General features: G+C 42.4%; 6 protein-coding genes across 16 annotated transcripts; 5 read left to right on the forward strand and 1 right to left on the reverse strand.

Annotated features, from left to right (window-relative positions):
* Positions 1-11125: 11125 nt before the first annotated feature.
* On the forward strand, positions 11126-24189 carry rybpb (RING1 and YY1 binding protein b). Its single transcript, XM_084706191.1, has 5 exons — positions 11126-11475; positions 12095-12220; positions 21398-21922; positions 22007-22105; positions 22481-24189. The coding sequence occupies exons 1-5, from the start codon at positions 11450-11452 to the stop codon at positions 22728-22730; spliced, it is 1026 nt and encodes a 341-aa protein (XP_084562317.1). The 5' UTR covers positions 11126-11449; the 3' UTR covers positions 22731-24189.
* A 23648-nt stretch (positions 24190-47837) lies between these two features.
* prok2 (prokineticin 2) lies at positions 47838-49353 on the forward strand. The gene is made up of 3 exons (XM_084705804.1): positions 47838-48014; positions 48707-48832; positions 48971-49353. Exons 1-3 carry the CDS (start codon positions 47943-47945, stop codon positions 49130-49132), a joined length of 360 nt encoding a protein of 119 aa, XP_084561930.1. The 5' UTR covers positions 47838-47942; the 3' UTR covers positions 49133-49353.
* A 1635-nt stretch (positions 49354-50988) lies between these two features.
* Positions 50989-53322, reverse strand: gpr27 (G protein-coupled receptor 27). Its single transcript, XM_084705051.1, has one exon. The coding sequence runs from the start codon at positions 52511-52513 to the stop codon at positions 51398-51400; it is 1116 nt and encodes a 371-aa protein (XP_084561177.1). The 5' UTR covers positions 52514-53322; the 3' UTR covers positions 50989-51397.
* A 1026-nt stretch (positions 53323-54348) lies between these two features.
* On the forward strand, positions 54349-59695 carry LOC146272971 (eukaryotic translation initiation factor 4E type 3-like). Its single transcript, XM_084706124.1, has 7 exons — positions 54349-54648; positions 56116-56188; positions 56335-56429; positions 56672-56732; positions 56851-56917; positions 57883-58038; positions 58182-59695. Exons 1-7 carry the CDS (start codon positions 54470-54472, stop codon positions 58226-58228), a joined length of 678 nt encoding a protein of 225 aa, XP_084562250.1. The 5' UTR covers positions 54349-54469; the 3' UTR covers positions 58229-59695.
* Positions 59696-61935: 2240 nt separating this feature from the next.
* Positions 61936-191465, forward strand: foxp1b (forkhead box P1b). Of its 11 annotated transcripts, XM_084704624.1 has the most exons (21): positions 61950-62281; positions 66406-66515; positions 74109-74211; positions 87733-87769; positions 101802-101868; positions 118580-118758; positions 140710-140850; positions 157008-157145; positions 157385-157474; positions 161349-161499; positions 166504-166693; positions 172560-172667; positions 177083-177170; positions 178405-178488; positions 182169-182373; positions 182503-182579; positions 183272-183373; positions 184649-184770; positions 185747-185816; positions 186029-186183; positions 188867-191465. In XM_084704624.1, exons 6-21 carry the CDS (start codon positions 118591-118593, stop codon positions 189009-189011), a joined length of 2034 nt encoding a protein of 677 aa, XP_084560750.1. In that variant the 5' UTR covers positions 61950-62281; positions 66406-66515; positions 74109-74211; positions 87733-87769; positions 101802-101868; positions 118580-118590; the 3' UTR covers positions 189012-191465. The 11 variants fall into 11 exon arrangements, with proteins under 11 accessions (XP_084560760.1, XP_084560750.1, XP_084560751.1 ...); XM_084704625.1 differs by lacking the exon at positions 66406-66515 and having other exon boundaries at positions 87730-87769; XM_084704623.1 differs by lacking the exon at positions 66406-66515.
* Positions 191466-228851: 37386 nt separating this feature from the next.
* On the forward strand, positions 228852-234536 carry mdfic2 (MyoD family inhibitor domain containing 2). Its single transcript, XM_084705839.1, has 4 exons — positions 228852-228892; positions 229243-229348; positions 230240-230479; positions 231773-234536. Exons 2-4 carry the CDS (start codon positions 229261-229263, stop codon positions 232021-232023), a joined length of 579 nt encoding a protein of 192 aa, XP_084561965.1. The 5' UTR covers positions 228852-228892; positions 229243-229260; the 3' UTR covers positions 232024-234536.
* Positions 234537-235501: the final 965 nt, after the last annotated feature.

A 235501-nucleotide genomic window follows, 5' to 3' on the forward strand; every position in this document is an offset into this window, starting at 1 on the left:
TTGAGACTTGATGTCTGAGTAGCAGCAGGAAGGGCTAGCAGGCTCCGCATTGATTGGAACACGGGAGATTGGCGGCGCTAAATGGGAGCGTGCATGCTCAAGACTGATTGATTCATCTGGCTTGAATGGAGGAGTGCTGGCAACACAGCTCAATATCATCAGCTGGGTCTCCCAGGCGAGGGAAAACAAACAAGGAAGCACATGTCAGGCAGACAGATGAGGACTGCACGCTGACCTGCTGCACGCTGACCTGCTGCACAGGACATGCTCCTCTGGGACATGCTGGTCTGGGAGATACTGGTCTGGGGATATGATCCTCTGGGACATGCTCCCCTGGGAGATGCTCCTCTGGGATATGCTGGTTTGGGACATGCTCCTCTGGGACATGCTGGTCTGGGAGATGCTGGTCTGGGACATGCTGGTCTGGGACATGCTCCTCTGGGAGGTAAGAGCACCCCTGAGCCAAGCAGGAAGTAGAGGAGAGTGGGGAGCAGGCAGAGACACACCACACCTGCCAGTGTGGACACAGGACTCTGCTGTGGCTTGTAGTCATATCAGCTATGATGATTTGTACAGTTTGGTTGAAATTGTCAAGTATACAAGGTACACAGGCAAATTCAAAACAAGTCATCCACAAGTACCGCACAATTAACTGACTACTGGTATGTGTTAAAGTGGGCATCCATTCACACACAGTCCAGATCTGTGATGACATCTAACAGCATCCAAGTTCCCATCAATTAAAAGTGATCAACTCTCTTGTTTTTTTTTGTTTGTCCCAACATAAGAGAATGATTGGACACAAAAGATAATCAAATTGACCCAAGATTATGTCCAAACTAAACTAGACAGTTACAGTGAGTGTGAGAGAGTGGGTGATGGTGTGCTGCTCAGTGACGCTCCAGATCTGCAGGGTAGAATATCTCTCTTTTCTCTGAATGCAGGTCCTCTGTGAAGGAGGCCCAGGAGCCAGTGGTGATGATCGCTTTTTAGGTAGGTGGTCCCTGTAGTATTGTGTTACAGAGATGGATGATGTCGTTACGCGCCTCCCAAGAAGAGGCAGCCTCTCCCCGAACCCCCACAGGAGCCTCATCATCGTCCTGGTGACTGGGGTGAGGTGCTGCGGTAGGAGGCTGGTCCCATTTAAAGCCTGCTCTATTCTGGGGACATCAGTCTTGGGAGCGTGCAGGCCCCTCAGGCTGTGCAGGCCTCTGCCCACTGGGGGGTTCACATTGATTAAGTGACATTGGGTTCCATTGCCGTTTTTCATCTTAAAGTGGCCACCACATTCCCCATTACCCCAGCCATCTCGGAGCTCGACCAGGGGAGACTTGGCCAAGCACGGCAGTTCTCTCACTGCTGCTGCAATTAATTTTGGTCGGAAGGGACATTTTTCAAGAGACTACGCTACGGTTTAAGTAATGTGGCTGATGAATTATACAAGACATTTATTAATGGAACATGTATGCTAGTTTTTGACTTAGATTAGATGAATCGGTGCTCTTTTTGTGCATTGCGCCTGCCCTTTGACCTCCAGAGGTCAACACACTGCTGTAATTACTCTGCCCAGTACTCATTTGGAAAGTTGGCCTCTGAAGAAGAAATAACAGGATGGTTATGCCATTTACTCTGAAAAGATGTCTTAACCTCCGTCCAAATAGATGTGAAGGCAATCATGTTTTGGTATTGTACTACTACATAGTTACTCTTCAGTGGAGAATGTTGACAAGACTTTTGGTGTCCACAAAAGTCATTTTGTTGATCGTCTATTGATGAAAAAAAATGGAGGGATAGTACAGTCACACACTGTCCCTCCCTCACACAGAGAGGGCGAGCAGGGGTGTCTGGTTGATTCTAATAGAAAACTCAATCTCCTCTGCTCTTCCTGAGAGGAAAAGTAATTCTGCTGCTTGAAAAGATTAATAGCCCTCCAGAAAAAATGAATCGGGTGGTCTCCAGGGCTTGCGTCCTACAATGAGTGTGCAAATAGAATTTCTTTTGTGCTCTTTCTTTCCCACATGCTACTACTGTATGACACAGCCACTGTCTCCATGTAGCCCTCCTGTATTGCATTTCACCAATTGGATAGGAACATCCACCTTCAGTGCATCTGGATTATTAGTCTCGTAGAACATCCTGCATGCATTATGCAAATGTTAGCATGTTGTATGAGGGATTGGGTTTCGTGTGTGTGTATTTAAAGGGCAGCCATCTACTTCTCCACCATGGCATTGTTTCACTGCACTTCAGTCTGATTAATGTAAGCAATATCCGTTAAATCACGTCTTCCTCTCTGTGGACATTTGCTATCTGGCCAGTTAATGGAGAATAATATTACAGCTGCTTGTGTTTGTTTTTGTGTGCTGGCTGTGGATATAGCCTCATCTCACCTCTCTCATCATTATAACTCCTAATCCTTTCTCAGGTTGGTGTCAGCTTGCACTGACTCTATGCTCCGCCCCGGGAACAGAGTCTTCAGGCAGCCATGCATTAAGCTGAGTTTGACTCCCTACCACTGACCCACACTCACATTAAGCCCTTGATGGGACTACTGAACAGACTTCCTATGCCTCAGTAGATTGACATAATGGGCTTAAGGGGGATGTTGTTCCTCTCAGGTGCTTCTATTTGCGTTGTCATGTTTCTCCACATGGACCTCTTTAAAGAACGGCTTGGCTTTACAGCATGTTCGGCTTGGCTTTACAGCATGCTCTACCTGCAGTGTTGCCCAACTGCATACACTAAAGCCCCTTGTTCAAGATCCACATGCTGCTCCCAGTAGCCATCTAAGCCAGTGCAAAGTCTGTGGACGGAAGTGGTGGAAGTCCCTCTTCTCCCCAAAAGCCGCAGTCTTGTGTTTGTTTTCATAGTTAAAACAGCTGTCAAACACGATTAATATTTCAACATGAGGCTGTGCTAGTGTGCAAGTGCTAGGAATGTCTGAAACAGCACCACTGCTCTATTACCACTCTCCTCCGCTCTCCCTCTGCTCATGTTTGGTTTCCTTGAATCGAGAGGTTCTTTTCAGTCCGGGGCAGAAAAAGTGGGAGGGTGGAAATCTAGATGTAACCCAGGGACAAAGCTCACAGCGTCAGAGGCATTGACCTGCATCTTGGGCACAGTCCTCATATTTGTTCTTCAATGCCAAGCAGTACAGAGATGTAGTGGTGAAAGAGAGGTTCTCATGTGGCAGGCGCTGCGTTTTCTCTGTGCTGTGGCCTGAGGTGGAAGACCTATGACCTCTCTCTGAAGCCGTGTGCACCCCTTTCCCTCAGTACAGACCAACCCCACACTAATGATGCCTCACAGATGATAGTACAGCCAACATGCTGAGAACAAAGGCTGTGCACACACTCCCTGTCTGCTCTGTGGAAAAGCTCCCCTGGCACTCAATGCAGGTTTTCTTGCATCTAAAAAATACCTACACTCACATATAAACATACACACTTCACGCACACAAACACAAACACACAGTAAACATTCTCTGTGGGCTTGTGCAGGGCTGCGATTATCTATAAATGGAATGGCTTTCCACTCTGATAATAAACTACACTTCTGCATCCTCCTTGGTGTCGCTTATCTTTCACCTTATTCAGCCTCACTGTCTCTGTCTCCTCCAGTCTGTCTGAAACAGTTCTCTTTGTCTCTTAATCTCACCCCAGTGTCTCCTCACCTCATTCTCAGTGTTTCCTCTCTGACTCTGCGACACGGGTCTGTCACATGCCTGCAGGGTTCCACGGCCTCTCGGTTTCATCCCTGGACACGTCTCAAGCCCCCCTCACCACCAGCAGCCCCCTGGGATACCGTGTATGAAAGCAGATCCCCTTCACACGTCACCACTGCAAGCCTGTCGGCCTGTCACGGATGCCGCCCTCTGCGATTCAATCGCTGCACTCAGCACTAAGAGGTGTCGATGACATCTGCGTGGCACGCACTGTGTCTCCCGGCGCGACACGCGGCATCAGAGGGGGGGGGGGGGGGGACATCAGCAGATCTCCGTCAGCGCGGCACGTCATTAGGAAGTGTCACACGGCTGTCGGAGCCTCACACTCCCTCTTTGTTTCGATAAGGGGGACCCAGGGACCTCCTGATACTCATCAAAGGTTCCGACCTGAGGGCAAAATGAAACGCTCAAATAAGCGTGTTAACACAGAGACGAGCGTGGAAGGGATTTGGACGTCATCCTTTAAGTAGGCGATCCAGTGCTGGCATCTGCTCTGTCATGTATCTCTACTGTAGCGAGGCTGGTACTTTGTGGAATGTGCCTGAAATCAGGACAGCAGAACATCCATGTTACACAGAGTGTGCTAATGCTGCTTGAGACAGCCCTGGTAAGTGTGTCAGATGAGATAAGAAGTAGTAATGGGTAATAAAACTATCTGCAGGCTCCGGGGGGAGGGGGGAGGAGCACATTGGCCAACAGGCTCTTACATAAATGCTGATAAGGTTACTGGATCCATTACCTTACAGGGAGGCCATCGCCCTCTGAACCCTCCCGGTGGCTGCTTCCACTGACCTTTAGATGGGCCAAACTGTGCTTGTTGATAATGAAATGACTCTGTCTGCTAAGAGGGATTTTCTTCGTTTTGTGTATCTGGAGGAGTCTGACGTGTTCTCATCATGGCCAGATGTGTGAAGGCCCTCCCTTTCTGTGTTCCCGACACACCTGTTCTGGTGTGCTGGTGCGCTGTTACAGATCCACTGCAGAGACTCTACACGGGTACAGAATGCGATGACTAAGCAAAGGAAAGAGGCGCGGCTCAGACGGTGGCACGCTGCTGCTCTGCACTTCCAGTTTTTCTGGGCCCAGACTAGATCATCGGAGCTCAGTGCGCTGGAGGACTTGGTGTTGGGGCTGAACGGGTGTGTGTTCCGCTCTAATACATCTCAGCCCTGAGTGTGTAACCTTAATGTGCACTAATCTCTCCGACACAAAATCAATGAGGCGCCCACCCACACACCATTCATCTCCTGTGGTAGAGGTTGGTGCTCCCAGTCTGAGGCAGGAAGAAACTCCAGCCTCCTCACAGCTGTGGAGTGTTTGAATCGCTCACAGATTTATGAGTGTGTCGAAGAACTACGAACACTCACAAACCTTCCCCAGAGAAGCAGGGGTAGTGCAGGGACACACAACTGCATGCTTCTTACCAAGGTACAGTGAGCCTTCTGGTGGGATCCATGTTACAGTCTCATTTTTGTATTGATGTTCCTCAAATCTGCTGCAAAGAGTTTAGCACACAACCACTGTGAGTGCTCTATGGGCAGCCTGAATTCCAACATTTGGGTGGCCGACAGTAGTGACTAGATCCCTGAGAGGAGGATGGTCTGTGCCTGCTATGTGAGAGAGGCAAGAGGAGAGTTTAGCCTGACTATCAGAGAGCGTTGAGCCTGACTCTCAGAAAGAGTTGAGGCTGACTCTCAGAGAGAGTTGAGCCTGACTCTCAGAGAGCATTGAGCCTGACTCTCAGAGAGCGTTGAGTCTGACTCTCAGAGAGCGTTGAGCCTGACTCTCAGAGAGCATTGAGCCTGACTCTCAGAGAGCGTTGAGCCTGATTCTCAGAAAGAGTTGAGCCTGACTCTCAGCGAGCATTGAGCCTGATTCTCAGAAAGAGTTGAGGCTGACTCTTAGAGAGAGTTGAGCCTGACTCTCAGAGAGAGTTGAGCCTGACTCTCAGAGAGAGTTGAGCCTGACTCTCAGAGAGCGTTGAGCCTGACTCTCAGAGAGCGTTGAGCCTGATTCTCGGAAAGAGTTGAGCCTGATTCTCAGAAAGAGTTGAGCCTGACTCTCAGCGAGCATTGAGCCTGATTCTCAGAAAGAGTTGAGCCTGATTCTCAGAAAGAGTTGAGCCTGACTCTCAGAGAGAGCCTCATTTTCTTGATATGCTGTTTGGCAGCTTCACCTCCATCCCGAAAGAGAAAGAATGTGAGTTTCAGACAACTTTGTGACAAGCTCTAATCAAAAACAGAGCCGATTCTGAACCATTGTATTGAGAGAATATACACATCTGGTCTTCTGACAAGTTAAGCAACATGATATATTCTCACTTAAACATCAGAATATAATAAATAAGAATTATTGACTGTGAGGCAAAACTTTCTGAAATATGACCTGACAATACAGTTTTTTATCTGACGATACAATACAATAATGCTGATTCCTGTAGGCCAGCTGTGTGATCTTTGCTAGGTAGCCACCTAGTAAGTGATGTGTCAGTAGTAGCTGACTCTGGTTGGCATCAGCCTGGGATCCCCACATGGGATTTTTCAACAGCAGTTACATGGATCAGTGCATTACACATGACCTGCCCTAGGCAAACACTCGCTCCACTGGACATGCTTCCACAACCATCCCAATGCCCTGCACCACTGGGCTGTGTAACTGCCTGCTAATAGCTAAGAGGTGCATGCTCAAACAACATCCTTTGTTACTGTCACATTGTGAAAACAAGGACAAGAGTTATCGCTATAGAAGTAAAAGAGAGAAGTCTTAGTCATAGAAACAAAAAGGTGTACAGTGGGCACAGGGCCGTTTTGGCTGAACATCAGATGTTTTGTTTTTTTAGTGTGGTTATGCTATCTCTTTATATAGATATTTATCTAATTGTAAGCCACATAAATCCACGTGTCCAATATTCCTAGCCACTACAGCACCCTCTCAGTCCTAAATCTCCCTCTCCTGTAGACAGTAAATAACAAATTATCACTCCAGACAAAATGATCCAGGTAGATAAATCAATGAGAAATTAATGTGTGCATCATTTCACAGTTCTTGCACAAACGCAAAATTGAGTCCACTGTGACCAAAATTCAGTTATTCTCTTCCTCATTACGTGAACACAAAACAACGTTGTTTTAAATCCGTTAAATTATACTAGTTTCCCATCCTCTTTGTTTTATCACAAAGACGTGGAGTGTGCTTCACAACATTCCTTAGGTGTTGCAGACTTTCAAATGGCTTCATTCTTTGTGAACAATGTTATTGTTCCTTCAAAATGTAGAAGACACCAGGCCTCTTCATCCTCTGCACTGCAGAGGGCAGATCTTCTCTGCTGCTTCTGTCATTAATCATTCTTGTGTTTTGGTAGCTGAAAATACTCTAATGCTCTGTACAATCTGTAGAGCACATTGAACCTGATGCCTGTATTCTCTTTCAGCTCAAAACTCCACTCCTCCTTCCATTACTCACCACTACTTTCCATCCTTCTCTTCCCCATTTCTTTCGACCTCTATCTTCCTCATGTATCCTGCTGACTCACCCTCTCCATCTTCTTTTTCTACCACCTATTCTTTCCGTCCCTCATTCCCTGGCTTCTCATGTTACTTTTAGCCTCTGCATCGTACACTTAGCGCATCCAGTATCATAAGAATCAAATGTGAAGGCTGGTCGCTCTCTCGCCGCTTAAATCTCCCAATAATGGAGCCCAAGGGTATCTGAAATTGAGTGTGAAGACTGCATCAAGGTCATTTACTCCACCCTGCAGGATAGTGATGGATGTCTTGTCTGATTGCTCGATTTGGCTGCCCTACTTGGGGGAGACATATCCCATCGCACTTGCTAAGAGGGGAGAAAGTTATTTTTCCGAGGATGGCCTGAAAGTAATTCCCAGAGAGCAGCAAGCCAATAGCTGATGCATGGGGAGGGAGGGAGGGTATGAGCTAGGGAGGGAGGGAGGGAGGGTATGAGGGAGGGAGGGAGGGAGGGAGGGAGGGAGGGAGGGAGGGAGGGAGGGAGGGAGGGAGGGAGGGAGGGAGGGAGGGAGGGAGGGAGGGAGGGAGGGAGGGAGGGAGGGAGGGAGGGAGGGAGGGAGGGAGGGAGGGAGGGAGGGAGGGAGGGAGGGAGGGAGGGAGGGAGGGAGGGAGGGATAGATTGATGGATAGATTGATGGATAGATTGATGGATAGATGGATTGATTGATTGATTGATTCTATTTTGATTGATTGATTGTACCTACCAGGCCCAGTGCAAAGTAAGTAGTGCTACAATGGCATCTTAACCACAATGTAACACAGTATAGTGCAGCCAAAAGAACATCATTGTGCAACATAGAAAGCCAGAGAGAGAGAGAAAGGGGGAGGGTGGGAGAGGTAGGAAGGGGGGCGGTACTCGTCATGAGAGACAAGGAGGGAAATGATTACTGGGGTACTGCATCAGTGTTTCGGTAAACATTTAAAGGGATGAACAAGTATGTATTGATTGCTGGTTGTGCGGTGGTGCGTCTGTCAATGCACTAATCTGTTAAATTGATTACATCTCCGTCTTATTGTGTTGGACCAGCTGGCTTCAGTCTGAAAACCATAAACATCAGGCATACTTAGATGAAACCCCTCCCCAGAGCCTTTGTAATCCAGTGGATTGTGTGCACTTCTGGGAATCACTACATAAGACCATAGCAAAATATGAAATCTGCCTTAAACTTTCCGTCTTTTCATAGCTTATCAGAGAGGATGGCCAATGCACATATATTGGACCTGGATTAATTCACTGGTTTTGACTGCATATGATCTTTATGCATCACGGTACTATGGGTAACGCGTACATATAAATGAGGGTACTTTGCCCAATCAACAAGGTGCTAGTGGACAACCTATGTCTGACTGTCTTATTCTTAATTTAATGTCATGCTTCCGTGTTAACAAACCATGACATTGGGCTATGCCTCCACATTCTCAGCTTGCAGACCTTTTGTTCTGCAGCCTTTTGTGGAGTTCTACCCTGAATTCATTGAAACTCCTCTGCTGAGTGAGCTGAAGGAGCTGCTCTCTCTCTCTCGCTCTCTCTCTCTCGTTCTTTTTCTCTCATTCATAGACGCACAAACACACACACACACACACACACACACATGCAGATGCACAAAGACTGGGACACAACCAGCATTTCAAGGGATAATCTACCTTCCTGAAAGTTTGGCAAAGCCTCCTCTGCTCCACCTTATCGGCCAAGTGTAAGCAGCATTTGGTTTCCTGCCCACTTCAGGGGCCGTGATCTGCCTCTCTAAACAGGAACATGTATGGAGACATTCCATTGCAGAAGGAGGAAACTGTGTCCTCAGTCAGCCTCCCCCGAGTCCCAGGACACTTAAACACATCCCACACAACCCTAAACTCCTCAGGGTCCTGACCACTGTGCAATCCTCCACACCCATACAGACAGAGGTCATGCCATTCCACACTCCGCACAGCCATGGAAACAATGGAAACGGAGAAGGTGTGTGCGCTTTTTTGGAAGAGAAACGACAGAGGGAAAGGGAGACCAATGAGTCAATCCAGGATCGAAAGGATTGAAAATATATTTAGTAGAGCAATCCATCATTGGTGTGTTCCTCATCAGTATAGGCTTGTGTTGTCAGCATTCTAGTTCCAGAGCAGTTTACATTGAAAATCTACTTACACGAGAGATAAAGTGAACAAAAACTGACCGCTCCTCTGATTACTGAAGTTATTTTTATATCTGCCTCACGAGCCCTCTAATTGTTAGTGATGAATGAAAGCAGCCAGAGCAAACATAGATGTGAAAAGAAGAAACAGTAGAGAACAATGCTGGAAGCAAACACGTTGGAATACTCATAGGCTGACGGGTCAAGAAAAGCAAATTACAACATGACACATCACCAGTCAAAATAAGGTTTAGTCATCTAACCATCTGCACTGATGTTTGTTCATTTGCACAAGCATATGCAACTTAACAACTCCTTCAGATGATCAAGCAGATGTTTTGAGGACAGTTAATTATATGATTATTAAGAGGTATGAGGCGTAAAGCAATATGCTTTACTAATTGGGGGCAGGTGTTATGGAAAGAGCCCCGCCTGTGAATTTATGTCATCTGACAAAGGCAGAGAAGAAGATTCAGAAAAATATTCTCTTCTTTGTTGAGAAGATTGTTTGAGTATCTTAATATAACTTAATGATAACCATCTATTAATCATGGAATTTCAGTTCCTCTTTGGTATGCTAGTGTGCAACCATGCAGTCATCCACCTGCCTTTGGCTTTCTTCTCTGAATCTTGTCCTCTCCATTTTTCCTGTAGCAAATCAACAACATATTGGGAGACACTACTGGCACATTGGGTAATCTGTTGCCTCTATAGATGGTACAGAACGCTATTGTAACAGATTACACATTTCTTGTCTTTCACATCTTATCATGAGTCATAAAGTGACACAGTGTGGGGAAGAAGATTAGTGCTGTTGCTCACACACTTATGGGATCAGTCACCCCCATTCACTTTCAACTTGTCCCTTTCTCATAATGCTCACATATTTACTGTTAACCTAAGACTTTATGAGCCAAACAGACTGCTGCATTGACTTCTAAGGGTCAATGCTGAAATAGGATTCAGTTCAATTTTGGCACTCTGTAATACCATGTAACCTACTTAAATAGTCCCTAATACCCTATTTTACTATTTAGTCATAGTAATTGTAAAGCAAATTAAGTGATTGTCAATAAGTCAGTAAGTTATAGTGAATAAGTAATAGTCAACAGGGTCATCGGATCATAATTACAGGGAAATGTCAATGGCATGATGAGCCTTAGTCAGGGCCTCAGGCCAGGAGTTATGCACAGGTCTGGTCCTTAGACAGAACAGCCAGCGCCTCAGTAGCATAGATCCTGAGGATCACAACAACCAGAGACATTGACAATGTGATCTAGAGCTGTGTAGGCACAGTGAGGCTACACGATTTATGCTTAATGTCCCCCACAGAGAGAGTCATTTCCTGGACAAGGGGAAGCTTCAGACAGGTGTAGTTAACTGATGTTGAAGCTTTGAGAGCCATGAGCGGTGTTTGCTGAAGTGGTCTACGATTAGGACTTTTACATGGATATAGAGGTAGACTATTTGTCCACTGTCAGTACTACAATTACGCCTTTTTTCCTGTGGCATTGGTTCTTGTTTCATCCATGAGTTCTATCAATATATGAATTGGTTTGTAAGAACCAAAGTGGTGGACTTGATGTGTGTGCTTTTGTTTAAATATGGTTACAGTTACTTTAGCTTCCTAGTTGTTTTATGAGAACTTTATTGGCTCTTCAAGATGTGGTGTATGCTGTCCCAGGATGACCTTTTCTCTTTGCTTGCAATGTAAGTCGGCATTCAACAACTCAACGTCAGCTTATGTAAGGCGGACACAACAGGTAAAACAACCATCGCCATCAAACCCATTTCATATTTGCAGATGACAATACATGAACAATTTGCATTAAGACTGTCAAACAATCCCAATGCATATTTCGCGTTTCTTATCCCGACTTTTAACCGAGGCATACGGTGATTGGACGTCCTGGAGTCACGCGGTGTGCAGTCGCTCTGCCCTGCCTTGAGTCAGCTCTGAATGCGAGCTTGTCTACCAGTTTTAGCAGCGGTTCTATCTGGATCCTCCGCGCACAGCCCTCAACAATTACTGACAATTACAGCCTTTTTCTTCTTTTGGAAGACAGTTCTCCATCATGGGCGATAAGAAGAGCCCTACCAGGTAATTAACCGTTCGCCTCATATCCTCTGGTATTGATTGATATTTGTTTAGCGAGAATTCATTGGCATTTGGGGTTGATATTCGGATGCTTTCTCAAGGAGTGTTTCTCCCTTTTTCAGTTTGTATGCCAGAGCTAGAGTAGTGCAGGCACTATGGCGGCTTCTCGCTCCCTACTCTCTACCAGTGACTTTCAGACAAAGGGAATTTTTCATGGTTACGTCTGGCATTCTCGAAAATGTCTGATATCCAGTTTTAAATAAGCTTTTTTGAAGCTCAATGTCGAAAGGATATTATTTGACATGTTTTTTGGTCACAGTCTCAAGCTGTAATATCAGTCAGCAATATAGACAGGCTATGCTGCGATTCAATAGAACGTTGAAGCTAGCTCGGTGGCTCGCCTAGCCAGCAGTGGGTTATCGAGAAGCTTGTTTGTTCGCTAAAGCGCAATGCTAGTCAGGTAGTCGGGATTCGAACATATCATGACAGCCTTCCCATGTTTTTTCCTGTGCAGTTTATATGCACACGTTCAATGGGGAATTCTGCAAGTCATCGCCGTTTTTGGTACGTTTATTCGATTTGAAATGCCAACTAACTTGACCTTACATTGTCTATTTCTAAGGCCAAAAAGACAAGCAAAACCGACTGCTGACGACGGCTATTGGGACTGTAGCGTCTGCACCTACAGAAACAGTGCCGAGGCATTTAAATGCAGCATCTGCGACGTGAGGAAGGGCACATCCACAAGGTATGTCTGAAGAAATGTCTTCTTCCTTTTCTTGTACATCATAGCAATGTATTTATAATAACATGACTACTTGTTAAATTTGTCTGAAAGGTAGACTTGTTGATAGTGCATTCATGTTAATGTGTGCCACTGTCTTTTTTGCTGCTGCTCGTCACAGACTATTGTCCTGCACTGAACAGAATGCAGTCGTCTAGGTGTTCTGTCTGTTCTATTGCCACAGAGGCAGGGGGGTGGGGGGGGGGGGGGGTGGAAAGAGGGACCTTGCTTCATGATGGCTGTGCAGCTACTGTGCATCAGAATAGCACCACATCAGGGAAATAATGCAATGTGAGTGTGGGTCTGATCACATGGTAGAGACTTGAGGTCATTGTTCAGATCCCACCCGCTTAAATGGCTCCAATAGAAAGGTAACATGGTAAACCAAGGTACTCAATTTGATTGCTGGGCTTGTCACTCATTAGTGTATTGTTTGCGTCGCAATTGTTTGTAGTGCTAACTGGATCTCTACTTAGACGAGGTGCCTAATTAGGACTCACTCATAATGTATCACACTCAATGGTTTTCAAGTAATTAAAGTAGCATTTGTATAATGTAGCTCTGTTTTGAACGGAATGTAAAGTGTGTGTCCCCCTTTTGTCAGACGGTTAGGTGGCTGTTCAGGAGTGCACTTACAGCTCAATGGAATCTTCAGTAAGTGGGTGTAATTCACTATGAGTGTGTAATTCTCCAATAATATGTACCAATTTCTTAAAAATCCATCGCCTTCTCCTAAATTGATCAGTCATCAGGGAATTTGAAGTATTTTTTTGGGGCCACAACCTGACATTGAACTCTGAGATATCTAGTTAACCAATACCAACAGTGCAGCCAGATGGATATGACCATGCGATTAGTAGAATAAAACAGCCATTTAAGCTCAAGTGAGAAACTTTGCTTCATCATGAAGTCATCAAACGTAGTCTTCTTTTTGTTATGGGAAACGTTCACACTAGGCGGTGCGTTCAGATTTTGAATGTGATTCCCTTTCAGTTTTCTGTTTACCACTCCTACCTGTCTACTGGGGAAGGGCTCTGCCGATAAGTTGTCTGTGTCACTTTGTGAGTTGACAATCACTTCTCATCAGCTGCATGCTGCGATGGTGTCAGATGAGTCATGCGTGCGTCCCCCATGCTTCAACTTTTCCAGCACTGTTTTTCAAATGATGGGCTCAACTGACACACTGCCTGTAACAGGAAATCCACTGACATTGATTTACTGAGAATCATAAAGTGGAATTCATTTCTTATAAGGACTGTTACGTTTTTTTGTTCTCTGATCATTCTACATCTACATCAGTGCCTCTTGGCTTACAGGCTACAGCTCAGTTGTCGTGAGCTCACTGTAAAACAGGAAGTGGAGAGAAGTATGCATAGCCCCTCTCCCCCCCAACTACCTAGGATTTGGCAGCAACCCAATTTCCTCTTTTTGGTAAATAGTACATGACATCACTGGAGTGGGTTGTCACGTCTCCATCTGATCTAAGCAACCTTAGATTGATGCAATTGTTTGCTGTTGTCTGCTTGACTCTTACTGTAATGAGCTCTAATTAGCCTACATTTTCACCCTGTTTAATGTGTTCAAGTTGAGCATTGGGAAGCTTTATGCAAAATAAATGATGCATAGTTTGGATTGTGGGGCGTTGTTTGTCTTGCTCTCTGTATCTGCCTCTACAGTCTGAATGGGAAGTTGTAAGAAAGATTATTCTGCTCTGTAATTACTGTCAGCCAATTTCTATGCTTGTATTCATAGTTCAAAGAACTCTGCTCGGTTGGGTAGTTCCATTCAGATTTTTGTTTTGTGCCTGTTTAAAGGTGTATTGATTTTTTTCCTTCTTGGTATACGAAGCACACTGCAGACTTGAAAATGGCGTTTAAATGGAGGATCCCAGGTAGCGCCATTGAATTAGTTTTCATGGGGTATGGCAATTGTAATGATTATACTGAAGCATTTTCAAGCCCCTGTAGTTGTAATCTGCAACCAGAGGTGAATAATGTGATAATCTATAGAAAAGTACAGAGAATGCCAGCCTGCCTTACAGGATGTGATATTTTGAGGGGTCTGGGGTTCATCATACACCAGCCACAATATGCACTCAGGCTGTCACTGACCTGTCACCTTCCATCCAGAAGCAAGAAAGGATATCGCAGGCTACCTTATGGATGATCTGGCCAAAAATGAGCATAAACCGGATTCAAATGCATGGATGCTCTCTTACCAACTGAGAGTAACCTAAATGAACCTGTTGACCCATTCCAGGGATGTAACACAATACCAAAGTAGACGGTTAGACCCATCTAGCCACAGCCACTATGACTTTTTAACAAGAAAACTGTGTGTGTGTGTGACCTGACCTCTGTGTTCTGCTGTTAAAGTACTCGTAAAAATTAAGAATCAAGATCTTGTATGAGGTCATTACCCTTCTTCAGAAATTTGAGAGGTTTGATCTCTGGTCTGTTGAGAGGCCTGCAGCCATCATATTTAAATGGTTTTATCACTTGAAACCGCTTCTGTGAATGTGACACCATGTTGCTGTATCGTGTTTCTTATTGCGTGTGTTTTGTATGCTCCCTGAGCATCCCAGAGTTCCAGGGACAGCCAGATGTTGATTCATGTTCAGGGCTTGTGGCATCTCAGTGTTTGAAACTGGTGACCTCAGCCATCCTGGTCTCCTACCAGTCCAAAATCCAGACTTCTCCACCCTGAATGTGAAAATGTGTGTCTGGGTATGTAGGCTGTGTCTGTCTGTCAAAGTGATGACATCGTCATTATAATCTGTGGATTTTTACCACTGTCACATTAACGCAAATTGTTGGGGATGATGTGATTACGTAAGAACAACATGTTGGCTGGTGCTCTCCATCTGGATCCCTCACCCATCAGCCCCACTCAGAGGAAACACTTCTGCTTATCCTACATTATCAACATCTGCACTAAGCCCCAAGCGCGCATGGGTAGCCCTAATCTTAACGTGTTCATTGGCGGATTTAAAAGTTCTTAATTACTTCATGGGATTTGGGAGAGTGTGAGTGAATAAATACAATAGCCCATTTGGCAATCCGACAAATGGAGAAATGTCGAGAGAGCTTTTGAATGACGCTTCGAGGGAGGGAGGCAAATGTAGAGACGTAGGTAGCGGGTGAGCGGCTCCAGGAAGGGGAGATGAGCGAGAGAGAACAAGAAAGGGAATAGAGACGTGTGGCGGAGGGGGGGGGGGGGGAGATACAGCCTGCTACTGTGATGGACGGCAGAGGAGGATGTGTTCACTCAGCCCAGCCTCTCCTTAGGGATGGAAGGACATCCACTGTCTGGGGCTGGAAGGAACTTGTCTTTCCTTACAACCCAGGAAGGATGAGCCCCACTGGCCATCCTCCTCCCAGACGCCCTCCTCCCACCCCCAGACCTGGGGATTACAACACCTGTACAGGACGACGTTTGGGGGTTTCGTTTTATAAGCTCTCAATGGTCTGTGTCATTAGAAGCAATCAGCCTGAAGGTAAAGTCTGTAGAGACTGGATTTGAGTCGGTGCTACACACCATGATGATGACTCGTGGTTTTGGAAGACCATGCAGTGTCAGGACCCCAGATAGTTGTAGGCCTAGTTGTTTCTGTTTGTCTGGTTTCAGTTCCTCTGTGTAGTCTCCCCTGATCAAGGCCACGCTACAACTGTTGACTCGGCTGACTGCATGTGGATGTGACGCTGGTGAAAGCATGGTGTTGGGGAGGTGCCGTGATCACACTGATGCCCAATGGCACGCTAGGATGCTGTCGCCGGGGGAAATGACTGGAAGTCTTTTACATGTTGAAATCAAAGCATACACGTGCAAAAGATGGGTTTGTAAGGGATAATTTGCCTAAGGATTTGGGTTCTAGATTCATTGTTGTTGGAGAAAATACGCATAGAAAACGGGCTCCTTACTTTTGCTTACCATGTTTACAATGCAGGCAAGAGAGTAGTGTCTGGAAAGACCGCGTTAGAATGACAACTGTACACCAAGAGGACCTTGAATGTGGTTAGATAGTTGTAGTTGTTTCTGGTTACATGGTGTCAGTTCTTAGTATTGCCTCTACATGAAAAGCATCTTGTGTAGCGCTGGTTTCCCCTGAGTTGTGTAGCTTGTTGACTAATTGAGCTAATTGGAAACAGGCCCCTTTACGCTAGAAGCAAGCAGGCAGACAGGCAATGGCAGGTTAGCAGTCTGTCAGGGTGACTGGATGAAGAGACAGACTGCTTAGTGCCTGCTGAACCCAGGAGAGGGAAAGCGAGGAACTACAGAGAGAACGGTGAGCATGAGCAGTGCAGGTCAATGAAGCTGAGGGAGAGGGAGTCATTGTAGCTCTGACACAAATGAGGGAAGGTTGATATGGAAATGATGATTTGGAGAACGTGAGTGACTAGGTAAAGACGAGGCAAGAGGGAATGACAGCTAGATCACGGGGAGAGCGGGCAGAGGACAGAAGGGAGGGAGTGAGTGATGTACAAGAATGTGACATGGTGCTTGTGATGGAGGAAGCTCATACGTGCTTGGTGCTGTCAGACTGCTGGCCGTCAGTCTTCATGATGTGAGGCAGTTTGTAGCCTGAAGGGCAGACAGAAGGGTATGTCTCGTTGAGTGTGTTTACGTGCACGCACACACACACACAAACACGAGAAGCACCAGATAGACTGTTATGGGCATCTGTTCATGGCATGAAGTTGACTAATTTCACCCCCTGTGAAAATTCCCCTGATGTTCATGTATGGGTTTTTTGTCATCTATGCCCAGCAGTCCCATCTCCAGACATCAGAGAACAATGCCTACATGTAATGCGTTTGTTGGCTAGTGTTTTTGTGTGAGGAAACATGATAGTGGAGCTGAGATGGAAGACTGGTGGGGCCCAAGCACCCAGAACAGACGGGGGCATGCAGTGGGTCTCTCCTGGGTGGGGGGAGGGGGCCAGATCCTATCTGAAAAGGGAAGAAAGAAAGGAGGGATATCAGGAATTTAGAACCCCCCCCTCCCCCCCATTTCAGAGTTTCCACTGCCCTCCTGTGTTTCTTTCTATATTGTATTACAGATTCATTAACCACACCAGGCTCTGGGCTCATTCCTACACAAGAAATGAAATTATCCCGGCAGTTACATTGTTCGCTTTCTCGTATGGTCTAGTGGCGGAGCGCTTTCAGATTGCTCCCAAACACTTGTTTACCCACAATTTCCCCCCCCAGTGGCAAATCATGCCAGGCAGCTTTAATGTCTGTCCTCAGGTTGAGGCATCCAGGCTGCGAGCTGGAGCCCCTGGCAGCTCTCAAGGTGCTCCCTGTGAGCTCCCACAGCCCTGTGCTCCTGTATCCACCACCACAGCCGGCTGGCTTAAGACAACAGACGGGCTCCTTGGCGCTACGGAGACTTCACAGCAGCAGCCTGTTAACATAGTCCTGAGCAGACAGCTCTGTCTGCGCTCTGCTCCGTTCCTTCATCCCCTGTGCTGGAGGTGTGTGTGTGTGTCTTGTTCCTGCATAATGATCAAGGCCACGCTACAACTGTTGACTCGGCTGACTGCATGTAGATGTGACGCTGGTGAGAGCATGGTGTCGGGGAGGTGCTGTGATCACACTGATGCCCAATGGCACGCTAGGATGCTGTCGCCGGGGGAAATGACTGGAAGCTTGAGTCATCTTACGTGCTGAAATTGGGCCATACACATGTAAACGATGGGTTCAAGATTCCGAGTTGATGAAGGAGAAGGGACACAGAAAATAGGATTCCCTCTATTGCTTATATCTCAAATATACGCAAGAGACTGCAGTGTGGCTGAATGTGTTGTTCTTTTGAGAGTGAGTTGATGAGCCTCCTCTGTCTGGCTGTGTGCTGGCTGTGGGTACAGGAGTCTCATGGCTGGGGCTGCCGTGCCAACCCTCTCCTCTCTGGCTTGACCAGCTCTGCTCTGATCCTCTGGCAGGGAGTAATTGCCCGTCCTTAACGCAGCACTCCAAATAAAAGGGCTTAGGTAATGAGGGCTTTCCTGAGGTCGCCTCTCTTGTCTCTCCACCACTATCAATCTCTCTTTCTATCTGTCTCTCTGTCTCTCACACTCTCTCTCTTTCTCTCTCTTTTTCTGTCTCTGTCGCTCTGTTTCTGTCTCTGTATTTCCATTGCACCCACCTCTGTCTCTATGTCTCTCTCTCTGTCTCTGTATTTACATTGCTCCCACCCACCTCTCGCTCTCGCTCAGTCTCATGTCTTAGAATGTAGCCCGTCAGTGCCGTGGTGGTATGTGTGGAGTGCAGGCCTCTGTGGTGGGGAGAATATTGAGGGTGTGGTGGAGTGTAACTCTGGGTGTCAGTCTGCTTGGGTTAGGAGCCGTTGGAGCTAATAACAGTCATTTTGTGGCGCCCTGCCGAGGGAGTCTCCTCACCCCCCCGTGTCTGGGGGAATGCAGGGGGCGGGCAGATTAGCTGCTGTCAATCACCATCTATTGTGGGTTAACAGGGAAAGCCTAGGGGGGGAGCAAATACACTGGTATCCTTCTCAGTGGGGGGTCTCCAGAGCCCAAGACAGCCCCCCCCCTCCCCTGTTTGGACTGTGTGGTCTGCTAGCAGGGTGGGTGCTGCCCTGTGGTGCAACCTCAGCCAGGGGTGTTGCCAGCTGAGTTAATGGGTCACTGAGCGGTGTTGTTGAGGGCTGTGACGTAAGCCAGGCAGTAAATAAACGCACTGTGTCGAGTAACAACAGCACAGGCCATGGAGAGCAGTGCCCCTATCGTGGCAGCAACAATTCATGGCTGACTTACAGCTGGCACTGAATCACAGCTTAACTACTGGGGCGGGTGTCTGGGCCTCCCCCTGCCACCCTGCTGCTGCTGCCGCTGCTGACACAAATCTCCACGTTTGGGTCCCCGGCTGGTGTGACTGGCCGAGGAGGCGTGGACCTAATCAATCAATCAATCCTGCTCACTTTCTACCTCCACCGCTTGGCCAACAGCTCAGCCTGCCAAGCAGAATGATTTCTGATCCCCATCGGACGCTGCATGCACCGAGAGCCTGTTTACGAGTGTTTTGCTGCGTGTCTCTGCCAAATCCTCTGATGGATCAGTGCAAATCTCCACCGTTTTACTACTGCGGTTTGGAGGGACAAATTGTTCTGTTGTGTGTCTGGGTAGGTGAGCCCATGTTTTTGGGCAGCCTCAGAATTGGCAGAATGTCCGAAAACACAAACTCCTCGCATTGTTTGACACATTGTTGTTTACACTGGACTCGTATCAGAATGAGCCACCGAAACACTGTTAGCGTGGCGGCTGCTGTCTTCTGGCTGGGACTGGCATTGGCAGATGGAGGCTGTAGCTAGGTCTGTAGCTGTAGTTCTCTCCGTAGCGCTGGTTCTGGCCGTAGTTGAAGCTCGAGGTGTGGAGCAGGCAGCTGGAGTGCTGGTTGCAGTGGCAGTGTGCACTGGTGCAGCCCCAGCCTCAGAGCCCATTCCCCCCTCATCAGTATTCGCCAGGGCGGCTGTATTGATTGAGCGTGGCGCGAGCACTCCCAACATGATGCTCTATTACGAGCCGATTGATTGCCTTATGATCGGCAGGATCATAAGGCAATCCCCCCCCCCCTTTCACGGATAGACGGTGGGCTCCCGACCTGATGGGCGTCCGAGATCCGGGAGACACCAAGAGGGAAAGAGAGAGACAGACAGTAATGAGCGTCTTTCTGTGCCTTCTCAGTGAGAGGCTGTGCGTCTAACCAGCCTTGGGTTAACCAGCCTTCCAGACATCTACTAACCACTCCCCGCCACACAGTGACACCAGCCATGCATCATCATCAATCTGCCTCTGCATATTCAGCCCATGGTTCTGAGAACACCTAACCACCCGGAGAAGTGCAGAAGGGACTGGCTCCAGGTGTGCCCGAGCACTCCCACTTAGTATTTCCACAGTGTTTGACTCCAGTTCTGACCCACTTAACCACAATTCTATCCCTGCCTACGAGGCTTTCAGAACATCATCTGTATTCCGGCCCAGTGGTTCCCTCTCTCTGGGCAGCAGTCTGCCGTGGCTGATGCTCAGAGAGAGACATCTGAAAGTGAAGTCCCCCTCAACTCTGCCTGCCCTCCAAGCTTCAGTCGGTCCTGCGTGAGGCCCTCTGTTATCACACTGCTCTATGCCAAGGCTGGAGATGAGCCGGAGAGTTAGGCTGTGGCTGGGCTTGGTGAAGAGCCTCAGCCACAGAGGGGCTGGCAAGCCACGTTGGGCTGCTTGTTTGTGTGCTTAGACTGTGTGTGTGTGTGTGTGTGTGCGTGCATGTGGTTTGCTCTCTGGTATTTGTCCTGAAGCGAGCCCACTCCTGTGGTGGGATTATCTGTGCTGACTGGAGCGCTGCCTGGGGTTGAAGCTCTCTCCAGTCTCCTCCCCTCTCTCTCCTTGGGCTGCTCTCCACAGCCACCCGCCCCAGCGGCTGGCTGCAGCCCAACCACCCCGGACCATAGACAGTGACTCTGTCCCCACTGTAGACGTGAATGACTGTCTCGGAAACCTAACTTTGTTTTCATGAATTACCAGCCAGTCTAACCCTCTCAGGAGAATGAATGATGAAGCCCTCTCTGAAACTTTCTAGCCTAGAGAGATTCATCCACCGAGACACTCATTCATCTCTCTCCCAGACTCCTGACACTTGCCTGCTGAATGAGAATGGCTGAGCTCGTATAGAGAATACCTTGTTGCGTGTGTGTTTGCTTGAGTGAGTCAGACAGACAGATAGAGAGAGGGAGAGCTCACGAGCTTGTGGGCGAGTCCTCTAGCTCATAAGTGAGAGGGTGTCTGGCTGCACGTCTCTGTGAATCCCAGCCTGTGACAAATGGGGCCAACCCTGGCGTAATCAGATTAGAGGACGTAAATGACGTGCTGCAAATGTTCCACCTTGTGATCCCCACATTCATTTTATTACAGCAGTGGGCTAATGAGATTACCCTTCAAACACAGCAGTCCCACCATGAGCTGTCACTTCCACCACGCCAACCCAGCTGTGCGCATTAACCCCTTCATTCCTGTAGCGCTCCTCCAGCCACCCCACATCACGCCGGAGACCCGGGACGCCTCACGGCTGCCAGCGTCTGAGCGCCAGACTGGTGCTAATCCCCGTGTGTGCTCTGGCCTCCTTCCGACAGGAAACCCAGGATCAACTCCCAGCTGGTGGCTCAGCAGGTGGCTCAGCAGTACCCAGCCCCTCCGCCACCCAAGAAGGAGAAGAGGGAGAGGAGCGAGCGGCCTGACAAGGAGCGTCCGGACAGCGAGCGCGGAGACGGGGAGCGTCCGGAGGGGGAGCAGCTGGAGGGGGAGCACCCAGAAATGGAGCGCCCAGAGGTGGAACGCCCCGAGGGGGTGAGGCCCGAGGGGGTGGAACGCCCCGAGGGGGTGAGGCCCGAGGGGGTGAGGCCCGAGGGGGTGAGGCCCGAGGGGGTGAGGCCCGAGGGGGTGAGGCCCGAGGGGGTGAGGCCCGAGGGGGTGAGGCCCGAGGGGGTGAGGCCCGAGCGGGTGAGGCCCGAGGGGGTGAGGCCTGAAGGACTCAAGCCTGAGGGAGAAGTTCTGGAGAAGGACAAGAGTGAGAAGGAGAAGCCGCTGAAGGAAAAACCAGACAAGGAGAAGGACATCACTCCAGCCATTACCAAGAAACCCAACAGCAAAAAGACCAGGTCAGTATATGGGTCGTATTCGTTGAGCATTTTCTTTTGTTTTAATTGTTCCATCATTACCCCAACTTCTCTATCCGTTCCTAGACCCAAGACAGACACCCACCCGAGCCCTCCCAGTGACAAACGCAGCATACAGTCTGGGAAGTCGGCAACCAAGACCAACAAAACCTCTCACATTTCCAGGTGGGTGTCAGTCCTGTCACAGGGTTGTCATGAGTGTTTAGTCATCACGCCTGCATGACTCAACGCTCTGATGGCCACCATACCGGTACAAAGTAAAGCCCATTTTTTTTGGGGGGGGGGGGGGGGGGGTGCGAACAGCTGACATGATTCACTTGCGATCTTTTACTCTCCACACCGACTCTCACTTTCTTCCCACTGAGTCGGACTGTCCGTGCAGGAGGAGCAGTGCTGAGCAGCTTGGTCTAGCCGCCCACTTGGCGCTCTGCCATCCCCCCCCCCCCCCCGTGAGCTAGTGTGCCTGTTGACGAGATCAGCCATGTCTAGACTCCCGTCTAAACTCCAGACTCTCTCTCTCTCTCTCCCCCGCTCTTCCAGGCCCAAGCTGAAGAACATTGACCGGAGCACTGCCCAGCAGCTGGCTATCACCGTGGGGAACGTGACGGTCATCATCACAGACTTTAAAGAGAAGACGCGCTCCTCGTCCACGTCCTCGTCCACCGTGACGTCCAGCGCAGGCTCCGAACAGCAGCACCAGAGCTCCGGCTCTGAGAGCATGGACAAGGGCTCCTCTCGCGCCTCCACCCCCAAAGGAGAGCTCTCAGTCGGGCATGACGAGTCCTTCTGAAAACCCGCTTCCCTGGACACTCTCTGAAGGGACTGTGTGTGGATTCTTTAGTGGGTAGGGGGGGGGGGGGGGGGGTGTGTGTGACCTTCCTACTGCTGCTCCGCCTCCATCATCACCACCCCTGGACCCTGACAGAGCTGGCTGTCAGAGAGGAGCTGGCATGTGAAGCTGGAGGAGAGGCACCCTCTGCTGAGGACCTTGTTCATGGGTACACACACGGCACAGACAGCAGAGGGGCTGTGGGGAACACTGCTACCATGGTGGCATCCTGACACTTGTATGTATTGTTTTATATTTGTACGTGAATGTGCGGCTGAATCAAGTTTTTTTTAAGTTTTTTTCCCTGTTTGTTTTTGTAAAAAGAATTACCTGCTGTGCACAATAACCACCAACATTTTAACAACTTATTATCCTTATTTATTATTTGTTGCACCTGTATACGATTTGAAAATGTCCTTTTTGTTGAAGCTTCGCTGTGTAGCTCTACAGATGACACCCTTGTTCATACAGTTGTAATAGTCAGATAAGACCTGACTATTGAGACACCCACATTGGTGCTAGATACACTGTGAACCGGTTTCAGACATGGAACTGCCATTCACTCAAAGTGCTAATAACCCAGAACCAGGCTACTTAACCCTTTGACTGTCACTCTCATTTATGTTTGGACCGCCTTGTGGTCTTTCAGGTTGATGTATAGGTCTCTGTGCAGCAGAAAAAGGTTAACTGAAGGTTCAACTTTAAAAACAGGTTGTTTGTCAATGATTTAGTTTGATATAGCATATATCTTATACAGTGTTTCCTGTCCTTAACTGTATATTGTAGGCTATTGTGTAAAACACTAAAGCTGTTGATGTTTTTGCATTCGATAATTCAGTAGGCTACCAGTTTTGAAGTTGAGGGTCAGTGTCCACTATGAGCCAACTTGTTTTCTATTATGACTGAAGGAAAGGCAATGGGAGGTTTCACCCCCAAGACTAAATTGTAGTATAGGCTTGGCTTTTCTCACCTTAACTAAATATTACTTTAAATGACATTGAGTAAACCAGAATATTCCAATCTGAACATCTCCAGAGGATTCACAAATCATTTGTTACTTTATTAGGTCTTTTTAAGACTCCAATATGTCACTGAAGGCAGAAACATTGCAAGTCATAGACGTAGGCTGATTTGACGTCTTTTTGGTGCATTTTCGAAGCCGTAAAAGCTTAACTTGAGCTGAATAACCAGTTACATGGTTAGGAACGTTCACCAGCTGATACTTGCCCAAACTAATTTCCTTTGACATGTATTAAATTGTACAAAGAATAAATGTGTATAAGATATCTTAGTTTTATTTATTGAAGGACCAAAGGAATTTCATAATGAAGATGGATAGACAAATGAATAACAATTTGAAATGCAATTATCATGTATGAAATGAAATACATTTTAAATAAAGTAATATAATCCATTTAAATGCCGTAATTCTTGTCCATTTCAAAATGAATTTGACTCAATAGATGGATTTGAGTATCAGCACAGCATAGGGTAGGTTCTAGTCTTTAGAGAATACTGTATCAATCGACAAAATGTAATCAATCACAAGTGAAATATTCCATTCATGCACTACAAGAGTCTATGACAAGCATACAGGCAGTTGAGGTGAATGAGTGAAAACCCAGCCTTCTGCTAGCCGTCCATCAGCCCCCTCTTCTACTGAGACGGTCTCTCTTCACTGATGTGTCAGGCTCACCAGGCTAGGTGACTGCAGTACCAGTCTATGTTGGAGTGGAGTCTCAAGTTGTAGGAGAGGGAACTCAGCTGAAGTGACTATAATCATGTGTGTTAGTATTCGATGTTTGTTGGCCCACAAGGCAGGTGTGGTTTGTTTTGACTTCCTTTTGGAAACAAAATAATATTCTACTTCAGCTGATATTTTATCATTCAAATTTTTATCACTTTTGTACAACTGCACTGCAGAAGGAACAGATTATTAAAAGAAAATGTTAACTAAAGTAAATCAATGGGGTGTTTCTTGTAGAAAGTAAAAACTACGAATTTAAATATAATTTGAAATGCAATCGAGAAGAAATGGTCCTAAAAAGCCATCTTGTCACATGCCTTACCATATGAAACCATAATCACTTGACTGACGTCTGTGACAGAAATGATTAATTGTATCTTAAATTATTGAAAGATGTCCATTTGCTCAGTATATAAAATGTTGCTTGTATATAAAGTGTATGATTTGAAATGGAGCCAACACTTAGAGAATGGCATTGAGCTAAACAGTCTCTTGCTTGTTTCTTTGTCTCTTACGCGCAAGCAGTTCTGTTCTTGTGTGCGACCAGTAACCTTAATTTACTGTGTAAAGATGGTTACATTTTTTAGCTTTGTTTGTCGGCGACCCAAATATAGAATGCTTATTTACTGACTGTATAATGTCAATCTTGTGAATTTCCTATTTAAATGTATTATACAAGCTCTTCATTTTCTCCTTATACAATTGTCTTGTACAATGCTACAAAGTAATGCTCAGTAAAAGTATATAGGGTCAGTATATTAACCCCTTCTTTGTTTAATCTTGTTTGCTTTCTGTTTCCTTTTCTAACTACTTGCTGATGTCATTGTGAGATGTGTCACATGATGTCCCTGATGTGGAGATGTGAGAAGGGCGATCACATGATCACTGCTTCTTGTCTAGCGTATAACATGTTGACATTATATGTGTCCTGGCATGTGCACGACTTTGCGCTTATAGGCTTATCATTTCCTCCGCTTCAAAATAGAAATGTCTATTTATGAATTTTGCTTGTAGTTTTTCACAAATAAAATGTTTGAAAAAAATCTAGTCTATCAGTGTTTTGTGTTATTTTAGAAAGGCCATTCAAATGTTTCTCAGAATTTAAAAAAACTAAACTTTAAAAAAGAATCTGAGCTGTATATATATTTTTTTTTTACAAAATACAGGTTTAAGTTGACTCATGCATGTGTAGGGTTTTCATTTACCAAATAACTGAAGCATTAAGCTGGGACGCGTCACATCCTGCCGGAGTGCCCATGGAAGACTGTCCTCTACAGACCTGATCTGTGGCTGCCGCAACCGCATGGGTTATCATCACCTATCACCAGTGTCGTGCAGTACCTCTGGGCTCCCACGCTGTCACCAGGCGTAGTGATAGAGATGTCCATGTATGTGTGTGCCCGTGGGTGTGTGCATATATGAGTGTCAACTCCCCATCCCTCCCACACAGTTCAGTGACACTAGAGGTGGGAGATCAGCTCAAACTGACAGCTGTCCTCAGTCGGGCTGGGGGGGGGCCTCTGTTCCCGTGGGGCTGCTTGGCAGGACTGGGGATCTCTGTAGCCGGCTGATATGCAGCTCACAATACACAGCTGTCCCCTGTGTAGCAACACCCTGCATGGCGACACACCACAAACACATGAGCCAGTTGAGATAGGCTTGGTCTCATCTGAGAGGAAGGGCATTCACAAAATATTTCTCATGTCCTCTGTATCTACTGAGGCAGCTCTTGTAACTTTGTCCCTTTAATCTCCGAGGGCTTCACAGCGGCATAGTTGACCCCTCCCTACTGTTTTCTGTTTAATGACTGTCCTCCAGACTGCCCCAGGGAGGCAGGATCCAGAACAGCTCCCGCTCAGCACAGCTCCCCAACAGATGGGTCTCTTCCGCTGGAGACCCCCTCCTCCAGCCAAGACCACAGTGTGAACAAATCCATATGGTGAGGAAGGGAGGAACATCTGCAGATAAGAGAGCAGCTTCCACGTGAAGAGGAAACCAGGAGGTCAATGCTGAACCTAGCCAACGTGTGGAACATGAGGACATAAGCCTGTGTATCAATGGCAAAATAATCAGATTCTCAAGCACAGAATCTTAGCCCCTGATGCAATTTTCCGCTGTACTATACCTCGGGCCAACAATAGAATTGACCGTATCAACAGTACCATACACACTGCAGTATAGCAGTAGATGCTGATTTGTGTGTGTGTGTGAACTTGAGGAGACTGTGTGCACTGTTAGCGGTCTGTACAGAAAGACTGAGGTGTGCCCAGGGGTGAACACCTAGGAGGTAGACACCAGGAGGATGACTGACAGCCACCAGCATCTCTTCAGACAGGCCCTGAACACAGCAGCTCTCTGTCGACTCCTCAGAAGTCAGTCCTCTCACTGCGGCACCTCACACCCACGCTGTCAAAGAACACCTCTGAGATAAGCTGTCTTAAATATACCTTGCTGTTTTTAAGGAAAATTCCCAATTGGATTTTTCAGTTCCTTGTGGATTAACTTTACCTCCTTTACCCAATTCTTTGAACATTTTTAAATGACATACTTCCATTTTTTTTTCCACTTTGACACAACCTAAGCAGTTTAGCACTGAGATAGAACTAATATACAGTAGCTCTTGGAAAAATAAGAAAAACAACCATTGCCTGAAAACAACATACATGTATAATCCACACAATTTACTTGCTTAACACTGTGGCAATCACTCAAAGCATTTAGTTTGATGGCTCACAGTCGATATGGGATTGATCTCCACAGTGAACAGACCATGACCCAGATGAGTGAGGGTGCTTCCCCTACTTCCCCTGTTAAAGTTTTATAGATATGGCTCCCAAATAATTGAGGAATATTACCATTTCCAGCCCACGCCAGCTTTCTGTCCCCGACATTAGCAATGGAGGATACCATTATTCTTCAGGAATAAAGCAAGACTTCTCATTACATGAGAGGAAACCACTCAACCACATCCCACCTTACTTATGAAAGATGGATCTAGTTATTCACTGTGTAATACTGTCGTTAAAGTACCTGGATGGCCGAGGGTTAGTTAAGTCTGAATGTTTTTAGCACTCTTCTCCATTTCTGTGCAGTGATCAGATCCTCCCAATAAAAGCTCAATGATAAAGGATTTATAGCGCAGCAGCAGCATGGTCATAAAGAGGAACTGTAAATCTCTGTTCAAGAACTTGACTTCTTTTTTCCATCATGTCTGTGGAGGACGTACTTGCTATTACAGCTGCCACCTATTTTCTTCATAGTGGTGCAAAGAACTGAACAGCAATGGATTCTGTCAGAGGATCCATACCCACTCTCGTTTGTCTTAACTGCTCTGAGAGAAAGGCACCGTGTTGCTCAAGTTTAAGCCTTGTATTATTATTTGTGTACTGTCCCACATCAAGATAATTCAAGATAATGAAGATCTTTATGCTACATCTACTTCTCATTATGTATGCAGGCATAGAAGTGAGTGTGTATGTGTGTGTGAGAGAGAGATAGAGGAGAGAGAGAGAGACAGAGAGAGAGAGAGAGAGAGAGAGAGAGAGAGAGAGATAGATAGATAGATAGATAGATAGATAGATAGATAGATAGATAGATAGATGGATAGATGGATAGATGGATAGATAGACTGATTCTATTTTGATTGATTGTACCTACCAGGCCCAATGCAAAGTAAGTAGTGCAACAATGGCGTTGAGAGATGAGAGAGAGAGACACAGAAAGAGAGAGAGAGAGAGAGAGAGAGAGAGAGAGAGAGAGAGAGAGAGAGAGAGAGAGAGAGAGAGAGATAGAGAGAGAATTTGCGTATTTGTGTGTGTGTGTGTGTGTGTTTGTGTATGTTAGGCATGCTTAGGCTTGTCTGTGTGGTGCAAAAGAATTGTGCTTAAGGATAGCGTTAACAAATCCAACCATGTAGTGAATTAATAATGAACTCTGCCGCCTCGAGAGGCTTGTAAAGGAGACATACCTGGAGGTCAGAGAGCCAGCCTGTGATATCTGTCACATCTCCATCTGTCTTGGCTGACCCCCAGGGCACCCCCAGGGTCTTACACCACTCTTGTGAACACTGTCTGACAACTGCTGTATTTTACTGTGCTGTGTAGGGCTGTGAAGGGCTGTGTAGGGCTGTGTAGGGCTGTGTAGGGCTCTGTTGTGCATTTGAGCCTACCAAATAGGCAGGGTGGCCCAAATGCACGACTCGGAGCAGGGTTAAAATTCAAAGGTCTTTACTGTCCAGGGTTTGGTACTTAATCCAACAAGGAGAAAGTAAGGTGAGGTACAGGTACATAGCAGAGGTTGGTAACAAAAACAGCAAAATCATCCAAAGGGAGTTAGTCCGAGAAATGTAGCAGGGGTCAGTGATCAGAACTTCCGACAAATCTATGCTAGGACGCTAGACACAAAGGTACCTAGACAAACTGGCAAAGAGACAGGACCACCTCGGCTATATTCACTGGGGCTTAATTAATAAGACAGATGAAATCAGAATCAGAATCAGAAAGGGATTTATTTGCTATGAAGATTTGCACAGACAAGGAATTTGCTTTGGCAGGAAGGTGCATACAATAAAGGAAAAATGAATCTTAAATTTAAATATGTGGTCTAACTATACTAAGGATACATAAACTAGCAATACTAAGTGGAATTAAATTAAAATAAAATATACAATAAAATAAAATATAAGATGCCATAAAATAAAATATAAGTTGCCAATTTACAATATAAAATACAATATAAAATACAAATATTACAGGATTTGAATGTAGTGCAAAATGCAAATAGTTTGAAGACATCTGAAACTGATCAAAGCCAGGGAGGACAATCACACAGGGAGGGTAGGACAAGGAGACTGAAACGAGAGGAGAGATTAGCATTTTTAAAAACATCAGGAATACAAATAAGACGTGTCAAAGAAAACATCATCCAGGGAACGGGGCAAGATGTTCCAGCTCTACCCTGTCCGCCAACCTGCTCTGATCTGCACTTATTGCTCTTCAGCAGCTTTGACCTAAAAGAGCACTTGAACGTTTTGTTTTGAATATCAAAACGCTGATGGTCTTTTACCAGCTGCTACTTAATATACGGTAAGATGACAGAAAAGATGCTTGCCGAATTAAATGAAATACAATCCATGATTTGTTTGCCATTTAATAGCTATCATTTTAACATCACAAAGTATGGTCCATCTATTCTCTATTAGTCTCAATGAAGTGCATTACATTGTCATTTGGGCTAATTACTGTTGAACAAATGGCTGCTCACTGCCTGTCAGATGCAGTGTGTAATTATTCTTGACCCACTTGCTGAACTCTACTTATTAAATATGTGAACCGCATGCAATTCAGCATCAACCACTTAATTATTAAAGGGACTACATAGTCCAGGATGCACCATCTACTTTATCTGGGCTCTAATGATTGCAGTCACACAGTCAGAGTGTGATATACAGCTTTGAGGTGCACTACAGGCCATGTGTTGTGAACAATGACAGCACCTGGGGCCTACACAGCCTACTCCTCTGAAGCAGTGTTGTTCAAGTCAGGGTTTCCAGGCAAGTTTGGAGTCAGGACCTCCTGATTGTCACTGGTTGTTTCAGTCTCCTGAAGGGCTGTACTTGGTTTTAGTGACGACTGTGCAGGATGGGGCTCTCTCCATCCAGCAGCCATTATTCACACTGCAAATCATGCGAGAGGCTGACAGCCTGGCGCAGCTCCAAATGTGTGTTTCCATTTGGGAGCCATCCAAACAAAACCCTGAGTGCTCGGCCAAGCAATCCTAATGAGTGATCCAGGGAGGAGGGGGAGCCAAACGTGAACTCATTCACTCAATCGACCGAGGCTTTAGAAGAGTTTCCCCTCGGATCAAGACAGCCACATGGAGACCTATCCTCTAAGAATAACCGTAATAGACTGGTTCAAATCAACAGTGTGCTTTGCAAACAATACGTATTTTTGAATTCAAGTATGTTTGTCAACCAAATCAAGCACTTACTCTTGTATGAGGTTGTGTGGCTGCAAGCACACAACACACATCTGCAACGTTATCATCACTAACCTATGCTATTAGCTTGTCACATGATCCACGCATCACTTCTTAGAATAAGCGTATCCATTTGTTTTGCCTCTCTGTAGCTCCTTACAATTGCAGTCACAGAGCATTCCATCCGTATTAGTAAATAGTTGTCTGTGCATGTGGCAAATCTCTGGTGTAGAGCCATTGATGTGTTTCCTTCATGGAGTACAACTCTTATTCATTCACCAAGACTGAATTATGAAAGGAACTGTACAAACTATCTCTCAGGCGAGACTTGTTGTTTCATCAGTATGCCAATTGGCACTACGGAACTGAGAGAGAACAGAGAGAGAGACAGAAAAGGAAACAGAGAGAGAGAGAGACAGAGATAGATAGAGACAGAGAGAGAGAGAGCAAGGCAGAGACAGAGAGACAGAGAGAGACAGAGAGAAATAGAAACAGAGAGAGATTAGTGATGAGCTGTGCTGTCTGCTCCACCGTATGGCAACACTGCCGGAGTGTCATGTTTTTATCACCTCACTGATAATGGAATCCACTGTTTCCATAGGGATTTACGAGTGCATCCTTTAGTGCCTGTGAAGTTGTTTATAACAGCTTTCCATTTTTATATGGAAGATTGTGTTACGATCATTTAACCATGTGAGCAGCTTACACATCACAGTGGCTCTGATTTCCATGACTGTGATGATGATGATGATAATGATGATGATGATGGTTTGACAATGTGCATGTTGACAGATATTACATAGACAGGTGCTGCTTTAATTTCTGCCACTGCGGTTAATGAACCGGATGATCATGATAATGATGATATCTAGTATGCCGTGGGGGAGAAATGTTTAGCGGGGTACAAGGAGGAGTATTCTTTCATCAAATGGAAGCATTTCAATAAATGTCTGGTTCTGGAGAGTCCTCTTGGTTGTCTGGTGTTTCTATCTGTCTGTCAACATGATGATCTGTCTGCAGTTGCTGCATCCCTGTTTCCACGGCAGCACAGCAGCCTGCTTTGGCATTCATAGAAATCCGGTCCATTAATTTTCAAGAAAACGAAGGTAAGTTCCTCGCTGATGAAATATGTGCATGAGGCAGAGGCAATTTCTATCTTTAAGCCAACAGACACCCCTTCAGTTCACTCTGTGCTGGCTGACCTGGGGGGCAGGGAAAGGCTGTGAGTGCCTGCGTCTCAATCAGACTGAGAGAACAGCAATCTGTCTGAGGAGACTGTTCTTTTCGCCCAAGTTCACCTCAGGTGCCGTTGTGACAGCCAGCCAACTAAAACCAACAATTCACAGGCAGGCTGTTCCTGTAAGCAACTACTGAGTCAACAAACAACCTCTCTGAGGGTGCATAGAGAATACACACTGTTGTTACACATTGTTTGATCTGAAAGATATCTGACTTGCATTAGATTGCTTTACATCTATGGTTGTTGTGAAGTCAGTGTTGGTGGGTTGGTGTATGAATGATTCACTGGCACACTGACTCAAGGACCTCTGGGGCTGTGCGTGTGCTGTGGGAGGGCCACTCAGTATGCAGTGCCAGTCGTGCCAGCTGGCAGGGAGGCTTCGCAGGTTGGCACCATTCACAAGCCTAGTAGGTACTGATACCTTGGACAGGATCATCAAAACCCAACTGTTCTTTCGTCCCTCACATCAAGCCTGCAAACTGGGAAGTGAGCCATCCTCAGTGGAGCCCGAAACAACCTGGAGCTCTTACCTGAGGTACAGAACCTGCTCTCTCCCTCTAGTTATGGCCCACTCTTTAGAATCTGAATCGTGTTTGATCGCCAAGTAAGTGGTCACAAACAAGGAATTTACTTTGGTGGGCAGGTGCATACTCTGAACATTTAAACATAGTTTACAAAATAAAAATGTAGAAAATGCACAAAATGCATAAAATAAAATACTAGGGCTATAGAATATAATATAAAATACTAAATGCGATAAATAAAAGAATATAAAAATCATACTGAATGTTTTAAAGTGACAGATTGTTTGAGGTAAAGTGACAGTGTCAGTTTTTAAAAAGCACTTTGGACAGTTCTATATCTAGGGAAATAAAATAACATGAAAAAATCCATGCCCTCAACCTCGAGCTGGATGGATGTGTAAGGCTGTGTGTCACCCTGCCCCCACTCTCATATGCTAAAATTTGAGTTTCTTGACAGAGTCCCTACTTGATGGGTTTCCCACCTCATTGTGTAACTTACTGTTGCATTTCTAGTCATATGTTGATAAGTACGGGTTACGATGTGATCTGATTGGTTGTTCTACAGATAATGGTTGGGTATTCAGGGAATTGTGAAGCATTGTTCTGTGGATTCTTGATCTCCTAAGGGTTTCTCCTCAGTTCTGGCTTCTCCTACTCCTCCTTCTTTACCTCTTACTCTTTTCTCTCTCTGATTTACAATAATCATGGTAGAATATGTCAGATTTAAAGCCTTCACTTTGTAACATGTTTGCAATGTGATTGATTTCATTCGTTTGTAATGTGATTAAATTTCATTTAAACTTCGACCATTTTTGCTCTGATTTAACCTATAGAGTCAAACAACTGTAATTCCATTGGTGTTCGCATCATTTGGTTAATATTAATACACTGTTCAGTTTACCCCTCTTCCTTTAAAAGTTGGTTGTTTGGTCACATATGAAACCCCCTACAGATACATATGGGACATCCCTGCACTCATAACCACTGCAGTGGTGCTTCTATTTATTTTGTAGACAACCAACAACCAGAGGAGTTTACTACTCTGAATGTAAAAACACTGTTGTTGGTTGTTGGTTCAAGTGGAGTTGTTTGACTCTTGCTTGAATACATACGTTTTTCTGAAGACCTACTTTTGGCCAAAAATGTTTGGATTTCTCTCATCCCAGGAAAAGACTGGAAACCCAGAGAGAGAAAATATCCGACCTTCCCCTGCTATGGTTTTAGGGTACCTCTGTTTTCTATCCTCTGTGAACTTGAACAAGGGAGGTCAGGGGGCTTGAAGAGAGATTCCTTTGTTCTAAATATGAAGTTGGGCTGCACTACTCTACAGTCTAACAAAACCAAAAAATGTTCCCCTATAAGCATTTTCTCCATGAGAAGTTGTTTTAGAGTGTAGCTTCAAGAAGCACTTTCTTGATCAATTTAAAATTAGTTTTTTTATTTAATCTCATTAAATGGTTCTTTATCACTCCAGGCTATATTGTGTTTGTACAGAAAATGTGCAAGGGATCAGCGTGCAACCTGCAGTGAAAAGCCTTTCAACAGGTATGATTCATTTTTGAAATGCTATTGTGCAGTTCCAGCGTGTATGCTATGCTATACTAAAAGAATAGAATGCCACATTGTTTGGAACATTAACTTCTGTCTAATTGAGATAGACAGAAAAAGGACTTAATGGTCCAACATCGCCATCTTGTGGTTTAACCTCTCTGGTCTTCTCTGCTGAAAAGCTATCTCAAATCTGCTGTGGATATAACAGTTACCTACATTCCAGCATCCATCATTCTGCAAACTGTCTCTGCCTTCTGGAATGCGGTTTCACATTGGACATGATTCCAGACAATTAGGCTTTGATTGAGTTGTCAGGGATATGGCCGTGATATGATTGGTGCTGACACCCAGTGGTAATGTGCCACTTGTTATGTTCACAGCTCAATCCAGCAAATTTGGCTTCTCCGGTCTCTGCACATAATCAGATATGACAAGCTCCTAAGGCGTCTCATAAAAACAAGCACCATTGAATCCCCTGTCCACCACCCTGAAGCTCTGTTGTCCTGTAGATAGCTGGTCATTAGAAACATAATGTGTACTTCTTTGCTCACTTGAGCTCTAAGTCTAATCGCAAACACTTTATTCCCAAGACAGCGTTTTGGGTGAAGCAGATGTCTAAGTGCCGTGTTAATTATTATTATGCTCCACTTATGAGCCATTTAGTGGCATGCTGGCAGAAAAGCTGGTACTACTGTCTATTAAATGAGAGTACTTTATTAAATATTTGAAAAACAATCAGTTTAATTGATGTTCAAAACTATAGACCAGACAAGAGCTAGGCTTTAATCTAAGATAATCAGTTTCTCTCAAGTTTTTAATCTTTTCTCTTTGAGTGTCTGTTTGACAGTAGGGGGCGCTCTATGAACCTCTGCCGGTATGTCCATCTCTTACAGAGCATGCAGAGGAAGCTCATCTCATTCTGCCCCCATTTTCATTTTCTCATATAATGCATATATTATGATTTGTACATAAGATGACAGGTATATTATTCCCAATTTAAGACTTCATGTTACATACTGAAAGATTTAAAGCGGCTCATTTAAAATGTCTTTGCTTTATATAGATTGCATTGACTTTGCATGATCTCATTCCATTTCATAGCCATCACTGCATTTTCTCTTTTCAAATATCACATGCTTCATAAAATTAGTTTGAAATCAAATACTTTTTTAAGTAACAAAGTTGTGAAGATAAGTAGAGGAACATGCCTCACTCTGCAGTCACTCCTTGGGATATCTCCTTCTTTTAACAGAGCGATATTTATAGAAGATCCCTGTGAATAATGTATCTAAAGTTAAAGTAGCCAGCTCCTGCGTCATGAAAGCACAAAGCCTGTTAACTGTATGGATGGATTTATTGGAGCAGAAGCTTCTGACAAAAAAGGATATCGCGCTGTCCAGCATTCTTCACTGTTCACTCAGAAGTGAAGAGCTATTATAAACTTGTGTTTTACTTCCTTTACCCTCCATTACGCACACTACATTGTAGACTGAGATCACATCTGCCGTGCAGAAGCAAATTTGCACTTAACCACATTTTACACACATTTCTAACTCCACTGTTTCGCCTGATGTTTTCTCTTCAGTTTACATTTGGAAAGTGAAGTTCTCAAGTAATTGAAAACTCACAGTTAGGAACATCCCAAACATGCGAGACAGAAAGAGGGCTTTTCCCTGGGTGTTTCCTCATGTCGCAGAGGCAGGACTATCTCCAATAGGTCCATAAAAATATCTATGTATTATATCCAGATACATGTAATATCCAGTCAGCTACCTACAGTACAATTAAAACACTGACAGGTCCTTTTGTTCCTGACTTTATGTCTTACCTTTTATCTCCATATTCATCTGTTATATCATAGGCAGGAAAATCATGTGCAGTAATTAGTTCGTAAAGTACATTGTGAAGAGCATCAAGCAATTTTTTAAGTCCGAGTCACTGGATGTTTAGCTGCCAGATCTCTGAAACAGCAGCTGTGGACTTACGTATTCATTTTCATCCCTTCCTCATCATCATCACGATTGGAAAAATGTTAATTGGGCATCTGTTGCCTTGAGTCAGACATATCTTTTTGATGTGCTGACAGCTCTGTGCCTGTTCATGGTTTCTGTGTGACTGGCCAAGGCCTGCAGTCTCTAGGGCAGAGGAGGACCAAGGAGGGACCTCTACAAGCATATGCCGGCACACTGCACATATCAACCTTGTCATGAGAAAAATTGCCCATGTGAAAATGGAACAGATGGAGGTGGTGGAAACTCTCATCAGTGGAAAACTATGTCATTGAGAGCTGTGATGCTTGGAGAAGTCACTTATCATACGTCCAATTTGAAACATCACCAGATGCTTTTAAAAGCATTACTTCTAATGCATGTCTCCAACTGTAAATGTGCCGTCTTCTTTTTGCACGGGGTTGTTAAGATGTTTTTGAGGCAGGGATCAGCGTTGGGGTGAGGGTTTATGTCAGGTAAGGGTTTATAAAGAAGTCATGGTAGAGAGAGCCACTTTGTTATACATTTTAAAGTGCTTCATGTGTCCTCCATTCCCCTCCATCCGAGTGTGAGATGCTGTTCAAGTGGAGAGAGGGGGGCAGGGATCACAGGAAAGGAGAGCGTCTTTCATCTCACATGAACCACGCAGTGATTAGCAGCAGACACTCAAGCATACGTCTCAGCTGCATATATTACTCACCATAGAGAAGAAGTGCTCATTAAAAAGGTTGATGGGGAAAAAAGGGAATTTATAGTGTCTAGTCTCTAAAGGATTCAGGTATATGAATGGATCTTATTAATGCCCCAAATTGTAAACACGGTTCTTCACCACCCAAAAACTTGCGTCAGTCACACATTTATAAAAAAAAATGTTTTTAAAAGCTTCTGTATTTCAGTTAAGAATGCCTTGAGGCTGTGGATTCCTCAGAAGTTTCCTTGGTGTGTGTTGAGATGAGTATGGCCTCATCTGTGGGTATGTGATTAAAGTTTCTCATTAGAACCCTCCAAGGAGACATCCTCTTCTCTGTTAGTCCCTGTGCTCTCCAGGATAGGGGTCTGTAGGCAGCCCTGTGAATACTGGGCCATTTATGAGTCACGGCTATGACTCATTGCCCACACACAGGTATGAGGAATAACAATGGAAGAGCGATGCCTCCTTATTTGAAACAGTCCTTGAGAAATACGCTCTCAGTTGTCAATGACTTGATCTTTATCACTGTACAGAAATACTACCATTCAAAGATTTCACAAAGCTGATTTGGAGGTAAACCGTTGCAAATTCAAACAAACTCACTTGTATTTACCACCAGAGAACATTCTCAGAGCCCATATATACAGTTACAGATACAAAACAGGTGTTATTAGAAGGACTTTTAGAACTTTAAATTTTATAATTTAGTTCATTACATACTATTATAATTACTATCTAGTTATTCTGAATATGTCCATGCTCCTTTAGTATCAGAATTAAAATATCTACACAGCCTTCCAGGTCCTCCATGAGCCACAAGAGGTGGTGCATCTCTGTGGTTTGTCTCAGTCCTGAGAGGGAAATCCCCCCGTCTGACTGCCTCAGCCACAGACACTGCAGAGGGGAAGATGTTGGCACAGCCACACTGAGGACTGGTGCTTGGATGCTGCGATGCCCCGCAGTCATCTCTCCCAGCATCTGCTCTGCACTATCATCATCACACAGGATCAGCCAAAGCAAATGGACTAGAATCAGCCCCGCGCCTGGAGCCAAGAGGAACACTTAGAGACTGTACACATTTCTCTAGTAGGGGACCTGATGAAGGGCGACGAAGATGATCAACACAGTTATGAGACACTCATATAGTATTCCAAGTAAGGCGTGTATTCATATTGCCATTTATTTGCTCCCATTTCCTTCTCACAACCCATTCCTATCTCAAACAGCAACGCATGAAGAGGGGTGCTTCTGACTGTACAAGACACACTGTACGTGTCAGCAGCAATCAGCTATTACTGAGCCAAGGGATCTGACAAGTGTGTTGGGCTAGTGGGGCTAGGGTGTGAGGTTTGACAGGTTTCAGGTCAGCATTTGAGCTCTCATTTTGATTTCCTGTGTCTGTGTAGACTGTGCAGACCACACAAAGTCGTAGTCCTCTGCGATGACTCAACATGGGTCATCTGAATAATGGAGTATCGAAGTGTGAGTAAAGCCTCTTGTGAACCCGTTTGGTTGGTGTGATGGAAGGGCACGAATGAGCTGCATTTTCAGATTCAAACAGCTTGCTGAGACTGGTTATGTGTTCAATCACTGGCCAGCCCACAGTCCATCCTTCCTCATTCAGTGTTATGCACGACAGTCTAGGTCCCTGCATCTAATTGTTCAATTGTTGAGCTTACCTTAACAACTTTAAGTGCAATAGTCATCTTGCAGAAAGGGTGCAGATTGGGATGTTGTATTACCACACATCCAAGGTCCATGTGTTGATATCTAGATTGTGTCCAGGGATGTTTATATAAGGCAGCCTGATAACAGTAGATTTCTCAGACGGTTTTACATCACTCCTTAGAAATAAAGGCTGGTTATGAAATTAGTTGTGTGTAAGAAACCTGACTCTGATCTTGATCATTAGGTATCATTCTGCTGGACTGAATTCCAGACTGAAATAGATGGATCATCATGTCTCTGATTGCCGCAAACTCCATATCTGTATAAATGTGAGGAAAGATTATAACTCAAGAGATTCCGAGGACTAGCTTGTTGAAATGTGTCTTTTGTTTTTGCTGTGTTTGTTTATGTAAATGTTGATCCAGAACCCACGGTTCATGTGTTAGTATATGGTAGTATGTGGTAGTATATGGTAGTATATGGTATTATATGGTAGTATATGGTATTATATGGTAGTATATGGTAGTATGTGGTAGTATATGGTAGTATATGGTAGTATATGGTAGTATGTGGTAGTATGTGGTAGTATATGGTAGTATATGGTAGTATATGGTAGTATATGGTAGTATGTGGTAGTATGTGGTAGTATGTGGTAGTATGTGGTAGTATGTGGTAGTATATGGTAGTATATGGTAGTATATGGTAGTATATGGTAGTATATGGTAGTATATGGTAGTATGTGGTAGTATGTGGTAGTATGTGGTAGTATGTGGTAGTATATGGTAGTATATGGTAGTATATGGTAGTATATGGTAGTATATGGTAGTATGTGGTAGTATGTGGTAGTATATGGTAGTATATGGTAGTATATGGTAGTATATGGTAGTATATGGTAGTATGTGGTAGTATGTGGTAGTATGTGGTAGTATGTGGTAGTATATGGTAGTATATGGTAGTATATGGTAGTATATGGTAGTATGTGGTAGTATGTGGTAGTATATGGTCGTATGTGGTAGTATGTGGTAGTATGTGGTAGTATGTGGTAGTATGTGGTAGTATATGGTAGTATATGGTAGTATATGGTAGTATATGGTAGTATATGGTAGTATATGGTAGTATATGGGAGTATGTGGTAGTATGTGGTAGTATATGGTAGTATATGGTAGTATATGGTAGTATATGGTAGTATATGGTAGTAGAGTTCTTTTTTTGGAGGAAGTGCATCTTCTCCACGCCATGTGCGCTCTATCCCCCAGAGCTGTCAGCTGTGTGACCTATTTTTAGAGGGGCACTTTGGCAGTTTAGCTGAACAATGTGCTGAAGCTGTGCACGCTTCCATGTTCTCTGGTGGGAAGCCGAATGACTTCAGGCCTCTCATGTGTATTGTTTTAGGTGCGTGTGTTTTTGTGTATGTGCAAATGTAGATGATTGTGTGGTCAGCCACAGATATTCTACAGTGTAAAGTAAAACGACTTCTTCACCACCCCTCTTCTACTCTCCTCTCCTCTCTCTCTCCCCCCACCCTCTCTCTCTCTCTCTCTCTATCTCTCTCTCTCTGTGACTGCTGAGCTCTATGAACAGAAGAAAGTCCTTGCCAGATTGATCTGAGGGAAATCATTTTCTATCATTCGATATGTGCGTGTAATTAATTGCTTACAGTAATTAAATGTTCAGCACAAATCATGTGTATTCACCTTGTGTTCCAGTAGCATATTGATGGATATATTTTGATATACATTAAACAACTCAAGATTACGTAAATTACTGTAGTTGATTGTAAAAGAAATACATGATGATGCACTCATCATCTCATCCTTAGCATGGGATATAATTAACAACTACTGTTGGCCTTGTTTGTTGTTTTTAGTCAATCATAGCTGGTGTTGCCAGAAAGCAGCTGTGTGACAAATTCAAACCATGTAATGTGGCCTTGACTCTATTTAAGTGTAAATAATTGCATACACAATGGCATGCAGACAATTCGCTGACAACAGTCCAACACCACTCTGTATTGCTGCTAGTGCTGAATGTGAAGGGTCTGAAAGGTACAATGAATATAAGGTTTCAAAAGCACTTAACGGGATATCCTCTCCTCTCTTGCTGAAAGTGAATAACCCCTTCTGAGGGAGGCCACACAGGAGGAAGGGGCTCTTATAGTTGGACAAACTCTATTAATGTTACATTGACTAGGGAGGATGTCGGAAAAGGAAGCACAATGGAGTTGACATCCTTCCCCTCAGTTAGGAGACAAGCAGAAGACTGGGAAGTCAGTGATGTCAGCATGCTAGTCCCAGACCTGGGCTTGACTGGGCTAAGCTGGGATGGGGCTGACATTTGATGTTAAATAGCAGTCCCTATTTCTGAGTATTTTAATTCAATATAGTCCTAGCAGTGTAAATCAACATGTTTCCCACATCTTGAATCACAGAATCAACAATTCTACTTAACATTGTGAGGTGGGTAGGAAAAGGTGTTAATCTCAAATAGTCCCATTGTGAAGTGTTTCAGTTTCTATATTGTTATGCGAAAAAAACGGAAGGGCCTATAAGTGTCACTTCATTTTATTGCACAAGCTCAGCAAGAGAAATGTCCAGCAGTGTCACAAGTAAGGACCTGTCGGAAAGGATCCAAGCACTGCACCAAACTAACCTGTTTTGATCCGAAGAAAAACATGAAAACTATGAAGTGCAATTTGACCTCCAAGGACAGGGGAAAAAACAGAAATAAGAGTCAGTGTACTCTCACACAGCATGCCCTGACGACTCATGTTCCTATCTGTCACGATGACGCATCTGCTGTGCAGGCTGTTTCTCTGAATCAAGGCAGTGCACCACAGACTCTCAGCTAAAACGAGTTCATCTTCGGCATCATCAACTAAAGTTCTCCAAAAATAAAGCAACACTGATCAGTATATTGTGTCTCTACTGTTGACTTGTCTTCTGTCAAGAGTTTACTTCTCGTATTCTTCTGCTTTAACTCTGCAATAGGTAACATTACATTATAATTAGAATGTGAATATCAATGTATTATAATTTTTTCATCACACTTGTCCATATGTCACACAATTTCTGTACTGGTCTGGCAAAACTCAACATTGCTGATGAGATGAATGCTGTTCTTACCTTCTTTCCCAAGAACAGCACAACACTCACATTCATGGTTTCCAGTTTGAAGTTTGACTCATCATGTGATTTTAACGTTCTCTCCTCGTTTGACCTATGTTTCGGTCTTCAACCATCTTCCTCAGGTCCTGCTCTGCTAAACAACAAGAGCAACTGTCATTCCACTTCTGGTTTACCACCCTCATTCAATTTCCTTCTCATTTCTCCTCACAGCATCCCTCTCCTGTTCGACACAGTCGCCACTTCTTTTACCTGCTAACTGTCTTCCTTTCAGATGGCTCTTCTCTGATATGGCCCCACAGCAAAGCGGGGACTCTCCTCCAGTCTCGACCCAGATTTTTCTAGAGACTTAACACCCATCTCTTCAAAGAACACCTGGTCTCCTACTGCACTGACCTCTTGACCGCAAACAAGTTTGCATCTTATGTGTTTGAGAGAGTCAGAGGAACTAAAGGGAGAAAATTGTGTGTTTGTGTATTGTAGTACTGATGTCAATTGTAGAATCCTGGTAACGAATGGCTCGGGTGTACAATCAGTTCATCTAATTACAAGTAATCAGACGGTCAGTTCATCTAATTTCAAGTAATATACAGTATTTATTGTAAGTCTGTTTGGATAGTGCTCCCAACAAGGAGTAAATGCAATTGTAAATTGTTAATCTGTATGGTATTAATTAGAGCTATCTGTTTTCACACTATCATATTGCCTTGTACAGCAGGAAGGATGATCAATGGTCCTGAATAAAACTCTACTTCACATGCACAATGTGAAGAGTCCTTGAACAGACACAACGTTATCTTTCTAAAATGTTCAGTGAACAAGGGCATTGGTCTGTTTGAAAGGGCTGCAGTTCAGCACAGTGTGTCCTTGACAGCTAACATGCAACAAAAAGGAACAGGGTAAAAAATATTTTTTTTTCTGTTCCAATGAAAAAGTATTCAAATACCAGCTTTCCTATTCCTAATTTTCATTGGTTTTACACATAAGTCAGAGACAATTTAACACAAGTAAATGGCTTCAAGCTTACTTTTTCATAGTTTTAATTCCACCAGTGTTTCTGTATGTACTTGGGCCTGTGTGTAAAGTGATATATTGGGATGCAATCCTAGTTTAGGACCTTTGCAGTTTGGTTTCAAATATTGACTTGGTTGTTTGTTACATTTGGTGAAAAATACAGAACGCTTTGTATTAGCACATTTTACTACTATGATGATCTCATGTGAGATAAAAGGGCCCTCTATACCCTGTAAAATCTTACAGATATCATCTCTTTCTCTGGATTATACCCAGCATTTTTAACATAGAACTACTGGTTCTATTGTCCTAGCTATGGATTTAGTTACGGTAGTCTTTCTATGGATTAAGCCATGTTCACAAAGATATCATACCAACATACTGTAGGCTAAGTTCCCAGCTGGATCCCAGTTGAATTCACCAGTTGTTAGCTAGACTTTTTTAAATGTATCTTTTGCAGGTACATTTTTCATTAAGAGAACACCTCTGTACTTGCAGAAGTCAGCTCTCATGACAATATCCAGCTTTGCGTAGTCCTTGTAAACAGGAGAAGTGGATAAGACAGAGCTGATATGTCTGCTTATATTCATGCATAGTATGGTACCACAGAGGATGCTGTGTGTTTACTCGTTTATTTTATTCAATATACTATGCAAATTTCAGTTTCCCACAGTGCTGTGTTCTCCATGGCACGATAAGGAGGACACATTCTATGAACTGCTTTGTAACATCTCCCTCAGAGAATGACGGCAAAGCTTTCCCAGCTTTGCTCAGCCATAACGGAACGGAAGGCATGCGTTGTAGGAATATTTCAGCCAGTCATGGCTCACACATCCCCCATCGTAGACCCCAACCCTCAGGGGGAGGGGGGGGGCTGGCAGCTCTCCTCTCTAATGATGGGAGCACCTTGTTATCCAAGCTGTGTGCTGTGCATCTCACCCTGGGGCTGTGGTCTAGAGTAAGCAGGCTGTGGGTGAAGGGAGGAAGAAGGTATGGGGGAGAGCACTATAAAGTGGCCCAGCATCCAGAGGCAGAGAGCAGAGAGAGGGGTGGTGGAGGCAGACTCGGAGAGAGATGGAGCGCAGTGTTCCTGGAGGAAGACAGGCTTTTAACGTCTTGTTTGCCCTTTTCAGTGGGATCACATTTACCTTAGCATGAGCTGCAACGCTCCCATTGCCGACTCCCCATCATCACAGACACCATAGTAAAGATCTCTTCAGCCTTTGCTTTGCTGGCCTGAAAGATGAGTGATATTCATATCGGTTTACACTTCATTGATGCATTTGGCTTTTGAATAAAACTGATGGTTCAAAGCAGGCTATGGTGCAAAGACAGGTATTTTGCCATAACCTTTTAATGTCAGACATTTTTTTGTGCTGCATAGTGAAGGTGACCTTTCACTCTCAGTTGAAATACAGGAGGCATATACTCTTGTCAATCCAGGGAGAGGTAAGAGAATGTTCTGACCAATATTCAGAAAAGCAATTATCACATTGTTTCAAACATTTGCCAGAAGCTGTACTTAGCCTTCCTGTAGCTCTATACCAGCTGAAGCTAAAAGAGGTCTGGATGTCTGGAGGTCAAGTGTATCTGGAGGATATGATGGAGAAATAGCAGTAAGCTCTCCATCACCAATCCAGAGTTTACGATGAAGACCAAAGACCCTTTGGGGCAAGGGTTGACCTTAAAATCTGCTAACCAGATGTGAACTCATGGAGTGAATTCCCACAGTGTTCACGTGTCTGTTAACATCTGCATTATGTTATCAACTGGGTAATGAGTGCCACATAACCTGCTCCAGCTCAGTAGGATCTTGTACCCCAGATAGACACATGCTGGGAGGATGAGGATGAGGAAGGTGGGCTGCACTGGGATGGGGTGTAAGGCTGGTCCTGAAATTGTATCCTGCCTCTTTTCAGCTGCTGAATTGAGCCATTTATGAGTCATAGGATGTGGTCAGTACTAATCTACAGTGACAGCTCACTTACTCAGGCCCTTACTTGACCCCCCCTCTGTGACAGGGTGTCAGGGCCCAGGGACACCGGAGCTTCCTGTGTCACCCTTTGTTAGTGTCACATTTGAGCACCCTGGTGCACGGCATACAGCCTAGTCCCAACAGTATGGTGGTGTTTTCCCTCCATGCTGGCTTTGTTTGTGCAAATGTCTTTATCTCTGTCTCCACATGTATAACCTTCTGCTAGTAGCGGTAAAGACGTTTGACATCTCAACCCCAAGCACACAGGGCTTATCATGGGCTTTCTAAATTACCATCAGAGTTCAATTTGACTTTTTAGCTGAGAATGTTCAGTGAGCTTCAGTGGGAGCCAATGCTTGAGGCTTGTTTGCTGGGTTCAAGGTAGGTTAAGTGCACATATCATTCAGCTGGGATATTTATTTTATGTCAATTGAATAGATTCAATCGTACTTTATAATCGAATGCACACAGTACATTTTTTAATAAAAGCAGGAGCAACTAGGGTCCTGTGCAGTTTTTTACTTTTATATTAGCAGCGTGAGGGAACAATGAAATGACTTATTCACAGATTTGCTTGTAATTTTCTTTTAAACACATTGATCTATGATAAGGAAGCATCCTAACAAAATATTTATGAAATTATTAAAGAATCATGTTGTGGAAGTGAAGTAAGGAGTCAGGTGGCTGAGCGGTTAGGGAATCGTAATAGAAAACTGAAGGTCGCCAGTTCAATTTCCGGCTGCGCCAAATGACCTTGTGTCATTGGGCAAGGCACTTCACCCAACTTGCCTCAGGGGGAATGTCCTTGTACTCACTGTAAGTCACTCTGGATAAGAGTGTCTGCTAAATGACTAAATGTTAGTGGATGCAGTGGACCAAAAACCCAGTGGATTGTGGATAGTGTAGTTCCGACTGAAGCTGGGTGTGAAAAGATGCCTTTGTAGGAAAGCCAAGGACAGCTTTCAGAATGGATGATGTGATACCTGACCTCCAAGATCTTTGTGACCAATTGCTTGGGTGTTGAACATGTTGGCAGGTGGATTTTCTCCAGGTCACTTGTGTGTACATGGTGTCTGTGTGATCTACACACAACACAAAAGAATGTGTGAAGACGAGAGGAGCAAAGAACGTCATTGTGTTCACCTTATTTGTTTTATATTTATATTCATTTTGTGTAGTGGGGTAAATATTGTAACAACAAAATCAAATGACTATCAAAACCTTTTCTGCTTCTGATAATTTCACAGCTGCTTTGGCGACCTTCAAGTTTGTACATTCCGTCTATGGTGATAACCAAGGTTAGACTTCATTTTGTGCTATTGAAAGGACAAAAACGATGTCTGGATGGAAAGGACACACAAATCACAAATCAACTATGTTTATTCCATGCGCAATGAAGGTCTTGTTGTGTTGAACTCTCCTTCTAGATCTTCGCCTGGAGGCAAATCAGATATCCGGCACATCCAGAGGGGTTGTTTCACTTCAGGATTAACCATAGTCAATAATTCAAATGAACTTATGTGAATGGGACCCCTGGGTTTCCAGCCATGCTCTGCTCTCCATGTTTGGCTCCCTGCTATCCTCTCTCCCTTACACTCCCCTGATCCTTTCAGTGGGATCAACCCTGCAGGTGGGTACCCAGCCAAAGCAAGATTGTCCTGTCTCCCGCACAACAGCAAAAGCGATAAAGAGACATAGAGAATGAGTGTGTGTATTCCCTGGTACCCCGTGAAGAAGACAGCTTGGCCCACTCGTCAAAGGCAGACATCTCAGCAGCAGCAACACAGTGTCACACAGAGATCTGATCCAGTCAAGAGATGTTCCTGGCAAAACAGCCTGATGTTTACAACAATTATTTAATCTTGTGGCATGTGTCTGTTGAGTATGTCCCATGGATTCAAAAAGCATTAGACTGGAGACCCCTGGGAGGGCCTGACCCAGAGAACATTTTATTAAATGACACAATGTCCACTATTCCCCAGGATCAAAGATCCACTATGTAGTTCATCCCACAGCACCTGGTGCACAAGCAAAGAAATATAGTTTGTCATGTAAGGTCATCTCTAGGCCCCAGTCTTTTTGAGGTTGTAATTGCTGCTGACACGCAGAGGAGCTTGTGACTTCCTGTCTGTCACGTTGTCAGACACCCCCATCCTGATGATCTCTCACACAGCCTCTCCTCCAGCTCTGGGCCTGGTAGCAGGAGCAGAAATGCCTGTTCCCAAAATAAACCCTATCTTGACATTGGTGACTCTGATGGAACACTTTCTAGAGACATCCTCTCTGCCACAGTATTCATTTATTTATTTTATTAGACTGTTGTCTCAGATTTGCACAGGGTGCAAAGTTATCTACCTTCATCTGTAACGCAAACCATTATGTACTGTATGAAGGAAATTACTAATTTGATAATAGCTTAGAAACACATTACTGATGGCTATGTCACTCAAAAATAATAAGAATACAGTGGCTACTCAAGACGAAGTCTTAAATAATCACATGATGAAATCAATTGATATCATATTTATATCTGCATGAAAGTCACTTAAGGCCACAGAACTTGCACGGCCCTTGGCCCACTGGCTTTCCTTTTCACGATAGTAGTTCGATAATGTTGGCCCTTGACCTATGGAAGTGTTGGCCCCTGTGTTTCCTCACCTCTATGTCCTTACTATGGCTTAGAGTTCTGGCGTAAAGCCACAGCTGCTGTAGATAGCTGATTAAATCACTGTTGTAATACGAGGAAGGCAGCAAAAACCATCCATCCTGAAACTTTACACTGACACCAGGATGGAATGTTACTTTGAGTATGTAGTAAATGAGTAGATTCCAGTTCTGCCAGAGCTTTGCTCTTCAATACTGTGTTTTGGTGTCTTGTGCATGTCTTGAAATGTGCTATGATGGAGGGATGGGGGCAAAGAAATGTCACCTCCTGGCGTTCTGGCCGCCTCGGCATTGATTCAATACAGTCCTGAAGTCACTGCCCAACCCCATTGAAGCTGCGGTCAGATTAGGCTTCTCGTGTGACTCAAGTACCTGTGTTACTCTACCTCTAGGCTATCCGCTGGTACACTTACCCTTCCCTTATGGTCTGAGGGTTTATTTTAGTGGTTAGAAATATTTGTTTCTAATGTTTCATTCTCAAAAACAAAAACATTTAAAACAAAAAAATAAAGAGGGGATGTTATAAGTAATTGTCATACATGGCTTTACTGCACTGGACAATGCCTATCTGTATTCAAAGACCTGACCTTGGTAAACTAAAGGTTAGCGCCAATGGTATTTTTCATGAGAGTGCTAAGACATTAATAGTTTTGTACAGGGATCAAATGACAGGTTTGACAATTTTTCCGTTGAAGCATTACTTTTTGGGCTGGAGATAGACAGTATTAAGCTTGTGTAAAAATGAAAATAATTCTCCTCATGCTGAAGTCAGAGGGATCTGGTTTACCTTGGGCGATCTTTTTTTCTCCTCAGGCGAAGGTGGTACGAATGACTCATTGAGACTTTGAATGGCAGGCAGGGTTTATAAACCTCTCTCTGTCCTCAACACATGAGTTTGGAGGCCACTTCTCGCTGAAACTACCTCTAGCACATTAAGACAGACATAGAGTATACACAGAAGAACATCTATTGCCTTGGAGAAAATAAGAGCTTCAGGACAGATCTTCACTATGAGGTCCATTTTCTCCCTGCTCTTCTGCCTATTGCTGGAGTCCAATGGATCCTCAGCAATCATCACAGGGGTATGTGGATATCACTTCAAATTCATTGTTATAGAAGGAAAGAAATATAGGGACGATGCTTGTCTATCAGACTGACAATGAACAAAACCAACAAAAACAAAAAGTATTGATGTCAGTAAATGTGTTTTTTTTCCATACGTTTATATGTCATACTATATTTAGTTCTAATTGAGCTTGCCATTGGCACATCGGTGATATAAATATTTAGCATACTGTATTATAACTCATGTACAGTATGTGGTCTTTGAATGACAATATTCCCATTTAACTTGTTTTTAACAATTGTTTTGCACGTAGATTAGTTAATAAAATATACGACTTTCCCAAAGAATCTAAATAAATGGCCCCACGTAAAACAGAGAGCAGAGTAGTTAATAAGAAGTGCTTGATCTCAATAATATTGACATTAATGGTTCGCCTGGTACTGACACTAAAATTATACATAGTAAGAAATAAACTTTTTAAAATTGTATTAGCAACTGCCATTAATAGTGATTTCACTGTCATATTTAATCAACTTTCCTGTCCCTCTTTTCATCATTTCATTCAGAATGAGAAAACTCCCTTGAGTCTTTCACATCCTCCTCTGCAATTTCCTGATACCAGATTTAGAAACATCATGATCCCACCATCTTAAGTGATCATTAGCAATGTGAATCAATCAACGTGTGTGTGTGCGGCTGTGTCCATAGGCCTGTGTGATCGACGCTCAGTGTGGTGGAGGGAGTTGTTGTGCAGTTAGTCTGTGGATCCGGAGCCTGCGTATGTGTGCTCCCATGGGACAGGAGGGGGACATCTGTCACCCCATGAGTCACAAGGTGGGTCAGTAATCTGCACAGTACGTCCTTCACGGCAAAATTCTTTCTGAGAGCTTACAAGTCTCTGTCAGCTATTCCATTCAAAACATGGATGAAGTTTGTATGTGTCTATTTAAGACTGTTGGTCTTCATTTTCAGGTTCCATACTTTGGAAAAAGAATACATCATTCCTGTCCTTGTCTGCCTTATCTAGCATGCATTACAACAGCGGTGGGTAAATCCAGATGCCTTTCACCATACCTGTACCAAGATGTATTAATACCTCTGAGCAGAATCAACTCTGCAGATACATTTTCATGATTCTGTTGTAAAGCTTAGCAGAGCAGTGCTGTTTGTTTTACAATTAAAAAAAAAAAAATGTTGGACTTTGGCATTTTCTTCATTTTAAAATCATAGCCATAACCAAATACTTACAGTATTAAGAATATATTAAGCAATGTAGTGTCTATTCACTTCATAATTTTTACATTAAATGAACAGTTGGATCGTTGCCTTTTGATACATTTTCTCATGTATGCAATGTTGATGTTTGCTGTGTATAAGAATAACAGCTATGTGCATAGAATAGTATCATTTAAAGTACTGCTGCACTTGTGAGTATATAGTATATTGTGTTTTCCATGGACAGTGTATATGATCATTTCCATGTAATCCATAAAGGGTTTTCCCAGATGTACTGTAGCAAAGTGGTCCATTGTGTTACAGACAGTTGGTCAATGAGTGCCACACTACAACCCTAACTTTTTATTTGTCTTGGTTTTTAGCTTCCATAACAAAATATATATAATATATAAAAGTATTAACAATTCTGAACATAAGCTGACCAACTAGCTTATCAGTTAGTATCTAACAAAGAACTGTGCTTGAACTGAACATAAAAAGGAAAAGTCAAGACAAAGAACATAGATCTCCATTCATCCATAGGTTTAGACATCAAGCTGAAAGGAAAATGTTTGCAAATACTAATATTTTGAGTCAGTGGTTTATTATTCTATGTAATCAGTAACAACCATTTTCAATCATTATTATTTTTTGTGACTTTTTCAAAATTATTATTATGACCATCAGTCTAAAAATGAATACTGTTATTTCACTAATGTAGCATGTTTTGTGTTTCTCATGGGAAGAAGCATGCAGCTGCCCTTTGGGGAGGAGAGGGAGTGCATTGTTTAGAGTAATGTCATTGGAATTCTGATAAAGCTGTCAGCTTTATCAAAGCTGATATTTGATATCAAATAACGTTTTGATTGGATATTGTGGGCTAGTAGATGTTTATCTTGTTGGTCAGCTTTTAACATAAATTAAGTGCTCAGTAAAATGTAAAGAATAAGAGCATAATCTACAGCCTGGCTATTCCAGTAGAGCTTTCCCTACAACATAAAGAAGCAGGTCTCCAGAAGCAGGACACTTGAAAATGAATCATTTTCAGGCTATATTTTATGGCAAATTTATCCAAAGATTAAAGCTAAAATTAGATTTGTCCAATGTGTAAGGGGGACCAATGTTCATTGACTCACATTAATCTCATACTTAAGAATACTAGAATCTGTTCTATATAACTCTGGTTAGATTCCAGACTTAGCATGTATAAAGCACTCCCAACGGGGAGGACCTCAGCCCCAGAGAATGTTGGCATACTCACACTGACATCATACAATGAATACAAAAATTCATTTTTAAACTTGATAACACTTATGGTAATGGTCATGTAAGTGGTAACAAGGAAACCATGCAGTTGCTACATCAAGAAACTGGAAGCATCTGATGAAGAACTCAGAAGATCCTACTGCCTTGTATGGAAACAAGCGACAAGTGACTCCTAATTTAACCTTTCTTGTTGATATCAGTAGGATAGTTTGGACAACATTGGAAACATGCTGCATCAATATAGATGTTAGGTGGGCTCCACACCCATGTATATCTAACTATACTATCATAACAGAATCAACAACATAATGACTCAGGATGCCACGACTGTGCCAAACAAAGGAATGTGAATAAGAAGCGTAAACATCTGATTACTGACTACATCTGACTACAAACATTAAGAGAATCGTCCATAATGACCCATAACAGAATGTCAGGATCAAAACAAATATGCATCAACAATTTCTTATTTATTTATTCAGAAATACAAACAATGCAAATATCTCTTAGCACTGACTCTTTGCTTCATATTGAGAATACAAAATCAGGTATATTTTACAGGGAATGTGCAAGGGGCCCAATCAACATTAAAATTCATGATGAATATGTACTTGCAAATAGACTGAGATTATTGATCATTTGAAACAATTGTAAAATTGTATAATAAAGGCCTATACAACATATTCGGCTAAAAAAGGTTCTGAATAAAGCAACAAAAAGCTTTACAGAATGTACAGCGTTCTCACAAATTAACTGGACAAACTGGGCTACTAGTACGACTCAGTATGCTAAATTGGTATAATAACTGAAGAATTGCAACTTTGCACTTGGTTCATGTGGAAAATACAAAATATGGCCTTAAGATTGTGTAACCAGGCAAAAAAAACAGTTCTTCTTAGTTTTCTGAAAAAGAAACGTTCAGATGACACAGTATGGCTCCATTGGGGTTTGTGTGCGCAAACAGCACGGTAAACAGGCTCTGAAACGCATTCGCAGTTCCTTATTGAATATGAAACATAATACAGGATTTGCCCCTGCTTGAACGAACGTCATCCACACCGCAGCAGTCAGGTAGACCTGTGGGATTGTGGCACTTCTGACGAATACTCGAAGGTAGCAAGCGATGATGTAAGGGGCCCAGAGGATCAAGAACGCCAGTGTAATCATGTAATACATCTTTCCTATGCGTTTCTCCATCTTAAATTCATCTAGAACCAGCAGCCTTCTATTTCCATTATGCGAGGCCTGTCTGATGCCCACCAACGTTGGTGGGGTTGGACCACGTCCAAATCCTGCAATCCAATTGGCAGCTGCTTGACCAGTCGCACCTGGCCCATGGAATGTCCAGTTTTGGCTTATTGCTGGGACCAGCTGAGCGGGTTTCATTTTGCGATGATCGTAAACGAAACAAAGCATCTTTATGTAAACAACGTGTGTTGTGCCCACGATGACTGCCAGCATCAACATGAAGCCCAGGGTGTCGTTTGCTTTCACATATCGGTGTTCGAAAATACACTGCTCCTCCTCACGGATGAATTTGTATGTGCCAACGTCAAAAACCGGAGGGAAAGCCATTGCAACCGAAAGAGTCCAAACCATGCAAATAACAGCCACACATGTCCATAAAGTCATTCGTTTGGAATAAAACCTGTGGTGTGCTATTGCCATGTATCGGGTGACACTGACGCAGAAAAGCAGAAACGCAACATGGAAACAAAAAAGAACGGACATGAAAGCAATAATCTTGCATCCTATAATACTGTATGACCAAGTGGAACCATTGTTAATAGATATCATCACAAATGGAAAACACACTGAAGAGCGTATTACATCTGCGAAGCACAAATCAATAAGAAAATAATACGGAGCCTTGTGAAGGGAGCTGTCTTTCAGCACCAGTAGGGACAGCACCACATTGCCTACAAGACTGATGCAAATGATCAGACCGAGCGAGGCCAGTTTCACCGCAGAGGCGGTGATGGCATAATTATGTAGCGAAGGGTTGCTTTCCCCAAACTCACTTGTATTTGCCATCTATGCAACCAAGCTACAGTCATAGGCGCGTTAATTCTGTATGTGCACATCAAGTGCACCTGATTTCTCCAGTTGAAGTTTCAACGACGAATGGAAATTGACCAGATAAACATATGATGCATATTTGTTTATAACTACCTCCGGGTGAACAGCATTAAGTCTGGTAGAACCTACGTTCATTAGGCTATCCCCAGTGATATGAAACGGGAGTTAAGCGACGGAGATTTACCGTGGAGACTAATGAAATGAAGTCACCGTTTTACATTTCGTTTCTTGTTATCCGTGATATGTCATGTCCATTTCGAATAAGCAGTGAATTACACCCCTTGTCCGTAGTTCCATTTTCTTTTGTAAAATACACTATCAGCCAAAAAATCTCTAATAGGCTACATCCGTTTAAAAGTCAGAAATTTTAAACACATATCTCCATTTCCACTGATGGCGAAGGTTCTCGTTCGTCTTGAGGAAGAAATAAAAATAAGACGGAGGACAGGCCGTCATGACTACTTCAGCACGCAATTAATGTAGGGTAGACTGTATAACCCGCTCAGACGAGGGGTGGTCTGAGGCATGGCGCATGAATACATCCAACCATACCCAATGACCCGTAAAAACAATGGTTACTTAAAAAAACACACATAATACTGTTGACTATATAATAGAGCAACAGTATTAAGTAATCTCAGAATCTGAGCACTGACATAATACACGTCCTCACATTCAGCACCGTTTGTCCTCGAGCGCGTTGAAGCCTTGCTGGTGATATTCGAACGGATGTACGTTCATGAAATACTGTACAGCAGGAGTAGTTTCAGTTTGTGCTCAAGCCCAAATGTGATATTATAGGCTACTAACTGGATCAGCTTTAAAGGTACAGTCACGCATTATTTTAAAATATTCCAAATAGGTCAAATAGGCCTCTCCTGATTCCTGAGCTGTTTCATGATGTGAGGTTATCATTACCCACTAGCCTATCAGATAAAGTTATATGCAAGATGACCCCCTCGAATTAAAACTTTACGACCAAAGTCTTTGTAAATTTTACCCCGGTGGATCTCATCCCTAAACCAACACAACCTTCAAAATGTATCATTTTTAAGTCACTGTATTCTTTGTTTTATGTTTCCCTTTTGGTATCCGTTATTTTCGTGAGTCCCTATCGCTGTGATTATCCTGTGTAATCAAGGCACTCTTGAAATGGACATTGGTCTCATTAGATTTTTTTTATATTAACATTATTAATATAGGCTATTAAATCAAAATAAAAAAACCTTGTGATATAACTCAATATGCCTTCACCTATTACAGATAAAGAGACGATATTAAGACCTTAGGGCATACATCCAAGTCCTTCAGGAAGTTCAACGCATGAGATGTGATTAAGTAATGCCCCCTGCAGGCAAGTCCCTTTATTGCAGCAGAAATAGATACCTCATCCTGCATTGAACTTGGGATCCGTCTCACGCCACTTCCCATAACTGTGTGAACTTTCAAACATTCGCAATTGCATTGTGCCATTTGATTGTGGGCTTTAGGGCCGATTTGTTAGGCACAATAACCTACTTTGAGTACGATAAATGTATTTACAGTTGCTTCAAGGCTGTGTGTGTGTGTGTCATTGTATTTCACCCGAGCCTTTAATCCTTGGCTCATTCCAGATTCTGATTGGCTTTATTAATATTGAGGATTGCTCACCCTATGTAGGCTAGATAACCAATGACACTTATAACAAAAGTATAACATTATTTGGACAAACCATTGACTGTTCAGTCAAAGTTGCTCCTTAGCATTTAGGTTAATCTACTCACTGACGCCGTACAGCGAGTGAGTCAGCACAGTGGTGAAACACGAAAGAAAGTCTGGAGTGGTGACTGACTGAGAGAGTGGTAGAACGATACGATAGTTGTTGCTGGAGCAAACGGGTCGTTTTTCCACATTTGCTGTTCAACGTAGAAAATGGCTGTTCCTGCAAGCACACATCTACAAATCAACACAGAAGCACAGAGTGGCCACTCGGTGTCTGCTGAAAACAGTATCGATATTGACGAGAAAGAGTTGGAAAATATTGCTAAGAATCAACAAGAAGACGGGGCAACGTTGCCCCTACATTCCCCATGGACATTTTGGCTCGACAGGTAGTGCTGTACTTGCATAATGACTGACAAGTGTACTAAACTTACCCATACTACACTATATTTTTAATAATCTGAGAGGCGCAAAGTTGACATTGTGGTCGTTGTTGCTTGCCTGGCTTTGCTAATGTTAGCTAGTGCTCGCTAGAAAAAGGCCGGCCCATTGCGTAGCATCCTATACGGATGCTAAGCTAATGAGCTAGCATAACCTCGCACAGTCATGAGCAATCTCCTGGAAGTCCTATTCTTATTGCAAATAGCGTGCAATGTTTGTTTGGATTTGGCTACATACGTATATCCAACTATCTTTCCCTTTTTAAGATGACGTGCTGTGAGTACAGTGGGCATAAACGAAGACGCTACATTGTTAGCTCTAACCATTTAGATTAACTAGCTAGGCCTTATCGAAACAATCAAAACTACAGGAAATATCAATTAAATTGTGTCACGGAAATGGCATTCAGTGACAATGTGTAAGTATTTAATTGTTTCTGGCAGGCCAGCAATATTTAACTATAGTCTGACCCACAAAAGCCCTTCATATATTTTCGAAATGAGCAGTCTGTTTTATTACGTGATGCACTGATATTTGTTCAGTGATTCATTTAAGTGATGTTCCTGAGCTGGGGTCAAATGTTTTGGTCTTCTCAACATTATACACTCACATAGGAATTCGCTTTAAAGACCGACCAACAGCTGGTTAAACATGCCTAAAATTGCGCCAAATAATGTCCATAAACCAGTACTTTAACACAGTGTTAGCGTGTGAAGTTTAAGAAGAAGAATCAACTTTATTGTCAAGTATGCCTACACATACAGGGAATGCGTCTTGATAACAAGAGCTTGCATAACACATCAGCAAGACATCAATAACAAATACATAGATAATAAAGAATGATGAATAATCATACACATGTAGATACACATACATACATACATACATACATACATACATACATACATACATACATACATACATACATACATACATACATACATACATACATACATACATACATACATACATACATACATACATACATACATACATAATGAAAATCTGTGTCCTGTTCAGAATCAGAATGGGATTTATTCGCCATGAAAGTTTGCTCAGACAAGGAATTTGCTTTGGCAGGAAGGTGCATACAGTAAACATATAGGAATCTTAAATTTAAATATGTGGTCTAACTATACTAAGGATACATAAACTAGCAGTACTAGTACTGTTATGTACAGTGCAAACTTTACAGACCAAACTGATTAAAACCACCCAACAAACAACATTGTGTCTCTAGACTACTTCCATCTTGATATGCTCACTCAATCATCCTCTTGCTGTTGTCAGCTAGTCAGTTGTGTAGGCTGAATGTGGAATAACAAGCAGCTAATGCACATAAACTGCATTATCCAACACCAAATCACTACCAACCATCTGACCAATCTTATCTTTTGTCTGAACTCACCTTTCAGGTCGTTACCTGGGACAACAGCAGCAGAATGCGAGTCTAATCTGAAAAAAATATACACTGTAGAAACTGTGCAAGTGAGTTAATACTGTGTACATACTGTGGACAATTCTTAGTCTTTTAATACATTTTTGACTCTGTGAGTAATAATAGGGGATAGAACTGTGACTCCAAGACCAATGCTAATTACTTTACTCTTACTACTTTTTTTGTGTGGGAATAGAGTTTCTGGAGTGTGTACAACAACATCCCCTCTGTGACAGCCCTGCCCCTTAGATGTAGCTATCACTTGATGCGAGGGGAGAGGAGACCCCTATGGTATGTTTCATTAAACAAGGAATACACTTTTTTGGGTCTGATATAGCCTGAATATGCTGAATTTGTTTAATGAAGTTTTCATTTTGTAGCCTCCCTTAATCTGAGTTGATGTGTGATTTCGATTACCGACTAAAATACTTTAAACCGCAATTAACTGCAACACATTTAAACAGAAAACTTTGATGGCATTACTTGCATTACATTTTTGCATAGTTACTGTCATATCTCATTCTTCCCAACAGGGAAGAAGAAAGTAATGCCAAAGGAGGAGTATGGAAGATGAAGATACCAAAAGACAGCACTGTATCTTGTTTAACTTTACCCACTAGTCACTGTTTAAACACTTGTCAGCAATCTTTTGTTTTGCATATCTTCAGTTGTTCAGTGCAATTGACCAGACATTCCATGTTTTCTTTTTCAGTCCTCAGTTTGGAAGGAGCTGTTACTTGCTACAATTGGAGAGCAGTTTGCAGATTACTGTGCCTCAGGTAAATCTCAAAACAAAGAATGACACTATTATGACCAGAAGCTAGAGGGCAGTCTTGGACTATTTATCCTTGCTCAACAATTATAGCTGCAATAGCTAACATTTTACAATAAATTCAAATATGAGATTAGTGCCCCAGTTCTTGTCTGAACACCTATACTTTCCTCTAACTAGATTTTTACAGTGGTTTTACAAATTAGGCCAAGGAAAAATGCATGCCTTGCTCAAAGCATTTGGCTGGAATAGGATTGTTGGAATGTAACAGTCTGGAAAGTAGTGGTATGCTTCAACAATTATACAATGATATTCCACTGGCACTGAGCTGTCTGTGTTGCCAAACAACTCTGAGTGCCTCATTAGCTAATGCGAAATGTTTAAAGGGGAAAATGATTTGTTTTTGCCGAAAAAGTCTTACCTATCGTGGGCTTACCTATTGTAGGCTTACCTTTAACAGATGAATGCTATCTTTCAGTAGGGTAAAGCAATATCTCATCCTTCCCTTTTTGTCTTGTGATAACTTGTTTCACTCAGAGTTGAGTTCACTTATCCAGGTGCAAAATTGAAATAACATTCCAGTTCAGCACAGTTATTAATTATGACAATTAAAAAAATATTATTCATCAATATCAGGCAAGTCTGGGAATTTGACTTTCAAGTCTGGGAAGATAACCCCTTGTTGAAAATGATCAAGCCTGGTCACTTTTACTGTCCCTCGTATATTAGCTAATAACAATTCTGTAGCTGATCATCACAGTAACATTTATGTAATAACTTGAACAACAATATTTTGTTAACTCTACCATAAACCAGTTCTTTTTCTAAAATTTGAAACCAATTATTATTACATAACCCCCTTTCAAGCTACACTTGTGTAATACCATGTTACTACAAATGTTAGTGCTTCACTCTGTAGGAAGCTGTTCTCTTGAGTCAAATACTGTCTTGAATTCCTTACTTTGGTAACAGATGATGAGGTTGTTGGCGTCAGTGTTAGTGTTCGTGATCGAGAGGATGTCGTTCAAGTCTGGAATGGGAATGCTTCTCTTGCGAGTGAAGCAAATATTTTGGGCAAAGTCTATGAACTACTTCCTAACATCACTTTTAAAGCAGTGTTTTATAAATGTAAGTATACTTTTTTCCTAAATTGCAGGCATACAGTTATATGTAATAGGCATATTCTTTACTTCCGATTCTGTATGAAAATGTAATTATTAATAGGCACTAAGTGTATATATACATTGAATGTGTGGGCTTTCAACTTCCAGCTCACAGGGAACATCATGCCTTTGAAGGAGGACGTTCAAGACAGTAGCTCCTTATGCACCTGATGCACTTTTTATTGTCAGAGCTCAGTTCTGGCCTGGGCATAATCCAATGCCCACAACTCAAGATTATCACCCAGCATATTTTGAAAACTTTATTGATATATTTTTGATGGAATTAACTGGTTGAGTTTCCAGTCTAATGCCTTTAATCCGTTTTTTATGTAAATGAACTCTTGAATCAGACTATTCCTCAGAGATTGTATTTTTTATGCATTTCCTTTCATTTCTTGGAAAGATACCACAATCCCATTGTACTGAAGAAACATATAAAGAAAGACAAGAACATTCAGATATGTCACTCATAGGGGCACCATGAGACACTTTAAGGAGCTCTGGCTCTATTTCAGCTCCTAGTGAAGCAGTAGTTCTGCTTTCTTTTTATATGTTCTTGACTGCGCTGCACTGTCACTGCCATACTGTCCGCACAGCAAGTCATACATCTCTTCTCACGTTCACTGAAATTGATAGTCTGTAGAAACGGCACATAAAATTATACAGGCTCATCTTTCCCCTTTTTGGTCCAACAAGAAATGTTACTCATTTCATACAAGACTATTCTTTATCTTTGTTGTAATTTTTAATAGTTGGATCCAAAGTGCCAAAATAACCTGTCAGGCACACTTACAAAGAACACACTGCACATCATTTTATCTTATTTTATATTATTAAAAGTATACATAGTGGTCAACAATGCCATAGGCACTAACTGTATTAATGTGTTCAGCACCATCCAATGTATATCTTTTTAAAATTACTTTTTACGGAATAATGTTTGCAATAAGCTTACCGTGTTAGATTTAAAGTCACTTTACAATGTTTTGAATTCAGTCAAAAGTAAATATTATGAAAAATAATTATTTTGTACCTCACCTCTGCTTTTATGCTTCTGTAATGAAACTCTTTCTGGATTGTTTATAAATGCTAATCTTTGTTGCTAGACCAAAGAAAATAGTTTCCCCTGGAATAAAAGTTTAGTTAGCCTAATACTCTGAATTGATTGACAGCTTCTTGTAGAAAAATGTAATCATGCTTCACTTGATCAAGGGGTTTCTCATCATACAAGGTTCAGTATGCACCATACCACAACTATACCTTCATTTTGTCTTTGTGTTGGGGGGTGAGTTTGTACCTGTATTTTCTTTTCTCCAAATCCAGTGCACCAAGAATGTGAAGAATAATTTCAGTTGTGTGTTCTAAGCACAGTTTTAAGGGTTTAAGGGTAATATTTAATGTGGAAGATGTGTAGCTCTTTTAGGTAGCTAACCTATAGTTTGTCTAATTACTTTAAGGTTCTGTAAGTGAGGGGTACTGTTTTTTTTTTTTGATGTGCCTTATCTGTACAGGTTTTCAACTCTAGAATGTTCTCTCTAAATGTATGCAATATGTCTTAATGTTTGTCAGATACCAATTATTTGACTTATGTTGAAAAAATAAAATGACCCATTTGAGATGAACTATTAATGCTTTGTTATTGAACTTTGATAAGATTTTAATCATTACTTTTCAGTTGACTAACTTTTTTGTTCCATGTCTGCCACCCACTGAATTGTTGTCTTTTTTCTTTTCAACTACGTTTTTTTATACATTTGAGGTAGAACCGAGTAGGGACACGTGTTGATTGAGGATGTAATAACAAAATTAGTGGACCAAAAAGTGAAGAACTATAATGTGATATTTTCAGCTTTCTCTCTCCTGAATTCACACTTTAACAGTATGTGAGTGATCCGTTGTCGTCATGCAAATTATTTATCACAGCTATTTGTTTCAGTTTAGGTTGCATTACCTTGCTGACAAACAGTATATATACAGACAGTAAATATATCCTCTGATGTCTCCTGTGAAATAGATTTTATTGTTCCTTTAATGTGCTCCATATTCTCTAACATTCTATGAAAACCATGTCCTTTGTCCAATTAGAGCATTTTCTTTAATTTGCTTAATTACCTAATTAACAGAAAGTTAATTACTTTGTTGTTTGCAATTGTGTATATGGAACGTGTTATGTAACTGATAGTGATCCTTAATTAATTTGTTTTTAAAGCGACAGGCTGTAAAAGCTCATATGCAGCTCATTCACTATCAAACAAATCTGAGAAACTATTTAAACTTAAACACTTAAGTCTCCTTTGAGCAAAAAATACATGAGCTCAGAACACACGGATACAGATTAGTCACTCACTAACAAACGGGTGACACTGTTTGTTGGATTGCATTAATGCAACAAAATGCTAATTAATTGAAAATTGATTTAGACAATGATGAACAACTGATTATTGCTCAGTGCTCTTTCAAATTTCATACAGATTGTATAGTGTACTGTAAAAATGTGCAGAACAATACTGATTCCTAAAAAATAGAACAGTTTCACAAAACCCCTACATAATACTGTATGCATGCATGTGTGTATTCCTGTGCTGCAAAATAACAAAGGGGAAATTAACACATTGTGGTAATGCTATATTGTGATGGATGTTTCTCCTATACCCAGAAGCTGCTTGTTATATTAACCCTACCCAATAAGAGTTAAGGATGTGCCCTAAACTTTCCTCACATTGCTATGCCTATGAGTCTGGCATCTGTCAGCATCCCTATCTGTAGACTTTTTTCCAATCTACACCAATCACAATCTTTCCAATGTTGTCACAACACATACTCACCTGCATAAATGCAGTATGACCTACCGTACAATATGTTTTCAATGTCATCAATATGCTGGTATTGACTTATAATATTTTTATGGAGTTCGTTAGAGATCAGTTAATTGTGGTGATCCCCAATATTGTCAGAGGGTGGCGCTCTATACCCAAACATGAAACTTTCGGCGACTCCTCTTCCCAAGATTCCTCCTTGATGCAGCAATGATAAATTTACTGTTGTGTGTAATGAAATGAGCTGTACCTTTCAAACCTTGATCAAGGACAAAACATTGGATTTTTTTAACTCTTAAATTAATGTTGCTTTTCAATGAATGTTAACTGGACTACTGAACCGTTTTCTCATGGACAAATGACTGAAATTGTAATCATAATGTCTTCTATTTATTATTTATTCACTATAAAAATGTTTTTAAGTGAACATTGTTTAACCTGCTGCAGTGAAACTGAGCACGCCTTATAATAATTCTAGGGGTGCAAAGACTAATGGCTTACAACAGTTGGGAACTTTTATATCAAATTAACAAGTTAATAATGAAAATGATACTAACAAGCTGAAATAACAGAGCGTAGGTCACGTCACCTTATGTGTTGTTGTGGGCAATTACACACTTGCAACCGTTGTTATAAAAGCTTTTGAGAATCGACAGTAGTTTTAGGGTATGCTACACAATCTAGCTTTCTAAAAAGGTCTGCAACACAAAAATAGTTCTCAAAAAGTTTTCAAATCGTGTAATCTGATTGGCAACTCAACATTTTTTTATTTAATATTTGAATAGCAAATATATCAGCAATTCCAGATCCCTCTCTTTGGAAAAGTGAAGAAAATAAGAAATAGTATCATTTGTAATTAGTTAGCTTTGACATTTCCCTTCACGACAATCCTCTAATGTAGACCCTTAGTGGTAAAACTAATGAATAATTACATCCTCATAAGACCGACAGCCTGACATTATTCGGTTTAAAGCATTTCAAAGCTGAAGACTTGGACTTGTATTTCTGTGAAGATCTGCAATGAATGTTGTTTACCCAGCAGGTGGATATGACGTCACGGACTTGGAACATCAGAAAATAACAATTTTCTAAATCCGCGATTGCGTTTTCTTTCAAGACTGATTAAATGTAGTAACATTAGAAGGAGCTCGCTCTCATATTCGCGACAGCAGGTGGTGTGAAACTGTTGAATCTTTTCCTCGAAACGGTCCTCTTCGTGAATGCAGCAGAGATTTCAGCTCGCAGTTAAAGTTAGTCCCCATGCGGAGTAATATTGTTAGTATTTACTGTGTGATTGTTGCATGCTTTCTTGGTACACAAGATCGCTTGTACAGTTCATTATCTGTAGCACAGAATTTTGTCCACTGCGTGCACCTTCAATTGTCGATTCCGGTAAGTTTACAATATGATAGTGTCGCTCATTGTATTGTTATTAGCCTACTATTCCAGCTTTACACTCATGGAGTTTGTCTTTGTTTGCCACAGTTTTTGATATTGTTTCTATTGTGAAATAAACAAATAAACAACACCTGCTGTACTAAGAGAAGGCACAGATTAATGTTTGAAGGCTTGTTTTTAGAGCACCCGTGCTGATTGCGGTTCATATAGGTAGTAATAGGGAGGCACAGCATTTTACACTTGGATGAAAGTTTTCTGTAGTTGTTTTGGCTTTTCTTTAAATGATAGTGAGCTCGCGAGCTAAATACGCTTTAGAAGGAAGTTCAAGTCACACTTTGAAGACCTAGTGCATAACGCATTCATTTTCACAATTGATTTGAGGTTACCTGTTATATAGTCCGAGGAAGTTTGTACCGTGATATCTCTGGACCAATATCTGGGATAAGCTACTTTCCCCCACGTGCTACAACTTTCCAAAAACTCAGTTGAACCGACTTTTTAGGCAATGGAGAGATCTCGTACTATAGCCTACCGTTTGTGATTAGCCAACAAATATGTTTCTTTTACAGTGTTTTATTTTATTACCAATATTGTAGGAATTATAATTTGATATTCTTTAGCTGTCTGACCCATAGCAACCATACCGGGGTTATAGTGATACTTATGGGCCACTGCCTAACTGTACCTGATTTCAAATGGATATATTGTTGTCATGGGCTTTTACGTTGGAGAACATTGCTGACCATCAGTTTTGTCTGTGGCTATAAGAAATCATTATCTAACAATTAGGCCATGTTAAGTCGGCTAATAATTGAAAGTTCTTCATCAGTTTCTTGGATATGTTGTAAACTGTTATTAAACTAAATGTTATCAAGTAAATATAATTGACTTTTATATGTGTCTATTATTATTATTATTATTATTACTAGTATTACTGTTGTAGTTGGAATTGTTGAACTTTCAAGTGCAAGGTAGGCTACACTGAAATAAACTATACATTCATAGTTTTAGTTTGAACTACAAATTAAACCTTGTGAGACAAAGTAGGCCTATCTGTAATTACTGGGTAATATTACTGTACGGACAACATTACTAAAGTTTTACACAGTAACTTACAATAATAAAATATATTAATAATTTGTTACACATTTAAGCCTAATTTAGACGACAGGCTTCAATTTTAAGTTGAAAAGCTTGTCATGTATTTTCCTGCAAATTAGACAGTCAAGTATGAATACCAGATACAGTCATCTAAACCACGCTGCAAACAGATTGGAGATTGTACTTTGAGAAGTTTATAGATAATGTCTTTGGTGTTTACTGTGAAGGAACACCACCAGCACATATCAAATAGTTAAATATTAATTTTGTTACAGTAAAAAGAGTGAACCAAGACTCAATCTGCTGCTGGCACCACATGGACTAAAACCATCCCTGAAATAAAAGGCAACTGCAGCTTTAACATCCATGGCTGGCAGAGCTCCCTCCTCCTTGGTCTTTGGATTAGTCATTGTCTGAGGAAAAAAAACACTTTTTGTAGAAGAAGTAAAGTAAACAGCCTCCAACAAGCGAACCTTGACAACCCAGATTAAGGAAAACATTGGAGATCAAACAGTGCTGCTGCTGGGCTGTTGTCATGAGCTGCCTGAGAGAGAGCTGCAGACTATTTGAACAGGCACTGGGGTTTGTGTGCTCACTTATGCAGAAATGGACCTTCGCAAATGCTGACCCAGGTTTTAAAAGCTGAGGGTGAACTTTCTTTGCAACTTTCCAGGCCTGGTGTTTGAAATAGCCAGTACTTAGAGGGTCTAGCCTTTCTCCTCCTGCTGATTCTTCAACCCGAGCCTAGCATGACAGGAACTTAGACTGTTTTAGACTGTTAAAATCACAGTTAGCCAAGCCCAGCACAACTGTAAATATCAGATGAAAAAATAAGTAAGGTTTTTGTCCTGGAAGTATTGCTACATGGCTTCCTCAAATAGTTTTTAGTCTTATTTCATTTAAAAAGTAATTCTTTCCAATTTGAGGTCTTCATTACACTCCTCGGAGAGTATAGATTTAGTCCAGATGAATGAGAAAGACATCAACCCCTGTGGACTAGCTAACTGAAATATATTGCGCTGTGCACAGGGCTGGTAAACTGACTGTACACCCTTGCAAGGAGCTGAATGATAAGGAGAGTTATTTTTGTCACAATGTCGGAATGAGGTTTTACACAAGTATGCAGATTAGATTTTGAGTGTAGTAGCTTTCACGCTCGGGGGTATCCAGTTGTGTTATACTGTACTTAACTTATTTTATGCGGCGTAAAAAGTAATGCAACCTTCGGATAATTTATAAATAACACATTTCTTGACATTTTACTTTTTGAAAATGGGAACGGATGGGGTCACACAGGATTATAACAAACTAAGACATTTTATGAGACCACATCAGAGTTTTTTGTGATGGCATTAATGAAACAGATAACAAAGGGAAGCAGAAGCAATATTTGCAGGGTAAAGGTTAGTGTGTCCCACCCCCTGTGGTGTGCTCAGGCAGCTGGTCTCTCTCTGTGCCGTGCCCTGGCACACTGTGCTTGCCATGCCAGGGAGGAAGGCCATTGGCCAGTGAGTGGATGGCTTCAGGTGAGCTCTGAGCTTCTCTGCCGTATCCATGGAGACTGCACACGCTCAGGACAGCCATTAACTTATCCAGCCATTAATTACTGTCTTCCTCTGTCATCTGTCCTTAATAAATGGAGGGATGGCGACAAAATGTCAGAGACAACGAGAAAAAAGAAAGTCTGCAATTTCACTCAATTAACTCTCCTTTGTAAAGATTTTTTGTGTGACCACAGACTTTTTGTTATTATAGTAATTCTTATTTTATAATCCTTTGTTTTTTTTAAAGACTGGTTTATTTTTCAAAGTATATTTTTTCATTTTAAGCAATGAGTTTAGGAAATCATACTTGATACAGTACTTGTGTCAAGTATGCTTGAGAATGCTGTATGCAGCACTGGACAATTTGTACGTACATATAGGGCGGAGCATGTTTTAATAGAAGTGAAAACAGTGCACTTTGTTACTCGATCTACAGAACCTTTATGTAACTGCAAAGTAGGCTAATTACTATATTTTCCACAGATATGACGTCACTTCAGATAGACGCTAGAATGTAGGATTAAGAATGAAAGGGCAGTAGATGAGTGTAACATATTCATTGTGTCTATGATTTGACTCAGCTCGCTAATGTATTGTAGGTTTGCATTGAGATGTGAAAACTTTGTGTGGGAGTGAAAAGTGAAGTCCTGAGAGACATCTCACAACAAAGCCATTATTTACTCAGAAAGAAAATGCATACACAAATGTCTCATATTCAAATACAGTAGCATTTTCACACATTCGGCACATTAAACCCCCAAACGGCTTAAGTGTGAGAATATAGGCTACTTGGTGTTGGATTGACATTCTTTGATATTTGTTAAATGCAATTGCAGGTCTTGGCTTTGATCAAAGGTATCAGAGTAGAAGAAAAATGTCAGTAGCATTTATCATTCAGCTATGGAGTGGTACTCTTGGTTGGAGGATGTTCCATAGTTACACTTTTCTGGTCAGACAGTTGTAGAGGTCCACCAGTGGGATGCTGGTCCCCTAAAGTGGGACTAACAGAACATATTGTATTATCCTCCATGTCCCACCCATATAGGCGGCAGAGTCCTTCTGATTGGATTAGAGGTCATATTAGACACCAGATTGGCTTGGTTGGTCACAGATCTCTTTTGGCCAGCTGTGGTTTTGACAGCTTAAAGGGATCAATCTGATGGACAGACTTCTCTGTCGACCAGGAATCCACTGTCACGATACATGTAGAGAAAGGAGCAAACACAGCTCAAAGGAACCCCCCAGAATTACCATGGGCAGTCTTAACTGTTGAAGGTGTTTCAGTAGGGATTAAATCTACTCGTTATTACTCATAAGTATTTCTTGAAACATGAACCCCCTTTGTTTAAAGGTTATGGTTAAGTTTTGTGGTTTGTCAGTGTAAAAATTTACCATTTACTTTCTAGAGGTTTTAAAAGATAGATCGTAAACTCCTATGGTAACAGTGCAATAACAATTTTGGGTGTGTTGCAGGTAAGCAGCACCCAGTTTAAAGTAGACATCAGGGGCTCTACCATATGCTGCAATCTGTTTCCAGTTGCCAGAGGAGACCTCCACACCTGTTTCTCTCAGCCATCCAGTCTGTAAGTCAGTTTGTTTGTGTATACAAGGTCTCTCACCTTGGCTTTTAGTTCAGAAAAGCTTTTACTGAATCTTCGCAATGTTACTGGAAGAAAAAAGGCTAAGAAAAAGGTTTTTTATTGTAAAAGTAATTGGAAAAGACAGACAGTAAGTCCGAAAGCATACCTCTCTAGAAACCCCATCCAAGGCATGTTTGGTGTGTTCTCAGTAGGCAGCCCCACCCTTACAAGAAGCACAACATGGCAGGGCCTGCTCTTCCATCATCTCTGCTGGGTGGAAAGTTGCTGTGCTTTGATCATGTTTTGGGGCGCTTCGCTCCAGCTTAGCCCTGCCGCGTGCCATGTGATAAGCCATCATACCACTCATCTGAACTGGCAGCACTGTGGGCTTGAGGACAGGCAGGGGAGAGCCACGGAGACAGAGAGAGCGGCAATGCAAATTTTGTTGACAGGTTGTTAATGCAGTCTTTCTTTCTCGCTTTGAATTAAACAATGTTATTCTCCCTTTGCACTCTCTTCTAAAGAAACAGGCATATTTCATTTGAACCACTCTTGCAGTAGGTGGAACAATACTATTCCCATGCTGTTTAGCACTCTTGTAAAGTAATATGGGTTCAATTAGAGCTGCATATTAATGACCTCATAAACACATGTGTTTTAATGATGTAACCAAGTATTGCTCAAACACATTTTAAGTGCAATAAATTGGTGGATTTCTGCTTTGAAGTTGTATCTCTGTTTTTGTGTTTGTACATAAAGTTTGACTCTGAACCTTGATTATAGAAGTGGGTTCCTAATTGACTGGTTGTAGCTTGTTGATTTGATATATATTTACCAGCTGGATGGTAATTTGTCAGTGGTAATTATCCAAGACACAGTGTTCTTGGTGCAGGCCAGCCAGCCAGCCAGCCAGCCAGTCAGTCAGTCGGTGATGAGCGTGGAGTTGAGATGAATAAGTGCAGGTTGTTGTTTTAGCTACAGCCTCCCCGTAACAGAGACAAAATAGCACAGAGGAATAATTGGTCTAATAGCCAACACTGGCCATATTTACCTGGATTGTTTTGAAAAACTAGCTCTAATAATTAAATGTCTGATTTGAACCACCCGTCTGACTTCATGCCATGTTGGGAAGATCAGTGTGGGAAGCTGTATCCTAGCTAATCTGGCTCTATGCGGAAACTGTATGAGTAATGATTGACCGACAGTCTCCTCCAATAAGTTGATTAAGCACAGCTTCATCTTGATTACCTGACTTCAATAGTAAGACCACGTTAGTTTTCAAGTATCACTGGATGAGACTATATTGCAGATGATGCCTTTGTTTAGACAGTATTTCTTGGATCGGGAATATCAAGTAGAGGGAAAGCAGGCTTCATTGAGGTGATATCTTTCTGCTGTGGTTTTTCTAGATGGTGAAGGTACCTTCCCTTTCCTAATGACTCTGATGACCTGTGAATGAGGTGAATCAGGGGGGATTCTTTCTGCTCACTCTCACTTTCTGTGTCTCTCTGGATCTCTCTCTCTCTTTCTATCTCTCACACTTTCTCTCTCTCTCCCTCCCTCTCTCTCCAACTGTACCTATCTCTCTCTCTCTCGCTCTCTCTCTCTCTCTCTCTCTCTCTCTCTCTCTCTCTCACTCGCTCACACACTTGTTTGTGCTGCTGTTGTTTGATAGCCCAGTCTCCCAGTAGATCTTCTGACATTGTTGTTGTTTGCCTCTGTTGGTTGGAGCGTGTGACTTGTATTTGCCCAGGCTCCTTGGAGGGACTTTGTTTTTGTTCATAGTGTTGTCAACAGGGTGGGGCTCCATTCCCAAACCACCCAGAAGAAGATGGTAATTTTCGCAGGTGCTATTTTTTGTTTATCAGTTTGTTAAACAGATTTGCCAAGGTTGATTTGTGATGGCGAAGTAGTACATTTAGATAACTGCTTGTTATTGTCCTTTGAAAGAAGAATTTTTTTTATGTTATAGATGATAATGCTAACTACATTTTAAGCAATGAAGAATTTTTTTTATGTTATAGATGATAATGCTAACTACATTTTAAGCAATGATGAGTGCAACCATACCCATGTTTCTTTTAATATAAGCTGGAAAATAAGCAGCATCCTCATTTCTTTCGATCTAGATTGTGACACTGACTGGTGACATCAAAGCCAGAGTTAATGCACATGGTCTCCACTAGTAGAGAGAGTTACATGGATGAGTTTCCTGTGTTGCCATGGTGCCCTTCATAGCTGGAGCGGAGTTCAGTCTCACAATTGTTCAAAGTTCTAGGGTAAATGCGTTGTTTGATAAATAAGCTTCTGAGTTATTGGGTATTAGTCTAAAAGCCTTTTCATGTTGTGAATGAGAGCATGATGTCCTTACTTTTAATGTGTTGACCAATCAATGTTTCAGTTAAAAGACAACTCATAGTTAAAATTGTGTAAATCAATCTTTACAGAGTATATTTGAGTTAGGATTGTGAGTGCATTTCTGTGTAGACGTACTTTATATACATGTAAGCGATGATTGAATAGCTAATTCAAAGACTTTTAATCACCCCACCAAGCTACTGCAGTGTCATCTTTTTTGTAAATGCCTCATAAAATGAATAGATGAGTAGCCTCTTTTTAGAACATAATGGCTGGCTTAGGATAAGAAATGGGTAGTAGATTAGTATCCTTGCGTTTTCCATCTATCTATTCACTTGTCTCTATAATGCTCAGACTTGAAAGAGCTGGTGGGACACAGAGCAGTTCCAGAGGATCCACACGTGAACAGGTTCAAGGAAACTAGAGATGATAGAATTTGACTATTGATTGCAAAAAGTCTTTCAGAGCTGAGCAGAAGCTTCAGCGGAGATACTGACTAATGTGTACACTTCTCACCTTGGCACCAGGAACCAGTTAAGCCACTGTATTAATGCATGCTCTGCAGCCAATATATAGTATTTCTGTTTGTTTGTGTTTATTTGATCTCTACTTTCATTGTTTGTGAGTCTACACACCCTGCCACCCTGCTGCCTGTTATTCCACCTAATGAGACCATGCTATTGGAAGTCAAGTGTTCAGGTTTTCGCCAGTCAATATTCATCAGGTGATGTTCCAAATTTTTTTATTGTTTATTGTTTTGTAGACTTAATAGACCTTTCTGAAAATGCCGTTAGTTGAAAGTTTTCACCTTTTCTGGATGTTAGGTTAAACCTTTTTAGGATTCAGTGTTTTATCATCTTAATGATTTACATGGAGTTTGTCCCCTTAGATTTAGTTTGGTGGGAGCCATCCTTGGAACCATGCCAATTTAATGTTCTGCTTTCTAACGCGTTAGTCGAGTAGGGAATATGGTTCTCTTCGGGCCTGAAGCTTGGTCTCTTAACATGTCCCCCTTCAATTCGTTCACATCACTCTGACAATTAGTGAGTTCGACCATCCCCAAATGGCTAACGTAATTAAAGAGTTGGCATTATAATTACAACATGTTTATTGTCTGTTTATGGGTGGTGTGCTGTGCTGTATGTAAGCGTTGTGAGATTTCTTTGGTGTAATGAATTGAGGGTTGTTACTTGTGGTAAATGTGATTTCATGTGGTGTTAACATCTCGATAACTCCTTTATCAGCCCTTTGACAGTTGCACTGTTTGTTGCATGTACGGTGCAATTTGGCTGACAGCGGTAACTGGCAGACGAAATAACCAAATTATTTAGTCATGGGTTTTTAACGGGCACAACGGCAAATGGATGTTAAGTAAATGATGCAATTTATTTCCTTCCTCCTCATTGCCAGACTGGCTGCCGCGGGACCTCTGCCAGCTTTAAATAAGTGGTACCCAGATGGCATTCACATGACGCCCACTTGGTTACAAAATCGTCCCGGGGAATAACTAGGCTGCCACAACAACCAATAGGTCAATTGAGTAGGAAAGCCTGTTGCTTCTGCATTTTGCATATGCAAATGCGCTAATGTTGTGTCATTTCTGTAAATTCTGGGGGACGGTTGTTTCTCAAGGGTCCCTAAATGAATTGGAAAGGAGCCCGGGTAATGAGTTGGGCTGGAGAGGGAGAGCGGGAGTGAGAGAGTGAGAAAGAGAGTTAGAGGGAGTGAAAGAGAAAGAGCAAGAGAGGGAAGACATCCTCCGCCCCTGCTCACTTCCTCTGAGCTAATGCCTGGCTTCCTGGTTCCTCTTCCTCCTCCTACTCTGAGCTGAGACAAGAGAGGAAGGGCCTGTGATGAGCAGGCTGATGTAATGGGATAGTCCATTGGGCTCTCGGATAAAGTCAATTCTCTACCATCTTCAAAAAAAGAAGTTCTATTTTTAGAATACCACTATGCCGGTTTTGGTCTGTCGCTCTCACATTCCCTCTCTTTCCCCCATTCTTTCACTTTCTCTCTCTCTTCCCACTGTCTTTACCTCCTCTCTCTCTCTCTCTCTCTCTCTCTCTCTCTCTCTCTCTCTTTCTCTCTCACACTCTCTCTTTCTCTGTCTCGGTGCCACTCTTTATACCCGCTCTCATCAGCTGCAGCTGTGGTGTTCTCTCACTCTCGATTTCTCTTCTTGGAGAAGTGTTGAACTGTGTCGTCTGCAGCCACTAACAGCCTACAGCTGCTGCTTCTGCAGGCTGCAGAGGAAGGACAATGTGGAACTGATTATCCAACAGAGATAAATAAATAAACAATGCACTAAAGAAACAATACCTTCCCTTACACACAGCTTACCCAAATCAGGAAAATGTGTTTCCAGATCGATAAGCCCTTTTTTTGTTCAGAAAGACTGAGTGACCGCTTTACATTTGTAAGTTCATAAAAATGAAAAAAAAACATTCACTGTATATAGGCCCACTCATACATTGTATTGCTGTTTAATAGATGAAAAGCCTCACAATATGAATACATGCTCAAACTATTTCTTGTTTTGTTGTGACATCAATTTCCACACATCTCGGGGGGGTGTTTGTTTCTGTGTATGAAGTACACACCAGATGTTCTGTGCAGACTGAGTTATGCTCTTTGTGGTGGTGGAAGGTCAAACTGTCAGTAGGTGAAAGGTTAAACCTTGAAAACAAGAGAATGCAAAAAAAGACCACAGCGCATCTTAGAGAAGATTTCACAGGGTGGGCTTGAATGTTACATCCAAGCCTTGTTTTCCGTTCTCTTGCTCTTAATTGAGAGGCTGTGGAGAAAAAATAGTAAAGTCTGGACAATTTTCTATTAGTTGACTGGTTAGTCAGACTTCATAAGTTGCTGGTGTTAATTGTCATGTAATGTCCCAGAGTGAAACTAATGTTCTGTAGTTAAACCACATATTTCTCTTTATAAGTCTGTGCTAAGGAAACTGTGCTGTGCTAACTGACAACTCTTATGTAATGCTTTTTGAAGTTAGTTACCTGCAGCTATTTCTATTATTGTATTGTTTTTCCCTTCCAGTCACCTTTTGTAATTGTTCCTAAGTCGGAAGCTGCTATTAGTATTAGTAGAAATGGTAATGCTCTGGGTTTCATCTCCTGAGAATGGCTCTCTATCACACTCACATTCTTTTAAAAGGGAAAAGGAAGATGAATTTTACCCATAAAGGCTGTATCACAAGGGCTTTTTATCCTAAATGACTCTAGGGATTGTTATCTGTGGAAGTGTGTCCTGCCACCGTCGTGTTCAATCAAGTGTCCACTTAGCTGTGACTGGGAGTAATTGTTCCCAAGTGGGCCACACACTGACCTGTTAATGTCTGCGTTGACCCTCTAACCTTGTCAGCACGTCTTAGGGAGGAGTTTAAATCATGTGGATCTCCTCCTTGCCTTTGCGCTGCCGGGTCAAGTGGGCATGGGTGCTGAAAGACCACTCTCTTATAATTGTCCCCAGCAGTGTGGGTCAGTCAGGGGTGCACTGGGAGACGCTCTTATTAGATGAGCTACTAGGAGTGGTGTGACTTAATGGGTCAAAGCATTGATCCGATACCATGCCTCCACTCACACCTTCATAACGTGGTGCGTTACCTGCCGTCCGGCCAGGCTCCCCTCTGAGGCCAACTCTGTTAGTGGTATTGGATAAATCGTGCACGTTCGGAAAGGAAAGCGGCGAGTCCTGTGAGCATCCGCTGTACCTGTGCAGTAGGGCCATTCTGTGTATCAGAGATATGCCTCCAGTATCCCTTTGTCCTTGACATGCTGAACATGACTCCCAGGTGGCCGGTCTCCATCCAGGGTTTCATGTGGGTGAACAGCAGCCTTCTCTTTGGGTCTCGTTCACCACTGATGGACAACTCTGTTCGTTCCACCATGTAGGCCAGTGTCTGCAAACTTGACACACACATCAGTGGCAATCGACCACCTAGTTTGAAGTGGCTGAATGTGTGGTTTCTTTGAAAGTATTTTAATTTGAGCAAAAGGGAAGAATGAAAACCACGTTTCCACAGTTGAAGGGTGTTGTTTAGTGGTCAGTTGGAATTCAAATTGCCGCAAGCGTAGAGATAGTTTTCTTGATGTAGCACACTACTTAATGGTTAAGGAATGTCTGCCATTCACTGGATCTTACAGTATCCGTGAAGTAATTTTCCAAAGTCAATAGATAACCACCTATTCAAGGTTCCCTTTTGCATGGAGGTCAGCTCTCTCCAGTCTTCTCAATACCTGCAGAGTGCCTTCAGTGAGGATCTCAAAGATCCACATCATGTTGGAGGAACACTCCTTTTCAGCAGAACGGGGCCACAATGGAGCAGTCTTAAATTCAGGGGGGGGAAGCCGTCTGTTGGGATAAACATATTTTGTCGTAGCAATGACAGGCATGCAGGCGAGTAATCAGAGGGGTCTTATCTGGTACTGTTCAGGGGCTGATGGCAGGCCCAGGAATGTGGTCTGACTGTGGAAACAACGTTGCGTTAATGGGGTTAGCCAAATTCCACATTCATGAGTTATGAGGAGTTGGGATGGCGGGCCTGTGGTTTGTTGTGTCTGGTTTGAGGCCTACGCTACTTTACACAGAGGCAGAGTTATCGATTTGGTCGTTTGACATGCTCTCGCATAGAGAAGCCCAATTAACATGGCTGATCTTCCTGCTCTGCTGGTAGAGAGACAAAGCCACATTATACACTCCTGCCATACACACGTGTCAAATATACAGTACACACGTGCTCACACATACACACAAACACACACATATGGATATTCCCAATATCCATACATTATCTGGGTTTGCCATGTTACAGAGACAAGCCAATTTCAATCTTTCATTTGCACTGACTGGACTCATTCATATTCAGAAGTGAGTAAAAGTGTTACACTTGATGAATATAACTTTTTGCACGCAACAGGTATTTAAATAATCAAATTATATTGGTTCCTATGACACACAGTTTCACAATTACGGTATGGGTTTGTTGGCCTGTGAACATGCAATGATTTGGTGGTTTTGACATTGAGGTGACTTGATATGTATTGAGGCCAAAAGATGACAACAGGAATCAGTGTGTCATACTCTAGTGCAATAGAAATACTTGTCAACAGTCACGTTTAAATTGCTTATTATGTCATTCCTGTCTATGAGGGGTACTTCCCCCACCTTTCTCACTTCCTGTTTGTACATGTCTTTCTTTTCCCCTGTCCCCCATCCCTTTCTTCTCAGGCAAGACACGTGTTATCTGTGAACCATTGATGGTCTGATCCCCGAAGAGCCAAATTGTCACTGAAAGAATGGAATGCCAGTCTTTCCTGTACGAATGAGAACGGTATGTAGACAATCTGACTTGAGCCCTCTAGTCATTCTCATTTCATATGTGTGCTCTGACTCTCGTGAACTGACACTGGAGCACTCTGAGATTTAGCTTATTAGGCTAATTTGCATATTGCCATAATTAGGTTGAAATGGATCCCAACAGAGTTACTCAAAGACCTTTTCATCATTTCTTCCTGTTGTATGAAATTGCCTTGAACCATGAAACAACAAATAGCATGAAAAAAAAAATAGGATGTATAGGAATACATCAAGAAACAAATATTATTCTTGAATGAAAGGTTTTGACCAAAAACAGTTTGTAACATTAACCTACATTAACATGAACAAGACTGGCTCCTCTCCAATTTTTTTGTTACTATTCTGTAACCAACCAGAAATACAGCATCCCAAGAAGGCAGACCAGGCACCACAGAGGGCTGCTTTGTGTGTGACACTCCTTTGTTTTTCCAGATCTTTGGCATGCTCTAGTCTCCTGTCCCTCTCCTCAGTTAGCTGTGGGTACTCTGATTGGCTGAATACTTTCTGCACTCTAGGCTGGCTGGATGCCAGCAGTGCTGCCAGTGGCTGCCTTGCCCCTGATCAGAAGTGAACGTGACATTTGTGCGGAGGTAATGGAATCTGTGTGCAATTAAATCTCCGACTGTGAAGAAGAGTCTATCTCCTCCCTCCCACCCTGTCCCGTCAGCAGGGGGGGCGGCGTGATGATGAAACTGTCCCAGCAGGCCTCTCGCCACTACCCCTCTCTCCCAATCCCAGTGTCAGGTTACATTTTTTTTTGCTTTGCCACGCTAGCCGTGCATCTATCCGGCAATTAATTCCAGCAAATGTCAATTAAAAATCTCCCCAAATATTGTGTGAGAATTAAATTTCAATTAAAGAAATTACATTAGGGCAAGACAACATTAACATTGGTTTAATGAATTCTGCTGAAGGTGACAGTTGTTATTTTGTGTAGGAGCATTGTAGCCCTGTTCAGGATGTTTTGATATTTTTTAAACGGAATATAGATGGGGGGGGGGGGGGGGCGGGGGACAGGCAGTGAGAGTGAGATAGAGAGCGAGAGATAAGAGTCTGGTTTCGGGAGGAGAAGAAAGCAGGAGCAGACACATGCATGAGTGAGAAGGGGGTCACGTCTCTCTCCTCGTCTGCTGATGTGCTGCTACACTTAACGCCTCATTTGTTGGCTCTGTGGCCAGTGGCTTGAGTCAGTGATCTGTTACCATAAAAGGAATTTCTCACACACTGCTGATGGTGCACTTGCTCATGGGTAATATCACTGGCCAACCCCCTATGACAATGTCCATACCTAATGGTAATGTGTATCCTCATCAGGATGGATCATAGTCATAAAATGATGTCTTTTGTGCTTAAGCTGGATGAGCCGGACACAAGCAGGGGGAGGGTATGCACATTTCCCCTTGGGAAGATGACTTCCCTGCTCACTGTGTTTTGTCCTTGGAGGGTGGACCCCTGGACAGAGAGGGAGGATGTCCAGGTCAGGGGTGGTCTGAGGCTCCTCCCAGCCTCTGGCCGTCACACCCTGCCTGCCTGCCTGCCTGCTGCCTCAGGACAGGCCACCCTGGGAGGCCAGACCCCCAACACAGGCTGCAGCCTCTCACACAGGGGGTCAAGCTCCACACATGTAGAAGGAGGATATGGAACAGGTCTGAAAAAAAAGCATGTTTCTCTCCTTTAATAGAGCAGTGGACAAAGACAAACAGTTAGTGTTGGTCATACTCTGCTTAAGTCAACTTTGATAGGATGTAACTGGCTATGACAGATTCTATGGCGGTTTAAGTTAAGTTCAGCACTTAGCTCTGCAGCTATTTGTCATAATGTGTGATTAATGTGAATGCAAGTGGATTATGTTGTTGTTTTAGAAAACTGGAGGCTTATCCTCATTCTTTTCTCTGTAAAGCTGAAGGTTACTTTGAACAAACAATAAACAGGACCTCCTCTTTCCCTCAGTGCCCTGAGAAAGGGATGGCTCATGAACAAGGTCATTGGGTCCTACTTTACTCACTTACATCCTTTTGAGTAAACAGGCCCCTATTCCCCACTGTTGAGTTTGTAATCCCACAATTACAGATGGCTCTGCCCAGTTCTGTTAAAGAGAGGTAGGGGCTTGCTCAGGGAGCAAGAGAAAGACAGAGAGAGAGAGGAAGGGAGAGAGGAAAAGAAGCCAACTGCCGTAGTATCATTCTAATGGGACAGTAGATCAGTTTGACAGATTGATGCGGAACATTGTTTTAATTGTATAATTATCTGTGGTTAGCCCGTGTGTGTTGTGATGGGGTGAAGGCCAGGAAAGAACACATTTTGGCCTTTATGTGCTTATTTTGTATCCACACAGGAAATGAACAACAAGTAAGAATCCTCAGGATATGGCCCCCACTATTGCCCCCCCCCCCCACACACACACACACCCAGATACACACACTAACACCCCCCTTGGGCAGGCAGAGGCGTGCTCCATGAGACGTTGCCCTTTAAGGATCGTGTCCGCCCAGCGATTCTCTTCCGAGGCGTGGACTGGATGCCTTGTGCGCCTGTAGCCACCTGACCATCCAACACGCATTTAACAGCAGTTCAACATACGGTCCACTTAACAGTGCAGTGCCAGGGAGTGGGGGGGAGGGGGGGTCATCGGATCAGTAGCCCGGCTTAATCGACGTTCAAGGGATTCCGGATAAGACATCAAAGTATGAGTGTTTAGGTCCAGATGGCGCTAAATCTCTGAGTTTATATGCATCGCTGTATGTTTTCCTGTGAACCTTCATTCCCTATAGATGAGTCAAGTACTGGCCTTTAGTGCTGGTTAGACGTAATGCTGTCTGTCCTTTGCTTACGAGGGCCACTTCTTCACACTCATACAGGTGATGAGGTCTATGTAATGGTTTACAACAACGCTGATATCAGGAGTTCTACGTCTGCATCAACAATGAGGGACTGATTTGACACATTTGTCTCCACAGTTTTTAGCAAACACAAGCACAACTGCACACTCTAACTTACATGCCTTCAGACAACTCACGTAAGTCTCCACTTTTGCCAGATCAGTAACTGGATGATTTTCCAAGCCTAGTGGGCAAAACTGTATGTCCAGACAGGGCAGTGATTGGCTGCAGTCTCTAACTGCATGGATCTTGGATTATCCCAGTAACTTAACCCAGTGGAGCCCTGTAGGAAGAGGTGGACTAGGACAGCCAGGAAAGACAGTCTGAACATACTGTGGCTTTTTTTAAAAGGGATTGAATACAACAATATTGTATCCATGTCTTAGCCATCAGAATACATTGTCTTTTGTATCTGCATCCAACAATTCCTTATGAATGCATCTGACCGGCTATTTCATCATGAAAAATCAGGCATCCCTATAACACCTCTTCAGATAATGAGATCATCACACATCTCTCTTGTCTGGGTAGTGACAGAAAGCAATTTGTGTACAGTGAGCTTGTCATGTCTCAGTTGTTGCCTCTGTCACGCTCTGTTGTTCAGCTCCACCTCCTCTGATAAAGCTGAGGGGATTAGCAGGTAACAAGGCGGCCGGGCCTCAGCACCTAGCTCACTGCACCGGCACGTTTGGCCTCGAGTGTGTCGGCGCTGCTTCATAAACGGTGGGAGGTGCACCTAATGGTGACTTCCCGGCTTTATCGGCGCCTCTGCCTGTATAATGCGGTAATTAAGGGTGACAGGAAGGGCTCGGAGTCCGCGACAGAGCCAGGGCAGCTGGTGCAGCAGGAGAATAGGAAGCACCGCTGCCGAGGCGAAACTGCAGAGAGAAGCAAATTAAAGCTCATATCTGCCATCTCCCTCGCCTCTTTGCACTTTCCTGTTTGGACTTGAAGGTGATTGGAGCCAAGGCAGTGACAGTTGACGGAAGCTGTGTGAGGAGAGAGTATTTATTTACAGTGAGATGCTGTGATGCTTGCTCAGGATGCGGTTTCACGCAGGATGTGCCCCCCCCCCCCCATCTCTACTATTCCCCAGGTTTGATCGTCTCACACAAAAGAGTGCGAGGCGGGTGCTGGGGGGGCCCTGTGCAGGCAGTCAGGCAGGCCAGGTCGTGTTGTGTAAGAGGCGGGGGCTGGGTCCAGACTGACCCCAGCACAGCTCCCTCAGCACGGCTTCCTCTCCAGCCTCTAGTCCTGAGATCAAGGTTAGCACAGGTCGCTGGGAAGGGGAGTGGGAAGCATGCAGTGTGTGTGCGTCCATGTGTGTGGCTGTGCGTGGGTGTGAGTTTGTCCTGCCGGGAAGGGAAGGGGTGTCGGCGGTGTGTAAATCCCAGTAATTACACTCTATGCCGTAGTTGCTGTGTAATTACCAGTGCCGTCACCCTGTTATACAGTACTCCTCTCACTGAAAAGATAGTCTTGAGTGTTACTGTTTTTGCCCCAGTCACTGGTGGTGTAACAGACAGACTTGTACCACATCCTAGATCAGGCGGCAGCGGCCATGTTTCACACATGCACCTACACATCCCCATGCACGTCAACGCTAAGAATGCTGCTCCCGGTCTCTGTGTGACAGCAGAGGGTGAGGTAAGCATTTCACCAAGTCTGGTGAAAAGGTGAGCCCTGCTGACGCCTGCTCTCTGCTGTCGTGTCTGTACTAGTCCGCCAAACTTTCAAAGGCAGCTCTTTTACGAGCTGCCTCGCAGCCTCAGTGGCGTGGACACCAGGACCTAAACTCAGGAGAACCTGCCACATAAAAACACATCTGTTAGGAGTGTGCAAAGTGATAAAACAGCCAGTCTCTCCAGGCAGTATTGTGTTAATACACAGGAAGATAAACGCTGCACCGCCTTAGCAACTGTGTTGAGGGAAAAAATATTTTTGCATCCATAACTTTGCACTGTCTCTATGAAATTAGTTTTCACGCACTTTAAATTTGATAATTTTATTGGCAATTATCTTTTGATGTCATTCTCAGGGTTACTGACTGGTTTCCTTTTCTCCCTTTGAAACTCACTACAAAGTACAGTGACTCTTTAATGACATTTTGTCTTGCGCATGTTTGCCAGTTCTTCTCGGAACCAGAATCAGATAGGGTTGAGATAATTGTGACTATGGAACTTTATTGGGTTTACCTTGGATATAGCTGTAGTCTCAACAACAGCTCATAACAATGATCTAGACACAGAGTAAGGGAACCCGTTCCAGTTCCAAAGAGTCAGAACCCAGAATTTGTGTACACGCTCAGGTCATAGATGAGTTCTGAGTGATTATACTGTGTTAAGCCTCAAGAGAGAATGCAGAGGTGAGAGGGAAGTGTTTAATTACACTGGTCAGTTCTGGTGTTTCCACAGCAGCTGACCTACAAAGAGAGGACCATTGTAAATGTAGGCTACTGTGGACACTCCTCCTCTTCCACTCCTCATGGCATGGCCACGTCACTCTTCAGGAGGAGCAGAACATGCTTGGTGCTTCCATATACCTTCTCCACTTCCTGGACAGTTTGGGTTCCTTAAGCCTTCTTATGTTACGGTACAGCAATGTTCGGACCTTAAAACGGACTCGTGAGGCAAAAAGTTTCAAAAGGTAGTGTTTAATTTTCTTTGTTCTAGCAGAGTTAACAATCTTGCAGAGCCTGAATGGTGAGCAGGGTCTACATAGATCGTTGATTGCTGATCTGCCACAGGTGAGGATGGTTGTCTACCCCGGGAGACTCCGCCCATGCACACACACATGGAATAAACAAAAAAGGAGGGAGTAGAACACAGGACAAAGAGAAACAGAAACAGTGTCACAGCCAGAGGCGTGACATCTTAGTTGTTAATATTCGCTTGAATCTTCCACAGACATACATAAATAAATCCAACACTATCTGGGCTTATGATGTGTATCAGATGCCTTCAAAGGAGACCACATGTACTATACTGTAAAGTGTGCCATTTTGACTGTATGTGCCAATGTATGTGTATGTGCCAATGTCTCTCTGATGTGGGTTCTTGGTCTGTGAACAAAGTGGCAGTGCAGGGTGTGTGCCGACCATGGCCAACTTCTGTTGTGTGCCTCAACCAAGTGGTATCACAGAGTGCAATCAGTTAATAACAGAAATCTGCAAAGTTGATTTATTTACCATGACGGTCTATTGACCCGTAATATTCCAGCTCCAGAGAGTGTTATATCTCTGCTATGTTACAAAGAAAGCCCCAATTGGTGAGTCATAGCGCATGTTATTACAGCATTATTTAAAGGCAAAAGCCGTAGAGGAATTTTTCTTGCTTAGAATAACTGGAGCAGAGATTGGTAAAAAGCAGATAATATATGTGTGAGATTGATCAGTGAGTAGCGACCCCATTATCTCCTGAGATGTTAATTACACTGTGCTCAGCTTGCATGTCAAAAGCCAGATAATTGAAGAAGGTAAAAGACATTTTATTTATGCTTACACTTTGAGCTGGCGGCATATATACCTCCCTCGCACACTCTCCTCTCTCTTCTCCCTTTTTAGCTCCCATTTATTTATTGTCCAGTAATATTAGACTGTCAAAGAGGATCACTTTGCAGAGGTATTATTCACAATCATCACCTCTGTGAGATGCCTCTGTGTGTGGGGGTCCTCTCAGGTTGCTGCTGAGCTCACTGTGTCCCAGGGATCCTGGGCCTGTGAGCTAGTGGGCCAGTACCAGTATGCATCAGTACAGGGACCATTCACAAGCTTACTGCTCAGTTGTAACACATCCCAAAGTCAAGATAGATGTTGAAGAGGTGTCATTCAAATGAACGCTGCCGTCCTCAAGATGAGCAGCATTTCACTTAACAAAGCCGCAAAGCAGTGTGGGGGTTTCCTGTTGATGGCTATTCAAGTGTTCCCATTTTAGATGGTCTGGTTTGAGACAGCCGTACATGGATCAACACAAGCATGGAGTGTGGTCAGGCAGCAGGTGGAGAGGTTTGTTTGTCAGAGCCTTACTAACTTCCTCTTGTTTTCTTCATAGTTTTGGTCCAAAAACGGTCCTTTCAAATACATTGACGTGAGAGATAGTGACTGATAGTGACTTGAAAGAATTTAGAAATGTATTAATTTTTTATTAAAGAGTCCATTTTATTTCAATATTTGCCTGCATAAACCACACTCACCCCATTGCTTTGACTCTGTTTCTTTAACAAATATTACCCTACAAAGGTGACTTTCTTCAAACTCCCAAAAGGGTATTTATTTGTCACAAAGACTTCTGGTACTTAGAAGTGCATAGACTATTTCAACAGTCTTTCCTGTGGTATATGCAGTGTTCTACTCAGGTGTGTGCACACGACAAACAGAAACACTCACTTGTGTTCTTTCAGAGACCAGCGCGTGTACTCACCACATCCTCCAACTGACCCAATGCATCATCCAACCCTCAGAGACTGCCAACTCATGGCACTGTACATGCTTTCCTGGGTAAAAGCTGAATGCACTATTCATAGAGCGTCTATCTTGATTGAATGTATCCATTATTGCTCTTTTCAGATTATCATACATGTATACATATTTTTTTGTTTTTTTATTTCACCTTTATTTAGCCAGGTAGGCTAGTTGAGAACAAGTTCTCATTTACAACTGACCTGGATAAAAAATAAAGTACATCACTGACGCATGAGAGCACCACCTTAGCACTTTGTCAGCATTTTGGAATTTCCCTGTTGTAGCCACGTAATGTGATTAGCGTGGAGCTGAAGATGTTCATCTCTGATGCTGCTGTCGCTCTCTGCTCCCCCTCTTGTGTTGTCATGGTGACAGGGGGTTGAGGGTGGTAGGGCTGGCCCTGGGGGGGAGTGGCCTAGCAGTGGTCATCCACCTCAGGGCTGTTGGACAGATGCTGCCTGTGTATGATTTAGTGCATCACCTGGTGGACAGTGTTAGGAATGCTCACATCACCTGGTGGACAGTGTTAGGAATGCTCACATCACCTGGTGGACAGTGTTAGGAATGCTCACATCACCTGGTGGACAGTGTTAGGAACGCTCACATTAGAGGGGAGCAGTATAGGGGGAACCAGAGGAGCCCCACTGAGACCAGAATACAGAACTCTTGCTCTACAACAGTGGGCTCACTCCCGACACATCTATCGAGCGCAATGGCCTGGACTACACCAGATGTTCTGACTTTCAGATGTTAGGCTTTACCGTCCGTCCAGTGAGGAAATGACACAGTGTAAAGAAGAGGATCCCTTCCCCAACAAGAGGCCCCGGGCTGGGCCACAGGTCAATCCTGTCTCTGACATCCCTCTGGAGAGGGCATGGGGTCAGGAGAGGAGAGGGCCTTAAACACCTTCATACACTTTAGTCGTTCTTTTAACAAATGAAATTGGTCAAACAAAATTGACAGCAACGAGCTAAAGCCCTCAACACGTTCCCATTGAAACCCATGCATGATATACATCCAGTGCCTGTTGTTTTGTTAGTCAACAGAGAAAGACCTTTGAAATGCAGTGGGCAGTATTTCTCTGTCGCAGTGCGGCCTTATCTGTGTTGAGGTCTGTACTTTAATGGGCTTTATTGATCTAAACAACATCAGGGGTTGCGGTGATGTTATTAAGGCAGAGATAACTTCAGTGTAATTCCACTCAAACAATATATTAGCGTTTTATTGGTCTAAATAACTTTGCCTTTTAGACAGTAATGCACCAGTAAGTCACCCAGGCTCTCTATGTCTTCAGGATCTTAATAAAGCATTTCCTCTGGACATCCTGCTGTGGAGAGAGTGAAAAACGACAGGTTAAAAGGCATGCTGGGAAGTTTCCATGCTATCAACGTAAATTATCTCTTTTGAATACATAAATACGCTGTGCGTGGAGCTCAGAATGGCATGTAAGCAGTTGTGCATACAGCACATGCATGCAGGCCGCGCTCATGTGTGTTTGTGATTAGTAGAGTCATAGGCCTTATACATTCTCCGATTCATGCTTGTTAATGTTGGAATATTGATATTACAATGTTACTGTGATCATGGAGGAAGTCCATAGCGTACTGATTTAATAATTTCATTGAAACTATTGTGCTTTGAGCAGATATTAAAGATAATCAAAATACAAATTAGGAGTATTGTTAGTTTTAGTTATCGATTTAATGGCTCAGTAGTTCACTACAAACTTTTTAAAGGACAGTTGCAATATTTCTCATTTCAAGGGCACACTATATCCAATATTTATAGGAAATAACGATCCCATTTATCTAGAAGCATATTTTCAGGGGAATTTTAATTTGCAGCTATTTAAAGCCTGGGTTTTGGTAATGAATTATTTTGTCATCTTGCCTCTGATGAGATTCATCTTTAATAACTGTAACAATTATTTTATTAAAAAGAGAAGCCATGCATTATGGCTATCTTGCCAAGGTCTCGGGCTGGAAAGAATTCTCATTAAGAGCTTTATATTACCCCGTAGTGCTTTCATTTGGATGTCCCACTGAAATTACATTACGTGTCAACAATGCTTGTGTTAAAAGTAAGCAGTCATATTTACAGAGGCCAGCTTTTTTCATTCACAGGCTGACACTTGGGAGATGTATTAAAAGAGATACCAACGCTCTATGTCTGATTAAAGTCATTTTAATAGGAAAACTCTCCTAAAATGTTGACTTTTAATATAATGTGAGGAATAGTTTTCTTCCTTTGGCTTAGATATAAATCTAATTTAAAAAGTTTGTGTAAGTTTTGATTGTTTAGGATTGCTTCATGAGTAATTTTCTTAGACAAAAAACTTCCTGCCCCATAGATTTATGTTCTGTCCAAGCTGAATATTTTTTTTCTCTTTATGATGGATCAATCCATGTGTTATCAATCAAAATCCCTGTCTTTTGATGTCATTGCAGTTGCTGTGCTCCTCTTGCTAATGGCTTCAGGCCAGTGTTAATGACATGGTTGTAATTGTTTGTCAGTCTGGTAATGTGTGATTTCCTATCACCATGTGATGTTGGACGTACTTACAATAAAGAAGGGATCTTGTCGGAAAGACGAAGTGTGGTGATTTGTCACCAGCCAAATGTCTTCATTCTCAGCCATTCTCATTTTGATGTGGTTAACAACCAATTCAGATAGACAGCATGTGTGTGTCTTACACCATCATGTCTTTGTGATCTAGAGTATGTCTGAGAAAACAGGAAGCTTAGAAGTAAACTGGTAGATGTGTACACACATGAAACAAATTTGCCCCAGACGACAGCAGTTTGCATGAGGGAAACCGGCTCCTTGTGGAATGACAACTTGGTTGTCTGGTGGACCTTTTAGAGACAGGCTTTGTGACAAGTGACACATGCGCACATTACTGAGCAATCTTGCATAGTTCTCATATGGCACTTGAGTGTATTCATAACGGTTCGGTGAAGCTTCCTATCTGAAACTGTTGTATATAGGATTGAACATAGCTTTGGATAAAAGTGTTTGTATTTGAACACAATGGAGAGCTCTGTTCATTAAAGAAAGACGGAAGTGAAATTGCCTTGGGCTTTAGGTGGAATTATCGCTTCCTTAAAATGGTCATTAGTAGCAAGAACATTTCAACATTTAAGAAAATACTTGTAAAAGTATTTACAAATATAATGGGTGTTCTGATTCCTTACAGTACAGTTACAAAATCCACCACAGTACATGCACTGCATAATACTTTCACTTTGTCTTTCACTCCATTCTTGTGGTGACTGTGTGCATGGCCTGCCTTTCCCTTTGACCTGCCTCCAGATTGTTTATATGAAAGAGGCTAGATTCCTTCAATCCAATACTGTACGTTCAACCAGCCAAACAAAAGGAAGGTGTGATGAACTTCTCTCCAGAGGGAGCTACTTATTGTCACAATTGCCCTTCTGTCTTCTGGTCCCCCCCCCCCCCATATCACTTCATGTCTTCATTGGTTATTCTCAGTCTGTCTGTGCACACATGGGTAGTGTAATCAGCTAAATGTAGCTGCTGCTTTTCTTATTATTACCTGGGTGCTTAACACTGATTTTTTTTCCTTCAAGGACAAATGGTGTAAGAGAAGGCTGATCCCGTGTGAGGTCCCTGAGCTCTCAGTGAGCAGCAGATCCCTTTTCAGCGCCAGCTGTTCTCTCAGATACACCGGGCAGCACTGAAATTCTCTTAATATAATTCTGGGGGCTCAGGAGAATAGCGCAAAACAAGCGTGCCAGCGAGGGGAGCGCTGAATTTTTTATCAGCGGGCCTCGACTCGCTGAGTTAGTGGGCAGCGCTCTCATTCATGAGCAGATGTTCAGTGCAGTTACACTCTGCAGTTAATGTGAACTTATTGGCCTCTCTGCCATCGGCTGCAAGGACGTTGGCAGCGACCTGGCATCTGAGAATTACTCCTGTTAAAAAGTGCAGGCCGGGAAAGTGTTGCCCTGGCCTTTTTTAGCCACTTCCCAGCCCAGGAGCTGGAGCCCAAGCAGGGGAAGCCACTGACAGCCCATCCGTCTTTGAGCAGACAGTGATGAAACACTGGCCACTGTTTGCTGGGGAATAGCAGGAAAATTCCTGAAGACAATTTCCACAAGTTTACCATTAATATCTACACACTAAACATGAAACCACACCACTTGGCAAGAGATCCAATCTGCATGAAAGGTTAGAACAGTAAGGGGAAAAGCCCCTGTTAATAACAAGCTGGTAGGTGGGATGCTTGTTTCAATACCCTTGAAAGAGAAAATTCATTGGATGTCGGCAGCTGGGAGGAGGTAACGGTGGAGCCCTGGTTGGTCCATGGTTGAGGCCAGCTGGTGCTGCGGTCAGCCTGGTGAGGCTGGATCCTCTCCTCAGCCTGGTGCTGCTGGCATCTGTCGACCAAGGCCTCTCATACTAGCTTTGATGTGGCTCTACAGATCTGTAATACTTTCCTACAAACTAAGCAGTCTCATTAAAGGATTATGTAAAGGCCTATTAACTTATCATGGATGTGTACGTGACTGAGTGTTTAGTAGGTAACATTCTGTTCCCCATGGGTGAAGTGTGAAAGTCATTGCAGTAAAGTTCTGGATGTGGGACTTTAATAGTGGGAATAACAAGCACTTGTTTCTAATGCACATGTCTCATTCTCACTTTCTAATTGGTCGTTTTCAGGTTGGGTTTATGAGAGCAAAACTAATTAGTGTTTCTAAATTCAGCAGAAAAAAAGTCAGATGGGTTGATTGTTCTGGTTTCCTCTCCAGTGTTAGGCACTCAACAATAAAATAAGACTTTAATCATTTTTGAACTGCTTGTATTTTTAAACTCGGTTGAATGTCACTCCTGGTCTCTTGGCATTTTGTTTGGCAAGATCAGGGAACAAGTGGTTGCCCTCTCGACGTGTTCTCTTTGTGAGGCGTGGAAAGTTTAGGATGGGGCCGGTGGAAAAAACAATGCGTTGTGTTTTAGGTGGGGTTGTTTCTGCTTTGATTGGGAACGTCCTGCTGACAGGGGCAGCCTGGTGAGTTTACAGTAGCTCTGACATTCCCCGTAACGTTATTCAGAGCTGTGCAGCTGCATCGAGCCCTCAGGAAGCCCAGCACAGGCCCACATGGCCCGCTGGCGGCCCACAGAGTGGAGACAGAGCCCTGTTTGACTTGGCACACCGTCCCTTCGTCGGTGGAACTTCTGCTGTCTCTGCAGAAACGCCAGTGGCGGGTGCTTTGGCAGGGCGGCGGTGATTCCAGGGACAGGATGGGCTTTTTCCACCTCTCCTCCCTTTCAGGAAACACATTTAGCCTTTTCTCTTCCCTCCCGTGTTTAAAAGAGGAGGGAGAGGGTTAAGGTGGAGGGCCAGTCAGACGGGCTGTGGGCCCGAGTGACAGGAGTCTGCCACCAGGGGTTGGTGGAATCTGTGGCGTTTATTTGACATGGGAGTGTGGGGTGCTCAGAGCGAGCTATTTCAGAGTCCTCAGAGCTCTCTTCTGGGGGTTTCATTCATACTAAATAACAAAAAAAACTTTATAGGTCATTTTAACAACGTGCTGTAAAACTTACACTATTTTTATTTTTCCATCCACACCTTTGGGATTTGTCTTCAGAGGGCAGTAATTAAGGAGTACTGAATCTAGGGTTAGGGAGGAACAGTGTTTAAATGCAATTAGAGCACCGCTCGAATCAATTTGAACTCAATTACAGTATTCTGAATGTGCCATTATTTGTTTAATCAAGGGAATTCTCGTTTGAGATGCTAAATATGTATCCAAATATATTTAAAACACGGGAAGAAAAATTATCTCTGTGGAACCTAAATAATGCTGGTTTAATGAAGGACTGTTTGAAAGTGACCTTCGTTGCTTGCCTCCCCTCCCTCTCTCTTGCATACTCACACATATGCACATACACACACGCACACATACAAAGAGTTAACACAGCCTTGGGATTGCATTATAGTCTGCTTGTACATACTATTTTGCAATTCTGGAGGCAGGCTCAATAGGATGCTTCCGTTTTATTAGTCATCGATTTGCGTTGAGCAAGTTTCTGCATTATTTCTATTTCTTCATTTCCAACTAACGCCTCCTCTTGTCCCCTGCCCTCCTCCCTCCTTGCCTCCCTACCTGTTGTGATGACCTGCTTTAACCAGCAGACTCCAGTGGTGCCATTCTGTGGAGCCTGGGATTCAAGTAAGTGTTCTTTGACAGCAGTAGGTAGCACCACAGATTGGCCTTTAGACAGCCTGCATACTGGCCTTTAGACAGCCTGCATACTGGCCTTTAGACAGCCTGCATACTGGCCTTAAGCAGTCTGCACACTGTCAATCCTCTCATTAGGTTTGTCAAGATTTACAATTGTCATGCCAGGACTCAAAATTATATTGATACGCTCCCAAACGTATTCTTTTGATCAATTTATCTATGTCTTTACACAATATTGCATGGTCAACTGTCCTTAGTATTGAACAGCTTTCATGCTTCTCTCAATTGCATCTGCTCTTTTGTATTTGCTCTACATGAAACTAAAATGTGGGCTGTAATACCTGTACATTATTGATAGGAGCAAGAGATAAGTCACACAGGCAAAAACCACAACGCCAGCGTGGTGGATTCCGAGCCTAAAGCAGAACATTAGCAGGTCTTATGCAGCTTCATGTCTGCATCCTTCTACCATCTCCTCAGCCATTGACTGTCTGTGTGGTGTATAAACACATCCAAAACAAACAATGACCCTGAACAGACAGCACACTACAAAACAATGTGAAAGCCTGGAGTGTAGTGTAAACACAACATGTCTGACCTTCACACAGGAAAGGCTTCACCTTAAATGCAGTGTATGTTTTATGGACAATTTGACCTTGGAAAGCCATGTTGGGGCATCCATTCAGCTTTTTAGTTATTCATTTAGTCAAGATATTGGTCATGTTTTATTCTAGAATCATATGATCCTTATAAATGAAACAGTATCTCAATACTGTCCTTAGCCTTGGAATAAAGAAATGATCTTGCAGTAAAGTGGTCCTGTTCCCATATTGATATATGTAGGGTGAGAGGGGAGCACTCTTGGTTGGTGTACTGTGAAGAACTATCTACAGGTTGACAATGTAAACGTCTGGGTGTGTTTGTGTTCAGGGGGATTCTGGGGGGCTATGAACTCCCCCTTCATACAGGCCAGCTGTGGAATGATCAAATAGTGTCTCTAATTAATGCTCTGGTGTTCATCCATGTAGAATTCTCCCTGGAATGATAACAACCTGTGACAATTCTCGTCTGGGATCATGTGGCAAGCCAACATGTTGTTCACATCCATGTCGTATTGAGGCTAATGAAGGCCAGACTGATCCTTGGATGTGAACAATGTAAACAAATGATCCCCTCTTTGAATATTAGGTCCTCACTGCAATGCTGTGTTGCTATGTTTTCTGCCAGGACATTGCAGTATGTGTTCTCTCCAGATTGGAGGTGGCTGGTTCCACTATCAGAAACAAGATTATTATCAGCGTTTAATCGGTACTGTTTTGTTGTCAGGCGTGAGGAACCTGGTTCATGACTATCTTTTCCAGTTTTGTGTGCTTGCAAAACAGTTTGATAGTGAGTGGAAATGTTGAGTGTGTTGTCATTTGACAATGTAAATGAGCTATCTAAATGTTTTCCCCACCCTCTGAAGAGAGATAGTATTTACATAACCAGTTGGGTATTTGATATTTATGGAAATTAAAGGTTTGCCTCATTTTCCAATTTGTGTTTTTTGATTGCTTGTGGATCAGAGAAGCAAATGTCATTTTGGCGTTGTAAACATTCAACAAAACTACAATAGTTCCATAACAAAAAAAAACTCAGAAGTAGTAGGTTTTAAGGACAAAATGCAATGAAAATGGAAATGGTAATCTTTTGCTTGTAAATAAGTCCCACATTTGCAATTACCAGACTTGAATATTGATTTGAGAAAAGACGACATGAAATGAAGCACTTAGGATTGTTTGAAACCCAGAGCCTTTGTAACCTTGTCACTTATAGATACTTCTTATTGCCTCTTAAGTGCTGGTCTTTCCTTTTATAAAATGGTGATGAGAAACCGTGTAATTTGGTTTTTGCTGATATGGCATGTGTACCTCACAGATGAACTGTGTGACGGAACTAGCAGTGGTCATCTTTGATGTACTTAGACTGGCAATATAAGTCTGAAATGTCCTGTGTTCTAGCACTTTTTTTTCAAAGCACTCTCAAAGTGCTTAAAAAGCTCATAAATGGAACACAGTGACGAAATGACCCTTGATGGAGATTTGATTTACAGTGTAAAAGTTTTCTCTCAACAGGCGCTTTAGAAGAAGTAATAGATTTTCAATATTCATATGAAAATGTAGATGAGTCCATAGAAGAAGCTGTTATGAATGTGCCATGCATGTTCACGAAACATTTTCATCCTGAAGGCATCGCTGCATTATCAGGAGGACTAATGGGCTCTCAGTCAGTGTGTGACGTAGCGGCGCTCCCACTCTACTCCCTGACCCTCCTGACTCTGGCCTCGGCCCTGTTTGTAAACACGAGGCAGGGATGAGCAGCGCTGCTCTGGTCGTGTCTGGCTCGCAGACATGCACGACACAATGTGACAAGCAACAGATGTGTCACACAGCCTGGAATCAAAGGGCCCATCCAGCGTGGCGCGTGCCATCAGACATGGCTCCTGTGAAGAGAAGCGCTGCGGGCAGACGAGGCGAGGCGGTGGCAGTACGGCTCCCAGCGTCCTGTCGAAGGGAGGAAAGGCCTGTTCTGAGGCCTCTGTGACACTCCCAGTCACTCTGACATCTGCTGCCCGCACTGGGGCTCTCATCACATGGACGCGCTGGATTCAAAGAGCCTCATATCAAGCTTGTGAGTTTGGGTCTCAGTCAGACAACAGCCACAGGGAACGGCCTCCTCATTGGAAGATGTATGAGCGCTACAGAATAGGATCCTTTGTTCACATTTAAAAATATGTGGTTGTCTGTATTGTTAGGGCTGTGCTTAGTGGGTCATAAGAATGGAGCATCCCGGTTTGTGGAACAGAGTGTTAAAGTTGTATGTAAACTAAGGTCAGACAGGTTAAGGATGAGAGAGGACTCCAGAGACTAAATACACACTCAAACCATCCATGGTTTGTACTGTTGTACTGTAGCAACTTTACTGTATGCAAAACAATTGTTCTGTTTGACTACAACTGTAAATTTGCAACAAACGTTAGTGATACAGGGACCATGATAATCTGCACAGTTTAATCTGCTCACTGCCACTGCCTCGGAAGCAAATTGTGTGGGTTTGTGTTCCTGAGGGGGTGGAACAGGAATACTTTTCCTGACCTGAACAAGTGAATGGATGAAGTTAAAGAGACAAATGTCTGACTGATCCCCCGTCACTCTGCATCTGTTTACCTCTTCACTGCTATGATGCTTTACATCCATGTGTGGAACATTTCCCTTGACTCCTCTGTCACCTGGGAGGATGTTATGTCCCCCGCTACTTTCCATTATCACGTAGGGGGAAGTTTTTTTCTGATAATAATCACACCTAGCAACACGACTATGTAAAAAAGGCATTATCTGCCTTTCCAATTTGGTTAAGTTGTTGAACGTGGGTGATCCCCACATCCAGTTTAGTGTCTGTGACGGAGGACACACAGAGAAGAAAGTTGTCAGATTACAGGGATAACGTATTTGTTGAGAAAGTATTCATTACAAAAAGCTAATTTTAAATCTAATTTCCGCTGTCCAGAGAGGGCCCAGATGTCAAGTACTCCACCTGCCATCATTTTGTGTTCAACCCATGTTCACGTTTACTGTATGGAAATATGAATGGAATATCTAGATGTAAAATATGCTCATTTACTATTCAAATGTTACAAAACAATCGGATACTACATGCCTGTCAGTTTTTGCATAGAATACTGTTTGCGACAATGGAACAAAGATGACCTGGGGAAGAAAGCTATTCAAAGTCTTTGCTAGTTGGAGGCACATTTTAATATTTATATTATCAAGTACCTTTTATAAAGAAACACATTTCATCTAAAAAACAAATAATAGTATAATCATTACTATAAACTATATTGCCAAAAGTGACTACTTCCAGATGGATCCCATTTATCTGAGTATTGTTCAAAGTCTACCTCATGAGGAAAGTTAGGTCAATTCTCAAGTGCATCAACAAAAAATATTGTTGGGTTCCAGAGAAATACTCTATTGTGTCATCAGTGTAGCAATGTGTTTAAAGACTTACAACAAATATCCAAATATGCAGACAGGCCTCACCCTTGCCTTTCCTCTGTGGAGGGAGGGAGGGAGGGAGGGAGGGAGGGAGGGTGGGAGGGAGGGAGGGAGGGAGGGAGGGAGGGAGGGAGGGAGGGAGGGAGGGAGGGAGGGAGGGAGGGAGGGAGGGAGATTTGACAGGGTTAAACATTGTAAACGATTGCAAGCTATGACATTTGTAGCAAGTATTAAAGCCAACTGTAATGAGGTGAAACCAGCTATTTTTAATTCTATAGGCTACGCTGTAAAACTAATTAATAATATCATGTAAGGGTGTTGCTGCTGGACCCTTTTTACTTGTTTAAATTTAGCCATTGTCCTTGTCCGGCAGTGTGATTAATGGGTTATCAGGTATATACGGAACCATGAAATATCTCTTCATCTGTCATTAAACTGCACATGGAAATTAGTAATATTTTAAATCAGTTTCTGTTGAGGCAGAATAAAAAGGCACTAAGATACTGACAGCCAAGTATGTACAGTGGACAGGGGCGCCGTATAGGGGGGAAAGGTTAGGACAATTCCAAGGGCCCCTGACTGACAGGGGCCCCCAAAAATAGAAAAACTAATAGAAATGATCACATTTTTTAAATTGTATTTGTATTTTTCATGGGGCCCAAAATTCCTGGTGGCGCCCCTGACAGTGGGTATGACTGACCCAGTACTGGGTGTCAAATATTATTGTATTACTTCTAACATTAACTTTCTATACATAGCTTACTTACATATTAGAGTAAGTGATCGTGGGATCTGTTCATATGTTGTATAATAAGCGGACAGTATGTGTTTTTAGACATGCCTAAGGTTGTAGGCTGTATTATCAGAACCAGGAAAGAAAGAGTAGAGAAAGATGAAGAGAAAGATACCTTCAGTTAGCAGTTGTCCAGTGACCCAGAGATTGGCTAGCCTGTCAAATGAAGATTACACTTTCATTTCTACATCTAATCCCAGTAAATCTCTCACAGAAGAACGTGGGGAAAACAAAGTTTCTTCCTAGAGCAGGGCTTTAGAGCTTGTGTCTTCTTTATCTCTGCATGTACATCTCAGTGGACACAACACCCTGTTGTTTTCAATTGCTCTGGTCAGTCCTGGGGAACATGTCTGGATTACTGATCTCAAACAGACGCTGAAATTGCAACATTTGAGCCTTTTAGAGTTTCCATAGTAATAACTTGTGGTGTGATAACATTCCAAGTGATTTAACACCACAGCTTTTGGCTATTCATTCATAAGGTAAAACTGTTAGAAGCTCTAGCATATACCCATAGTAAATGTGCTGTAGTGTGACTGGGCCATTTAAATAACCACACATAATACTGCTGAATGTCTCTTGGTTTCCCTTTCAACATAGCTGATCATTCTTTTTATTGAATTATTAATTTATATGTGTTGAATTATTGAATTAAGCTAATTTCTGATCAGATTAATATTAACACTTGCTGAAATATTCATGATAAATGTGAAAAGCGATGAACTTACAGATCTATTAATGTAGTCCTAAACAGACCCAGGGGGAGGCGGTCAGAAGTCAAATGTACAGGAACTGTCTGACCTCAAACTATTTAGCATTTTGGTAAGTTTTCTCTCTTTTTTTCACCAATTGGTGCTGAAGTACTCTTTGGAGGCTTAAGTCTTTGCTTTGTGTTTGGCCTTTGAGTTACCCCAAGGGATTGGACCAACCTTTGTATGTGCAGTACAGTATATCACCTTAGTAGTCACCTGTCTGCAGCAGGGTTCAGAAAAGAGCTCAAGTGTGGTGAGGGAAGTGTCTCTCAGACCAGCTCAGGTCTGCTCTATGTCTGTCCCACTTTCACCTCTCTGAGACCCCATGAACGGGTTTTAACCTCTCCCCTAACCTCTCCTCTCCTCTCCCCTTTTTGAAAGTCAGTGGGCAAACTAAATAGATCCAGACTTGGTTGTAGATGTGAAAATCTAATATCACAAATGTAGGATAAAAATGGTTTAAATAGTTAAAATAGTTTTTCTTGTCCAAGCAAAGATTTTCAACCAGTGGCTGAAAAGGTTATGAATGATCTCTCATCGGTTTTGATTAATATACTTTTAAGATTAGTCATATTCAGCAAAGATTTGATCGATTCTCATGCTGTACAACATTCGTTTTATTCTTCAAATTGTCCCATTGTATTCCAGAAATGCGAAAATCGCCCAAAAATAAACCATAATGTAACCATAATGATATGCACCTTTCAAATATGATTACATTAACAATGTGTTAAATGTTAATGCCAGTTGAGGGCATAATAGAGAAGACATGAAAGACTCACTATTTAAAATCTGATAACCAGGGAGAAGCAAATTATTTCAAATATTTGATATTTAAATTATTTTCAAATGAACAGAGACATGAGCAGAGCAAAGGCGAGTAGTTTCCCCTAGTGAGACTCCAGGCGCCTGTTTCCTTGGTGTGTCTCTGGCTCATTAATGTTCGAAGCAAGTGAGAGAACCAGCACATACTCTCTAACCCAAAGCTGTGTGAGAGAGACCCCGGGCCCGACGCATGCATGCACACAGAAGTCCCTCTGCCGTTTCAAGTCCACTGGCTCTTTCAGGAAGGGATGGCCGCTGAGCTGTCCTGATTAAAATGACAATAGTCTAATTAACTCGACCTCTGTGTCAGTGCACAAAACGGCTGCTGGCCTGCAAGTTCCTGTTTGAAAACCCTTTGTCTTCACGCCGTCCCAAAAAAAAGATATTTTTCAACAAACGCCTCAACCCCTTCGTATGAGATTTGCTAATGGCAATTATTTTTTATAAGCTAATTAAATCTAGGCAAAGTTTCTCATTTTTTTCTTCATCTGTGGAATCCTTTAGGGAGTCTGCATTTAGGGGATAGCATTACAAGCACCCCCAAGCGATGTTAGTCATTTAGAATATTATATACGATTATAAAATGCTCTGTTTGTACTCAAACCTGATTTTATTTCAAACATGGTTAATTACACCCTTGCATCTGAGCATCCAGACTGCAGTGGCCTCCTTCCTCCAGTGGCCTCGTCCTCTGCCTTAGTGGACAGAGAGCATTTAGATAAAGACAGGCCAGAGATTGGAGATTTCAACAAAGGAAACCATTTTATGGCAAACTTAAACATTTAAATATGGATAACATTTCCACTTTCATGCTTCACAACAGACACATTTGAAAGTAGGATTTAGCTCACGACCTCCGATATGTTGTCATTATTTAATACTCTCATCTAAAGGGAGGCAGAGAGAAAAAGAAACAACAAAAAAAACTTTAATGACTGAACTGGAGACTGCTTTTTGTTCTATTATCCTTCTGCTGGTGATTAAGGTCTATAGGGAGATAATTACGCTTTAGTCTTGAGTTAATGAAACGAAAACTTCTCTTTTCTTTTGAAAGGAAGGGCAGATCTTTTGTGCCACTATCTGCAGACATCTCCCACCCTTGACAGGGCACATTGAGGATTGGTTCTGTTGTCGGGCTGAAGCCCCTCCCCTCCTCGCCTGTCAGTCTGGAGCCGATACCAGAGATCTCTCACTGAGGCCAACATCTACGGGCTGGCTCTCTGCAGCGCCAGTGTCTAGTGGCAGCACCGCGCTCTGCTCTGTGTTCAAGGTACACTGGGACGCAGCAAATGAAAAGCTCCCTACAGGTCATGAGGGATGGGAGCTAAAAGCAAACAAAAGGACTGGACAAATATTCCATTTCAGCAACCAAGTGCAGTACTGAACCTTTAAGCACCACGTGCTTTTAATAGCCAGATAACTGACTTACATGTGGTGCTGTATCTGTAGCCGCCTTGTGTTCTGTTTTTTATTTATTTCTGACTTTTGACTGTTGCGCTTTGTGTTGAGAAAAGTGTGTTGTACTTGAAAATAATAATTTGTGTGATTATTATTTTGTAAACATCCCCCTACATCTTGAAAATGAAATAAATACACCCTTTCCTTGACAGAGTAGTTATATCGTATCCTCTGGCTTCACAGTCTATACTCCTCTCGTCAACTGTGTTTATAAAACGCCTTTGCAATGTAGTGATGTGCAAAAACTTAGCAAGGGTAATGGCATTCTGTAATGTAATACTTTTTTAAGCCTCTAGTTAGTAGAAGCAGTATGTCATAAAATAAGAAATGTTCAGCGAAGAGGAGGGGGTAGTGTTACTAAGGTGTTAATTGAGCGAATATTGTGCCATTTTAAAGTGCCTAAAGTGCATGAGTCCAGATGCCCTCTGATACATCGCTTGATATGAATGAACGTGCAGACTGGCCGTTGTACGATATTTCTGCACCGTGTAGCACGAGTGGTGGCTGGAGAGCACATATACTAACTGTCCTTGTGGAAGTTCACATCTGGTCTGTGGAGCTTGTGCGACTGTGGGCCCGTCCCTCCTCCCCCGACACTACTCTCACATTTCATCATCTGTTCTCCAGCACTGGGGCGCTCCGGCACAAGTTGGCCGCTCTGGATCCATCTGTTGTTATTATTTTCCACTGATAATTGGCTTGAACAATGGAATGCCTGTCCCCCTGCCTTTGAAACCCTACACCCTGTTTATTTTCCAGAGGTCTCATTTCTGCTCTTGCTGCCTCTCTCGCTCTCTCTCTCTCTCTCTCTTGCTCTGTCTTTCTCTCTCTCTCTCTCGCTGTCTGTCTCACCCTCTATCTCCCTCTCTGTCTGTCCTCCTCTTTCTGCCCTCCTCCCTCTCTCCCCCACCTTCCCTTCCCTTCTCTCCTCTTCCCTACCCCTCCTCCTTGTCTCTACCCCATACACCCACACCAGCCTGGTGTCTGGCCCCCTCTCTTCCATCCATTTCTCCCCCTGCTCTGTTTGAGAGGTGCTTGCATGAAAATGACATCTTTGACTGGGCACATCAGTATGTGTCACTCAGCATCTAAAACTGGGCTCTAGAATTTCTTCAGGGCTCAGCTCCTGTTCTCTTTGGTTCACTTGAAGTTTTAGTCATGACGCCTGGCAGATCCAGGCAGCCTCTCCACTCCAGGAGTCTCGCACCGGCGTGAGTTTCTGCATTCATATCCCGAAGAGGGGGATAGAGAGACAAAGAGGGAGAGAGGGAATGAAAGAAAGAGACAGAAAGAAAGAAAGAACATGGAACTAGAATAGATTGGAAGAAGTGGACAGGGTTATTGTAGCGGTCAGTTCAGTCCTGGTAAAGGTAGCTTAGACTTTTTTCCTCTCCACACGCTAGAAGGTGTCACAGTCAAATATTATATACACCCATTAGAAAATGCAGCAATGTTTAATTTTCTGAATTTTTATTTTATTTTATTTTATTATTATTAAGTCAACCTTTCCACAAAAAAAGCATTTGCCTTGAGTAGAGTTTGGTGGTGTTTTTTTCAAGAGAAACCAAGTTCAATGGTTGAACATTATTTTTTAAATTTTTGTTAACTAAATTGATGGAAAACAATAAAACCAGAAGTCTTAGACTTTATTCATAATCTATATTTGTATTCTTTAACTTTGCAACAAACTTTGAGCACTCTTTTCCATTGAGGATAAAGACAGTGCTTGTATTGGCTCTGGCTGGTGTGACCACTGTGTTGTTCATTTGTTCTGCTTGTGCTGCTTGTTCTTGTCTAATTAAAGGCGCTCAGGACAGGTAGGGCTCTCAGCAGGCGGCTGGTCTGGACCAGTCCTTCATTTGCTGAGTGTTTGTGTTTATGCAAAGGGGCCTCTTCCTGCATATTTGATCTAGAGCAAGGCACTGGCTTTTGTTGTGTTTAGACCACATACCTCCAGTCCCAGGAAACACTGCAGTCAGAACTCCTGCTCTCTCACACACACACACAACCAGCTAGCAGCACTACTTCTCCTGGTACTCCTATCTCTGACAGCTTATTTTTTCTTTGAGAAGTGGATTAAAAATAGTATCGTTAATCCTGAAGTGGAATCTGCATGAATGTTTCATTAATGCAATGAAAGCTTGTCTCTGTTCATGGGTAAGTCAGTAAAGATTTTAATTGTGTTTTTCCCCTCCTCCTCTCCTTGCCTTTTATGGGACGGTGCTGAATATGTGTGTGTGTGCTGTAGGTGTGTTAGTAAGGGCTGGACGGTGCCGTTCAGGGTTCAGTAGGCAGACGTGTCCCACTGAGGAGCAGAAGTAACTATTGGAGATAAATGGTTTTAAACCGCTTCAATCTTACCGTTCACATAGTAGAGAGTATTGTGTGAACTTCCTCTATTTTGTTTGAAGGTGTGTGTTCTGTGTGTGCATGTATGTCTGTATGTTAGTCTGTGCTGCTGTTCCGTGTTTCCGTCCAGTAGGGTTGAGGGTGATGGTAAGTGTTGAATGTGCTGTGAGGGGTGAGGGTTTCAGTTGCTCCCCCACTCATTTCACTCGCTCTTCCTCCGTCTTTGTCCGGGGAAATGGAATCTGTGGGTTATTGATATTAATAGCACACAGGATCTGTGGCGGAGTGGCGAGGAGGAGCAGGGCACAGCAGGGACTTGGTAGAGTGGAAATGTGATATTGAAGAAGAGAATTGACAGCCCTCATGGTTGACGGGGTGGAAAGGAATTGGTCATAAGAGTAGCATTGCATAATGTGGCTGTAGGTTGGCCCTTTGTGCCGTAAGACGTGTCGTGTGTGTGTGTGTGTGTGTGTCTGTGTGTAGAATGTCCCGTTGTAGTTTCTTTGAGTGTGCAACTCTCGGGTCAAACAGTTCTCTTCTCTGTTGTCCCAGCTGTGACTCCTCAATAGACTTGAACAAAATGACATTCGTTTTTCAGTTTGCTTTTTCAGTTTATTTTGTGCATCAGTAGATAAGAATTTTTATTGTGGATTTCTAGACGCATCCAAAAGAAGGGTATGCTGTGATAAAAGAGCTGTTAACATTTAAATAGTGTAAAGAAATGTGCTGCCTTGTTTGTTTTGGGTTCAGAGTGAAATTCCACTTCCTTGGTATTAAGGCGGCAAAGCTCTCAGTGTGTACTCTGTGTACTTTGTTCTCAGCTCAGCAAAACGTGAGGGCAGGTCCAACGAATCTCAGGGATCAGACAGGCTGACATTCAGCAGACTGCACTGTTGCCTATTCAGCTTAGAAAAAAGAAAAAAAAACGTCTCCAAAGGGTTGGAGAAAAGTTAGGGTTTAATTGGTGGGTTTTCAGCCTGTTTGCGTGTCAGAAAGTGCTGTTGTTTACAGTCTATGTGGGTGTGCAATATAATGCCAGAATCCTGCCAATCGTGTTGAAAGAGAAAATACACTTGATTTTTGAAGGCCGTTTTTACGAGACCTAGTTATGCTTTCATTGAATCAGTCTGTTTTAATAAAGCATGAGAAGAAGAAAAAGAAGGAGTGCGCAGTCGGCCCTTAGTGTATCACGTGTAAACAGCTGCATTTGTTTCAGAATGACTCATGCCTTAGTTTTTCCTGTATTTTAGAACACAGACAGTGACTTGGAAAATCTCAAGCACACACCCTAAAGCAAACATCAATGGCCTGTGTGATCACTAACTTCTCTGTCTATCCTGTTGTACGCCCATTTTATTCTTTGACTAAACTCTCCACTATCCATTTACAGAAAGGGACTAACGCAGAGACAATGCTGCATCTAATGCTGTCTAGTTTATGCAATGATAAATAGACACGTCTATGTGACTGTCTAGCGTCACTAAGTGATCGAAACAGACTGGGTGGGATTTAAAGACAGTGAGACAACTCTGGCATGTCCTATTGACAGTCATTGAGTTGAGCATTAATTAATATGGTAATGACGTGTGAAAGTTCATTAACGACCCACCACAAAAGTAGCCACAGATACAGTATTAAGTATGCTCAGAGTAATTAATGGAATAACTTTACTTTGTGGTAAATATTCATGGGCTCTTCTTTTTGTCAGTTGTGCGTGAGGAGTGTAGAGAGCCTGTCCATTAGAGGAGCTGAAGAGCTACACAGAGTGGATGTGGCCTTTTGTTGGGATTGGCTGCGTTTCTCTGGAGGGGTATTAATTCATATTTTGAACATGCTATCTAGCAACAAAGCCGGAGGCGCTGATAACATACCTCGGACATGAGAGCATATTGTAAAGCAGTGACCTCCTCACGAATAGGAGGTCCACTTCATAGTTTTACACAGAGCATGAAATGAGTCTTTGTTCAAACGCAAATACAGTCATTTCACTCAAATAGTCCAAAGCTAAAGTGAAAACCAAAAATAATTGTTTCCACAGTGTTGCTTGGTGTCATCATGATTCTCAGCTCATGATTCTCATCAACAGCTCTGGTGTGTTTAAATAATAATATATAATTATTGTAGCTCACACTTTTTATCCAAAGTTACAGGATGTTTTACCATAAAAAACATGAAGCATCACCAACTCCATTGTCATAAACTGTAGATACACAGTTGATGCTGCTGGCCTGTAACTGATTGCAGATGTCAACGTATGTCAACATATGTTACACGGGCTCTCTCCCAATCCTCCTCACACAACACACTGTCTTTTCAACACTTTTTGCACAGCACAGGAAGATGCACCTCCATTCCCTTTGTCTTTCGAAATTGTTGCATTCTGATTCATGTTCTTAGCCTGGCCTTCTGACTGTGCATGCCCATAAACCACCTAGGTGGGTAATTATCTCACCCAGGACTTACTCTGTTCCCCCAAATCTCAATGTGGGAATGTGTGATGGGCTCTGCTCCCCCAACTGAGCAAAGCAGCGTGAGCTTGTTTATCCACACCCTGCGCTCTCTGCTCCCCCACTGCTCTAAATGCCAGTAATACAACCACGTGCAGTCGGAAATTGAGACAATTATCTATTTAGGTATTACAAGATGCACATTATATCACGGAGAGAATAAGCCCACAGCTGCTATTATAGTTCTGTTGTTGTCTTTCCCCCCTCCCAACACCTTTTTTCCATCGTTTAAGTGATGGAACATTTATCTAAATGGATGTTATGCATTGGGTAAACTCATTTATTTCCCAAGGCCTTTTCAGGTGATAGGGATTAATGATGTTTAGTAGTTTAAAACAGAAAATATCTGTCATTTGTCGCCACTCTATTGATGTACGATGGTATTGATGATATGTTAATTGAAGTGTAATGAATCAGAATAATAGAGGTGTGTGGGAACGGTCAATTTTGGGTAATAATTCGACCCGCAAAAGGGTTCAGAGTAAGTTTAATGTTGACTTTTCAACAAGGGCATTTAACAGATAATTAATGATGAAATTGGGCAACATGTGCTCCTGTGTTTTATCTACCCATAGGCTGCTTTAGATAAACACTTCAAACCTGCGTTAAAGCCTGGCCTCAGTTTTGACTGGCAAATGTAAACGGCACAAAAGAACAGTGTGGGAGAGCAGGTCTTTTTTCATATTTGGATATGCTTTAATGCTTTTATTCAAATGCTCAGGAGTTATTGCCCCATAGTCACTTTTCAGTTTACCATAAAAATAAGATTTTTTTTCTTCCTATTTTTCATTCTTTTTCTGTTGTGGGGTTGAGTGCTCGGATTGCGGTGCTGGCTGCATTCTGAGCAGGGTGCTCCCAGGGGAGGCCTGGTGAGGATGGGACAGGTGTGTTCACCACCAGGCAGAGCCCTCTCCAACTACCCTCTCACAATGAAATATAACAATGCGTTTGTGTTTAGCAAATGCAATATCCATGTTCATTAAACAGTTCCATTGTTCTGTTTTATTGACTGCAGAATGGCTGCTCTTATCATATAGAGTGACATGTAAAGATGTGGTTTACAGTGAGCGTACTGTTGGGCAGTGAAGTGTGTATGACCCCTGTGTCCGGGAGCAGTTACAGGTGAAGCTAGCCACAGAGCGTTTGCTGCTTCCTTGTGGAATCGGCTGACGCCGTGATCATTTTCCAGAAAATGTGGATCCTACCAATGTTTGTTTTTTGCAATGCAGTTGAAATGCTTCGTTTTAATAGGCTAAGGGCAGTAGTGGCATTTTCTAACTCCCCTGTCTCTGTCTACAGGGCTAGGAGGCTGAAGTCACAACGCTGGAACTGAAGATTGCTTTAAAGAAGCAAGTCCTTGTAGAAGGTAAACATGCGATTATTCATTTGTGTACTTTCTCAACGTGAAGTTGAATGATGTATTGAACCCGCTTAATGGATAACTGAATCTTGTCTAGTTTCCCTGTTGGTTTCCTCCTAGGTAAAATAGATGGGTGCAGTCTGATAAATGAATAATCCAAAAAACTAAAGTGGCACGTAATGGCAATGCTGTAATGCGCCTCGTACTGCTGTATGCTGCAGATAGACATTACTCTATAATAACACTGAGTCCTAAGACAGTGACCTTTCAGTGGACCTCTGCCTCCAGTGAGATCAGATATGACAAGGGCCACATAACAGCGGTGTGCACGTTTCAGACAAGTTTGGTTTAGAAATACATACATGGACATACAGTTCATGTTGATGGCTCCCTTGTGAGCCATACTACGCAAGTTTCTTGGGAACGCAATTTCTGTTCTCTCTGACTCTATAAGGATTAGGAGACATTGCATGGAATCGGTTAGTAGTGTTGTCCCTGATTATTTGGACAGACACACGTGTTTACTCTCGGAGAGCACACCAATCTGTTCCCTCTTCACGGATTCGGGCTCTCTGGCACTTTTGATGGGTCATTGTGTGTTCTCCTCACACCCCTCTCCGTATCTCCGAGCGTTGGGGCCCAGGATGAGAGCATCCCGGCTGTGGAGTCCAGTGGGGCGGAGCGAGGGTGTTAACACGTCAGGAGCTGTGGGCTTCAGAGAAGCAGCACGTCTGTGTTCTGTCTCTCACAGCCCAGCAGAGCAGACAGCGACGGGCTTCACCATCACAGCCCTGAGCTCATGGCTGAAGGCACTGGTTACCAGAGAGACCGTAAACCACCGTCAGCCCTTTTAAATATCTTGTTGTGACTTGAAGAGAGGTATTCCTCTCTCAGTATAGGCCCACACAGTCTTTAGCGTCGCCTTGAGATGTACACAGTGAGTTTCCATTCTCCTGTGGTTGTGTTTGGAAACCTGATCTAAGGGGCATCGTTTTGTGTGTGCTCTGTAAAGGAGAGTTATTGGGAAAGGCAATAGGGTCAGTTACAGCTGGAGCTGTTCCTTTGCATCCGGTCAGAAGGCCACTGAGCAGGATCCTATATTTGTGTGATCTGAATAAAAAGGGGGTACATGGTGTCAGAGAAGCTGGTTTGTTTACTGTCTGGACTCAGCATCTCTGCTTGGTCATCATACTTACTGCTCGTTTTTAATTCATAAAATCATCTCAACGTTTGGAATGGAGAGATGTGGAGAAAGAGGGCAGACACCACCGTAGTATTTATTGTGAGTGCATTCTCTGCCTAGTCTCAGAAATCAAAGTTTCTCCTGGCCCTCAGCCGCCTATTCCAGATGTAAGATCAGCCTGAAATCTTTCAGATGATTGTGTAATTAACGTTAATGTGCCAAAATCATCCTAATTATTAACACAACTTTCCAATGCGATTTTGATTGCATCGCTAATGCTGAAATCCCTGTGGCAGCTTATAGGATTAACATGCTTCAGTCTTTAAAGCCATTTTGAAGTGCAATAGACTTTAATACGGTAGGGCTGCTCTTGCTATTCACAAATGAAACACGTTACTTTACGCGTTTCTGTGTGTGTATGTGCCTGTGTACATGCATTTGAATAAGCATATGTGTGCGTACACATGCTCTTCTTTTCATTATTTGTTTGGGGATTAAGAATTAAAGCCGTCAGACAAAGGGGCTGATTATGCTGAAGATGGCTCTTGGCCAGATTGTTCAGTAAGAAGGATGGCAAACTCATGCTTGATAGTGATATGTGCAGAACATGCTCGTTGCACATTTTCTAGTTAATGTAAAACTATATAAAACTAAACTGATAAACTTGTGTTCCATGATTCTTTTAGAAGCCCAAATTGGTATGGTTTCTGTGGGTGGCTTTTGCATTCTCTTGTCTCCTTGAACTTGAATTGAATTCAAATTTGAATTTCATGAACCCTTATAACAGAGGGAAGTACATATCAACAAACAGTTTCTTGCTTATTCTTCATCATAGTGTTTATTAGAATGCCTCTGAAGATCAGAGACTAGATTACTTGAGTTAAGCAGTTAGAGTTACTTTGTTAATCTGCTTTTATGGGAGTATTCAGAATAAACAAGTGAATTCATGAGTTGGACCTAAGAAAGGTCGCACATAGATTTATGTTAGTAAGAAAAAAGGCTAGAATAATAGTTCCCCTGACTGCGTTTATTGCTTACTTTAAAAAGTAATTTCTTTATATCAGCATCAAGCTGAAAATTGCCATGTATTAGTATTAGGGCTGGTAAGCTTCTAATTCTGTGGCATTTACAGCTGGCTGTGTTTCCATGCATTTATAACACTTTGATTCTTAAGAGTTCCTTTAATCGCTTTTGCCGAGCACGGAACATAATAAACAACTTGCTGTTACTAAAGTGCCACATGGGGGAGATTGCTAACAAGAAAGTTAAACGTTTCTGCCACTAGCAGTTTTGTCACTGTGTTTTTCATGCTCTGTAAGTACCCTAATCTACTTTCTGAGCCGGGGTAGTGCTGTAGTTAAAAACTGTGACAGACAAAATAGCTGCTGGGCCTTTTTTGCTATTGGAAAATGAAATGTTATCATCCGTACAAAGACATTACAGTGGAGACCAACATAAAAGGCAACAGTGGGTTTCTTTTTTTTCCTGTTTATCAAGATCACAGGAAGTGACAGAGCCTTCTAAACACTCTCACCTGCCCCCTGTCTTCTGTCTCTATCAGATGCACTGCTTCCACCACACATCAGCTGGTATCTGAACAGGTTCTGGGAGATAGCTTGGCTCTTTATTGTCTGGTTAAACAGGGTTGCACAGGTAAATGTATGGCTTATTCTGAATACAGTATGTCAGTGAACACAGCAGCATTCTTTTCTCTTGCATCTCCTGCACTTTCATGTGAATTATCTTCTCTTGTAAAGTAGAAAGAATTGTACAGATAATGTTATCACAGATGTGTTATCTTGAAGCTACTTAAAATACCTTTTTGGGTGGAAAATGTGTTTGGCAAGTTTCAATCTATTTTTCTATCAGCATCACACAGACATCTCTCTTCTTTGGTTTGGAACATATTGATGGATGTATAAACTCAGTTCTGTCTGAGAGACTGAAGGCCTTTGATAATGTCAGCCTGCTACCAGGTGCTGCCGGCTAACATGACAGCGTCTTTGTGTGAGATTGACTGAGGCGACAGCAGTAAGCAAATTCTACCCGCAGATGAGTTGTCTTACAGAGAGATGAAAAGAAAATCACAAAAGTGAGAGAATGTGTCAAATCCTGCCAGGCTTTTTTCTGCAAGGTTTTGACTCTGACCTGTTATCGCTGCACTAAAAAGATGAAATCGAAATAATCTGTTTGAATGACTTTAAGTCTTAAAATCTCTGCGACAAACTACCTGTATGTTCTGTTAATGTTGAGACCAGTAAATGCCATACGGAATTATTTATGATTAGGATCTTTGTTTGGTGTGTTAAACAAACCTGCTTGCTCCATCAAAAAAAAGAGTATCAATGTCTTCTCATTTTACACCATAAGGGACATCTGCTGATAATAATAACAACAATCCTGCTCATTCAAAATGTTCACCAAACTGAGTTGATGATCTTGGTTCTTATTTGTACATTTTTGACATTGCTGCATTAACCTCCCAGTCACTATCACTTCAAGGCAGTACTTTTCTTCTCCATTTATTTGAGAAAACAAATCCCTTTTAGGGATGACGCACCTGGTGTGACTACTTAATGGAATGGCTTCAACCCTGCGTAAATAAACAGCTTGCATTTTCAGTGTGAGATTAAGAGAGGGGCTGAGAAGACTGCTAGAGAGAGGCTGAGGAGAACTTTACAAAGACATTTGACGTATGGAAAGTACAGTTTTAGACACATTGCAACTTCCTTTTGAATTTTTGTAAGCAAAGAAACCTTAAATTGTTTATGTTCCCATTGAGTTTGTTGTTTGTTTGGGAATTGAGATGGATTGGCAGATGGTTACAGTAACATCATTAGTTTAAGGAAGCATGTTTAAGTGTAAATTAAATGGTGGAAATGTCTTTAAGGACTTTTTAAAGGGATGGAGTCATCACCACAGTCAAATAAATAGGGGCAAGGAGACAAGAACAAGTGACCACTGAAACAGAAACTAAAATAGTGTTACATCACTCTACATACCATTTAGATTAGTGAGAAACAGAGCCTTCCGACCCAGACATATCAAATAAGATCCCTTTTCATTTTATTCAACTGCAAGTTTGCCAAATGCCTTAATTAACATCATAGATAAATTGCCAATTAGGTTTTTCTCTTGTTCCTCTTGTTGAATCATCAAATAAATCAGTTAAAATAATGGTTAATAGTTCGAAGTTATTAGTTAAATGTTTAATTAAAATAAGGCCCTCAAAGATACATATGAAGTGGAACATTTCCTAAGAAAGTGGAGAGCTTTTTCATTCAGAATGTGGGTTTATTTAATGTAACTGAATAAGAAAGGCAGAGACATTTTTAAACATGTATTTATTTACAGTGTTTTTGCACCGGTTTCAGCCTTGGCTCCTACGTTGTTTTCATAAACAAAGTCTCCCTGGCTAAGGAGAAAAAGTACAGGGCTGTTCAGAGAGCTGAAAACAGGAATGACAAACACCATTAGCTGAAAAATTTCCATCTCATTGCAACTATGTTATTGTTTACTTTACCATACACGTCCTAATATGGTTACCTCCCTGTTAAAGAAGGCAAGCACAGAGCTAAGGGGCCCTCGCAGGGAGACGCTTTTAACTGCCACTTAGACAATAAGAAACAAATGTCACAGCTCGGCAAAACGGCCTAGCTTTCACAGCTTTACAATACTCCATCTTCCATGGTGCCTGGCTCAGGCTTGTGTGTGATATTTATCCTCTCTCCTCTGTTACCCATCATGCCCTTGCAATTCACCCCCACCTTTTCATTCTCCCTCTCTCTCTCTCTCTCTCTCTCTCTCTCTCTCTCTCTCTCTCTCTCTCTCTCTCGCTCTCTCTCGCTCTCTCTCTCTCTCTTTCTCTTTCTCTTTCTCTCTCTCTCACACTGCCTCTTTCTTCTGCTTGTTCTTTTTGCTGTCTATCTCCTTTCTTTTCCTGTGTTGCTTTATTTGTTTCTTTATCTCTCTATCCATTGCTGTCCATGTCGCTCTGTTAACAGAGCAAAGGTTGACTGATGTGTCTCCGTTTGCTGTGTTTAGTTATTTATTAGGGTGGATAAGAGAGCTGTGTTTAGTGTGACTGTTGTCTGGGCAGCACAGCACAGGCCAGTTCAGCTGCAGGTCATGCCCTGCCCCGCTCTGCTCTGCTCCACCAGAGAGCGTTTGAACTGGAGACGTCTCACTGACACTGAAGGGCCTCTTCCTGTGCTAGGATGAGATCACCTCAGTACATGCGTAGTGAGAGCTGAGGTATACAAACAGCTGCACTCCTGGGGTGGGGATGGAGTAGTATCCACAAAACTATTCTGATGTTTTTGACCAATTTAAGTCATTATAAAATGAAACATTTTAGTATACAGGGGATTTTCAGACGCTTGTCCTGTTGGTATTTACTTATGAACTGAGTTTAATTAGACAATTGTGGAATATGGTGCCTACTGATTCTTTTCCCTGGTTGGTTAACAGTGTTGGTAGCCTCACCTCAATCCTAAAATCCTCACGTTTATGATATTTGCCCAGTATTATCTGTGCCTGTGGATGAATGGGAAGATGGGACATGAGGAATGTTGAAGGTCAGCCTCCATGATTTACACAGGATAGAGCAAAGGAATCCTTGGGAAAATACTTGGGCCAGGATCAAACAGATGTCATGTGATATGTTCTTAACATTGACCTTTAAATGCATCCATTTCACTCTGACGGTTTGTAAGTAGGATTGAAGTTATAATGCATTTAAGATAAAGGATCAGTTGAGAAAAATACAAACTGTATATTGAAGTTGTTGGTTAGTTTCCAAGTGACATTAATAGTTGAAGTTGGTGTAGATGTCTACCACAGGTACAGTATTATACAATTTGTAAAAAATAATTCTCAACATTATTTTAAACAAAGTTTTCTGAATGATTTGAATCAATGTTATTTCAATATGTAAACTACAACCACCTGGTGCTGATTGCTATGCTATTGCTATAACTGAGAGGGTAATGTGGTCTCACTCTGTGTTGGAAGGTTAGCTTTGTGTAATTATTCACGGACCTATCCTTTTGGGCTGTAGACATTGTAGGTACAAGGGAGAGTATCTTGGAGAACCTAGATACATTAGGCTAGCACCCAGGGAGAATTTGGCCTACCAACTGTAGTTCCCGTGTAATCAGGCCTTACTTTTTCACTCTATTTACTGCGTAGAATTTGAAAGTAAATTGTTTCAATAGGCTACATAGTCTGTAGGATTGTTTCAGTTTGACATCACATACTTGAACTAATTGAATTCTTTTATCACAGTCCTATTACACGACTGTTCAACCAATTCAGGTATAATTTTTCAGTCATTTGGGCTTTGATGTCATGCTTTTAAATCCAACAAAGCAACAGCATGTCTCTGCAGCCTATCTGACTTTAATGAACTTTGTGAAGAGGTTGTTGACTCACTTCAAGGTCAGTTTCTGAGAAGGAGAGCACGTTTTCTTGTCAACATATTTACAGCGAGACATGTGTAAACATTGTAAATGTATACAGGTGCAGCGTTGATACAGGCGCATTTCTCTTTTTTTTCTTCTTTTTGACCTTTTCCCTCATGACACATGCATATGTCACAGGGTGCACCAGGAAAAGCACAAATGCACCCTCCCAAATACTACCGTAATTTTGTGCCTGCTTCCGATATGAAGCTTTGCAGAGCAGTCCAGAAAACACTAAGGAATGCCAGGGTAGTGGGGTATTAAACGCGAATTAATGGGATGTTGCTCGGGCACATCTAGTGTAGAAAAATACTATTTATGTTGCCGACTACTGGCCGTGAAGGTGCATTTGGACTTAGTATCCTTTAATTAGAAGTGAGATATTAGCATTTCATAGGGCTTTACGCTGGGCGAGGGGATCGGCCGGCCGCGGAGCCTTCATTAGCCAGCCTCTCTGCATGTAATGAGGGCCGTCATTAGCTGATGGAGTGGATTTGCCCTAGCTCTACCTTGAAAGGCACATCATTTACATACTTCCAAGAAATAAGGCCTTTAATGGATTTCTCAATGAATAAAGTAAAATGCCACTTCTTAAAAATTTGAAGAGTCAATTTCTGATAGTGTACACTGCTAGCTGTTCCCTTCTTTTGTCGGGTGGATGGAGAAGAGAACAGGGGGACAAAAGAGTGGTGGTGGTGGTGGAGGGGGGGTGACTGAGGGGAGGAGGGGGTGATTGAGGGGAAAAGGTGAGATTGACTTATGTTGGAAACTTAAGGCATCGGAATTCACTTTGTGAGTCGTGTAGTGCATCATAAATTCTGAATTAAATCAATAATGTGAGGACGTGAAAGTATAAAAGCGGTGTATCAAACAGGAGAAATATGACATGGAGACTGACTTTTGCCTCTAGACATGGGCACATAAATAAGGTGTGCATGATTTGTGTCGGAGGCCTGCGGAAATGGAGGGACTGCTTAGTGGGGGTGGTGGGTGTGGGTTTTAATATTCTCCATGTTTATCAGAGGAAATGCAGGACAGGCAAATATAAAAAATATATACGTTTCTCTAAGCCTTTAGCCCCAGTGCAATGCTCTGAATTGGGTGTGAAGTGATAAGTATTTCATTGATGAACTGCAGAAGTGGCAAGTGTGGGAAATTGGATCTTTGATCTCATAGTGTTTGGGAAATACAACCTGAGTGTGTGGAGCCTGCCAGGTAAGACGCCTCCCTCCCCTCACCACACACACACACATACACAAACACACAATTACACACACAGTCACAGACCTGTCGCCGGGGGTGGGGGAGGAATCTTCCTCCCCTTCTCCAAAACACATATTTGTTTTGGATGTTTTCATTGGAGTCTACACGGTGATTACAGATGATCATTAACAAAATTGGGTATTTGTTTTAAACTTTAACCAATCACTTTGATATGCTAATTACGGTGTAATTTAATTTGAGCCCCGTAATGATGATGCTGTTATTATGGACATAAATGATGCAGTTAAGCTGAGAGTAATCTCATTTGCATACTGTACATGCCTGTAAATTAAGCTCTTCCTGCTCTGCTTCAGCTTTAATTTTCCACTTCTTTTCACACAGCAGCATCCTTCAGCCCTGTGCCTAATAGCAGCCTGGCCTGTTTGATGTTGAGAGCTGCTTGCTTACACTAAATCTAGTCACAATATGTAATACATAAAGAGCCTCATTATCACTCTGAGTGTTCCTTTAAGAAGTTGGGATTAATAAGTAGAGGTGCTCTGGAGTCTTTGTAGTGAAACACATGTGTATTTTTGCCCCCACCCATGTTCATCCAAAAAACGGATACATTGCCAACACCGAGCTACAATAATGATGTCCCAGGAATCGTTTGAACCCACAATCATACCGGATGCCTTTCCTGTTAGTTGTTGATCATAGATACCTTCAAAGGACTGATTGTATTTTGATATTTTGTCTTTGAAAAGATGAATGCCCGCTGTATGTGTTTTACCGGCTGTTTGACTCTTAAAACCCCCTTTACCTTGCAGTACAAGATGCTAATTGAGATAGCGCCATGGCATATTCAATGCCAAATGATTTTGCTTCTGTTGGCTTGCTTTTCATAATCCTATAAAGGTGACTGCTGCTTATGCAGCAGATTAAAAAGCCTATTCAGATAAAGGTGCTGTATCTTCATTAGAGAAGCACCAACTCTTGTTCTCTCATTGCCTGGTGTTTGCTCTGAGAGGGTAAACATGTTTGTCACACAAAGGTGGATGTATGCTGATCAAACACATGAATAGGTTGATTGTGAACACCAAGGTCTTCAGCAAATTTCAGAGCTGAACTCTTTTGCACAACCTTACGTTATGTAAACTTTTCCCTTCGTGAAAGCCTCAACAGCACACGCACAACTCCTTTTGTGTTTTGAAGGCTGCGGAAATATTTTATGGACTTAACACTGACAGTACAATTGCCCTTCAGCAAGAATGCTCTTCCATTTTGTACCATAAAGAATATTATTTTTCTGCCGGACCGTTTTCTCTGTTAGTGTCTAATTGGCTACATAAATCTCGTCCGTTGAGAGTGAGGAATGTTGCAGTGTCACAGAGTGTAATCTTCACCCTTATTTACCAATTCATTAAGATTCATTGATGCAGGATCGGTGAGAGGAAATGACAACATAAATCAGACCTCCAACATAATGACCCTAATCAGTTGGGAATTGCAGAAAATGTCATGATGAACTATGTCCTTGTATTAGTGCCACTGTACATTGTCATTGTGCTGCTTTATGAGTTGGACGCATCCTCCTGACATGGGCTGTATTTAACCAAAAAGAGTTGTTAAAACCTGATTCCATTAAAGTGCTGAGATTCATACAAGGTCTTTCGGTATTTAGCCCTGCGCCCTTTACCTTCAATTTAACTGCTTAATGGAAGGCTAGTAAGCCTCCTTTTTAACCCTCCTTGTTCTCTCTCTGGGAAGCAGGGGCTTTTAAAATAATGACACGCTTCTTAGGCACAAACTACCCCACTAACGTCTGGGAAGACCTGAGGAGGAGGCTGTGGGAGGGGTCTCCGGTTAGTCCCCTCCGGGGCCAAAATAAATGGTTATAATTTTGTTCCTTATTCTGATTGGTTAATGAAGATCCATAACTTATCCAATCAGTTGGAAGAGGTCATTAACAAATGTGCTTGCATGGATGTTGTGTAGTTAACGTCAAGATAACACTAGCTTCTCAGCATTTTTCTACACTATTGGATTGGATTCAGGTTGAATGGACTGACAACCTCATCTAGTTGAATTTAGTGCCAGCATCTTGGCTCATTAGAGAGAATTAAGATAAATATGATATTTCTTTATTTTCTTTATTTGAATCTGCTGAGAAACCTGCAACTTGCCATCTGAGGATAAATGATGGCTAGCGTTGGTTTAAACACTACCATTTTGATCTCCGTTTTTAACATATTGTTTATTTACCTTACACATGTTTAGCAAAAGTTAAATATTAAGTTTCTTTGTCAACCAAGATAACTACAGAGGTAAAATTTCCATTATATTTCCTTACCATTATTTGTTTATGAAGGTTAATGATTGTGTCTGTCAATCAATAGCTTAACTTTATCTCTATCTGACTAAATCCAAACAAAGGGACTGGCTGGCAGACACCTGATGGGTATTGTAATCTTCAGAGAGACTTGGATTTAACACAGTTTAAATATTAAGGGAAACTTTCAATCTATGGCAGGGGTTATGCCGATCCATTGACTTCATCCTTCATCCGGGCTATTTCTATCTGGTTGGGTGGTGGTCGAGTGACTGACAATGTTTTAAACATACTTTACTGTATTACTACTTATAATGGAAAGTGTCAGCCACGTTCTCCAACATGAATGCTAGCAAGAGGCCTAGCTTAGGCTTGCCTCAATGCAGTGGTGTACAACTGGGTAGGTTACCCCTTATGACAGTGATTCTAATAATATGGCCCTCCCTTGGTTTAGACTCACAGTATTAATTAGACAAGTTCGCAAAGGCTAACTTTCCTTTCCCTAGGAAAATGCATCTGACACATTTCCTCTCTCCATAAGTCCACATTTACACCCCCATGGGAATAGCCCTTGCATGAATTCTAGTAAAAAATGATTAAAAATATATGACACACTTTAAGTAATGTTAAAACAATAAGCGATTTTTCAGATCCCATAGGATGCAGAGAGATTGAAGTCTGTGTTTTTCTTTCGGCGTGTGTGTTTGACAGGTCTAATTGGTAAGATGAGCTTGAGGGGAGCGAGGCCTGCCTTTCCCACGCATCGCCACAGCCGGGTCCGAAAAGAGGCCCCACGTCTCCTGACGTCTGTCCTCTTGCTGTCGTGTTAATCGGCATGAGCCACATGTGTGGGAGATTATTAAAGTCAAATGAAGGAGACTGTCCCAAGAAGGTGTTGTGGACTATCTTTAAACAGACTCCACATCCTAGAATTACTATTCCATTCAAGTAGAAGTGGCTGGAAACTCATTAGACTTCTCTATTTACGCAGTCTCTATCGGCCGTGGTTGCACTAAAAATACCATGGCCTGCCTTACTTTGGTGTGCTCAGTCATTCTCTATGCACAGCAGGACTGTACGTTCGGTGTATATGGGATGGCTCCATGCTAAGAAGACAAACTGTTTTGTGTATTTCCTAAAATTATAGATCTACTTACCCTCTCCACTGGAGTGTCTGCTTTCTGCTAGCATCCTTATTGTTCATTTACCTCAGCTAGTAGCGTGATAATAGGTTCATATTCATATGAATCATCATCCCTGCTATCACTGGGATGTCAAGGCCCTGTTCTCTGTCAATTCTGTTGTAATACATCTGAATCTAGATTTCACGCTTGAGGATCCCATTACAGTGTTCTCAATGTGTCATAAATATGTGTTTGGTCTTTAAGATCATTCTACGTGGGGGAAAATGGGTTTGGGGCCTATATAAAATGAGTATGAAAGTTGGTTTGGGAGACAACTAAGCACGAGGGTGGGGAGACCTCAGTGTCTTGGCTCAACCCAGCAGATGGCAAGTGTTGTATGCATGAAACATTCATGCTCAAGGGGATGTGTGCATCCAAATTACTCACATTTACTCCAGTAAATGTAAGGCTTCTTGTAACTGTTACTTTTTTTCCGCTCTGGTGTTTTGTGTTGCACCAAAATGAATTAACAGAACAAACAGTTACATTTGACATTTGAAGCCATGTTGTGTTTTCAGGCATTTCTTTTACTCCAGACCTTCACAATACTGTTTGAACACAAATGAACACCACCATATTATCTATCCCTATATACAGACGCTCTCAGAAGCCCTCGTCATCCCTTGTTGTTGTCAAGCTCTAGTTGCTGAATAATTGAGGACTGTAAATGGTTAACAAGTTTGACAAGTTCCTCGTTGTAGTGTTCTGAAGAGGCACTGGGTTGTAGGGTCTGTGAAAGTGTCTTTCCTCTTAGTATCCTGACTTAATGCTCAGGAGACCCTCTACGGCCGACCCCACCCTCACCCTAGCAACCCCCACCTTGTCCACATTCATGGTGGCCGGCAGCAGCTGTAACACACCACCCTAATGCTTCTTCAAATGTCAGGAGAATGACTGTTTGTTTGTCTTCAGTCCTCCCTAGCTGTTTATTCTAGCTGGGCTGCATTTGCATCGACCTTGCTTCTCTAAAGTCTGGCCTCTTTCTCCACCCAGTGCCTGTTTACTCTGGGCCTGCCCTGAGTGTCACCTAGGAAATCTGTTGATCATTCCACCTGGTTAATGTTAAATTGCTCCTGCAAGGAGATGTGTTTGTTCATAAACACAAACCCTGCTCCCCCTGTTTACTGTAGCCATGGCAGCAATCACTTATTAAACAAATAGCTGCTTTGTTTGCTGCTCTGAGTGGTCGCTTATCCCCTACAAGGTCTGGAAGGAACTTTAAAAAGCTTCTGTGTCTCGGTGAGAAAGGGGGTGGGGGGCGGGGGGCGGGGAGGGGGGTGGCGGTGGAGGGAAGGCCTGTTTCTACAATGTTGTCACAGTAGTCTTGAGATATGCCTTGCTTATCTGTGACTTTTGGTTGAAGTGGCTGGTGAGATTAGAGGGTTGTTTGGTCTCACCGTGAAGTCTCCGTTGGCGGAATGTCATCCCAGACGTTGGTTCTGCTCTTCGGAGAAGGGCGATGGCTTCTGCGCTGAGTGCCATGCGAGCCCTGATTGTGGCAGTACTTCTGAGCGACACGTCTCTGCTTTATGGAGGCCCTACATTGAAGGGACACGCAAGGGAAGGGATCCAGGATCCAGGCTCATGTTCCGCTCTGTCCTGTCATGTGTTCTCAAAGACAAAAGGATGGCCCCGGTGTTGAGAAAAGTCTGACCATGGAACATTGGGTGTGTTTGGCTATTTGTAAACAAGATGATATGGACCAGTGAGGCTTATCCTCAAACCAAGCCAAAACACAGCTGAGCTCCAGACTCTCTGAGCCTTGAGAAGCTAACCAAAGAAGCATTGCGCAGTCACACCTTGGTACAGGCTGTTGTGTTGTCTAGTCTAGCAACCAAGCCTAACCTAAACACCAGCCCCAAAGTACACCTCTCCCCTCTGTCTTCTTCTTTGTGTGTCTTTATCTCCTTCTCAAGAATGCTGTGCTTTTGTTGTGTGCATGTGTAAACAAGGGCTGTGTGAGAACTATGCGTGTCGGAGCAGGTGGCCGTTGAAGGTTTACTGTCATGAGCATTAAAGAAAAACATTTCATGGAGAAGGGGTCAGGGCACAGCTGTGGAGGCCGACCCAACCTTAAATTGACTGCTGACTGTTTGAGCTGTTGGATTCCAGGTGTCCATGACAGGGGACACGCATTGGATTTTTTTTTCTATGTTTTGAAGGAGAAGCCTGGAAGACAAGAGGCAGGCTTGATTAACTGTACGTGCCTACTGCCCTGAACCTGTGTGGTCAGGTGGGAAATACATGTGACTCTGTTTGTACTGTACCCCACATATTAGAGGAAGTGAAAACACAACAAAACATAAACAAACAGAAACTGACCTTTTTTATGATCCACTGTTTCTTCCAAACACTTGTTTGGTTTCGCAAGCAGATGCTCTCCTTCAACCCAAAATACCTGTCTTCTGATGAGCAACAGCAGAGCCTGTGGGCTGTTGTTGCCTCTCTCTAATCTCCTGGAATTTCCATTATTTGTTGTTTTGTTGTTTTTGTTGTTTTTGTTATTTATGCAAAAAAAAGTGTTGGCTGCCCCCTCATGTGTCTGATTGTGTTGTGTGCACTGACACGTTTGTGTATGCATAAGTGTTTGTTTGTGCATGCATGACCGCGCACAGTATGCTTAAACCCCTGCTAAGTACAGTACCTTTAGCAAGACATTTGACACATAATTACCACTGAATATGGATCTGTGTTTAAATGGAACAAAGAGAAAAAAAGAAAAAACAAAGCTATTTGAGTCATCATGGACAAGGGCTAACCCCCAAACAAACAGAAAATAAATACTAGTCCAGTCACGTGATGAACTATCAAGTTGGCTGAGCCTGAAACATCAGACTGTCCATGCTTCAGTGCTGTACAGATTAACATTGTTATCACCAGAACTCTAATAAGACTCTTTCCTATCTGGTTGATATTTATGATGGATAATGCACTTTTCCCATTTTCATTCTTTTCCAATTTTTTTGTGCTCATGATATTGCAGCTTTGAATCGGCGGTAAAATTAATGAGAAAGTAGATTTATGGGTTTCATTTGTTTGTCAATTCGAAAATTAATTGGGTGTTAATTTTAGCCGTCCCTCATCAGTGCCGGTTCCAAGCATGCGCGCATTACTTTGCATTCATTGTAGCCTTCCTCTCCTTTATTGTGGGTCACTAGTTTTGCATACATTAAAATAGCCCTGCGGCTCATTCTCCTGATTACTTTTGGAGATGCCATGCATTCAGAAATTTACGCCTTTCTGTTATAATTATGAAAATGTTGCATGGAATGACAGTGCATGCATAATAGCCATGACTTTCTCCCTCTTATGTAGCTTTGAAAAACAAAGAAAGAAAACACAGTCCTTTTTTTCCCAACTCGATGTCTTTTATTTGAATAAGAAGTGGGGGTGAATAACGTCAGCATGTGGTTTATTTCAAATTGCATTTCATTTGGCCTGAGAATGTGTGTTTCTAATTGGTGTCTCAGAAAGGGAGTGTGTGTGTGTGAGCGAGAACTGTAGATGTAGTTGTGGCTGGCTCCCTCCCATCCCACAGTATTCCTCATGCTCACTCCTTGTTTAGAAAATCCCATTATGGAGGGAGTTTGTGCCAGACTGGAGGGGTGAGCAGGGTCAACATCTGTCTGGAGGGAGAGGGGGCTAAGCCCACGAATGAGGCCCAGAGACCAGTGAGCAGGGCCCTGAGCCTGGGTCCAAGCTGAACTGACAGGCCCAGAGTGAGGGGGCGTTGTGACTGAACCAGTGCTGGCCACCTTGTCAGATGACTCACCAGGATGTACTGCCTGCATTGAGCTTACGTCTACACCCTACTCTACAGTGGAGAGATAAACAGCATTGTGAAATGCAGTTTTGGCACCAGTTCTATTACTGGTGCCAGTGGCACTACACCCCTACCCATTGTTTGAAAGTAGTATTCATGAGCTTCATTGTATACCAAAGACGGACTATGTCTCTTCTTTTATAATTGTGTTACTTATTTCTAAAAAGAAATGATGGAGTGACATGTTATCAACCTCAATTTCCTATTTGTCGGAGTGCTGGTGTGTTCCCATGGCCCTGCAGTGTCTCAGTCTGGGTCTGGGTCTTGTTTAGATGAACATCTTAGGAGACGCTGGCCCTTAGCTGAGCACACATTAACACGTATTGGCCCTCCTATTACAAGGCTTTAATGCAACACTATAAATTTGCATTTAGTTCAATTTTTACCTTCTTTCATGATGAGGCCCAGTGTTTTAAGGGCATTTATTCTGCTTCATATAAATAATTAATCAGCTAGGTTAATTTACTTCTGCCTGACTTGGTCAGCTTCATTAACTGCCCTGGAATTGGTAGACTAGACGCGCCGCACCAGTGGGGCCTGTGATAAACACAATAGATGTAAATCTCACCGCTGATTTCAGGAATATAGACTTCAGATAAGCATCAGTGTTGCTGGCTCTCACCCCCTGAGAGATGGAGGGGAGTGAGGGCAGAGGGATGAGGGTGTATCTGTCTGGGTTGTCATTGCCCCAAAAGCTGAAATTAATGATTGACAATGGCATTAGGCTATGTGGCTCTTTAAGTATTGAGCTTGACTGTTATGTGCTCATTGGGCTTTCAGTTTATAGCATGTACTATATGAAAACATATGCACACGAGTGTACATCTTTTGTTTCTGTTTGTGTTTTTCTAAGGAAATTGAATTATTGCAGACAATCTTTTTGCCTGGACTCCTAGGGTCTATTTCAATTCAGTCCCATATTTTGGTGTTAATTGAGCACCCCTTTAGGAATTGCGTGTTTTCGCTCGGTCTCAAAATGGATGTTTCTCATGGAGATCCTTTGGCAGGCCCACACCATTGCCCTGTTTCCCATTAAAAAGCCATTCTGCGGTGGTTCTTCTGGGACCATACGAGTAAATATATCCATTTCCATAGAAAGTGTTTTGTTTGTGAGGGCGAGTGTTTTCTTGGGCTCCTCTGCTTTCCCTCAGTGAGGTTGGGTTCCTTTCAGATGTGTGCTGGTTTCCCCTGTACACGCCTGTAGCGGAGAACACAAACAGAACCTGAGCTGTACTCCTTCCTCCTACCCAGCACCGGCATGTCATCTGCAAAGGATCTGTGCCGGAAAGACAAAACAAAAGAGCAGTTCATTACTGAGTGGAAAGAGAAGGAATTAGAGTGTGTGCGTGCGTTTGCTTCACTGAATACAGTGCAAGCAAACAAACAAGAAACAGTCGGGCATGAACCAATAGGAAAACCTGTAATAAAAGGGAAATTATATGGGAAGGTTATGACATGTGTTTACAGTTAGGGCCAGAGTTGAAACGTGTGCTTGTTTTAACAGCTGCATCTCCAACTCTTTGCTCTCAGGTTGTTAAGTCATGATGCAAGAATCTGGGACGGAGGCGACAAACAACGGCCCAACCAATCAAAACGGAGCAGTGAACTTGGAGGGCGGAGCCAGAGAGGGCAGGGACACCAGGCCTGAGAGTGCTACTCCGTCTGTGGACGTGACGGCCGCTGACCTCCTTCATCTCCAACAGCACCAGGTACACCCAGACCCCTCCTCTCACACCTGGCATCATCAGCCCATGTCAACAGCATCCCCAATCCCCCGCAAAGTGCTTGTTAATATTTTATACTCACCCGAAAGTACATCTAGTACATAAACACATTATTATTATTATTTATGTATATTAAGGGCATTTTTAATTTTTAAAGAAGGAGAAGTGCTCTCTGAGTGATTGTGTGTTTGGTTTCGGACGTGTTTACTGTAGCATGCATCATCTGCATTTTGGTGAAATATTTATTCTGTTAGTTGAACATATTTTAAGTGTGTAGGTGCCGCAGGATTGTGGGGACAGAGAGAGAGCTGTGGCGTCCAATGGGATGACAGGTTTTCCTTTAGCTCATTGTAAACATGCCCCAACCTTCCCAACGGATGCCACACTCCTCTACGTCCAACCAATAAGGCACAGGGAAACACGGCAGCTTTATTATTAGTGAAGCCCAAAACATTTGCGCCGTCTGAGACTTGAAGCAAACAGACAAGCTCTTTCTGTGGGTGTCAGTGTTATGTGTGCCACACGACACTGTGTCTAAGGAAACAACATTGAAAAGATCAGGGCGTCTCATGCTATCTCGGCCCTGCAGAAACACTGTGGTTGCTGTCAGGAGCTGTTTGGTGACGTTGCGCAGGCTCTGAGGTGCTGTCTCTTGTCACGCTGGATCTGTCAACATCTGTATGGAGAAAAGAACGATTCTGAAGAACATCTTTCTTTTGTGGGAACATATTGTACTCTTACCCATGTCAATCGGTGACTGTTGCCCCTACATAACATGATCATGCATTGTAACAAATACTGTATGTACTGTAGGTCTAATTGATAGATTCACCCAGCTGCAAAGTTCACTGAATATCAGGGAAGAGCAGAAAAAAAAAAAACTAAGAATATCCAACTGGACGTGCATACATCTGTCCAGCTCCTCAGTCACTCTGCAAGGCCCGAAGGCCTAATCCAGATTGCCTGTCCCTTCTATCTATTCTCCATCACTGCAGTCGTCTCCCCATCTTTTTCCATCTTAAAACAAGTATGTCGTCAGTGAGAAAATCACAGCCATGCTGAATTCATTACTGCAGTAGTCACACAAAACCGTGGATAAAATTTCAATAACTGCAGGCCACAGTTGAGTAAACAGTTGCACTGAAACTTAATTCCTGTTGACTTTTCCTTCATTCTTTGCCAGGGGCGCATTCTGATTCGCTCTGCAAAGACAACAGGGGTTACAACTTTGATCAATGTGAGGCAGACAAGAGAAAGATGGGGAGAGAGAGGGAGAGAGAGAGGAGTCTAATGTGTCACGGATGCACACTTGACACCGAGGGGAGAGGGGGAAAAAAGAGAACCTCCCTAGCATGGAGAAAAACATTCAGGGACAGCCTCCGTTTCCTAGTCATCTGCTCCGAGTGATTACTCTCTAAGATCAGGCATCTTCGACACAGAAAGTGACAAACTGGCTCTTTAGATTCCAGTAAACACGGGTTAGACCATCACAGCACCATTCTAACTCTTCATTTCAGTGTGGCACCTGTTTTCTGTTTAGCCCTCTGTGAAACAAATCCCTTGGTTAATTTCTGTGACAGACGGTGGATGCTGGAAACTGCGTTTGGTGTATTAATTGTTGCGTGTGATAAATGGTCCATGGTTGGGGATGAAGGACGAGATGTCTCACTTGGAGCTCCTGGCACTCTCCTTTGATAGGGTACTTACCAGTGGAGGATTCCTGAGAAGGCGCCTGTCGTTTTATTCTCCCATTAGACTAACCCAAGATTTCACTCATGCACCATGAACCATGTTAATTGTCCCTTGGGCATTAAGATCTTCGCTCAATTACTTGATAACTTTTACTTTTGTGGCATTTTGCAGTCTGTCTTTTAAGTTTTATTTGCTAGTTGCACTAATATACGGCTAACTGACAAGGAGAACTGGGTTTCTGTTTCCTTTGTTCTCATGGAAACATCCAAGTCACTTTTTCCCTTTTGGTGATGCTAAAATCAATCTAGAATTTTCAGTGCAAATATATTAGAGCCCCCTGAGTCAGTGGGAACAACAAATGTGGTGGTGGCATATCATTTATTCTTATTAGGGAACATAACCATGAAAGACAGTGCTCATTAATAAAGATGGGGGATAAAATAATTGTAATCTGTTTGATCATCTTGATTCTGACAGGGGAATTTATCTTGCCGACTAGTCAGAATTGGGGGAAGTGGACCATAAGCTTGACTTAAACATCTCTATTAGTAAGTCAAACATCAGGTGAAAGGCAGTGTAACGATTCCCTATCTTGCTTTTTAAGATTAGAGCAATTTTTGGGGACATTTTTTTGTATTTGCTTTTCCTGGCAAGCTTTTATCCAAGTTGAAAAGTGATGATATAGTACCTTGTGCTATTTCTTTACTTATTTTGATGCAACCCTCATATAGAAGATACACCCATCTCCTGTACATGTGTCACAGATTGAACATACATTTTTCAGTACCTTTGCTCCCCTATGGTAGGTCATACTTTGACAATGACAATTCAAATGGGGACATGTCGAATGCGGGGTATTGTTTACACAACCCTGGAACAAGTCTCCTTTTCTAACACTGTATGTCTTTGTTTATGTCTGTGTTTTTAACTCTTGCTTTTGGAGCAGAAGCTGTGGTTTTTGCTACGTCTTTCATGAGGAAGTGAAGATCCGAGCTGTGATAAAGAAAAAAAACAAATCTTTAAAAGTGCGTCCGTTTGTGCAATAGCTATGTGAAGGTTATGTGGGTTTTCAGTTTGTATTGTTGTTTTTTGTGAAACCGGATGGTATATTGTCCTTAGTAGCACATGCACCATAACAGAGGCAACATCAACAGAAAGGTTTGAATCTGTCACTAGTCTGCAAAACATACTGTATCAGTATGACGTGATGATTTATGGTCCATTTAGGCAGTGCATTTGTATCTCGCATGTTTAAGCAAGCAACCGATTCCTTTGCTAGAAAGAGGTTTAAATGATATAACTGAAGTATTAAATATTAATATCCTGTTACTTAGAAGTGTCCTTTTAATCAAGTTGGAGAGATTCCTAAAGAATTGCCACCCGTTCCCCAAGTGACGCAAATACTGTACACGGCAACAATATCATCAGAAAAAGAACAACAGCGATGGATAATTGCTCGTCCTTTATTGCAGGCCCATCCATCCTGCCGTCTTTGTCAGACAAGTGCTTTACAGCTTTGTTACAAATCGAAAGATAAGGCAAACCAATTCTGAATGTTTTTCCCCTTCTCCCTCACACACACAGTAAAAGGCGTCAGTAGCATTGCGTGTGGCGAGCGACACCTTGGCTCCACACGTACAGCCGCTGAAAGAGCTGAGCAAGCACAGGTTGTGTGTTTGCATCATTTAAATCTTACAAGGTCCCTTCTGGACACTGAGGATGTAAAGATGCACATCTCATCTACAGTACCCTCAATCCCCTCTTTACCTCTCTCTCTCTCTCTCTCTCTCTCTCTCTCTCTCTCTCTCTCTCTCTCGCTCACACACACACACACACACTCCCTCTTTCTATTGCCTCTCTCTCTCCTGGCCTCTCTTTCACTCTCACTCTGACTCTGTCCTGCTCTCTCCCTCTCTCTTTCACTATCTCTCTCTCACTTTTCTTCTCTCTCTCACTCCCCCCCACCCTCTCTCTCTGTCTCCCTCTCTCCCTCTCACCCTCTCTCTCTCTCTCTCTCTCTCTCTCTCTGTCCTTGTCTATCTCGCTCTGCCTCTCGCCCTCTGTGCAGCTCAGGAGGCAGTGCTAAGTGATAAGCCTCGGCATCACATGACTGTCTCCTCTCCCACTCCGCCAGGGGTGGCTGTGGCCTGGCCAGCTGTGTGACCAGTGATCAGACCTGACGGCATCTCAATGAGAGAGGTTAACAGCATTAAGTCGGAGGTGGGGCCCGAGGAGCTCTCACGCAGCAGATCTCTGCTGATTGGGTGCACTTGACTGTGGAGACCAGGGCTGCTGGAGCACAAGCAGTTTTTCCGATGAAATACATCCTGTGTTACATGGAACGCTGTCTTATCACTGTGCATTTGAATTGAATTCACTTTATTGTCAGTATGTTTTTTATTCTTCTTCCCTAGCAGTATATCTGTTCAGCGCTGCATATCTAATACCGAGGATAAAGGACAGTATTCTCTGTGTGGTTTGTGTCCAAGGGCTATGGCGTGTTATCCTCTCAGTGTGTTTCCTTCCTGAGGGTTGAAGCTGTGCGCACGCACGCACACACACACACACACACAAACACACATCCTTGGAGAGGATCATGTTAAAATGAGCCACAGTCTACTGCGTGTGGCTAGCGGTGTGTGTGTGTGTGTGTGTGTGTATGTGTGTGTGTGTGTAATGTTGTGGATTGTGTCTCCAGCATCTTTTAGTGCTCTCAGGTATCTGCTTGTAAACTGTTCATATTGTCAGATGGGGCTTGGTACTGGCTCAAACTTATTGGAAAATCTGGAGGAGCGGATAACATCAGTGTTATGACACTGCATATTGCCCTAAATTGCTTTATTGGTAAAATGATAGTGCTCGTCCAATTTGAATAATTTTATGGAATCCCTCACAGAACAGTTTAATTATGTTATCACACAACTGGCAACATCTGTCTTTATACCAGCACACATGACAGTTTTATTACAGGCTAAATTTCTTTGGTGGTTCTGGCAATTGATGTGTGATCTGATTAATAATCACACAGATGGAGGTGAAAATTGAACAGTAATGCGTTGGTATGTAGAAATGGAGAAAAATAATTACAAAACAAGAGAAGAAAACGACACGTGTCACTGAAAACTTCATCACTGTTTTTGTAAAGGCCTGAGCCTCACGCAATTTCATCATATTGCTTTTTGAGCACAGTTAATTGTTGCATTTCCTATTTTCTCCCAGGAACAGATCAGTTTAGAATGGTGATGATTCTGAAGCGTTTTTATTGTCAGAGATGTGCATGAGGAGTTTGAGAGGCAAACCACACAGCACCTCACCATTGTCTCGTGGACAAGTTCCCAAGATGGCCGTCTTGTAAACTCACCCATGTTGTTGAGTTCACTGTCCGGTGGGTCCTTCAAGAAGAGCAATGAAGTGCATGTCTCACGTTTGCATACCCCAGAGTTTAAAATAGTTGACTGTTCCATGGGTTGACATCCTGTTTACTCCCCCTCCCTGCCCTGCGCTCTGTGGGCAGAGGGGATCAGAGGAGTTGTTTGACAATGAGGTAATCAGAGAGCCTCTTTACCCCCCCTCCCCCCAGCCCCTCCTCCAACCCCACACCCCCCATGTTCCAACAAGACTGGATCGCTCCAAGGTAAGAGACTGTGCTGCAGTTTGGCTCCCATCTCAACACAGCCACATGAAAAGAACCAGTGGGGATAATGGATTTCAGGTCAAACGGTCACTGCCTGGAAAAGATGTTGAGGAGTGGTGGAGATGAAGGAGGGGGAGGGGGTGGGATTGAGAGAGAGTAATCTGTTGAAAGGTGTATTGTTTGTATAGTTTCACATCCTATATTTATCAGGCTGATGTAGTGGGTGTGGGTGTGCACATGCGTGTGGGGGTTATTTCTACATGCCCTTGCCTGAATGTTTGTGTGTGTCCCAGATAAGGAGCCCTACAGGAGTGCCTCCTATGAAAACGATGCGACTCTGCATGCTGGTATCATTAGGAAGCATGAAGTGGCTTCCATTGTGTGGCACCCGGATGGTCTTTGATGGCCGTGCCTGGTGTTTGTGCAGGAGAGGGAACTCTAAACTTGGAGCAGGTGTCTGGAGCAGCTGGTGTGGCGAGGCAGACAGGGAAACACGGCTGTGTTGCTTTAGGATTAGATGGCATATTGAGACAGATAAAACATCCAGTGGACTTTTGACTAATGCATCTCTGATATTTTATTTAAAGTCATAACTACATCCCCCCCCCCCCTGTGTTAAAGACACACATCACTCACAGATGTACATCACATCACAGACAGGCAAGCGGGGGCACACCCAGACTCACACACACACACACAAATGCAGTCTAATGTTGATCTGTTTAGTCAAGCAGCTTGTGTGTTTAGCGTTGTAAATAAGTAACCGTTTTAACAGGGCCTCAGGAGGCTTAGGATGGGAAAGTACAGGCCCAGACATGACTGGTTTTAATAGCCATTGTCAAAACACAGCTTGAGTAAAACACCATATTTCATGGTTAGGAATGTTTACATACTGTTGAATACTAATGCCTTTTTAGGAGAAGATATTCTTGTAGGATGGCCAATTTGACCCAATTTATTAGGGATAAAGTTAAAGATGCACAATGCCTCATGGGAAAACATTCAAGCACAGGGCTTATGCATTTTTAATGAGAGTTCTACTTTAAAAACTTCATAGAATTAATATGTATCAGGAAAGTATTCCTTACACTGAAAACTTCTGGGTAATTAATATTCATAGGCTGTGCTTGTTAACACCCCCAATGCAAGTGCAATGTAGATCCAATTAACATAGAATGGGCCCTAAGGAATTGGGCAGATAAGGGTTAAACGAGCTATTGAAATTGAAACTGGGACTTTCTCCCATTAAAGCACTTATTTGTTCCAATAAAGCCCTAATCCTTGTTGCTGCACCCACCTCTGATAGAGGCATCTAGGATGCTCCAGAGCTCTGCTCTTGGTTTAGGGTTTGCATGCCACAGAATGGCTCAGTTTATACCCAGATGGCACATGCTATGTGTACAGCAGGGGTGTGTCTGTTTCCAGTGGATGTGTTGGGCGGGCTGGGGCCAGGAGTTACTGATAGACAGGGGCTAATGTGAAAATGCTGTATTGAAAGCCTGATATATCTTATTCATATTCTCCACACACCCTGTAGATAATAGATGTCAGGGCGGGTTCCCTGTGTCAGCCTGTGGGTCCAGGCCCGGCTGGGCTGACACTGTGGTGAGAGCCACAGACTCAAAGGAGAGCAAAGCGATGTGCAAGTGAAACAAACAGGGTTTTTTTTCCCCGCCTGGAGCCTGTGAGCACGCAGGTCTCGGATATCGCTCCCCAGAGCATGTTGTGAAGCATGCGCCCACTGCGCCTCTCCTCGGCGCCTCTCCCCGCCGCTCCAGTAAGGCTCTAAACAAGTTATCCGCCTGATAGGATGAAGTGATGATGAAGGTGCTTGAGCACAACCAGAGGGATGCCACTCCGTGGCTGCTCGTTCCCCTCCCTGTCCCCATTCATCAGCTCTCTCTGTCAACAGCAGTCAACAGGAGAGGTGTGACCTTTGAACCTGTGCGGATGGAGAAGACGCACGGCGAGGATGGGGACATCTGTTTGTTGTGAAGTCGTTCAAGCACTTGCACTGCATCTCTGCGATTACAATACTGCAAGAGCACCCTCGCTGAGACAGAGCGGCGGCAGCATAGGCTATAAAACACTGAATATGGACAGGAAGTCTTTTTCATTGAGCACAGTCACTATAGAGGGTGGTGGAGACATGACCTTGTTGTTTATATGCTGGCTGAAGAGGTGGAAGGGAGATCCCTTCAAAGGACAAAAATGGTAATTGAAATACAGATGTGAAAACAATAATATATTTTATAGTTGGGGGGGGGGGTGGGGGAATGATACAGTCCACGACTGACAGCTAATATCAAATGACACACTCTACCAAAGTAAGTACAGTATATGTGGACCCTGTCTGTACCTCCAGAGTCGATTTGATTATTTGACGTGTGTTCTCCCATCAGAGTGTGTATCAGTGATTAATAATGACCCAGAGCGTTCAGGAGTGACGTGGCCTCTATTTGAGAGAAAAATGGCCGGGCCAACATGTGCAAATGAATAGCTGTATACCATTTAGAGAATGATATGCTGCTTCTATGATAGCATGGCTCCTCATAAATAAAAAGTGATGGCACTCTGGCATCCTGTGAATGACGTGCGCAATAAATACTGAACCAGGAACAGCCCTCGCATAAATCCTTATTCGCTCTTTGCCTCTCTCTGTAAAAAAAAAAGAAGGGATATATATTATTAACATTGAACAATAAAAACAAATGTTTTCTCCGCTGTTGGGAGGCAGGGGGCCCTGTGGAGCATGGGGTGTGTGTTGCCGTCTTGCTGTGGGTTCCAATGCTCTGTTGTTATTTGCTTGTTTACAATCTCTGACATGATGTAATGGGATGGCGGGGAAAGCATACTTTACTGTGTACTAGCCAGTAAATGGCACATATGCTTTCCCCCTTTTTTTTCTTTCTCCCTTGGTCTCTGTTTGCCTCTGAATTGTGAATATGTTCTACATTTGACTATGGGGACATGAGCCTTGAATATAAGTAACAGTTTCTTGCATTAGGTACTCCCTGGAGGTAGAGGGAAAATATCATGACCCTGCATGAAATGTGAATGTGAAATCTAGCAGAAAGAAATATTTATGACCATTTTCTGCTTGATTAGAGCTGGATGACATTGGTATACAGCGACTGGACAAAAGGCCGTGTTGCTTCTGGGCATAGGACTTAAAAGAGTTGTTTTGATAGGCCTGTGTATGTCTGTCTTTTTGTCTCTTTCTGGTTGGCTGGCTGGCTGACTAGCTACTCTAGCATGGAAATGTCAGTGTATGTCCAATAGAAGTACTCTGGGAGGTAGACAGAAAGACCAGACAGGCTTCTTCACTGCCACCATGCTGAACACTGATGTAGACAGATAGCCTTATAGCATCTTTACCACAGCCACAGCCCAGCTACACCCAACAGGAACTGGGTAGGTTACTTCTCTAAAGTGTATTTGCCACAAGGACTACAGTGCGTGTAGAGTATACTTTGTACGTCCTGAGTCCAAAGCTTGTTTAATATTATCAGACAGTATTTTTGTCATGCATTTAGGGTCAACATAAACATCATCCATCCAAGACTAAAGGGTTTTGAAATGTATAATGCAGCTGTATGGAAATGTGCCATGCAAAAGCCATGGTGTTTCATGTAATTTGTGTGTGCAGATGCTGTCAGTACCCTTCATATGCATACATATTTCTGAAACGCATACTTCTGCTACTGTGTTAATGTGTGTATGTCAGTGTGTGTGTGAGAGTGACCGAGTAATTTCCCTAATGTCTCCACTTATCGGCACAACTTCCTATCGTATAACAGTCCCCACTATACCACTTGTGTAATATGTTTTATAATTATGCACATGGCAATTTTTTCTTTTTTTCTTTTGTGGCGTCGGGGATAAACAGTAATTGTTGGAGCTTGCAGCAGGCTAATCCATGTTGTGGCATATCATGATAAGTGGCATATCAACATGTAAATAATCTGTTACTTACTGTATTGATGCAATTGTCTTTCCGGAACAAGCAACCTTCCCTGGCAACTGCTTGATTGTGTCTAGATTGGGCATACGACTGGGGAGATGCCAGAGCTCTTAGAGCCATTTCCTACATATCAGAGAGGAACAAAATTGAGAGTATGATTAATTTTTCAATTTCTCTCTGCGGATATCTAATAATTGTGCCCATAGATAGCCAAGGGCCCTTATTAAACATTAACATGCAGAAAGAAAGTTTGAATCAGAAAGATGGTATTTTGGATTGAATAATGTAAAATATCTGTAGGGCAACAGAGTAGAAGCAAACTAGTCCAGGTTTATTCTTCTAATGTTTTCCACCATCGTTGCTGCTCCTAATTACTGGGCTCTTATCTGCACACTCGACACTATATTTATTTTTTCTCATTGGAAAATGCAAATCCCTTCACCTTTTAAAATGTGCGTACATGTCAGTAATGTTTTTTTAAAGATATTATTTGAAATGTCACTTGTAGTCAGTGAGTGTTTTTAATTGGAATGAAAGTTTGGCAGATAAACCCTTTTTTTTCTTTTTGTATTCTCCAAGTATCGATAATTAATCAAAATCTGTGTCTGACATATGAATGCTGGGATCCTGGATGTGTTAAAGGGAATGTGCAATGTGGAACGTCTTCTTCATCAGGATACATTGGGTTTTCAGTTCCCCCTGTTGAAGGGGCGCTGTGCCTTTAAGAAGATGAAATAGTGAGGATCCACCTGGAGTTCTTCTTTCGTTCTGTGCTGTCTTCATCACTTTGTTCTCTTTCTCATAATATCATCTTCATCTTAGATAGCTGTGGCACATGGGAACTGCATTTGTTGATCAAATTTGGCTCGGCTAACACTGCCGTCTCCTCCCCTGAAGTGAGGGGATGTGCCTGGAATGCGTGGCTGAGCCGAGCCGTGGCACAGTGATTGATTGATTCTGCCTGTCACAGGACAAGATAACTGCATCAGTAAATACTCTGTACTGCTCAGCTCCCTACCCCCAGCACAATCACTATCAGGGCCAGCACTGGGCCACGGCGCACGCATGTTGGGAATTCATTGCCAGACTTGTATTGCAGCAGTGAGCTCCCTCTGTGTTTAGACCGTACTTAACTAGTCTAAACCAGGGTTTTGATAGGAATCAGTACTGCCAATTGAACAGTCGGTCATACTGTTCCAGGAGATTCAGCAGTTCTGAGGGGATTTCTGACCAAACTGTTTCTTTGTCTTTTAGATGCCTCTCTGTTTAGCTTGTGAGCTCATCGTGTGTTCTCTTCAAAACATCCTCATTTGAGATAGAACACACATGGCCAATCCAATCTATCTACTGTATCTCTATCTTAGATTGGTTTTGTGCTCTCATTCTTAGCACTCAAGCCCAATGAAAACAAGAAATGGTGTTCTTATCTTTTGAGTGAAATCAAGATAGGCGTAGGAGCCGGTGAGTTATTTGTGCTTGATTTAGTGGGGAAAAAAGAGACAGGGAAGGGACACCCATCTCATGTTACGGCTCACTATGAGTGAGAGAGCGGCAGTGTGTGTGTGTGTGTGTGTTTTGGGGGCTGGTGCTTTTAATCATGAGAGGCCTGTGTTTCTAATGTAAAAGTGTCAAAGATGTGCCAGAGTCTGGAGTGAGTGAAATCCGGTGGAGTGCTGTGTTAAATTGAAAAAGGGGCCCGTGGGATTTGAGGTTGAGGGGACTTGGAACCTTGTGTGTCGCTGCTGCCTGCTAGAGTATCACACGGTACTCTCTACCCTGCTCGCCTCTGCTGAATGCTCTCTCCTGACTGACAGGTCTTCACAGCCAACACTGCCTGGACCTGCAGCCATAACTCCCAGCAAGAGTTCTTGCTTGAAGCAAATACTGGTAAATGTCTAACTAGTGTTCTGTGACGCTAAACTATGGATCTAACACCATGAAAACCTTTTAAAGCAGAGTCTTTAGAAGGTTTCCAGACTTGTCATCTCACGAATGAATGCATGCTCGGCCTTCCTTTGTGCCTGTGCTTGCCCTCCTAGCTACATGCCCGGCCTCCAGCACCAATGCCTCATGTATCCCAGCAGCCTCCCTGGCTGGAGTGAGCAGGATCACTTCCTGGCAGGTGCACTGTGGGGAGCCACAGCTCCTGGCTTTTTGCTGACTCGTCATCGAGAAGGAGAAAGAGAGAGAGAGAGAGAGAGAGGGGGAGGGGGGGAGAGGGGGAGGGAGGGAGGGAGGGAGGGAGGGAGGGAGGCAGGGAGGGAGGGAGGGAGGGAGGGAGGGAGGGAGGGAGGGAGGGAGGGAGGGAGGGAGGGAGGGAGGGAGGGCATATAAACTAGAAGCAAAAAATATAAGTTTATACACAATCGTGTGTGTGTCTGTGTGTGTGATCCATCTATTTTAACCACCTGAGCTCCAGCCAGAAAGCTGGTTTATCCCCATATTTCAAACAGATGTGGAGGAAAGTAAGACGTGCCTTACACGAGTCCCACAACCAAAATAATTATCTTTACAGCTGGATGTTTACAAAGTGTTTATGTGATAAACTGCAATGTGTCTCGCAGAGGCGGCTTTCATGTGTTAAACACGATAAATGCCTCCATCTATTAATAGTTAGACACCTTAGAGAGGCCTGGTTTACTGTGTTAGTGTGCTAAGTCGAATCATTATGAATACCGATTGCGAAACAACGTCAAAATGTTGAGTCGAAGGTTTCTGTGCCACTCACCCCCTCTCTCCCCACCTCTCCCTCACCCTCTCCCTCACCTGGCCAGTGTGAGTCATGAGAGAAAACATGCAGGCAGGAGTGGGTGTGTTTCGTTTTCATTTGAAAAGAAGGCCTGTAGCCATGGGGCAGTAGCACTGTCTTAACTTGTCCCCCTGCCAGAGCCAAAGCATAGCCAGCTGCTCCTGGATGAATTAAGTGATTTTCAAAAAAAATGATAAGGAATCACATGTAGTTCAGTCACCTTTTGTTTATTAATTACACATATGTACTGTAGACAGTGCTTTTCCATAGTACAGTTGGAGGGTTGTTAAGTTGGGTGTCTGATTTTTTTCTGACATTTTTGCAGGAATTGATATTTAAATCAAGTGAATTGAAGTGTGTTGCTGTGGTTTGTAGGGACATTTGAATCCCTAATGAATAGAGATGTAAATTAAGAAAAAAACAGGTAATTATGCTGAACCAGTAAATGAATGAACTAGTGACCTCCAACTGTAATTTATTTTATGGAGGCAAATCATATTTACTACCCATTTTGATATATGTGTTTTGTTACTTTCTATTAGCTTTTTCAATGTAATTAATTGGCTATTTAAAAAAGGAAATTTGCTTCAAACAAGTAGGATATCTGTGTCTGTTCCATTTACAGCCAGAGCAATTATGCTTGGCAGCATCACTTGATAGAATGATGTCAGATCCTGGAATGAGAGCAAAGAGTGTACTGTCTCTAGAGGAATACCTACACTATCTGTTAGTCCTCCCTCATTTCCAGAAACAACCAAACCAAACAAGTTTTACACTTTTCTAGGTGGCCTGGGCTCTCAACAGCAAACCAAAAGTATGAAAATTGGATGAGCTGAAAGACTTTAAGCAGCTGTCGGTGATTCATAAATAGCTTTGTTATGCTAGTGTCTGCAGTGTGTCTAGATTAGACCCTCGCAGACAGATATGTAGCGGTCAGTAAATGTGGCCATAGACAGCACTGTGTTAAGGCTTTACCCTGACGATGACATTCACTACTTTACATGTAAATTCTCTGGTGATTCACCTCTAAGTGAACCCATTGAGAGTGATTCTGGCACTGGCCTAAAGACAGAGGTGTGTTTTTATGACTAGGTGAGGTACGTCCTCTCAAAGGCCCTCAAGCACTGGATCTCTATCCCCTCCCCTTTAATCACTGTATCCCTCAGTCTCATAAACTCCATGAGCTGTGTATGGGTGTGTGTATGAGTGTGTCCTTCCTGTTTCTCGTTTTTAAACTTAATCAGCAAAAATAAAAGCCGTTGTAAGCTGGCTCATATTAAAGAGGTGATTATTGGTAATAAATACTTTTTTATACATACTTATTACAGAGGCAGTTTTCTTGTGCGGTTAATGAGTGTAATTTGATTTGCTTGAGCGATTACAGTTCCCAAGAATTAATGCGGCAATCCCATTCCAAGATAGAGCGAGATCTAAGATTCTTCACAGGTCGTGTACTGCTAGATGCACCCCTCTCACATAGCAGCTAATGGAGTTGAACAGCAGTCTGTCATTTCCCGCCCGGTCCCCCTGCTCTATAGCCCACATGCCCTTGGTTCCTGCAGTGCTTGTTGTTTGGGCCACTTCTGTCTGCTTTTCACTTTAGATTTCTCTCATTCTCACCACTTCCTCAGTGTTTCTCTTTTCATGTAATAGAACAATACGAGGATGCTCGGACATAGCAAGGCATTATAAACGATAACATCTGGACGCATTTCCCTTTAGTTCAGTTCCATTAAGAGTGATTTAAGGAGGTTTGGATTTTTTGTGTGTCAGTTGGTGTTGTTTAATATTTCCATCACATGTTTATGCAAGGCCTTTAAGCTTCACACGTAACTTAGTTTGCGGTGTGATCATCTTCTCCTGCAATGTTTATTGAAGCCTGCAGCTCAGGATGTCTGCCCAGTGCTGAAGGTGGCTCAGCCAGATTGAAGCTGGCCAATTCAGTTGATGTGCTCCGCTCTGCATGCTAATCACGCAGATGTTGTGTTCAAAGTGCTTACACTTACAGGAGTTTTCTCCATGGCTTGTTAATGTACTGACACCCGTCCACATTAAGACACAGAATGTGCAAGTCTGAACTGGGAGTTGAGCCCGTACTGTGTTCTGTACACACACTGGGGTGTGAGTATAATCCCAGATTATCATGAAGAGAAACCTCCTCACTCACATCTGCATCCTTTGACAGCGTTCTGTACCATGATGCATTTCAGTCCAGTCTGGCTTGTGAGGTGATACGTCTAGACCCAGCCTGGAGATTACTCTAGTTTATGGCAAAAGCAATCCGATTTTTTTCCCTCTCTCTCTTTCTCTCTCTCTCTCCTCTCTTCTTTTATTTCTGTCTCTGTGGGATCATATTACCCATCTTGGAATGACTTCAACAGAGACACTGCTATTCCCAGGGAGCTACCTCCCCTCTGCAACTCAATCCATAGCCATGGCCAATTGGTCTCCCAGTGATTTATAGAAATATTCTCTCTCAGAGTATATCTAACTCCCACCACACTGGGAATCCTCCTTCAGCACCTCCACTACAGTGGCTGTCTGAGCCAGGTCAGGACGAGGCAGCCAGGGCCAGACCATCAGTGTAGTCCTGATGGAAGCCTTTATTAGGGTGTTTGATCTGTGTACGGCAGGCCGAGGCTTAAACGCCAGAGCAGAGCACAGTAACATTTCTTGTCATGTGATTTGTCTGCATTTTCCCTTTGAAACCATCAGGGATCGTGTACATCTCCTGAGGCAGACACCATGACAAATCCTTGCCCTAAGGCCCGTACTGTGCTGCCAGCAGTTGTTGGCAGGCAACAGCAGCCTCCCTTTTTCAGCTGAACTGACTGGTGACATCATATCATTGCCCTTCAAGGACAGTAAAGCAACGTACAGTACAGTAGCAATCCTGATAGCAGAAGGATTCCACTGGAGTCTGACAACCAATCCACAGACTGAGCAGTGCCCTGAGCAGTCACAGCGCAAACATGTTCATATGCACTAGCTCATGTCGGTTTTTCTGGCTGTTTTGGGCAGATTATAGCAGATTATAATGCAGAGAATCGACATTTAGTGCAACCAAAATCTGAGAAGGACATGAATTTAGTATAGCCTGTGAGTTTCATGTGTATTGATTATATCAAATCTAATGTCAAGCCAGCAGAGCTAGGAAAGGACTTCTAAACAGCTTAATTCTCACTCGATAATTCTCCCAGAATCCTCCTTGTTTTATGCTGAGTTTTGGAGGCACTCTTTACCCAAGCATTACACTCAGTACCACCTGATGCAACATCTCCCACAAAGATGCAACGCTAAGAAGCCCAGTTTGTCAAAGCATCGTAGGCACCCAACACAGTTGGCATGCAGAGGCCATTTTCCCTGTTTTATTGACTCTATGGAAATGAAAGCTCAGTGCAGTGATGGGCGTCCCCCAGACACATGTTGGGAAGGAAAAGAAAGAACAGAGAGAGGGGTGGACCACATCTGCCCCACATTGTTCCCTGCTCTCTGATTTCCTTCATTCCCTTTTTTCTTCCAAATTGTTTAAATCTCTCAAAATGTTCAATGTCTTTTGCGGTTCTATGTGAATGAAAAGCAAGGCCTTGACGGGTTTGCCTGCCTGTGACCTGCCTTTAGCGGCGCTATTGAGCATCGTGGCTGGAGCAGAATGCCGGGTGGTTAGCAGGGGAGAGAGAGTGACACGCCACCGTGCACTGATAGACTTCTCAGTGAAGTGGATTAAATCAGCATCAGGCTAGTGGAGCTGATTACCCGAATATGAAAATGCAGTATCTTAATGGTACATATTTTTTATGAAGCAGCCCAGTTGCCTTTCATTTTGTGGCTAATATGTCTATTCTTATGAGTCATTTACTTCTTTAATTACCTTTAGCAGCAGATGCACAATGGTGTATTAATGTGAACGATTTTTACTGCCAATTTATCATACAGAGCCTGTGAAGTTGAAAGGCGTAATTGAGGTGGAAGAACGGCTCATGAGGGAAACAATATTTAGTTGACAGCTTCCCTTGTACTCTGGGAGGGTGTTTATGATTTTACACCGCACTAAAGAAGTAATAAACACAATATTAATTTAATAACTGCTGAATGTCGGGGACAGAAATGCCTTCACAGAGACATTTGCTCTTTTATTGAATTATGATAAGAAGTTGTTTGCTATAATCAGGCAACACCTTGTGTGTGTCTCTATATGCCATTATGTGTGTGTATGTGTGTGTGTGTGTCTTTGTTAGGGACTGTTTGGTCTGCAGCATGAGTGTGGTTCTTGGTGTGTATTTTTGATACAGGGCTCTCTCAATAGAGGCCTTCTTTTCCCATCTGTTGTTAAGCCGCTGGCTAAGCAAGGCTGGAGAGTCCAAACAAACGAGGAGCACACAGCAAACGGAAGCTGTCAGGCCTGCATAGCAGAGCTGACCCCTCCTGGCTGGGGGTCACACGGCCGTACCAGGCACGGAGCGCCCCCACCGCCTGCTGGGGCACTGTTTACTCTCCCCCCTGCGCCTGCTCCGTGCCCCCTCTCCTCCCTCCCTTCTCCACTCGCCCCCTCCCCGGTTCTTCCTCGGCGTCCCTGTACTCCCTCGCTTCATCCGTGCTCCTCGGCCCCTCCTCTATCCACATGCACAGTTCCCTTGTTTTTCTTTCCCTCATTTTTTTTTCCTTTCTCTCAAATGTTTGTCAAGGCATAGCATTACCTGTTACGGGTGGAACAATCAAAAATAGACTTTTATTGAAGTCAGCTAGCATCTTATGTAAGTTCTTGCCATTGTTTCTATTGTTTAACCATGGCAATTTGAAATGTTTAGTGTTGTCATAAATATTAATATACTAGTTGATAAGTGCAGAAAAGGAAGGGAATATAATGGCTTGAAGTGGATATAAAGCATTGATTTATTTATGTATTCTACAGGAATTAGTTTGGAAATCTAAACATCGGTTAGAGAGTGTTATTTTGAGGACCTGTAATGTGTGAGGTTTGAACATTGGGGCCTGTTTTCCATGTGGAGAGGCTTTTTGGAAATGGCATTAATTATATACTTACTGGGAAACCAGCCTTTTCCTACTTTGCATTGCAGATAACGGTCATAACACTGAAAAAAGCCAAGAAAAAATGCAATTAATATAGACATGATCCCCCCCCTCCTGCTTATCCGTTAACACGATTAATATAATAGGAATATGCATTTCTATTAAAATGACAGTTATTGTAAATGAATACCATAACTACAGTATATGTTTGCACACTCAAGTCCCCTCTAACCCTGTAACTCCTGCCTGTCCTATCACTAAGACTGAATAACGAGTATTAGTCATTTCCCCAGCTTCAATACTTTCCAGGCGGCCTTACAAAAGCCTGTCTAATGAGTGCTATTAAAGGTTGTCTGTCTATGGGACAGAGTGAGCCCTCTGTGCCACCACACCAGGAGGAGCCAGAGAGAGTCAGGGAGGTGGCTGGGCTGGGCCTAGCGAGCGCTGGCTCCTCCGTTTTGTTAAAACACAGCAGGGCCGGTCAGGCCCATAAATGTCAGGTGAGTTTGAGGTGTGTGCTCACTCAGAAAGTCAAGTAGATAACCTTGACATTTAGGCCATCGCCGTGTAAAACCCGCAGAGGCCCCAGAGAGGGAGCTGTAGGAGCAGGGAGGCCTGTCTGCAGATCGGGACTACATTAAGAGCTAACCTGTTAGCTGTGTTGTTGCTGGCTGGCTGAGGGCCTAGGTCTCCTGTCTAATAAACTCTAGCCACTGAGTAAACACCGCGCACGGAACACTCTCTCTTTCTTTCTCCATCTGTGTCTCTTTCCCTCTCCCTTTCTCACAAAGTTGAAGCGGACACACACACCCTCCTCTCTCCAGTCTTCCCAATGGCCGCAGGGATCCAGTTACACCTGCGCGCACATCTTCTAGCAATTAGGAGCAATTTGTTTGAAACCATTACACATTCAAGGTCTTCCCTTGCTTTGGGATAGAGGACAACGGTGAGTCAAAGGAAATTAAGAGGGCTTCTCATGAAGGCCCTGAACAAACACACGGGGCCCTCAGTCCAGCTTCCAACGCAGCCACACTTAATGACACCCTCGTTTCCCATTTCCCGTCCTTCCTTCTTATCCCTCCTCCACACGTTTCTACTGTCGGACTGCCCATTTCACTTCGTGTGCTCGTCTTCTCTCCTCTCAGCCTGCTTGTTTGGGTTCTGTCTACTGTTGAGTTGCAGCTAACAGGTTTGTTGTGTTTTGTCATTTACTCAAGGTCAGTTGAATTATGTAGAGACAGATAAAGGTTGGCCTTGGTCACATGGCCAAAATGTGTGTACAGTATCGTAGCTCACTCCGTTTGTGGTGAAAGGTGCGAGGGAGGGAACCAAAGCACAGACTTCACTCAGTGGTATTTCTCTGAACAGGGATTTGTATGGCACCCAGAGCTGGCTTTAACAGCAGGAAACTCGAAGCCTGTAAATAATCCACGTGCAGAAGGCATATAAAGACATCCAGTACTTAGCCATTCCTTTATCATTGCTAGATAGCCCTGGGACATAAGAGCTGCTCCTGCCTTTTTCACAGTTTCTATTCACTAATATAGTGTGAAAGTAGATGCAGATAAGACATCTATTGTTTATTGTGGCACGCTCACTAACATGGGGTAGGTGTGAACTTTGAACATATTTGAAATCGAAAAATTAAAGAGGATTGAAAATAACAAGGATGCCAAATTGCATGTCTTTATTGCTGATAAGACCTTGTCAGGTCCTGGAGGGTGTTTTATAATCAAAAGTACCTGAAGGGCTCACCCTGTGTGCGCGTGTGTGTGTGTGTGTGTGTGTGTGTGTGTGTGTGTGTGTGTGTACAGTATCCGTGTGTATTGTGTACTCATCTGTGTGTTCTTTATCTCAGACTAAAACACAGTTTTAAGTCTAGCAACCAGCTTCAACTATAGGTACTGGTTCACTTTGTAGTTTAAAAACAGAACTTCATTTCATACCCATGAGGCACTCGTGTGTGTCTTTGCATCATGAAAAGGGCAGTCCTTATAACTTCAGATTACTCTCTAAACACATCGCTTTTCTCTCGATCTCCAGATGCTTTGCCTATAGCAAGGCTGGCTTCTGTTGCCTCTGTAACCTAGTCATCTGTTACTATTATCCATCTTTGAACTGTTTTTGTATCTGATCAGTTCCACCTAATATGTCTCTTGATTTGCGCTATTGTAGTGCCTAGACAACATGCTGTTCTCCTCATCTGTCTGGGCTTTAGATGCTCGTGCCTGTCATCCTCTGGCAGTTTATCGCAGGCGTCTGGAGCTGCTTTTAGACTTGTACGTCTATCAAGTCCCAGTACCTTTGAATAGGAGATCAAAAGGAGATGAATTCCAGGGAAGGAGGGGAGAGAGACAAGAGAGGGAGGGGGGGCAGAGAGAGAGGAAGAGAGAGAGCGAGAGAGAGAGAGCGAGAGAGAGAGAGAGAGAGAGAGAGAGAGAGAGAGAGAGAGAGAGAGAGAGCGAGAGAGAGAGAGAGAGAGAGAGAGAGAGAGAGAGAGAGAGAGAGAGAGAGAGCGCCTTGTGTGAAGATAGGAGAGGGAACTGTGTAAACATCACAGTGACAGCTCACAATGGGTTATTTTAGCCCGGTGTTAGGCCTCTCCAAGGCAGCCATCTACAGTGGCCTTGTTAAACAACAAGCCATTCCTGAGTCTGGAGCAGAGCTCACCTCGGAGACACTCAGCAGAGGTTCGGAGCTGCTCGCCGCTTCATCTCATTATTTTTATAATGGCAAAGTCTTTGACTCATCTTTGTGTCTTTCCCTTTTGAAACTTCATTTGTAGAGTCATCGGGGGAAAACAAATAGTCCCCACCGAATGAGTAATGTGTGATTATTGTCCAACTGTACCATGGCTTTCATTGATTTATCTTTCATGTGGGTTGAACTTACAAGACCCTACAAGAGAATACAGTGTTGCACTGTGGCTTTATGGTTGCTGCTTGTTTGTTGATTGATCACTGGGTAGGCTTGTTTCCACACTTCTTTTGTAGATGATTACAGTCAGCAAGCAAGGGCTTCCCAGAAGCCTATGTCTTCATCCATGACTGTTTCCAGTTCCTATCATATCCTGTTGACTCAAATATCCTGGTTCCTTCCAACACCCCTGTCAGTAAACCAGACAGTTCACACTCAAGGCATGTATGTGTCTCGACAAGCAAAACAAAGCTTTTGTTTGTTTATGAATGAACATTCTGTACCACTCCTTTAGCAAAGCTAAGATAACCCCTTTTGTCATAACCCATGAGTCCCTTACTTATTGCATGCATAAGAACCATTGACCTCAAATATCCTAAAAATACTTTATCTTCAGTGAGTGGGTGTCAAGTTCTTGTAATTTATTCTATAAATGGCTTGTTTTGGTTAATTCTGTAATATTGTGTGGGGTTTCTTGTTTGTGTGGGAATTAATTTCACACTCATTTGAAAACATATAGATGTGTAGGTGTTGGGGCTTTCCCCTTTTGAAAACAAGGTGCATGCAGTACAGTGCATGATGATAAAGATTTAACTTGAAAAGAGAAGCGCAAACTGTGTGTGTGTAAAAGACGAGAGCCATTGAGAGATCGAGAGATCAAAAGGGAAAGAGAAAGGGAGGAAAGGGAGAAAGGGAGATATAATTAAAAGGAAGGGAGAGAGAGCACATGTTTGTAGAGACAGGCTTAAACGAAGAGTGGCCTTTCTGCAGCCTGTGGTCATATTCTTGCCTCATGATGTCATCCCACTGCCCTGTTTTTTAGAGGGTCAACACACAGACACAAACGCACACAGCTGTCCCAGCCTCCAAGACTAACTCCCCTCTCTCATCTCAGAACAACTATAATGCTTTCCTACAGGCCTACCGATCCCCTCTTTTACTTTTTCCTCTTCTCTCTCTCTTCCTCTTTCACTAGAACTATTTCATCATGCCTTCTTCATTTGAATATCTCACTTTCATGCAATCTCTCGCACATCTCTCTCTGTCTGCTTCACACATCAATCTAACTTTCCACCATGAGCTTTCTCTGCGTTCTTTTTCATGTACTTTGCTCTTGTTTAACACACTGCCTTTCATCCAATAATCTTATCGAATAACTTATTAAATAATTGACTAATGGAGGTTAACTCTGCTGTATGTGAGATGGGTTTGGATGCGCCCCCGACTGTTTGTTTTATTGTGGGAGTAATCGTCTGAGGAACATGGAAAGAATGAGCCGAGTTATTTACTCAGATGTTTTACTGGTGTAGGTGTGAGACTGGCAGCTTTCTGTGGGAACACACGCTTGCTTTTCTTGGTATCACTGTCGTTTTCATGACCACTGTTTTTCCCAGCTTCCCCGGCTTTGTTTGTTCTGGATGGCATGTTTGATTATTTATCGTAAGGGAAAAGGGAGTAGCTGGAGCAATAAACATGTGACTGCACTGTATTTTGTTTTCCACTGAGAAGGCCGTGTCCTCTAACAGATATTTGGAGCTGCAATAAACCTTTTATTTGCTTTCTGGAACCGGATGACAGAGAGAGAAAGCAGGATCAAAAAACACTGATCGGTGCCGCTCTAACTCCTCTGTTTACTGTACGTGCAGATTATCAACAGAAAATATTTTTTCGGAACTGATGCTATTGATTCATCTTTCTTTATATCTGCTAATTTGTTTTGTCAACTGAATGTGGTTCCCTGTCCGCAACTTGTAGGGAAACTATGTTAATTCGTTTGAGAGGAGCCAATATGGGTTCTAAATTGGTCAGTTTGTTTTGTTATCTATCAGTGAACCATCATAATATTGTCCAGAGTTCAAGCCATGTAGGTCGTCACAAGGGCCAGTAAAACGTTCACTGTTGTAGTTATTAATCTTTGTTTCACCCTTGTCATTCTGTTCTGGTTTTCAGGCACTCCAGGTAGCTCGCCAGATCCTCCTTCAACAACAACAGCAGCAGCAACAGCAGCAACAGCAACTACAGCAACTACAGCCTCAACAAAGCGCTGGTCTCAAATCGTCCAAAGCCAATGACAAGCACCAAAGTCTGCAGGTACTTTTTAGAATTCACTATGGTAATGTAGGCCATGTTCACATCACAGCTATAGCATTAAGCTTTTTTACACTTATCATCTGGTACGTTTCATTCTTGATTCTCATGTTAAAATACTGGTTTTAAGTGGCTGGCTCGATGATTCTAGAGATACCAACTTTCAAGAGTGTAATGAGCTTTTTTGAAAAGAATGTACCAGGCTTCCTCATAAACAGGAACTCCTGCAGACAGAGAGTCTACTGTCGTATCATATTTGTGACTAGCAGAGGACTGTAGGTGTGGTCTCATCTTTAACATCATAATCTGACACTTTCATTACATAACACTGCGCATCAAAATGCAGAGTAGCGTGTACCATGCAGAGCAGGTACAGTCCAAAATAACACAGATCGTCCCAACTCCCAACTAGAAGTTGTGTTTAAAGTTGGCCTCTACTAAATGTGACCCATGTTTATTCCTCCTGTAACCAGGGTCAAGCTTAGGCAAAAGGGGCCAAGGCTGTTGGTAAAGTCGTGTTGAGGATAGTGGGTAAGAGAGAGAGAGAATGAAAGAGAGTTAGACAGAGATGGAAGGTGAGTGTCCCATGTCCCCCAGCAGATCTGAGCCTGTGGTGCAGGCACAAAGACTTCCCTGTTCCCATCGTTTCATCTTACCTTCCGTGGGAGGAGAGAGGGCTGAGTTCAAACCTTCTTCACCACTGGCAGCAGGGGGCGTCATCAAGCATACCAGGTTGGGGGGGTGCCTCGGGGGGGGGGGGGGGGGACGTAGAAGAGAAAAAGGGTGCTGAGGCTTTAATGTGTTTGTGAAAGAAAAATCAAGTCAAGCTATTTAGCTTCTTTTGAATGGGAACCGCTCTCCAAATGTGATGCAATATTTACGTTCATTTCTGATCAGCCGTCTAAGCTATCCAAGATGCATATCTGTGTTTGAACAAGGCAGGGTTGTTTGTTACAGTGTGAAATTGCAAACGACTTCAGGGCAAATTTGGTCATTCATACGAAGGCCCTGTATGTGTGTGTATATATAATATGCAATCCCCTCTCTCCCATAGGGGGGCCCTTTTTTAATGAGCTATTGTAGCGTCTAGGTCTAATGTCAGGTAGTGAAAGAGCCTCTTTGTTGTGCAGATGTCTTAGGAATAGCTCCAGAGGATGAAATATGACAGTGTTGACCTTTCAGTTGTGTGCATATTTGTCAGGATTCACAGAAGTTGAAAGGATCAAGCTAAACAGTTTCCCTCGTCAGGCTGGGAATTGTGCAGCAGGGGTCAACAAAGGAGGCCACACGGTGGATTCCAGTGTACAGCCAGTTGTTGGTACATACTGAAGTAGGAGACCACCTCCCCCAGACAAAGGCAAAATTAAAATTCTAATTTATTAATGTATACAGAGAGCTTGCCCAACCTGTCACTCAGCTACTGAAAAGAGAGCCGGCCCTTTCTCTTTCCCCTCCCCTGCCCAGTGATAGTGAGGAGCACAGACTCACTGTAGTATCTGAACAACATCATGGTAAATTGCCTGCTCTGTAATGGTGGATGTTACATTGTGCTATTGTAGGTTGAAACCTTCATAATGAAAAGCAACATGCAATTGTTTTTATTAGTTGTTCTCTGAACGACATACTCTACTAATTAAATACACCCCCTCTGTACCCACAAATGAATTACATGCATTATGAATACATACTGTATGTGTGTGTGCACACGTGTGTGTGTGTGTGTGTGTGTGTGCGTGTATGTGTGTATGTGATGGGGTTGAGAGGAAGCAGAGTATCTTTTGTGTTTTGTGTGTCTGTGGTCTTGTAGTGGTGAACTAGCCATTTCACTCTCTCTCAAGGGTAGCAATTAGTGAAACACCAGACCATCCAAGGCTTTTCTAATTCCTCAGTGAGGACCAGCCCATGCAGAGAGAAAACTCTGGAAGACCCTTTCACGTTCAACACTGTTGTCCTACCCATAGCCTGAATTTGTCTTGAATGGGACTGGGTCATCAAAAGACATGATACAACAATTATGAGCAGTGTAGTAAGCTGACATCCCATAAAAGTACCTGATCTGTAGAGCTGTCCTGGTTTGGGTTTCAGTCATCTCAGCCATCTCCCCATTAGACACCGGAAGGCATGTAGGATCTCCCCTCATTTGGAGATGAGACTCACTCCAATTTATTCGTATTCAAGTAAAAGAAAAAATAATGAAGCCCAGAATATCTGAGGCATCAAGAAAAAGTGACCTGCTTTAAAGACAAAGACAAAACAATCAGGCGAGCACAAGAATCCTTGATCAGCATGAAATGGCTATTGGTTTTATATGTTGAAAAGGGCTCACCCCCTTTAAAAAAAACATCTAGAAAGTCCTTCATCTATATGCGTGTGGCTCAGAGGCATTTAATCAGTCTGGATACACAGACAACAGCAATGCAGGCTGGAAAGCAGCTAAACATACTTGACTGGTCAAAAAGCAAGTAAATTACTGACAGAATGACACGTGTAATTAAAAGAGTCCATGCCACTTTAGCTCGTGCTTCACACCTACAGTGGTGCAGGAAGAGAGCGAGCAACTCCCACCCCGCTAATTACCATTATCACTGAAATGGTAGGGTTTGAGTCATTAGTTCCATGTGCATTTAATTAGAGGCAGGCTGAAATTGGATTTAACTTATTACTTTTTCATGGATCACTTTCTTGTCATCACTTCAAATTGGATTGCAGCCCCAGGTAACTAATTATGCCAGCCACAGGATCAGGAGTGGAGAAATAGGTAATTAGGAACAACACTGTTGGACCCTCACTGATAGTCCACTCGCACCACAGAGGGGGGAAAAAATATGAGGCTCGTTTGTGGCGTTGGTTGGGAGCCTCCTCAGTTAACTATGCTATGCTGCAAGGCTTCCTGGATAGACACCCACCACCTACGGTGGATTATGTGACGTGCAGCTGGGCTGAAGATGTTATGTCAACATGGTTCCACTGCATCAGTGTAATGCCCAGATTAGGCTTGTTCCAGATCTGGATGTTGGCCTTGATTAGCCTCCATTATTCATGTCACTAGTACTGTATACTGTAGGCAGGTAGTCTGGAGACTGCAAAGCAAGCCGGAGATTTCAAAGCAAGAAACTTCTGTGTATGTGAACCAAACATCAATCTGATATCTGAATCCATATTGGCCAGTGTGGGCTGTCAGATTTGTGTTTATTATGTTTTTGTTGAAAGACTGTTTAGTTGTAGCAGACAAATAACCTCACAGGCTAAACTGAATTCCCTTGTGTGTACACTTGCTGAAAGCAGATTGCCAGGATCATCTTAACATTTCTCTGAAGCGAGGTCCTTGGAGCTTGTGAACAGTATAAAACAGTATTGAAAAGCAGCTTTTGTAAGTTCCATTTCACCCTGTCTTTAATAATGCAGTGCTGGTTGACCGTAATTCATTGATTTAGATGAATGCAAATGAAAGAGGCATGATTTATTTGATGATTAAAGTCACCTTGTCATCACATTCTGATTCATTATTTTTCAGAGTTTGCAAAGGACTGGCCCGAAACATTTGCTCTTACAAACATGTGAACAACCTGCTTTCTTATCTAGATTTCCTTCTTCCTGGTGAAAACACGCAGCCTTCTCTCTCTCTTTCCTTTGTACTTTATCTCTTTATTATCTATCTCTCTATGTCTATCTCTCTCTCTCACACACACATACACACACACACACAAACACACACACACACACACACACACTGTTCTACAGCATTGTGTGGAGTCTCACAGAGGGCATCTCCAGGTCAAAAGATAATGTCTTTTCAGTTTTACATGATGAAAACCTTTTAAGTCCCACCCCTCCTCCTCCCCCTGTGCGGTTCATATCCTTCATCTGTGGTCTTTGGGGGAGCGTGGTGTGACAGAATGCAGGGTCCAAGCCTCTGTCTCTGACAGGAGAGGAGCGCCCGCTGGCTCTCCCTCCACTACCACTGCTGCTTTTTGTAGTAGACCCATGGCATTGTCCTGACACATGTACACCACAGCGCTCCAATCTGTAAGTCATTAGAGTGCTGGGCTGGGGCCGGCAAGCTGGAGCTTGGCCAGCGCTCCCAGGCAATTGGAGGCGGCATTCCGAGACGTTCCCTCTGCCCGGCCGCCCCGCGGCACGGAGCAGCGTGGCGGTGGTAGCCCACCGGCGAGGTGACAATAAGCCCATGTCCAGCCCACTCTGGCCCCCTGCCCAAGCACAGAAGCCAGCTGAGAGAGCAGGACAATGGAGATCAGAGATGAGCCCACCAGGTGTGGAAGCCATAGACCTCGTGTGCTCCAGTTTGTCGACAAGATGTAGCAAATGAGGACAGATACAATAATACACGAATAGACAATAACAACATGATCCTGTTGTGTATGTGTAACGTCTGTTAAATTGGATTCCGAATCAAATCACATACTTCAGTGAGTGTGCAGGCAGGATGTCTGTTACCCTCTTTCAGTGTTAATAAGAAGTCTCAAGGTGATGTGGACTGTATTTATGTGATGGTTTTGTAACTCTGAGGTGACTTTGTGTGGAATGATGAACACAACAGCGATCCAGCCTCCGCACTCGTCAACAGATCAGAATGTTTCTGTCCCGTCATGTTCTTCTTGTCATTATGTAGAAATGCGTTGTGTGTACTGTATGATATTAGAAGCAGGTTGGGATCATTCTGTCAGGGTGAAGTCACCCCTCCTGCTTCCAGGCGGCAGGCTGTTCCAGCCTGTTAGGAGCTCCCAGCCAGACGAGGAGTGTGGGCTGGACTCCAGTCACAGGCCTGGCAGCCCACTCTGCCGCTTTCAATGCTGCCTCATTGAAGTCCTGTTGTGTCTCTTCAAACTCCACCCCCCATCTTTCTCGAGCACCGTGTCTTGAGTCAGCCATGGGTTGTTGGGAGTCATTCACGTGCCCTTTGGGCCGGTGCATGGGCGGATGGGGGAAGTGGAAGCCAGAGTGGTAATAAATACCATCATCCACGTACTGTATGTGGAACATTCTACCAACTGACTCACGGTGCGTCTCCGCACAACATGCATGCAGCATGCAGCCGCTCCTCTCTGCACTGATCACACCTTGCATTCACCCCTCTCCGCTCTGGACTTGGGTGTGGTTGTTCTTGAACTAATGGAAGGGAAATACTATTGGGGGCTGAATGTGTAGGCAACTGTAAAGTAAACATCCTCAGTTGCTTCTTGTGTGTAGGAGGATTATGTTTGGTACAGACGCTCCATGACATAGATGGAGAACAATGTCACAGTTTATATACATAACTCACCTACTGCCTTCACTTTCCTAAACAAAATGTCAAAACGTGTTGTGTGTCTCAATATAGAGGCAAAAATACCCAAATCAACCAAACAATAAGGGCCCAAATTCCCCCACCCCCTGAATTAATTTTGCACATGGCTGAAAGAGTTCTCGTTTTGACTAAGTGAAAACCACAGCAAATGGAACACAGTGAAACTCAGGCTTGGCTGGTACGCTGGCTGCTATATCACCTCAGGAAATATTTTTTGGCAAATAAGGACTACACATCTGCTGACTTGTAAGATGAAAAGTAAATAACATGCATACCCATACATATTAGATGCCTCTAACACATGTCATCATGTAAGACTTACTCTAACATTGGTTGATTTCATGTGTTGTTATGCATGTGTCAGTGTCTTTATAAACTACGTCTTCAATACCTAACTATATATGGGGCCAAATGTGTGTATGTTTGTAGGTTCCGGTACATTCCGATCCCTCAGACTCTGACATGCTGTGTATGCCAGCTGTTGTTTGAGGAGTCTCACACCCAGCTCATTAACCGGTACAGTAAACTGTAGTGTACTTTTATTTGAGAGATGGAGACAATGTTTGTTTTCTCATGCTAGACATGTCCATTGTTACTTTCAGTGTAAGCATCAAACATTTGTTCCTCGCAATTTTTTTTGGGGGGGGGGTGTGTATCATGTGGGTTAAATATACTTGCCATGCAGTCCATTCACGTACCATGCTTGTGTGTGTTCGAGATCTGTGTGACAGGAATTGGTTGTGTCATTGTCTTTTACCAGGCAGTCAGACCACAGCAGACCACAGCAGACCCGTAGCCAGACGAGACATTAACTCATACTTTCACTGTAACTCAGGCAGGAAATGGAGTCTTTTATTATGTCATCCACTCTGTCAGAAGCACAATCATTCAGTAGTCTTTGTAAACCACCATAAAGACACTGGGTGAAAATAAATTGAGGGATCAGTGATATTGATGCTTATCGGTGTGTTGTAAAACATTGCTGGTAAAATGTATACAGTGTGTATTGTATCAATACATGTGTGTAATTACTGCACACAGTGCAGACCATAGCAAAGTGTTGGAGAGAGAAAGAGAGCAGAGAGAGAGAGAGAGAGAGAAAGAGCGGAGAGAGAGAGAGAGAGATGAGAGAGATGAGAGAGAGAGAGAGAGAGAGAGAGAGAGACACAGAGAGAGAGACACAGAGAGAGAGACACAGAGAGAGAGACACAGAGAGAGAGACACAGAGAGAGACACAGAGAGAGACACAGAGAGAGAGAGAGAGAGAGAGAGAGAGAGAGAGAGAGAGTGTGAGGAGAATAGAGGAAAGGCTTGAACTGTATGTCTGCTAAATTTATCATGAGGCCTTTGGGAACATTGAAATGAGAACAGTGGCCTATTACTGCTAAGAAGGTGTTTTATTGAGAATATGCCGACATGCCACCCCAGGGAGTGAGCTGGGGAGAGGAGTATGGCCAGAGCACAGACCGCTGTCAGTGTGTGTGTCTGTGTGTGTTTGTTCATGTGTGTGTGCGCGCGTGTGTGTGTGTGCGAGAGTGTATATTGTGTGTCTTGCGCTTGTGTGTCTCTCTTGTGTGTGTCTTTGTCTGAGCTATCTGAGTGTGTCAGATAGAAAATAAAGAGCCTTTTCTTCTACTTAATTATTCACTAAGATATGTATTGGAATTGTCACTTTTGACACTTGAGGTCTTGCAGTCAATAATTTATATAGGTCACCGGGCTTAGCAGAGCTTGTTGTTAGTAGTTAGCAGATGAGAGCAGTGGTATGTTATGCAGGGTCTCTGTTTATTTTACCAGTGTATTTGTGGACTGGAATGGATTCCATCAGCATTCCCTAATTTTTGGCCAAGGTTTTATGGACATGGATATGATCAGGGTTTTGTATGGCTATGTTATTGTTGTTTGTGTTTATTAATTCTGTGATTAACAGAGTGAGGTGTTAATCTAGGATGGTGCTTTATTAATAATAGAGGACTTCTGCATCTTAGATTGTCGGTTTGTCAGCTCAGATCATGCCTCTTGATACATTTGTAGCTTCAAGATATTAGTTACCACATGTTAATTTCTGAGGAATTGTTCCTTTGCTGAACATATGAGAAAAATTGAAAGTTTAACATATTTTTTGTTTCTATTATTTCTCTTCTATGTAATTCATAAATATCCAGTAGGGGGCAGGCTCCTGTTTTCCCCTTTCCCCTGTCTTCTCTTGGGTGCACATGGGTGTTAAAGCGTGGTATGATATCATGACAGCTACTGTAATTCCCCTCATTGACTTGGAATGGGTGCGATAGGTTTGCTGTACTGTACAGGTAAACAATTTCGGGATTAATTTTGATAGTTAGAAGTAATGGTTGAAGAGACGCATCATAAACATTCTGTGAATGTTCTGTGTTGCACATGGTATTTTTTTGTATGCAAAATTAGTTTTTTGTATGCAAAATTAGTTAAACAGTGGATGACAATAACTTTGTTTATGCACAATAACATTTTAAAATAGCACATTTCTTAATCTATATTTTTCAGGAAGTTGTATTTATGAATTACAATTCCATATTGGACACGGCTTCAAAAAATAAACAAAACAAAAACAACAAGAAGAAAGCCTCTCGGTTGTTATGGCCGTTTGTTGTTTAAGAATTTAAAATGAGGTTTGCTCTTTGTACTTGCATTGTAAACAATTCCATTTATCAGAACAATAAAGGGCTGATAGCCGACTAGTTTCTTTCTCTCTTTTGGCTGGATAGCTGTGTTTACTTATCTGTTGTTTAATTAAAGGGCCTCTTTTCTTTAGGCTTCCATTGTTTCAATAGCACGGCCGGAGCCCTGGCAGAGGTCAAAGGGTTAACAGCCGTCAACTGTGGCTTTTTTTCTTTCTTTTTTTAAAGGGGCCCCACACAAAGGCACGGGTTCACCTGCAGCCCGGCCCGCGGCACCCTATTGTGTGGCCCATTTGAATTGATTATGTTTAGGGGGCTGGTTGTGATTGGTGGAGAAGGGCGTGGTTGATTGGATAGTTTTGTATCTTGTCAGCCAGGGAGCAACCTTGCGCGTGCAATCTGTCTGTATCCCGAGGAAGGCTGGAGACGCCACAGCACAGCAGCGTCCGCCTGCCTGCCCGCCCGCCTGCCTGCCTCGCGTTCTCTCTCTCTCTCGTGCGCGCTCTCTCTCACTGACGCTCTTCTCCGCTCCGCTCCACACCGCACGGCCCAGCTCTCTGTTTATCCTGCCAGCTAAATGGAGTTTGTCAGGTTTGTCAATATGATTGATTCTGCAATTTTGCCAGCTTTCTTGTGTAAAACTTGACAATTTAATTTGACCAGGGAATAGAAATAGAGGCTTATTTTCTATCTGGTCTTGTTGTATCATTGTAATTGCTTAATGTTGTCCTGCAGTTTGTTGAAGAGGGAAACTGATCTCGGTTGATTTGGTGTGCTACACATAGAGGGACAGAGGACGTGCTTGTCCTGAAGGCAGGATCCAGCAAACACACGTGGGGGATTTATGTGTGGACTTGTCTGCTTTTTACATTGTTTGGGCTGAGATCATGTCTGCTTATCTTAGTGGTTATCATTGACTTTGTAGCTATACTTAGATTTTGTGTTGAAGTAGTCTTAAACAAAAGAGCTGCTCATGTTTGTCAGTAGTTGTGGATCATTTGGTTACAGTTTTTGTTTTTTTGTGTTTGCTTTGTTTACATCTCTGAGACTCTTTAACCAGTTAAGCAGGATTTAGTGCATTTCACTGTTTCATTATGGAAAGTTTTCTGAAAGGCAAAGGACATGTTTGTTTGTTTAATTGTATTTAAAAAAAAATATGCATGTATCTGTCAGTTCACTTCAGAAGTGTTAAATGCTGTGTAAGGTTAATATGCTTAACTTAAACTGAACCACACACTGAGCTTAAACAGAGTGTTTACTGTACTGTAGTACTGAGCTACATAGTAAAATGAGCCCCACTTGGTTAGTGTGTGTTTGTGAGGCGTGTAGTTGTCAAGTGAGAGGGACATGGAGGTGAAGGGGGCAGATCCTCTTCTCACTCTGTCACTTGACATTAAGGAAGAGCCAGGGACAGCTCTATATTTGACACTGTCACCACCAAACCATGCCAGAGAGATGCAATCATTTTACATGTCAGCAAAGGAATCTTCTTGAAATATTTATACCTGTTTGAGCACATAGTGTGTGTGTGCCGGTGTGTGTGTGTGTGTTTGTGTGCCGGTGTGTGTGTGTGTGTGTGGTAAAGGGGGAGTGGTAGTGGGTGATAAGAGTTGAACCACTTTTCAACTTCCTCGTATTTCTTGGTGGACGGGTTGAGCCCCACCAACCCTCCCTGAGGTGTTTCCACAGAAGACAGCAGACAGACTGTTTGTGATCATATTCATGATGTGGGAGCTCCATGTGCCTTTCACTCAGTATGCACTTGCTCCAACTTACTTTTGGGCGACAGTGCCCTTTTTGTGTTTGTTCAGTTACCCAGCTACGGCACAACACTAGTAGAGGTGGTTGCTTTCAGCAGCTGGTGTTGCTGGTTGAGAGGTGGGTGAGTGTGTCTGTCTTGGAGGGGGCAGAGAATGTAAAGATCAGACTGGGGGGTGGAGAAGCCTAAACAGCCCGTGTGCACTGTAATGCCATGCAGCTGCGCTGAAGCTCGCAGTTTGGGAGAGCTGGAGTGCGAGCTGATTGGGTTGACAGTTTGTAATCAAAGTTGATTTATTGTTCATTAGTAGTGCATTAGCCCTTTCAGGCAGGGCCGTTATTTGTGCAGTGGCCTGTCAAAGCGAGAGGCTGCCAGCACCTGTCATTTCTAAACCATGACATAGGCAACCAGATATTAGCCCGCATCCTGAGAGGGGGGCACAGGGGGCAGCCGCCAGAGCCCACAGCACTCAGGGATATCCTTTACAGGACCGGCCACTGCTTTGTAGTGGGGGGGAGAGAGAGAAGGAGAGAGACAGGAGAGAGAGAAGGGGGGGGAATAGTTTAGCGGTGATACAGAAAACCACCAGCTGCTCTATTCTGTTGCCCCCCGACTTGCAGGATTGGATTTTTTTTCCCCCTTTTTTTATTTTTTTCATGGAAACATTCCTTTGTTCATTTTTCAAGGTGCATTACTGTTTAGGGCTCATGGCCACAAAAAGCATCTCTTTTTCACATAGGCAGATTATCTCACCGCTGAAGATGTCATGTTTTCAAAGGCCAGTGATGGTTTGGGTTAAAAGTTTTACAGCATGGTTTGGAAAATTATGATTATTATTATTCTCTGTTTTTTCACTTGGCACCTTCTACAAAAAAAAACCTGATTTTGACTGGTTCTGTGTTTGACGCTTGTACAGTACAAGCAGAGGTGTTCATATAGTGCATGTGCTGGATTCAGACATTTCTGAATGACATGCTGTGCTGGAAGCCAGCTGCTGACTATCTATGCTGTTCATTATTATTTATTGGCTACATGTTTTCTTTGTGACTCACAAAAGACAACAACACAAGCAAAAGCAACACAATTTGCGGTCCCCTTGTCTGCCGTCATGGAAACAAGGATTAGGTTTGCGTTGTTGTTCTGCAGAGAATGGAAACTATCTGCATGAGGATATGTCAGCCATTGTCTTTGGGTGAATTTTCATCTGAAGGGGATTTTAGAGGCTGTGATCTTAATTAAATCTCAACTCACTCAAATAATGCATCTGAGGGCACGCGGTGTTGCGTAACGGCGTTGAGCTGGTGAACTATAAATCTGACTCCCGGCGGCATGAAGAGGGGGCCATGGTGTGGCCAGGCATCAGTTTGGGTGCGAGCATGGGGGTGTCGTAGATTGTAAATTCTGACTTAGTCTATTAGTGCCACGTCTAAAACTGGGGGGGAAGTGCCTAGAAATCTGCATGAGGGGGTGTGGCTTGAAAGGTCAAAAAGAGTGACAAGAGATCACTTCACAAGGGCTTGCCATCTCTCTGGGTAAACCCTATTATTCAGGAAATGATTGCTGTTTCGTTGTTGCATTTTTGTGTGTTAATATTAAAGAAAGAAATCACTGAAAACACATGACAGTTATTATTTATCAAGTACAGAAAAACATCTGTGTTTTTGTGTGAGTATTACGCGACTTGCTAAGCTGCTCTTTGCTCCCTTTGGTTCTTGAGAAAGGGGCTCACTGAGTGTGGAGTGTGTGTGTGTGTGTGTGTGTGTTAGACCAGGGGCCATGCCCTCTGCTCCGTGCTCAGCAGTGGGCACCTGCAGTCGCGGTTGCCCAGAGTGTGGGAAAGAGCCGCCACCACTGTTCAGCTGTTATTGTTAGGGTGAGAGGCTTGCTCACTTCGCCGTGTAGTTTGTTTGTTTTATAGAACACTGGCGCAACTTTGCTGGAAACTTGTTTGTTTGTGGTTTAAAAGTTAATTAAAATTCAATCTTGAGATTTGTTTTTACAGTTGCTGCATATAACTTCGATCCCCTCTCAGAATATATATAGCAAATGGGAAGAAAATGTGACCGTGATTATACTGTTTATCTGAACTGTAAACGTTTTTAAAGCAGCTTGAATTTAGATGACAGAGAGGAATTACAGAGAGCTAAACCAAATCAGGATGGGCAGTCCTGTATTCTGTTGCTCTCTGTGTATTTCAAAGCCAGGGATTGTTTCACACCAATAGCAATAAATAAGTATTAATAACAACTATTTTACTCGATATATTTCACATTGTTGTGATTATCAATATTTTATTTGATCAATTATTATTATTATTGCGTCTGGAATTTGTATTACAATTATTAGTAATCGTACTACTATTACATTATTTGTAGGAAATAATTGTTATTCAGTCCTATTTTATGCTGGCCAAATCTGCCTGACATGTTATCTAAAATGATATCTACCTCTGAGATTTCAATAAACCTGAAGGAGAATGAGTCATTCCGACCATGTTGAGGACTAATTATGTTCATGCATCACTTCAGTACAATGCGTCCCGTGAAATCTTCATTTTGGAGACATTTTCATGCTAGAGATCGTACGCTGTTCTAGATGGAGCGCCATTACTATTCCACTGTCTCAGGCCAAGGTAAACCAACCAACAGCTTCAATCAGACAGGCCCCTCTGATTTCTCAAGGGCTTGTTATTTTCTACTTCTCAATTCTATTTGATGTCCTTTACAAAACAAGACGACACCAGGGAGCGCACATAAAAATTGTATTATGATCCTTTTTTTCTTCATCTAACCTGTTTCTTCATGGCCAGTTTAATGTCTGCCACGGTCTCATTGAAGTTTGGCTCTTTTTCCTCTTTCTATTCTCCTTAATTGCCCCAGCACACACAGGAAGGCTAGCCCTTTGCCGGCCTGCTTCCCCATTCTCTCTCTCCACGCTGTGACCTTTGGCTTGTGGGGGGATCGCTGCTCGGAAAGTGTCTTCATTAAGTCTGAATCAGTGAATTTCCAACATCGTCAGATGTGTAGCCCATGTTTCCTCATTAGAATATCATCTCCATGCTTGTTCAGAGGTGGTGACGCACAAAGAAAAGTTGTCTTAGTGTCCTTTAAAGAAGGCCCTAACTAGAGCTGTGGCTCCTTTCACTATGTGTGTACACATACTGTATATGGGTGTGCGTAAGCGTGTGTGTGTCTGTGCTCACCATTAGCATGTCCATCTCTGGTCTCCTGCATGCTACAGTCACCATTATCGGGACAAACGGATAGTTTAATAAAAAAACACTCACCAAAAAAAAAAAAAATTGTTATATTGTTTTGTAAACATACAGCCGTATTTAGCGTTTCTCATCTATACTAATCAATGTATTAATAGCTTTCACATTGGAAAGAATGACAGCAGTAGGCAGGGTATATAGAATACATTACACAGTACATTTGTCCATTCATGTTTTAATGTTTCCATGCCTGTGCTTGTATGTGTGCGTGTGTGTGTGTGTGTGCGTGTGTGTGTGCGTGTATGTGTGCGTGTGTGTGTGTGTGTGTGTGTGCGTGTATGTGTGTGTGTGTGTGTGTACAGTATGTGTGTGTGTGTTAGCCATCAGGCCTGTGCTGGTATATTGCCCACAGTCATGCTGCAGCTGTGGGAGAATGTTCCAGGCTTGGATGTTTATGTATGCGAGGCACCTGGAGAGTACCACACCTTCCTGAAATTCATAAACGTCAGCTATTTCTGGCATGCTCAGAATGTCTTCTTTTTCACACTCTCATATTGGCGTGGTAGATTAGAACAGTGCTCAGAGGGGCTCTTCAGCTCATAGCTCCCTTTGAAAAAGACAGAGCGTTCTCCATCTTTAGATGTCCATGTCTTCTGGTGGGTCATCTGGACTCATGATGTTATCTACAGAAAACCAGTTGCATCAGATGGGAGAGCTTTAAATAGTGGCGGGTCCTGTGTTTGTGTTAAATGAGCCCGACACCCCGTCCAGGGCAACATTGTTCAGTCAAAGTGCTCCTTCCCGCCCTGGCCCTTAGTAGCCCTTTTGCTTAGGCAGATTTCCACTCATTCAACACAGGATTAAATGGTAGTAGTTACAATGATCAATAGGTTAAGAAGCATACAATCCCCCCTCGCTGCTAATGACCTCAGTAGTAATGGGTAATAAATGTTGGCTGTAATGGCCTCTTGTCATGGCTGAGTCTTCAGAAGGGGGTCTTGTAGTAGTAACTGTGAACCAGGCTCACATGTCGAGGTGTGAAACCAAGATGTGGTAGAAATTGTTTGGTGTAAAAAAAAAAGAAAAAAAAGAAAAAAAAAAGACAATTAACTGAATGAAATTCTGATCCAATTTGTAATGAAATAAATTACTGAGAAGTGTGAAGATGTGTTAAAGTGTTAATTCTCTTTTTCGTAATGTTAAATTCTATAAAATGTGTGACACCAAAGATGTATAATAAAAAAAAGACAGAACAAATATTATACGTGTGAACATAACCCTTGGAAAATGTACTGCCCCAACATTGTGGTAAAGCAGAGCATTTCCAGGCTTAAGGAGATTTGTAATTCATGTAGTTTAACACATACAGAGCATCTAAAAAGGAACCATTATTATTTATCTTCGCTGTGTGTGTGTGTGAGGTAATTGTCATTGGCCGTACTTAAAGTGGTCTACATCGATCACATCACGTATAGGTCTAATACTGTAGCCAGACAAGCTGCCTGGTTGACCTTCAAAATAGTTCATCAAAATTAGTGATGCTGAGAAAAAAGGACATCAGTGGATAATGACTGTGAAATGAGGAACGGGGGGTCTGGGCTATGCAAATGACAGGACAAGCCATGTGAAAAAGTCAAGATGGACTGCATATTAAGACGTAATACCAGGGGAATTAATATTGCATTTTCCTCCTCTCGCTGTTCATCTCGTGGTGGAAATGAGAAATGTGAAGTGTGCCCATCCAGGGTGGAGCGGACCTCCTCCACTTCCTCAACAGGAGGACAAACGCCTGGAGTCGCCCAGAAGCCGAGCATAGCCCAGAGCAGAGCCGCAGCGCGCGGCTCTCTGTGAAGTTTACAGAGAGCATCGACGTCGTCCTGTTTGACACCACTGCCCTTTCAGAGTACAAGCTGTTCATTATGGCCCTGCTTTGTTTGCGTTTTATGTTACAGTGGGGAAAATGAATAAGGTGATATGCATGCAGAGTGTGTCAGAGAACACCTTAGTAGCTAGATAGATTCTAAACAGCTAAATTACATTCAGAAATGCATGAAAAATTCAAAGGGGTGTCATTAGCTATGAGGCCGCGACACAATTTGGGTAACCTTGGTGAAGACAAACTGTCACCCCTAATGTCCGCTCTATCAGCCAGCGACGTCCGCCTTTCAGACACAAAGCACAGGTTTAGCTCGTCACACTCACACACACACACACACACACACATACCAGCGCCGAGACGTGTTAACAGTTGCAAATGTGAGACTCTATCAAGTACATCTCAGTAGCTGTTTGTCACTAAAATGTCACCGAAAGGAGCTTTTAATGGTATCGCACATCATAGCAGTGAGTGTCAGCATCCAGACACACTCTGAATCCCCAACGCCGCCGGAGCAATTAAGGCACCCTGACAACTGTGGGGCTCTCTCAGTGTCATAACAAATCACTTGTTTTGAAGAGTCATGCACTCACACCTTTTTTTGTTAGTTAGTTAGGGGCCTGTGTGTCTTCACTCAGGTCCTCGAGGCACATCAGCGCTTTGTATTTATACTTCAATAAATTGCCCCTGACAGTGTTTTCATGAAATATGTTCACATCACATTACAGGCCTCCACGCTGAAGCAAGTATACATTTGCCTTCACAGGTATGAACTTTTGCATAAAACAATGAGCGCGAAAACAAAAGGGAACCAAACGCATGCAATCAGGGCATAGCTAGTGGTCCTGTGAGGCTGGAGAGGCTTGTTGTGCTGAAGGTCAGGGGTTGTAGAGTCTCCACAGGCTTGTTCCGAGGCCTGTCCATCTTGTGTCATTACTTCTCCAAGGTGCAGTATGGTGTCATTACTGCTGGGAGGGGGAGGGGGGGGGCGTGATGACACTCCAGGTGATTTGTCCAGCGCAGGGACTTGCCTACCCTCCGCTGTCTCCTCTGAGTGGCTGAGGCAGTGTCTGAGGCAGTGGCTGAGGCAGTGGCTGAGGCAGTGTCTGCAGCCTTGACAAGTACTCTATTCAGGCTAAATAGTGTCGTTGCTTTCTTTACTGTCGTCTGGCAGGACTGGCGCTTGTTTGTCACCTTGTGTCCGACGTCATGTGTCCTTGTGTGTTTCTGGGGCCGGTGTGAGCCCCCTTCTCACCTCACGTTTTCTTTCTCCCGCTTTCTCTCCTGTGCGCGTGTGCATATGTCTGTCTGTCTGTGTGCGTGCGTGCGTGCGTGTGTGCACACTGTAGGTCCCAGTGTCAGTGGCTATGATGACACCCCAGGTGATCACCCCCCAGCAGATGCAGCAGATCCTCCAGCAGCAGGTCCTGAGCCCCCAGCAGCTCCAGGTGCTCCTGCAGCAGCAACAGGCCCTCATGTTACAGCAGGTACAACACACACAAGCCATCGCCCACATGACCAGCAGTCATCAACAAACTCAAATGCGCACGGTCGGCTTCATATCTACTCTACCATCAAACTCACTTCAGTAGAGCCTCTTTACGCCACTGCACATCAGAGTGTGTGTGTGTGCCACCGGAGCGTGCCACACATCTCAGGACCAGGTTTAGGTGTGTCTGGTTGAGAGATGAGCCCCCACTCAGACTTAGCTCCCATGTATTTGCAGCAGCAACTCCAAGAGTTCTACAAGAAGCAGCAGGAACAGCTCCACCTCCAGCTAATCCAACAGCAGCATGCCGGCAAGCAGAGTAAAGAGGTATGCTGACATCATCATCATCATCTTCATCATCACCCACAGACTATCCCCTACCAGACAACACGGGTGTTCTGTTGCACCCCTTCGATTCTCCTTTCCTCCTCTCCTCAGATCACCCATCTGTTCAGGCTGCAGTTTAAGGAGAAAACTCAGAATCAAGAGCACTCCCGCTTCTGATTAGCATGTAGGCTCTGAGGGTAAATAGCAGTAGTAACAGACTAAATCAACAATATTTATTCCTGCTCTTGAGACGGGGGCTAACGCAATAATGTATGTTTGGGCTGATTTGTCTTAGGTAAACAAGAGTCTTCTAACAAAGAGAGGGCTATTGGCATGAGCCCCTTGTAGGACATAATGAAAAGAGGGCTGGAGAATGGCAGAAACGTCTAGCATATAAATCTGAGAGGCTTCCTTGGTAATTAACATGGAAATGGAGGGAGAGGAGGCATGCAGTTGTGAGATATCAGTGGAGGGAGCGCTCCCAGCTTTGTTGCGCGCGTTCTATTTTTTTCTTTCTTTCTTGTTCTCCCTCTCTTCTCTCCTTCCCTCCCTCCAGTTCAGCAGGCCTTGCTCATCAGCGGCCGCTCAATGCGTGTTAATGACTCGCGGATACAGGCATCACTCTGGACAAAGAAATGATTATTGTGCGGTCAAAAGAAGTTCAAAGACAATCAGGGAATTTTCTGTCTTTTTTTTCCCCTTTGAGAGCCACTTTTGGGGAGCTCAGGAAAAAAAAGGCATGTAAATTAAGCCAAATGTTAAAAAGACACTAACACACTACTAAAGCATGCACGTGCACACGCGCACACACACAGACACACACACTTACGCATGCACGCACACACACTGTCGGAGCTACCGACTTCAAAGTTGCAGCTCTCTAATTAATGAACTGCAGGCTTCAGTTTGGACAAGTTGTGGTGTGATGCTCCCATAAATCAACATGACAGCAGTGCTCCTTGGCCTCAGATAGGCCCTGTCACCAAGTCGCATCTGATGTAGACACCAGAGGAGCTGGGGACAGGATGGGGGCTGGGGCTGAGGCAAGTGCTGGGGCTAGTGTTTAGGCAATGGCTGTGGCTGGTGTTGGGGCTAGTGTTTAGGCAATGGCTGAGGCAAGTGCTGGGGCTAGTGTTTAGGCAATGGCTGTGGCTGGTGCTGGGGCTAGTGTTTAGGCAATGGCTGTGGCTGGTGCTGGGGCTAGTGTTTAGGCAATGGCTGTGGCTGGTGTTGGGGCTAGTGTTTAGGCAATGGCTGTGGCTGGTGTTGGGGCTAGTGTTTAGGCAATGGCTGTGGCTGGTGTTGGGGCTAGGGCTGGTGTTAAGGTTTGAACTGGAAATAGTGGGGTAGTCACAAGAAGGTTCGATTGACGAGCTGAATGACGCGGAAAAAAACGAAACACGTTGAAGCGTATTATGTATGATCACAGGAAATGGATGCAGCCTCAAGAGGCTCTCCTTCTGCCGATGTTTTTTTTCTTCCCTGTTTTTCATTGGCATTTCCAGCAGCCATCAAAAGACAGAATAAGAATTGCGCTGTGACTCCCCCGTGGCTGCCAGACAATAACCCCCTGTTGTTGCTTTGTGCCTCTTTTATTTTAAAGACATCAAAATTTAGTTTTTCAAAGATGTTTAACTTTATATTTGAAGCTTGACAATAAAGGCCTGCCACTGCCACTCTTTATCATTTGTCAGTAACTGTATTTCCCTCTCCCTCGTGCCACTTCTTGTTAACCTCGTGTTTGGTCTGTTGGGCAGGCGTTTTGAATGTGTCTGCATGCTGGGAGTGCACAGGAGTCCCTGTCAGCTGATGAGACCAGAAGAAAGGAGTTTGAAGGGGAGAAAGTTCAATTCATTTGCAATTTGTGGTTTTAAAAAGCCACCCTATATTTATTTAGGGCATTGATGAAAGACATTGTTCCCTGTGAACTCCCACACCCATACCACTAGCATCTTTGTCTTAGGCTGTCAGACAGGAGCAACAGAACAGAGAACTGCTGAAGACAAGAGATGCGGCGGTCCTTTTAGAAAAAGAACACGCTCTCAGAAACAGATCAGAAGAAATCACAGGCCACTAGTTTCACACATTTCAGCGAAAGCTCCACGAGATCTCTATCAATGGGCGCTCTCATTTACCTTTTTTTTTGTGTAGATCACATAGTCTCTTGTTTATGATGAAAAGCCTGCTACAGTGAGGAATTCTTTGTGTTTTCACCTATGTATTTCTCAGTGTTTAATCCTCCTTATCAGAGAGAGGTTATGAGAAGGGGCTCTGCGTGAAGCTGTTGTAGCACAGGCAACTGCCTTCGAGCCTTATTTTTAGTGAGTGCTGGAGCAGGGCTGGGTGTGGGGAAGGGAAGGGAGGCCGGGGCCGGGGCCGGTAGACCTTTGACAGGCAGAGCCGGGTGGGCGGAGGCGAGAGCGTTTTATCTGGCTGTTTCAGCGGTTCGGAGCCGCCCGTTGGTGACCTGACAGCAGTGTTGCGCCGAGACCTTTTTTGTATGCGCTCGATTGTGAGAAGTAAACAAAGTGGTGTATCCTGTGTTTGGTAACAGGGTGGGGTGCACAGCTTGGCAGCCTGGCCTGCTCTTAGTGCCCCCCCCTTCCCCTGACGACTGGCCCAGTATACTCATATAGAGCCCTAATATCCTGCCTGCTCACATGCTTATTTAGTTTGGCCCTCTTTATTTGCAAAAAAAAAATGCATAACAAGGTGAGCTTTGTCTCGATTGATCTTTATCTCTGGTTGTTTGTGTAATAATAAGACATATTTTGACGTGGCAGCCCATATTTTGTCCAATCTGTGGTGAACGAAAGGGTTAAATGTCTGTCTCCTTCTCTACTGCCCTGTTATCTAAATAGCATCTCTCATTTGTTTGGATTTGGAGAAGATTGGGGATATTAGATAATTTCCTCCTATTTATTGTTCTGACTACACAGCCCTATCACTCTCTCGCTCTCTCTCTCTCTGTTTCTTTCTCACTTTCTTTCTTCCTCGTTCTCCTGTGTCTTCTCCCTCACACCCTTCTCTCCTATACACATTTGAACCCCTCCATGTCTCGTTGTGGACACTCCCACTTTTGACTTTCTTCAGTGAGAAATCTATCAGTGGAGAAGGGATTCTCGGAGCATCCTTGCCAGGGTACTTGGGGATAAACAAGATGTCTGTTCTTCCCTCCCTCCCATGTGATTGTGCTCACAGCACAGAGGCTAGGAACATGTCCCTGAGCTCAGTGCTGGGCCTCAGAGAGCAGAGGGAGACTTGCTGGTGTGCTTATTAAACAGTCTGATTTAGTCACACGTTGTTTGCTGAATTATGAATGGGTATAATTAAAATCCTGTGGCTCTTATTATGAATGATTAACTATGTTGTTTCATTGTTTGTCATTTGCCTCCTGACTCCTCGTTAATTAAGAGGGAAAGAGATGCATTCTGTACCTGTCTAAAGTGTGCTGAGGCACAATCACACAGTAAGGGCTATATCTGAGACTGTGGCATATACTATATCTGTATGTATTGTACTGTATGTTCCTATGGCGTGTACTATATCTGTAGGTATTGTACTCTATGTTCCCGTGTAGATTGAGAGCACCCTGAGCCTCTCATTTGAAAAATATGTTTGTGTCTTGGCTTAGGTGCGTACTTGATGCATTTGCATGTTTCAGTGTAGGTTTAGATGTCAAAATATGTACAGAAGAGATAAGATGTACTCTTATGTGGATGTGTTTGTTTTCCATCGAACACACTTTTATGAGTGTTAACTCACTGCATGTCTCCCGTGTGTGTGTGTTTGTGTGTCCGTGTGTGTGTTTGTGTGTGTCCGTGTGTGTGTCTGTGTGTGTCCGTGTGTGTGTCTGTGTGTGTGTGCTCCTCAGCAGCAGGTGTCGGCCCAGCAGTTGGCCTTCCAACAGCAGCTCCTCCAGGTCCAGCAGCTCCAGCAGCAACACCTGCTCAACCTCCAGAGACAGGGCCTGCTCTCCTTCCAGCCTGGCCAGACCGCCCTGCCCCTGCACTCGCTCACCCAGGGTCAGTAGCCCACAACACATCTCCACACTGTGGTGCTAACTACTGGACGAACACTGCAGATACACACACACACATGCACTAGTTCTGGTCTCGTTGACGTGTATTGGACCTTCAGGATGTTCGCTTTTACAGTACACTGCTCACTCGCTAGCCAAGCGCTTGTTATTTATCTCTAACCGATGGGACATTGTCAGTGTCCGTCAGTGCTAGACTACTTCCTGTGTCACTGCCTTTTACCTTCTCCCCTGACTGAGAACATCTGACCAGTTGCTAAAACTCGGCTATATGGAAGACTAGTTCTATTGTTACTCAACTGCCACAAAACTTCTCATTGTGAAATCAGTCTTAACGCTGCTGGTGAGTCAATACGTGTTTAGTCAGGAAGTTTATGTCTTTATTTGTTTTTTAATATTTTCTTAGGGTAGGGCCCCATGACAAAGGCTCCTTCATACTTTGGAACATGACATCAACCATTCATTCCAAGCTCTAAGACAAACAGTTTTGAAAAAACAAGATAAGCGTGATAAAAGGAGAGAGCCGTGGGGAACTTAGGTAATGGGCAAACAAAAACAGGGTTTGTACAGTCATGTTTTTGTTTGGTCTGTGTATGGAATCACTCATCCACTGGCAGACGATCGCCATAGGCACAGGCGTGGAAGGTTGCTGTGCTGTTAGTGTAAGTCACTGAATTACCTTGTGTCAGATATCTTGCAAACACACACACCCTCTGAGTAAAGCATTACAACAGTAATATGGCAGCTTAGTGTACTTTACTGAATTGCACAACAGTTCCCGAACATCCTGTTTACACATGATTACTTACTGTCATAAAATAAACAGGTGTTTTGCCAAAATCACATAACAGACAGTTAGATCATTTATTTTAACAGTGATTATATAGGATTATAGAGCGGCATGCAAGTACCCTTTCTCTTTAGCATTAGTCATCAAAATGTGTGGGCATGGCACATATTTGGTGAGTTTGAGTTTTGCACGGCGGAAGCTGGATAGGCTGCCCTTGAAAACCACTGGTGGTCGACACTGTGTTCTAAAACAGCTGTTAAAACACTTACCATCAGGCTGACTTTCCCTTCCTATTTTACACATTTTCTGCTTGACTGTTTGAAGTTATTGATGACCTTTCTGTTTTCCACATCACTAAACGCGTTCATGCATCAGCGGCCCAGGGCTCCAGAGCTGAGCGTCCATCTCTAGTTTCCAGCCACCACTGTAGTTAACGCTGCAACAAGAACGAGGAGTCGTTGTGCTCTATTAGGGCCTTGGGGTGATGAAGAAGAATGAAGCATGGGATCAGATAGAGAATTGTCTTGACATATTTCGAAAATGTTACCATTCCCAAAAGGGATCTGTCCATTATATATTGTGGGTTTATATGCTGTCGCAATGAGGGTCTTAACAGCACAACCTGAGAATGAAGCTGTGTGCAGTGTGCTCAAAAACGAAAACATTGATAACAACACAACAATAATAATATATGTTTAAGTCAAATGTCTAGATCCTGACAGTGCTTTAAAACATGTGCATTAAATATAGACTTGATAACTCACAATGAGTTATCATTACCAAAATGTGCTAAGAGTAATTGAGTATAGACTTTGAGAGTGCTATTTGGGCAGAGAACAAATGCTCTCTTTATTTGGACTTTAATTTGTTTCTCTTGCGGTAAATTCTTTGGACATTAATGTTCAAAGTCTTGGAAGCGGTCAGACAGTATCTGTTATGAATTACAACAATGTGTTTGGGGAGGATATAACTCCCATAAATATGAATTTGATCCAGCACCCCCCCCTCCCCTCCCCACTAAAAAAAAATCCTCTCCTCTTGACCTGTTCACGGTGAGAGAGGCGGCACTGTTCGCTCTGCTCCACTCTCCCAGGTGCAGCTGCCAGGTGTGTGTGTGTGTGTGTGTGTGCATCACAGCTCGCCCCTTTCTGTGCCTGTCCTGATTGGCTAACGTGTGCTGAGTGGCCCCGTGGCCTCCCATGCAGTGGTGTAACAGACTGAGCGCTCTCCGCTGGAGAACATCAGTTAAGTTGTCCAGGACAGGCCAACGGGACAGTGACAAGACAAATTTGTTGGTAATATAAAAGCAAAGAATGTGGCTAGGCATGAAGCCTTCTCTGAGCAATGGCACATCAGGGACAGCGGTGGGTAATATGCCCGCCATGTCAGTGATTGATTGGTCCAGCAGCATGCCACTGGTTATAGTTCCTGCAGCATTAGGAAGGAACATATTTTAGGCCTAAGGGGTGCAGTGATTACAGGAACATAAACAGGGGTACACCTAGGGTCCCCGCCTGATGGAACAATAAACTAATAGTGGTGTCACCGTCCCCCCATGACACTGCCTCAGTGTGTGAGAAGTAACAGCAGAGTTTAAAAAGCCAGGAGCACAGGGGCTATTTTTTATTCGGTGGATGATAGCCTGCAACTGATGTCATTATGAACCCTAAATCAACTTTCTGCTTGCTTGAACATGGTCACCTGGGTACAGAGGGACAAGGACAGGAAAAGGTTGAAGAGCTCGGCCTGTCTGGGTGCCAGAGCTACCTGCAGAGGTAAAATTGAGTTGGGAGGCCAGTGATCAATCAACTGTCCCAACAACATACATTTTTTAAAGTGCTTGTCTTTATATCTGACCCATAATGAGTGGAATAGTTGTGGTGAAAAATGAAACAGGAAAGATAAACCAATCTAGCATATAAAGAATAGACAAACTGGGGATGAAAAAAAAAGATTTACAAATGAATGTTATTATGTCCACCACTGTAATCCCGAGAGGTCCTGTGTGGATGTACAACACTAGGGAATGCTAGGGAAAACAGATTTTTATTTTTGATTTTTTTACAGTAATTCTATTTGAGATGTTCCTGTAATGTAACATTTTCTTGCCATGCATCATTCATGTGTGATTATGGCTGGATCACACGAGGACAGTGTGGTAAAGCCGAGAGGGATGAGAGAGAAGTAAGGGGGTACATAGAGGAAGAGACAGGTTGGTCCCAGTCCGTTACCCCTCTAATCAGACGAGTCTATCCTCTGTGGTTTCATCTGAGTAAACAGTGGCGTTGGGGTCACCGGGACTGCTGGGTAATTGAGGGAGTGTGGGCCGCCCTGTCAAGCACACAGGCTAAAAATACATTGGCCACTGTCACTGGGCACCAAGTGAGGAGAAAATGATTGTTCCCACTGTCGAAGCACAGGACACTCTTCACCAGTGACCTTCCCCTTCCAGCCCGACCATGGAAACTGGCGCCCCAAGGCTCCGTCACACCACTCAAACAACAATAGAAGTTTAATATTACAACTGTTAAGCAACTGTTCGGCAAGCAAATGGGGGATTATCATGCTTCAGTCCAAACAGAAACATTTGGCATGTTTGGTCAGTTGTGTCCTTTGAAGGAGGTACATGTCGGCATGAGAGAGAATACAGACAGGCAGGGTGGAGGAGGAGAGGCAGCAACGCTGGAATATTAGAAGGAGGAAAGACGCTCCTTGGAACGTGGAAAGGTTATTGATTTGTCCTGCAATAATTTCCTGCTCTTTGATATGCAAACGATCTAGTGTGAATTTACAGCAATCCTATCAGAGTCATTTCACAGTTCTTAGCCCCTCCGTCTCTCCAGAGTCCTTCGCCTCATTAGGCCAATGTTCTCCATTACGAGCATAATTAAAATCTTTAGTAGCTTATCAAATTAAAAATATTTTTGCTGATCGTATTGAGATCTTTACCTCACAGTTATTTTCCACAACAGGAATAAATTAACACTAAGCATTTTGCACAATGTGCTACGATCTGCTGCTTGAAAGGACCACTTCTGGTATCTATAGAGCCGCCGATTAGAAAAGGGGGGAAAATCCAGTGAATTTAAACCCACCAAGATAAGCATGTGCAAATCATCTTTCATTTGCCACTGCTCATTTTGAGAATGGATTTAATTAATTGTAATGTTAAACGAGTGGTCTTGCCCATAGCTCTGTGGTTTAATTCCCTGCTCATCCAAAGGCTTCTTTCACCATAGCTAAAACATGTGGCTTATTTAAGGACAGATCTGAATACCCAATACAAATTTGCACACATTCCCATATTGAATCTCTCAATATGCTATTAGAAATATGGGTTAGCCAAATACATTTTGACTGACAATTTAAATAGCCAAAGAACACAGCCCTGTGGGGCTGAATCTTCTTTTCCTTATCAGCTTTTGCCTCATTTATGTCAAATGAAAGCAGGCTTCTCCTGCATGGGTACAGACGCCATACAGATGGACACATTCACATATACATTGTGTGCAAACAAAGGCTGGGTTCTCTCAGACATGGGACGTGGGGTGTACAAACACCGCATTATCCTTTCTCATCCCCAACCCGGCCCAGGGTGTCAGTATCCCTGTCACTCACAAACAGAGAACATGCTCTGTGGATGGGTTTGCAACAGAAGAAAATGTCTTCTGTCTTCAAGGGATTTTTTCTTTCAAAGGCAGTGTGAGCTACAGTGTGCTTGACTTGTTAAATAAGGTTTAAGTCGTCTGTGTCAATTGGAGGCGGTGCAGAGCTTTAAGTATTTTGCACATTAATGCGCTTTTGAGAATATTACCCCAGGGTTCTGTTTCTTGAGGAGGTGGGGTAGCGTGTTTTTGTAGTGTTGCTATTGTAAACTTTTGGTGCGTGTGTTCTCCCTCTCTGTTGTTAGAGAAAATGATGGTGATTATTCAGATTTCATGCCTTGTCTGGATGTTAATTATTTACTGTGGGCATGAAATGTGTGTGAATGCCAGGGATTTGTGTATACAAACACGCTTCAGATCACAAGGAGAAGCAGGGGGTGGGGGTTTGGGGCAAGTGCTCTCAGTGCATTACCCTGTAGTGAAATCTTTTCTAATTAATACACTGCTTTGTTTACAGACCCTTTGATTTAATTATGCGACGAAGAGAGTTGGATTAGCTGTTAATTGATTTAATTATCCAATTTGTTTGTTTCAGGCATGATTCCAGCAGAGCTTCAGCAGCTGTGGAAGGAGGTGACAAACACTCACGTCAAGGAGGAGAACAACATCAGCAACAACGGCCACCGTGGGCTCGACCTGTCGTCCCCGCCGCCGCCGCCCAAGAACCCTCTGCTCAGCCAGCATGTCTCCACCAACGGCCATTACATGAACCACAAGAGAGAATCGTGAGTCCCTCCCCAACTCTGCTCCTGTGTTTAGCCTTCCCGACAGCTGGACAGTACATTTACATTTAGTCATTTAGCAGACACTCTTATCCAGAGCGGCCAGTCCAGTAGGACACTGGGCACAATGACCCTCTACGGAAATGATAGGGCCTGACTATATGGTTCCAATGATCGTATGGTACCAGTGAATGTGTCCAGTAAAAGAAGATTGTGTCAGTCTAATCTCACCCCATTTTTTACAACTGGAGTACAAGTTAGGTCAACACTAATGTTACATTAACTACCATAGCAATACATATAGCAACAACATTGTCGTTGCATATCACCTGCTATATTGTTCCATTACGATTTAGAAGGTTATAACACAAATGAAACTTGGTATGGGAGAGGTTGGGTTTTCCTGAGGTAAGTGGATGTTAACATTGATCTTATTTGAGTAAGACAGCCTTCCATTGCCCTTTCACACCATCCCCCTACGCTACGATGTGCACCCCTCCCTCGTACCGTGCCTCCTGACACTTGTAATAACCATACCACTAACGATACCATTTAATTGCATAGCAATTCATTTGAATATACAATGTTTTACACTATGTTTTGCTACCTAGTTATATTGGTAGGTAATAACCTTAATGTTAAGTGTTTCCCAATTTATTATTTTTTCTAAACTCCAAATTGACCTCAGGTGTGGCATGCTCTATAATGTCATCTTTGACTAAAGCAAACAGGAGGCCTACATATTCCCATTTAAAAGTGCAATTCCTTGAAGGGGCAGAGTTGATGGACAGGTTCCCATAGGGATTTGCCTATAGATTAATATTAATTTGTAGTTTGTAAGTACCTTACTATTTTCATTAAGACACAAGCTTGTTCTGTGTGTCTAACGTCAGCTGGGGATTGAAGTGAAACACCTGGGAACGAGGGAGTGATTTGGAAAAACGATTGCAGTAATGGAAATGGGATCACCACATTATTAATTAGGGGGTCAAAGGTAGTATTATTTCAGTTGTTCTTAGGAAACTACAGATGTGGCTTTAGCTCCATTTCCTTAAATAAAATGAAAATTACACACGTCTTTGCAACAACAGATAAACACACCCCTCACAACCTCCCTCTCTCACTATTTAAAAGAGATTTAACCAAAGCCACATCTTCCCAAAAAAAAAGAAAAATCAATATAATTGTATTACTCTATTAAAGAACTAAAACAAAATAGTGCTTTACCTGGAACACGCCTAACAGGAAGTGCTTTAGACATACAAAATGCAGTGTTACAAGACACTAGATATTTGAAGACAAACTTCTTGAAATGCAAGCTAAATAAAGAATGTTTAGCCCGAAATCTCCTGATACAATAATTGCAGGTTTTCTCCCTGAGCCACGTCTGGGTCTTCTAGGAAGGAATAATTTGGCATCCAACACGTTTAGTTGTTTTCTTGCACCAAGGTATGATCTGTGAACTGCTAGTTAGGAGCCTCCAGGCACCATGAGCTCACTGCATAACATCTGACTTGTGTTTCAGTGATCAAAATCAATGTGTCATTATGAAAGCAGTGCAGATGAAAACACATTTAGCACGTTAAACCGGCAGGCCTTGGGAGGTGAATGGGGGTTCACACGGGCTCCTAGTGGGGAAATGTGGGCCAACCTGGAGGACATGACTGAATGACTCACACTGCATCAGCTCAGTCAGAGAGGGAGAAATGGGGCTATCGAAAAGGAGGATTTCTTTCTAGTAGTGAGATACAACACCAGTATTTTGAAGGATACACAAACTATCATTAGTAGTGCACGCACACACGCCACATACTCAGAAACACACACACACAGCAATCTCCAGCAACACTACTCCCAACTCCCATCTGAGAGAGTCCACAGGCTCCGGTGCACAGGCTTTGTGCTACGTGGCTGAAGACTAATCGGAGGGGAGGATATTGACACACTTGCTCCATCACACGTCCTCAGATGTGAACAAACAACAAGAGCATCAGTGGGAAGCGAGCAACAACAAGTCCCAGCTGAGGGCACCATGAAACATTGGAGAAGACGGCTGTGAGAGGCTGCCCCCGCCGCCGTGCGCTTCCTGTCAGAGATTAAAGAAGATGTCAACAGCAGTTTAACACACGCGTCAGTGAGGAAGGCAATCTGGGGTTGAATATTCACAGAGTATCTTAGATCTGTCAGAAAGCCAAGCAGGTGATTTCTCAGCTGCTCCTCCGGATGCGGTTATGGATGAGCAACGCAACATTCTCAAAGGGGAAAGGAAGAATAGATAACTGGTTCAGGATGCATAGAAAACAGTCCTTGTTAAGAACTCTATGGCGCTAATTTAGATTTTAACAACCAATAATCCTTTTCTAGTGTTCATTTCCATGTGCCTAAATCATGGAACTATCAAGAGCATTATTCCTCTCGTTTGATGATGCAGTCTCAATTCTAATCAGAATCCTTGGGAAAAAATATTATTAAGTATGATTATTCTAGGAAAGGCTATGAGAGAAACGTCTGAGTTATAATCCTGGGATTTGAATAATCATGTTTGAGATAATGGGCTGGGTCGGGCTGGGCCGAGGCGTAAATAGAGAGCATCCACTCATCCTCCCAGTGCTGAACTTAATGAACTTTTAATTGATGCGGTTTTGCAAGTCCTTTTGTCATGCAACAGAAACAAGCCTTCTGCTGATGGACCCTGTTTTCCCGGCTGGCCTCAGATAGGTTTACAGCAGGCCCTAAGTACCATGTAGTTAGTTTCATGTGTCATATAAAATCTGCCCAGGCATAGCGACGCCTGCAACTAAAACCTTAAGTGCATCCACAGGCATCATTCGCAGGCTTTGCACTTCCGTCTTAAGGAAGGAGGAGAAATTCAATCACTGCCGGCCTGGCTGACACAGAGTAGAGACACACTCCTGCTTTTAGCTGCCTCAAAGAGCGCTCACTCACACAGTGGCAGGACAGACAGATCCTGTCTGTGTAAACACACCACAACAGCTCATGGCCTTCTACCATACCTCAGACAGACAGACAGACAGACAGACAGACAGACAGACAGACAGACAGACAGACAGACAGACAGACAGACAGACAGACAGACAGATCAGTCTCGTCTAAGCATGAGGATTGAGGAGAGAAATCCCCTGTGAGCCAGGTCTTCTTTGTTCAATGATTTGCTTATTTAAATGAAATGTTTCCGATCTGTATCTGACATCAATTCCCATCACTGGGCTGTGCTGGTTTGGTGCGGGAGAGCATTGCATCCTCACAAAGCATTTGGCCCACTTACTTCCCAGCAACCATCAGTAACCACAGCTCAGGGACTTCAGCTCAGCAATCTGTTAAGGAGATAAATAATCTGATTTGGCACGACACTCCCCTCTCTCGCCCTTAATTTGTCTTACACCAGGAAAATTCTAATTAAATCATTTAGGGTAAACCCTTGAGTGGCAGCCAGAGGAGAGAAAGGAGTTGAGGTCTAGAAAGCGGAGTAAGGCCACGGAGGAATAGACCGACATCAATACTCCTGATGAGAAGGAGGATGTTGTGACTGGCCTCACAGACCAAGTCCAGACTGACCTCTCACGCTGGTCATTCATCTTCTGTTGCAGACTACTAGTGTATCATCCCTCAGATCATGTCGTGTATGAGATGCACAGCATCTTGAGGAAGTGTAGAGGCACGGTATCAGTCCCACTCTCCCGAGGTGAGCCTTCGCCTGCAGTGTGTGCGGGTGTGCAGGTGAACATAATGCAACACCTGGAAGCTCTGTACACGTTCTGTCGAGGTATAGGCGTTTTTTGTTCCTCTTCTCCAAAGGAAGCACATGACACAGTTTCCCTCATTGCTGCTACAAGATCATTAGAGTTCTCTTCCCCCAGGCTGTCTGACAATAATAGCATCCTGAAAGACCTGCCCAGGGTGCCAGTCAAATTTAACTCTGCAAGAGGATCTGTGGAGCTGAATGAGAATGAGGTCACAATGGGGAGAACACCCCCTGAATCTTACACTTTTCAACTATTTCACTAATGTAGCTCATTCAGTGTCAATTCTGTCATTTACCACTGTTTAGTCATGTGCCGTTTAAAAGGGCACTCCTGGCGCCGGCCCATCAGAGAGCGATTGGCTCACTGAGTTCCAGCATACTCCACAATTCAATATCTTATTAATACAGAATTAACAAACAGGCCTGCTCAGAAAATAATTTAAAAAGGATCTCTTTAAATTAAAAAATTCAGCGCTACATTCACCAGTCCACACATTGCCTTGTTAAAAACTCATTATAATAGATCTTCTACCATCTATTTATTAGCTGTATCAAAACAGAGGTTTTAATGCGTATGCATTATTCATAATTGAATTTAAAAAATATTTCTGACCTGGAAAAAAAAACTGCTAACTACATTCATGAATGCTTGACTGCCTCCTAATTGCAATGCAATTATCACATGTTATGAACAATGTGAACTCTTAAGCAAGTAATTATAACACAAGAAAACCTGTGACGACCCTTAGAATGTCCTACTTGAGGTACAGTTTTACTAACATCTTTACAAATGAGATTTTAATCTGAACATCTATTTAATCCCTCAAAATTGGCATAGCACGATTAGATTAATTTCCTTCTTCTAATTCAGTGAGATTTCTTCCTCTTTAATTCTAATTCAGATGGATGCTTGGAATTGGTTAAACGATGCCTTAACTAGAATATTTTTTAACTGTCATCCGGTCAGAAGAGGCAGAAAAAAACACTGGAAGAATATCCATATGAATCAGTCTGTGGTGGCTAGGATGAATCTCTAATGATTGCACTGTGGGATTTGGTCTAATGAATCTCCTTGTCCTGTCCCTCTCAGGCTCCTGGAGAACAGGCCATTACATAAGCAGTCCTGGTACTGGGGGAGAGGATTCAGCGATGTGCTGGAGAGAGGGAGAGAGAGAGAGAGACAGAGAGAGAGAGAGAGAGAGAGGGAGAGGGGGAGAGGGAGAGAGAGAGCAGAAGCCCAGGTGGTAGCGATATAGGCCAGTCCCCCAGGCTCTTGTAGCTGAGAGTTGTGTGGCTTGTATAGTGCCTGTGTCCATATGGTCGTCTGTCTCCCTCCCCAACAGACACCATCCACACGCAGGCCTCTGCACACCACTGCTTGTGGTTTACTCATGGGATCCACATTGCTCACCATATGGAAGATCTTGTGGAGTTTGTTTTGTGGAGACGGTCCTGGTATTTAGACTGATGTTGTGAACCTCTAAGCCTTCCTTTAGATGGCGTGGGCTGGCTCCTGCTAACGTTGGTCTGTCAGTACATAAATTGGTAACAGGCGGTGGTGTTTACTATTTGTGCTCAATGGGGGCTGGCAGATGGATTTGGAGGCTTCCTGTTGTGGGTCTGGGCCGGTCCTCCAGGTGGGTTGTGTGATATGGTTCAGTGGTCAGGGCAGGGGAGCCTGCCACAGTGGGAACCTCCGACTGCCTGGATCAAAGTGGCCCGCTACTCGGATCACTGGCATTAAATAATGACATATTGATTGGGTCCCTTTCACACCAGGGCTAGCCCAACCAGAGTCACCACCTCCCTCAGGAGAGGAGGCTATGATCACACAGCTACACGGATTTCACACTGTCCAAAGTTCAAGGCGAACCCAGTATTTTCTAGTAAAGACGAAAACAAAAATGCAAGAATTCAAGACAAATCCGCCAACAAACACATTTAATTTCACTTATGTTTATTTTGGACTGAAAAACTAAATATAGGCACCAATCTTAAAGCTTATTTGAAGCATGTGTTGTATTATGTGTTATTAAGTTGATTTCACAGTGAAGATATGAATCAAGAGGTATTTACATGTCTCTCTCCGTCCCCTTGTCTGTCCAGATCCACACTCGATGACCATTCTCCCCACAGCCACCCTCTCTATGGCCATGGAGTCTGCAAGTGGCCCGGCTGTGAGGCGGTGTTCGATGACTTTCAATCATTCCTCAAGTAAGTTACATTTCCCTCAGAGCGGACCTGTTTGTTTCTTTTAGCCTCTCCAATATCCTCTTGGGATCCCCTTCAGTCCCTCTTTCCTTCAGGTCGATTAGAGTTCTTCTTCTTCCATCTGTCTCAGAAGCACTACACGGGTGCGCCCAGTTGTTATCCCTGAGTGTGGGTGCTGTCTGTAGGGCCACAGTGTGTGATGGGGCCTCTTTACCAGTGTGCTGGGATGGGGCCTCCTCTGGGAACTGCAGGGGCCTCTAATTCATGTGATAAGTGTCATCCCCATGGTGATTGGGGACGTTTTTCCCAAACAAACACCAGGAGGATGTTTATCTGTGGCAGCCAACACTCTGGGCGCTCCGCATGTTTGCCCTTGTCACTGGTCAGGGGATTGGTGTGTGTGCCTTAGCTTGCCTCTCTCAGCTCTTTCTGTCTTCCTCAGCCTCACTTGTCTGTTTGTCTTTTTGTCTCACAGCTTGTCTATCTGTTTTCTTGTCTTTTTTTGTTTGTACAACTTGTGTTTCAAGGGACACTAAGATGCAGAAAAAAACCCACATTTACAAGTAACAGTTTAGATCATTTTAAGACCTATTCCCTCCTCACTCTTCAGTCAAAACTAGCCTGAGTATTTATCAATATCAGTCCAACGCCTTTTAAATTTGACTGTCTGTGACCCAGCTCAAGTTCCTCTGCATCCTGTCCAGGATGACAGGGGACTGCTGTCCTGTAGGATCTGTCTGAGCCAACTCCTGCTTTACTAATCAACCTTGTGTGCAGTGTTCTCTGGGTAATCCAACACATAACCGCGGCATTGCTACGGAGAGGATGAAAACATCTGTGGTGTGGCAGCAGATCAATGGTTCTCTGTCACCCTGGATTAGTTGCACTTTACAGAAGATATGACACAATTCCATTATCCTGGGCCCAAACTAAAACAAGCGCTCCATGCGCACAGTCGCTCACACACACAGAAAAGATGAAGACAAAACTTCACAAGCTGGTCACTTTCAGCATTCTCTTTGTTGTTTCAAATTCTTTATACATTTGCGAAAAGAGCATTGTGTTAATGCACTGATTCTCGGATTTGGATTATGATATTAGTGACAGTACTTTGATTTAAGTTATTGTTTTGTTGTATTTGGTATTTTGATACAGTACTCATTTTCACCAAGTTGTCTTGACTTCACATCAATAATGAGCAAACAGATGCTCCTTTTTTCTCTCACATTTTCGCTTAGGGAGTGTCCCTTTCAATCAATCACTATTTATTGTATTCTGACATTGCCTCACCCTTTGTTTATAGAAGTGAGAGGAATTAAATTCCTTACACCCGGTAAAGCTTTCCTTCAAAAAAGTCTCTAAGTGCACTCTGCTATGTTTTTACAAGTGTTTTTATCATGGCAACATCTTATTTACTTTAGTTGCCTGCCTAAACTGCTTGGAACATGTTAAGAAAACATTAGGAGAGAGACTCCACAAAGCCGCCTTTGTTTAAGAGCGGGCAAAAGTGCGAGCAGCTCACCAAGGTGTTAACTCTCAAACCCTTAAGCACTTCCACATGGAACCCCAAAATGGATTCTTCAGTTCTTCAATAAGAATCACAAATAAAAACAAGGAATGCATTAGGCATATGTTAAATGTTCATTTTTAGGATGAACGTTAGGTAGATGTGGTGAATGTGAGGGACAGGAGACAGCAGAGAGTACTGTGTACCAGAGAGAGATAGGTGAGGAGCACTCTAACGTCGACCACATTTCAGCTCTGCATGCCAACAGTAACAACTAACGTCGGACTGAAATGTTGTTTTAAACTGTGCGCATATTTATTCTATCTTTTAAAGAAAACATGACATACCTACATGCGCAATCTTGATAAATAAAAAGGAGCAAATCCTATTCCTGTGTTGAATCGGGTACTGAGAGGGTGGGGCGACGTATCAAAACCAGGTCTCTTTATGGGGGTCAGGATCCCTCTTCAGTGTCCGTTCAAAGGTCAAAGCCAGTGAAACACTGCACTGCCCTCTAGTGCTATACCAGTCTCTCCTACCTGAAGGTTTTCAGAGAACTGAGTCCTTTCATAATATTTTAAATATAAACTTAGAAGCTGTGTGTGTCTGTGTGTGCATGCCCGCTTAGTAATTAAATGGTTTAACGCACCAACTATGCACCGCCACAGAATGTAGTTAAAGGTGGTTATATATTTGACAAAGCCATCAGATGCAGCTCTATAGAATGATATTTTTTGCAATAAAATCAAATGCTGTAAAACATATCTTTTTAAAATGTTTATATTTCGTACAACAACAAATTATGACAGAAGATATTCTCAAATCAGTATCTACAGTATTCACAATAGGGTTGGTACAGGGCGGGTGTATGTAATTAAAAACTGAAATAACGGAAGCCACTAAATGGAATGTAAAAAGCTGACTGTTTTAAGAATGTCTATTAAACTTATTTTATTATGACAATTTACATTAGAGCCTGTCATCCTGCCAGAAAGCTTTTAGAATCTGCTTCATTTGAAGTCCAGAAAGTGACACATGCCAACGTTCATAGTCTCCCTGGATGTCAATCCCCCTACCCCAAGCTCCCCTGTCCAGACACTCTTCTCAGGGCTGCATTAGGGGCTATTTGAATATTTCATTTCCTATTAATTATGCACTGTGACTCCATGTCATTAGAAGAAAAAAGTCTCATGTAACAAAGGATGAAAGGAAGCCAGGCGCATGGCTTCCGTGAACAGAGAAATTCCAAAGCTCATCACGTAGGCACCATTGAAAATGCAGTCTATGTTGGTTAAATAGAAGTTGAAATGTCTTTACCTATAATTTTTTTATTTGAAATTTGGTAAGATGTTCCGAAATGTTTACCCATTTCATTTTCCATCCTACTTAATTAAATTGCCTTTTATTCTATTCAGACAAATGTGAGGCATAGAGTGGACAGAATTGATTTTAGCTGGATTATCGTCCACGCTCTGCTCCGATATGCCTTTTAAAATGTGTCTTTATGTACAAATTATGAACTTCAACCACGGTATGTATGTTGTAAATGGTTTCAGAAGTGTATTTTAATAAATTGAAATTGCAGGACGATGAAAAAAAGGCCCTTTGTTTTCCATAAAGATGTGGACCATTCTGTACCTCGTCTGAACATCACATTTTCACTTTCAAGCACTATCAATTTTCCATCCCTTCTCGAATGTCCATTTTTTTGTGTATGGTTGTTTTTTTAATGCACCAATGTGTTGTCGGTATGTTAAGCGATAGCCAGAGTGCTGGGGAGCCCTCAGATTTATTGGGCCATCATATCAGCTGGCCTGTCACTGCAGCTGCCCCGGTCAGGTCTGGCTACTTTTGATTTGCAGTAAATGACAGAAAAAGTGCATCTGAGACGGCAGGCACGTCGGGCACTATTCTTCCCTGCGCTGTCGCCACGGCGCGCACACAGGGACATGCCTAGTGACAGTGACCTACATGGTCACTGAAGATGTGATATAATTTATGATATATATAATATATTGGATCCATTAGTGAGCATAATGAAGTAGTGAAATGAAAGGGTATTTGTGAAATCAGTTCAAACATCCTGCTCGGATTATGATTAAATGATTAATGAAATGCCCCTGCATAAGCATTTTCAAACAGTAATTCATGCGCAGGCTGATAAAAATCCTCCAATCATATTTCCTTCACTCGTGAACCTTATCTCCAACATTTTATATAAATCACGAAAAAAAACCTGTCTGCTGCCGGCGAGCTACTTATTTAGATTAGTTAGAAACGGGCAGGAAAAGAGAACATCTTTGCAGTATAAAATAATCATGCATAATTATATTCATAATTCAAGTTTGTGACAGATTCCATCTCTCTTCTCCTTGTTGTCCTTTGCCTTTCCTTCTGGCTTCATTTGACTTCTCGAAATCTTGATGACATAATTATCTGAAAAAGCCACCAAAATAAGGAGTATCTCCAGACCAGAGAGGGGTAGTACCATCTCTGAAAAGAGAAGCTGGTGGAGCACTGCATAATTTAACAAACGAATCCAACCTGAAACTCATTTCTCTTATCTATCAACTTAAGTTTGAGCAGATATCCCAACTCATTAAATATGGATTTCATTCATCTTTGCTGAAAGAAGTATATCTTTTCACATTCTGCATGTACTATTCTGGTAGTTTTATATTTGGTATCTGCACAGTATTTACCTGTTCTGACCTCAGCCTGTGTACAGTACACGACCCCCCTCACCCCCCTCACATTGGGTTTCCCAATACCCATACAGGGGGGTTACTACATACAGTACAGATACAGTACAGCGATGTCATCAATTATCATGTTGGATTTAAAAGAGGCTACAGTAAAACGTTCAAACAAACTATGCTCACATATTTCTCTCCTATTCTCTGTTCTCCAGGCATCTTAACAATGAACACGCCCTAGACGACAGGAGCACAGCCCAGTGTCGAGTGCAGATGCAGGTCGTACAGCAGTTGGAGCTGCAGGTACTGTAACCCTGTTCTGTTTTCCCACAAATATTTGTGCCTCTTCTTGTTCTCCCCTTCCTGTGTCTGCTGCCCCAAGCCTGTCTCCGAGACATGTGACATGGTCCCAGACATGGAGGGGGGTGGAAGAATGAAATTATTTTGTACATTTGTGAGTAACCAGTCATTAAAAATGTGTTATGTATGCATGACAGCCAGGCAAAGATATATGAAGGGCCTGAGGCTAAGTAGGGAAGATAATTACATTTTGAATTTTACTGGGTTTTAAAGTTATTTATGACTTTTAACAGTTTGGCACTAACAATAAAACACTTGGTGAGAAGCTTAGGCTGATGCTACGCTGGGTGCCCTCAATGTCAGCTTGCTTTATTGAACGTAAAAGGTTAAGATGGTGAACTGCACAATTCAGAGATTCTCTTTTTTCATAAATATTGGTTATCAGTTTTTTTGTTAACGCAATCCCCTGAGTGGATTGATGGGCACTTCCCTTTGACGGACCCTGAAAATATGCGTATGTACATTAAGTATGCACTTATGGAGAAAGGCATTCCTCCCGGTTGTTCCATTAGTGTGGATGAGTGAGGACCAGTGAAGTGGTTAGTTTTGTACCCTTCTCACCAGTGAGCACAATGAGCATGAACATTTTCATAACTATGCTTGAGTCAGGTGTCTAAGGCAGGTTTGGCAATTTTTGTAGGTTTTTTGGCAAAACCACTTTTTTTCCTGTATTAAACATGTATTCTGATTACAGTGCACATCAAGATATAGTCATCAAGATATAGTTTACCAAGATCACAATAAAACCATGATTCACTTTTTTTTTTCTCAAAACAATGAGATTACAAGTTCAATTCCCTGAACATCGAAATATGCTACAGTCCTGTTATTCCCACTCTGCTTGTATGTCACTGGATGAACTCAACAAAGTGAGAGTTAATCAGAGACATCCTTCAATCTCCACGATGCGAGGTGGCAGCTAGGACAGAGGAGAGTTAGGGACAGGTATGGAAGGGGATGTGTTGAACTGAACTAGGATTGTACTGGATGAACATCGGTACCATCACAGAACATCATTTGTTATCCTCTAGCATGAAAGTGCAGTGTATGTAACACATTAGAAAGAGATCCTGGGTGGATGTGATGAAAGAAAACATGTATGAAAACCAAATGCATTGTACAACAGAGATAGATTTTCCTTCACAAAGGTTTTAATGCCTTTTCCCCCTCATTGCAGCTAGCAAAAGACAAAGAGCGTCTTCAAGCCATGATGACGCATCTCCATGTCAAATCCACAGAGCCCAAAGCCAACCCACAGCCAGTGAGTAGCACTTCCGTCATACTGTATATCTTCCTCCTCTTTCTCATGTCTAATTGACTGACATGTAGTGCAGTTATAAATGTATTTCTTCTTAACGTTGTATAATGTATCTGCTAAACAAAAGCAGCTGGTCATATGAAGAGAGCTGGAGATATTGTTTGGATCACATCTGTTGACATCTAAGATTCAATTTAGCTGTGGTGATGAACTCCCTGTACTCTCAGTAACAGCCCCTAGCCATGTGGCTGAACTTCTGTCTGGAAAGACAGCAAGCACATACTTGAATGATACTGCATGCTAAAAGATACCAGTAGACTTTGGCAACAGACATTGCTTTTGATTAAAGTAATTATTTTGCCATATGTTAACCATCATCTTTATCACTCTTAATATACAGAATGTCATGCCATTTGATTTATACTATTCAATATAAGATGCTACTGTAGATGTGTAGACTATTGACATACTGTCCATCACTGAAGTATCTGTGGTATTTTTCATGCTTAAGAAGGGGTATGTTATAGTATAAAAGTGTGGCAGTTCATTTGCAGTGGCGCAGTTATTAGATCCATTGTACTGGAGGGCTGAGCAGAGGAAACACACACACACACACACATACACACAAAGAGCCCACAATTTCTAAAGAGGTCTCTCCAAAAATGTTGTGCAGCCTCGATCATTTATTTACAGGCAGTCTGGGCAATTGACGGGCAGAGCCCATGTGCACCACACAGAGAGCCCAGCCAGTCAACAGAAAGCGCCTGGAGATGTCTAGCGACAATAGGCTGCCTGTTGTCGCTGTGCCTCTGTCACACACACTGATTGTGTAGATTAGACTGCAGAACGAGGGCCTGACACAGGGACATTTGTATATGAAAAGTGGTTGGGGTGGCAGATAGCATCTGAGTTCCCCACGTCTCCTCTCCCCAGGGCCTGTGAGAACGGCTGTGTCAGGGCTCAGTGTTAAAGCTCTCGGGGGGAAACCGGCCCTTTTTTTATTCAAATAAATACTCCAGTTCTCCAGCAGCGCTGCGCTGCACTCTGGTTGCTGCTATGATATGCTAGGATGAATATGTGTGTCAGCTGCAGGGTCGGAGGGGGATAACACAGGTCAGGTTGTGTGGCCCTCGTGGAGGGCCTCAGCATTACTGGAGATACCCATCCCAGGGACTGTTTATTGCACAAAACTATTCAGTGTTTTACAGAACAGGACTGTGTAATATCATTTTCTTTGGTATTCACGTTTAATAGGTTAGAATAAAGCAGATTAAGCCTTGTGCCACAGCACAGACAACATGTACACACTTACACATTAACACAGTACACACTTACACATTAACTGGCTAGTTTACAGTGAGTCTTAATTAACAACCAACACACATGCACTGAATAGAATTCAATTCATTACTTTGAGCCAGTTGAAATAAATAAATAAAAAGATCAAAACAAAATACCGCACATTATCAACGTGTGTATACATGCACTGTGTGTGTGTGTATATGTGTTGTGAGGGGGTGGTGTCGGTCTATACTCGGTGTCACTAAGCATTCTTGTCAGAAATCTGACCTTTTACGCCATACATAATTAAGGAGGGACTTTTTGTTTATTTTCTTTAGCAGCTTGGCGAGTCAAAGCCAGTATAATTAGATCACCAATTACCATTTAATTAATTTCTGTCTGAAGTCTCATTTTGTCTCAGCACTGGAGTAAGCCCAAATGGTGAGGCAAACAAAGGCAAGGCTATTACCAGGCTGTCTGGCCTATTGTTAAGGCCACTCTCTGTTTATGGCCAGGGAATATGGATGAAACATGAAACAAAGCCTGCTAATCCACAGGAAAAGACGTCAGTGCCGCAGCCTATTCTTTTGATAGTATTGTGTCAAAAAATACAAACCCAAGTGTGATTTATTTGGCTCTTGATTTAGAATAACACTCTACTGCAGTAGTGAATATGCACTACACATTTGTGTTCTCACAGTTATCCAAATACTTTGTCTAGGACTCTGCCAAGAGGCATATTTTAGCCTCTGAATTGTTAATACGCTGTATGTTTATTTGTACATGGCTACTGATGTTGAAAATCTGAAAAAAAAATTAACAAATTGCACAGGGACATGCAAATGAACACATATACAAAGAATACAATTAATTCTGAAAATCAGTCAGTGCCATGTCAAGGATGAATTTAGCTGTGGTGCCAGCCCAGATTTCTTTATTATATACCTGTCTATCAAGAGGGCCATCTCGGTGGTAATGACTGTTAATAGGGCTGGGGTAATTGGGTGGCCGAGCAGGATCCATGTGATGGGGGTGAGATGTTAAACACTGTCTGTTCACTTTCACCTGCGTGCCCCCGCACCCACTGTCACCCATGCCATTATCAGCAAAATTAGACATCTGATATCTCCAAAGCAATTGACAGCCTTGACATTTCATTAATTTGTTAGCACAGTCTACAAATGATTGTCAAAGATGAGATGCCTCCTGCTGCCCAGTCTCTCTCTGTCTCTGTTTGTCTCTGTCTCTCTCTGTGATTCACTCTTTCTCTCTCTCTCTCTCTCTCTCTCTCTCTCTCTCTCTCTCTCTCTCTCTCTCTCTCTCTCTCTCTCTCTCTCTCTCTCTCTCTCTCTCTCTCTCTCTCTCTCTCTCTCTCTCTCTCTCTCTCTCATCTTCTCTGTTGTTTTTCCTCCCCTTTTTTCCTCGCAGACTGAAGTCATGTTTAATTTGGAAACTGGCCTCCTTCGGCAAATTAGCAATTAGAACAATTTTGCGGGAATATGTATATGTGTCATTAGTTTTCCTCCAAATTAATAGCTGGAGCAAGGGGTCAGGCAAGAATTTTCCACTTGAATGCTACTCCAGTGTTGAAGCTTGGCACTGTTTGGAGCTACCACAGCTGCTGGAAGCCATGCTGTACCTTTGGAACCCTCGCCTTAATTAGTTTACCTTGTAGCCCTTATTACAAATATTTCACCCCCTCTTCATCCCAATGTGCACGCCTATCCCCAACAGCAAAGCAACCCACCTCTCTGCAAAATATTCCAGAGCCATTTGTGCCAGCATAGCCCTGATGATGGGGTCACTCCGATACAACATTTAATCATCAGATCACCTCCATAAGCATCTCCTAATTAGAGTCCTCACAATACAATTTCATCTTGTAATTAGCCCAGATTGGCCGCTTCCTCTCACTGGCTTATTAGTGGCTGCTCAGCGGTAGGTAGAATCTCACTGTCATTTGTCAGGGCTGTTAGGGCCACCCATCTCCTCTCACCCTCGCCAGTGACCACGGTAGCCAGCCACAGGGGGAGGGCAGGGGGGCGGGGGTACAGATGGAGGGATGCCAGGAGATTAAACAAAGGGAATTGGAGAGAGAAAGAGAGAGAGACACGGAGAAAGAGAGAGAGAGATAACTGGGATGTGTGCCACCAGGGGAGCAGAGGGGAGGATCAGAGAAGGCAGAACAGATGAAGGATGGAGGAGCTACAGAGTGGATGAGCAGGGCTCCTACGCTCTTTTCAAAGCATTTAGCAAATGTTCCCAGATCATCTCAGGGGTTGCCTGTAATTAGGGCTGTGATGAGCACACACAATGAGGAGTCTGAGACGGCGGTCGACTAACTAACGAAGCTCCTGCCCGCTCTTTTTTTCCCTTCCTCGTATTTCGGTTTCCTCTCCCAGCTCAACCTGGTGTCCAGCGTGACTCTCTCCAAGACTGCCCCAGCGTCCTCACCCCCCTTGAGCCTGCCCCAGACGCCCACCACCCCCACGGCCCCCCTGACGCCACTGTCCCAGACCCAGTCCGTCATTACCGCCAACAGCCTGCACAGTGTGGGCCCCATGCGCCGGCGCTACTCCGACAAGTACAACATGCCCATATCCCCAGGTACATGGACGGACAAACATAGGAACAGGAATGTGTCTTTTCATGTGAGTTTTGTCATTGGACGTAAACTGAATAATTGTCTGAATTTCTCTCATTGGATTGGGTGTGGTGTTTGTTCGGTCTGTACAGATATTGTCCAGAACAAGGAGTTTTACATGAACGCAGAAGTGAGACCTCCGTTCACGTACGCCTCGCTAATAAGACAGGTAAGCAGCCGCTGGCGGCTGCACTCTGGCCTGCTAACTTACACAGCATTTCGTCTGTCACTTAAGAAATAGGGCTTTTATTCTGCTCCACTGAGTCTAGTTGTTAACAGGATACGCAGTTTATAAATATTAAGCCTGGACACAAACTGCTTATTTTCCAGTTTTTCTCCCCCTACTTGTTAAATTTCAAATACAATTTATAGACGCAGCAGAAGATTAACGATCTGAAAATAAGTGCAAAAATGCGTCCAGGGCTCAAAAAAGGCCATATATAACAATTGCTTTTGATTAAGCATTACAGTGGGTGTGATTATTAAGAAATTCATTTCACACAACAGTAGGGATGAACCTGTTTAAAGATGGCCAGTCAATTATCGCCAACCCTCAGTAATCTCTGATCTCAGGAATTAATCTGAGCCCAGCATAATTGCTGCCCAGTAATCTGCCTTAGAAATGTTTTCGCTTGCCCTTCATTTACTCTGACAAAAGAAATATATTCAAATCTGCAGCGTTAAATGAGAAACAGAGAAAGGCCTATAAACAGAGGCAGAGCTACAATCGACGTCATAAGGAGATGATTCTCTGTTGTCTGTTTTTTCAGGAGTGCACACACAACCTTGGCACTTCTGAATAATTGAAGGTTTTTCAGGCAGAATGTCGTTAAATGTTTGTTCTTGTTCATTTCTTTTCAGGCCATCCTCGAGTCACCTGAAAAGCAGCTAACACTAAACGAAATCTACAACTGGTTCACACGAATGTTTGCATATTTCAGACGCAACGCAGCCACATGGAAGGTAATATTACTTCTCTTCTTGACCAAACTAAACCTATTTAACAGAAGGCGATGGTTTGTTGATTTGTTAAATGAGTCAAATGTATCAACGCTAAATGAAGTGAATGAGCCCTTACCCTGAGCTTTACTTACAGGATGCCCACTTATTCCCTCGAGATAGAACCATCCCTTGCACAAACATCGTTCCTTCAACATAGAACTGATGAGGGAAAAAATGTACACTCTTGTTAAAACTTCTGGCTAATATTTGGAGATGTTTTTAGTAGTGGGTGGCATGGGTTTACTGTAACACACGGCTGCACTGCCAGTGACTCTTGGCTCAGATCCTCCCTAGACTGAAAGCACTCTCTTTTCCACCGGGCCACACACATGCTCACACACAAACAGATTGAACGAAAGAAACAGACTGTGAAGAGGACAAGGCGTTGGAGAGAAGTATTAGCGAGGGAGGGAGGAAGACAGAGAGGGATATGAGGGTGATGAAGCATCGATGGTTCCTCTCATAAGGCCGGGTCTTTGGCGTATCAATGGTGCGGCTGTGAGTGAACCCCCCCACACTCCCCTCTCACCCCCTGCCGCTCACTGTCCTCCCTCGGCTCTCTAACTGCCTGCTCTGCTGGCTGCTGACAGCCCTTCTATAGGGGCATAGTGGAGCTATAAACACCACGTCCCATGCCACTCCTGCATGGAGGACTGCACACACACACAAGCAGGGATAGCCAGCCACTGCATATACAGCTCAAGGTAGTAGTCAGATAACAAGGGACACAGTTATGGAATTATAGTATCATGTGTCCATTATGATGTGTTTAGAAATAGAAGTCCACATGAACTACAAATGTCAGGATGACAAGTGTATACTAAATGCCAACCAGATTTTAGAATGTGTCTTCCCCCTTTCTAATTATTTTAAAGGGTACAGTCATAACTAAAAGTGACTAAATGACAGCTAAATGAAAGGTTTATGTGAACTAGACCTTTTGTTCAGTCTGCAGGTTGGATTTTAAGGTCCTGCAGTTCTGTTGATGCTCATTAATGACCAGGTTGTAAATGATATGCAAAGAATGTAATCACAATTAATCTATATTGCCGTAGTAACTGAAAAATATTTATTCAGTGGTTTTGTCATTGGGTACCTATAAAGCCATTTACTGCCAATATATCATTGATCTTATTGTATAATGTCCAGGTTGTGTCTAAATGTTTCTCTTTTCAATGTTAGATTATTTCTGTGCTGATAGACAATTCTCTCTCCCTTTTTTTTAACCAACTGCAGAACGCAGTCCGGCATAATCTTAGTCTTCACAAGTGTTTTGTGCGAGTAGAAAACGTAAAAGGGGCAGTGTGGACAGTGGACGAACTAGAGTTCCAAAAGAGACGCCCTCAAAAGATCACTGGGTAGGTCTGGCCTGCGGGGCTGACGGGGCTGACGGGGCTGACGGGGCTGACGGGGGTGTCTGCTGTCTGCTGTCTGCTGGGCAGATGCTGCTCCATTCCATTGTCTGTGCCACGACTGCCCCAAAGTCCCTGCTTGCTATGGCGTGCACCCCCCCTCCTCCCCCTCCCACCATGCTGTCAGAGCTCCGCCCCTTGGTGTCTAACAACCATTGGCTTATGCTTATTTTCATTTTGATCCTTACCCTCTCCCTCCACTTGTTCCTCTGTCTGTGTCCTTGGCGTGTCTGTCTGTCTGTCTGTCTGTCTGTTCTCCAACCTATTGATCACTGCATCTGCATCTGGCTGTCCTGCTGGCTTGCTCCCAGGGTGCCATTCGCACCAACCTTTCCCTGCATAAGTGCTTTGTGAGAGTAGAGGATGAGTTTGGGTCCTTTTGGACTGTTGATGATGAAGAATTTAAGCGCGGGCGTCACGTACAGCGAGGCCGCCCTCGGAAATACACCGCAGATGAGAACTTTGATGAGCTACTCGTACAGTAAGCGCTTCCACCTGGTCTGCAACCTTTGCCCTGGCTTTCTTCCCCCCTCCCCCCAAACTCCCACCATCTGCATGCCCTGCTTCTGTGTTCCCATCATGCCTCTGTGTTTAGCGCTTCATGCATCATGTGTCCACAAGACCTGCTTCCATCATCTTGTTTTTACAATGAAATACCAAAATGATTGTTTTGATTAGTTCATATGCAGTTGTTTGTGACAATTAAATTACATAAATTCATTATACTTCCATAGAGTGTACAGTAGCAATTTTGGTAAACAAATATCTGTTAGCTTGACTTCATGCTATAAACCACATCACTTTTGTAATATTTACATCTTTATTCCAGTGTAGAGTTTAATAAAACACAGTTGAGTAACCATGCCTTTTATTAATTGAAGTAAATGACTGTAACATGCTCTCTGTCTGATGGTATCTGCAGAAGTCCAGCGTTAGTGAAGAACATCCAGACCAGCTTAGGCTATGGACCAGCCCTGTCTGCTGCCTTCCAGGTAAACACAACCAACCATCCAGGTTTCACCTTTACCCTTTGCAGTGGTTTCAGAGTGGTTTCAGAGACAGCCAGGAAATAATAAACATCATTGTCCACGTGAAATGCGTGGTCACTCTGTTTTCGGATGTACGGGTAGTGTGATGGGAGACTGCAAAGTTCTGACAGTTCTTCTTCTTCCATTTCACATTTAACACTGTGCATGCTTTTCAGGCTTCAATGGCAGAAAACAACATACCTCTATACACTACTGCTCCCACCCTCAACTCCCTGGCAAACGCCATCCGAGAGGAGATGAACGGAGCGATGGACCATGGAAACAGCAACGGCAGTGACAGCAGCCCAGGACGGTCTCCCTTGCCAGCTATGTGAGTCGCACACTCGTTCCATCTGCACTGCACAGTCTGGAGACACATGGGGGGATAAGGGGACCATTTTTAGAGGTACTCTCCACACTGGGCCTATTAAATCCTCTGAAATTATTGACTGAAAATCACACTACTTTCCCAAATGCCCCTAGAATTGGATCTAAACTGTTAATATATTAGATGAACTCTTAGAAGAAGAGTAAATAAAGAGAGGAACGATCTTGGAGCACTTGTATGAAAGGTCATGGCCAGGACTGTGGCTGCCCTCCCTGCAGAAAGGAAACTCCACCTTCTGGAAGGTTCCAGAGCCAGACGGGCTGGAAGAAAAGACCGGAGCCCACTGTTATTCTAACAGCAAGTTTATAAACTCTCCTTTATTGCAGTTCAAAAATGTGTCCTGCCGTCTGCCGAGTCCCACCATAATCACCTCTCCAATTTGTTAAAATATTTACCAAATGCCAGAACACAAAATGACAGAGCTGCTGTCTCCGCCACACTGAAACATGAGTTAAAACACGTACAAAACCCTCAGAGCCGTCTAAAGAAAAACAACTAAAAAGACTAATTAGTCTCAAAGAATGATCCAAGATTCTCCTGTAGGAGAGCTGTGGTCGGCCTGGAAACCACAGCTCCCTGTTCACTTGTTGTATAGCAGTGTGTGTTAAGTTGTTTGAAGCCTACAATAACACAGTTCAGCCAGCATCGTTTCCAGATGTGGGGCAGACCACCGATGTGCAACTCTGGTAGATTTAGGGATGAACCCCTGAAATGTATGAGTTGGAGGAAAATTGTGCCTGAAAACAGAAAGGTGCAGTAATGAGCTTGTGGCCAAATGGAGGAGAGAGCCATCCCTAATCACAGTGAACATAGCTCTGGGCATGGCTCTGCTACAGGAAAGGCAGAGACAGGATGGGTGTGTTGGCCCTAAAGGCAGCCTGTCTCTCCTTTTCTCTTTCACTCTCTTTTTCTCCCTCTCCCTTTCTCACTCTCTACCTCTTCCCCTTTCCCATCTCGAGGCTGATCCAGCTCAAAAATGTGTATGGTCTTCATTCAAGTACAAAAGTGTTTGCTCTGTGGTCCCTGCCTTTTAAACAAAGGAATACTCTTTTAAGTCAAACATACCAAATACTTCCCCTTAAGACAGTGATGTCTTACAGTATGTGAATAGGTATCTCAACAAAAAAGCCCACAAGTGGATGATCTTCTTTCCAACTCTCTAGAACGTGGCAGAGTTGGTTTTATTCACGCGACTCAGCAGACACAACTCTGGACCACCCTAACCTGGTGGACAGACTGTAGGCACCGTGACAACACATGTGTTTAGCACATGCCTTGCCACTCCAGCTGCTTTATTGAGACAGACTTTTTAACAGAAAGGGAAACAAGGGCTTTAGTCTGTAGAGGCAGACAACAAGCAGGTAACCAGACCTAAAAAAGACCTAGCTAATTACAGGCAGAGTGTAGAATCAGCATGCAGTTCAATGGCATAATAATAACAATTTCATGTTTGCCCTGCAGCCAGGGAGTGAGACCTGAGGCGATGTGACTGGTGGAGTTACTTTGATCTGAAACCAATAGAGAAGCTGACTTTCTCTTTTTCTCTCACTGTGGATCTGGTCATTAGCATAGGAGTGTCTCCATCCCAGTGTCGGCACATCTCACAAGACATTTGTTCAACCTTAAATAAATGAACTTTGGTTCCAAGGGAACAGGCTTCTTGTTCCAGGATTGCTGTGTTTAGACAGCACCCGGTCCAGTGTGTTGTCGTGATAGCGTCGAGGCCTCAGTATGGTGCTGAACACTGGCAGGTGAGACGAGGAAAACTCCTGCAGCTGCTCTTAAGGGTTCTTCTTCTTTTCTCTCCTCTCTTCCTGCGGCAGGAAGGCCTGCCTTGCTCTGTGCTTTATTCCTGTGGTGTTGCTGTAATGAGAAATTTGACAGATCACATCTCCTTAGAGCTTCTTTGCCCAGACTGTGGGCTGGGGTTCATGTTTTGCCTTGTTTACAAGTGACAGCATTATTATTCTCATAAGGGCTCTGTTTCTTATCACAGTGTTGTGCTGAGCGTGCCTTGCTCCTCTCCTTTCGTGCCTTCCTGCCAACGCTTTTCTTTCCTTATTGACACTTGGTGAAAATATGCATTAATTTTGGAGTTTAAAGCATGTATGCCGGTGTCTGGTCGCTGTGTTTGCTTGAAGTTGATTAATGATAGAAGCCGGCCTGGGGTCGTCCTCTAGAGACCCGCCTCGCAGGTTGTGCATGTTAACGAGTAGGAAGGGGAACACACAGAGCGCCACTGATCCGACGCCACCAGGAGGCTGACAACAGCCCACTCGCTCCACAGAGTCCATTCTCTCCTCTCCTCGTCTCACGTTGTTAATCTTCCTCATTTATCAATTCTAAGTGAATACCCGGTTGTCGGCTGCTATGAAAATAAAGCCCGCAGGTTTCCAGGGACTGGAATACCTCAAAAGAACCTGAAATTATCATCACTGTCAATGAAACCAGCTCTCGGAGATTCATTAAATCCAAGCTTTTTTTTGTGTGTGCCTTATGCCATTTTGGAAACTGCCTCAACACATCTGTTTGTCTTTTTTCAGAAACTGAAAGGTTCAACAAGGGTATAAAGGGCTGAAGATAGAATAACTATAACATTCTCTGTTTGTGTTGTGTTTTATAACAGGCATCACATCAGCGTTAAAGATGAACCACTGGACCCTGAGGACCACGAAGGCCCCCTCTCCCTCGTGACAACAGCAAACCACAGTCCAGATTTCGATCACCACAGAGATTATGAGGACGACCAGGGGCATGATGACATGCTGTAAGGCCTGCCCCCACTGGGACTCCTCCCCAGAGGCAGAACAAACCCTCGTCATCTGTGAGATGGAGCAACTCCACAGATGCAAACAAGACTTGTAGTCTCAGCCCTCTGATGTCAGCTGGCAAACGTTTCAATTGACTTTCAGTGCCATTATAATACACAGTAAAAAAAAAACACAAAAACAAGAATATATCCCACTTGGGAGTATTTTTGATTTATTTCTACTTTTGGTTTCAGTGAACTGAAAGCAAACAAACTTAATTTCTACTCAACTTGGTTTGGATGGACCAGTTTGGTACTGGGGACTAGTTCCTGTTCAGGAGGCCCGGATCAACATGGATCTGTCCTGCACTGTGCAGCCAGGATGGACTGCATGCAGCCCACTGCACACCACTGAGCACGGACTGCAGAGGGCTTCCCTCGCTCTCTCTCTCTCTCTCTCTCTCTCTCTCTCTCACACACACACATACACACACAGCTGACCACAACTCAAGACAGACTGACAGACATTTACATTACACCGTGTGTGTGTGTGTGTGTGTGTGTACATTTTGTTAATTGTCACTGCCTTCAAAACTTCATTGGTTTGCTTCCATCTATGGGGTGGGAGGGATGTTTTGGGTGTGTTTTGAGGGTGAAGGGTTATAAAATATAAATGTATGTGTCTTTTCATCGTTCATTGCTGTCGTTGTTGCATTTTTTTCTTCCCTTAACTGATCAGACCTCATGCCCATGCTGTGGAGATTCTGTATGGTCAGCACTTGATGATGAATGTTTATGATTTACTTTCATGTTGTTCCATATCTTTTTATACATGAAGCAGAATGTCAAATACCAAGTAGTATTTTTCTGTCATTTATACCACATGCTTCAGAATTCCACCTCCCTGACATGTTGCCCCCTCCCTTACCCTATTCTCCCAGCTCATGAAGTCCATCTGCAATGCACTACTCGTAATGAAGGTTCTCTCCACGCATCAATGAAGTTTAATTTAAGATGGGAATGAATGACAGAGAAATCATGCAGGTTATGATTTATCCTTATGAAATTCTACTTTAAATCAGCCCTTCACGCCAGAGCATGTTAGCTGCAACCAAATTTTTGATCATTTACAAGCTCCGGTTTAAAAAGAAAAAGAAAATGTCAGGTGTGCAGGGCAAAGATAACATTCTAGACCAACAAATTGTGATTCCTCAACACAACTGTCATTGTAGATGAAACATTAGTTTTCCATGCTGTAATTTCAATCATGAGTGACTATTTGGCCATGCTTGAAGATGTCAAAGTAGTCATTCCCTGTAGTTTTAAGGTTTCCCACCATATGCATGACTCGTCGACTTTCACAGTTTTCACTGAGTATTAATAATTACACATTCAAGGAAATATTATTTGTCCCTAATACACTGTAGGAATAATCTTGGCAATAACAACTGACCATTTTGCATTCCGTGTGGTATACGTTCCACCCTCCAGCCTCCCTTCCCCTTTTAAATCTCTGAGGGAATGGAGTATAGCTGAGGTTCAACACCAGTAGAACCTAACAGGGTAGTGATGTTGGCCCAACATTTAAGAAGGTGGACTCAGTACAGGTGTACAGCTTCTGGGACAGTGATGCTCCTGTATACGCTCTTCCCAAGTCAGGTATAGGAGAATAAATTGAATACAAAGATTCATAACCAAGACTGTAACAAACCACTTTGCATTATAATTTATTACTTTTATCATTTCAGTTTTGAATTGACTTTAGTTTTAGTTGTTGTGTCTGATATATTGTTCTGTGACTACCAAAGAAAAACTACAAAGTCAAATAATGTTTTCTGTTCCATGCAATAGCAGATAAGGCCAAATATCCTCCATTCTCTCCCATTGGATGTAAAAGGGTATTTTAATGGAGAATAGTCTCAGCTGTGTTAAGCCAATGGCAAATTTATTAGACAAAAATGCTCTTCAAGTTGTTTGACTGTCATTCAATTTAAAGCCAAAGGGGTCTCTTGAAGAGTACAGTAGCTGCAGGGGTTTGCAGTGACCAAAACGGGAGGTGAAAGGGAGGTGTATAGTCAGATAAACATATGACCAAATTAGGGGAACATTGTCTTCAGGCCAATGAGAAGAAAAGGGAGAACTCAACTAAAAAAGCTGATTTCTGTGCGTAAAGGGTATATGGATAAAAGTTTGGCTAGGATTATAATGATTTACCAGTAAACCAGAGGGTGTTGCAGAGAACAATGTGAAATGGATTCTATACTTCAACTGGACCACACAATGATTCAATGTTTTGTTTATTTTTTACTCTTCATGAATTTATATCTTTTCAAACGATTGTATGCCACTTTTAAGGGGACCTAGTATCTTGACAGGACTCCACTGTTCTTTGTTAAAATTGGCAAGGCTTTATGATTGTTTAGTTTCTGTCAACTTATTACTTTTTATATTAAAAAACACTCCTGTCAACTAATAAGCTGGGTACAAGGTACTTAATGGCAGTTATTTTAAACTTTCTCCATGCATTTGTTATTAATTTAAAAGAGCAACCTGTGGTTTTCAGAAAATATTTTAAATCCAGAGAGCTGTGGGATGGGTCAGTAGAAGCCTGACTGGGATCGTGAGAACAACGCGAGCTCATCCAAAGCCAGACCTTCACTGGTTAACTTGTCATTCAATAAGGGGAAAACGCTGGTAGATTCGAACATTCTCAGCATGTGTAGCTTGACATTACTAAAGATAACAGCATGAGAAAACTGTTAGAACGCATACCTCAGTTCAAACCTATAGGGAATGATTCAATTAGAAGAGGAAAATAAACATTTCACTCAGTTGCACTTAGATGTATGTCTTGCATGTGTAGTCTAAACTGTAGAGAGAAAGATATTATAAAAAAGACTAAAAAATGGTAAGAATATGACATTAGAGCTTGTTTATCTTGATGGGTCTCACATCATTTTTGCAAAACCAATCCAAACCTCAGGCCTTTTCCATGAAGAAATCACCCAGCTTTATTTAATACCATCAATTGTTTTTCCGCGGTCTGTTCTTAGATATACTGATGTATTGTTTTGTGTGCTTTCCAATATAAGATTGTACATACATATCAGTATAGCCTTGTGTCCTCTTCCCTTTTCTCACATTGTTTCCTTCAAAGATCAATATATTATGTTTGCTTTATCACAACTGCTTTGTATTAACTATGAAATAGCTATGAAAACCTGCTGTACATGTATGTATTGGAATAGCAAACTGTGCTGCAAATGTATTTTACTTAGTAATCCTTGCTTTTAAAAAGTCACCCATGCAGACATCTGGACGAGATGGGCGGGGGCAGGGTGGGGGATTATCCCCGATTTTGGATTTTAAACTGTAAAATAGAAAACAGACTTTTCTCTGTTATCATTGACCTAAGCATTTTGTACAGATTTTTTTCTTCTTTGTGTTAAGCTGGTTTTGATACTTCCACTTCCTTTTGATGGTCCAGCCACTGCCTTCTGTGGCTACATGTTTCAGATTACTGCTCAGAGAAAGGGCAGACAGGTATATTTCCTCTACAAGACGGAGATCACTTGCATGACTAATTCCAGGGTCACAGAGATGAGAAATATTAAGTGGTCAGTTATAATATAAGGGTGTATCTAATGATATTTTATATTAAACTAATAGGTAAAAGAAGAAAAATATGCAGTGCCAAGATGTAAAGATTATTGTTAAATGCTGTTTTTGTTTTTTATTCATACAGTGCAACCATCAGCAATGTGGTGTTCATCATCATCATCATCAGTCAGTTGGTGAAACAGTAGACACCGCTTTAAGTTGGCCTCTAAATATATATTTTTTATCTCGACTGTTTGGAAATGTGTTTATTTTTGGATAAGTACCAAGCACAGCAGACATATGTCTTAAGTTGAGCACAAAGTACTGGAAGGTTCAAAATGGGATGGGAATAAGTCATTGTACATCGTGATATGCACTGACTCTAAAACTCAACCTGAGTCCCCTAACCTTCTGCTGCTATGTGCAGGTGGCATCAGAGAACTCCCTTAAGACACGTGCAGCCATGCAAATTTACCAAGGTTTCATCCATTATCATCCAACCCTCAGTTATTCACCACTATGTTGTACCATAGCCTTCCATCTCCACCACCCTGGGCTTCAGATCGAGAGGCCAGCCCAGCAGTTGGCGTGGTGCACTCATGTTTCAGCAGCAAGGCTCAGTTTTCTGTTGAAGCTGAACTGGTTTCTGTTGGTAAAGATACAAAAGATTATGCTCATCGCCTCCTTCAGTCTGTACTCTCCTCATCATTCCTTGTCTGTCTAACACAGACTATTCTGTTGTACAGTCAGATGCTGTACAATGCGATTACTGACGTAAGCATTCTAAACATGCAATAAAATGCTGGTTGTTCATAATGTTTCCTGAATTCTGCAGTCTTTCATTTGCTCAAAGTATTTGTACTTGCGTGAAAAACATGAATATAGATGGCTGTCTGTGTGTGTGTTGAGTCACAGCCACTATCCATTATTTCATTTAATGTGTGTGTGTGCACCTGTACTGAAAAAGTAACTATTTTAATACAAGTATTCTTCTCATTTTAATCTTTATATTGATTTTGTCCTATTCTGGAGAGCTGTACAGAACTGTACTGTACAGTCTGTGATGATCCCCACTATCATCTCAGCTTCAACATTAAATGATCTTGTAATTAAAAATAGACACTTAAACTGTCTTTTCTTAACAGCAATTTAGGTAACTGCATTTGATAAGCTATAAATTCTTACTGCATTAAAATTCCAGAAATATTAGCGATATGGATTTCTTGATGGGTATTAATGCTGATGACCGAGACTTCTGTTTTTATGACGGAAGTACAGGTCAGGTTGGCCACAAAACAGGAGACAGAGATCAGGTCTAAGCACTTTTAATCTTGTGAAACAAGCAATTACAAATAGTTGCATTGATTCGTTAAAAAGCTTTGGGTGACATAAATTGTTTCTCGCTTAGCTTATTGCTCCTATACATAAATGTCACAAGTATATTATTAATTAAAGGCACTGAAAGACAAGATTTAATGGAAACAATATAAAATCACGAGCAATCTTTTTGCAGGCAATATTTCATCTTCCATTTAGGATCTAGAATGTCCATGTTTATTATCCAGTGTTACTTTTTTAAACAAATTGTGTCTTGCTTGTATGATCGTTTGAATGTAGGGGTTTTTACAATACGGGAAATATTCCTTTTTGATAATTTTAGGGTCTTAGTTAATGTTATATGAATCTTCCTAAACACATGAATTATATTTAATTTACTGTATTGTAAAAAATACAGTTATTTTACATATTCATTTATTGATATATATACATATATATATATATATATACACATTACATATCATATGACATAAGGACCATATTGGATTAAACCTTTATCATTGGAGTATTCTCATATTTCAGACATATTAGTCTGTTTGAGATGCACAGAGATGCTCTTTTATGAGAAGAACCCACCTTTGGGAAACCAAATGGCCAGATTAACCAATCATCATATTTACTTCTATTGGATAGCAATTCAACTAGATTCAAGCTCTTCATTTCATTCTAATTAAAGCATGGCAGAGCAACAGCAATCCACACAAGAGCATGAGTTAAATTGTCAAAGCTGGCAAATTCCCAATATTGCAGTGAGGCAATTAGTAGCCCTGTAGTATTTGCTATTCATGGTTTCATGTAAAAACTTGTTTATTAAGATGGGCTGCAGGCGCTGGTGTGCAATAGACCTGCCTGTAATTAGATTCCAATTATTTGTCTGTTTCTGATATTGTAAACTGGCACTTACCACATCAGTTAAATTGACACACTGCACTGCTTGGTTTGCTCAGTAATTAAAACATGTTCTGTTAATTAGATGATGACCACTTTATTCCAGGGCTCTTGTGTTTGGGCTCCTCTGTAGCGCGCTGTTTGGATCATGAGTTGCCAGACGCTTCCCTAATCAGCCCTTGTTTTGTTTCAATTACCACCTGCTGTTCAAAAGGCATGTCTGAATGCCCCCTCCCCCATTCTAAACAAGACTCGGCCGGCTTGCTCCAAGCCCCAGCTCCAACATTACATGCATTAATACACAGCTGGGCCCGCTTTCTTCTTCATTAGAAGGCACATCTATGTTTCAAAGAGAGTGCAAGCAATTAAAAGAGAAGCCAGGAAGAGCAGTACTGATGAAAGAATAGAGGTACATCTCACATCCGTTAGTGCTCCAGAGTGTGGCCAATGGTAGTGCATAAAATAGCTTAGCTATGTGGACCTTTCGTCATATTATAAACACTGGTGCATGACTGTTAAGACTTCAGAATGCTTATAAACACAACATAAGTAAAACAACATTCTGCAACCCTCTACATTATGGTGACATTAACTACCACATAACTACATAGTAATGGCCATAGTAACAACATTGGCCGGGTTTCCTAGATTTGTTAAGAAGCTTTTAACGCTAAGAGCTCTTAACGCTAAGAGCTTCTTAGGGTCGTTCTAAGAATGTTCTCTTCTTAAATCTGAATCTGGGAAACCCGGCCATTGTAGTTACATAGTTACTGCTATGCTTAGTAGCTACAGTTCAGTACAGTTGAGCGGTCAAGTCAGGGTACAGGTATGGTGGAGCTTGGGCTTTCCAGGGGTCATTGGATACTTTGACTCACTCCTCACACCCCTCCCCCATACTGTTCCTTCTTACACTTTTGTGTAGTATCCTATATTACCTATGCACATATAATACCTTTTAATCACATAGCAATTTATATACCTATGATGTTTTTAACAATACATATTGTAGAAACATGAATGTAAAGTTCCTCCTAGTAATTCCCAGAGGAGTATGCTAAGGTGTGCTGCTGTAAAACCAAATGTTGCTCTTGTATCACAAGAATGACCAGGCGGTAAGAAGGACAGTCTGGTTTGATTTATGCAAAATGCACATATATGACAGTATACATGGTTATTGTATAAGATAGGGTAATGAGGTAGAGTATTATTTGTTGTGAATGTTGCCACATAAGAGGCCATATCATGTGAGTTAGCATGAATCAATCAGGTCAAACTAATGAATATGTTCCAACATCTCAAGATAAACAGCTTTGGATATAATGAGCTCACACAAAAGTGTGATTGTGTCAATAATAAGTCAATCAGATTCTCATTGCCTCAAGAATGAAGAGTTGAAAACTCGTACAAGCATGATTTAGAATAATCATTATGGTTGTCTATTGTGGTAAAGAAAACAGATGGCAGCTTTACTGTCTTGGTTTGAACTGTTTCCAATTACATTACAGCCTAAAAACCCCAACCCAAATCTCAATATGTATGTTTTCCATGTTCCAGTGGATACATTTTCAACATGAAACTGTGTTACTGACTTTTAATAACGCAATAGAGACAGAGTAACAATAATTACATTTCACTCACCTAATTTATGTCACAACAAATAAGAAATCTAGAGCTTACTAGTATGAGCAATGTTACGCACAACATTTTTAAATAATTAAAAATGCATCCCATTTCATAGCCAAGGTAGCTAGCCGTTAGCCATTAGCAACATTTTCATTATTACTTATACATACAGTCTTTATTGTATACTAATCTTCAATAAACCTATGAAGCCTAAGGCAGACTGTAGTGGGATAACAGTTTGGTGTTTGTATGGACTTGTTCTCCCCTCTCATTTCCCTCTAAATGTAATACCTTCTTTCCAAAAAGCTATCATTTAAACATGTCCATGGTCAGTGTTTACCTGCAGTGAACCTTGATTGAGGCAGCCTGTGACTTTACACTGATGCCTCCCTAATCTGTATGACTGACATGCTCATTTTCTTGACGCTGCCATTCAAAACACAAACATGAAATGTTGGTTTTAGAACTGGGAGACCTGGTAGAGTGAATATCAAGTACTTATTCAAATATTTCATTAAAATGTAAATTTCACAATAGTGTATGTCTAGCTGTGCACAAGGCATGACTTAAGAAGTTATGAAGTTATAACAGCATTTTCGTTCTGATGCCAATTAACTAGGACTATAATGTCCTTACCTTCTTTTATCTTCACTAACAGAATGCCAACAAATGCATCAAATGCAACAGGAGTTTGAGGGAGCAGTATTGACTATTAAGATATGCCAACCGCAAAAAATAGAACCCAATTAAACATGAAGCTTCCTGAAGACTGGTAGCTAATCAATTGTCTTATCTTCACCAAGTGCATATTTAATGATTGAGGTTGTGTAAAAATAAATAAAATACAACACCGATACCAAATTGTACATTTGAAACATGCCTCCGTATGTGGACATATACTGTAAGGTATTTGTAAAACAATCTCTAGGAATTGTGCATAATGTCTCCTTGTCAGTTGGACCAGATTCAGTTTCACAACACTGCGTGGTGGGGATCATCACGAGTTAGAGGATCTTTAGTCAATTAACATGCTGTACATTCAAAATTACAGTTTTTAATTAAACAACTAGACTGTGATTCAAGCAAAGGGTATGACTGTGATATTTACAGTAGTTATAATTCTGTTTGGATTCTTAATTTTGTCGTGCTCATTATTAACTACTAACTTTCAGCTCACAACTCTTGATATGAATCCATGAATGAAAAACAAAGTCATGGCAAACTGATTTGATTTGTAACAAAAAATATGCTACCTTATATTAGATGTTTTTCCACCTTTAGTGAATGCTAAAATATACCGCTGTGTTTTGACTGCTCCAAGCTCTATCAATCCTTTATTTCTTTCTTTCTTTTCTCATTTTTTACTTGCAGGGGGAAGACAAAATGGTTGCAGGTGGTGATGAAAATAAAAGCCATCCATCATTATTTATTAGGCATGAAAAAGATACACAATAATGTAATTTAATCTCTCAGCAGACAATTATTTCTACATATTGATAATGCAATGCGAAAAGTGCAATGAATCCTAATATGATGTTTGCTTTTATTGGTGTATAATACAACCAGAACAAATAATGTAATTGTATCAGGAGGAAAATGTAATTATTTGCACATGCTAACATTATAATACCAATCTGCTGGAGACAATGGTATCATATTATTTTGCTGTGCTTAACTAGTTACAATTTGCATTAAGTTATTACAGTATGTCTTGATGGCAATAAAGACTGCTCCTTCATTGTGGTCTGTCTCTCTCTTCCGAGTTTCTTATTACTATTCTCATCCCCCAAACTTTTGATTTTCTCCATCCGGATACAGATCCATCCACATTCTGGGTAAGTTACTGTTTGAGACGAAAACTTTTTAACAAAGCGTGTTTTTAACTGAAGTGGAATGGTAATATTGTCTGCTCTTGTTTTCAAACTATGGTATCTATCATGCATTTGTTCATCCATTTTACTCAGGTTAATGAAAAACACATACCCAGCAGAGATCACTCACGTGCCCATCCTATATGTAAGCCACCTTTATTTCTGGGAAATCTGGAGATATAAGGAACAGGACAATATGCCAAAACCAATCATGCAAACGATAGAGTTAGAAACAACAACACATTTTTCACATTAGAAATAAGTGCTTTAAATATTTGCATACGCACATAGATTTGACTTTTTGCAATTTCATGATGATTAACATTAATGAAGGGCCAGCTCGATGCACTAACTGTCAAGCCATATCAGACACCCTACAACCTCCTCCATGTTTTGCATAGCATGCCATTCACGCCATAGTGAACTAATGACCAAGTGAGGCCATGTACAATTAAATCAAGCATCTACAGTAGTATCTTTTCGACATTCCGAAAATGTTTTATTGATGACTCATTATTGGTAGTCCGGCACTAAGGTGAGTTTGATCCACCCAGAAAGAGGATGCAAAGTGTCATAATAACGCCTACTAAATAATTGATATAAAATTCAAATCCATCTCTGCAAAAATATGTACATATTGTAGTATAGAATTTGCATATGCAGAACAAACACACCTAAAACCATTTGATGACCGTAGTGATCACTTAATGAGATTGGACTTTAAGAAGTAAGACTTTATTGAAGTGGATACCACTGTTTGTTTTGTAACTCCCCTCTTCGCCTTCCCTCAACAAAAAAAAGTGGATCACAATGGTTCTCCCTGTGGAGGGACGAACACATACTGTGTAGAGGCGTCATCTTCCACCGGAGGCAAAAGAACTGTTTGCAAGTCATTAGTGATTTGTAAATGATATTTTCTCCCTTGTGACATATCATTTGAAATGGTTTTCTAATAATAACATCCACTGATATCAAAATAAGAGGCCCTCGCGTTAAGCTTTTCCCAAATTCAGTCATGAAAAATTGCACTTATGAGATAAGACAACATGAAATATGTCCCAAGATTTCTCATAAACAATTCAGGGACGTGGTCAAATAGAGTGAACAATGGGAGGAAAATGCCTTTGAGCTGACAGACATGCTGAATTAAATTGACTTTTTATCCACTATCTTCTCAGCCACATAAGGCCTAACTGTTAAAAACCAAGGCGGGCAAGAAGAAGAGTTATACATATCTGTATGTATTCTATTCATACAGCTTAGTTGTCGTGAAAAAAACTCTCTTCTTGGCTTTAGTGTATTGTACTGTATTGTAAATACTAAAAGCTGTTCATTTGAACTGTCACCTCCTTTCTTAATGACTCCTGACAAATACCCTGGTTTTCTGTGGTGCATTTCCTGTACAACTCGACAGAATGGGTAGAAAACTTAGCACAGAGCTCAGTGTGTCTGGTGAACAGGGGACCCACACCACTGCTCTAACACCATTTGCCATGTATTCTTTGAAATGAACCACCAGCTCAGAGATCAATAGGCCCCCATGGTGAATACGAACAACGCCAGTGAGTCCTTATCAGGACCCCGCTGCCAATCTGTGGCAAACGAAGCCTGCACCTTCCCTGGATACACCAATGGTCTTTGAAATTAAAGTCGGTGTCTGTAATCCACGAAAATGGCCCCTCTACTCTCGCTTAGAGCCGGTTTAGTTTCACCTCAGCTGATGATAAAGCATGACAGAAATACAGAGCACTATCTTCTTGTGGGGGTTGATAGGTTCTGCCAGCTTATCAGGAAACAGGCAGCTACCTTCTTGTGCCTGGCCCATGGACAGCACTGAGGAGTCAATTTACGAAAGATGTGGTGCAGAGTGGCTTGTAAATATAACCTTATTTTCTTGAGAAAAGACAAAAAGTAGAAGAGTATAAAAATAGGAAAGGGAAAAACTTACGAAAGATTTTTCAACCTTTATGCCCAAAAAGTGTGCAAATATATAAGACAGAAGGCTAAGCGCAAGTGATAGAGTGTATTCATGTAAATCCGCCCAAGCACAGCTGCAGGAAATTGACAGGGATCTACTGGAGCGCTTTGCCTGTAAAGGGTGGGATTTACATGCCTAACTAGGGCTTAAACACCCTCCCCAGAGTTTACCTGTTACACTACGCCCTCTGATCACACGTCTGGATGGGCAAGGTTGCACTGCTGATTCTTAATGCTTTTTCATGCTCTTTCATACCGCATCTGTCAATGCTGGAAATGAACACATTCACCAAATGTTGACTACGCAACACTGGTTTGGCTTCTTTTTTGTTTGTTTGCTGTACTTGTCTATGTAATTATTGAAATGTTCAAGGGAATACTGCAATGTTATTTATATTATTGTTTGATAGGCAAAACTAATGGTAATGGTTATTTTGATTTCATGAGGGATGTGAGAAATAATAAACGAGGCTGACTCAAAGGGCATTAATCCATAAAGTGTGAACATTCATCTGTCTTTACTTTGTTGGTAATTGAAATTAGCTTATTTCAACTATTTCTCCTCAAGAGAAAACTGCTGGCGTGTTTCTTATGGACAGGATGTGGCTTTGGGCAGTGGGGCTTGTGGGTGTAGCCTGTGGGCACTCACAATTGCTCGCTGAATTCAAGGCTCCTCAGGCAAAACTGCATACTGGATACAGACTTCTTAGGTTCAACCAGAAATGCTAAGTTCAGCATTTTCCCTAAATCCCACATCAGTAAACATAAAGCACAGATAATATACAAATGAAATCCAAACAAAAACATGTACCCTCATTCTTTTTTTTCTTGAATTAGATTACTGAGATTGGACAACACAAATAGCAAATATGATATGAATTATCACTATGCACTTATTATATCTCACAGGAACCAACTGCGAAGATGAAATGTTCTTTTTTGTTTTGTTTTGTGTTTTGTATTTTCCTAAACAATGATTTTCTCAACTGGTGCTGCTGCCAATAAAATTAATGGGAGCGCTGTTGAGTCCACACAGGAAGTTGGCTTTTTAAATAAACACATTGTTTCCAAACTAATCCACACCCCCATTGTTTACAGTTAGCTGGGCAGGGTGTGTTTCAGACTGTGTCAGTGGTTCACTCCAATTAATCCTCCCTGTCGAATCTATCCCACAGAAAAAGAAAAAAATAAGGTCACCAGTTAAACTTTTAGATACAGTACAATTCATACTGTATACCAGGTTGCAAGTATAAAATAAAGTATCAAATCAAATGTATGTCACAGAGGGCTTCACATATGCCAATAGAGCTGCCTCTCAACCAACCTAAACCCTCAAGGAAGACAAGGAAAAACTACCAGAAGAACTCAATTGAGAAAAATGGAAGAAACCTTGGGAGGAGCAATTCAGTGAGGGATCCCCTCCCCCAGAGACGGTTGGTGAAAGAGAGGTGCAGAACACAGGCTAAACTCAGGTCAGAGTTGGCGAATGTCAGTTTAAGCAGTGGTAGCCAAAAGGCTGGGGTCATGTGATCAGCGCAGCATCACACAACAGCCAGGCAGATGAATGGACAGGAAAGGAAGGGACCAGGAACTCCCTGTTGTTCGTCAATGGAGACCGCTGTCCTCTTGGCGACTAGGTCCAGACCGTCAGAGTACTGAGTACAGACTACTGAGAGGAATCTCCGTCAGATATTGCAATTCACATATCCAGTCAGTTAGTTTGCCCTGACACTTCAGCCAGTTACCTCTGATTTCAATCAGCGATCACAGCTATCCTTTCCACTCTGAGCTACTAAAAAGTACATTTTACTATCTAAATCTCACAAAATAAAATAAATTGTATGGAGACTAAATGAAAAATACCTTTGAATATTGTGTTTTAGCTATTAAATGTGCATGTCTTGATGTCTCATGATGTATCCTTTCATGATTGTAATCGTGTCTTGTTCGACTAGGAACGGCAGTGTCTGCTTTGCTCTAATATTGGTGTTCTCTCTGGATTTATGTTCATTCTGATCTGAGACACACACAGTCCTATTAAAGACTATTTCAAGGTTTGGGCAACACTTTACATTAAGGTCAGCAAAGCATGGTCGGTAATGTTATTGAGACACACTTTATATCATATTGGCTTAAATATACTTTACATCCTTATAGGAACCAATAAATAAAGTTTTGACAGTAAAATGTTATCAATCTGATATCTGTGGGCATCGCAGGACTGTAATAAACACAACCAATAATTTAGTTTGGACCGCACGTAACAATTCAACGGCATTCAGACCGAATCAAATTATTGGACAGGCTACTTGTCTGTTTATCTATCTACCTCCTGTTAGTAGTTAGGCAGTGCGAACTCAAGCAAAAATTCGATCCAGCTTTTTACTAACACATAACAACATAGCAATACCCATAGTCACTGAATTGCACATACATAGGAACTGCTATGTAGTTACACTTTGTTATGGATTGAAGTGCAGTTTATTCCTCAAGTAAAACTTGATATAGGGTAGGTTGGGCTTTTCAGGGGTAAGTCAGTGTTAACATTGCACAACCTTTGACTGCCACTGTACAACATCCACTTACCCCTTACATCCCTCCCCATGATGTGTCTTCTTATACTTTTGTAATTACATAGACCACTAATAAACTCTAACCATGTAATTGTATAGCAATTCCTATGTAACTACAATGTTGAAATGCCTGTGCCCTTGTGACAGGGCTCAAAGTAAAACCAGGTTCTATTCCTTCTGTCTGGCCTCTAGGAGAGTTGGTCACCACCACAGCAAACGGTACTGCTTTTGGAAAATTTAAGGTACATGAGATCCATTGCTGGCTAACTGGTCTACTGGAAAACCTACTGTAGATCCAAATCCAAGGTAACCCAATATCCAATTTTATGAGGAAATATATGTCCTTACTTTTGAATTTTTTGCAGCAGTTTAGTTTTCTTCTGCTTTATACGTTTTTGTCATTGTTTTCTTTAGTTTTACATAAACAAATATTCATAATCCTTACACTTCTCCAAATAATCTCTGGGCCTTTGTTTTCCAAGACTGGTTACACACGTGTTGGTTTAACAGAACATTTTAAAGACATTTATAGGAAATAAATTAAGAGATGAATGCAAACCATATGGCTTTCATCGGTTTATTTGTACAGCTCCTGCATCAAAGCTTTTTCCAGATCACACCATATTAGCTATGTTTTTCCAGTCCAGCGAAATCACCACAGACGTTCATAATAGGAAACACACTAGCATGGCCGAGAGACAGGAACCTTAGGATGCATGGGCACTGCATCAGGGAGCATCAGTAAAAACAATTATGCCTTCCATGCAAGTCTGGATGTCATAATAGAACCCCAACCCTACTTCAATGAGAGTGTCTGAGGGCCTGCCCAGATGGAGCTGCGTCATCCTAATGTAGTGAAACTGGATATCTGGAAACCACTAGGCTGTTTAGGCCCAGGATGGATCCCCCATTCACACTTCTCCTCATGGGTGAGCAGACCTGTTTGCCTGCCTGGGGTCTGGGCTAGGAAAAAAGACTGGGAAGATAGCCAAGAGGAAATTACTGTGCCCGTGACCCCCCCCCCCCCCCCCGCACCTTACCCTCATTTCCACAGAATGCTACCACTAACAACACAAGATGTTTAAGAGGAAGGTATATGTGGCCATAAACACTCAAGTTTTTAGTAAGATGGGCCTTTAAAGACCTTCACAATGTCCTTTACAGTGGTTTACCGCCAATATGGTCAATGATTCAGTATTAAACTGTGATCAAGCCCACGAATAGCCTTAACAAACAGAATGCACACCTCTATAATGCACGCCATAGGGCAGTTTACCTCAGGAACCAAAAAAGGCACTTCTAAGAAAATACAAGCCAAGGTATCCTGCTGTGGGAAAATGCATCAAAGCTTTATGCTTAAGGCTATAATTAGCTGCTGTTTTGTTTGAAATGTGAAATAATGAAATCTTTAGAGGACTAGGGATTGTTTTGGATTAATTTATTGTTCCATTTTCAAATACCTTTTTTTTCTAAGGGTTAAAAAGAATGGGGTACAGTTATTGCAAGCGTGTGATTTGTGATTTGTTGTTCTGATTGATTGTAAGTTGATCGAATATGCTGTGATTTAATTTGACCAGATTCAGTGGGGAATGCCCTTTGGTTCAAGAGTTGTCAGGACGATACATGTAGGGTAGAATAAGTAGCTACCAGTTTGGTTATTGGAAAATGAATTGAATTACTCTACTGATATACGTTGTAGGCAAAGAGAAACTGCACTTGAAGCAGTCAAATAATGAACTTCCTATGGCTACTACTGCCCACTGCACATCTGCTCGGAGTGTACAGCTTCACAAAATGTCCTTCTGTGAAACGATTAATTGATATTTTTAGTATCCTGATGTATAATGTTCTTTCAATGGATATGGTATAAAATGCATATTCAATGACCAGTTAAAAAAAAGCTGGTTGTAAAAAGTAACTGAACACAAAATCTATAAAAAAGCAAACATAGTGTTTACCTTGGCTACTCTAAATGTTACACCTTAGCACATACAGCAAACTATCAACATAACCAGCAACAGCAGATGTCATTTGTTGATGTTGGCAGTTCAGCATGTGTGTTTCAATTATGTTTGAATCAAATGCTTGACATTAGTGTGATCCCCACCAAATAGCTATTTACAGATTTCTCAAATCTTAAAAGTGACATTTTTCTTGGCATGTTTTGTTTGAATAACACTAAACTGTAACATTTTGATCAGCTCTAAGAACATGAGATCCCTTTGTTTATGTCTGATAGAATTTGGACTATGTGTAATGCACAGAGCTGTTTCAGTCCATCTGAACCGCTAAATATATCAATAACTCTTAATTTGAAACAGGTATCCATGCCTAGTGTAACGGAAAGGTCTGTTTATAAGTTGTCTAGCTCAGTAATTCCTTGTGACTGGATCCATAAGGAGAGTAAATTTGTTTCTGGTTTACAACTACAAAGACAGAAGGCAGTAGCAACTGGTCACATTGAAAAGCTTGCCAAGCACAATGATATTTTTGGGTTTAGACCAAGCTTCCCGGAATATATACGACAGATTTTTGTTATTAAAAACACCACATTTGCACTTTGCAATGGTGACACAGTAGAGGAAGAACATTCCAGTGGAAAGTGATGATGAGAAATAAAGTTTTACATCAAATAACACACCCTAAGCACCCTAAAACCAAAGCACTGTATGATGAAGTTGGGTTTGGACGTGGCAACGACTTTACTTTGTACTAAAATGGAAATGTGCAGTCTCAAATTTACAGATATATTTATACCATAGTGGATGAACCTGTGATGTCACCATTTTTTTAAGAGACGTGTCAGTGTTAATCTACCTAAAGTGCACTGTATTCTCTACTTGATATTTACATTTAGATTTAGTCATTTAGCAGACGCTCTTATCCAGAGCGACTTATAGTAGGTACAGGGACATTCTCCCCAAGGCAAGTAGGGTGAAGTGCCTTGCCCGAGGACACAACGTCATTTGCACCGGCCGGGAATCAAACTGGCAACCTTCAGATTACTAGCCCGATGTTCTACCCTCTCAGCCACCTGACTTCCATATCTGACTGATCATATGCCATATAATATATACCTGACTGATATCTGCATTCTCGTTAATTCTCATTAAACTAAATCAGTCTTCTGTAATTTTACCTTACAAAAGTATTTACAAATATGTGTATATACATTTACAATTGATGGATGCATACAATCTCCTAAACTGTAGTAAAGGGTCAACTTTGACCACTCTCCGCATCCTAATCCAAATAATGTCACACTAGTTCTGTGGAATCACAATGGTAATATAGTAGTGCATTATCAATGAGTAAAAAGATTTCCATCAATAATGTTCACATGGCGCTTAACCCTCCTACATGCACAAATTACATTTTAGAAGTGTAACAATTAAATCCCTCTTAAACCTGCAGTAGTACACATTTTGGATATTCTTTTGATTCTTGGAAAGTGTGGGTACAAAGCAAAATAAAATATGTTAGAGCTATTGTTGTATTCTTTAGATCAAAAGACGTTTTAATAAGACCATTATAAATACATCTGAAAATCCACTCTGTTATTCAGCAAACAAGTCAATACAGGATGCACACCATTCATTGGTCTTTTATTACCGCACTGTAGCCTTTCGTCTGAGGTAGCACAATATAATGAAGGAATACTGTGCCGGGTTTTGGGTCCCTGCTGTGTTCAAAGATGTCAGTCATATCTAAAGTACTTTATAATGGAAATAAAGGTAATCTTTCCATCCCTTTGAGGTAGAACCCAGCCTTCTTCTTCTGTTGGATGGATAAGACATGTAAAGACCAGGTGGTGGCGGAAGTCTATTGAATAAAGGGAGGATGGAGGATGTCTATGGTCACCATGCAGGGCAATAAGAGAGGCTAAAGTGCTGCTCCACACACTAGAAGTGAACCTTGATGTCTGGACCACACACAGTACAGCACCCAGTACATTGTAACAGCTTGACACAACAGTACAAAGTAAAATATTTGAGAACAAAATGTAACCCTTTCGCTGGCTAGCGTTAATAGCTTTAGTACGAAATACAGTAAAGGCCATATCAAGAGTCAGGACTATGATAGCTTGCTCTACAGTAGATGAAGCCTCTGTCTCAGTCTCTGTTTCTTTATATCTGAGTGCAGCCTTTTATACTGTTGATCATCCCATTCAGCTTTTGAGAATCATAGTGAGTATTGTAGTTGTATGGGTTTTGAATTTGTTCACATACACTGTATCCAGTAGATAGTAAAGTTGACATACTGTATTTTACCACAAGGCTCTGTTTTCTGTCATCATGTCTTTATAATACTATATGCTGTGTCTCTGCCAAATTATTTGAAAACATTTGTCAAAAATCACCATGGATATGCGATATACTGTAGCTGAAGTGGTATGTGCCAAACAAAAACACATACTATTTAGTTTCATAAGATTTTGAAATATTTGTTAATGAATCAACCATCTTCTGGAATAAAATTACTTTTTTCTATTTCTTCGGGGGTTGAGACAGTCTCAGTGTTTAAATCTAAACAAGGGAAAAAAACTTTCCTTTCAGTCAGTCCTATAACTAAACCACAGTTTGTGCTGAAAAATAACTGGAGGGGACCACATCCAGACTAACATTGTAACTACTTTCTGCTCTTCCGCAGTTCTAAACCGTATTTTCTTTCATCTCACGCCCTCTCCTTTTGTATGTCCCAAACGATTGGGTTCTAGATGACAAAGAGGGCCGCTGGTGTTAGCTGCCGTCTCACAGGCCCCTCAGGTTTCTGGTGTCTAATTGCCCCTCCAGTGGGTGTGATCTGGGATACTCACCATTTCCCCAAACTGACCTTGGCTAATGCAGAACACTTAGCCTCAATGCACTTATAACCATACTAAATTCCACAAAATATTTTCTTTCATTCCTATGAACAATTTTCTCCAGGCCTGGGTATGTCCATTATATCTTACTAACAATCTCTGGAAGAAGGTAATCCTCACTGAAAAGAGGTTCCAAGGTTCCTTCATTTTTTTTCTTGAGTTTTTTGTTGGGAATTTCTGTTATTCTCTGATGATTAAAGTTAATATTGGTGTCTGTCGATAACTGTGAAGCCCTTTGGGACATTAGATGTAGGCAATACAAACTACATCAAATTGTGTTGATTTGATATGTTAAGATCCTATTTAAATCTATGAAAGTTTGTTATCATATACAGTAAATCCCTATAATGTATAGAGCAACTGGATTTAGTTGTGTAGTTTTAATGTAGACTTCTGTAGATCTAAACCCCTAGTTTATCCCTCTTCCTTCCAGGGGTTGCAGTCTAGGATGCATTAGGTCACGGGAGTCTTATCCTCCAGTGCTTCATTTCAATACAATATTTATGGATGGGCCACTCCTATGTTGGAGCAGGACTCCTTAAAAGCTTCTTCCAGGCTCTGAGGTCTTCAAGGAGGGAAAGGGACCATCTCACCCAAGGGACCATAATATGTAGCAGTGGTAAAACGGCACACACACACACAGAAGCCTACAGTACAAACACACACCCTGGCACAGTAACAGAGAATGAATTGGTGTTACTCAAGCAGTCAAAAGTAATTCACAGAGGCATATACGTTTCTTGAAAAAATATAATTTTGCTATGGTACTGTAGAAAGCAAATCCTTCTTCCTCCACCAAAGGCTCTGATGTGGTTTCTGACTGTATGCTGCCTCACAGGAGTGTGATGTCAGATCATCAAATACAACCAGACACTTTAACTAACCAACAACTACCCACTTCTGCTCCGACAGTCAGAGAACTGACCAGTCACAACCCCACATATCTCTATGGTCTATTGCAATATATAATGAACCTTGTGTGGAGTACATTAACCTGGTTCACAACAATGGAAAAGTGTACCCCGAGGTGGTCAAGGTTTATTGACTTTGTGTTATGTTTTCTCTCGTCTGCTAGGTAAGCGAACACATTTCCGTATTTACCGAGCAGGTATATATGGAAAGTTAACTGGCTAAGCAATTGTGTATTTAATTTGTTATAGACAGAAAAACTGAAAGCAAACATTTATAATATTGCCAATTATAAGATGCAAATCTATTGGTTAACCACCACAGTGGATTTGTGTCATCCTTATGACAGTGTAACCCAAGTCTTGTTTGGATGAAGACGATACCAGGGTTTTAATCGCAGACTTGACAATGTTTTCAATTTCAATCTAACTGCTAAAAATGGGACACAACATTGATATAAAATAAGTGTTAAAGATGGTGTTATGGAAAATCACAGAATGTTGTCCAAAGGCTCTTTGGCTGAAAGGCTACAAATCTATCAGGAAGCTATGTAATGTCTCCAACCAATACTCCAACCAATACTCCAACCAATACTCCAACCAATACTCCAACCAATACCTAACTATGCTGTTTTACAGAGTAAACTTTTGAATTAATTCCCTCATTTAAATCAAACAAATGAGGAGCCTTGCTTCTGGGTAGGTTACATCAACAGAGCTGTTTATCAAAATAAGATGCCAGTCCAGAGTGGTCAGCCTATTGATTTCCCTGCCAAATTTAATCTGCTTCACCATCATAAATCTGTGGCTGACATCTGCACAAAGCCTTGTTTTAACCAAACACCGCCATGTAAGGCTGTTTATTCACTGGCAGCCTGATAGTCTCCATGACAACACACACCACAATTAGACAACTGTAATCCTGCCGTAAAACATGCACAGTTAATTATTTCCACTGAAGCAAGAGACAAAGCTATGAGAGGAGGTCCACAGTCAATAAGGCTGGCATCCAAGCATGCCGATCTCTTCATGACACTTAAAACTATATACACGGCACTGCTTTCTGGCGTAGCAACCTTTACGAGAAAAGAAAAACGAAAGAAAGAAAAAAGAAAAATGTTACAAGTTAAATATTTATAGGTGTCAATACATCTTTCGTAAATTGCAAAATGCTGTCCATTCAGACAGCAGGTCTCTTGGATAACCAACTGCTTACGCACACGCATATCCTACCCTGCTCCACTGTTCATTGCCTATGTTCTTTCCCATCCCTTTCTCTCTCAATGTTGACTCAGACAGCAAAGCTATTCCCAGGAAGCCCACCAAAGGCAGCAAATGGTCCTGCTCATACCATGTTAACAGAAAAAAGTCATTTGCCATGTATTGTTAAAAATTTTATTAATAGCAATTTATGTCACTCAGACAGGACCTCCTCAGAAAAAACATCCAGGCCTTGTACAAATCTATCACTCAACTTGTCAAAAAAATTTGTTCTCATGCAATATAAATAGGCGCTGAGTCTGTGGGTAGAGAGAGGGGATCTGTTTCTGAGAGGGCGAGTGGCTGACTGTTTAGAGGCTCCCTGTAAAACAGGTCATGCTGTTCACATCATGAAGCCTCAATCACAAACAAATGTTTTATTTAAACAGCCAAAGCGTTGTTTACTTGCTTACTGTTTTCTCCCTCTTTCTCTTCCTTTCCCTCCTTCCCTCTGTTTCCATGTTCAGCATATTTGAACGCTGCAAGCACACAAAAACACTTGTGACAGGAAGCACTACCCTGCCATGTGAAGGAACAAATAGGGGGTATCTTACTAAGTGAACAAATTGTGCCGACATGGTTCAATAAATTAGGCATTTGGGGAGTACAAATGTGTTAACTATTGCAGATCTGGCAGCTACTGTAAATAACCATGTCCTGTTGTTTGCTAAGTGGATGGGAGGGTAAATGAGTGTTAAGAATCCCCAAAAAACTAGATGCCTTTATTATGATTTGAAAGATCTCTGGGGCCATACAGCTATGAGTTATATTGAAGATTCTGAATTCTGTCCTGTCTGTTGTCCAAATGAACAACGCAAGTGATTGAAAGTCAATACTATTGACAACACAATCCTCATTCCTCACAGTAGCCTGTGATCCTTTACAAAAGTTGCGGTCTCCTTATTTAACACATTAGCCTAAACAACAAACAAAACCTCTGTCTAATGTTACAACCTAGCTTCTTTTTTTTTTACGGCCTAACACTCAGAAGCACATTAAGAGCAAGAGTTTCTTTAATGTCTGTTGTTTCCCCCATAGAAATGCTCTGTTTTTGCATCTGATCAGATGATTGTGTGTGAGAGTCCTGTCATCAGGGGGTAGTGGGGCTTAATGCGGTGGCCAGTGATCAGCAGTGGTCCCCCTCAGGTCTGGAGAGCTGCTCATTTACATTCTCTATGGACTGGACAGTGCAGTGCCGCTGCTAACGCTACAATGGAACCCTCTCTGCCTGCAGGCCCTGAGCGGGTGGTGCTGCTGCCAAAGCAAGCCAAGAAGGATTTAGCGCAGGTTACCATTGCTAAATGAAAGCAGTTATTCTCATGTTTAATTCATGTGCTTTAGAATTACATCTGTCTTCCCTGACAAAGAAGAAAAATACACTATATAGTGAATGGGGATTACGAATCAAGGCTTATATGGTTATACGGTAAACAGTTGTTGGATGATTAAATAGATCAGAGAGTGCCATGCATTGTACACTGAATTGACAATAGACAGCTACCAGGTTAAATACTGGAAGACTTTGCTGCCTTCTTTCATTTGAACTTGTGTCTGAGAAAGGCTTCTCAGCCGTTCTGCACCACGGTGTCAGGTCAGAGAGGGACACAAAGGTGCTTGAGTCCAGGCAGGGGACATCTCTCCTGGCCATAGTCCTGCTCCTCCACACCGTGAGACAAAGGTGAAGGGTAGGGAGGTTAACACACACACACTCACTCACATCCCTTTCCTCCCTCCTTCTCCTGCTTCCCCCTCCCCCACCCCCTTTAGTTTCAATCTAGCAATGTACCAAACGGTGAAGGTGAACCTTCTGTTAATACGATCTAAGACAAAAGGAATGTGAAGTAAGTGCAGCGCTATTGAAATGTTCAAAAGGTGCTGGCACGCACTGCGTCAATTGAGTACCTAGTCACCTTGATAACAAAGAATATTGACGCAGGAGGGAAATAGCGCTTCAAATGATGCAGCAAGACAGTGGTGACAATGTGCAGCAGTCCCTGCAGACGCTGATCACACGTGTGAAACAAAGACACTTGACATTTGAAATTGATGAAATCAAGTCGGTATGGATGGTTCTACTTCAGATCCGCAGTGAAGTAAAGCACCCATAGAGGACTCTCCATCCAATCTTTTCCGGCCTGTTATTTAGCTACAGCACATCTCATCAATGGATTTTAGGATCACTTTTGTTCTGACAGGCATTGCTCTGGAGGCAAAGAGGATCTCTAGCCTGAGGGCAAAAAAACATAATTAACATTATTATTGTTTGACTTCTTTCTTTAGTAATTCAAAGGAGTTGTATTTACATGCCGGATCTACAGTATCGACTGCATAATTTCTATACTCAAGTCCGACTATGCAAATGAACTCTCAAACACTAGAAAATACATACCCTACGTGCAATTATGTAAATTGTCTTTAGTTATTCATTCAGTTATTCACTCTTGTATTCGCTCATGCATTCATTTGCCATATTAGGGGTGGGCAGTGATGCTCTGAAAGCGGCAGGCTCTCTCCACAGGCTCTGCGGGGAGACAATGGGCAGGCCAGGACAGATAAATCCCCCTTTCCAGAGTTGTGGGATAAGTTGACCTGCTCACAGCACACAAGAGCAAGTGGAATGTGATGTCTGTGAAGAGGCTGCTCAGTCTAACACACACCGGTAAACAACAAAGAGCTAAGGACAATAAGACTGACACACAAACGCACGTGCAAACCTCTACACACACACAAACACAGTGAGATAGAAACAGGTCTTTAGAAGTATGTATCACAAGTGAAAAAGAGACAACTTCATCTATTGACTGAAAACAATATTTTAGGGTAGCGATTGATATCATCCCCCAGGCGAGACTGAATATTTTGATATTGCGTCTCATCTTAACTATTTCTCTTCAGAGAAATGCTTGGTTAGTACACAGTCCTCTTACAAAACATACTCTTAACAGTTCAAGAGCAGTGTACATGGGTGGGTCATTGCAAACACTGAATTTTACAAGGACTGACAGAAAATAATCCATTATAATATACGTAACACATGGTTCTAATCAGACTTCTGACCTATACGTAACCTGCAATCACTAATTTTGAGCAGGCTTCCATTTGCTCTGTGTGGTCAGTATTAGGGCTGACGTGTAAAAAAAAAAACTTGAACAAATAAAGTCAGTCATGAACAGCATTGTGTCATGACGGACCAATTGTGGTGAGGCATTTTCTTTTCATTCCAGGAACATGTAAAGTAGAGTTAAAGCGTGTCGATTGATGTCACAGGTGTACGGGGCCCAAATATGAAGTAATCTCCATCTCTGCCTCATTCTTACATGTTCAGTCATAAATGCATAAACAGATGCATAATGTGCAGCTGGTCAGAAACTGCATGACTCAAGACCCAAGGAGGCAGGGTGAGAAAGTGTACAGAATTGTATGGCAGCACATCAGCACAACACACTTGGAAGCACCACAGAAAACTGTCAAAGAGAGAAAAGGGGACAATTACAAATATAATGCAATGTCCAGACTGGCTACGAAAGTCTAAGCAGCCTTCTGATAAAGAGTGCAGCTGGAAGGAGAGAAAGAATCCTATTATGACACCCACTGTGAGTAAGAGATATGTTCAGTACAGGAACAAAGCACAGGAAGGAAACCACAAAGACAGGAAAAAAAACTTTTGCACAAGCCAGCATGTTTCACATGCATTTCCATTTTACATTTAGGTCATTTCCATTTTACTCAAGCAAACTAGCAATAAGTATGTTTGTCTAGAGTAGGTTTTACATCCTGGTCATGGTTACATCCTGGTCATGGTAAAAGAGCCTTCTATATAAAATTATCTCTGCAGTCAAAAATCTTTCATTTTCCCTCTTTTGTTACTTTTTCTCTTTTAAGCACATATGTTCATGTACCATAATGACTTAGTAGCAGATGGAAAGTTATACGGTCAAGAGATAAGTGCACCCAGAGCCCAGGTGTTCATGAAAGACACATTGAACACGTCAACTTTAAACAAATCCCAAATGATAAATGACAAATTCTAACTGCTCTCATTTGACTTGATTGCCAATCAAAATGACTGAAACAAGTTCAAGTAATGCCCACACTGCTTGTCCGTTGAGAAAATAATGTACTGTTTACAGTATGTGAACACATTACATTGTGTTTGTTCCCAGGTCTTACGGACTAGTTTCCTTAAATACTTTTTCTAGGTGCAGTTTTCCCTGTTATGTGCAGTCACCCTGGATTCTCACACTGAGCACAGAACGATATGTTCCATGTTTGGGTAAACTGCGTAACAAATTGGAGGAAAAAGGCTCAAGCCAGAGACAAGGAGTAAACTCCCTCCAGGACAATACCATGTTTTATTATTAATACAACAGCATAAGTCATGGTGGTATAACCTGTTAAGATGGGGAGTGTGCTCATCGATGAGATCAAGGTGACTGAACACACACTGAGCTGGGCCGGCCTCTGGCTTGGCTGCCTGGCTGCATGGAGGGCTCATGCTGTGGACTAGGTGCCTGGCTGCATAATTGGGAATTATTAAACATGACTCTGGCAGCGAGGTGATCATGAAATTGTGTTTTCAGTCTTGAGGGATGAAAGGAAGAATTAAAATGTTCCCAATGATGACAAAAAGGAAATTGAAGACTCCTGTCTTAAACCTCCCATGATTCGATTTTTTTTAAGTAAAGGAAATCCACACGGACTGTCGGTCAGATGGATAAAACATACTGCAGTTGTAAATTGTAGATAGTTACAGATTGTAATCGGTACAAATATTTTTACAGGGACTGGACCAAAATGGGTTAACACAGGTCAGTAAGTTGTTCACCTAAATTCTCACAAATAGATCGTCATGGTAAAAACCAGAACGGCATAGGCCTAAATTGTATTAACTCGAGTGTCATATGAATGAAACAGTGATGTTATATTGATCATGATTATGTATAATCCATTTTCATGGTATTACATTGTAACATTTTATTCCTTTAGCGGACGCTATTTATCCATGCATGTTGAGTCAGTCCACAAGTTTTATAACCAAACTTCAGACAGTAACTTAGATGTGTCAGCTGTGTCTGCTTAGGACTAGTCTCATACGTTCTCTTTCAATCCATTCAACCGGAAACATCCGTTCTAAGCTGGAAGCAGAGCATTTTCTTCAGTTGCAGCAGTTTCAAATCACAATGCAATAACATTTTCCAGCATAATCTAGAATGATATTGGTGAAAAAAAGGAGAGTGGCTCGACGTGGCAAAGGAACAGTGGATGTTAGTGATTGTCCAATATTGCTTATGCTCTCATGGATTCCTTAATTATCAGTCTGTGCCTACGTTCTGCTCAGTTAATGGTAGGCAATACGGCCTTTACTTCACTTACGAATAAATTGTATTACTCCATTTCTCTCCATCTCGTAACCAACACACCCACCCCCACACACACATAAACACCCCCTCCCCTCCTTTTATTAATGTCTCATAGATCATTTCAGCTGAATGTGATGACTACTGAGGGAATCTCAATGAGATACAATACTATTTCACAATAACAATTTCTTTAATTGTGTATTTTGTTCTATTTCTCCTCAACTGTTTTATCCCCTTATGTGAAAATGGCGGAGTGGATGCTCATTGTCCCACGCTGGGTTTATGATTTGGAATCATGAGGAGTGCAACTTTTCAACCAAATTGCTATTGGCTCAGTAGGAAGCATGGTTCCGAGCTGAGATTTAGAGGGGGAACATAAGTTAATCATGAACTCATCCAGTCAGTCAGATTGCTCTTAGCATTGTAAGAGAGAAACAAGGGCCGCGTCAATATGATTAAAGTAGAGCCGCATGATCCCAGGTAGTGATAAAGGCTCGGATACAGGTACTATAGGTACAGTACAGTATCAGAGTCAGCAGGGCAGGTGGTCAGCAGCATGGTCAGCAGGAAGACATGGCTGCTGGAGTCCTGGTCTGGGGACTGGCACTAGTTTAGAAATAGGAACAAAGTTCCTGGTATGAAGTTATTCATGAAGATGATCGTTGGCGACACTGCACATCCTTTGGTCCTGAGCAATACACCTTGCAAAATGTTACTTCATCCAAGTGACAGTGCCCAGTTCTCGAGACAATAAAGCCAGACACACACAGAGATCCCTGCCTTTATAGTTAGATTACATACACTTGAGTATGAAGTTATGCCCAATTAAAGCTATTTTGTTACAAAACCAAAGTTTCTGATTATATGAAACATTGTAACTAGGATCCTCCTAGTCTGGTGACTGAAAACAAAGCAGGCCTTTTGGTTGGTTTCTTTCTCACACACACACACACACACACACACACACACACACACACACACACACACATACACAGAGAGACCCTTACACACACACACACACATTCATCCGACAGCTGAGAGAAGCCTAAAAGCCTTTGACCTCTTCCTCATCAGCCGACCTCTCACTAAGGTAAACACTGTCCTGTATCATGTATCTATCAGGGGCAGGTCTGTCACACCAGCACCAACCTTCGGTCAGACAATGTGTGCACATACATGGATTTTTCAGGCTATAGCTGTTTACAGTAAATATCCCCTATTAATATCCTCAGAGGATCTTTAGCCAGAGGATCATTGTACATTAATTACATTAGCATTTTCTCACTGACAACAAGGTGAGTTCTTATCCGTGATCTTCAAACTGTGACTGGGAACTATTGATCTGAAGCATGTTGTCATTCAAATGATAATTAGGTGCGGGTGAAAGGTTGTCTTCAATTCCGTTTGAACATCTGGATGAGAGTTCCTCAAGGACAATGGGAGCAGCAGGATACCCACACTGTTGATCCCTGCACGTCTTCATGTGCCCAAGTCCATTTGACACATTTTCTAATTAATTCCAACATTCCAGTAGCTAGTAACCAAGTCATAAGGGAAAAAGTCCAATGTAGGATGTAAACTACACACACTGACTCACTGTGTGCAGCTGTTAACTAAAGCACAACATTTCCCCACACCGGAGAATTGCTATTACAATGGTATTTTAGTGTGAGTTTAGTGTGAATGTGTGATATCTGTCAAAGTAATATGTGCAACAGACGGCATGGTGCTTCTCAGGGAATTTCACTGATTAATTTGCTAAATGTATTAGCTTTGTGGTAAGTGAGTGTAAGGTCAGGTGTTATGCAAGGTGTGCAACAAAGCTGTGTAACTTTTAAGCAGTTTTATCTCAATAAGAGAACATGTTTTACATTAGAAAGAAAGTATGGTAATCTGGAAAATTACTGAATAACAACATAAGCACTTCACATGATTCTGTAATAGCTTTGCATTGGTGCTACCCCAGGTTAGTCTTATCTATAATTAAAACTGTATTTTAAAGACATCCAAATGGAACCATTAGGAGACCCAACACATTGTACAGTACATCATTCTCAATATAATAGTAGATGTCATAAGAATAGTTTTTATGAGGCCCTGAGATGAAGATACGTTCAATTAATGTATTCTTTTTATGAGTAAATAAAGTTAATTTGAGGAGTGAATTCTGTCACCACTGCATTTTTTTTATCATTAAACAGTACAATGAATAATTCTGTTTGCACACCACAAAAGTGCCTACAGCATGAGTCTGAAAGAAAAAGATGAACAAATTGTCTCTGCGATTCCTGAATTGGCTTGTTCTGAGTATTTAGGATATGACAATAATTTTTCATATTCTAAGAATGTGGTGCCCGTACAAAAGCATGCTTGACCACTGACTACTCACTGTAGTTGAGTGGTAAATGGCGGTTGAGGAAAATGAATCGTTAACATCAAGTTATGAGCAGTTAAGGAAGGATAAAACTGTCGGCTAATCTTGGAACAGGAAAAACTTTCCATACCACTTTGTTTGCATGTTACAGTGTAAATTTACAAACTAAACTGTATGTAATCTGATCATGCAAATGCCCAACACAAATGTAAATCTGAGTGCCTGGGGAGAACACAGACAAACAATGCAAATATTGCCCCCTTGTGGCTCCTTTATAGCCACAGGTGCTGAAGGACTTCCCCAAAACATATGGGACAGGAGCAAAGAACAGAACGGCTTGTTTCTGTTGCTGAGAAAAGTCTGAGACTAAGACTGCCATGCAAATAAACAACTAATTCGATCATATTCATTTGTCTCTCCACCTATATCCACTGGTTTCCAGAACCACTCCTCAAAAAACTAATTTTCTTCTACATTGCATGCATATGGGTTAGATCAATGGATCATATCTTAGAAACTGTGATAACAAGACTGTCAATGATTCTGATGATCTGCCTATCATGAGCATTTAACTCCATACATGCCGTACTTCAGTATATACACTTCACTGTACCTTTTTTCCATACCTGTAGAAAATAGACAAATACCAAACCAACTATATCAGACTAATTAGCAAATTGTTCTGTCCCTCCACCCCATCGCTCTCTATTTCTTTCCCTCCCTCTCTTGTTAGAGTAGAGTAAATCTCAATGTCACTTAAAGTCACAGCTGTAATTTATTGGCTCCTTAATACTGACGGACAAAGGTTGTGAGCGACGCTGTGAGGCGCTCTATCAGGTTTATCTGTGCGGGTCATTAACCTTGACCTGGTGTAAATGCACTTCAGTCTAGAAGCTTCCCACTGCACACACGTTTTATGCCCCCAAGAAGTTTTCCCGGCGACAGCCACTCCACTGGCCCATCGCTCAAGTGCTTTAAACTTGCCTTAATTGTCATATGGCAGCCAACGCAGGTTCCTTAATTGATCTGACCTTTCACAGCGCTTTCTAATTTTCAATCCCAGTTTCATTGTTCCATCTGGCACTTTAAAACGACATCTGGTTAACTGTGCTTTACCCGGTGATCTCTGTACAGTTATTTTTAAACTTAATGTATGCTTCAACAGATGTTAGTTTTTATAGATGAGGAACTAAACTGCACTCCAATACAGAGTCTACAATACTTCCCTCAGTAAGTCAAATATTGACAACAGGGATTACCAACCAGGTCACAAGCAAACCCTGATATTATGTTGGGCTTCAAATTTTTCTGCCCATTAGGTAAACACCAATTATCCTCTGTTTTCTCTCATCATTGACAATTAATAAAACATCCGCCTGGAGTCATCAACAGTGTTTCAGTGCAGTCTTGTATGACCGCTGCCAGCAATAATTTATTGACTAAATTATTAGCATGCACAGGTAGGAGATTAGTGCAGCTGAATCCCAAATCGCAAACTTTCACTTTTTAACAACATTTTCTGGGGCAAACAGGTTCATATCAGTCCATTACTGTCCTGTTGTCTTGGTGGTTGACACCTCTTCCACAGTGGAATACGTTGGATGGTTTCAGAATAGGCAGAAAGCATGCTGGCTATGCTATGGACTGTAGTAGTTTATCCTGCCTTGTTTTGAAAACTGTAGAGATACTACATCACTGGACATGATATAGTGCTACTAAATAGAAAGGTAGTATGAGTATCGAGACCAAGGGAGGAACATTTGTAGTCACTCCATTCATCCACAATGACTCTCCCCATGTAAAAGCAGCAAAGGCATCGTCCATCACTAGTGTGGTCACTCGATAGATTATGTATTATCCCAGATCATTTTTTCTATTTAATCTAGTGCAATACCTTTCTAAAGCCAGCTACAGTTTCATTAGACCAGGTTTTTACATCAACACTTGATATCTTCACTTTGTACCATGACATAGTTCCAATAGATACATCTCCTATGGTCTGCATTTTCATGGGAACGTGCTTGCAGATATTTCTACCTACAGGGCTATAAATGTGTGCCTTATAATTGACAGATGAAGTGCTTATTGACTGCTGGCATCCATAAGATGAGGTGAGGGATATGATAAATTGTATACTTCTTCTTTGTGCTTCCAAAGTCGCAACATAATACACGCAATAGAACACTTATTTCTTGTTGGCATCACTTAGACTCTGTCTCGTTAACAATCAGATGTACTGTAATTACAATCAGTCAAATATCTAAAACTATCACTCAATCTTCTAGAGAATGTTTATTCATACAATACAGACTCTTTACTTAATACAAATACAGCAGTGGTTGAGCCTCAAGGTCAGAGTCTACGAGTCCCCTGAAAGCCTCCAGCCACTGATAGACATGTCGTCCCTCCTGAGCCCAGTCAGAGCAAGCACACCACAGAACATCTGTTCACAAACAGCCCTGATGGAGCCGTCCTGACACCGGCCCCACACACACCCGCCCTGCTGCCCGCACTGCCCAATTCCCTAGCCGGGGCCAGATGGCGGCCCGCGCTGCTGCTACCTCCAACCTACGTCCTAGGCAAATCAAGAGGCAGCGAAGCCTGTAGGTACCGCCCCAGGCAGGCCTGTGCCACTCACCGCTGACCACCCTCTGGTGGCTTCCAATGTTCCCTTCTGTCAAAAGACAAATTGTCCAACAGCCAGCTCTTTTATGAATTCACCCCACGGTCCATTTCTCAAAAGAGGTTAAGGAAAATCCTTGGCCTGAGCAGCTCAACTTTGAGACAGAACTGCTCTCTGAAAAAGTTAGGGTCCAGAAGGCCTGGCCAAAAGAGTCAAACATGAACTCACTGGGATGTATTTCCACTCTCTCCACAATGAGAGGTTGTTAATCACATAGCCACAACTGGCACAGACGTCTCAGTACAGTTTGTATATACAGTATGACTACAAGCGGCTCTGGATCTGCTTTGCTGTCATCATTGGCAGGTGTAAGAGAGAGGAGAAATTCAGTGAGACATAAATACTGCACATCAGTGAGCAATTTTTTACAAATTACCAGACAATTTACAGCGGCAGTCATAATTGCTGTAAAATCAAATACAGACTATTTCCATCTCCTGACAAATATTTATCTTGTTATTGTGTCAGTTTGGGTAAGTTGAACCTAGTATTTGAAAATAATAAACGCAGATGACGGGGTTAACCTCTAACACTTCTCATGTCTACTGTGTAAAAGAGTCTTATTCGCACACATAAACACACACAGAGTTCACTTACACTAGTTCCAGAACAGTTCTTCTGACACAGTTTGCTATGCCTAATGCTGCTCTACCACTGTTCTTCCAGAGTGTGGTCTGACAGCTCATCTTAGAAAATCCTTGAACAAAGGAGTCAGAACTCCCTCCAGTCAAAACCTCTAAACCCACTGATGCCTTGAACCAGGTCAGCCTGCTGGACACATCTGAACTAATATTTACCCAATTAAAGATTTTTATAAACATCAAAATGAAGTCCAGCAGTACTTAACAGCACTATTAAATATCTACGTGAGTGCTCTTAATGAAGGGATAGGCCCAAACATGGTCAGCTGCTGGATCACTAAGACAACTGGCTATTTCTGAACTGCATCTGTTAATTATGAATGTATTCTGGTCTGTACTTTCCTCAACAGCACTAGTCTATTTAGAGTAAAACAATGCACTTCAAGACAGTATGTAAGAGCGTACTTGACCGTATGATGTTCTCAATAAGAAAAAGAAGAAACTGGCACCCACGGCATGAAATCGCCGCCAAATTGCACTTATTCATTCAGATTGCATTAATTAAAGCTCCACTTCACTATGGAGAGGGAGCAAGTGTTTCTTAGAGCCCTCAAATGCTTAATGGTGCATAGAATTTCTACCTGACTTGGGCATTTCTACCACAGGTATGAGCCCAGACAGCCAACAGCACTGCCAGCCAAAGAGTAATTAAACACAGGCTGCAGTTTACACAACACAGCTCTTTTTTTATGATGCTACTCTAATTATCAGTCCTGTGTTGGTGTAGAAAACACAAAAGCAAGTTTTCTAAAGTGCAATCCACAGTACACCAATGCTGGAACTCTGACCTCTCCAAATGTGACACTTTCCAGAAAGAGAGCTGCTCCACTCAAGCCCAGATGAGAGTGATGAGAGGCTGCTCACTGTCAGCATAGCACTAGGTCTGGGGGCGTGGGCTCCCCTGCCCAGAATCACACATGATCTCACTGCTCCTAGAGTATATCAGACAAAAGCAGCATGATCATTAAATGCCAATGCAGCAAATCTTTTTAATTATTCTTCCTCCTCTCTAGCCTTTTAATGAGAAGAGTATCCACAGATAATGCGGGTAATTGGACAATAGGCCTCACTCATTCAATTATTGACCACTGAGTCTGTTAAAGAATGGATGAGCAATTCTATTCCCTTTCTCAGACTCAAGCTCTTGGGCTTAATCTTCAGTACCTAGGAAAAATAAGACAGATATTGCTTTCATCTTCAAAACCAGAACACCCAAAATGCAATATAAACACATAACCAACTAAAACCACCTTTAGATACAGTATCCATTGTTAATGTACATTCAATTATTTTGGCTGCTCTTTACTTTTCATTTGATGATTGGTTCCAAATCCATTGCATTTGAGACAACTGTATTTAATCTCAACCGGCTGCTTCAGTCCTCAAATATAGCAAAGTAATGTGCATAATGGTTTATCACTGCATCATATAATAGTTAAAAATGACAGATAAAGTACTACGTGCCTGTAAAAAAACAAACATGTGATATTACCTTTGCTTCATAAGCACAGCAAATTTGTGTTCATTTAACACCAGAACCGAGAACCTACAGTATATAAACACTAAACAAGTAAAATAAACACTCTTGGTTTAAATTTGCTATGCGGACTCCCTCTGAGAGAAGGCCCAGTACAGTACCTACAGTACTCCAGTAATGGTCATCCATGGATTTGGTGCTAAAATGTTATTCACTGCTCATGGTTGGTCTAAGTACAGGTGAGACTATTATGGGTTGTATGAGGGATTGTGAGTAATAGAATCAGCATTGTCGTCCCTAAAAATTGTTTCCCATCTGGACCCCACTAAATGCTCAATTGAAAAAAGTTGATCCCTGGATACAGGATTTCTCCAGTCTGAGTGAATTTCAAACCTGAAGGCAAAATCTACAAACCACAATGAAAGCTCCAGAGTGTGGGAGAATTCCCCCGATGATCATCCAATTTGGCTGATAGCCGGGCGGGTGAAAACACGGATGGGAAAATCTCCCAGGAATCTTCCATCAACCTGTGTCTCTGTGAAAAGAGGTTCAGACTGCTACAGTGCATTAATCATGAAAAAAGCAGACAAACACCATGTTGTGTCTGTTGGTAATTGTGACTCTCGACTCTAACACTGAGCCTATAGAAACTCTCAACACGAGCTGATAAAAAATGACTTAATGTAAATGTGATAAAACACTCTTACTACTGTACAACACACAACACATTCCCTCACTGATACTATGAAAGCACTAAGAAATATTACATCAGGCAGTTTATTTTATGTCGTAAAGTAATAGCAGACATTCTACCTTTTAAGGTAATAAAGGTAATTTGTGTAGTTTACTTGGTTAGGCTCCACCGTGTTATCCAGGGGGGACATGGGTGAAATGTATTTATTTATTGTTCTCAAGAGAAAAATGTGAAACACTGAGTGACACTGCAACTGGTACTGCTTAGCTGAGGAGGACGTTGTTCTCATGTTAATATCAATTTCCTGGAAAATTCCCACCTCCAGCTAGAATCATTATCATAATTCTTACCAAATACTGTTCCCAGAGTTTTAATTGCCATACCATTAATTTACAATTTGAATGAAATACAATTTCATTTTCAAATTGACGTACCCACTCAAATTATTTAATATAAACATACTGATAAAAATTATATCTGTAGGGAGCAAATAGTTTGGGCATTGGAAATTGATTCAAAATGTCAGGCAAACTATCAGAAAACCGTCATGATGATCCTTTACAGTCTCTAATATAAATGATGCCCTTGAACTGGTATTACTATCCGCAACACTCCAAGTAAACTATTCCTTGCCTCATCCCTTTTGGAGATAAAGGCCAGTCGTTCAGGCGTAATGGTCATGGGCCAACATAATGAAATAATAAACCATTTATTAAATCAGCCATACGTGGTAACTTTTCTAATAACGACTCAGAACATCTAATTAATAGCCGTCGTTAGCACCCGTTTAAAACTTATCGATTTAAACATAACAATATGTTAAAATAATGTATCCTGCAACAGTCATCACCTTCCCTCGGTGGAGCCTTCCCTTCACCACAGTGTAATCAACAGATTGTTAGACATGCATTTTCTGGGCCCATGACAAAGCCTGATATATGGGGTCGAAAAAGGCGTTCCTAATCCATCCATTGCTGCAATTTATTATCTTATTATAATTGTATACACAAACATTGAGGTGATTTAGGTGACATAGTGTAAAGATGAAATCCGTTAATATTAAAAGGGTTGCTCACCCCTGGAACACACTGCCAGCAACACCTTTCAATGACTGCTTTTAACAACATGGTTATTGTTTTATTGATCAGGGTTTTATTACAGATTTGACACCCATGTTATGTGTTAATCGAACTGCATATAATATTTCGACACATATTTTACGAGATTACGACTGCAATTAATTTAATAACTATTATTTTTTCAGTTATTTCACTCTTAACGAGGTTTGTGGAAGAGTGCTTCATTTTTCTAGCCTGTGTTGTCACTCTACTGCATGGTGGAGCAGTGCGTGACCCTAATGGAAGGCAAGGAAATGGCCAATCGAGACGTGTCCGTCCTCCAGCCTCTTTGTTCTGAGAAGTGATATCACTAGTAAAGAAGCCATTCATAGGCATATAATTCCTCCTTTCAACACTTAAGCCTAAATGTTGTAAGTTTATGGAAAAATTATACAATTTTGCCATGCCTCAAAAGTATTTTTTAAGGTTTCATTGATCCCAGAAAAAAAACAATAAAATCACCAATGAGAAAAAAGGAATAATTCATTTTTTTGTGCATTTTTTGGATGGTGCAACGGATGCATTGGCAGCTAAAAGAGGCTAGAGGACCAATCTAAGTGGCAAAATTAATGTACACTATGTTGATGAAGAGAGAGAGAAGGGCAGTATTGGTCAATATCCTCAAATTGTTTCTCTTTCATCCCCACTCAAGAACTGCACATCTGCTGAATGTGGCACAATGTATCTATCTGAAGAATTATTAATTAATTGTTCATCTCATCCTCTATAATTGAGGCCAGATCTGGAAATCCATTAGCTATGATAATAAAGAGAGCGATACCTCTACCGCCCACCTGAGCACACGGGAAAACCTTCCTGCTCTGGGGGATTTTGTGGCCTCGTCAGCAAATGTATTCTTTTGCATTGAGCAGTAGTTAACAACTTATACGTTTGTCAAACCAATTTAATTCTTTTAAAATCTTTATTGCAATTATCTTTTTGCATAATCAGTTTCAAGACCTTGGGGGTCCACTGGGTCTCATAACGTCTTTAAAATAATTGTTCAACTAATAATTTGAAGTTTTGCAGAAATTGCTTAATAATCAGATCCCAAAGTCAATATTTGGTTGAACTAAGTTGTAGATGAAGAAGTCTTCATGTTGCTCATATGAAAAGAGAAATGTCTCAAACTGAGATTCTTCACTGTAGAATCCATAAGATACACAATATGACAAGAGGTTGACAGAGACAGAGATTACATTTGAGCTGGAAACACAGAGAGCATATGTGCCATTAAAAGTTATTCAAAAGTTATTCAAAAGGAAATGGAAAAACATGAACACTACAACACTGTAACATTGACAGCTACATTAGTGATGTCACCTCAGCCATGTACCTGCAGAATCAGAGCTCATCATTACTGTACAGGGATGGGAGATGGATTTTGTATTTGTCCAAATTAACCTTCTAATGATAGGTATCTAAGCCTTTAATAATAACAGTAATGAGAGAGATAAAGTGAAAATGTGTTAAAACTGTGTTGGAATATCAATGAGACAGTAACTGTAGAGCAGACAATGTTTTCATTCTGAAACATTATGGGACAAAAGGTAGCTCAGAACCCATGATCCTCAACAGCAAGGACAAATAATAGAAAATGCGGGTCTAGTCCACTGTTACCCTTGACTCCTAAAGTATATATGAATCACTGCCCTTATTATCGCTTTGACACAGCTGGGAGGTTTTCTTTATGAACGCTACTTAGAGAGCATCTCATAATGTGCACCTGCTAAACCCAATCATAATCTGTCTTGTACAATAACAACAAGACAATACTTTATAAGAAATGTCTGATGTCATATCATCATTACACTAATAGCAAGTGTCTAGCTACTCTCAGCCCCACCCAATTAGTCATTTTAAACTGCTTATTGGTGAAAATGCACCAAAGATCAATTCAAACATTTAGCTTGTGCAGTGTGGATAGACTGTCATTGCCAGCATTGATTCTCCTATAGGTTCAAACTGGTGCTAAGTAATCAGTATGTCATGCTAGCTGTTTTTTATTGATAAAATAATCAAATAAATTGTAAAAGTACAGTAAAGTAAAGAATACAGTAATACCATATCTTCATGCTATTGCTTTTACTATTAAAAACACTAACTGTCCATGTCTATTATTCAAAAAATAATAATATTAGATCTGGATGAATTTTCAATGACATATTAGTGAAGTCAACAGAAAGAACAAAGGAAATGACCAAACTCTCAACTCAAATGTATCTCCACCACGCTAGTCTCACTGAGCAATATTGATGTTCTCTACCAAAACTGTCTGAGGCATAAGCAATCCGTTCGGCCATGCAAATTAAATACAGAATATTGGTTGAGGAAAGTGAATTAGACTGCCTGAAACCAATGTGGAACTTTTTGAAATCAGAACAATACTGCACAAACGTTAATAGAAAAAAATCTATTTAGCCTTTTAGTGGGTTGAATATCTTCAAGGCTTTTATGAAGACCCCATGGATCCCTATGGGGTCCCATGAGGGACCATAGCCTTAGGAAACCCACACTTCCTCTACTGGCTGGAGAATCCCCAGTTGGTTTAAGTCACATACTGTTAGACTCTAAAGAACCCAATTTCCCCTATTCCCATATTTCTTTGATAAATGATCTATCGAAAGAAAATGTATCTACAGTCTTATTTTGGTAACATTGATATCTCATCTCAATGTCAATGTCATGGGGAGTAGGCCTATTTCCCCACAGTGTCCTTTGACTGTCATGGAGGTATTGTGGGCCGGTGTCCTAGAACATGTTCGAGCCATTGAGATGTTGAAGGTACAGCAGTGTTCAATTAAAGAGAGACACACGCTATTATTGAGTCCTTAATGAGTTGGACAGTAACATTCTCGAAGCACACACAAAAAATCTACAGGAAGGTGGGCCTTCTGAAAGGGGATCAGTACCAATCAAAGTTGCCCAGGGCACAGATAAACCACTATGGTAATCTCTGCAGTTATGGGACTAAACCATGTATAACTTGTATGAAAATATGTCACATTTAGATACACTTTCCAAATGTGTCTTACCGAGATCATTCAACGCCAGTGACAAATGGTTGCTTTGAGTCCATGCTTCATCCTCTCTCAAGTAAGGACCAATTCTCCTTGGTGATTTGTTAAGGATTACCACCTAATCCTGTTTGGAAACACTTTAATGTTAGCATTGATGACAGCTGACTGTGCTCAGTTTTAACTGAGTTGATAATATGCCGAAATAAATGTTTAAAAACATATAGGTTTCTCAGACAGGACCTTCATAGCAAGATAGACAAATTCTTGTTTAGAAAGACAACATCAAGTACCGGTAGATCTTTTCAAATGCTTGTAAACGACACCATTTGTATGGAAGTACTGTCATACAATACACGGTAGATGTAATTTAAGCAAAGAAAAGATTGAAATACGATTGCATGATATTCTTTTGTTTGTCTTTCCACAAAGTGACGGAAAGTCTGTTCACCTCACCAGAATGTCTGACTGTTTCTCTCACCAGACCTCATTACAAAACACACCTTTGCACCTATGTTCTGCATTCCAAGACACTGAGACTACCGGTACTCAGATTTAGTAAGGCTTCCCTCGCCCTGTAACAGGTGTCAAGTCCGCACACACAAACAGGACGAGGATGGGGAGGTTGTGTAGTTGTGACAGTGTAAATGATCGAGTAGATTACAAGTGGTTTGGATCGGTCTGTAAACTGTCACCTACATGTAAGTATTTGTCTTTGAACCTGATCTTAGATGCTGGCGTTCACATTGGTCTTCATTAAAGAAAGCTCTAATGGGTGCCATATCAGCCACTATGACTTTTTTGTAGGCCCAGGCCTCGGCATATCTCATGATAGAACATTTATGTCAAAGACAAATGAATCAAGTCATGTCATTGCAGCATTATGTGATTGATTTGGATTGATGATAGGTTGTTTCACTGAACACTAACAATAACACAGAGGAAGACTATAATCAAGAGCAGGTGTGTGTTTGTGTGTATAAAGGAATTAATCCTTTTTAGCTTCTCCTCAGGAATCATTTGTGTGCATTGTGCAAGGTATAATTGGAACTATATAACGCTAGTTAAATACTTTCACATCTTATTTTTTCAATTAGCTTGCCCTTTCTAAACATACGCAACGCAGCAGGGCTTTCTTTTAAAATGCAACTCTAATGCTAATTCTAATTAGTGTTCATTAATTAGGTAGTACCTCAGAGAAATTTGAATGCAGATAGTATTTAATAAATCCTTGCTTGAATATGGCGTGCGAAACATTTGTATCAAGAACATAAACTCACCTTACACTGCATGGTCTGTAGTATGACTCCTAAGACAGGTCAAGTTAACTGTAGGCTACTTCAAAATCTGTCATTGTCATAGCTTTAGCCATATCAGTTTTAAATGATCGGAACCTGGCTTCTGCTCATAAAAACTTGGCAGGAAAGTTTGTAAAACTCTCACCATAACGGAAATGGTCTTCACAAAGAGTATAATAAATGTATATTGCTAGCATCATCAGAACAACGGGGTGGGTCGGGCAGCAGGCCAAATGAAACATATCTTGAGACCTGAGATAGCTTGCGCACGAGGCAATAATTATTCTGGCGACCGGAGAATTGGTCCACGATTGTCCAGGATTACACTGACAAAGACAGGTGCGTTGGATATTAAGCCATTCACAAAACAATTGTTTTGGGTTAACTTCAGACACCTGCGTTTCTTTCTTATTTCGAAAAGCAGTAGAAAAACTACTAGTCATTGTGATAGTGACAATGCATATTTGGATAACTTCGTTGTGTCTTTCAACAGTTTGAACCGTTGGAAAATAGCAGTCAACACTTCTTTGCGTTAAAGTGCGCCCACATGCGTGCGTGACCAAAGCTATTCAAATCTTTGGTTTCAAAATATTATTTTTCTTTTAGATCTATGTAATATAGGTGTGTTGGTAAATGAGTATCCTAAACCAATGCTTTTGTTATGAATGTATTCTATTATTGATGTATAGGCTACTGCAGCGGATCAAATGGAAGATCAAAATCCAAGAAGAAATGAGGAAAGAGGAAAACAAATTGAACAGAAAGGAGAGGAGAGATGTTGTCTGGTTAGAGAAGGTACGTTTTCTGTCTGGATAGAGCAGTTGTCGGTTTAGAAAATGTGTAAATAAATGTACCAGAGAAAGGGTGCACTTTGTTATTTCTAATCAGTGAGTGAGGCAGAGTAGTATTGAAGAAAATAAATGAAAAATGTATCATGCCTGCAGGCCTTATTTCTCAATCAGGTAATGGTCACAGGCACCTTCCAGCTGCATTTGTTACCTAATTAATAACATATAGTTTGCACTCTGTTTTCCAGACACTCTGTATGGTAGAACTGATTCTAAAGCTACAGTACAGTATATAACTCCAAGGCATTGTAAAGCGTACATACCACCAGTAATAGATTGACGTTTTTATGTTACCAGCAACTCCATATGCTCTAAAACTTTGTAGCGAATTGTATTAGCTCCCACCATCAGAGTGATGTACCACACCCATGCATACTCAAGACTCATCACTCATTTGTGTTTTGATTTCCACAAAGACAGCTTGGGTTGGCTCTGCCATCAAATAATCAACCAAAATGGAGTGAAGCTTACTTGAGTGTTAGCACTGCCTTAGAACCACGGTAGTTACTGAAATAGCATTAACAGCTGTAGAGTTCTGCTTACATTAGTGTGTACATTTATGCTCATGCTAATGGCCGCCATAGAAATTACAACCAAGCCCAGCTGTTATCCAGCAGCACTACACAGTTGTCAGTTTTAACACAAGAGGTCACTTCATCTGAGTTTTCAATCAATAATTTCCCTCTGCCTAATAGCCTTGCCACTGAATAACTTCTGAAATATCCTCATGAACTAAATCACCTTGATCAATGGAATAAGTGATGTGATAATGGTAGACATTTATTCATTCCATTTTAAATACCAATGCAAACAATCAAAAAAAAAAATCTGCCTCCAGAGGGGAATCCTTCCCTCACAAAGGGAGTTCAGACGGAGGCTCCAGGCAGTGTGCGGATAATCGGCGTCATTCATGACTGTGAACCTGGGAAGGCCAACACAGATGAAGAGCCCCGTGACTCTCACCAGCCACGGGAGTGTGACATCCCTTCATCTTCTCTGTTCACCATGCCAAAGTACAGCAGGAAGTCCACCTCCTCATCCTCAGAATCTCTCTCCTCCCATCAGATCGACATGGGCAGTGAGTGACATTATTCACCACAGTCTGATGCACTTGCACTAGTCAGATTTTCAGTAGCCTACATGTGTACACTCCACAGAATGGAACAGGATCATTCCAGGAGCAAGTATTTTATAGCCAGTGAGTGTAGTGTTTCTGTTTAGGAATGTGCAGGACCTTAAAGATTCATGAAATTAATCTTGAAATTGCACTTTCATCATTGAAACAGATATTCAATTCATTTGTAGTTTAATTGTACCATACACACAGTCATTCTCAAGGCCCTCAGAGGTTTTTTTAAAGAATTGAAACTATTACATATTGCGAGGTTTATACCGCACTTCACTTTGCTCTACCATGTTTAAATGCATTTTTCAATGATTAATTATTAAAATCTTTGAATAATTCAGACACAGAATTTACAGAAAAAAACTAGCTGGTCACAACAGTAAAAAACACTTTCACTGAATGAAGGAACATAATTGATTACATATGTACTTATGTACTTAAATTATTAACAGCATTGATCAGCAAACAACAGTACTGATTAGATAAAGCAGTCCTTTCCAAATATGTTCCAAAATGGACTTACATAGTTAGCAACATGTTTGAGTGGTGTTCGTATTGTTTAAAACATCCTCCCAGCACTGTATCCTTGTGCAAAGTGATGTACAAACTGTACTAAGACTCTCCTCCATAAACATTTCCCAGCAGCCCCTGCAGACAGTACTCTTGTCTGTTCATGGTCATCATTATAACCCAGTGATCTCATGCTTGATGTCACCCATGAGGGACTCGATTTTGCAAAGGGTGTTGGGAAGGCACACTGCACGTTGTTTTGTAACCGTACAGTGCACTGTGGAAATGTTCCTCATGAGACAGCTATATCGAAGAGACTGTTGGTAATTGATTATGTCTCCAAACAGCTTTCTCCATTGTCCAACTGTGAGGCAGAGAGAGGTGATTTCTTTAATTATGCATGTGTACAAGATGGCTTAGGGAGGAAGAGGAAGCTTTTAAAAGTTACAAACAACAAGTCCAGTACCATACTTTTAGGATCACCAACAACCTATTTTTCAAGTGGAAAGACAGTACAGTAGATTAGACATTAAAAGCATTGAACTTGAAACACCTTCAAAGCATCGACTTTAAAATGGGTCACAGTAATCGATTGAGAGTACCCCCGCTTAAATAACAATCTGAATTTCACTTAGGGTTTTTTTGTAGCATAGGAACTGCATTTGCCATAACTGAGAGTATTAGTTTGATCCAAGTCACGTATATAAATTGTCAATTTTGTTTTCTATTTTACAGCCGACTGTGCAGGTATCATCCTGAAGTGCCTCTTCTGCAGATTCTATGACTTGTTCCTCATGCTGCCAGCCTCATGTGAGAGAGTCACCTACAGCTGCTGCCCCGCCTACCAACAGTTCATCATCACAGAGGATAACACACCTAGCGATGACTGGAACTGTGACTTTGACTGTGGTATATGTGATGCCTGTCACGACACAGGGGAGTGTCTGGAGCTTGCTATGGAGATGTCTGAGATATGCTACCACTAATGTACAACATACAACAAGAGACCTGGCTGGCCTTACTTGACACTGGCCTGCTGTATCCTTACGGCAGGATGGCCAGACCATGTTGAGTTATATGGGAATGACTCACAGTTTTTTGCCAACAAGGGGACATAGTCCAATACCTCTGTGGGGGTATTGATGGCTGTTTTTTTTAAGTCAAGACTGAGGGGGCAACCTTGACCCCTACTGTTTGGTGTTTTTATACAGTTCACAAAAATGTTGATCACGCCAGTTGATTACCAGAAAAATTTGTCTTGTGTCTAGCTGACTATAAGCTATATAATGTGCCTAACTTCATAATCTGTTGCATGTGTACCCTATGATAGAACATCAAAATGGTAAGGGAATCCCACTGTATATAGAGCACAATAGTCAAAACACCCTCTGAGGAGATGGAATCTGTCACTGCGGTGTTGTTACATACTGTATGCCTGTACACAAGCTGACTGGCTCCAGCCCAATTACACTGAAACACAGAAATCATCTTGAAGCGAGTTCCCTATTCTGCGTGCCTATTTCAGTTCAAGAGCTTTTGTGATCACAGAAGCAGTTGGAGATTTCAGTTGTAGGACACTTGTCCTTGTGCTCTCATCGACCTCCGTTTTCTCGTAGCAAAGACGGTCCTCTCAAGTGTCGTTGGACTGTTTGGATCACTTCAGTCTCAAATGGTCCTTGTCACATAATAGGAAATAGGACACAAGAGTATGGTCGGAATGCCACTTTGTGAAAGAGTACACAAAAAAACATGAAGTCATACATCATCTGTTTTCCTGGGAGGTCAGGCTGAGAGGGGACGTGGACACCAGGAAGACCAAGTGTTATTGTATTATCTCCACTAGCTAAACATTTATTTTCTGCTATCAGATGTGGAGACTAACAGAGTCATCTTGCTGTACAAACAAGATGAGTGTTACACCCCAGTTATCGAAGACTCTGGGATCTGCTGTTTTTTTCAGCTGTTTCCTGGAAGCTTCCAGAAAGAGTCATTTTTCTATGTGAGAAAGGACATAGCTCTTGCTATAGCTCTATAATGTTGTTTTGTTTAAATGAGTCACAGTATTGAACCATAGTATTACAGCATCGGAGTAGTTTTGCAATGGTAATGCTCATGTTGCTAAAGCTGCCAGACAGCAGTACAGGCACCTGAGGATGGTAGATATTAAGCATGCTGTGCAAAATTGCATGTTTCAGGTCATATCTACAGGCAACACCGCTTGTGACCAATTAGCTCATTACCTGCAGAGGCACAATTACAAAGCTGACTGCTCTAGCTAATACTGCACCATAAAATCTATTGGAGGTCCTTTGTGGTTTTTCGAACATAAAGCGTGTCTGCCTAAACAGATGCTTGCTCTGAACTGAAAACATCTGCATGTCTTAAACTCGCTGGAACTCTTTCAAATTACCTGGTAGCTTTGGGAGTCGTGTGTGCTTCAGGAACTGTGATGATTTTTAATAACATCCAAATGGGCTGTCCTTTACTGCCCAGGTTTAGAAGCTGTCCAACCCCAGTCCAGCCGGGACAAACAAGGTCAAGTGGTTTGCATTGCAACATTGCACATCCATGCTCACCAAAATAGTCAGAGGATTTGGTTGAGTCATCACTGTAGCTTTTCAACACTGGTGTTAGTAGTACTGGCTATTTAGGCTACTGTGCATTTATCAGACATATCTCAATGCATGTATGTGGATCTATTTTTCCTAATGATGTTTAGTGATGCTAGACTCACATGAACAAAGTGATCTGATCATATGCTGCGCAGCCATGTATGCATCTCTGCTCTCTAATCGGATATGAGCTTTTCTTTGGAGTTCAGGCCCCGATCACTTCATTAGCGTGAAGCAGGCTCTTCCTCCAGAGCACACAACACTAATACCATCTCCCCTCAGACACTCAGCACTAGCCCAGAGTGGCCTCCCGAGGAAGCTGCACCATTAAATATTAATGCCATGTGTTTAGAGGGGTTTTATTTCAAACAGTGGGTTTGTCAGCATCTTATGTACTGTTCCTCAAGATGCAGCCCATGTGGAAACAGGGACCCTGAGTCTGATGTGTAGCACAGTGCCTCTGGAATTATTTAGGCGTGTTTTTCTAATGGTCTTTTTGTGTTAATATTCCTGACATTTTCACAGATTCTTTTTTTTCTACAATGGAGCTTTTATAAGTGGATTGGGGTTATGCTTTCTCTACCAAGATGCATAAGGTAGCTGTACAAAAGGTGTAAATGTTTGATTTGTCTGAGCTGTGTTGGCTTCATTTCTGACACATACTGATGCATGTGTTTCTCACATCAAATTATACAACCTTGTTTTCCCAGTGGTTTATTATTGAAGAATGCATTAGTTTCCGTACCAAATGTTACAATATTTTTCTCCACATGCCCAAAGACTATTGAATCATTTCATTTGTTTCATATCGCCATAAAGTTTGTAAGTGGTACTTGAGCCTTAATCCATCACAACACTAGATAATATAAGTGCAGACTGCGTTTGGAGGGCATGCCTTAACCTATTAAAGAATGCTACTGTGCATTTTTGTCATTTGTCCTAATTTTTTTGTCAGTTGTACTATTGTCCTAGTTTAGTTTACATGTGTATTCACACTTACTCCTTAAAATGAACTTGACCTTACATTCTTATAGAGCATGGGTGTGTGTGCAATATGCCCAATTAGGCCAGGGGCATTTATAGCACAGTATAAACTACCACTCCCACAACATCCTTTAGGAATTTAGCATGGCACCACTGACTATTGAGTCTAAATTTGGGCCATGTGTGTGGATGTATGTCATTCAAGAGCACAGGCCCAATTGACAGTTGGGAAAGTAAAGTGAGCTATATGCCCACGGGCTGTGAGTACCACAGCACAAAGGGAGTTCCCAGTGGGCACCTTAAACCAGGCCCTGGGCAGGGTTTTATGATACCTTTCAATCATCTACAGATTCCCAGCTGAAATGACAGGTGATTTGACTCAGCCTCCAATTAATAACCTAATTTGAACAATCAAGAGCCGAGCAGGATGGGAGAAGCCCTTGTATGGAGTGTGCGAGGGCTGCAGGGCTGGAGGCCCATAGTGATGGCTTGATTGTAGGGAACATTGCTGCCTCATCATCTCACCTACTGATTTTAACAGCAGCCCATCCTCCCAGCTGGGGCAACCTCACCTCCTACCAGGTGTCTGAGGTGGTGCCTAGATCCTTGAGAGAGTGGAACAACTGGCATGGTGAGGGGAGGGGGACGTAAGGCATAGGGGGTGAGTAGGGGGTGGCAAACATGGCATGGGATGATGGAGTGCATCAAGCTATCCGAGTGCCCCCCCTGCCCCCACCCCCCACAGCGTAAAGGAAATTAAAGAGCCATGTAGCAGGAGGAGGAAAGGGGAGGGAGGGGGTGATTTAGAGCATGGCACAGGGGGATGGGGACCCAGCGTATTGGAGTTAATTACTGAATAATGAGGAAC

This window comes from Hypomesus nipponensis, chromosome 9 (assembly GCF_054491055.1).
Source record: "Hypomesus nipponensis isolate SF chromosome 9, ASM5449105v1, whole genome shotgun sequence".
NCBI classification, from domain to species: domain Eukaryota; kingdom Metazoa; phylum Chordata; class Actinopteri; order Osmeriformes; family Osmeridae; genus Hypomesus; species Hypomesus nipponensis.

Excerpts from the sequence above, each read along its gene's own strand:
- foxp1b (XM_084704624.1), top strand. The coding sequence starts at position 118,591 with ATGATGCAAGAATCTGGGACGGAGGCGACAAACAACGGCCCAACCAAT. Across the intron at positions 118,759-140,709 it reads TTCATCTCCAACAGCACCAG|GCACTCCAGGTAGCTCGCCA; the intron begins GTACACCCAGAC and ends TCTGGTTTTCAG. Across the intron at positions 157,475-161,348 it reads CCGGCAAGCAGAGTAAAGAG|CAGCAGGTGTCGGCCCAGCA; the intron begins GTATGCTGACAT and ends TGTGCTCCTCAG.
- gpr27 (XM_084705051.1), bottom strand. The coding sequence starts at position 52,513 with ATGGCAAATACAAGTGAGTTTGGGGAAAGCAACCCTTCGCTACATAAT.
- mdfic2 (XM_084705839.1), top strand. The coding sequence starts at position 229,261 with ATGGAAGATCAAAATCCAAGAAGAAATGAGGAAAGAGGAAAACAAATT. Across the intron at positions 229,349-230,239 it reads ATGTTGTCTGGTTAGAGAAG|AGGGGAATCCTTCCCTCACA; the intron begins GTACGTTTTCTG and ends ATCTGCCTCCAG. Across the intron at positions 230,480-231,772 it reads CCATCAGATCGACATGGGCA|CCGACTGTGCAGGTATCATC; the intron begins GTGAGTGACATT and ends TCTATTTTACAG.
- prok2 (XM_084705804.1), top strand. The coding sequence starts at position 47,943 with ATGAGGTCCATTTTCTCCCTGCTCTTCTGCCTATTGCTGGAGTCCAAT. Across the intron at positions 48,015-48,706 it reads CCTCAGCAATCATCACAGGG|GCCTGTGTGATCGACGCTCA; the intron begins GTATGTGGATAT and ends CTGTGTCCATAG. Across the intron at positions 48,833-48,970 it reads GTCACCCCATGAGTCACAAG|GTTCCATACTTTGGAAAAAG; the intron begins GTGGGTCAGTAA and ends CTTCATTTTCAG.
- rybpb (XM_084706191.1), top strand. The coding sequence starts at position 11,450 with ATGGGCGATAAGAAGAGCCCTACCAG. Across the intron at positions 11,476-12,094 it reads GATAAGAAGAGCCCTACCAG|GCCAAAAAGACAAGCAAAAC; the intron begins GTAATTAACCGT and ends TCTATTTCTAAG. Across the intron at positions 12,221-21,397 it reads AGGAAGGGCACATCCACAAG|GAAACCCAGGATCAACTCCC; the intron begins GTATGTCTGAAG and ends TCCTTCCGACAG.
- LOC146272971 (XM_084706124.1), top strand. The coding sequence starts at position 54,470 with ATGGCTGTTCCTGCAAGCACACATCTACAAATCAACACAGAAGCACAG. Across the intron at positions 56,430-56,671 it reads GGGGAGAGGAGACCCCTATG|GGAAGAAGAAAGTAATGCCA; the intron begins GTATGTTTCATT and ends TCTTCCCAACAG. Across the intron at positions 56,733-56,850 it reads AGATACCAAAAGACAGCACT|TCCTCAGTTTGGAAGGAGCT; the intron begins GTATCTTGTTTA and ends TTTCTTTTTCAG.